General features: G+C 47.7%; 2 protein-coding genes across 2 annotated transcripts; both read right to left on the bottom strand.

The window, feature by feature from the left end:
* Nucleotides 1–114,226: 114,226 nt before the first annotated feature.
* Nucleotides 114,227–287,744, bottom strand: LOC122363471. The gene is made up of 6 exons (XM_043332763.1): nucleotides 287,666–287,744; nucleotides 264,322–264,390; nucleotides 252,604–252,672; nucleotides 206,955–207,074; nucleotides 181,325–181,440; nucleotides 114,227–114,831 (listed from the first exon to the last, which is right to left on the bottom strand). Exons 1-6 carry the CDS (start codon nucleotides 287,728–287,730, stop codon nucleotides 114,227–114,229), a joined length of 1,044 nt encoding a protein of 347 aa, XP_043188698.1. The 5' UTR covers nucleotides 287,731–287,744.
* Nucleotides 214,679–217,973, bottom strand: LOC122363473. Its single transcript, XM_043332765.1, has 2 exons — nucleotides 217,880–217,973; nucleotides 214,679–217,695 (listed from the first exon to the last, which is right to left on the bottom strand). The coding sequence occupies exon 2, from the start codon at nucleotides 216,821–216,823 to the stop codon at nucleotides 214,679–214,681; it is 2,145 nt and encodes a 714-aa protein (XP_043188700.1). The 5' UTR covers nucleotides 216,824–217,695; nucleotides 217,880–217,973.
* Nucleotides 287,745–288,358: the final 614 nt, after the last annotated feature.

The raw sequence follows: 288,358 nt of genomic DNA, 5'->3' as shown, positions 1-288,358 counted from the left end.
ATTTTATTTAAAGTAATTTTTTATTATTATAGTATTAGAGAGTAGGGGCCAGTAGTTTAGTGTAGTGAGGTAGTGACGTCGGTAGGTTTGTCAGTAGGTGGAAAGGTGGATTGAGTTGGAGTTGCAGAGTAAGCGAACGACGTTCGAGTAATGAGTATAATGGGGAATCGTGTAAGAAAAAGTAGAGACGTTCGTACTCCGAGGTTTTGAGATTTAGGTAGTTCGGTTAATTGTGGTAGACGGGGTATTTGAGGAGTTAGTAGTTAAAGAGTAGTTATGTTTTGAAGGCAGGTTATAAGGACCCGTGGAGCAGGGCCGGGTACTCGTGGGTGGTGGTGGAATGAGAGCCCCTGTAAAAGATAGTGAGGCTGATAAGTCCTAGTCGGTGGGATATGCATCGATAAGTCCTCGGAATCGACGGGCTCCCCCGTAAAAGTTAGGCCGAGATGTGACGTCGAGTGACGTGATGTCGGTGCAGTGTCAGGGGCGGCGCCACGGATTTTTGCCAGGGGTGGCAAGCCGAAGTAGGGGGCCTCTTCATAAGAGGGCCTCCTCTTCGCCTCTGTGGTCTCCTCAAAAGTGAAAATTGTGGTCGTTTGTCAAAAAACAGTACCTATATCTATTATCTGCAGTTTAAAACGTTTTCGCTTTACCAATACCAATGCCGTTTATTCGGGCAACTCTACGCAGAAGTGGCTTTTCCTTGCCTAGAGTCAATGGAAAAACAGATGATACAACCAGTATAACGCCTTTTGGGGCGACTAACGGAGCGAGCGAGAGGGTGAGCCTTGCACGTGCGAAATTTCGAGGGGGTACCTCCAGCTAACTTGTGCACGGCACCCTACTAACCGGTCTCTAGCGATGTGCCAAATTTGAGCACAATCGGCCCAGCCGTTCTCGAGATCTGGAAGCGGCACCCTGCACGTGCGCACGTGCAAAATGGGTCCCAACTGACTTTTGCACGGCACCCTTCTAACCGGTCCCTAGCCATGTACCAAATTTGAGCGCCATCGGTCCAGCCGTTCTCGAGATCTGGAATCGACCCCTGCACGTGCGCACGTGCAGCAGCACCCCAACTCCGGCACATGGATATGCATTGCCTAGTGGGTGCCTACTAGTGATGTCAATTACAGAAAATCGGAATACCGATACCAAACCAAATACCAACCAAAACCGTGGGAAAATACCGAAACCGAATCAACTTTGAAAGATGAGGGAAATACCAACTTTTTACCAATTCCTTAGCCTCCTATACATTAGAAAGGGTTCATAATACCAACAAAATACCAAACACATTAGGATTGAAATACCAAATACCAAGTTGGTATCGGTTTGGTATCGGTATACCAAAAAGTTGGTATCCGATTGACATCTCTAGTGCCTACCTGCATGCCAACTTTCAGCGCAATCGGCCGAGTAGTTACCGAGATATTGCAGCAATTACAAAAGTGACACCTCTTCGTTTTGCACGTGGCACGTGCATAAGGGGTCACCCACATGCATCGGGAATAGTCCAATACTTGGTAGAAGGAACGAAGCTACCCTACAAAAATTACCGCATGTAAATCGGTCAAGTGGTTGCTGAGATATAAGCGTCGCAGAATCGTGACCACGGCCGGCCGCTCATACTCAGAAATTTCCGTTATTCTACGTAAGACTCCGCTCGCTTCGCTCGCTCCGTAATGATGGGACTGCTTCACACGTTACAGACGCGGTACGAGCTAACCTTGATAAAAACGATAAAAATAAACAAGAATATGATAAAAGTGACCATGGCAGTGCATTACCTACTAATACTGCGTATTTTTTTTTCACTTGCCTGATAGCATAATAAAAATGACCGATTGACATCGTACGCATTTCAGCTGGCAGTTGGTTGTATTATAGCATCGGGCCACAGTACAGCAATCGGCGCCTCCCAGCCTCCGTCCTGACAGGTGGCAATCGCAGGTCGTCACCCTGGCGAGTGCTCCCATCTCGTGTCTCACGGTTCGTTTGGATAAAGGATGAAAGTGACACTGGTGTATGGTATCTGATAATTTTGTGGAGTAATGCGGGCGTATAATATTTGATTAGATCCTCTGCATCGAGCCATCCCAGCGCCCTCCGAACGTCTGCAGAATGGCTGAACTTCCTTCTATCTGAGACGACACGCGCGGCAAAGTTGATCAATGATCACCTTTTGAATCTTAGCAACATTCTTCCCGCTGCCGCTGCCGTTCATAGGGAGGCAATAGCGGACGCTTGAGAGCACCAGGGCGGTTACGATGGCGGGCAAGATCTCGGCCGGAAGGTAATGACTATGTGCGACAGGCCAATGAGGATCCCGAAGCATTTGACGGTCAGGTAGCTCAGTTGGTAGAGCGTTGGACTCCGCGTGGTGAGAGTTTGTTTTGTTGGGTTAGGCCCTTTCGGTCTGACGAGACCATTTTAGAGCCGGAAGGATGATAGGAATTAGGGAGAGACATTGGTCTGGGCAGGCACCCTAGTGAGTCACCGGGGCTGAGCCCGTCCCGAAAGACAGGCCGACCAGCCCCAAGGTACTCACTGCACCCGCGGCTATCGGGGTGAGCTCCCTCGGGAGCAGCGGTGCCGCTCCAAGGGAGCAGCCCGCATGAGATAAAGTTGCCTGTCCAGCCCGGAGGGGGTTGCGGCGTGGAGGAGAAGGATTTCAGTATCCTGAGGATAGAAGCACGGAACGGTGTGTGGTGAGAGCACGCGTTCCCGGTTATAACAGTCCGGGTTCGACGGGCGCTTGACTTTATGGGCGCCCTGACAGGTATGGTTGCGATTGGTGGCAGGCCGTAGCCAGGCGAAGTCAGTGAGGAGACCGGCCGTGCGCGGCTATGTGCGCACGTTAAACTTTGGACTCTAAATTCTGCCATAGAACTGGAATTGCGCGATCGGAGGGAAGAGGGCAGGGTCACCGCAACAAGCTTCGCTCAGCGGTGGCTCTGTCCTTGTGAATCCTTCCTATCAAAAGGTTCGGACTAAATTTATATAAAAAATGCGCGTAATTTCTTGTACATACATAGGCGTCCCAGGAAAGGTGGTGATCAAAGATCACCCCCATGTTTTTTTTTAAATAAATTTAGTCCGAACCTTTTTGATAGGAAGGATTCACAAGGACAAGAGCCACTGCTAAGCAAAGCTTGTTGCGGTGACACTGCCCTCTACCCTCCGATCGGGCAATTCCAGTTCTATGGCCGAATTTAGAGTCCAAAGTTTAACCCGCGCGGGGCTGGGGGGGGTAAATTTTACCCCCCTCGCAGCAATATTTCAAAAACGGGGGCGCGCAGCGCCGCCAAACTTTCAGTACCTTTTCTTACATCAATTTGACACATTCCCTGAAAATTTGGGCGAAATCCTTCGGAAATTTTTTGAGAAAATGACGTTTTAGTGACGTCATGTTCGCCATTTTCGCCTCAAAAACGGCAAAACTTCAAACGCCGCTAACATCTTCATTTTTAAGGGAATCAAGACGTAACAAAAAGGGTTATACGTGGTTTTACTTTGTCTATCAAATGGCGATCTCGTTTTTTGAAAGTTTTGGATTTTGGCCCAAATTTTTCCAAAAACCTGACTTTTTGGGAAAATAATGATAAAATCCAGAATTTTGAGTGTATCGAAAAAACCGGAATATATGTCGGAGAAGTGGTCTATGTGCACCTACATATCAATTTTCAAAAGAATCGGTTCAAAAATGTGGGAGTTATTTCAAATTTTATGACGTCACGACACACAATTTTTATTTGAAAAAAAAAAAATATTTTGGAAGTTCTAGACCTCGTACAGAAACAAAAATAGCACCATTCGATTCGCCGTGAAAAACTACATCAGATAGACACCTTTTTAAGCCTTAACAACCAACTTCAAAATTTGACCTCACTTGACCTGGCCTTGACCTGACCTTGACCTGAAATTCATCCAGAGGTGGTCCATATCACTTATTGAGTGTGCCTATTGAATTCTATGAATAAAATGACCCATAAAACATGTGTCGCACATGCCCTTTTATATACAGGGTGTCCCAGAATTCTTGAAGCTTTTTTATTTTTGTCGTGTGACCTTGCTATGCCACCGATTAAGGCAAATGATGCCTCAAACGAAAGAGAAAGAACTGAAGTTTTGTATTTTCATACGTAGAGCACCACTTAAGTCAGGTGGCCCCCGTTGTGAGTCGCCTAACAACGAGCGCAAGAGATCACGTTCTTCGCTGCCGCCAAGGTCTCCCGATTTGCGAAACACCGGTGTCGCCATGCCCGTTGCTCGTCAACTTCAGAGCCTTATTCCATGAAGCAAGCCAGGAAACAGCGTAGGTATTGACCCCAGACCCCAAGAAAACATTAGCAACATAATGATTTACTGATCAGGAAGTCTTCTGAGATGTTTTCACGCATCCACTACGAAAATAAGGCTCAGCTGCTTGAGCGCGCTAAGCAACAGCCCATTTTAATCCTTTGATTCGTCGCATTATTATGGGGCTAAGACAAATATCAACCTGTCACAAATAACATTTGCGACACATATTTATTAGGGTGTGTCATTTTGGGCACTTTTTTCGCAAAACATGGTGCTCCACTGATTTTATCGTGCCCCAGACACGTAGAAACCGTGTGACATTTTTTATTTCCCCCAAATATTAACACCCATGCGGCGCCGACCGCCGACACTTTGGCCTATCTCTCAGCATTAGCGACCTCAGCGCCCCTAGCGGCAATGTTTTGAACTAACACGCCCGCTATGCTTTGTGAGCTTACGATCATCATTAAATGCATTTTACCGAAATGACGCCTTGCTGTTGGCTTGTCTGGCACTCAGAATGTTGGTGAAAATGTGATGTTATGCATCTTAAAGCAGGAAATAGTTCTGTGTTAATGTATATTGCATAGTACTACCCCCGATCCCCGTCCTGGTCTGATGGGATACGTACGAGCGCATGTTTATAGTGCCTGCTATTAGGTGTCACGTTTTTTTTTGTAGCGTCGTTCACTGCATAGACCCCGGGGAACAGGGGGGGGGGGGGCAGTGGGGGCGCTTGCCCCCCCCTCCAACTTGAGAGCCGAGTGGGCGCCGCCCCCTCAACATTGATGCAACGATGAAGGATCTCTGCTCACTTTTATGGACCTACATGTCTGTTTTTATATAAACATCAGCACGAGGTATTTCTCTTGCATGTGAAGTGAATGGTTTCTGCTGACTCGGCATCGATTTAAGAACACCTGCTATTATCATCCCACTTTGATTTTATCTGAACTTGATCATAACTTTGGTAGGTCAGATTTTATACTGGACTATTTTGGTTCCGGATGGTATTTGATTTGGCGTGATGAGAACATTATGACGTACAACGGTGGTAAAGTCGTTGATTGATACAGGTTTACTCGCTCCGGTGGGAGGCAGTAGCGGCGGAACACCTTCAATTAAGTGGAGGGGGGGGGGGGGACATGGCGACTTTTGGTCCCATTCTTTCCATGCAACGCCCATAGGGCTAATGTTAAAATGCCCAAATCAGAGGGGGCACGGTGCCCCGGTGCCCTCCCCGTTCCGCCGCCTATGGTGGGAGGGCGGCGTGTGGGACTCAGAAGGAGACTAATGGTTTGTGTTGTGCCTTTGGTAGGACCCTCAGTATCACCGATGCAGGGCCTTCAGAGCCTCCAATTAGGGGCCTTTAGAGGCACTGGTGTGGGGTCCTCACATACGCCCGTGTGGCCCCTCAGAGGTGCTAGTGTGAATCCCTCATAAGCACCGGTGAGGGTCCTCACAGAATACAGACGCCGTTGTGGACCCTCAGAGACACTGGTGTGGGTCCGTTACATGTGGGTGTGTGGCCCTTAGAGCTGCTGGTGCGAACCCTTTAAAAGTCGGCAGGGGGCCCTCAACGACCGGGGAGGGGGACCTCAGACCGGCAAGGGGCCCACAGAGGCCGGCGGCATCTTCAGAAGCCCTGTGGGGTCCTTAGATACCGACAAGGTACTCTGAGACGCTAGTGCGGCCCTCAGTCTCTGATGTAGGGCCCTCAGAGTTGCAGGTAGGTGGCCGTCAGATATGCTTTTGCCGAACCCTCACAGGCGCAGGTGTGGGTACCTCAGAGCCACCAATATAGGGTTGCATAAATGGTGTGGCACTGGCTTGGGGGACCCTCAGTGGTGTCCTTATGGGCCCTTAGAACCACTGGTGTGGGTCTCTCAGAGGTGCTGGTTGTGAACCCTCAGAGGCCCTGCTGAGGGCCCTCACGGTCTCCGTTATGGGATCCTCAGAAGCCGGCGTAGACCCTGACGGAGATCTTAGTGTGGCTACTTAGGGGCTCATGAGGTGCTCTTACGAGACCTGTGAGGTCTTTCTCAGCTGAAATATAGTCAGCGTGGACCCTCAGAGGTCAGTTGGTACCGCAGGGGTCTTTATGGCCGGGTGGGCTCTCAGAAGCACCAGTGAGGGCCCTCAGTCTCACAGTCGTCGTAATGGGGCCGTCTGAGACATTGGTGTGAGGCCATTACTGATTACAGGTTGGCGTAAGGCCCTAGATATGGCCCCTCTTGGGCCGGCAAGGACTCTCAGAGGCACGCTAGCGGCCATAAGAGGCCGGTAAAGGGCCCTCAGAGGCCGCCAGTAGCCTTCAGAAGCCGGCGTGTAACCCTCATGGACAATTTAGTGAGGCTTCTTTGGACTCACGAGGTGCTGTTACGAGTCCTATTCTTTCTGAATCGAAATATGGCCAGCATAGACCCTGAGCGGTAAACTGGTGCCACAGAGCCCCTCCGACCCGAGGGGTCCTCTGAATGCGATAGGGGGGGACTAGATGGCACGTGCCTCCTGGGACCCCCTGACTACGCTACTATTTCATATGCGTCATGTCAGGTATTTTGGGCTTGCAACCCAACTTGAAGAATGTTCCTGGGCCCCTGTGACAATATATTGTATTCATTATAGGTATTCGTCATTAGCTTGCACTCTCTGCAATCTGCCCATACTATTATTTGTCCCTAGACGCGCTTACAGAAAGCAGGGATAAGCCCATACAGTCAACGGCCTGTTAGTTTAGCAAACAGCCGCCAGGGGCGCTAGGGTCGCCTATGTTGTGAGATAGGGCAAACTTCTCTCGCTCGGCGCCGCCTGGGGGTTAAAATTTGCGGGAAATTAACAATGCCACGCCCTTTCCACATGAGTGGAGCACAATAAAATCGATGGAGCACCTTGCATTGCGATTAGTGACACACCCTAATATTTATCATGGGCTAAGGATCTGAAGCTGACAAGAAACGGGCATGGGGACACCGGTGTTTCGCAAATCGGGAGATCTTGGCGGCAGCGAAGAACGTGATCTCTCGCGCTCGTTCTTGTGCGACTCACAACGGGGGCCACTTGACTAAAGTGGTGCTCTACGCATGAAAATACAAAATTTCAGTTCATTCTCTTTCGTTTAAGGCATCATTTGCCTTAATCGGTGGCATAACAAGATCACACGACAAAAATAAAAAAGCTTCAAGACTTCTGGGACATCCTGTATTTTGTTTTTGGTGACCTGACCTGACCTGACCTGACCTTGACCTTGACCTCTGAATGATATTGTATGCAACGAATATTGTCTTGGTAGCCTAAGAACGCGTTTTTGGCAATCAGTCTCAGTCGATGACTCTATTCTTCGGCAACTACGGTGCAAGGCCGATACTGTAGAAACTTGCAATTTGTACCCTTGACCTGACCTTGACCTTGACCTCAAACTTTAAATTAAGTACATGTTATTAGTTGTTCGTGATGAGATCTTTCGAATGGCTTTTTAATTTTCTATATCGGACCATTAGTTCGGGAGATAACAGGGGGGTAAAATTTACACCCCCCCCCCCCAGCCCCGCGCGTTCGGCTGGAGACCCCAGCCTCGCGCGGGTTAACTTGCGCAAATAGCCGCGCACGGCCGGTCCCCTCACTGACTTCGCCTGGCTACGGCCTGCCACCAACCGCAACCATACCTGTCAGGAGGCCCATAAATGTCAAGCGCCCGTCGCGCTTCGAACCCGGACTGTTATAACCGGGAACGCGTGCTCTCACCACGCGGAGTCCAACGCTCTACATACCAACTGAGCTAAGGGACCGCGGCAAATATGGTATATTTTTATTAGAAGTAACATTTTTGATTACCCGTATTAATTATAACCCGTACCCGTTGGTTACAACCCGTATTAGAAGCAAATATTCTTGCTTCTAATACGGGTTATATTGTACGCTCACGGAATTTCACGTCGAGATGTGTAACGTTCCGCAATTTTTGTCTATACTGCCAAGAACAATCAGCTGAGTTTTGTCGCGAATTTGCGCGGAACCAAAGGTCGAGAGAAAAGAGGGCCTGCTCCATGCGCTCAGTCAGATCTGACAGGGTTGTCTTGTTGCCGCAGACCATGACCTGGGTGTCGTCCGGCACCTACGGTCGCACACGAACAAGCTGAGGTCGTTTGAAAAGATAGTTTATAGGAGGGGACCTAGTGCCGAACTTTGGAAAACGCCCATGTTATTCGGAAGCGCGGTTGAAATCTGCCTGTTACCAAAGACGTCAGTGACTCAGTACCCCAGATTAATGATGCAAACACCCACGTGCCACTAAGCTACACCTATGAATAGGGCAATACTGGCAATACATAATACATACAGGGTGACTTTTTTAACTGTTAAAAAGTAAACGTCAATGGTGGTCCCTAAATCGAAAAATCGCGTGCAAAAAAGCAATGCACGTGATAGATAAATCTGGGACATTTTGTATTGTGTCATCATTTGTCCCTTATGACCGACGGCCTCGGCCCCAATGAAGCCTGAAAATGTCCCACCAATCGGGCACGCATGGTCCACCGCCGTTCAGTAAGGAACGACACAAAACGATGATTTTGAAGCATTGAGGCAGTTCGAAACATACGATGATCAAGGAGATACCTCAGAAAGACTTTAAATAACGCATGAACAAGCTTGTAGTCATAAATAACCTTCAAACGGTCCATCTGGCGTATGAGCAGCTTTTGAAGAATCAGTCTTCAGGGAGAAAGAAAAACGGCGAATCAGACACCATTAGGGCCGCCAGTATCAAAATCCTCGACCTGCCCTCCCTAAACTTCTAGTTTTTGGACCCAGCTATGGCAGATATAACAAGAAAACAGTGGAAATATCTGGCAGAGCTGAAAATGGGTGATAGGAGCCTTTTCAGTCCGCCTAATGAGTATGGGAGTCCATGGTGCTGTTCAACACGTGCTCAGGCGGGCTGATTCGTGTCGGTGAGAGAGGGGGTAACTTCAAGCACAAGTAAAATACACGATGGACGTTCCTTCGCATCGTGTCTGCATGAAATCAAAATGTCCCAGAATGCTCGTCATCCTGGCATATAATTTTGCAAGATATATTTGCATTTTAACCCCACTAGAACTCATTACTTTTTAACAAGTAAAAAAAATCACCCTGTATAGTATAAGCCCCCCCCCTCTCCACACATTTTTTATCTGAACTCTCATATTATGCCGTTGCAATGAATGAAAACGGCCTGGAAAATTCGGAGCACACTCCCTTCTCCCCGCTCAACAACTTCTTTCACCATACATTGGCCGGTATATGGAAAGATATGGGTTGAAAATTGCGGAGTGCACCCCGTCCCCGGCTCAACAGCTTTTTGCCTACAGAAAGCGGCCTTGTACCAACGTTTAGCCCCTTCCCCTAAAAAAATAAATAAACGGAGTTCCGGATCCGCCAGTGGCACAAGGGCGTCCTTTATGGCCGCACAGTTGCCCTCTGTGTAGGAACAGGGGCAGGGGTGTCGTTTTGTATAGGCCTGGTAGGGCCCGAGCCCTTCTTATGTTTCTTTGGGCCCTACCAATGTTCCCTGAGCCCTGCCAATATTTTGTCAGCCATCACTTGACAAAAAGTAAAACGAAACAATAAGCAAATAAACACATATGTATATATCTAAGGTTCTGACCACGGTAAGCACATGTAGCTGGAAATGAGGTGTGTCCCATGGGCTCAAGTCCTTTTTAGATACCAAGATTTTTTTTTTTTTCAAAACATTTATTTCACACAGACATGAAACCTTCATAAAGAGGCAAGGCACGCAACTCAGATCAAAACAAAAAAGCAGCTAGTCCCCGTGCTCTTACAATCCCTCCTCTCCCATCCCTTCTGCGAAAGAAAAAAAAACACAGACAAACATCGCCGTCCGGCCCGATGCCATGCCACACTCAACATTTAGATGTTTGGCACCGTCCAGATCACATGGTCAGCGGCTGCAGCGGCTACCCACACAGATGGTCAGCGGCTGCACACATAAATGGTCGCGCGACTAGTGTCTTAACAATCTGGGTATGCTATTAAGTGTCAGCTGAACATAGATACCGATGCCGCCAACGACGCGCGCGGCGAAGCCGGCCCCAGGCACCAAGACGGCAACGCGGCCGGCGCGACGGCAGCGTCGGCAACGGCGACGTTATCAAGACCTTAATACGGTCTCTTCAAATATATACAGACCACCAGTCACCGACGCCACCCCAGGCGCCGACGGAGCTCGCTGCGTTCCACGGGGAAAAAGATTTTTGACCATCCATTGGGGTAATGTTTGTTTGGTGAGCGAATGAACATGTGATAGTGTAAATGAATGTTTTCATCTGCATGTTATTTGCTATGTCTAATGTAAAAATTCAAACTGATCTTCAGTATGTTGTTTAACGTATACTTACTTCGCCCGAGTCAGCGCATTTTGCTGTACAGTTACTTTTTCGTACTGTGCGTACTTACTTTATAATGAAGTTATATCTTGTGTGATTATTGTTATTGTATTGTATTTATTTATTATTGTATTACTGTATTGTATTTTGCTATTATTATGAATATATGCATATATATTCATGTGTATATATATATATATATATATATATATATATATATATATATATATATATATATATATATATACATATTTATTCCATATACATACATATATGGAATACTCCATTCCATATATGTATGTACTACTATATGTACTACTATATATGTTTAGCTTTCTACTTTAAGCTTACTATGCAATCCTACTAAGCTTGCTATGTGTATACTGTTTTTTTTTTTGCTGTATTGTGTTTCACCACTAGACACTAGTTTATGTTTGTGTTATCATAACTTGTATGAATGTATACCTAGTGCAGTTTTGTCTTGAAGGACCAAGGTGTTACCTAAAATAACACTTGTTTCCATTTTATTATGTTTCCTTATATGGTAATATTTTTCAATTTCTCCCATTTCTTCTCAAAACTCTCTTGTTTTCCTGTTAACCTGGCTATACTCTCCTCTATCTCAACTTGTTGTTTTATGCTGTATTTTAAATGCACAATAGTTGGTCGGTTTTCTTTGTAGCGTGCTTGATAAATTACCAACTTTGCCAGTGTAATTATACACGTCTCCTCTGCACTCAAATTCGTAGGGAAAAACCATGTATTTAAACCTACGTTTATATTTATACCATATTTCTGCAGAATTTCCGTTTTGATTTTGGTTATGAAATCTTTCGTTATAGGGCAGTACCAGAATAAATGGGCAAGCGTTTCAGGCTGGACCTTGCAGAATGTACAATATTCGCTATCTGTTATATCCATCATTTGTAAATATCTATTCGTTGCTAAGATTCTGTTAATGAGCTTAAATTGAAACATTCTAACATATGCTGACTTTGTTGCTTTGAGTACTTCAATAAAACTAGTTGCTTCGAAGCATCCTAGGTCTCTTATCCATTTCTGTTTTTGTCGCGCATTGGTTTCATATAGTTCCTTCTGTCTAAATTGTATGAATATGTCGTAGGCAAAACGTGAAAAATGAGGATGATTCATAACTAGGTTCATTCGCGATGGCATTGTTGGTTGACATTTTTTAGGTATTGACATTGCTTTAACGGAGTCTGGTAAGCTTCTCATTAAGCCTTCATAGCAAATAAATGTCATGTTTATATTATATGCTGTTTGTAAGCTGTCTTTCGAGTGCAACTTTCCTGTTTCTTCGTTAAATAGGTCAATGATGAAACGCAACCCTTTTGAATGCCAACTTTTTACGATGGATGATTTAAATTTCGTGTAGTCTGAGAACCATATGCTTTCAGAGAGGATCTGTCTTTCTTCTGGTTGGTATTGCTGACTGAAAGACGTAAATGCGTTTAATACATCTTTCCAAAAACGGTTACTAATTTTAGCTGTTATTTTTCCCAGACGTTTGCTTCCGTAACATAGGATGTCTTGAATATGTGGCAATTCCAATTTGGAAAAAGCTGCCCACGGAGCTTGCGCTTTCATCAGTCTTTTGAGCCACGTCAGCTTAATGCTTTTCATAAATGCTTCGATATCAACCATGGCTAATCCTCCATTGTGATATTTTTGAATCAACTTAGCACGTTTGACTGGGTCGCGTTTGCCTGCCCATACAAATGAGTACAACAATGTGTTAAGGCGTTTCAGTTCATTCTGTGAGGGATTCGGCAGAGCTGTGAACAAATGTACTAGTTGTGAGATGAGTAATGACTTAACCACGGCTATTCGTCCTAGAACCGTCAAATTCCTTCTGCGCCACTGTGCTATTTCTTTTTGAATTTGTAAAAGTTTAGGCTCAAAGTTAATTTTTGTTACATTTTTGTTCATATTGTTAAAGATAATGCCTAGTATTTTCATTTCCTTAACCCACTTGATACCAAAATCATTTTCCTCTTCACTAGACGGGGAAAAACCGACCGGAAGACATGTCGACTTTTCAATGTTTAAATTTAGTCCAGAGGCCTCTGAAAATTTTCCTAATTCTTTAAGAGCTCCTTTCAGGCAATTTTTGTTTTCTAAGAACAGCAGTGTATCATCGGCGTATTGCGATATCCTAACGTCTAAATTGTCAATGGCTTTTATACCTTTAAATTCCTTTTTTTAGATACCAAGATGCTCGAAAGACCAGTGGTTTTAGACGGTCCATGGCTGCCTCTGAGCGCCGCACGCTGCGCGACGGCCCCTTATACTCGTACATCCAGGTCCGTCTCCAAAACCAGCCTCTAAAAGCCCTACGCCGACTTCGGAGGGTGCCGCGATGCTTCAGAATAGGCAATATTGATCTGAGAAGGTCCTATACTCTGATTCCCGAGGGTCCAGCGCCATCCGCATCTGATTACGAAAACTTAAACTTCTCCTCCTTTTATTTTAGCAAGCAGGTCTTCCTACAACTATCGTAATGGTTTGAGATCTCGTTAGTTAGCGAACCCTTCACTCGGCATGGGCCTTCAAAACCTTCTCGAGGCCCTTTCAGCACAACCATCCTTTTTAGTCGGCGTGGGTCTCTTTTAGAATGGCATGTGTTCCGCTGACACTAATAATGCCTTTATAACTGCACGTTTTGTGCATCGGGTCCTGTGAGGGTCTAGATTTCCAAGATTAAAAAAAGCGTTAGTTTGTCTTGTCAGTGATCAAGGTGGAAAATAAGTGGCCGAAATCCGATGGGACAGGCAGATTTGGGGATACCCTACCTTGGTGAACCCCCGTCACATGTGGTCGTCCGCCGCCTTGCACAGCGGCCTCCTGTTCGGGCACAGGGGCCTCCTGTTTGGGCACAAGGGTCCTCCTGTATAGGCACATGGTTTTCCTGGGCGGGCATAGGGATAGGGACCTCCTGTGCGGGTACAGGGGCTCCTATTTGGGCACAGGGACCTCCTGTGTAAGCACAAGGGCCTCCTGTGCGGGCAAAGGGGCCTCCTGTACGGGCATAGAGATAGGGCCTCCTGTGCGGGCACAGGGGCCTCCTGTGTGGGCATAGGGATAGGGGTCTCCTGTGGGCAAAGGGGCCTCCTATTTGGGCAGAGGCAGACAAAAAGACCTCCTGAGCGGGCATAAGGGCCTTCTGTGCGGGCAGAGGGGCCTTCTGTGTGGGCACAGGGGCCTCCTTTGCGCGCACAGGGGTCTCCTGTGGGCACAGGGGCCTCCTATTTGGGCAAAGGGGCCTCCTATTTGGGCAAACGGGCCTCCTATTTGGGCAAAGGGGCCTGCTATTTGGGCAGAGGGGCCTCCTGTGTGGGCACAGGGACCTTCTGTGCGGGCACAGGGTCCCCTGTTCGGGCAGAGGGGCCTCCTGTATGAGCACAGGCGCCTTCTGTGTGGGCACAGGGGCCTCCTGTGCTGACACAGGGGCTTCCTGTGCTGGCGTAGGGATAGGGGTCTCCTGTGGGCAAGGGGCCTCCTATTTGGGCGGAGGGGCCTCCTGTGCGGGCACAGGGGCCTCCTGAGCGGGCAGAGGCGTCCTGTGCGGGCAGAGGGGCCTCCTGTGTGAGCACAGGGGCCTTCTGTGTGGGGCAAAGGGACCTCCTAATTACTATTTGGGCAGAGGGGTCTCCTGTCCGGGCACAGGGACCTCCTGAGCGGGCACAGGGGCCTCCTGTGTGGGCACAGGGGCCTCCTATGTGGGTACAGGGGCTTCCTATGCGGGCACAGTGGTCTCCTGGGGGCAAAGGGGCCTCCTAATTCCTATTTGGGCAGAGGGGCCTCCTGTGCGGGCCCAGGGGCCCTCTGTGAGGACGCGGGCACAGGGGCCTCCTATGCGGGCACAGGGGCCTCCTGTGTAACGACAAATACCTCTTAGAAAACTTCCCACGTGTAAAAGGGCCTCCTGTATGTTGTGTAGACTTAGAGGTCATAGGGGCCTCGAATAGTTCAGAGTTAAGACTATGCAGTATGCGAGTCTTTTTCGTCGGTGACGTTTCAAATTTGTCCCATATTTCAGGGGTGGCAATGCCACCCCTGCCCCTATGGTGGCGCCGCCACTGTGCAGTGTATGTTGTGGTGTTCGTGGTGACTCGGTAGGCCGACGGGCCCTAAATTGAGGAAGGCCCGGGATGGGACAGCATGGTAGCCTCCGGCGAGTTTTTATTTAGCTTCTTTGTTAGATGGCGGATAGCAGACAGAAGACGACACTTATGACCCTGTTAGCGAGAATGTATGCAGTTTAATGGACATTTATCCCGCCTGGGGGTCAATCTTTCATTTGGTCACCGGCACTACTGGAGGGAGATTTTCGGGGGCAACGCAAACCAAAATAGGAGTGTGTAAGACGTGAAAGGGGTATAATGAATGGAGATGGACGAATCTTAGGTTAAGGACCAGTAGGAGTTGCGTTGAACTCGGTCGGAATGATCAGATAAAATGACACTCGAGGGCATACTGAATTTAATCATTAATATGCCATTCAACCCAGCCCCCACCAAATCTTCATCTGGCATCGGCATTTTGCTACTGATGACGCCATTCCTAGCAACCGAGCGTCCCTAGCAACCGAAAGTGAAGATGTTGCACCTTCAACAAACGATCGTCAGCTAATTTCGTCAGCAACAAAGAAATGAAATTTATGAATGTTATGTTGTGAAAATAACTTATGATAATAATTAAATCATGATCGTTAATGATAAAATCCATACTTAGTAAAGCTTACGATACATCAAATTCGTAACGTGTGCAAAAATTTCTGACCCCAGGTCACTTATGGACTTATGGTCAGTTCACCAGGCAAAGTGAAGTGACCATGTATCTAAGAACTTTGTGATTCAGTCATTCCTACATTATACATTCCAGTAGCTTGCAACTCAGGGTACAGGTCTCGCGGGTTTTAGCGGTAGGTCGTTCGGCGAGCGGAAGGGCAACCAGTTCCGCCTCTGTATCGGTGACCATTTGCTCCGCCCAGTTACTCGCGAGTGCGTACTACGGCAGATAGTAAAGTGGGGAGGGAAGGGTCAGAGTGGCAGCCTGCGTAGAGGCTAGAACCGGTTTCTATCGTCTGGGCCGGCGACACGGCATGCGGTCAGGGGACGGGGAAAGGTCAGAGTCACTCACAATGTGCAGTACCGCGTCCCGTCCTCTCTGCGTGCTGACCAGCGCACGACCTCGGCCGTTGGCCAATCGGCATTGAACGGTCAAGGCCACCCGTAGCCAGCGGGCGGAGTGAGCCGGCAGCGTGCCGATCCATAGGTAGTCGTTCAAAGTTTTAGCCGCTTACAATTGAGGCCGGGAGACGACTGGTCTGTAATGTTATTTCTTGGGAACAGTTCTGTCATTTAACCCGCGCCCCGTTAGGGTCTACCAAGCATCGGTCCCATGGGGGGGGGGGAGTATTTTGCCCCCCCCCCCCAAGATCTCGAGAACCACGCAAAATAGCGACAAGCAGCAAACGGTGTTGGATGGCCCCAACGAGGAATTACCTTTTGGCTCAATTTCATTGACCTCGGTCAAACCGATGACGTCACAGTTCAGGTCAAATGTCGAATTTTCACCGTTTACCACGCATTTCAAGAAATGTGTTGTAAAATCGAGAAAAATGCATGTCATTCATCGATAAGGAATCGATTCGAATGACAATTTTCGATGAGGAATTGTTCGTCAAACACATATTTTGCTATTTGGGGTCACTGATACCAGGCCAGGTCGCAAAGGTCAGGTCACTGAGGGTCACAATATGAAAATAACTATTATGTGATGCATGTTTTCTGGTCCATTTTACATGACAAATGCGATTACGTGGGTCAGGCAACCTTTGAGGCCAGTTTAGGTTATGTTCTGGTGAAGGTCAGGTAAAGGTCAGGTCAAATTTGGTCAAATTTCTAATTTGCTATTTTTGCATAACATGGGTATCGGTTCGATGCAGCTCGTCACGGGAAGGCTAATGGTGGTCTTTGTTTTGCGCTGCGTGGTCTAGAATTGCTAAAAATTTAGTTAAAAATTAACGTCATCAATTTTGAACTTTTTTCGCTAAAACTTGGCCAAAAAAGAGGTATCGATCTACAATTTGTTTGGTAGATCGAAGAAAGCAGGGACTATTATATATATTCCGTTTTTTTTAATTCGAAAAACTTTTGGGTTTTTTTGCTTTTTTATAACAGAACAATTATTGATTTGGGGGTCAAAAACTCAAAAGTTTGAAAATCCCAGATTGCAGTTTTGTAGCACCGTCTTTCCTCTATACGACCAGATAAGGAGCATTGAAATTATTGCTTGTTAACTGTAGCTTTTATGAGCGTTTCAAGATTTCATGTTTTTTGCTCATTTTTGCTCGAACATGACCTCAGTTTGACGTCAATATCTCCTGACCGAAGGTAGCATTAGACTTGATATTTTGTGTGAAGGTGTCAAATTAATCCTCGGCAAGCTTCTGAAAATTTAGCGGGGCTGCGCGCCGCCGTTTTCTTGCTATTCAGGAAAATACACAGGGGGGCCATATTGCCCACCCCCCCAACGGGGTGAGGGTTAACCGTGACCTGCTGATGCTGGAGGTCGTTCAACAACACAGTTTTGTTTTCTGCTGCACTATCTTTCCAAAACTTTTCCACAAAACTGGCCAATAAATATGTTGCATGAATGAAGTTGCAGTATTATTCAAAGGAAACCCCAGGCGTAAAAGTTTAAGTAACATCACTGTATGCTGATTTTTTTGCGTTATTTGTAGAACAAAATCGAAGTGAGCCACTAAAAAAGCAAAACATACCTAACATTGTTTATATAGGAATATGCCATAACTCGCTCTCGCACCCATATCGGTGTTTTCGCAGGCGCTAACGTTTGGGCGGGGATGGATCAGATCCCACAGTTGATCGGCTTGATAAAAATAGAGCTTCTTGAAAAGAAGGAGCATGTTGCACGTGACGAGAGGAAGCCGATGATACCCAATTTTTAGATCATAGGTCATTCGTTGACCATAGGTCATACGTTGACCTTCCAAGTCAGTTTAATGACCCAATAGTCGGAAGGGTCTTGACCTGCCTAGAAGTTTTTGTCGTGAGCTTCTATGGAGCTTTCGGTATAAGAGAGAGAGAGAGAGAGAGAGAGAGAGAGAGAGAGAGAGAGAGAGAGAGAGAGAGAGAGAGAGAGAGAGAGAGCGATAGAGAGAGAGAGAGAGAGAGAAAGAGAGAGAGAGAGAGAGAGAGAGAGAGAGAGAGAGAGAGAGAGAGAGAGAGAAAGAGAGAGAGAGAGAGAGAGAGAGAGAGAGAGAGAGAGAGAGAGAGAGAGAGAGAGAGAGAGAGAGAGAGAGAGAGAGAGAGAGAGAGAGAGAGCGATTGGATGGATTTATTCATACCTCTGTGTTTCAGCGTCCTACTCGTCGGGTGGCGCCACTGTAGTCATAGGCGACTGCAGGGAAGCCGCGGCCAGAATGCCCCAAACGGCGAATTTTGAGGTTTTCTTTTAATTTCTCCGAAACTAGCCGGCATACGATCAAACCTTTTTCCATGATCATGAAAGGGAGTTATACGAATAAATCGGTCACATCTTCAAGCCTTCAAAGCTGAAGACGAAAAAGATATAGCCGGAAAGGCAAAACCTACGCTTAAAACCCGCGAGACCTGTACCTTTTGCATGAGGGAATCAGTACCAACCAACACTTTGTTTCTCTCAGAATTTGGATGTGTGTGACCTAAGGTCAAGTCAATTTTGTGACCTCTCCATTGTACGTAAATCAAAGGGAACAAATTGAAATGCTTTTCTTTTGGCTTAAAACACCCTCAAACATCAAGAACCACAGGTGAACATGACACACTAAACCGAAAAAATGCTTCTATGACCCGTTTATTGCCCCTGAGGTCATTTCAGGTCATGAAACGTCTCCAACATTTTTTGACAATACACTACTTTAGATAAAAATATGCTAGAGAGCTGAAACGACCATTAATGTGTTCAGCTCAGCAATACAAATCGAATGGCATCCAACAGGACCTTTTCTGTGACCTTGACCCGAGGTCAAATTCTTAACCCACGGGCTTATAGGGGGAGGGGGGTCGACCGGACCCCCCTCCGTTTTTCGCGAATACCTAACTCGCGTAAAAAGTTGCCGATCGCGACAAAACTTTCAGCACCCTCGAGGTAATTAATTTTAAATCTACCCTAACAATCTGACGCTGACCAAATTGACCTTTGACCTGTAACCTATTCCTCGAGACCATGCTTGGCCGGAATCGCGATTCTGCGTATGTCAGCTCACATTATCCGCGCGATTGCAGTGTTTTTGTGATTTCAAACATTTAAACACGTGAAATGATATTGGTCCCATGCATTATTGTGGGTGTCAAGGTCGCCTGAAGGTCAGGTCAGGTTATTGACCGTTGATGACCTCGGGTCACTTTTTCGAATTTTACATGTTTCTAAGCTAGTTTTTGGAGCTGATTTCGAATTTAGCAGTTCTTTCAACAACTTCGAAGTAGTTTTGGTGCCTTCGTAACATGTTACGAAGCTGTCAGTGGCGGTTGACACCTACAATGAATACCCGGCTGGACCCCTGCTGGGTGACCTTCACCTGACCTGACCTGGCCTAAATGCATGAAGACATCATCTGTGATCAAAACTAACATGATATTCGTGATCAGCACCGCGAAAAACCTCACAGCAGCCACACTTTACGACGTTCTAACAGGTCCCGATTTTCCCGACTTTTGGGTCATTGACCTGACCTGGCAGGTCAACAGATGAGCCAGGACCTTAAAATTGGGTATCATCGGCTTGCTCTCGTCACGGGAAACACGCTCGTTTTTATGCGAGGCTCTAGCTCAATCAGTGGCCAAACGGGGAGGGTTTAATTGACCTTTTCCGGTCAATTTTATCTGACCTTGACCACGTTGCCTCAAATTCGGAATTTTAGGGCATACTTCTGATGCGCCTCGGTGAAACTTTTCCAACGCCACCTTGCACGTGTCGCTACGATGCTTAGCTTCGGAAATATAAATATATCGTTCCGCACGTACGCGTAGCACGAAGTGTAATATCAAAAGGTTTCCACGTGCGAAGCATGTGGACAGTGCACCTCAGCACACCTATTCGTACAACGCCTTCAAGCGTTTGTCCATGTTGTGTCATTGTGCCGAGTTTTAGGTGCTTAGGTCAAAGTTTTCGGACATCGGAGAATGCCTCATCAAAACATGTTTTTCGCTCCGAGCATGTGCAATATGTATCTCTCGGTGCCGATTATTCCATATGTCAGTGGCTTGGTACCGGGACATGTGACCTACAAATAGGTTTTTGTTCTCAATGTGTTTGTCGGCAAGTCACACGCGCCACGTGACAGAGAATGGCCCGGGACCTAAACCATCACCTGCCTCCAGAAATGGCACGTCAAACGGCACCAGCCGATCCGATCCGATCCGATCATCCATTTAAAAATAATTACAAATTTATTTCCTTTACAACGTTTCACAGCACATATTTTTTGGCGCCGCTTTGTCGGCGCCACTATCTTCCATGGGAGGTCCCCTCGAATTGCCAATCCAGTTTATTTATACGTCTATGAATTTGTACCAAATTATCTGATTTAGTAGTATCGTAAAACATTTCTTTTTCTTTTTATATCATCTGCTCCCAATTGAAAACAAGTCCATGGTGCCTTACTTTACATTTCCAACAATTATTTTCACAAAATCAGATACTTGGCAATGGATTGCCCTCCCTTCAAATTTAGTTTCAACTAGGACTGTCTAGTGGGATACTAGGAAAAATATTCCAAGCACCAGTGACGTCACAATTTGTCCAACCTTATGTTCTAGTAATCTTGATTCAACCTAGCAAAGCCGATTCAATGTACAGGTCTCGCGGGTTTTAGCGGTGGTGGCTCGGCGAGCGGGAGGGCAACCAGTTCCGCCTCTGTATCGGTGACCATTTGCTCCGCCCAGTTACTCGCGAGTGTGTACTACGACACATAGTAAAGTGGGGAGGGGAGGGTTAGAGTGGCAACCTGCGTTGAGGCTAGAACCGGTTTCTATCGTCTGGGCCGGCGACACGGCATGCGGTCAGGGGACGGGGAAAGGTCAGAGGTCACTCACAATGTGCAGTACCGCGTCCCGTCCTCTCTGCGTGCTGACCAGCGCACGACCTCGGCCGTTGGCCAATCGGCATTGAACGGTCAAGGCCACCAGTAGCCAGCGGGCGGGGTGAGCCGGCAGCGTGCCGATCCATAGTCGTCCAAAGTTTTAGCCGCTTACCATGGAGGCCGGGAGACGACTGTAATGCTATTGCCTATTTTGATGGGAACAGTTCTGTCATTTAACCGTGACCTGCATGCTGAGACTGGAGGTCGTTTCACACCAAAATTTTGTTTTCTGCTGCACAATATTTTCAAAACTTTGTTACAAAACTGACCAAGAAATAGTTATGTTGTATGAATGAAATTACATGACTTTCAAAAGGAAACTAGGCGTAAAAATTTGAGTCTACGACTCTGCACATCGCTGTAGGTAATCTATTGTTTTTTTTTTCTCGTTATGTTTAGAACAAAATCAATGTGAGCCGCTACAAAAGCAAAAAATAAAATGGAATATTCCATAACTCGCACCCATATCGGTGTTTTCGCAGGCGCTAGCGTATGGGCGGGTTGGATCAGACCTAACAGTTGATCGGCTTCTGATCAAACTAGAGCTTCATGAAAAGAGGGAACATGTTGCACGTGACGAGAGGAAGCCTATGATACCCAATTTTCAGATCATACGTCAATCGTTAACCATAGGTCATGCGTTGACCTTCCAAGTCAGGTTAATGACCCAAAAGTCGGAAGGATTTAGGATCGAGACCTGCCTAAAAAATTTTATTGTGAGCTTTTATGGTGCTTTCGGTATAAGAGAGAGAGAGAGAGAGAGAGAGAGAGAGAGAGAGAGAGAGAGAGAGAGAGAGAGAGAGAGAGAGAGAGAGAGAGCGAGAGAGAGAGAGTGAGAGAGAGAGAGAGAGAGAGAGAGAGAGAGAGAGAGAGAGAGAGAGAGAGAGAGAGAGAGAGAGAGAGAGAGAGAGAGAGAGAGAGAGAGAGAGAGAGAGAGAGAGAGAGAGAGAGAGAGAGAGAGAGAGAGAGAGAGAGAGTGGGATAAACTAGCCTTCTTAGAAAACGGTCGGTTTATGTATTTATGCGACAATAGGCGAAAATTAAAATGAACCTAATCCTTCTCACAGCTAGCCTGTTCAACGTGTTTGTGTTTCCATTTCTATCGCTAATGACCTCGCCTTTAGGCCATGTGACCAGAAACCGGCAGCTAAACTGCGGATATTCTAGGGGCGTGGAAACCTTGAAGATTGACTGTGCCGCCGCAGTGTCACCCCTAGTGGTTATAAACCTGGCTAGATCGGCTCCATGCGCTCAGCAGATCGTCAAATTTGTAGTTAAACAGCCCTGAAGGCACCGGCCAAGTAAGCCACAAGGGACCAAACATCATTTCACATGTTAGGATGTTTCTAATCAAAAGTCTAGAAATGAGCGGTTAACCCACGAGCCGCTGGGAGGGGGGGGGGGCATAAAGTTGCTCCCCCTTTACGTTTTGTGGAATATCTCCGAAACCTGATAAGCTACGAACGTGAACCTTGGCAAAACTTGGCACGTCATTTCACATTGGATTGACACCAAATTGGAACACAACCTCGGCTAGGTATTCAGGAAGATGTGTGCAAAGTTTCTCTTCTCTATCTCTTCATGTTGCGGGGGGAGGCAAGTTGCCCTACCCCCCCCCCCCCCCCAGCGGCCGGCGGGTGGCGCGGAGGCCCAGCGGCCGCCAGGGTAATGAGACCTGACACGCCGAATACCCATTCTGGCCTAAACATAATGGGTTCTAAAAATTGGTCACAGACCAATGGTCATTTTGGTCAGGGTCATTAAATTTTCAGGGTAGGTGTAACATATCAAATAGCGGATAGCCTGAACTTTTCCTGACTCCTGACCGCATGGATATTTATTTACTTATGGTGAAAAAAAATAACTTACGGCACTGAAAGCTTCGCAGCTATCCGCCACTTCCTACGCCAGTTATTCAGGAAAAACTGAGGAGAGGGGTTTATTTTATCACCCCTAGTAATAGGTAGGGTTCGAATTCCATTAAAACTAAACGGCAACATCAAAATTAACATTTCTTTTATATTTCTCAATAAAAAATGGTGGGTTCTTTCGTAATGTTAATAAATGTTAATTAGGTAAAACACAATTTAAGTTGACCATGGCACGACATTTCCAATCTATTTTAAACCTAAACCACCATCCCGTTCGTTCTAGCCCCTCCCTCCTGCCGTCCCCCCCCCCCACACCACCACACCGGCTGAGTTACAAGGCTGAGGAGAGCTCCTCCCCTTCGTGTGCGCCAAATAGCGCCGGGCTCTCGTGACCTCTGGCCTCACCGCCCGAGGGCTCGGCCGCTGTCCAAGGACGCCCTGCGCGACGGGCCGTAGTGATAGCCTCTGCCGAGTCCCGCCTCTATCCACCGTTCACCACGCGCTGGATTCATTCATGCCTCTATGTTTCAGCGTCCTACTCGTTGGGTGGCACCACTGTAGTCATAGGCGACTGCAGGGAAGCCGCGGTCAGAATGCCCCAAACGGCAGATTTTGAGGTTTTCTTTAAATTTCTCCGAAACTAGCCGGCATACGATCAAACCTTTTTCCATGATCAAGGTAGGGAGCTATACGAATAAATCGGTCACATCTTTAAGCCTACAAAGCTGACGACGAAAAAGATATAGCCGGAAAGGCAAAACCTACCCTTAAAACCCGCGAGACCTGTACCAGGATGACCAGCCTCAAATAACATAAAGCATCGACTATCACCCGATGCAATATTGTCTGCAAGGGAAGACTTTCATCATTTTCTATCTTTTCTCTATCTTTGTTCTTCCTCTATTATTTCCTCGCATTTCCTTCTTTGATCGTAAGCTTTACTTTACCACTTTTCCCATTTTTCTATCACTCTCCCGCGCTACAGACACATTTACCACGGGCGGACACATCTAGTTACAATGTAAACCAAATCTACAAGTTGGCTCCTTGTTACAAAATTGGTTCAAATTCGCATAGGCGCCACCTTGTCGATTCACCAACCCCAGGCTTGTTGGCCAACAAACTAACCGTTTGTCTACAAGTTTGGTTCCAATTCGCATAGGCGTCACCTTGTTGATTCACCAACCCCAGGCTTGTTGGCCAACAAACTAACAGTTTGTCTACAAGTTTGGTTCCAATTCGCATAGGCGTCACCTTGTTGATTCACCAACCCCAGGCTTGTTGGCCAACAAACTAACAGTTTGTCTACAAGTTTGGTTCCAACTCGCATAGGCGTCGCCTTGTTGATGTACTAGTCTGAGCCTTGTGGACCTACCAACTTCTGGATAGGCATAGGCGTTTCCTTGTCGGCTCACCAGCCCCTGGTTTGTTGATGAACTAGCCTTTGACTGGGCATTGCTAGCTTACAAATTGTCAATAAGTATGCGTACTAACGCTCTGTTCGAACTTGTTCTTCCTTACAATCGCTTTGTTTGCGTTGATAACCTTAACCCTCGCCCGCACATGCCATTTTCCCATCCTAGAACGCACATGGGGGGGGTGGTTGCCACCCCCCCCCCGCGCCATTTCGTTCCTGTTGGAGATAGAGCTTAGCAGTAAAGACCAAAAAGATTCTTTGGGAAGAGACGAATCCAATGATACCCAGTTTTACCTTCTCAGGTCAGTCATTGACCTTCCAGGTCAGGTCAAACTAAAAAATGTTGCTGTTTTGGGTCACCGTTGGATATCAAGTGCGCTGCTTATCAAATACCGATGACGATGCTGTTTTCTGGTGCCAAGCCAGCTAGAACCTCTTTGTCACACCATCCGACCAGAATTTTGCTGCTGAGGTCATTTCAGGTCAAGTTAGGTCAAGGTCAATTATATGTGTTTGTATGTCTGTGTGTGTCTGTGTGTATACTGATGTGTGCACCGATTGTTTTTGGGTCCATATCACATGAAATCATGATCTGAGAAGCTTTTACCAAAAATGCAGTCAAAAAACTTCACAAAAATTAAATTCAGCTTGCCTAAAACGCAATTATCTTAGATGACCTAGGTTGACCTTGACCCTGACCTTGACCCCTGTACATCGTCGAACAACATGTTCCATGATAGGTGGGAGGTAAGACTGGCAAAAAAGGCCGAAATCAGGGTGTCAAAAGCTCACAAGGCCCATGGCAAACGCAAGATGTTGAGAATTGGCCATTTGGGTCATGACATGACCTGAAAAACAAGGTCATATCTCCAAAACCAAAAATCACAGAAACTTGAAATTTTCAGTGGACATCAAGAAAGGATAGAGGAGCAGCTATACGAAAAATCAGCCTTCTAGCTCTAAAAATGTTGAGTGCAGAGCAGAAAGACTGCCTGGGGGGGGTGGCAACCACCCCCCCATGTGCGGGCGAGGGTTAAGAAGTTGCGATTCGCGTTCGTTTTCAATTACCACGATACTGAATCAGGAAATATTTTCTATACGGACAGGCTATTTTTCGGCTGGAAGCGGTGCACAAAACCATGACTGGCATCAGTTCTTGCTCAATGGCTTGCGCTGACAAGAAACGAAATACTGATGGGTTATATAATCAATGAATGCAAACACCACATTCATTGGGAAGTTTCTGGAATCATTAGTACCGTAAAGTGGGGCTATTTGAAACGGATTTTACAGTTTTTGGCCTCTCCCTTTAAGACGGCTCATATTTCTTATAGCATGTAAATTGCAAAAATGTAGTTCTCTGCGAGCTCTTTCGTATAGGTGTATTTTGGTTCAGCTAGTAATAATGACTGAGGTTATTTTTTATGTTAAAGCCTGTCTCAAATAGCCCCATAGGGTGGGGCTATTTGAGACAGTTTTAGTTGCAAGGAAATTAAAGAAAATCGGTCACGCTAGAGATAATTTTTTAAACGCCATGCATTTGGAAATTGAATTTTGATCATTTTGGCAAAAAATGTTTTTTTCAAAGACTGTTATATGACCTTTATATTCAATCTTTTCCTTTTTCGTAGGACACTTCATTTCGGTAGGGTATAAAATTGCATCACTATATGCTAAGGCTATCATAATATGATGTGACCCATAGCTTTCAAACTGACAGGATGATCATCAAGGACTATTTTAAAGTCATCGACAGTAAAATTTTGAAAGTAAGTTTTTGTATATAGCCCCGGTGACGTGAAAACAGATATACCGAAAGTCGGTGGGGCTAGTTGAGACAGTCTCGCTACCTTATGAAGCACACTGTAATGAATCAAACAAGGCAAAAGGTTTCCCAAAACATTTGAGTGAATGGTCTGCATGATTATTTGTTCCATTGTACATCTCCATGCGAAGAAATAACAGAAAAATGTTAAACGGTTTTGATTTTATGCCGATTTTCCTCGATCGCTGCATGCCGTATCAATTGGCCGGTTACCCTACCACATAAAGTACTTGGATAGGCTCACCTAACAGTACGTCCATGTGTTAAGTAACATTCGATGGTGTTTTTTGGTCAACCAAGGTAGACATATGTTGATTGTCGAATGAGTCAGTGACTGATGAAGCACATTTTAAGCACATATTCATCAGAATAACTAGTTTGGTCACCAGCTAAAGGGTTATTATGTTACACTACGAACATGTAAATATTGCTTGCTTCCAAAAGTACCTACCATGAACCCACTGCACGTTTATGACCACGACCGATTCACCGGTGTTGCTTATGTCAAACGTTCGATGCACTTCAGGTAGATGGCGGTAAGTCTTCTCGGGTGCATCGCAACACCGTTATCATCAGCTATTTGGCATATCCGTTGAGGTTTGACCAGGTGGGCATCATCGGGATTCTGAGACAATGGGTTACGCAATCGGCAGTACCGTTAAAAATATATAATATTTTCATGAAAAATGTGCTTAACCTATAAGCAAAAAGTTAGTAGCGATAGATACAGTGGCGAAGCTGTTAAAACTTCAACTTTTTTAAGTTGCAGGTAGGGGTCCTTTTCGAGCAACTTAAATTGTGCGTTTTTCTGTATTTCGTATTTAATTGCAAATTTCTTTCAGAACTTTTCGAAATTTTTAAAAAGGTTCTTCAGAGCATTCATTGTTCAATTCCACATCAGCTTAAGCAAAAATGACGAAAAAACATCAAACGGTTTTCATTTTACAGCGATTTTACTATACCATTACCTTACTGTCTCAAATAGCCCCACTGTCTCAAATAGCCCCACTTTACGGTACCTATTTATTACGGTCACGTAATTAATACACTATTGACTGGAGACAATTCAGAGCGCATATTTTCGAATGGATGTGGTGAATGCATGAGCTAACCCCAGTACTGGGGTTAGGTATATAGTGCACCCTCAGCATAAGTCTTTGAAGCAAGAACTGATGCACATGTGGAAGAACATGGTTTTGTGCACCGCATCAAGCCAGAAATTTAACATGCCCATATGACGAATATTTCCTGAACACTAAGCAAAATGTTGCACTCTTGAATTTCCTCCGAGCGTTCGGTCTATCTTTAAAAAACACTGGTAGCGTATTAAGGTAGATTTCGACGTTCTCAGCCATTAGCGTCGCCACGGGGGGGGGCAAGCGGGGCAGCTTGCCCCCCCCCCCCCAACCTCGGACCAGACCCCCCCTGAGATCGTTCGTTAGGCGGCACGGGAGGACATCGATAGCAGCGCCTCTAGCGGTCACTACTGAAAGCTGGGCTGTAGGCGATGAAATACCGGCTGAGTTGTCACACGTTGAATAGGTTTATAGACATCTGTCTTGTGAAAAAGTTGAACTTTTGCCTTCAATATTTCTACAGGCAATTTTAGGAGTGATCTTCACATCCTGCAAAACCGTTTAGATTATTGTATTCACTTCAAGCCTTCCTTATTGTTCTTGACGATGATGCTGGAACTATTTTTAATTAGTGTTTCTAGCTTAGTAAAAGAATATATTGTGCAAACGATGGAAAAACATAAAACTAAGATTTTAAATGCAATTTTATCTAACAATTAATGGTAGATTCTTTACACATAAAGGAAAAGTTGCATGCTAACTGATAATTCAAAGCTCTTGGGGCCAGATGTTTTCTTCTTTTCTTACGTCGCCCCAATGGCCGCGAATACACTTGTGATAGCGCCTATCGTACAGATCCGATGAGATTTTGGAGTCGGGGAAAATGGGGGTACCTTTCTGAGAATGCCTGTGAGGTCAGACTCGGTTGCAGCAAGCAGTTCAAACCAGAGTCTGACTCGCAGTCGCCAAAATCTTCTAAGACTCCGAGTCCAGACTCGGAAATGTCAATGCTGTGATTCATTCCATGTTCATAGTTCGTTCTTTATTACATTTTACAGCTGATTTTCATAAGTTTTGGAGTGCTGACACAATTTTCGTTTAAAGCGTGAAACGAAATCTTCGGGGCCTTTCTCAACTCTCGTCAAATGTCTGCGACAGGCTCAAGTACCGTACAAGTGTCGCAGGGCTCATGAGCTTGCTTTAAACAAAGGCTCCTAAGGAGCTCCACTGAGCCCTAAAGAAGCCTTCAGAGGGCCCAAACCGGCCTCTGAAAGTCCCACTGGTGTCCATGTTCTCTGAGGGCCCATACAGGGATATTTGAGATTTCGAACATTTCTGAGAACCTTAACTGACCTCTGATAGTTCAGCCAAACTTTTGAGGCGACAGACTTTGCTAACCCCAAGTCGGCATCTGAGGGGTCACAGCTCACGTGTCCCTCTGAGGTCCGCAACACATGTTTATTATGTCCCTACGTAAGGTCCTTAGGGATTCGACACAGACCCCGAGGGTTCACACTGTTATCCGAGGGCTCCAGGCTCACCCTGGGCCTAGTCTCTTAGCGCCCGCCGCCCACACTGGTTACAGGACAATTTGCCGAACTGCATTTTGCCGAATGCTTATTCGCCGAATGTCAATATGTCGAATGCATTTTGCCGACGTGTCTTTTTGCCGACGTGTCAAAAGGGCGAAGTGCTAAAAGTCGAAATGCAATTTGCCGACATGTCTTTTTGCCGACGTGCAATAAGTCGAAAATGTCAATTTGCCGAAATGTCAATTTGCCGAAATGTCAATTTGCCGAAATGTCAATTTGCCGAAATGTCAATTTGCCGAAATGTCAATTTTCCGAAAAGTCAATTAGTCGAAATGTCAATTCGCCGAAATGCTAATTTGTCGAAATGCTAATTAGTCGAAATGTAAATTTGCCGAAATGTCAATTTGCCGAAACGTCAATTTACCGAAAAGTCAATTAGTCGAAATGTCAATTTGCCGAAATGCCAATTAGCCGAAATTAACCTAACCTTACGTGACCGTAAGTATTAACTTTAGGACCGACTCGCTTTTCAAAGGTAAAGAAACCCACTTACATGTCACCAAAGTATAAGAAAACCATAACCAAACCTTACCTAACCTGACCTACTGATTTTTGCCTACCTGTGGATAAGGAAGAAGATACTCACATGAATAGATTGCAGACAATGATAAGTCAATTATTTTTAGGTTAAGTGGTTGTGCATCAGGCAGCCAGATACACAACAATTTAACCCTCACCGGACCTATTGGTTTTCTACATACGCGCCTGCCGAGGTGGTAATTGCTGAAAGGCGATTTACCGAATGTCATTTTGCCGAATGCATTTCGCCGAATGTCATTTTGCCGATGTGTTTTTTGCCGACGTGTCAAAAAGTCGAAATGCCATTTGTCGACATGCCTTTTTGCCGAAATGCCTATTTGCCGAAATGCTTATTAGTCGTTTCGCCCCTGGTGGAGCTGGCGCTTCGCGAAAAAAAAAAACGAGCGTGTGCGCCGTTGCGAGACGCAGAGATTGATACCCGATTTTAAGGCCCTACGTCAACCGGTGACCTCTGAGGTCAGGTCAAATGCCCCAAGGTACGGTTCAGTATTTGGCGAATAACTTCGCCAAAAAGGGCCGCGATTTTGGCAGCATCGTGTTTGCCTCGCTTAGGCGCGTCAAATGATATAATTTTTGTTTGGGTCAGGTCAACTTAGGGTGTTGACCTCAGGTCACGGTCAGGTCAGCACCCCCAGGTCATGCAGTTGTTGGAAAGAGGTCATGTCGCATATCATTCGATTCGGCAGGTCTTCCTGAGTCCATTGGTGGCTTTCCCGACTCGCTAGCTCAATTTGATCGGGAGTTATTGACGAAAAACTAATATGACCTTGATGACGTCATAAATGACGTCACGCAAGGTCAACATTGCAAAAGTTACGCATCTTACCTTGCAAGGAAGGCGTCAAATCACGATTTTGTGTGCTTCAGATAGTTAGAGGTCGTTCCCGGCGCCAGAATAGCAGTTTTCATTTTTCTTCTTAACCCTCGCATGTGTAGGGGGGTCGGATGGACCCCCCCCCATGGTTTTTCGCGAATAACTCCCGTAAAAAGCGGCCGATCGCGACGAAACTTTCAGTACCCTCGCATTGATCAATTTTACACCTACCCTGAAAATTTCATGACCCTGACCCAAATGACCTTTGACCTGTGACCTCTTTTCCGAGACCATGTTTGGCCGGAATCGCGATTTCGCGTATGTCGGCTCGCACTAGCCGCGTGTTTGCAAGCTTTTCGTGGTTTCAAACGTTCCAACATGTGATTTGATGTTACTGCCGTGTGTGTCAAGGTCACCTGAAGGTCAGGTCAGGTCATTGACCTTTGGTGACCTCGGGTGACCTCGGGTCACTTTTTCGAGTTGTACATGTTTCTAGGCTAGTTTTTGGAGCTGAATTCAAATTTAGCAACCATTTGAACATTTACGAAGTAGTTCTGGTGACTTCGTAACATGTTACGAAGCTGTCAGAGGCGGTTGACACGTACTACGAATACCCGTCACGACGCCTACTGGTTGACCTGACCTGACCTGACCCGACCTGGTCTAAATGCTTCAAGACATCATCTGTGATCAAAACTAACACGATATTCGTGATCAGCACCCCGAAAAACCCCTTAACAGCCACACTTTACGACTTTCTAACAGGTCCCGATTTTCCCGACTTTGGGTCATTGACCTGACCTGGAAGGTCAATCAATGACCTAGGACCTTAAAATTGGGTATCATCGGCTTCCTCTCGTCACGGGCAGCACGCTCGTTTTTTCCGCGAAGCTCTAGCTCGATCAGGGGCCAAACGGCAAGGGGGGGTCCAACCGACCCCCCCTACACATTAGAAGCTGGCAAACGCCGCACACATGCGAGGGTTAACTTATAGGTAACGGTGAGGTCACGAAAATGACCTGAACTCAAATAACCTTTAGGAAAATCTGAGATATACAAGCTGTGAGACTCGTAATGGATATTAGGTCCTGCATGTTTCATTTCCCTGTGAAAGCTCCTCTGGCCGTGAGGGCGTTGCGAAGTTGCGACATCTGAAGACCGTGCAGAGGTTCACTTATGACGCCATAGGTCGGTGACCTGACCTGACCTGAAAATACGGTTGGTGTAAAAAGATCCGGCTTGAATCAAAGGTCAGCTATGCCAAGTTTCAGCTCTCTATCGCCAGCGTGTTCGGAGCTATCGTGAAAAACCCTATGGGGGTGCGGCACCCGCACCCCCCCCCTCGGCCGGCGAGGGTTAACCTAAGTATATTTGACTTACGTTTGCCTGTAATCTCTCCTAAGGCATTGCCTTCGGCACTGCACTGCTTCGCCACGAGCAATTTGATGTTTATTTCCACATGGTATTGGTGCTTTTAAGCTTGCTCGTGCCATGAATAATTATTAGTTATGAAATCAGGAGGTCAAAGGATACCTATCATGTGATTTGCTTCTTACTTGGGGATTGCACCAAAAGTAAATTGGTGATCGGTCCTAAGTAAATAAACACCACCTAACCTAACCTAACCTAACCTAACCTAGGTTTGCAGATTGACATTTCGGCGAAGTTATATTTCAACTAATTGACATTTCGGCAAATTTACATTTCGGCAAATTGACATTTCGGCATATTGACATTTCGGCAAATTGACATTTCGGCAAATTGACATTTCGGCAAATTGACATTTAGGCAAATTGACATTTCGGCAAATTTACATTTCGACTAATTGACATTTCGACTAATCGACATTTCGACAAATCGCATTTCGGCAAATTTACATTTCGACTAATAAGCATTTCGGCAAATTGGCATTTCGGCAAAAAGGCATGTCGGCAAATGGCATTTCGACTTTTAGCATTTCGACTTTTTGACACGTCGGCAAAAAGCACATCGGCAAAATGACATTCGGCGAAATGCATTCGGCAAAATGACATTCGGTAAATCGCCTTTCGGCAATTTGTCCGGACACCGCCCACACTGGCTTCTGAGGGCCCCACCTTCGGCTCGGAAAGCCCTAAAGCACCACGTACAGTGGATCTAGTAAGGATCTCCAGACGTTACTAGATGGCGTTGAGCCTCAGTCGAGTCCATGTCAAATTCAAGGGGAGGTCAGTAGGGGAGAGTGGGGTAATTTGGCCGCTTTTTTTAGAAAACGATGTAACTAAAAATCGACAACACATTTCTGCATTTTCTCAACGCTGACAAGTGTGGCATATGTACAGCCCTCAGCAGACTGCGTGGTAGGTATTCTTTATTCGACAAAACCGATAATAACTCAAAGGCTATGCTATCAGTCGGTCAGAACTCACTGCAAATAGATGCGCCATGCTCCACTCCTTCGATTAGGTCTATCACTTAACAAGGTAAACGCCTTGTGTGGCAACAAAATGCAAAAGTTTGTTTTGGGGGCAAATATAAACTTTTGGGTTTTGTTGCCGAACTAGATGGAAAATGAATACGGCGATGATGTCAATTTAAGGTGCGGAGTCTCGCGCGTCTTGCTGTCACGATTTCCGAATGACCAATAGCATAGTATTCGCGTTATGCTCGTTTTTGTCGAAAAAAGAATACCTACCACGCAGTTTGCAGAGGGCTGTACATTTTACTTTCTTGGACAGTAAACTTGAAATGATAGAGTAACTACTTATATTGAAATTTTGACGTATTACAAAGGTCTGCAAAGCGGCCAAATTGCCCCACTAGCAGGGTTATTTGGCCGGGGGTGTGGGGCAATTTGGCCGGTGTTAGTTTGAGGCCATTATTTTTGTTATAGGCGAGTCAGCTTCACATTCAGCAATGACGCGTGTCCTACGACGCATTTGAAGCATGTTGGAGGTTGACTCAGCCGTCACAGGGGTCGAAAATAGTCAAAATAGCGACTCTAGATGCGATGACAGTTTTTTTACGAATAGCTTTTGAAGTAATCAAGCTAGGCCAAAGCTAAAAAAACCATCGTAATTCTCTCGTCATTCCGCATCGAAACATGTATGTGTTAACCTCGAGAGGTCAAGGTCAAAGGTTGGCTTCAGGTCACGCTACCTCAGGTCGCTTGACCTCAAGGTTACGTGAGTTCAAGGTCATCATGTATATCATTCGATGCGCCTTGACGAGCTGAACACAATGATACCATTTGCGCGGCTGTATCTTTTTTCTGTAAGTATTTATTAGCAAAAAAGCGTTAGGTAACCTTTGGTGACGTCACATGCCCTTACAGCTGTCCAATAGGAAATATGGCATCAAGGTAGTCAAAGCTGGTCATGAATTATGTCCTTTATGGTATAATTGACCATGACAACTCGGCCGTCCCAGCATAGTAACTCTGAGCGCACCGGCCAAGTTGCCCCGCTAGTCCCGGCCACATAACCCCACATTGCCATTCTGAAAATTTTTGTCTATAAAGTCGTCATGGCTGTACAGAACTAGATGAAATTGCTCTTGGAACCGCTGAACACCCTCAAAAATGGCGCTATAATGTTGGAATTCGTTTACAGCCCAAATACTACATGTTATACAAATTTTTAAACGGAAGTAAAAGTTACCATTTTCTAACGAAATTCACCTTTTATTAATTTTGAATAAAACTAAGAGGGGAAAAGTTTTGACATTTGTTCTCGAGTTAGTTCTGCCGATGACAAATGAATAGAGACTAAAGTTATTTCATTCACTTTTATCAGCTTTCGTACAGGTGGGGGCGGCCAATTTACACCACCGGCCAAATTACCCCACTCTCCCCTACCGAGCTGGGCCCGATGGGGAGGTGGACGGGGGGGGGGGCGGTTGGCGAGGTCACGGTGTGGGTGACCTGTCAAACAGCCCCGGCGCGGTGGGGCACTGCCGCAGGCAAATGGCGCACTCCAGTGTTGTTCCATATCGCGGTGGTGGGCCGGGCGGCCGGTTAGCTTGGCTGCTTGGAAGGAAAGGATAATGAGGCATGGGTTTGCTGTGGCCGGTTCATCTACTGTCAACTATGATGAACCCAAAGTAATGGAAATGTGATGTTGTTAATGCAGCTGGCAATGGAATGCTAGCAAATGCTCCAAGCGCCCGGTAGCTATAAGGATTAAGATTATTTATGTCTCCTGAAATTTTCATTGAATATAATTCAAACACAGGAAATATCGTATCGTTCGCCAGTTTTTTGACCGGCTGGCGTTTCTTGCGTAGAGCGCCCTTGGGCAAATAATTATCACGCAGGTGATTTTTTTTTTTGCTGATAAGATTTAACCCTCGCCCGTATTGGTGTTTTTCCAGCCGCGAACGTATAAGGGGGGGGGGAGGGTCCGTTGGACCCCCTGCTGTTTCGCCCCTGATCGAGCTAGAGCTTCGCGGAAAAAAAGGAGCGTGTTGCCCGTCACGAGAGGAAGCCGATGATACCCAATTTTAAGGTCCTAGGTCATCGGTTGACCTTCCAGGTCAGGTCAATGACCCAAAAGTCGGGAAAATCGGGACCTGTTAGAAAGTCGTAAAGCGTGGCTGCTATGGGGTTTTTCGGGGTGTTGATCACGAATATCATGTTAGTTTTGATCACAGATGATGTCTTCATGCATTTAGGCCAGGTCGGGTCAGGTCAGGTCAGGTCAACCAGTAAGGGTATTCGTAGTAGGTGGCAACCGCCTCTGACAGATTCGTAACATGTTACGAAGGCACCAAAACTACTTCGTAAATGTTCATATGACTGCTAAATTCGAATTCAGCTAAAAAAACTGGCCTAGAAACATGTAAAACTCGAAAAAGTGAACCCAGGTCATCAAAGGTCAATGACCTGACCTGACCTTCCGGTGACCTTGACACCCACCCTAATGCATGGGATCAGCATCATATCCCATGTGTGAACGCTTGAAACCACGAAAAGACTGCAAGCGCACGGCTAATGCGAACCGACATACGCCGAATCGCGATTACGGCCAAACATGGTCTCGAAAAGTAGGTCACAGGTCAAAGGTCATTAAGGTCAGGGTCATGAAAATTTCAGGGTAGGTGTAAAATTGATTAACGCGAGGCTACTGAAAGGTTCGCCGCGATCGGCCGCTTTTTACGCGAGTTATTCGCGAAAAACCAAGGGGGAGGGGGTCCGTTCGACCCCCCCCCCCCATACGGGCGAGGGTTAAGGTCAAATCAAGCCGCTGAGAGAAGACGAGGAAGAGCGGACGAATGCCACATTTTTTTTGCATGAAGTCTCGATTAGAAAAAGCTTAAAGTTATTATATGTGTAAGCTAAAAAACAATAAGATCAGTTAATAAAAATATTTGACCTGAAATTGGCCTCTGTTTTCTCTGACCATGAATGCGTGTAAGACACAGGTCCAACCGGGTTCAACCTGACCCAATCTGGTTCGGCTCCCCTTTCTTAATATAGGGGAAGCCGGGGGAAGCCCGGCATAGTGAGCTATTTTTCATTTGTATGTATGCTGTATAAAATGTTGATATCCTGTTAGCTACATAGATAAGCTAATTGGCCGTGTTTTCCCAAAAATTCGGTTTCGTGGAAATAGTATAAGGTTGCGAAAATCGAGTTTTAAAAATATTATTGATTTTTTCTGGGGTAAGCCCGGCATAGGGGTAACGCCGGCCACCTCCCCAGCGCTTTACAACGAGTTGATGAAACCATTATGTGTCTTCCAAATATTGACGGAAAGTGAAATATTAAGGTACTGATTAGCTCTGGGCATCTTAGAGCTTATGTCACTACTGGTATTTTAGCTAGCGTCTACCACATATACAGGTCGATGAAAATCGTAATGCAAAATTGACAAAAAAATGTGTATTTCAAAATTCCTTATTTTTTTATTTACTTAAATGCATCATATTGCAAATCATTCGACTCGGCTGATGAAGAAGAACACAACGACACCATTTTTGAAGCTCTAGCTTCATTGTCTGTCGCGTTATCTGCAAAAACGTAGTTTGACCCTAGTTGACCTCAAGTGACATGACTGTTCCTGTAGCATACAAACATAAACTTAGTCACATATTGATATAAACTGATGGAGGGTAACTAAAAAGCGTTAACATGGAGCGGATATCTCCCATATTTTACAGTAAAAACCAGGCAAGCAATCGCCCTTCATCCATACCTGATATTTATAGGCACTGGAATAGAGTGACAGGCCGAAGAGGCTTTGTCTATGATAACATGCTTATTTTCGAACTTTATCTTTGATCTAGGTGTAAACCAAACCTACTCAGTACCTGGGGCATTCCACGATAGATCGTACCAGGCCCGTCACCCTCATCTCTCAGATTTTAATGAAAATCCGTCCTAGGGGTAATCATAGGCCCCAAAGACGCCTGGCAAAATATCAGACTTCTCAGATCAAAACTTGTTGAGTTATATTGCATTGCATTTTTTTAACTTCGGTTTGTAACGGTGAGTTTGATGGCCTATAACTCAAGAACGGGTTAAGCTACCAACAAACAGAAAACAACACTAAGCTTGCGATGCATCAAAAATTAATATTACTATTTAAAAATTTCAAAGAAAAATTTTCATTGTTGAGCAAAAACCTTAATCTTTTTTCATTTGCCTCTAATGACCTTTGGGACCAAATTTTTTCAAATTTTTATTTTTTCAAAATAAACTTCAAGTCATTGCAAATCGACATGCAAAAAATTAGAAAGGTGTTCTTTCTATAAAATCCTCATTTTCCCGCAAACAAAATGGGTTTCGGAGGGGTTGATACGACCCCAGCACGCCGTTTCGCTTCCAATAGAGCTAGAGCCTCGCGGAAAAAACGAGCGTGTGTGCCGCAACAAGTCGCAGCGATTGGTACCCGATTTTAAGGTCTCAATTTAACCAGTAGCGTTTGAGGTCAGGTCAAGTGACTGAAGTTACGGGTTCGGTTTTTAGTAAATAACTTCGCAAAAAAATGGCCGCAGAGTCGCGATTTTGGCATCATTGTGTTCGCCTAGCTCAGGTGCATCGAACGGTATACTTGTTGCTAGGGTGAGGTCAACTTAAGCAGTTGACCTCGGATCAAGGTCAGGTCAGAGCCCCTCAGGTCACGAAGCTGGGCAAAGGGTATCATATGGCATATCATTCGATTCGAAAGGTCTTCCCGAGTCCATTGGTGGCTTTCCCGACTCTCTAGCTCCATTTGATCGGGAGTTATTGACGAAAAACTTGTACGACCCTAGTGACGTCATAAATGACGTCACGTAAGGTTACCAATGCAAAAGAAAAGCATTGGACTTTGCAAGAAGTGCATGAAATCACGATACCATGTACGTGGGATAGTTTTAGATCATTCCCAGCGCCAAAATAACAGTTTTTATATTTCCCCATTGACTTATAACAGTGATGTCACGTGACCGACCTGACCTCACGTAACCTTAAAAATTCCCAGATATACAAGTTGTGAGACCTCTGGAGGACACCATGCATGAGTCCTGTAACTTTCATCTCGGACAGCTATGGTCGTTGGCGTCCAAAACAATGTCAGAACCAAACAGCCTTTTTCACCCTCGCGCTTGTAGGAAAGAGGGTTGGATGAACCCTCTTTTCACTTTTTTCAGATGACTCAGACTTCAATTGAAATTTCAGTAACCCGTGATGTCACTAGGCAGCTTTACCACGCCATTTGTAAGCTCCCCTCCCGAAATCACTATTCGAAACCGTTTTCGTGACGTACAATAAATACATTTATTGAAAGAACACCTTCCTAATTTTTTGTATATTTGTTAACAATGAGCCAAATATTTTTTTTTTAAAGAAATAAAAATTCAAAAAAATTTGGTCCCAAAGTCCAAAAAATACAAATGAAAGAAAACTCGATATGTCATATATCAAAAATAGCGTATTTTTCGAAATTTCAAAAATACATATTAACCCGCGCACCGACGGGGGGGCGGATATCCGCCCCCCCCTGAGGTTTTTCGCGAATAGCGGGAAAACCGTGGCGCGTAGCGCCGCGAAATTTGGTATGACTATAACCTCATCAATTTTACACATGGTGTGCAAGTTTGAACCTCCTACCTTTTAAGGTCAGGTCACCAGGTCACTTTGAATGACCAAACCTCAAGTCACTTTTTTGCAACTTTGTCACCGTGCCAGAGCTACAGTAGATGTCGGAGGCCTTTGAAAGTCGCAGGATATTATTAGGTCATTAGTAGCTACAATTTTTTATCTCGGAATTTTGATATCGGTGACCTAAGGTCAGGTCAATTTCGCGACCTCCCCATTATAAGTCAATGGGGGAAAAATCAACTCCCTGTTTTTACCACTAAAACGAGTCGGAATGGCCCCATATACCATACATGACTTCATATACGATCAACCTTCACTACCTTGAGGTCTGTTTTGCTGTTGGGCAGCTGTGAGGTCATGTGACGTCATCAAAGGTCACCAAAGGTTTTTGGCCAATAACTCCGTACAGGAACAAGATACAGACGCGTGGATGGTCTCATTGTGTTCAGCTCGTCAAGACGCATCGAATGATATACATGATGACCTCGAGGTCACGTGACCTGAGGTCAACCTTTGACCTTGACCTTTCGAGGTCAACATATATATCATTCGATGCAGATTGACGAGAAGATCACGATGATGCCCTTAGTTTGTTCCTATCTTGACTAATTCGAAAGTTATTCGAGAAAAACTCTCTCCATATCTAGCGCCGCCATTTTGACTTTTTCGACCCCTGTGACGTCATCTTTGACCTGACCTGAAAATGACCTTAGTAAAAATTGTAGATCTTGGCCGTGCGTATCTGATGCCGTTTACCGCTTGTCGCTATCTTGCTTCGTTCTCGAGATCTCAGGGGGGGGCGGTCAACCGCCCCCCCCCGTCGGTGCGAAGTTGGCGCAGACCAGTGGCGGATTCAGGGGGGGGGGCTGCAGGGGCTGGCAGCCCCCACCCAAGGAAAACTGGCGCCACTGCGCCGAAGGCGCAGTGGCGCCAATTTTCAATTCGCAACTCATCGGAGTGCCGCATACTAGGACTAGGATGCAAAAATCAGTCGAATAACGTCGTTTCAGTACGCTCCGCACCGATATTTCCAATCGTGTGGTGTCACTGTACATACTGATCCTGGGCGCCTCTTGTCAGGGCCACTGGGCGCCAATATTTCAGCGCCAATACGATGCGACTATGGCGCCCATCCGGGGCGTGGCGCCCAATTATGACCTGCAGCCCCTCCCCAGTGAAAATCCTGGATCCGCCACTGGCGCAGACCCCCGTCGGTGCGCGGGTTTATCTCTGTTTCATTGCAAGTTCAATGTTATATGAAATTTGGCATTTGAATAATCCGTCTTAGAGTTACAGCCCGCCAAACTTAGCGCTGCAAACAAGATCCAAAAAATGTTATACACCATAACTCAAAAAATACTTATCTGATAAGCCTGAAATTGTTACAGGTGGATTCAGAGCCCCTGATTACCCCTGAGACCAATTCTCGTCAAATTCCGAGAGATGAGGGTGTCTGGAAAAAAAAGTGGAAAAAAAGTGGTACGATCTATCGTGGAATGCCCCACCTATTATCTCATGGAAAACAGTGGTTTAGTGGCATTGCTCTCGGTTGGGGGTAAGCTTGGCCACTCGCCCGGGGTTACCCCAGTGTGCTAATTTTTATTTTAGAACAGCGATGTTCGAAAAAATGACATACTTAAGCCAGCCGGCCTCATCACCCCTCACTACAAACACTTAGACGGTCCTTACATAACATTCGTATAAATATTAGCACTGTATGGTATAACATTAATAGTGCAACATATCTCACTTTTTAGCTAAAAACCCTTAAAACATCATTTTTCCTCTATAACTTAAACAATATACAATTTTTGTTAGCTTTAACTTCTTTGCTAGCGTTACCTTAGCTGCCACGCTGAAAGGACAAACAGTTGAGCATTTTATGGTGAATAATTTAGCCGGAAACGGAGTGGCCGGGCTTCCCCTGTGCCCGGGCTTCCCCCGGCTTCCCCTAAATTTGGCCCGAACCTTTTGAATGAAAGGAATCACAAGGAAAGAGTCCCCGCTAAGCTGAGCTTGTTGCGTTGACCCTGCCCTCTACCCTCCGATCAAGCAATTCCTGGTCTATGGCAGAATTTAGAGTCCAAACTTTAACGTGCGCACGTAGCCGCGCACGGCCGGTCCCCTCACTGTCTTCGCCTGGCATCGGCCTGCCACCAACCACAATCATACCCGTCAGGAGCTCAAAAACGTCAAGCACACGTCGCGTTTCGAACCCGGACTTTTACAACCGGCACGGTGACTATAAATACGGTGATCTCATCTGGATTTGGTCACGTGATCATTTTCGAGCGCAGCGCACGTGCAGTTGTGGCGAGGGCACTACCAGAAATTCTGGATCCATGCGATTTTGGAGCCAATACAAAAGTCTATGGGAAAATGGTTCATTTTTATTTGTTTTTCTTATCACACCTAAACTTTCAAGTTTTTCTCAAAGATGCATCCTGATTCATGTGTAGAATTGATTGGTCTTTAATATGGTATCAATTTTAGATTTTTATCGGATAATTTCAAAAATTACTTACCATTTAAACAACAAAAAGAGGTGATTGCGGCTAAGCATTGCGACAGCCATATCATGTCATTGGGAAATTACGCTTTCTTGTGCATCTTCATTTTAACTGTTCTCGAAGCCAGTACCTACTGGATGATTCATGCGTAGAATTTGTTGAACTTTTCGTGGAACTTTTGTCTTGTGTCACTGTTAATGCCTTTATGAAATAATTAATCAAATCATTTCGCCCCGGCCGACATGGACGCCGTTGTGAGCCGGTTTTGGCGTCGGAGAGAGAGAGAGAGAGAGAGAGAGAGAGAGAGAGAGAGAGAGAGAGAGAGAGAGAGAGAGAGAGAGAGAGAGAGAGAGAGAGAGAGAGACGAGACGGAGACGGAGACGGAGACGGAGACGGAGACGGAGACGGAGACGGAGACGGAGACGGAGACGGAGACGGAGACGGAGACGGAGACGGAGACGGAGACGGAGACGGACACGGAGACGGAGACGGAGACGGAGACGGAGACGGAGACGGAGACGGAGACGGAGACGGAGACGGAGACGGAGACGGAGACGGAGACGGAGACGGAGACGGAGACGGAGACGGAGAGAGAGAGAGAGAGAGAGAGAGAGAGAGAGAGAGAGAGAGAGAGAGAGAGAGAGAGAGAGAGAGAGAGAGAGAGAGAGAGAGAGAGAGAGAGAGAGAGAGAGAGAGAGAGAGAGAGAGAGAGAGAGAGAGAGAGAGAGAGAGATAAGACCAGGGGCCATCGGTGAGGCGGCGTTCCCGCGCGGGAGCTCCACGCCAGGTACTGGGAGCGGGCTCGTCTTTTCCTCGTAGTGACCCATCAAGGCTGGGCGGCGGCGGTACTAGTTTCGCAAGAGACAGAGACATGGAGCGACTCGGGACTCGTGGCTCAGTCCGGCCGCCACCCAGCCGCCCGCCGCGCCTGGCCGGGCTGCTGCTTCGCCGGCCGGATGGCGCGGGCGGCCCTCCCGGCCCCCGCCCGTCTGGGATGCGCTCCCCCAAGTTGCGTCTTATCGGAAGAGAAACGGTGAAGCTATGTCCATGCTGTTGTCACCAATGTAATGCGTGGTTCACACCGGATCCGTAATGACCGTTACGTTCCGTAATGAATACGGTGGCGATTAAAAAATATCTTGAAAGTGGAGGGAACAATGCAACGCGCATGCGTAGTTCGATTTTTTGACGCCGTAACGCCGTAATGGTTACGGATTCGGTGTGCACCGGGAATTGCCATTGCTGAGCGTCACCGTTCGAATTAAGTGCGCCAAAACTCTATTTTGTTTATAAGCAAGCGGAAAATGGACTAAAGCCAAGAACTGTTTTTAATATCAGAGCGTCAGAATGTAGACTTGTTTTACTCTCTTCCTTTTAATTTGTTAATTTCACTTTGACATAGGGGTCTACAGTTATCGAGGCATATCATTGTATATTATAATATCATTGTTAATTAAACGCCGGTGGGCAGAACACTGGACTGAGATTCTTGCATTATTTATTGCATTACAAGAGGACATGCCTATGCCTGTCAACGCTGAAGCTTATTTCTAACATTCGTTGCTATTCGTGGGTGATGGGAATACCAACGGACGCAAGAATCCGTACTGTATACCATTTGCTCGGTTGGTTTGCCTACAGTCAATGTGGATTCAAACGTCTGCAAATATCTACAAGTCCAAGTATCAAATTTAGCAAGTAGCAGGGGCAATATGGCCGGTGAAGTTTACTCAGAACTTCACGAAACTCAGAACTCCATATACAAGATACAAAGTAAGCCGTGAGCGTTACACGCTAAGGGCATGCTCACAAAAAATAATAATTATTGTCAGGTTGATTCGATCATAGGCGGCGGAACGGGGAGGGCACCGGGGCACCGTGCCCCCCTTTGATTTGGGAATTTCAACACTAGCCCTATGGGCGTTGCTTGGAAAGAATGGGACCAAAAATCGGCAGTGCCCCCCCCCCCCCTTAATTGAATGTGTCCCGCCGCTACTGGATTCGAGCTAAGGTAAACGGGCCCGCACGTGCGCACTAGCAGACCGCTGCCCTCGTCAACATTTGGAAGCTTCATAAGTGCAAGGCGATACCTTGGCTTAACCTACCAAAGATGCAATCCAAAGCAATCGGAACATGTCATTAGAAAGGGTAAGCACGCGCACGTGTGCAGACCAATACCCTCGCTGACTTGTAAAGTCTACTAATATGCATGGTGTTATTCAGCATGCATAATATAAGCTCTATCGGCCCAGCCGATCTGCGGATATGGAAAAAGGGTGCGCACGTGCGCACGTGCTAGCCTATACCCTCGCTGACCAGTACAATGTGCAGGTCAACATAGTGTCATTCGGCATACTTAATATGAGCGTTATCGGTCCAGCGGCTCCCCAGATATGGAGAAGGGGTACGCACGTGCGCACGTGCAAATCAATGTCTTGGCCAACCCGTGCAATCTGCTTATGAACATGGTGTTATTCAGCATACAAAATATGAGTGCTATCGGCCCAGCCGATCCAGAGATATGAAAAAGGGGTACGCACGTGCGCACGTGCAAATCAATGTCTTTGCCAGCCCGTGCAATCTGCTTAAAAACATAAAGCTTTTCACCATACTTAATATGAGCGTTATCGGTCCAGCGGCTCCCCAGATATGGAGAAGGGGTACGCACGTGCGCACGTGCAAATCAATGTCTTTGCCAACCCGTGCAATCTGCTTATAAACATGGTGTTATTCAGCATACAAAATATGAGTGCTATCGGCCCAGCCGATCCAGAGATATGAAAAAGGGGTACGCACGTGCGCACGTGCAAATTAATGTCTTTGCCAGCCCGTGCAATCTGCTTAAAAACATAAAGCTTTTCACCATACTTAATATGAGCGCTATCGGCCCAGCAGATCCCGAGATATTAAAAAGGGGTGTGCACGTGCGCACGCGCTGAAGGAATTCAAAACCGTCCAAAGGTCACCGGATGTGTAGTGTGCACCCAGCCAAAACAACAAACAAATTTTGAGCTGTATCGCTTCAGCCGTTCCCGAGTTATGAAATGACGAGCTCTTCTGGAGCCTCTCGCGTCGCACGTGGCACGCGCTGTAACAGGCACTCATGAGTTTTATGGATAGCACAGTTCAATGAAGAAAAGATACATCCCCTCTCCAAAGAAGACCGCTCATCAAACGGTCAAACCGTTTTGGAGATACATGTCAACAAAAGTCATTACGGCGGTCGGTCGGGCCGAAAAGTTCAATTTTCCCAACTTCTGTTACGTTCCGTAACGAGTACGGTGGACGCTGCCAGTTTACGGCGGCTGGTTGCCACATTTCAACTTCGTCTAGAAAAGTCGCAATGCTTGGGGAATCTTGAGAAATCTCTAGCTCATTACGGCCGTAACGGTTACGGCGTCATTACGGATCCGGTGTGAACCACGCATAAAACATGAATAATAATAAAAGACCAAATGTCTGTGAGTTTTGGATGTGTTACGATATACATATAAAGGGAAATCGGACGAGGGAGCTGAGAGTAATGAGACAGTTTCTGAGCAAGTTCTACGACGAATATACCTAGGGCATTATTATTTTCCCTTCTGGGTTTATGTGGGGTCTAATGCAAGAATACATTGAGATCAGTGATGGAAATCACAGAATAATACGGGAGTGTTAAGTGGTTAAATGCGAGTATAGTTTGCAAAATATTCCCCTTATACGCTTAGAAGGAATACTAGAGGTTTCGATGTAAGGGTATTTTGGTAGGTTAAAAGGAGACTGTGGGTATCGCAGGGAATAGAACAGGAATCATATTCCTTTCCTCTTCGGTACTTACTAGGGTATATTAGAAGAATTCAAGGGAGCTATTTAAAGAACAAGGGTATAGTTTGGGTATATTCGAAGAAATGATCAGGGTGTTGTTTTAGACCAAAACCCCTAGAATCAAAAAGGTTTTCAGTGTAGGGTATATTAGAAGAATTTCAGAGCGATATTCAAAGAAAGTGTATTTGGGGTATATTCGGAGAAATGATCAGGGTGTTGCTTTAGACCAATTCCCCTAATATGCTTAAAAGGAATAAAAAAAGCTCTCAGTGAAGACTGTTGTTGGCACGTGTTTATGGCGCGGCAGCTGGTAGTTGGCGGTGTTTCGCGTGGTGTGGCATCACTGGCGGATCCAGGGGGGGGGGGGCACGGGAGCCTGAGGTGCCCCTGACAGGCCCGTGGTGCCCTTGCTAGGCCTGTGGTGCCGCTGGACCCTGGTAGGCCTGTGGTGCCTCTGGCGGGCCTAGGGTGCCCCTGCTAGGCTGCTGATGCCCCTGGGACCTAACAGGACTGTGGTGCCCCTGACAAGCCTAAAGTGCCCCCAACAGGCCCGTGATGCCCCCGACAGGCCCAAGGTGCCCCTGCGTGATGCCGTGATGCCTGCCCCTGCGAGGTGGTGCCCCTGCGAGGCCGGTGGGGCCCCTGACAGGCCCATGGTGCCCCTGCGAGGCCGGTGGTGCCCCTGCTAGACCGGTGATGCCCCTGGCAGGCCTGTGGTGCCCCTGCTAGGCCGCTGGTGCCCCTGGGCCCTGACGGGACTGTGGTGCCCCTCACTGGCCCAAGGTGACTCTGCAAGGCCGATGGTGCCCCTGTAAGGCCTGTGGTACCCCTGCTAGGCCTCTGGTGCCCCTGACAGGCCCATGGTGCCCCTGCGAGGCTGGTGGTGCCCCTGGCAGGTCTCTGGTGTCCCTGACAGACCTGGGGTGCCCCTGACAAGCCTGTGGGGCCCCTGACAGGCCCGTGGTGCCCATGCTAGGCCTGTGGTGCCCCTGGCGGGCTGTTGGTGCCCCTGACAGGCCTGTGGTGCCCCCGGGCACCAAGGGGGGTCATGACCCATGTGGTTCCCCTTGGATCTGCCACTGATACATAATGCCACTGATGTCATCACTGTCAACCGTGGAAGCCGTATGGCTACCCATCTACGCTGGAGTACGAAAAACATCATCTCACAATATATTGATTTGTAAAGGCACAACGAGCTAAAGGTGCCCTGACACTTGCACGACTTTTGGTCATGATTTTGTCGTGGCAAGCCGTGCCATTTTCGTGCACGAACTGGGATGGCTGCCGCACTGTTCACGACTAGTGCACGACCAGTTCACGACGATTTCACGAATAATTCACGAATGCGTGCCCATCAGTGTACACATTGACACGGACTGGTACGACGAGCTCACGCATACTTTCCGCATAGTTTGCGCATATCTTACGCACTTCCCACATTGGCACGACAAGTTTGCGCAATTTGTGCCGACTTGGGCATGCCATATAAAAATGGGACCTCCCATTTACCAATGTAAGCTCCGTGACCTGACCTGACCCATCGTGACCTCCGGCGACCCAAATGTCCTGACCGTATCTAATGTGACCAGTTTGACCTGGACTGACCTATCGTGACCTTAGCTGACCTCTGTGGCCTGGCGTGAACCATCGTGACCTCATGGTGAGTTCTGTGACCTAACCTGACACCGTGTGACCTAATTTGACCTCTGTGACCTAGCCTGAGCTCGTGTGACCTAGTTTGACCTCTTTGACCTTAAATGACCCGTTAAATACATTTTCGGTCATACCTTTCCATCGAGGCGTCCAAAAGACTCGGGATCAACACCACACAATCCCAAATTTCGCGCTGCGAAGCAAGCCGAGATCCACACATTGGCACGGGCTGGTACGACGAGTTCACAAATACTTTTCGCATAGTTTGCGAATAGTTTACGCACTTTCCGCACCGTCCCGACGAGTTCACGACGAGTTCACGAACAGTTCGCGCATAGTTCACGATCCGGTCGCGAAATTTTGTCGTGACCAAAACTTTGAACATTTCAAAGTTCTCGCCCCGACATGGCACGAAGTCACGACGAGTTAACGCACACTTCACGTCAGTTTACGACTAGTATGCGCACGGGCACGATTCGATTCGTACCAATGCGTGCCACAAAATCGTGCAAGTGTCAGGGCCCCTTAGGCCGTGTTACACTGCCGAATTTTGGCCACGACCCTGTCGCCGAATCATGTCGTGTAGGAAATCGGCGAACAGTTCACCGACAGAGACGAACAGTTCGCCGACAGAGCCCGATTTTCAGAAAACGGGTAGGGGGCCCCCCTGATCGTGCGCGGGTCGAAGCTGATCCATGATTCGGCGAACATCGCGAATGAATGGCGAATCTGTTGCGAATAGTCGGCGATACCTTGGCAACAAGTCGGCGCACGCAGCGACATGTCGGCGGCGACTCGGCGACTGTTTGGCGATCATGTTCGTTTTTATAAATTCGGCGAACGGCCACGAAATTTTCATTTTTCATGAAATATTCGTGGCGGTCGTGACGAACCGTTAAGCCCTTGTTACACTGCCGAATTTTAATACACGAATATGCACGAATTTGCAAGTCATCCTATGTCGCAGATCGATTCGGGATCTTTCTTCCACGGTCTTGGCATTTCGCAGACCAGTCGGTGTCCACCGCGCGACTTTTACGGTTCGTCACGACCGCCACGAATATTTCATGAAAAATGAAAATTTCGTGGCCGTTCGCCGAACTTGTAATAAACGAACATGATCGCCAAACAGTCGCCGAGTCGCCGCCGACTTGTCGCTACGTGCGCCGACTTGTTGCCAAGGTATCGCCGACTATTCGCAACAGATTCGCCATTCATTCGCGATGTTCGCCGAATCATGGATCAGCTTCGAGCCGCGCACGATTAGGGGGCCCCCCACCCGTTGTCTGCAAATCGGGCTCTGTCGGCGAACTGTTCGCCTCTGTCGGTGAACTGTTCGCCGATTTCCTTCACGACGTGATTCGGCGACAGGGTCGTGGCCAAAATTCGGCAGTGTAACACGGCCTTAAAAGTCGCGCGGTGGACACCGACTGGTCTGCGAAATGCCAAGACCGTGGAAGAAAGATCCCGAATCGGTCCGCGACATAGGATGACTTGCATATTCGTGCACATTCGTGTACCAAAATTCGGCAGTGTAACAAGGGCTTTAACGCACACTTCACGTCAGTTTACGACTAGTATGCGCACGGGCACGATTCGATTCGTGCCAATGCGTGCCACAAAATCGTGCAAGTGTCAGGACTCCTTTAGCTCGTCGTGACTTCGTGCCATGTCGGGGCGAGAACTTTGAAATGTTCAAAGTTTTGGTCACGACAAAATTTCGAGACAGGATCGTGAACTATGCGCGAACTGTTCGTGAGCTCGTCGTGAACTCGTCGGGACGGTGCGGGACGTGCGTAAACTATGCGCAAACTATGCGAAAAGTATGCGTGAACTCGTTGTAACAGCCCTTGCCAATGTGTGGACCTCGGCTTGCTTCGCAGCGCGAAATTTGGGATTGTTTGGTGTTTTCCCGAGTCGATTGGACGCCTAGATGGGAAGTTATGACCGAAAATGTATTTAATGGGTCATTTCAGGTCAAAGAGGTCAAACTGGGTCACACGGGCTCAGGCTAGTTCACAGATGTCAAATTAGGCCACACCGTGTCAGGTTAGGTCACAGAGGTCACTATGAGGTCACGATGGGTAACGCCAGGTCACAGAGGTCAGCCAAAGTCACGATAGGTCAGTCCAGGTCAAACTGGTCACATTGGGTACGGTCAGGACATTTGCGTCACTGGAGCTCACGATGGGTCAGGCCAGGACACGGAGAAATTGGTAAATGGGCGGTCCCATTTTTATATGGCATGCCCAAGTCAGCACAAATTGCGCAAACTTGTCGTGCCAATGCGGGAAGTGCGTAAACCATGCGCAAACTTTGCGCATTCGTGAATTATTCGTAAAATCGTCGTGAACTGGTCGTACACTAGTCGTGAACAGTGCGGTAGCCATCTCAGTTCGTGCACGAAAATGGCACGGCTTGCCACGACAAAACGTAACCAAAAGTCGTGCAAGTGTTAGGGCACCAAGGGACTATCCCACCTTTAACCCGCGCCCCGTTGGGCTCTGCCGAGCAACGCGCCCGGTTGGGGGGGGGGGGGCATTTTGGCCCCCCCCTAAGATCTCGAGAACCACGCAACATAGCGACAAGCGGTAAACGGCGTTGGATAGCCCCAACGGGGAACTACCTTGTGACCCAATTTTATTGACTTAGGTCAAACCGATGACGTCACAGGTCAGGTCAAAGGTCCAATTTTCACCGTTTACAGGCACTTCAAGAAATGCGTTGTAAAACACCGAGTAAAACGCATTTTGTCGAGAATCAGCGATGAGGCGTCAGTTGTCTAGTACATATGTTGCTATTAGAGGTCACTGGTCATACCAGGTCAGGTCACAGGTCAGGTCACCAAAGGTCACCAAGGGTCACCACATGAGCCCAACTTTACTAAGGTTATGCGATGCATGTTTTATGGCCAGTTTTTCATTTCCAACTCAATGGTGTTGGTTATAAGACCATCAGGTACGGTTTAGGTCACTTTCTGGTGGAGGTCAGGTCAAGGTCAGGTCAAAAAAGGTCAAATTTCAAAGTTGATATTTTTGCATAAAATGAGTATGGATTCGATGCGGCTCGTCACGGGGAGTCTAATGGTGGTCTTTGTTTTGCGCTACGAGGTCTAGAATTGCTAAAAATTGAGTTTGAAAATTTAACGTCATCAATTTTGAACAGTTTTTTCGCTATAACTTGGCCAAAAAAGAGGTATCGATCTCAAATTTGGTATGTAGATAGAAGGCGGTAGGGACTATCACATATATTCCGTTTTTTCGAAATTCAAAAAAACTTTTTGGATTGTTTGGCTATTATATTCAAAAAATTTATTTTTTGATTTTTGGGGGTCAAAATCCAAAAAATTCCAAAACCGAAATAGCAATTTTGTAGTCCTTTTGATTCCACACCTTTTATGTCTGAAACATTTTTCTGTATCTCTAAAGCTGTAGGCCTGACAGCTCTTCCCGCGAAACCTTTTTTTGGGTCGAAAATGGCAAAAATGACGTCAGTCTGACGTCATTAGCGGCTAACCTATCATAGCCTTTGGAAAAATTTATGGTCACCATGTGCGTTACCTGCTCCCGGGAGGGTACTGAAAGTTTGGTGACGATCGGCGCAGCGGTTCTCGAGATATATTGAAAATACTAAAGGGGGGGGTCAAAAAAATGCCCCCCCACCGCCTGGAAGGTTAATTGGCCGATAACTCGGTAACGGTGCAAAATAACATCCCAAAGAGCTACATTTTCGGAATCAGCGCATCGAGGAAGTCCTGTAAACCGATTTTTAGCCAAATCGAAAGACTCCGGCATTTCCCGTTTAAATGTTAATTAGCCGTTAACTCGTTAACGGTGCAAAATACCACCCCAAAGAGGTACATTTTCGGAATCAGCGCATCAAGGAGGCCCTGTTTATGTTAAAGGAAATAGTTCACTTTCACGAAATTATTTTTTGCAATGGATTTATGATTTTTTATGTTCAAAATGATCAGCAAAGAAAATAAAACCTTTTTATAACAAAAGATTATTTTCTATATTTTGATATAGGAAGAACTTTTCAGTTTCTGTAAGGCACACGCGATCCAGTATGAAAAGAGCATGGGTCCCGAAAATTCTTCAGAAACTAGAGAAATTATCGCGGCCACCGGCATTTGGGCGATCTGCTCGTGCTTTTGTTACTGGAGCGCCTCTTTCCCCGAGATTGCGCTGGCCGCCTGCCATGGACGAAAAATACACGACTTTGAAATCCGGCTGATCGTGGGAAGATACCGCCGGAGGTCTCGGCTATATGCAGGAATTCACCGGGATGTATAGTATATACCACTGCCTCGATGTATAGGCTATAGCCTGCAAGCTGGCTTTGGTGCAAACTGCAAACATGTCAAACATGGTATAGGGCGGATTGTCGATTGATGTAAGCGAATCAGACGTTCAATTGACAATTTCCGATTCTTATTCGATAATTACGGCCAATTATATTTTATTTTAGGAAGTGTTATTAGGAGCGGAGCAATAAAATCTCATTTCTCCCCTGTCTCTTTACCTATCTCTCAAATCCCTTGCTCACTCATCTTTCCTCTCCATAGGCGGCGGAACGGGGAGGGCACCGGGGCACCGTCCCCCCTTTGATTTTGGCATTTTAACATTAGCCCTATGGGCGTTGCATGGAAAGAATGGGACCAAAAGTTGGCAGTGCCCCCCCCCCCCTTAATTGAAGGTGTTCCGCCGCTACTGTTCCTCTCTGTAGGTATCAGTCTCCTTGCCGTCCTCCCTGAAGTCTCTGTTAGTCTTTTCCTTTTCCTTCATTAGTCTTATCCTCCTTTCTCTCACCAGTCACCACCCCCTCTCTCTCTCTCTCTCTCTCTCTCTCTCTCTCTTTCTCTCTCAGTCTCTCTTTCTCACTCAGTCTCTCTTTCTCTCTCAGTCTCTCTTTCTCTCTCAGTCTCTCTTTCTCTTTCAGTCTCTGTTTCTCTCTGAGTCTCTCTTTCTCTCTCAGTCTCTCTCTCTCTCTCTCTCTCTCTCTCTCTCTCTCTCTCTCTCTCTCTCTCTCTCTCTCTCTCTCTCTCTCTCTCTCTCTCTCTCTCTCTCTCTCTCTCTCTCTCTCTCTCTCTCTCTCTCTCTCTCTCTCTCTACCCGTCCGTCTGTCCATCTCTTTGTCCGTCTCTCCGTCCGTCCGTCCGCTCTTCCGTCTCTCAGTCCATCCATCCGTCCGTTTCTCCATTCTCCGTCCGTCCGTCCATCCGTCTCTCCGTATGTTCGTCCGTCCGTCTATCTGTCTCCCCAGACCCCATCCGCCCGCCCGCCCGCCCAAGGCCCTAAAACGAGTCCTCAAATTAATAGGTTAGGGGCATATGCCCCCGGACAGGAGCCTGAGGGGCATTCAGTACAAGTATGCCTCCCCCATTCAGATTTACACTTCTTACGCCTATAACGAGGAACTAAATAAAAATTGATTAGAAAGCCTTCCTAGTAACTAGGTACTTTTGTGATCAGAGTCGTTTTAGTAACCTCAATTTAGTTGTCATTGCCTTTATTTTGTCTAAAAATATGTTGCTTCTTACCACAGGGGAGCAATGCCGCTTCAACCCCATTGACCGTATTGCGTAACGACGGCAGTCATATTGCGCAAGCCAGGAATCGGCCGCCGCCTATGCTTGGGAATAGGGACGGTTAGAATACGATTTACCTGTATGGCCGCAGTCAGCGCAGCGTAAGCGGGGGGGGGGGTACACAAGGGGCGCGTGCCGCCTCATTAGATGCATGGTGCCCTATGGGCCCGAGAGGCCATGCAGTGCCAATTAGTGGCCGCTCAGGGTCCAAGCGTGCCTCATTTCGACTGATATAAGACCCGCAGGACTCGTGAGAGCACCTCACGGAGACACGGGCTCCTGAGTCGCCACACATCACACATCTCCATAAAGGCCCCACTCCGACTTCTGATAGCCCTGTGCTGGCCTCTGAGTGCTCTTGCTGACCCATTAAGCGTAAGCTCAGCTCTAATTAGGGTCCTACTCCTGACCCATACCCGCATGGAACGGCTTCACACCAGTGTCTCTGAGGGTCCATAACGGCGCCTGTGAGGGCCTCACACCGGCGCCTCTGAGAGCCCAATACCACCAATCTGAGGGACTAACACCAATGTTTCTTAAGGCCCTACATCGGCGGCGGCTCTGAGGGCCCCACACTGGCGCCTCTGAAGGTCTTACACAAGCGCATCTGACGGCTACCTACCTGCAACTCTGTGGGCCCCACACTGGTGACTCTGAGGGCTCCCAGGGAGTCCTCCCATGAGAGCCCTCAGGCGTCGCTGCAGCGACGCCTGAGAGTCCCATGCCGATCTATAAGGACTCCACAGGGCTCCTGAAGATAGGCCGGCAAGTGAGGGCCGGCAAGTGAGGGCCGGCAAGCTAGGCCGGCAAGTGTGACGTCATCTTTGACCTGACCTGAAAATGACCTGAGTAAAAATTATAGACCTTATCCATTTGTACCCTGCACCGTTTACCGCTTGTCGCTATCTTGCTTTATTCTCGAGATCTCGCTGTCGCTCCCGCTCGTAATAATGGACAGGTCATAAAAATTACCTGACCTGAGGTCAACGCAGGGCGATATCCACTTTTTTATTTTCGCATATGAATGACAATTGATAAGGCTTTAATCGTCATCAGACAAAATTACAACTTTCAGTGGGGAAAATATCAAGGTCACTCTTCGAAAAATAGGTCAAAAGGTCACGTGATCAAAATTTTCAAAAATTGAAAATGCGAGATAGCCAAAATGTTTGTTGGCTGATTGTGAGTTGAACCATATAAAGTTTTTATCGTAGAAAACCAATAGTTTCTGAGTTATAGGCCGCCAAACATAGGGCTGCAGCGCGACCTGCTGGAATTGCCCGAGGCTATATCTCGGAAACCGTTGTTCGAAGAAAAAATCCTTGTCACAGCTGGCTTCCCCGCCCATCACAACCCCTTACACCAGTTTTCAACGAAAAATAAAATATGAGGGTGCAAATTTAATTTTTTATTTGTCGATTTGTCGTGGAACGCCCCACGTGTAATAGCAGCGTGTTGCTATCACCGGTGAAACAGGGCCCAGGTGGCCTACCATTTGTTGTTTTTAAAGAAAAAAAAACTATCGTATCAGGGCTATGACGAAAAATAAGTGGCCTAAATCCGATGAGAAGACAGGATTTGGGGGTACCCTAGGAGAAGGTTTGGCTCCATGACCTGGTATGCCCCCCCGCGCTGAAACCGCGGATCCGCCAGTGCGTGAAATAATGCATTAAAGATTAAAGAACCACGCAAAGTTAGCCCTTTTACTAGTTTTACTGGCAAGGGCGATAATGTTCCCCTGAATGTCCTTATTGATCAGTACGAGAATTTCTCTAGAGTTCTCGTAGATAATTTCTCTAGTTTCTGAAGAATTTTCGGGACCCATGCTCGTTTCATACTGGATGCAAATATATGCAAGGCACACATCCTCAACGCAAGACACCTTTTTCGGGACGAGAAATAGAATATCTTTGCCTAGGGTGATCGTTGGGCTGTAAAAGCTCCTGATTTATGCTCGTCTCAGCCCAAGCCCAGCAAACATGCCCACATGGTTCCCATATGGGGCCCACATGGGCCCCCCACCTCTTCCATATGGGTCCCACATGGGAATGGCAGTGGGTGACACGTGAGACCCATATGGGTCAGCCCACGTAGGCCCCATATGGGACCCACGCGGCGCCCACATGGGACCCATATGGGTAGCCCATCTGTAGCCCATGTCCCACGTGGGCCCATCTGGCCCATGTTCACCCCATATGGGACCCACATGGGATGCCCATCTCCAGCCCATGCATGCGTTTGGCCCATCTGGCCCATTTTTATCCCATATGGGGCCCATATGGGTAGCCCATCTGTAGCCCATGTCCCACGTGGGCCCATCTGGCCCATGTTCACCCCATATGGGACCCATGTGGGCATGTTTGCTGGGAGCTACGGAACTGCTATTCCAGTTCAAAACCCATGTTAAAATGTGAACTATTTCCTTTAACTAATTTTGAGCTAAATCGAAACACCTCGAAATATGCTGTTGTGGGGCTCATATTCGCTGCTGCTGAACTGACCAACGTTTATTACCTTATTTTGGCCTGTTATGTCTATTTCGGCTGACAAATCATAGTAAACGATACTGATTTTTAAATAAGCTAAGCTTTCCCCTAGCAAAAAAGTCCTTTAGGACTGGCGAACTGTCCTATAGGACCAATAGGATTCCTATAGGAATTTGTCCTATAGGATTTCTATAGGATATTGTCCTATAGGACAATTTCCTGTAGGACTTAATAGGACACCTTAGGACACTTTCCTATAGGACACTGTCCTATAAGAGTGCTATAGGAATCCTATTTGGCAGTTTCCTATTGGAGACTCTCCTATAGGAGTGCTGTAGGACTCTTATATGACAGTTACCTACCTTTAGGATGCTGCCCTATAGATAGGAGTGTTATAAGACTCATATATGATACTTTCCTATAAACACCCATCTGACAATGTCCCAAAGGATTCTTAAGGTAATCCTATAGGATATGCCTATTGGACACTTTCCTATAGGAGTCCTACAGGACACTGACTATCATATATGATTCCTATAGGACTCCTTTCGCAAGCGTAACTTGTAGCATAGGGGTGGGTCTTCGCGCCAGATATACATGTGTGTGAAGCATGGGATCGTTGGAAATAAAAACGACGGATGATCACTGAGATTTTTGTTTGTGTGCGTATGTTGTACATAGTTTGCATGTGCGTGCCCGCTATATACACTATTTCACGCTCCTGCGTGGCGCCGTTCCGGCGCAAAACACCCAGATGTGGATGACACTTTTCGTTTGTTACAGACGGACCGACAACTTCTCTTTTATAATAACTATGTACACCATTCTGTATTCTGTATTTGGTACAACCGTCAACAGAACATGACCAATTTATGACGCGGAGTCATATACGTAAATAGGTACCATCAGGTCAACTCATGCATACATGCTAAATGTAGCTACAGCAGCTTAAAAAATTAGGAGTGTACATACATAGGTATACCTACCCAGGACAAGATTTGTGCCCACTCCACGACTCCATCACTGCGTACACCAAATGCCATTTCAGTCGAGAACACCTAGATCTCGCATCTCGGAGACGCGCTCTAACTAAATGGTTGATGTAATAAGATTACATTTTCAGGCTATTGACAGGTTGGACCATTTATGCAGTCACTGTCGTTAAGAGCTATGTTATCATTCCTTTACCGTAACATTGAAACTACTAGTCCTGGTGGTGCAGTTAGTTAGGGCGTTGGTCTGCTATCCGGAGGTTCCTGGGTTCGATTCCAGTGTATGACCGGATCGCTGTTATTTACGTTTCCTATAGGATTCCTATAGGACTCCTATATAAAATTCCTATAGGACACCGAAAAATACTATAGGACAGCCACTACGTTCTATAGGATGCCTAAAGGACTATGTAAAGGTCCTATAGGATTCCTATCACAAGTCCTATCGAACAACACGTCCTATAGGAATCCTATAGGTATCCTATAGGTATCCTATAGGTATCCTATAGGTATCCAATAGGTATCCTATAGGTATACTATAGGTATCCTATAGGTATCCTATAGGCATCCTATAGGCATCCTATAGGAATCCTATAGGATTCCTACTGATAAGTCCTACACAATTTCTATAGGACTGTCCTATAGGACTCAATAGGACTTTTTTGCTAGGGTCCCAGCGCACAAAAAAATTGATGACATTGGCTAGGATTATTTCACCATGTGTAACTTTAAGAGTTTTAGTTTTTTTTTCTTACCAGTTGCCATGCCACTCGGTTACTTTTGATATGCGTATGTTTCTTACCAGAGTGAATGCATTATGTTGTATGTAATTATGTAGGCAGGAGACCCTTTGTAGAGAGGAGGCCCCTTTAGGGAGGAGGTCCTCTGTAGAAAGGAGGCCCCCGGGATTCCTCCGCCCCTCCCTTGGCCAAATCCTAGCTACGTGCCTGTATAGCCCCCCCCCCGCCGCGAGCGGTTTCTGATCAGACCACCACCACTGACCTGTGCACACGCACCCGCCGTCCAACCGCGTCCGGGCCCGATCAATGCCCACGGCAGCGGGCCACTCCAGACATCACCCGCCCAGTTTCGGACGCCGACTGGCGGCGCCGGCGCGCAGCTTCGCGTCGGCCAGCGCCACCGACGCGCAGGAAACCCCCAAATCGGCCCTCAGATGGGACGTCTGTCAAGACAGCCTTACATTCAGATTCACATTGGCCGTTTTCACGACGGAATAGCAGGCATCTATTTGCTACCTGTTTGATCCTTTGGTTCCTCAGGAATTTTAGTAGTTACTTTTAGTAGCTTTCCCAGCTTTCGAATGAATGATGCGTTAGTTTGCTATTTTTCTATTAAATATCACATCGATTTACTTTATCTAAGGATTTATCACTAAAATCAACATAAAGCGTAAGCACAATTATAAAATTATGAAATTATTAAATACTAGTGCAATAGTTGAAAAAAGATACTGAGTTGCCACGCTACAAAGAATATATTCATTTATGGCGCACGACAGACATTTAGAAAGCAGCGCCCTGTTTCATTGCACGCTGCTAGCCGCTTCCATTGGGTTTTGCAGGCCGACGTCATTGGTTGTTACACGTATGATGTCACGCGACTTGTGGCCTATCACGGCTGTTTAATGATCTCCACTAAATGAATGCAACAATGGCCTTTTAAGTTGATCTCTGTGGCCATCTGTCTATGGAGCGACCAATATGAAAGTTGGGTGAATTTACCGGGGTTACATGACTATGAGCAAGCAAATGTGTATCAGGAATGGATTTATGTAGAGAATTGCGCTGGACCATGAGTGCTCGAGCGCTCCCAATTCCACGCCGGTTTGGCTTTGAAGCCGAGACAGACGATGCGGGTCAAGGTCACCGCTGGGGTAACGGTGGATTGGCTGCGCCCGAGCACCCGTAACGCGGCACAATTCTCCATCTATGGATTTTCCTATTCGTTCAGTATTGTGATAGGGGTTCGTAATAGCATTTACTCGGCTCATGTACCTATCCCAGGTTATTTAAAAGAAGTTTTTGTGGGGGAATATCACGGCTATAGGTACTCAGTGGCCCTATTCACGACTTTCAAAGAATGCTCGATAACTAAATACCGCACAGACCTACTGCATTAGTGAATCTAACAAAAGGTCTGTGAAATTACATCCCCCCTCACCACACCCCTAAAAACTCATCCAGTGTCCAAAACCACTTTTATCGACTCGCCAAAAAAAAAAAACACACACACACACACACACACACAAAGCATGGGGCATGTCAGCTCTCAGTTCATTTTTCATTGTCTTTACCATGGTTCATTGCATTGCGCGATAAGCACGTGAGTGCCTATATAGTATATATGTAGAAAATAATACCTCCGGCAAAACATCCAAAATTACAAAGGCTACAATGCTTAAAAAGTAGGTTCATCAAGGAAGCCCATTTTCACTTGCGTAGTGTTGCAAACCATGCGATTCCAACGCGGGCTATTCACAACGTCTGCAAAGACACGTTAACAACTGACAAGCCGCCACCGCTACCACTTATTCATAGATGGTTGATATCGCAGCTTGGGCGTCAGCAGCGCGGCCCACAACGCGTCGGCGCCAGCGCACGCAGCTGTTGGCACTCGGCAGCCGGTGTTGCGACTTAACGGCCGGCCGGCCCCATGAAGGAGAAGCTCTTGGTGAAGCTTTGTGATCGCCTCATAGCCGCCTTGGATGTCATCTTTCTTGGCAGATCCATCCGTCCAGATGGTACGGTGCAGTGTGGATAAAGGACGAAGTCCAGCGCCGCTAACCCCGCGACCGCCACCCCAGAACGTGGCCACAGACCGAACGGGCGTGAGAGCCGTAGGGGCCACCCCGCCATCCGGTAGGTGGCTGAGCAGCCGGGCGCAGCGGCGCCTGGGCGGCGGCCGCGCTGAGATGAAGTCCCAAACCGCCATGTCGCCATCACCGCCATCACCATTGCTGCAGCTGTTCCCAACCGCCTCCATCGCCGCCGTTGTCAGGTGTTGCCAGCAGCCGCGCCGCGGGATGGCAGAAGCTCCAGAGTAGCCTCCAGCACGTGTGCAGGTGCTCTGCGGCCACCGGGTCCGACGTCCAGGCCGAACATGATATTTCCATGCTGCTCCGACGGTGGGCTGGTCTTGTTTGGGCGTTCCTCCCCTGTGACGTCGGTCACGCCGGCCCCGGCCAGGGCGCAGAGGCCGACGTCTCACCATCCGGTTGCGGTCCTCAGTCGGGTCGCAACGTGTACCTACCTCTACCGCAGCGTGGAGCGCGCTCCCGCTGGGCAGCGATACAGCCAAACGTAACATGCGGGCGGCCAGCGCTGCGCCGGACTGCGGACCCATGCCGGGGGTATGCCGGTCTCGGCCATTAGCGAGGTGGTCGGGGCCGAGGCTGTACATACAGCTGGTGACCGCGTGAGCCGCCAATCGAAGCTCACGGCTTATAAGCTCGACGCGGGCATCACACGCCGTCCCGATGGGAGCTCCACGACGCTGCCGCGAACTCCAGCAGCGCGGCTCGCAGCGCGAAGACCGGTACGGACGGACAGGGCGCAAACGGCGTGCGGGAGTCGCAGGCGACGGAAGACGTTCTGCGGACAGAAAGGGTTGGGCATAAGCTGGTCGGCAGGACACTCTTGAGCCGAGCCTTTGATGTAATTACAGATGATCCAGAAGCATGCAAAAAAATTCATGACACACTATTCTCATTTATGTATTTGCTACATATGATATGATATGATCAGTGACGCATTCTGGGCAATATGTTCTAAAGTGAAGTAACTGAAGTTACAATTGACAGCTTAAAAAAAACACACACACACGCACACACATTCGATAGCTTATGAGAATAACATGCCTTGTCTGCTTAATGCAGGAAAATATTTTTTCACTTTTTTAGAAACATCAAAACGGTTGTCAACAAGCCATGTCAACTATCTAAACAATTTTTTGGAAACTGCTCTAGCTAGCTTAAAGTTCCACAACGTTTCCGGAGCACTGTACCCAAACTCAGTTCATGTTACAAAAAACAGTAATAATGCCTCCTAATTTTGAATGAAATATAGGTATAAGTTATTTGATTTGGAAAGCAACAAATTTCCGAAAATCATTTTAGCAAAATCACTATTTTCCTCAGCCACCAGGTTTTAAACAAAACTATAGTAGGTAAACTTTATGATCTAGTTGACACAAAACCAAAGCCCCGATTTTAACAAATGTAGATTAAATTTTAACAATTTTAACAAATGTATCGTGGAGAAAATAAAAATGTAGATTTGTAAAGCCGGGATATTTCACGGATTAGGCACTTAAAGAAATATCTTCACCTTTCTTTGAGTCACCATCCTTCACCCAAGTTTTACACGAATGTAGTGAACCAGACAATGTGGCAACTCAAAACTGTGATGGTTTGAGATAATTATGACGGTAAAAGAAAAAGCAACACAAGGTTCCTTACCCTCGCTTTTTTCAGATGGGTTCAGATGAGGCTTCAACTGTTGCCGACCTGAGGAGCTATAGGGACTTGAGCTTTCCAAAACTCAATTTCTAAGGGCACTGAGCAGTGTTTGGGTTTCACACGCATGCGATCGTAAGTTACATTAAGTTGACAAAGCAAACAAATCAAAGCATGATGCCCCGCGCGTCCGCCCGCGACCACGTCTGTATGGTGCAGCACTGCTATATCGTATATAATTTCATGCGCAGAAGTGCCCTTTATTATTTAGTAGCCACGATCCCGGCTTCGTCAGAATGATGAATGTTTAGTCAGCTGACTGTGAGACCGTTCCGTTCAGTTGTTATCGTGTGCGTGTCGGTATCGCCTGAAGCTCCGTCAAATATAGCGCGATTCTGAGCAAATCTCTGTGTTCCCGACCATCAAGATCCAAACATGGCGCGGTCGGTCGGTGTTCATTACTCGTGCTGAATTTCGCTGACATTGGTTCATAATTGTGTGATTAACGTGGATGATCTGTCCTTGCCCCAGCGCGGCCACACGGCTCGGCGGTAGATGACAGTCGACCTAGCCACCTAGCGGCGGCCAGTGACACTACTGGGCGCGGAATCACTCGCACCTGGTGCCGGCCTGCACTCAGGTGTCCGTGGCCTAGCGGTCAAAGGCGCCCGGCTTATGCGCCGGCTGCGAGGAGTGACGCGGGTTCGAGCCCCGCCGGCCGCTGAACATTTTGATCGCCACGACTATGGAAGACTTCACAGCTGCACTTGTCAGTCTGACGGAGCTGATTCGCCAACAAGCGGAGACTGCTAACCAGCGAGAAGAACGTCTAGTGGCAATCGTTGAAACACAGGCTGCAGCTACCTCTACTGCAGTTTCTACGAACAATCGCCGTGATGAAACCTCAGCAAATCGCCCGAAACTTCCGGCCTCAGCTACGCCAGCGCCGCGTCTATCTGGCGGCGCCAGACTCAGGGAGTTTTCGACCTGGAAGGAACGACTCAACGGCTACAACATGCTGACCGGAGTAGACAAGCTGTCACAAAAGGAACAGCGCGCGTCTCTGTACACCATCGTCGACGACGAATGGTACCGAATCATCAAGTTCGGCCTCAGCGACGTCACGGATCCTTCCGACCTGGATGAAACCATCTCAGCCATGGAAAAACACCTGCGGAGTCAACGCAACGTCATCCTGGACAGGCGCGACTTCTACCGTCGCAACCAAGCAACCGACGAACCGTTTGACGACTACCTCATCGCGTTGAAGGAGATCTCGGAGTTCTGCGACTTTTGCAAACACTGCACCGAAGACCGACTCCGTGATCGCCTCATCACTGGGCTGTGTGACGAAGCTGCCGTCCAAACCCTGCTGTCGGAAACAAACCTCACGCTGCAGAAGACGGTAGACATCTGCCGTGCGCGTGAAAACGCATACGCCAACGCCTCAGCACTCACCGGCGATCGCCTCCAAGCGGTGTCAGCCTACCGGCGTGGTCAACGCAGTTACAGCCGCGGCCGAGACATCTCACCTCATCGAGAGCGAGACACGTCACCGTACAGACAATGCCGATTCTGCGGAGGCGAATGGCATGAACGGTTGACCATGTGTCCTGCCCGAAACCATCGATGCTCAGCATGCAACAGGCTCCACCACTTCTCATCGGTGTGCAGGAGTGGCCAGAACCAGACGACTCGCTCTGGACAGCACGGAGACGGATCTCAGCAACAAGACCGTCAACAGCCACCGCAGAACACGCCGCCGCGGAACACCCGCAACAGACGACGGAGTGCATCCCCACCACCACCACTACGGGGATCTCAACGCCTTCTCGGCATCCGAGTTCGGGGTCTGTCGGCAAGACGGACGCCGAAAGTCGACATAGAGGTGCAGCACAACCATGGACGAGCAGTCATCTCCTGGATCCCCGACAGCGGCGCAGAGGTCTGTGCCATGGGCACCCAGCAGGCCCGGCAGATTGGCGTTGACATGACACGCCTGTCACCGCCACCAGATCGCCTGTTCGGAGCAGCTGGAGAAGAACTCGACTGGAAAGGCACGTTCCTGTGCACACTCAAACTGGGTAAAGCAACAGCATCGTCCGTCACCGTCTGCATCATCCCGACCATCACTGGCGCTCTGCTGTCATGGGATCGATGTATCGAGCTCGGTATCCTGCCGACCGACTTCCCGAAGCAGATCAGCTGCGATGGTGCGCTGCCTCATCTGAAGGACAACAACAACATCAGCTCGACCAGCAAGTCGACCAGCAAGTCAACCGGCAACCTCATCAACAAGCTGGCGTCCTCGTGTCAAGATGCCAGTCCGTCCACACGGCACCAGGTCCAACAACCAGCAACCGCCTCTCCTACGCTGGCGCCACCGACGTATCCAGTCTGGCACCAGGAGCAAGGAGAACCATCGGAGGAGGTGAAGAACCAGCACCTGAACATGTTGAAGACCGCCTTTTCCGAGGTATTCGACGTCAATCGTCCACTTCGAGAGATGATCGGCGGACCCATGAAGATCGTGCTCAACGAAGACGCTCAGCCATACGCCGTCACCGCGCCCCGCTCCATCCCATTCGCCTGGAGGGACAAAGCCAAGGAGCAGCTGGACAAGCTACAGCGGGATGGCATCATCTCGGAAGTCACCCATCCAACAGAGTGGTGTCATCCACTGGTCGTCGTGCCGAAGAAGCCATCAGAAGACAACAACACCATCGATGTCAGGATCTGCGTCGACCTGACGATGCTGAACAAGCACGTACGTCGCGGCGCCCACCCTGCACCATCATGCCAAGACGTCATCACGAACATCAACAAGGACAGCAAGTTCTTCACCAAGCTCGATGCGAAGAATGGCTACTTTCAAGTGCCACTCGCTGAAGAAGCGAAAGATCTCACCTGCTTCATTACCCCATGGGGCAGATATCGCTTCGAGAGATGCGTCCAAGGCCTCAGCTCATCCGGAGATGAGTTCAACCGCCGAGGTGATGTCGCACTGGCCGGCATCCCCAAAACCTGCAAGGTCATCGACGACATCTTGTGTCACGACAGCACCTACTCGTCCCACCTCAAGCACGTCATCGACGTCCTGGAGCGATGTGCGAAGCACAACATCACACTCAACCCAGCGAAACTCCAGTTCGCCCAGCTAGAGGTCGAGTACTGCGGGTTCAACATCAGCAAGGACGGATACACCGTGGATCAGCGCAAGCTTCGCGCCATCTCCAACTTCCCAACGCCACAGAACCTGACAGACCTCCGCAGCTTCATGGGGCTGGTCAACCAGCTGGCCTCATTCTCAACTGAGACAGCGCATGCCGCCGGTCCGCTGCGTGCTCTACTTCAGCCCAAGAACCACTGGTGCTGGACCAGCGTCCACCAGGAAGCGTTCGAGGCAGTCAAGGCAGCTCTGCTGTCTGCACCCGTGCTGGCATTCTTCCAGACCGGTCTGCCAACAGCTCTCCACACCGACGCCACGCGTCTGCATGGCCTGTCATACGCGCTTCTCCAGCTTCAAGACGAACACTGGCGTCTCATCCAGTGTGGATCTCGGTTTGTCTCTGACACCGAGTCCCGATACGCCGTTATCGAGCTGGAGATGACCGCCATCTGCTGGGCTGTCAAGAAGAACCACCTCTACCTGGCCGGCCCGAAGGAGTTCGACATAGTCAGCGATCACCGTCCCCTCATCCCACTGCTCAACCAGAAATCTCTGGCACAAGTGGAGAACCCTCGTCTTCTCCGCCTTCGCGAGAAGTTGGTGCCATACCACTTCACAGCAGTGTGGAAGTCCGGCAAGACACACTGCATCGCGGACGCCCTCTCCAGAGCGCCTATCGACGACCCAACAGAGGAAGACCTGGAAGCTGAAGAGGATGCTCATCCTCATCTCCGCAGCATCGCCCTGGCCAACATACAGGAGATGTCCGATGACGAGAGTCACCCCGCACCTGACCTGCTCATCGACGAGATCCGTGCAGCCGCACGGCACGACGATGAATACCAGGCGCTGACGAACGTCATTCTGCAAGGCTTCCCCGACCAGAAAGCAGATCTACCGTCCAGTCTGCGTCAGTACTGGCACGTGAAGGACAGCCTCACCCTGGATGATAACGTCATCATCTGTGGAACACGTCTCCTCATCCCACGCAGCCTCAGACGCGACATCCTCCAACGACTTCATGCGAGTCATCAGGGCATAGAACGGACAAAACGACGGGCCCGACAGTCCGTCTACTGGCCCGGCCTGAACCAACAAGTTCACGAGACCGTCACCACCTGCTCAGCCTGCCGGACCTATCTGCCATCACAGCAGAAGGAGCCGATGCTGAGTGACCCAGAACCGTCCCGCGTCTTCGAGACGATGTCCGCGGACTTCTTCTCACACGCGGGCAAATCCTGGCTGGTCGTGGCCGATCGACTCTCAGGGTGGCCTATCGCCATCTACATCGACGGCGAGCCAACAGCCAAGATCCTGGTGCATCATCTCCGACAAGTGTTCGCCGCCACGGGCGCACCAAACTGCCTGAAGACGGACGGCGGACCCCAATTCACCGCTCGCTTCACACGAGACTTCCTGAAGAGGTGGGGCGTCACCCACATAGTCTCATCACCACACTTCCCACAATCCAATGGGCACGCCGAAGCGGCTGTGAAGAGTGTCAAGAGGCTCGTACAGAAGTGCACCACATCCGGTCGCCTGGATATGGAGCAATTCACCATGGCGCTACTGGAGCTGAGAAACACCCCAAGGACAGACGGCCGCTCGCCTGCAGAGATCCTATACGGACATCCCATCCGCAGCACGGTGCCGATGCACCACACCGCCTTCGCCGGTCGCTGGCGTGCGGCCGCAGACGACTGCGACACGCGAGCTCATGATCAGCGAAAAGCCGCCAGGGAGCGCTACGATGTAGCATCCCGCCCTCTCGCTCCGCTGAAGATCGGCTCTTATGTATCTGTTCAGAGTCGCCAGACCGGACTCTGGGATCACTCGGGAGTAGTCGTCGCCATCGGCACTCACAGGGCCTACCTCATCAAACTGCCCAGCGGGCGCACGCTGTGGCGCAACAGGCGCTTCCTGCGCCCATGCCACCCGCTCGTCCCTACAAACGAGCGCAACGACGCTCGACCTGCAACGCTACCCGCCGCCACTACTACGAGAGCAGCGTCCTCAGCAGTAGCAGCTCCACCGAAGAAGCAAGTCCGCTTCGCAGACACCCCGCCTGATGTTCCCCGCCGCAGCACCCGTCAGACACCGCCTCCGATGAAGCTAGTCGTCGACCCCACTCGGCGCTCCTACCAGTATGTGTGATCGACTGGGGGGAGGTGTACCGGTGATATCGACTCGGGGGGAGGTGTATGGTGCAGCACTGCTATATCGTATATAATTTCATGCGCAGAAGTGCCCTTTATTATTTAGTAGCCACGATCCCGGCTTCGTCAGATGAATGTTTAGTCAGCTGACTGTGAGACCGTTCCGTTCAGTTGTTATCGTGTGCGTGTCGGTATCGCCTGAAGCTCCGTCAAATATAGCGCGATTCTGAGCAAATCTCTGTGTTCCCGACCATCAAGATCCAAACAACGTCCCGCGTCCGACTCCCGGCCGCTGCGTGACCCGAGGCCCCGGCGGTCACGTGACCTACCGGCCGGGACTGCAAACGGCCTACAACACCATTCTTGTATGACGTCATATCCTACTGAGGTGCTGATTGGTCGGAATTAGATACCTGAAGGTAATTATCCGCCGTAGTTATTTTTGTTTCATTGTTTTGCGTGTTTTCTTATATGAAATGTAATTAAAAAATTTGCCATATTTTAATCACCATTAAAACATAACTGAATAGGTATAAAAGAGAACTCGATATATACTTTCCTTGTTTTTAAGAATTCTGGAATTAGATACCCGAGGGAGCAAAGAGGGAGCAAGTTGCCACGCTGATTTGATACCTCATAGTCGAAAGGTGGGCTACTAGAACCGAAAATTGCTGTGTTTGTAAATAAATAAGTGATTTGAGGGCACATAATTCCCGGATTTAAACTTCTAAAATTATTTTGAACATAAAATATTTCAGTTGGAGGGATGTTAAGGCCTCAAAGGGTAGGTACTTTTCATGTATCAAATAGGTTCCTCTGCGAAAGTTCCATCGTGAAAACGGCTATTCAGAATCAGATTCGGACCCCTTTATATTTTCATAAAACTGGTCAATATGTAGGAAGGGTTTTCAACGGAAACCTGGCGAACGGTGGCCGTTGCGAGTTGCTACAAGAGATAAGCTGATCCGTCGCCCCCTCTTCCGTTCATCTTTTGGAGGCGGGGTAGTCAACGGTGTAAAGTCAACTATAAAGTGATGTTCGCCCTCCGACGGCCCAGCGTTTGACTGGAGCGGTAGACTGCGCCGTCTCACACCCAGGTGCAGTGGCACTGGCACAGCACATCCCTCTGGCCTCAACGGTAGACTGTGCCGCCTCACACCCAGGTTCAGCGGCACAGTATATCTCTCTGGCCTCACACTCGCTAGAGACGCGTTAGACCGGGTCAGGGACGCGCCGCGCTGGTCGCCTTACCGCTCACATATCTGTGGCCAGTGGCGTATCCAGAAATCAGCGAAAGGGGGGGGGGCATGGTGCTCGAGGGGGCGACTTTTTCCCTTGAGAGGGGCGCCATTGTCAGCTCGCGACAGGGGCGTCAGTCTAAAATGTAACGTCATGTTCATGCATGATTGGTGCATGTTCATGCATGATGGTGCTGCAAAATACGAGTATAAAAACTAGGTTTCGCTGATTTGTCATAAAATCCAATTAATGCAATTTCCAGCCCGGTGTTGTTTTATCAAAAAACCTTGAGCTTGATGAATATTTAGCACGATATAGGAAACGAGCTCAGGCTACGGACATTTTATTCTAAAAAAAATCATCCAAGCGAATTCGAAACGGTAAAACATACATTGATCGATGAGCACATTTTTTATTCTTTGCAAAAAAATTATACCGATTCACTCACTGATCCAAAGTGACCTGTGGGCTGCAGCCTGTGGTCAACCGGAGTGGCCGTGCTTAGAATCTAAGACCGCACGTAGTATGCAGGATTCACGCTGCGACTTATTGCCGAAATTGGAATCCAGGAAAGACTTGAGCATTTCAGACCATAGGGGAAGTTGGGGCAATGCCGGAGTTGGGGCAAAGCCGAAATTCGAGATATTTCGAAAACCGTAAGACATGGATGCCACCTGTCAGTGATGCTCTGAAGCTTAAGTGACTACAATTATCGCATGTTTGTTACGAGTCGTCATTCGGAATACTTCGGCTGTGAGGGCGCCAAGAGCGTTTTCAAGGTACGCGTTCCTTGTACTACATGCGCCTTTGAAGCTGCATTTCTTACTCATTATGCTACCGTTTGTCTGGCCAATTCGGTCAAGTAATCTTCAGCATGTCTTTGCATAAGTGTGCTGCCTATTTGAAATTTATACGGCACGTTGAAAAGTTATGGGCCTGCAAATGAAAGTATGGCTGGCTGGGGTAATGCCGAAAACGTGCAATTACGCACGTTAAAGCACGCTACGTGGACTTTACTGCTGTAGAATAGCAACGCGAATTTTTAGTCACACAAATTACACTTTCAACCGACACAACGGCCTGTTACCTATAAGGAATTATTTACCTGGCATTTTCTTATTATATCACACAATTATAACTTCCAGTGTGCACCAAGCGTCCTCAAGCTCTTAAAACGCGTGTCAGCTTTGATAAATTCTGGATAAAGTTTGAGATAAAGTGGCAAAACATCAATGTCGGCATTCCCGTAGATCATTTCTCCCATTTTCGGCTTTCCCCGCAGTCCGGGGCAACGCCGAAAAAGTCACTTCTTTGATATTTTTAGTTTGTGCGTTTAACGGTATGCGAATTCATCAAATGCGCCTAGTATGTTTGAAAGGCAAAAGACTGGCCTCTCGAATGACGCCAACAAGAATAGCTTATGTTGTCTACCTTGCGTGCTACGGGCGTCAGAAAAAAAAGTATTCGGCGTTCCCCCAACTTCCCCTAAGATCCACCGTGAGATCCCAACTGATTGTCATACTAGCAGCGACTGCAGTCAGAGGCGACCGAACGCTTACATACGTTCTGGATTTTTTTTTGTCCACAAATCACCTTAAATTCGATGTCTATGCATAGTGCGCGCAACCCCTACTTGTGGACATGGGTGACTGCATGAGTGCCAGATGGATGAGGCGTGAGACTGTCCCAACTCCTATATATAGTAGCACTAAGGTAAAGGGTGTCCTCGGCCGACGTAGTATAGAAGACGACCTTTGATGATGTCATGGATTAGGTATTCCATGCCGATATATATATATATATATATATATATATATATATATATATATATATATATATATATATATATATATATAGATATACATATATATGACCCTACCCTAGGTTCGTTGCATACTAACTAGGGAGATTGCAACGACCCTAGTTTCGTTACAACGTCCCGGAATGAGCAGTTATTTTGTAACGTCCCTAGGGTCGTTGCAAACAAACTGATCGTTTATATATATATATATATATATATATATATATATATATATATATATATATATATATATATATATATATATATATATATATATATATATATATATATGTTACAGGGAGTATCCGATTTCAGTTAGTTTGCAACGACCCTAGGGTGGTTGTAACCTCCCTGAACGATCAGTTTGTTTGCAACGACCCTAGGGACGTTACAAAATAACTGCTCATTCCGGGACGTTGTAACGAAACTAGGGTCGTTGCAATCTCCCTAGTTAGTATGCAACGAACCTAGGGTTGTTACAAAATAACTAGGGAGTTTAAGAATTCATCGAGTCTCGTTTCACAGGAGGGCCGTCAACAATCTTGTCCAATGAAAATCTTGTTCAATCTAGCTCATTTAAAAAGAAAAGGGGAACAAAATTTGAACATTCAGCTCAGGAGTATTTCACGACGGCCATCTATAGTACACATTTTGTGCAGATAATGTGCACATTTGGTGCAGATTTGTTCAAATTAGATGGACATTCGCCAGGAAGCCCTTCGTAAAACGGCCATTATCCGCTCGTTTCCAGTCTTTTTGTGATCGTAAACGTTCAAACATGTGAAATGATGGTGGTCCCATGCATTATGGTGGGTGTCAAGGTCACGTGAATGTCAGGTCAAGGTCATTGACCTTTGATGACCTTAGTTCACTTCTTCTGGGCTCATATATTTTTAGGCTTACGAAGTAATTTTGGCGCCTTCCTACAATGTTACAAGCTGTCAGTGTTGGTTGACACCTATTATGGACAGCTAGCAAGACGCCTACTGGTTGACCTGACCTGACCTGACCCGACCTGGCCTAAAAGCATCAAGACGTCATCGGTGATCAAAGCTAACATGAAATTCGTGATCAGCGCCCCGAAAAACCTCGTATCAACTAACTCTCCGAAGTATGACCTGTTAAAGGTCATAGGTCCCGATTTTCCCGACTTTTGAGTCACTGGCCTGACCTGGAAGGTCAACCAATAACCTAGCCCCGCCTTTTGCGTTTGCAGCTAGCAAAACACCAATAAGGGCGAGAGTTAACCCCGCAGAACCTGTTGGTTTTCTACATACGCGCCGGCCGGGGGGAGGGCTGGTACGACCCCTCGTCGTTTTTCGCCCCCGTTGGATTTAGAGCGTCGCGGAAAAAACGAACGTGTGTGCCGTTAGGAGACACAACAGCTAGTACCCGATTTTAAGAACTCAGGTCAACTGGTGATCTCTGAGGTCGGGTCATGTGACCCAAGACACGGGTTCGGTTTTTGATCAATAACTTTTTTTAAAAAACAGTTGCAGAGCGCGATTTTAGCATAAACGTGCTCGTCTTGCTCAGGCGTGTCGAATGGTATACTTTTTGTTCCGATGAGGTCAACTTGGGGTGTTGACGTCGGGTCAAGGTCAGGTCAGAGACCCCTGGGGCATTCCACGATAGATCGTACCAGGCCCGTCACCCTCATCTCTCAGATTTCAATGAAAATCGGTCCTAGGGGTAATCATAGGCCCCAAAGACGCCTGGCAAAATATCAGACTTCTCAGATCAAAACTTTTTGAGTTATATTGCATTACATTTTTTAACTTCGGTATGTAACGGTGAGTTTGATGGCCTATAACTCAAGAACGGGTTAAGCAACCAACAAAAAGTAAACAACACTAAGCTTGCGATGAATCAAAAATTAATATTACTATTCAAAAATTCCAAAGAAAAAATTTCATTGTTGAGCAAAAACCTTAATCTTTTTTATTTGCCTCTAATGACTTTTGGAACCAAAATTTTTCACATTTTTATTTTTTTTCAAAATAATCTTCATGTCATTGCAAATCGACATGCAAAAAATTAGAAAGGTGTTCTTTCTATAAGTTCCTCATTTTCCCGCAAACAAAATGGGTTTCGGAGGGGTTGATACGACCCCAGCACGCCGTTTCGCTTCTAATCGAGCTAGAGCCTCGCGGAAAAAAACGAGCGTGTGTGCCGTTACAAGTCGCAGCGATTGGTACCCGATTTTAAGGTCTCAGGTTAACCGGTGGCGTCTGAGGTCAGGTCACGTGACTGAAGTTACGGCTTCGGTTTTTAGTAAATAACTTCGCAAAAAAATGGCCGCAGAGCCGCGATTTTGGCATCATTGTGTTCGCCTAGCTCAGGTGCATCGAATGGTATACTTTTTGCTAGGGTGAGGTCAACTTAAGTAGTTGACCTCGGGTCAAGGTCAGGTCAGAGCCCCTCAAGTCACGAAGCTGGGCAAAGGGTATCATATGGCATATCATTCGATTCGGAAGGTCTTCCCGAGTCCATTGGTGGCTTTCCCGACTCTCTAGCTCCATTTGATCGGGAGTTATTGACGAAAAACTCGTACGACCCTAGTGACGTCATACATGACGTCACGCAAGGTTACCAATGCAAAAGTAAAGCATTGGACTTTGCAAGGAGTGCATGAAATCACGATACCATGTACGTGGGATAGTTTTAGATCATTCTCGGCGCCAAAATAACAGTTTTTATATTTCCCCATTGATATATGACAGTGATGTCACGTGACCGACCTGACCTCAAGTAACCTTGAAAAATTCCCAGATATACAAGTTGTGAGACCTCTGGAGAACACCATGTATGCGTCCTGTAACTTTCATCTCGGACAGCTATGGTCATTGGCGTCCAAAACAATGTCAGAACCAAACAGCCTTTTTCACCCTCGCGCTTATAGGAAAGAGGGTTGAATGAACCCTCTTTTCACTTTTTTCAGATGACTCAGACTTCAATTGAAGTTTCAGTAACCCGTGATGTCATTAGGCAGCTTTACCACGCCATTTGTAAGCTCCCCTCCCGAAATCACTATTCGAAACCGTTATCGTGACGTAAAATAAATACATTTATAGAAAGAACACCTTCCTAATTTTTTGCATACTTCTTAACAATGAGCCAAATATTTTTTTTAAAGAAATAAAAAATCAAAAAATTTGGTCCCAAAGTCCAAAAAATACAAATGAAAGAAAACTCGATATGTCATTTATCAAAAATAGCATATTTTTCGAAATTTCAAAAATAAATATTAATCTCTGTTTCATTGCAAGTTCAATGTTATATAACATTTGGCATATGAATAATCCGTCTTAGAGTTACAGCCCGCCAAACTTAGCGCTGCAAAGCAAGATCCAAAAAATGTTATACACCATAACTAAAAAAATACTTATCTGATAAGCCTGAAATTGTTACAGGTGGATTCAGAGCCCCTGATTACCCCCGATACCAATTCTCGTCAAATTCCGAGAGATGAGGGTGTCAAATTGGAAAAAAGTGGTACGATCTATCGTGGAAACCCCCCCCCCCCCCCCTAGGTCGTGAAATTGGTCAAAAGAGGTCATGTTGCATTTTATTCGATTCGGCAGGTCTTCCTCAGTCCATTGGTGGCTTGACCGACTCGCTAGCTCAGTTTGATCGGGAGTTATTGACGAAAAGCTCTTATGACCCTAGTGACGTCATAATCACGCAACGTCAACAATGCAAAATTGAAGCTTCTAACTTTTGCAAGGAGTGCATGAAATCACGATCCGTGTGCTTGCAATAGTTTGAGATTGCTCCCGGCGCCAGAATAGCAGTTTTCATTTTTATCAATTGACTTATAGTGTTGAGGTCACGTGACCGACCTGACCTCATGTGATCTTTAGGAAAAATCCTAGAGGTACAAGTTGTGAGACTTCTACATAGGAGATGCACGTTCTGTAAGTTTCATCCCCTGTAAAAGCTCCTCTGGGACTGAGGGCGTTGCGAAGTTGCGGCATCTGAGGACCGTCCACTTATGACGTCATAGGTCAGTAACCTGACCTGACCTGAAAATCTGGTTGGTGTCACAAGATCCGGCTTGAATCAAAGGTCAGGTATGCCTAGTTTCAGCTCTGTTGCTGCGTGTTCGGAGCTATCGCGAAAAAAAAAACTAGGGGGCGAGGATTAACCCGCGCCCTGCTGGGGGGTGTTTGAACACCCCCCCTTGTGGTTTTTCGCGAATATCTCAAAAACGGCGGCGCGTTTTTTGGTACACCTTATCATACATCAATTCTACACATGTTGTGAAAATTTCAGACCAAGGTCATTAAAGGTCAGGTCACCAGGTCACTTGAAGTGACCTCACCTCATAAAAAGTTTCAATGTCTGTCATAGCTACACCGAGTGACCGATCGCTTTGAAACTTTCAGCGATTGCTAAGAGCAATAGCATGTACAAATGTATATCTCAGAATTTTGATATCGATGACCTAAGGTCAGGTCAATTTTGCGACCTCCCCATTATAAGTCAATGGGAGAAAATTGAAATGCGCCTCTTTTGGATGAAAGACATTATAAACACTCCCAAACACCGAATTACAAGTGGTTTAGACACACTGAACATGAAAATGGTGTCCGTGACCCTTGTTTATGCCCTGAGGTCATCATAGGTCACGAATGGTATCTAACAGTTTTTCGCAAATAACTTTTGATAGAGGCATGCTAGAGCGATGAAAACGCCTTAGATGTGTTCAGCTTGACGATACGGATCGACTGATATGCAACATGACCCTTTCCGGTCAGGTCATGACTTTGACCTGAGGTCAAATTTTCAAGTTGACCTTTCAAGGTCAAGTTATAGTTCATTCGATGCGTCTTGAAGAGAGGAACACGATGCCGGTGAAAGTAAGCTCGTGCAAGGCCTGGGTCAAAAGTTATTGCAGAAAAACTGTTTCCGAAAAAATCGGCTATTTTTGCGGTTTTTGCCCCCTGCAGGCAAAACCGTTGACGTTAGGTCAAATCTGAAAGAACTAGTCAGAAAGGGTGTTAATAGGGCTATCGAATGCGCTTCTCCGCGGCGCTGTAGCTCTATTGGTTCCCGAGTTATGCGTTGGCTTCTTGGACGTTTTCGACATTCGACCTGGAAATCGGCGAAATTTTGCCTTCAATGACCTCTGGTGACCTGACCTTTGACCTGACCAAAAAATTGACCGAAGTGATTTCGTCATTATTTTTGACGCTCTTTCGAACGCTGCCTTCCGCGTATCGCTACGTGGCCCAGGAGCCGAGTTACAAGGGGGGGTGTTCAAACACCCCCCCCCCCCAGCAGGGCGTGGAAATCCAGGACCCCCAGACGGGCGCGGGTTAAGCTAGGCTGGTTTGGGTAAGTTTGGGTCAAGTAGTTACATATAGGCGTCCCACCCGCACCACCTATTTATAGCAGCTGTACCTAAACCACCAGCGACAGCTTCGTAGCAAGTTGCATTGGCACCACAACTATACGTACTTCTTAAATGTCTCAACGAATGCTGGATTCGAAATAAGCTAAAAAAATCCTTAAAATCGTACAATTTGGAACAGTCACCTGAAGTCACCAAACGTCAATGACCTTGACCTGGCCGACAACTGACAAGTCAACTTGAAACCCATCATGATGCATGGGACAACCATCAGTTCATATGTTGGCACGTTTATATGTAATCACAATAGAAGTCTGGAAACGCAATTTAGTGTGCGCTAACATAAACGGCAAATCATTTCGGTCTGCCATGGTCTCAGAAATCAGATCAAAGGTCAAAGGTCATTGGTTTCAGGATCATGTACTGTAGGTATAGGGAATGTGTAACCAGTAACGTAGATAAGTTCGAGGACACTCAAAGTTTCGTCACGATCGGCCGCTTTTAGCGCGAGATAATCGCGAAAAAAAACGAGGGGTTTTATCCGACCCGCACCCCTAAAAGTGTGAGGGATAACCCGCACACGGATAGCGACGGATATCCATCACACCTACCCCAGTAGCTCTATTTTCCACATGTAAGCATATGCTGGCGATATAATGCAGCCAAAATTATCACAGTTACGTAAGTACCTTGTCCCGGGCACCACATATACTCCTGAGCTGAATGTTCAAATTGTGTTCTCCTTTTCTCTTAAGCTGAACTAGATTGAACAAGATTTTCATTGGAAAAGATTGTTGACGGCCCTCCTGTGAAACGAGACTCGATGAATTCTTAAACTCCCTAGTTATTTTGTAACAACCCTAGGTTGGTTGCATACTAACTAGGGAGTTTGCAACGACCCTAGTTTCGTTACAATGTACCGGAACGAGCAGTTATTTTGTAACGTCCCTAGGGTCGTTGCAAACAAACTGATCGTTCAGGGAGGTTACAACCACCCTAGGGTCGTTGCAAACTAACTGAAATCGCATACTCCCTGTAACATATATATATATATATATATATATATATATATATATATATATATATATATATATATATATATATATATATATATATATATATATCTTACATTGGTGTATTTGGTCAAGATATTTTCTTTGAGGCAGATGTCATTAAACAGCAAGGCAGCTTTCGCTTTTGATAGTTTTTTGTTGAGTTTTTGGGCTTGGTTGAATGTTTTCTTGATTGTTTCAGGTAGCGAGTTTAATGTTTCAGTTATATAGCATATATATATATATATATATATATATATATATATATATATATATATATATATATATATATATATATATATATATATATATATATATATATATATATATATATATATATATATATATATATATATATATGGGCACTTATCTTCTTCTTATTAAGACTTTCGAGAGAACGAGAGGATGAGCCTTGCACGTGCAGACCGGAATGGGTGTGCTACGAACTGACATGCACTGCACTCTAGGACCGGGCAGCACTTGTCGAACAGCACTGCGGATCCGAAGGTTGGGACTTTAATTGTGGAAAACCGCCCGCCCGCCGCAAAACGGCCTCAGGTTGTGCACAACTTCTCTTGTGCACAACTTCTCTTCGTCGTCTTCTTCTCATCATCGTCGACTACAGCATCGTCTTCAACATCATCTGGAGGTCAGTCTGGTTTCTTCGTCTTTACACTAGGGCTTAAGGTCACCAATATACAAATATTCAAGTAGAAACAATGCCCTACATCCAAGAGGCGTTCCGACAATTAAACAAGATCATAAATATATCAAAGTGGAAATAGCTCAGTTGGTCATTTATGCTAAAACATATAAGGCATACGTGTGGAACTGTTGTGTGGAACTGATCTATAATTGGGACGTGAACTAAATAAGTGTATGACTAAATGAAGCGGCGGTACATGTTTGGGCTAGATCACTGAACAGTTTAAAATCTTAAGTAGGCATTTATGGTGTGCATATGATCTGTAGGCTTTTTGTCAGCGTGCGACTGTAAAATAGGCCGTAAAACTAGCCGCCTTTGTTTTAACATCACGGACGGCACGTATGACACCCACAAGCTGCACAGTTGTTTTTATTCGTCCCAATCGCTCTGGAATTCCTCAAACTCCCTGACCGGTCAGTGAGTTTGCAAACTCCCTAGTGAATTTGCAAACTCACTAGGGTGTTTACAAATTCACTAGGAAGCTTGCAAACTCACTGTCCGGTCAGGGAGTTTGAGAAATTTCAGAGCAATTGGGCCAAATAAGAACAAGTGTGCAGCATGTGGGTGTCATACGTGCCGTCCGTGATGTTAAAACAAAGGCGGCTAGTTGTAGGGCCTCGCACGCTGACAAAAAGCTCATAGATCATATGCACACCATTAATACCTTTACCCTCGCCCTGGCAGGGTAAAGGTATTATACCCGTGCGCTGATACCCGTGCCTGACTACAGGCCTAAGGCATGTGCGGTGACGGCGCGGTGCTGGTCCCGTCTAGACAGTAACGAGGTGAACGGGCTGTTGAGTGCGGTGGATTGGGACCCGGTTTACGCTAGTGATGATGCTGGGGTTCAGTGGGACTATTTACTAACGGTGACGCGCCCTATTTTGGACCATGTGGCCCCCCTCAGACGACGCCGAGTGCACAACCCGTCGGCACCGTTCGTGAGTGACCACACCAATACGATCATGTCTAGACGACGTGCGGCGCTTCGGGAGCACGATCGTGAGACCTACAAGGACCTGAATCGACAGGTGCAATCTGCTATTCGCCGCGACACAAGGGAGGAGCTGGACCGGCGGCTGCGGGCGGCGCGACCGGGTGACATGTGGCATGTGATCCGGCCTGTAATTGGGTCCCGGCGGTCTGCCCAAGCCGCCCCCAGCGCTGATGCGGACGCCCTAAACCGATTCTTCGTGAGTGTGGGCATGGACACGGCCCGCCGGGTGGACTCGTCCGGGCCTGACCTGCCGGTCCGCCTACCTCGGGTGAACACCGGTAGGTTTCAGCTGTCACCCATCTCAACCGACGACCTGTGCCGTGTTGTGGCCCGCATGCGGAACTCTGCAGCGTGTGGCTCGGATGGGCTGTGCATCCGATTTATCAAAATATGTCTACCGTCGCTCTGTCACGTCATCACACACATTGTAAATACTAGCATTCCCTCGCATCATGTTCCGGATTCATGGGAGATGACTCTTGTTCACCCGATCCAAAAGTCTTCCAAATCTACGGACGCGACCAACTATCGTCCCATTTCGATACTACCAACAATCGCAAAGATCATCGAGCGCGTAGCTTACGAGCAACTTTCTCACTACTTTACTACTCATCATTTGTACTCGCCAAACCAGCATGGCTTTAGATCCAATCACTCGACCGACACCGCGCTTTTATCTGTAACTGACCACGTTTTTTCCTCCATGGACCGTAGTGAAATTACGCTCCTATGCCTTCTCGACTGCTCTAAGGCCTTCGATGTGATTCAGCACGACCGTCTACTTCGCAAACTTGAGCTATATGGTGTTGACACTCGCTGGTTTGAGAGCTACCTGGCTGGCCATTGTCAGCGTGTGCAGATAGGGGACCGGGCCTCGGGATGCTCTGTCATATCGGATCGTGTGCAGATAGGGGACCGGGCCTCGGGATGCTCTGTCATATCGGATCGTGTGCAGGGTAGGCAGACAACTGAACCAGTGACAACTGAACCAGGGACAACTGAACCAGTAAAACTGAACCAGGGACAACTGAACCAGTGACAACTGAGCCAGTGACAACTGAACCAGCGACAACTGAACCAGTGACAAGGCTTCTGGGATCCTCACAGAGGCCCCTGTCGGTCACTACGAGCTGTCTCGGGTGGGCGGCAGGGTGGGCAACGGGGAGTGATGTGGCATGACTTCTGCTTGCTTGCATGTTGTCTATATACACCTCTCCTCTCAAATCTCCTGCATGCAGCCTGCTCGTGGCCGTCCTGCTATTGCAAATGCATGTCAGGTGGCCCGGACCGCCGGACGGGATATTTCGGCAAGGGAGGAGCTGCGGCCCCCTTAGACCCGAGTGCTGGGCCCATCAGACGCTTCGTGGCGCTGAGGAACACGTCCCGACTCGCGGTCAACTCGCAGACCCAGTCATGGGCTAAATGACAGGGAGGAGATGCGGCCCCCTCAGGACGCGAGTGCTGGGCCCGCCATTGTGTGGACCACGTCCCGACTCCGTCCAACTCGCATCCCCAGCCATGGGCAAATGGTCACCGCTCGGGACGCGCGGTGGGGGCGGGGGCTCTTGGGCATCCCACGTTACGTTGGGTGCTCCTGAGGTCCCTCCTCAACTCTGACCACGACCCCGTGGTCGAGTACCAAGAAGGGCGGCCCTCGAGTGGAGGGTACCGGTCGTCGACTGCCATGCCAGGCGTGAGCTGCCCGCCTGGATACGTCGAGAGAAGTAGCACCTCCTCACGATCGGGTTCTAACCATGTCCTCATGGCCGCAGGGACTGGGCCACGCGTGAGGTGGGATGGTGGGAGGGCTCTTCAGCCCTATGTGGGGTACCGCCCTCCTGAAGAGGTCACACTCAGAAAAGGATCCCCATCGGCCTAGTCGCCTCTGCACTAGGGTCGGTGTAGATAGGGGTGCTCCGGCACTCTGAACGGCGGTGAATAACTTGACCTGCGGTACACATCTCGCGCAATGGAGTTCATGCTGCAAGGTGTGTCCTCCCGGATGATCACCCGGAAACTGACCGCGCTCGAACTTCTGACTACGATTCGTCTCTGCAATCAGCTGTATCATCTCCCGATATCGACTCGACTGCGTCATCCACCCAGACCTCGAGCTCGTCCCCGCGAGGTACTTCTCGATCGGTGAGGGGTCGCCGCGCGGGAGCTCGTTGCCGGCACACAAAGTCTTCCAGACTTCTTCACTCAAATCTGATGATCGGATACTGGAATGTCCGCGGGGCAAGGTCCAAACTCTTGGAGCTGGAGACCATCTCGGAACGGTACGATGTGCTTCTTTTGCAGGAGACGCTGCTCAGCACTCCCCACTTCTTCCAGCTCCCAGGCTTCAGCATCATACGTCACGACTACGGGAGGGGCATCCTCATCGCTGTCCGCGACCGGCCCGGCTTGACATGGAAAACACTGGACTGCACCGACTTCGAACCAGGGGACTACCTGATCCAAGGGGTGTCTGTTGGAGACGACCGACTGCGGGACGCCGTCAGCGTGTACAACGTGTACGCATCACACTGCTCCGCCGTGGATGACTGGCGGTTTCTGGAGCAGATCGAGAACCTGCCAGGCCCCTCGCTGGTGCTCGGTGACTTCAATGCACGGTCTCCAGCCTGGTGCGCCAGCGGTCAACACAACTCTAACGGCAAGGCACTGGAAGAACTGCTCTCAGACTCCGGTCTGCAGCTGCTGACCTCCCCCACCCCGACGCGTCTAGCTGATCGTCCGGGTGATTCAGACACCACGATCGACCTCGCCTTCTCCGCGGGGGATGTGCCGGGCGACGTCTTCTGGGCCCCAACCTACCACGGTGCCAGCGACCACCTACTGTGCGAGGTTCGTGTCCGGTTTCCGAGGACCGGGCCCTCGCCTTCTGCTCAGAGACCTCGCCTGTACCATCTTCGTCAAGGAGGTACAACCCTCCACTCCACCTTGCTCTTCAAGGAAGCCAAGTCAAGACGGCGCCAGGGACGAGAAGCAGGCGCGATGCCCACTCGGAAGCAATGGTGGACACCGGAGGTACAGGGTGTCCCAAAAGTAAGGTCATGATTTAAAACTTAAATATCTCGAGAAGTAAGGGTCCGAATCACTTCCAATTTCAACACGTGCAAGGTACAGTCACCAGCAGTTGCTACCCATCACCCCCGGACGGCGGGGGAGCAAGCTACCACCGCCCCTGCGAGACTAGCGCCGCCATGCGCCGAGAAGTGGAAACACCACGTGACTGAGGCCACGTGAGGGCAGGGTCACGTGATGGAGGGGCGGAGCATAGTAGCTTTTGCGCCCGACACTAACTGAAATGCGGCGCTGTGATTGGGCGCCTTAGCATGAATGAAGCCCCGGCGCCAGAATCAGCCGTTTGCCTTATATGGAAAGTGAGCCTTTGCGTTTCACTGTTCTATATTGGTTTGAGAGCCACGGCACCATACGAATTGTGAGCCCCTTTGAGCGGGTCACCGCCCGAGGCACTGAGGCGACGGCTGTGCCGGGCAAAGTCTCGCCTGGTGGGAGAGGTGGGCCAGGGAAAGTGCGATCGAGCAGCCACTGGGACGTGGATTGGTATTATCCAACCGCGACAAACGATGTCAGCAGCCTCTTCTCGTGTCATAGACAGTGTCTATGACACGAAAAGCTAGACAGACAACGTGGGCAGTGCCCAAACAAAAGCTACTAAACGATCCAGTTAAGAAGTTGGCGAGGTAGCCAGACCAAATAAAAAGTTTTTAATTCGATTTTGGTTGACAAGTGACATACAAGCCCGCTGTGATGGACCAAAAAAAGGAGCTGAACAGTCCATACAACTTCTAAAAAGCTCAACGGTTTAAAAATTCAAAAATTAAATGTTAAAATTCAGCCTGCATGTTTAAACTCTGGTCCGGCGCTGACAGGAAGCTTATATTGCCACTTGCAATTCCACTACGTTGTAATATAACCAAGAGTTCTGTGAGAGCAGCAACTGAAAGCCCCGTTGAGGGGGAGGGCGGCGCGAAACGGCCCCCTCTCTCCTTTTCAGTCGATATCTCCTAAAGTATAGCAAATGTCGCCACCAACCTTTCAAGACCCCTCCGGGCATCATTTTTACACCTTGTGACCAAATTTTTCCAGAGCTCTTATGAAAGGTTAGTCACAAATGACGTCAGAGGGATGCCATGTTCTGTCATTTTCGACCCAATAAAAGGTTTAGCGGGAAGCGCTGTCACGCTTACAGTTTTGAAGATAACGAAAAATATTCAAGATAAAAAAGATGTAAAATAAACAGCGCTACCAAACTGCTAACTCTTATTTCCAAACAAAAATTGATTTTGACCATTAAAACAAAACTATAGAAGTATAACACCTCGAAAATACCAACAACTTTAAAAATGAAAACTGAAATATATGTTATAAAACTATCTGCTCTAGATATGCCAAACTAAACCTTCGATAGCTCCATCTCTAGCAAAGTTTTGGCAAAAAAAACTACTCAAAATTTATTACGTAAAATTTTCAAATTCAATTTTTAGCCGTCACAGAACACACAAAGCAAGCCAAAGGCCACCATTGGATTTCCTGTGATCAGCTGCATCGAATAGAGACCCCTTTTGTGCAAAATATCAACTTTGAAATTTGACCTTCTTTGACCTGACCTTGACCTGACTTCCACCAGAATATAATCTAAACTGGCCCCAATGGCCGTCTAGCTCACACCATTGAATTTTAAATGTAAAATTGGCCATAAAACATGTATCACACGACCCTAGCATAGTTGGGTTCATATTGTGACCCTTAGTGACCTGACCTCTGTGAAATGACCTGGCATCAATGACCTCTTTAGGCAACATATGTATTAGACAACCAACGCTCCATCGATGTTTTTCGATAACATGCCTTTTATTTGATGTGTTAACTGACTGTAACGCATTCCTTAGACTAAATCGGTGAAAAAATGCGACCTTTGACCTGACTTGTGACGTCATGGGCTGCACCTAGGTCAACGAAACCTGGTAACAAGGTAGTTACCTGGTGGGGCTATCAAACGCTCTTTGAATGTTTAAAATCGGTCGGTAACTTTCCGAGATCTCAGGTGGAGGGTGAAACGGCTGCAACACCCGATCAGGTGGTAGGGTCCGCCAATAGCCCAAGAGGGCGCGGAATATTTATTCACTCATACAGTGTCATTTATATTGAGAACACCTTTCTCAGCCATGACATGGTCCTCTCGTAATAGAACGAGATGAGGAGTGTTTTCACGCCTCCTTATGCACGGCTCTAAGTGTCATTGAGCTATCAACTGTCAGCGGTTTTCGGACAATGAAGTTCTTAGTTCTTACTGAATCCAATTTTATTTCAAACGATTGTCACTGTGTAAGTTTTCTTCTTATACGTTTTTGAAAAAACGCTGAAGAAGTCTTTGATAGACGAAACCAGTCCGCTTATTCTTTTTCTAATTGTTTTTTGAATATATTCGTAGACTACTGGCTCTTTACTACAAAATTTGAGAATGTTTGGTATTACTTTGACCCGAACGATGTGCAGCTGAATTTTCCCTCTTGAATGATTATGGACAGCTCGCGCTCAACCTAAACTACCGACAAGCAGAAGAAAATCCGATACAAGCCTACCTAAATCCTCTCACCTTATTCAACCGTTGAAACGTTAAAGGCATTTGTTCAGTCCGAGTCGCTATGTCGACCACCCGCGCCGTGCTGGGGGGGGGGGGGGGAGGGGCGTTTTTACGCCCTTCCCCCTCAGGTTTTTCGCGAATATCTAAAAATACGGCGACGCGACGCGTAGCGTCATTCAAGGTCAGGTCACCAGGTAACGTCAAGTGACCTTACCTCAGAAAAAAATTCGAAAGCTCGTTGTAGCTACACCGACTGAGCGATCACTTTAAAACTTTCAGTGCTTGATTGGGTGCGTATTATTTAGGCCAGGGTTCATAATGTCCAGGGCATGATGTGTCCAGTGCTCGAAATGGCCAGTGCCTTGAATTGGCCAGTGTTCATATTGTCCAGGGATTACATGGTCCAGATGTGGCCAACTGGCTGCAGATAGGGTAAATTCAAAGAGACCAGGGTTCATAATGTCCAGGGCACGATGTGTCCAGTGCTCGAAATGGCCAGGGTTCATAATGTCCAGGGCACGATGTGTCCAGTGTTCGAAATGGCCAGGGTTCATAATGTCCAGGGCACGATATGCCCAGTGTTCAAAATGGCCAGTGCCTTGAATGGGCCAGAGTTCATAGTGTCCAGGGATTACATAGTCCACCCAACCCAACCAAACCTAACCTATCCTAACCTAACCTAACCTAACCTAACCTAACCTAACCTAACCTAACCTAACCTAACCTAACCTAACCTAACCTAACCTAACCTAACCTAACCTAACCTAACCTAACCTAACCTAAGGTAATGATGTTTGCCTACCGGGGATAAGGAAATAGTTTCTCGCATGAATAGATTGCAAGCAATAGTAAATCAAATATTTTTAGGTTAAGTGGTTATGCATCAGGCTCTCTCCTAAGGCATTGCCTTCGGCACTGCACTGCTTCGCATTGAGCTGGTTCCGTGTTTTTTACATAATGACGTCACTTTCAGTGACTATGTAATCCCTGGACACTATGAACTCTGGCCTATTCAAGGCACTGGCCATTTTGAACACTGGACACATCGTGCCCTGGACATTATGAACTCTGGCCATTTTGAACACTGGACACATCGTGCCCTGGACATTATGAACCCTGGCCATTTCGAACACTGGACACATCGTGCCCTGGACATTATGAACCCTGGCCTCTTTGAATATACCCTATCTGCAGCCAGTTGGCCGCATTTGGACCATGCAATCCCTGGACATTATGAACTCTGGCCCATTTAAGGCACTGGCCATTTCGACACTGGGCATAAGTACCCTGGACATTATGAACCCTGGCCAGAATGAATGCTCCCCGCTTGATTAGGGTAACAGTATGCATAAAATGGATACCTCGGATTTTTTTATGTCTGTGACCTAAGGTCAGGTCAGTTTTGCGACTGCTCCATTAGGTATAAGTCAATGGGAAAAAATTGAAATGCGCCTCTTTTGGACGAATTTCGTTCTACACCCTCTCAAACATCGGTCCATAGGTAAACATGACAATTTGAATCGGAAAATTGCACCTGTGACCCCTGTGTGTGCCCCTGAGGTCATTTTAGGACATAAAAGGTCTTCAGCAGTTTTTTTTTTACTTTTGACAGAGACGTGCTAGAGCGGTGAAAACACCGTTGATCTGAGGTCAAATTTGAGGTCAATCAGAGCGGTGCCCTCTGGGGGCTAAACCGTTGATCTGAGGTCAAATTTGAGGACATGTTGGCGAAAAAAACGTTAAAAGAGCTATCGAATGCGCTTTTTCCGCGGCGCTGTAGCTCTATTGGTTCACGAGTTAGCCGTCGGGTGTTCGAAATCGTTGAAATCAACAAAATTTGACCTTTGATGAACCCTGGTGACCCGACCTTTGCCCTGACCTCAAAATGACCGAGTGTTTTCCTCCTTATTTTTGACGCTCTTTCGATTGTCGCTTACCGCGTGTCGCTACGTGGCCCAGGAGCCGAGTTAGACGGAGGGGCGTAAGACGCCCCCCCCCCCCAGCACTCGATGGAAAGTTCATGCCACCAACACGGCGGCGCGGGTTAATTGTTATGTTAGCTAGCTTCTGTTGTAAGCTGTGGAGTCGTGGACCTGATCTTGAAGGAACTGGGCCTAACGTTTTCATAGCAAACGTAAAAAATGTAAAAATAATAAATACGTTGTGTAAAAAAATAGGTTGTGCAAAAAATAGCATCTTTTATGAAACATTTGCCAAACCTTCAACATCATCCCCAGACCCCATTAGTGCCGAGCTCCCAACGACGACCATAAAAGCGTCCCCATCCCGTCATAGGCGGCGGAACGGGGAGGGCACCGGGGCACCGTGCCCCCTTTGATTTTGGCATTTCAACATTAGCCCAATGAACGTTGCATGGAAATAATAGGACCAAAAGTCGGCAGTGCCCCCCCCCCCCCTTAATTGAAGGTGTTCCGCCGCTACTGCATCCCGTCAACGTGGGTTTATCACAAGGATGCTAAGATTTAATTTCCAATTCGAAGCTGTAATGATGAAAAGCAAATTTGCATTTTACATGCGAAACAAGCTGACACAACTAAATATTTCCTCTCTCGCTCCCTCTCACTGATTTACCCATTGCCCTCTTTCTCATTTTACCCTCTCTGGTTTTCCTTTTCAGTTTTCTCTCTCTCTCTCTCTCTCTCTCTCTCTCTCTCTCTCTCTCTCTCTCTCTCTCTCTCTCTCTCTCTCTCTCTCTCTCTCTCTCTCTCTCTCTCTCTCTCTCTTTCTCTTTTCTCTCCTCCCGTCCTTGACCTTATCCCTTCCCTCCAGTCTTTCTTAGCTCTCTCTCTCTCTCTCTCTCTCTCTCTCTCTCTCTCTCTCTCTCTCTCTCTCTCTCTCTCTCTCTCTCTCTCTCTCTCTCTCTCTCTCTCTCTCTCTCTCTCTATCCCTCTCTCTCTATCCCTCTCTCTCTCTATCCCTCTCTCTCTATCCCTCTCTCTCTCTATCCCTCTCTCTCTCTATCCCTCTCTCTATCCCTCTCTCTCTATCCCTCTCTCACTATCCCTCTCTCTCTCTATCCCTCTCTCTCTCTCTATCCCTCTCTCTCTCTCTATCCCTCTCTCTCTCTATCCCTCTCTCTCTCTATCCCTCTCTCTCTCTATCCCTCTCTCTCTCTATCCCTCTCTCTCTCTATCCCTCTCTCTCTCTATCCCTCTCTCTCTCTATCCCTCTCTCTCGCTCGCTCTCGCTCTCTCTCGCTCTCGCTCGCTCTCTCTCTCTCTTCGCTCTCGCTCTCTCTCGCTCTCTCTCTCTTCGCTCTCGCTCTCTCTATTTCTCTCTCTCCCTCTCTCTCTCTCTCCCTTCCTCTCTCTCTTTCTCTCTCTTTCTTTCTCTTTCTCTCTCTCCCTCTTTCTCTTTCTCTCTCTCCCTCTCTCTCCCCTCTCTCTTTCTCTCTCTCCCTCTCCATCTCCCTCCCTCTCTCTCTCTCTCATTCTCGACTGTCACAGCGTTGTAGGACTTGTTTCAAGACAGGTCCAGGCGCTCCCCACTCCGCAGGCCCCAGCCCACACGGCCCAACCGCTCAAACACCCTCCGGCGGATGACCTCTGACCTCGGCGACCTGACCCCAGCCGACCGATCGCGTCCCTCTCCACGCCTCCGCCCCGCTTCCCCCACTACAGCTGCGTAGTAATTGTAGCGTGTGCAAAGGTCACGTGACATTATTTACTTCTGCGGTTTGTTCGGCTGACAAGAGATGGCACTAGTGGTCTGCGGATCAGAGGCGGGGCTAGGTTCTACGACTTCTTGGGGCATACTTTAGGGCAGAAAAGAGGTTTTTTGGCTTCCCATCCCAAATTGCTTCGAATATACAAAAACAAGTTAGATATTCGAAAATCGGAGGACCAAACGGATCGTTTGACGTATCTTGCGCGACTGACAGTTGATCGGTCTTCAAACTACTGAACAAAAACGAGGTGATTAGTAGCAAGTGCTGGTGACTGTACATCCATAAAATTATTTTCTTGCATGCTTAAACCATTTTTGATCATAACTACACCGAGCAATAGGCATAAAACTGAGAAGGTCGAAATTCAACTCTTAGAGAGGGTCCGTCATTAAAACAAAGAGTAAATACCGCCCAGTTTTCGGCCCTAAGCAGACCCTATTAGCTCGCCCTATATCTGAACTCATGCATAGTTTCGCCTCAACCGGTAAAACGTCAGAAAAAAGGTATAATGTACAGTGGGTCTATTTAAGATCTCCAGAGCCACCACGTGGCGCTACGGTCGGGGTAGGGCGAGTCCAAATCGCGAGGGGAGTGGGGTCACCGGTCATTGTGGGGGAAGGAGGGAGGGAGGGAGGGGAGTGACGCGCTATCGCGGCGCGGAGCGTGGGCTTAGCGCCGGGAGTGGGCCGCCCGTCACTGCGCCGAGGCTGAGGGGAGGGGATGATGGTTGCGGGTGCATTCACTCCGGTATGGTGGTATCCTTTTCATGTGGAGCCAGAAAAGAAAATGCGACTGAAGGGAATAATCATCTCAAACAAACGGGCAAGCGAAAAACGCCATTCACTTCAGCAAAAATCTTAAACAAATGATAATTGAAATCTAGGACCTAAACTTTCAGTGACATTTGCATGCTGTCTTTGACTTTTCTTAACTGTTCTTTGAGTTTCATGTTTTTTTTTCATTGTTTGGCACGCTCAGCATTTGTGGGTTTAATCGGGTCGAAAAGAATAAAAAACAAAAGAAAGAAGAAAAGAAAAAGAGTTAATATGGGTCCAGAAAAAATGACCAAAAATATTTTTTAAAGATTAGCTTAGCAAAACCTTTAGGTGCGACAATTTTAACGTTGTTGAGAGGATATTGGGAAAGGATAAATCACCGTGCTTGTCAGTGTTGCAGTAGAAAGAAAGGTTTTGGTTCGTGTCTAGATAAAACTAGAGCCGGGAGTGAGGCTCGAACTCACGACATCGCATTCAGCTCACAGGTTACCTACCCTCTGCGCTACGGGCATCCATCGCCCTGCGCAGCTTGCTTGTCAGTGTTTCGGCCAAAGTTGTTGGTTGAATGTCTGACGTCTGTCAATGTTACGAGGCTAAGCCCGAAGGTAAATGAGGGAGCCAAACCAGATTGGACCGGTTTGAACCAGGTCGTACCGGGGTCCTACACGCAATCATGGTCAGACAAAACATAATTTAATTTCGGGTCAAATATTCTTATTAAACGGTCTTATTGTTTTTTAACTTATACGTATAACACTTTTTTATTCGAGACTTAATACAGAAAAATGGGCCTATTTGCCCACGTTTCCCCATCTTCTTTTTAACGTCTAAATTTGACCTTAAGAGGCCCGTCATCAAAAACATAATAGCCTGCGTTATAATTATTTACCCAAGAGCGCTCTACACAAGAAACGCCAGCCAGTCAAAAACCGGCGAACGATACGATCTTTCTAGTGCTTTAATTATATCAAATGAAAATTTCAGGAGATACGAATAACCTTAATCCTTAGAGCTACTGGACGCTCGGAGCATTCGCAAGCATTTGAGTGCATCATAGTTAGTTGAAACTTGACAATAGATAAACCGGGCGCAGTAAACCACCCCTCATCATCCTTCCCTTCCAAGCGGCCAGGCTACCGGCTGCCGGGCCCACCACCGCGATATGGAACAGGCCGGCTGGAGTGCGCCATTTGCCTGCGGCAGTGCCCAACCGCGCCGGGGCTGTTTGACAGGTCACCCGCTCCGTGACCTCGCCATCCCCCCTCACCCACCTCCCCAACGGGCCCAGCTCGGTAGTGACCTCTCCTTGAATTTGACATGGACTCGACTAAGGCTCAACGCCATCTAGTTACGCCTGGAGATCCTAACTAGATCCACTGTACGCACAGGGCATGTATACTTAGCCACCTGTGCTTCGAGGTCCTGAGGACGACAGCGGGAATCGGGTGAAAATAAATCAAGAGAGGTGGCCGAGAGTCCTCCCAGTGGTTCTTCCGCTCGCCGCAACGCAGCTGTGCCGACACCATCAACCAGCAGTGGTTTCAGCAGGATGGAGACTATGCTTGCACCGTCCTGAAGATCATGCATTGTCTCCGAGAGTGGATGTGAGATCGCGTAATTTTCAGTCAGGGCAACGCCATTGAATGGCCTCCGCGGTCACCTGACGTTACACCTTCATATTTTTATTCTCTGGGTACACACTACACAACGGAAAGGTTGTCTTTTAGGACAACCCAACGAGCCGGGAAGAACTAAAGGATGATCCCTCCGAGCAAACATAAGCGGCATCTCATCAGAAAATCGCTCCAGAATAGTGGAGGAAGTAAAACGCAGTCTATTCGTGCACGCGGCCCGAAATGGTAGCCATGCAGAAAAGCAGCAAATGTGGGGCTACGAGCCAATGTATTGACTCATATGTATATCAGAATAAAATTTTATAAAATGCTCTTTCATATGATATCCTATTTATTTCTATCCGTGGCGTATTTTGGGCGGTGTGGCCAAAACAAATGATGACCTTACTTTTGGGACACCCTGTAGATGCAGCATGGCGCAACAAACGCTCCGCGCTGAAACATTGGCGTGCCGCCAAAACATCGTCTGACGCCTCCACCAGGGAGACTGCTCGCTCAGCCAGAAACAAGGCCGACGCCGTATGGAAGCGGATCACCCTCTCGTCCAAACGCAGGTGTTGGGACGTCTTCTTGCAGGAGAGCTACAGAGACTCGGGCCAGTTCTGGCGTTTCATCGGCTCCATTGGCGACTCAAAACCGCAGACCTCCAGCATGCAGATGGTGGCGGGCTCCCGCATCCTGCGTACCGACGAGGAGAAGGGATCCGCCTTTCTGCAGCGTTTTGTTGACCAGTGCTCCCGCGGCGACATGGCCAGGAGAGACGAAGCAATCCGAGACCTTTCGTCCAGACTACCGCAACTCGCTCCATCTGAACTCTTCGGCATGGACGACCTCACTCGGGCGATCGAGCGCATAGGACAAGTATCCCCAGGACCCGACAGGATTCCAGCCTCTGCTCTCAAGAACCTCTCTGCTCAGTCGAAAAGTCGGCTCCTCTCAGAGATCAACGAGTCCCTGGTCTCCGGCATCGTGCCCACCGAGTGGTGCGACAGCGTCCTCGTCCCAGTTCCCAAGCCAGGGAAGGATCACCACCGCCTCGAGGGCCACCGGATAATAGCAGTACAAAATCTGCTTGGGAAGATGGCTGAATCCATGGTATGCGAGAGGCTGGCGTCACATCTGGAGCCTCGGATGCCTCCCGGCATGGGCGCATACCGCAAGGGACGGTCCACGTGGACAAACGCAGGGGTGGTAACGCACGTCATCTCCGAGGCCTTCGAACGTCGAGAGCAAGCCGTCCTGGTCGCCCTCGATCTTCAGGACGCTTACAACATGGTGTCTCTCCCCAAGCTGGCCCATCGTCTCCTCGTCCTCGACACGGACGTGCGGCTGACCAGATGGATCATGGCAGCGCTGCGATCCCGGAGATGCTCCATGAAGTGTGGCAGGTGGATGTCCGACTGGACGGACGTTCCCACCGCACTGCCCCAGGGGTCACCCCTCTCGCCCATCTGCTTCAACGCCTACTTGCAGCCCATCGCCTCCATCATCACGCCTGACAACGCAATCCTTTTGTGCTACGCAGATGACATCACCATCGTCGCGTGGCACAGGGACATCTCCTCAGCAATCGGCACCGCTCAGGAGGTGGTCAACAATGTGAAGGCCGCATGCGACCATCTCGACATGGTCATCAACCCTCAGAAGGCATCCGTCACTGTCTTTGGGAAGCGCCGCCCCACCCAACCGTTGGAAGCGGTGGTCTACGGGGGTGAACCCATCTCCTACTCTGATCAAGTAAAGCTGCTGGGCGTGACGCTGGACCCGGCTCTCACCTTTAACGCCCACGCCGACTCAGTGCGCAGCAGATGCGTTCGCGCTCTGTCAACGCTGAAAGCGGCCTACAGCAGGGGAGTTGACTTGAGACGGAGCAGTCATCTCTATCGCTCGCTTGTCCTCTCTCGAATCACCTACGGACTCGAGATCATCAATCCGCTGAAGACAACGATGGACAAGCTCGAGCGGATCCAGAACAGCGCTCTCCGACTCGCCACCGGATGCCCCAGACAGACGCCGGTCACTGCGCTGAGGTACATGTTTGACCTGCCCTCCATCGTCGACCTACACGAAGTCCTACGAGCCAGAGCGGTGTGCATCGTCGCCTCCGACTGCGGCCATCCCTTGCACGGCTTCGTCGACCAAGCCCTGGCACGCGCTCCACTGGCACGTCTGCAGCGCACGGGCTGGCTGCGCGATGGGACCAAAGCTCTGCGCGGTCTCTGCGGTCGGCACAAGATCCGCAGATCTCACCTGTGGTCTGCGACGCCTCCCGCCACCAGATGCCGATGAACCTTCAAGATCGACCTCTTCAGCCGCACCGACCGTGAGCTACCACCACACGTAGTGAACGCCATGTTTGAGGAGGTCCTGGCCGACACCAGCAGTGAGCTCCCACAGCCCCTCGTCGTCCTGGCCACTGACGGTTCTGTCACCACAAGCGCCCCAAGATCGGGATGGGGGTGTGTGATGAGGGAGTCAGACGGCAGCCTGCAGACCCACCGTGGAGGCTGTAACCTTCGCCTCTCTAGCATGAGGGCTGAGCTGGAGGCCATCTTCCGCGGTCTGGATCTTGCCAGAAGCGCCCACCCTGATCTAGCCGCGTGCATCATCTGCACCGACTCTCAGTCTCTCCTGCGCAAACTAGAGAGCGGATCGGCTCCTCCGGAGTGGCACGACCTACCTCAACAAGTCGTATGGGTATACTGCCCAGGGCACGCCGGAGTCCAACTGAACGACAGAGCCGATCACCTGGCTGGCAGCGGTTCTGCTTCCGACTACCTGGAGCTCGGGACGCAGGACATCCAACTCATCATACGGGATCGACAGCTGAGCAGCCGCGACGACGGGTCGTGGGAGGAGAAGAGGATGAGCGAGAGAGGCCTGCAGCGGGGTTGGGTGGCGAAATCCACCTCCCGTGGCCGCGCTGCCCACACGATGTGCCAGCTGGCCACAGGTACTCTCTCCCGAGCGGCGCTGACCAGGGTGTTCCAGCTAGGAGGAGCAGAGGCTGCTTGGGGCCAACTATTGGGCCTCCGCCGGCTAACGACGCTGCCGCTCGACCAGTAAGACCAGTAAGTAAGACAACTGAACCAGCGATAACTGAACCAGTGACAACTGAACCAGTGACAACTGAACCAGGGACAACTGAACCAGTGACAACTGAACCAGTGGACAACTGAACCAGTGGACAACTGAACCAGTGGACAACTGAACCAGTGGACAACTGAACCAGTAGACAACTGAACCAGTGACAACTGAACCAGTGACAACTGAGTCAGTGACAACTGAGTCAGTGACAACTGAACCAGTGACAACTGAACCAGTATGACAACTGAACCAGTGACAACTGAACCAGTGACAACTGAACCAGTGACAACTGACAGTGGCGCAGCCAGGGGGGGTCAGAGGGTCAGCTGACCCCCCGAAATTTCTGTCGGGGGCCCGCTCGAGAGAGAGAGAGAGAGAGAGAGAGAGAGAGAGAGAGAGAGAGAGAGAGAGAGAGAGAGAGAGAGAGAGAGAGAGAGAGAGAGAGAGAGAGAGAGAAAAAAAAAATGAAAGAAAGAGAGAGGAGAGAGGTCCTAATCTAATTGGACGAGCCCGCTTCGAGAAATGTCTACTGGGACACCACGGGTGAGGGGTCGGCCTGGGGCTCCAGGTAGATGGGGCCCGGGCCCCCGGGAGAACGGGCCCGGGCCCCCTGGGTGGATGGGACCCGGGCCCCCGTGGACGGGGCCCGAACCCCCGGGAGAACGGGCCCGGGCCCCCAGGAGAACGGGCCCGGGCCCCGGGTTGATGGGGCCCGTGCCCCGGGTGGATGGGGCCCGGGCCCCCGGGAGAACGGGCCCGGGCCCCCTGGGTGGATGGGGCCCGGATCCCCAGATGGATGGGGCCCGGACCCTTGGGAGAACGGGCCCTGGCCCCCTGGGTGGATGGGGCCCGGGCCCCCTGGTGGACGGGGCCCGGACCCCCGGGTGGATGGGGCCCGGAGACCAGGTGGACGTGGCCCGGGCCCCCGTGTGGATAGGGCTCGGGCCCCCGTGTGGATAGGGCCCGGGCCCTCGGGTGAATGGGGCCCCCTAGGGTGACCCGCTTGCTCCGCAACGCGAATAATGGGTATTTTCGATCGGTGGGCGTATGGTTGGTCTTGTGTCCATGGGTTATGTATCCATTTCGGTCGATTACCTTTTGACGGGTAAGTATTTTGGTTTGGGAATAAATATCCATCGCATCGAGGTGCTCGTGTCTGATAACCATGCGTTCTAATATAGAACATGCGAAGTATATTTTATAACATAGGTTGACGTAGGCTACCTATTGAAAAATTGAGGCCATCGATGAATTACTGTGTAGAGGTTTGAAACGTTTATATTTTCAAGAATATTGTTGCTCTTCATGCAAAAGCGATGAATGGATATTGGACAAAATTGAATGCTCTTTTCAACTATGCTATTTTCAGTTGTCAAACGTACCAGTTTATGCAGCAAAACCCGTGTAATTAAGTAGGTAAGTCATGAACAAATGCCATTTTCTTCAGCGATTTGTTCCACCTTGTTTTTGATCAATTAGCTTTTCACAATTTTTCCATGAGAGGCGGTACGTTTCTCTTGACAACAGGCATTGTTTGAACCCGCTCCGTCTGACAGTCACCCGAAAATAGCATTAAGTCCAAAATCCGTCCCAAAGTCAATTTTTCAAGCATAAGTGCGCTACCAGGTGCACGTGGCACGTGCCATCCCTGCACCGCACACCATTCGATAGCCCGTTCGATTATCATTTACGATACTGTGCTCCCCGTGCTGATCGGACCCACGGTTACCGAGATACTGCACGGGTACCGGACCCGTGCCGGGCAAATTTAGCTATTTTCGCCCAATTTTGCAGGCCGATTTATACATGTAAAGTCTATGACGCGAATGTACACTTTTTGAGCACGCGCCATGTCCTCACCACCGGCCCGATTGAGCTGAGACCCCTCACAGGCACGTTGCCCATCCTTGTTCCATCGGTTGCGCAAACTTCAGCGCACTGGGTGCAACGGCCACTCTAGCCTATACCTACCCCGCGCTAAGTAACACCATGCCGGGACCACGGTAACATACATAATCTACGTCACCACATCATCACACCACAACAAACCCGGCCCAAGGCAATACATGTCTCATGTGAGCGCGTTAACCCTCGCCGGCACAGACCATTTTGCGTCCTTCGACGGCACAATTACGACCCCCCTCGCGTATGGCCCATGATCGAGATGTAGAGCTTCGCGGAAAACACGAGCGCGTTGCTCGTGACGAGAGGAAGCCGATGATCCCCATTTTAAAGGTCCTAGGTTAGGTCATTGGTTGACCTTCCAGGTCAGGTCAATGACCCAAAAGTCGGGAAAATCGGGACCTGTTAGAACGTCGTAAATTGTGGCTGCTATAGGGCTTTTTGGGGTGCTGATCACGAACATTATGTTAGTTTTGATCACAGAATACAGATGATGTCTTTATGCATTTAGGCCAGGTCGCGTCAGGTCAGGTCAGGTCAGGTCAACCAGTAGGGATCGTGACGGGTATTCGTAGAACATACGTGTCAACCGCCTCTGACAGCTTCGTCACATGCTACGAAGGCACCAAAACTACTTAAATTTTCAAATGGTTGCTAAATTCGAATTCAGCTAAACAAAAACTAGCCTAGAAACATGCATAGCTTGAAAAAGTGTACTGAGGTCCTCACAGGTCAATGACCTGACCTGACCTTCAGGCTTCGGGTGACATTGACATCCACCCTTATGCATGGGAGCATGACATATCAAATCACATGTTTGAACGCTTGAAACCACGAAAGGACTGCAAACGCGCCGCTAATGCGAGCCGGCATACGCCGAACCACGATTCTGGCCAAACATGGTCTCGGAAAATAGGCCAACTTTGGCCTACTTTCCGACCTTTAGGTCGGAATTTGACCTTGAATTGACCTTTAAGTCATTTGGGTCAGGGTCATGAAATTTCCAGGGTAGGTGTAAAATTGATCAACGCGAGGGTACTGAAAGTTACGTCGCGATCAGTCGCTTTTTTACACGAGTTATTTGCGAAAAAAAAAACTTTAGGGGGTTGCATCAAACCCTTCCCCCTGTGCCGCGAGAGTTAAAACTTCTTGTGAGCGAATTCACGTAATGAAGAAGAATAAAGGCACAATCTACTACAGCAGCCAATAGATGACTTAGAACAGGCACATGGGACTAGTTAAATATTGTCCGACAGAAGCAGGCAACAGTTCCGATTGCATATATGCTATGCATATTGCGGAATGGGCACATTTCGGCCTCGAAAGATACGAATTCTTACGTCATAGTAACATATTTCTGTCGTGGTCAATTTGCGTAAAAATTGAACACCGAGTGATTACCGAGCTATTGTTCTATCCAAATGTTCTGATTCAAACTCGCTCAGGGTTATCGTGCAGGTAAAGGGGGCCCGCTCAGCAGAATGTGTATGAAATATGGAGAGATTTTGAAAAATGGGTGGGGGGCCCGCACACCAGGGGGCCCGCTTTGGAGGCGATGACCCCCCCGAAATGAAATCCTGGCTGCGCCACTGACAACTGAACCAGTGACAACTGAACCAGTGTCCAGTGGACAACTGAACCAGTATGGCAACTGAACCAGTGGACGACCAAACCAGTGGACAGGACAACTGAACCAGCGGACAACTGAACCAGCGGACAACTGAGCCAGCGGACAACTGAACCAGTGGACAACTACTGTCGTACTGCGCTGCTGTATAGGTATATAAGGTAGCGGGTGGCTGGACGGACGGTCTGTGCCAATCTGCCGGTCTGCCAATTGATCTGTGTCCGATCTATTAGAGTGTCCATCCGAGAGCCGTACGACGGCTGACAGGGCTGACAGCTAGCCTGGTGGTCGCGAACTGGTGTGGCAACCGTTATGCCCACCTGGGACGCCCGAATAGTTAGCAACGTATAAATGATATTCACTTTGATGGCCTAACTCGGGACAGACAGGGCACGCAACGTGGGCTTGGCAGAGTTCAGCCCGCCTGGGCCCAGAGGAATCTCCGGTATATAAATGGATTCACTGCTCGGGCTTACATCGGGCTTACGCCAAACGTCGCACAACTAGGGCTAAACAACGGCTGTCCTGAGCTAGCCGAGAGGCCCAGAGGGCATACCTCCGGCAGAGCATGGGCTTTAGTCGGCGTTTTTGTGTCATACGCCGACTTTAGTCTTTAGCCCAAGCGCTAGCCGACTTTAGCCCGACTAAAAATCTCGGGCAAGCCGCACTTCAGCTTGCTTGGGCCCGGAGTAAAATTGCTTGCTGGGCTACTGGTTAGTGGTTCAGTTGTCACTGGTTCAGTTGTCCACTGGTTCAGTTGTCCACTGGTTCAGTTGTCCACTGGTTCAGTTGTCCACTGGTTCAGTTGTCCACTGGTTCAGTTGTCCACTGGTTCAGTTGTCATACTGGTTCAGTTGTCACTGGTTCAGTTGTCACTGGTTCAGTTGTCACTGGTTCAGCTGTCACTGGTTCAGTTGTCACTGGTTCAGTTGTCACTGGTTCAGTTGTCCGCTGGATCAGTTGTCCGCTGGTTCAGTTGTCCACTGGTTCAGTTGTCTACTGGTTCAGTTGTCACTGGTTCAGTTGTCCCTGGTTCAGTTGTCACTGGTTCAGTTGTCACTGGTTCAGTTGTCCCTGGTTCAGTTGTCCCTGGTTCAGTTGTCACTGGTTCAGTTGTCCCTGGTTCGGCTGTCACTGGTTCAGTTGTCCCTGGTTCAGTTGTCACTGGTTCAGTTGTCCTGGTTCAGTTGTCACTGGTTCAGTTGTCATGGAACCGTGTGCAGATAGGGGACCGGGCCTCGGGATGCTCTGTCATATCGGATCGTGTGCAGATAGGGGACCGGGCCTCGGGATGCTCTGTCATATCGGATCGTGTGCAGATAGGGGACCGGGCCTCGGGATGCTCTGTCATATCGGATCGTGTGCAGATAGGGGACCGGGCCTAGGGATGCTCTGTCATATCGGATCGTGTGCAGATAGGGGACCGGGCCTCGGGATGCTCTGTCATATCGGATCGTGTGCAGATAGGAGACCGGGCCTGACCGGGCCTCGGGATGCTCTGTCATATCGGATCGTGTGCAGATAGGGGACCGGGCCTCGGGATGCTCTGTCATATCGGATCGTGTGCAGATAGGGGACCGGGCCTCGGGATGCTCTGTCATATCGGATCGTGTGCAGATAGGGGACTGGGCCTCCGGATGCTCTGTCATATCGGATCGTGTGCAGATAGGGGACCGGGCCTCGGGATGCTCTGTCATATCGGATCGTGTGCAGATAGGGGACCGGGCCTCGGATGCTCTGTCATATCGGATCGTGTGCAGAAGGGGACCGGGCCTCCGGATGCTGTCATATCGGATCGTGTGCAGATAGGGGACCGGGCCTCGGGATGCTCTGTCATATCGGATCGTGTGCAGATAGGGGACCGGGCCTCGGGATGCTCTGTCATATCGGATCGTGTGCAGATAGGGGACCGGGCCTCGGGATGCTCTGTCATATCGGATCGTGGGCAGATAAACGGCTTGACGGAATGAAATCGGTGTGGTGCCATTTTGCAGGTAAATGTACGTGTAATTATAGGAAAGCAAATAAAAAGTGGTGAACTGGTTCATCTCGTATCTGTCCGACAGACGCCAGAGAGTCATCGTGGACGGAAAAACTTCAATTGGAAATCAGTGACCTCCGGAGTCCCCGAAGGTTCACTTTTGGCCCCCCTTCTCTTTTCAATGTTTATCAACGATTTGCCTTGCGAACTGAAATCTGGCTGCCTTATGTATGCGGATGACGTCAAAATTTACCGGAAAATCCTCTCCCCATCTGACGGACTACAACTGCAGCGGGATCTTGACCGTCTGTCGGCGTGGTCCGTCAGGTGGGGACTGACCCTAAATCCAGCAAAATGCAAATCTTTCACGATGACATTCAGGCGTGCCCCCGTCCGGACCAAGTATTGTGTCGCCGACACCGAGCTGGAATCTGTTGCAAAAATTAAAGACTTAGGTGTAACATTGGACACGAAGCTGACATTTGAGCCGCATGTGTCCGACATTGTCAGTAGAGCAAACCGTGCGCTCGGTCTTCTGATCCGTTCGTTCCAGGTCGGTGTCGGCGAGTCAAAATTCATCCGCGGAGCGGCGCTCGCTGCCTACTACGCTAACGTGCGTTCCATTTTAGAGTACGGCAGCGTGGTCTGGGCGGGGGCGGCCAAGTCCCACACGGTGCGGGTCGATCGGGTGCAGCACAAGTTCCTCATCTGGCTCATATCTCATAGCACTTCTGGACAGACAGCCTCACTTTCTTATGACAGTCTTCTGTCCCACTTCAAATTGCCAACCCTAGCAAAACGTAGAATTCAGCACGACATCATTTTTCTTAGAAACATTGTGCGAGGAAAAATCGATGCGCTAGTCTTACTCGACTCATTCCATCTACATGTGCCACCCCGATCGACCCGCACCCTCACACTGTTCAATGTACCACGAGCACGCGTGAGCACGATAGGAACTGGGATGTTCTGCAGGATCCCAAAACACATGAACGCCTTTTTGGCAAGTAATGCGAGCGCAGACATCTTCTCTGACAGCTTTGGAGTTTTTAGGGCTCGTTTGATCCATAATGTTTTATCCACATAGTCATCTCATTGCTCATGTTACACTCGCTGTTTAGCTCATCTGATGGTTTTTATTGTGGTTTTTATTGTAGTTTTTTAATATCAAAGTTTTTTCTTTATTTTTACTTTCATATTTACTTATACACGGATTTTCACTCTTACCTTCATTCTCATATTTATACTTCGACCTGTGGATTTTGTTTTCAGTCTGAATGAATGTTCATACTCGTGCGGTTCCCTCATACCGTTGTGTGTGTTGATGTATTTTATTTTCCTGACTTCACCTGTTAGTGGAGAATTTCTCTGTTGGTGATAATCACAAATAAACAAATAAACAAATAAACAAATCCGTACCATTTCTTTAATAATGAAAACAAATATTTGAAAGTTTGATTCACGCGGAGCGCAATGTCCTTTACAACATCAAATCGTATTGAAAACGTTGATCATTGGCTATGAAACCTACATATTCGGAAAGCGCATTCTTTTCTGACCAATATCCACCCAAAATATTATCGAAAAGTCAATAAACTTTCGTGAAAATGACTCAAGCATGCGACCGTGTTTGGTTAGCGTTACGGGTATTTTTCGACAAAATCCGATCGATGGCTTATGGCCGGCAGATCATTCAACTTTTGACAATAGCTATCAAAGCATGGGCTATAAATGGGAAAGGCAATGGGAACGTGTTGTTTTTATATTAAAATCGGTTACACATGTGTTTCGGGAATAATCCCTTGATCACACCATATAAAAGTAGCTATATCCAAATACAATCGAGGTCGAACGGGGTCGAATGGGGACGTTCACAGACGCTCACAGATTAACCCGCGCCCGGCTGGGGGTCCTGGATTTCCACGCCCTGCTGGGGGGTGTTTGAACACCCCCTTGTAACTCGGCTCCTGGGCCACGTAGCGATACACGGAAGGCGGCGTTCGAAATAGCGTAAAAAATAATGACGAAATCACTTCAGTCAATTTTTTGGTCAGGTCAAAGGTCATGTCACCAGAGGTCATTGAAGTCAAAATTTCGCCGATTTCCAGGTCGAATGTCGAAAATTTCCAAGAAGCCAACGCATAACTCGGGAACCAATAGAGCTACAGCGCCGCAGAAAAGCGCATTCGATAGCCCTATTAACGCCCTTTCTGAGTAATTCCTCAGATTTGACCTAACGTCAACGGTTTTGCCTGCAGGGGGCAAAAACTGCAAAAATAGCCTATTTTTTCGAAAACAGTTTTTCTGCAATAACTTTTGACCCAAGCCTTGTACGAGCTTACTTTTACCGGCATCGTGTTCCTTTCATCAAGACGCATCGAATGAACTATAACTTGACCTTGAAAGGTCAACTTGAAAATTTGACCTCAGGTCAAGGTCATGACCTGACCGGAAAGGGTCATGTTGCATATCAGTCGATCCGTATCGTCGAGCTGAACACATCTAAGGCGTTTTCATCGCTCTAGCATGCCTCTATCAAAAGTTATTTGCGAAAAACTGTTAGATACCATTCGTGACCTAAGATGACCTCAGGGCATAAACAAGGGTCACGGACACCATTTTCATATTCAGTGTGTCTAAACCACTTGTAATTCGGTGTTTGGGAGTGTTTATAATGTCTTTCATCCAAAAGAGGCGCTTTTCAATTTTCTCCCATTGACTTATAATGGGGAGGTCGCAAAATTGACCTGACCTTAGGTCATGGATATCAAAATTCTGAGAGATACAGTTTGTACATGCTATTGCTCTTAGCAATCGCTGAAAGTTTCAAAGCCATCGGTCACTCGGTGTAGCTATGACAGACATTGAAAGTTTTTATGAGGTGAGGTCACTTCAAGTGACCTGGTGACCTGACCTTGAATGACCTTCGCCGCCGTTTTTGAGATATTCGCGAAAAACCACAAGGGGGGTGTTCAAACACCCCCCCCCTGAGCAGGGCGCGGGTTAACAATTCTATACATGACTGAAAACGTTACACTGCTTTTCGCCCGGAACCCCTACTTCCTGAAATCATTTTTCAAAATTAATTGAGCAGTGTGCTTGCTGAGTTTTACTTTACCCGAATTCCCATTGAAATTACTAATCGTAGAAATAAACGCTGCTTCCACCGCCTGTCGGTTACGCTTATTTAATCCCACGCATAGGTTTGACATCGCCGACCAGTTTGGCAAATGCCCCGCGTCATCCACATGCTGCACTATGGCGTTAGATTCTTGGTGATTCCGCAGATCTCTTTTGTGTTCCTCTACCCGTTTGGCTGCACCCCTGTATGTTTCCCCTATGTAGCTTTTCTCACAAACGCCACATGGAATTTTATAAACCACACTGTTTTGGTTGCTTGCTTTCTTCTTGCGCCGTAGAATATCCTTAATTGTTGAACCCGATGGAGATGTAATGTTTAAGGCTCCCCTGGTAAAGCTTGTGATCACTCCAGATTGTTCTGACAGCGGTACTGATATATATTCCTTTCTTTTCGTGGCATTTGAATTGGAGGATCTTGAGCGGATTTTAATGGCTTTCTTTTCTAGCTGAAGGAGAAGACCCAAAGGGTAGCTGAGTTTGGTAAAAGTTGTCCTAATCTAACTTACTATTCTAACAAAATCCGTCTGTGAGTGTGTGAGTGTGTGTGTCCGCCACGCCGTGTAGTGGGTTCAATTGACCTCGCCTACAGGGCAGACGGTATGTCGTAGGAAGTTAAAATTGGCACACCTTCTAGGTGACAGAGCGGGTCAACGCCTTTTCTTGGTTCCGACTCGCTGGGGTACACGGTTCGCGCGTGGGGCGCGCTGGAAGAACGCCAATGATATTTTGATCGGTTCGTAGATCTTCATTGAGAGCCGGTGTCGACAAACTTTGTGAACTAAATGCATGCCGATCGGTGGCGGGTGCCTCGCATTGGCGGATGGGCAGGTTTTTAATTTGAATAAATAGTGGCGAGAGAATGTGTTGATTTTCGTTCGATGGGAAGAGTTTGTGATACAACAAGTATAAAAACGCACCGCGTTTGCCGCAATGCGTCACATTGGTCACAAGGCGCCATTTTTGCCGCAGCTCGCAGTTTTGTCAAATATGGCCCGATAAGGGTACCTACAATTTGGTGCAAGGGTGCATGCTCAAACAACAGGTGCAGATGCGCCGCATTTGCCGCAATGCGCCACATTTGCCACAAAGCGCCATTTCCGACAAAATCGAGTAAGGGTAATGGAATGGCACGAATAGGAGCAGGGCTGGGAAGACTTTAAGTCTGATATTTTAGTACTGATTGGATCCAATTATTCTGTGACCTGACATGACCCGGCGGTGTTGGTAGGGGTAGGGGTAGGGGTAGTGGTAGGGGTAGTGGTAGGGGTAGGGGTAGTGGTAGGAGGGTAGTAGTAGAGGTAGTAGTAGTGGTAGGGGTAGTAGTAGGGGTAGTAGTAGGGGTAGTGGTAGGGGTAAGAGTATGGGTAGTAGTAGTGATAGGGGTAGGGGTAGATGTAGTGGTAGGGGTAGGGGTAGTGGTAGTGGTAGGGGTAGTGGTAGGGGTAGTGGTAGGGGTAGTGGTAGGGGTAGTGGTAGGGGTAGGGGTAGTGGTAGTGGTAGGGGTAGTGGTAGTGGTAGGGGTAGAGGTAGTAGTGGAGGCAAAAGTAGAATAGTGGCCCGTGCTGATCCCATCGGACGAGAGGTGACCTATGTGACCTGGCCTGACCCAAAGTGACCGGGGCTAACCCCTTGACCCGTCTTGACCCCGTATCAGCCAAATTTCATCCAACAAAGCCCTCAGAACAGTTCTTTTCTAAATCTCTTCACATTTCCGTTCATATCTATGCTTCTAGACGACACATCGATTTGAATCGAACACCATTCGAAAGCAAATTGGCTGGTGCCGCAATTTTTTCCTACCACGCAGCAAAGCAAGTGGCGCAGCCGCTTGTCTATCTTACTATTTGAACAGGATCCATCTGTCTGTCTGTCCGCACTTGGTCTCCCCAATATATTGCAGTTCGCACCGTCTGCAATATATCCAGGCGCATCATCCTGGATGGGTAGTGGGTTCAATTCCACTCGCCTACAGGGCAGACGGTATATCGTAGGGGGTTGAAATTTGCACACCTTATAGGTGATAGACCGGGTCAGCGCCTTTTCTAGGTTCCGACTCGCTGGGGTGCACGGTTCGCGCGTGGGGCGCGCTGGAAGAACGCCAATGAAATTTTGATCGGTTCGTAGATCTTCATTGAGAGCCGGGGTCGACAAACTTTGGGGACTAAATGCATGCCGATCGGCGGCGAGTACCTCGCATTGGCGGATGGGCAAGTTTTAATTTGAATAAATAGTGGCGAGAGATTGTGTAGATTTTCGTTGAATGGCAACAGTTTGTGATACGAGTTTACAAATGCACCGCGTTTGCCGCAATGCGCCACAATTATCTCAGGGCGTCATTTTCGCCGCAACTCGCACAGTTTTGTCAAATATAGTCCGATATGGGTGTAATTTGGTGTCAAGATGCATGCTCAAACAACAGGTACAGATGCGCCGCATTTGCCGCAATGCGCCACATTTGCCACAAAGCGCCATTTCCGACAAAATCGAGTAAGGGCAATGGAATGGCACGAATTATTCTGTGACCTGACATGACCCAGCGGTGTTGGTAGGAGTAGGGGTAGGGGTAGTGGTAGGGGTAGTGTAGTGGTAAGGGTAGTGGTAGGGGTAGTGGTAGGGGTAGTGGTAGGGGTAGTGGTAGGGGTAGTGGTATGAGTAGTAGTAGTGGTAGGGGTAGATGTAGTGGTAGGGGTAGGGGTAGTGGTAGGGGTAGTGGTAGTGGTAGGGGACAGGGGTAGGGGTAGTGGTAGGGTAGGGGTAGTGGTAGGGGTAGTGGTAGGGGTAGGGGTAGTGGTGGAGACAAAAGCAGAACAGTGGCCCGGGCTGATCCCAGCGGACGAGAGGTGACCTATGTGACCTGGCCTGACCCAAAGTGACCGGGGCTGACCCCTTGGACCCGTCTTGACCCCGTATCACCCAAATTTCATCCACCAACGCCCTCAGAACAGTTCTTTTTTAAATTATCTTCACATTTCCGTCCATATCTATGCTTCTAGACGACACATCGACATGAATCAAACACCATTCGAAAGCAAATTGGCTGGTGCCGCAATTTTTCCTACCACGCAGCAAAGCAAGTGGCGCAGCCGCTTGTCTAACTTACTATTTGAACAGGATCCATCTGTCTGTTTGCCCGCCACGCCGTGTAGTGGGTTCAATTCCACTCGCCTACAGGGCAGACGGTATACCGTAGGGGGTTGAAATTTGCACACCTTCTAGGTGACAGAGCGGGTCAGCGCCTTTTCTAGGTTCCGACTAGCTGGGGTGCACGGTTCGCGCGTGGGGCGCGCTGGAAGAACGCCAATGAAATTTTGATCGGTTCGTAGATCTTCATTGAGAGCCGGGGTCGACAAACTTTGGGGACTAAATGCATGCCGATCGGCGGCGAGTACCTCGCATTGGCGGATGGGCAAGTTTTAATTTGAATAAATAGTGGCGAGAGATTGTGTAGATTTTCGTTGAATGGCAAAAGTTTGTGATACGAGTTTACAAATGCACCGCGTTTGCCGCAATGCGCCACAATTATCTCAGGGCGTCATTTTCACCGCAACTCGCACAGTTTTGTCAAATATAGTCCGATATGGGTGTAATTTGGTGTCAAGATGCATGCTCAAACAACAGGTACAGATGCGCCGCATTTGCCGCAATGCGCCACATTTGCTACAAAGCGCCATTTCCGACAAAATCGAGTAAGGGCAATGGAATGGCACGAATTATTCTGTGACCTGACATGACCCAGCGGTGTTCGTAGGAGTAGGGGTAGGGGTAGTGGTAGGGGTAGTGGTAGGGGTAGTGTAGTGGTAAGGGTAGTGGTAGGGGTAGTGGTAGGGGTAGTGGTAGGGGTAGTGGTAGGGGTAGTGGTAGGGGTAGTGGTATGGGTAGTAGTAGTGGTAGGGGTAGATGTAGTGGTAGGGGTAGGGGTAGGGGTAGTGGTAGGGGTAGTGGTAGGGGTAGTGGTAGGGGTAGTGGTAGGGGACAGGGGTAGGGGTAGGGGTAGTGGTAGGGTAGGGGTAGTGGTAGGGGTAGGGGTAGTGGTGGAGACAAAAGCAGAACAGTGGCCCGGGCTGATCCCAGCGGACGAGAGGTGACCTATGTGACCTGGCCTGACCCAAAGTGACCGGGGCTGACCCCTTTGACCCGTCTTGACCCCGTATCACCCAAATTTCATCCAACAACGCCCTCAGAACAGTTCTTTTTTAAATTCTCTTCACATTTCCGTCCATATCTATGCTTCTAAACGACACATCGACATGAATCAAACACCATTCGAAAGCAAATTGGCTGGTGCCGCAATTTTTTCCTACCACGCAGCAAAGCAAGTGGCGCAGCCGCTTGTCTATATTACTATTTCAACAGGATCCATCTGTCTGTTTGTTTGTCTGTCCGCCACGCCGTGTAGTGGGTTCAATTTAGCCGGCCTACAGGGCAGACGGTATATCGTAGGGGGTTGAAATTTGCACACCCTAAAGGTGAAAGAGCGGGTCAGCGCCTTTTCTAGGTTCCGACTCGCTGGGGTGCACGGTTCGCGCGTGGGGCGCGCTGGAAGATCGCCAATGAAATTTTGATTGGTTCTTATATCTTCATTGAGAGCCGGGGTCGACAAACTTACTGAGCTAAATGCATGCCGATCGGCGGCGAGTACCTCGCATTGGCGGATGCGCAAGTTTTAATTTGAATAAATAGTGGCGAGAGATTGTGTAGATTTTCGTTGAATGGCAACAGTTTGTGATACGAGTTTACAAATGCACCGCGTTTGCCGCAATGCGCCACAATTATCTCAGGGCGTCATTTTCACCGCAACTCGCACAGTTTTGTCAAATATAGTCCGATATGGGTGTAATTTGGTGTCAAGATGCATGCTCAAACAACAGGTACAGATGCGCCGCATTTGCCGCAATGCGCCACATTTGCCACAAAGCGCCATTTCCGACAAAATCGAGTAAGGGTAATAGAATGGCACGAATAGGGGCAGGGCTGGAAACACTAAGTCTGATATTTTAGTACTGATTGGATCCAATTATTCTGTGACCTGACATGACCCAGCGGTGTTGGTAGGGGTAGTGGTAGGGGTAGCGGTAGGGGTAGGGAAGTGGTAGGGGTAGTAGTAGGGGTAGGGGTAGTGGTAGGGGTAGTAGTAGTGGTAGGGGTAGTAGTAGGGGTAGTAGTAGGGGTAGGGGTAGTAGTAGGGGTAGTGGTAGGGGTAGGAGTATGGGTAGTAGTAGTGGTAGGGGTAGGGGTAGATGTAGTGGTAGTGGTAGGGGTAGGGGTAGTGGTAGTGGTAGTGGTAGGGGTAGGGGTAGTGGTAGGGGTAGTGGTAGGGGTAGGGGTAGTGGTAGGGGTAGGGGTAGTGGTAGGGGTAGGGGTAGTGGTGGAGGCAAAAGCAGAACAGTGGCCCGGGCTGATCCCAGCTGGACGAGAGGTGACCTATGTGACCTGGCCTAACCCAAAGTGACCGGGGCTGACCCCTTTGGACCCGTCTTGACCCCGTATCACCCAAATTTCATCCAACAACGCCCTCAGAACAGTTCTTTTTTAAATTCTCTTCACATTTCCGTCCATATCTATGCTTCTAGACGACACATCGACATGAACCAAACACCATTCGAAAGCAACTTGGCTGGTGCCGCAATTTTTTCCTACCACGCAGCAAAGCAAGTGGCGCAGCCGCTTGTCTATATTACTATTTGAACAGGATCCATCTGTTTGTTTGTTTGTCTGTCCGCCACGCCGTGTAGTGGGTTCAATTTAGCCGGCCTACAGGGCAGACGGTACCGCGCAGGGGGTTGAAATTTGCACACCTTCTAGGTGACAGAGCGGGTCAGCGCCTTTTCTAGGTTCCGACTCGCTGGGGTGCACGGTTCGCGCGTGGGGCGCGCTGGAAGAACGCCAATGAAATTTTGATCGGTTCGTAGATCTTCATTGATAGCCGGGGTCGACAAACTTTGTGGACTAAATGCATGCCGATCGGTGGCGGGCGCCTCGCATTGGCGGATCGGCAAGTTTTAATTTGAATGAAAAGTGGCGAGAGAATGTGGTGATTTTCGTTCAATGGGAACAGTTTGTGATACGAGTATACAAATGCACCGCGTTTGCCGCAATGCGTCACATTGGTCACAGGGCGTCACTTTTGCCGCAAATCGCACAGTTTTGTCAAATATGGTCCGATATGGGTGCAATTTGGTGCCAAGGTGCATGCTCAATCGCCGGGTGGAAATGCGCCGCGTTTGTCGCAATGCGCCACATATGCCACAAAGCGCCATTTCCGACAAATACGATTAAACGTAATGGAATGGCACGAATAGGGGCAGGGCTGGGAACACTTTAAGTCTGATATTTTAGTACTGATTGGATCCAATTATTCTGTGACCTGACATGACCCAGCGGTGTTGGTAGGGGTAGGGGTGGGGGTAGGGGTAGGGTAGGTGTAGGGGTAGGGGTAGTGGTAGGAGTAGTAGTAGGGGTAGGGTAGTGGTAGGGGTAGTAGTAGGGGTAGTGGTAGGGGTAGTGGTAGGGGTAGGAGTATGGGTAGTGGTAGGGGTAGGGGTAGATGTAGTGGTAGTGGTAGGGGTAGGGGTAGTGGTAGGAGTGGTGGTAGGGGTAGTGGTAGGGGTAGGGGTAGTGGTAGGGGTAGGGGTAGGGGTAGGGGTAGTGGTAGGGGTAGGGGTAGTGGTGGAGGCAAAAGTAGAACAGTGGCCCGGGCTGATCCCAGCGGACGAGAGGTGACCTGTGTGACCTGGCCTGACCCAAAGCGACCGGGGCTGACCCCTTTGACCCGTCTTGACCCCGTATCACCCAAATTTCATCCAACAACGCCCTCAGGACAGTTCTTTTTTAAATTCTTTTCACATTTCCGTCCATATCTATGCTTTTAGACGACACATCGACATGAATCGAACACCATTCGAAAGCAAATTGGCTGGTGTCGCAATTTTTCCTACCACGCAGCAAAGCAAGTGGCGCAGCCGCTTGTCTATATTACTATTTGAGGAGGGTGCGTCTGTCCGTTACCGAGGTCCCAACTTGGTGGTGCTTTGCGTGGACTACAGGCCAGACCGTTGCACCTAGCCCGGTGAAATTTGCATAACTTATAGATCAAGGATGCGCGACGTGCCTTTGAGGGGTCTCAGCTCGATCGGATTGATAGGGAGCGCGTGGCGCGTGCTCAAAAAGTGAAAATTCGCGTCATAGACTTTACATGTATAAATCGGCGTGCGAAATCGGGCGAAAACGGCTGATTTTGGCCGACACGGGTCCAGTTCCCGTGCAATATCTTGGTGACCAGGGGTCCGACCGGCACGGGGAAAACAGCATCGTGTACAGAATTGAACGGGCTATTGAATGGTGTGCGGTGCAGGGGATGGCACGCGCCACGTGCACCGGGAGGGCACTTTTATGTGGAAAATTGACGTTTTGGACGGATTTTGGAATTAATTTTATTTTTGGGTGACCGTTAAATGGAGCGAGTTGAAACAACGCCTATTTGCAAAAGAAATGTACCGCCTCTCATATAAAAATTGTGAAAAGCTAATTGATCCAAATCAAGGTGGTGCAAATCACAGGAGAAAATGGTGTTTGTCAATGATGTGCCACTTTATTAATTACACGGGTTTTGCTGCATAACCTGATACCTTTGGCAATTGAATATGGTACCATTGGATAGAGCATTCAATTCTGTCCAATATTCACTCTTCATTTTTGCATGATGAGCAACAGTATTCTTAAAAATGTAAATGTTCCAAACCATTACATTGTCATTTTTAGCGAAATTCATCGATGGCCCTCAAAAGACTTCATGCCAGTTTTCGAATCATTCTTAAGTAGAGCGCATGATAATACGACACGGGCACCTCGATGCGATGTATCTTTTTTGTTTTATTACAAAATGCTTAGCCGTCAAAAAACAATCGAGCGAAATGGATACCAACCAAATCGACACAGACCAATCCAATACCAACGGGTCAAAAACAACCCTTCTTCGCGTTGCGGAGCACGCGGGTAACCCTAGTGTACTCTAGCTCGTGCTGTAAATATTCCTTTGAACAGATGCGAAACGCTCTGAGATAAAATCCCAAAACGACTCCAGTTTTCGTTCTTTGACTGTGCGACGAATAAAAATGGATAAAGTCATTCTTGTTGGTCGGTTCCCGGTATACGGAAAACATCAGTCTTGATTCTCGGTTCCAAATCAGTGTATCTAAGAAAGGGAGCTTGCCATCTTGTTCCTGTTCGCAGGTGAACTGTATTTTCGGGTGCACGTCGTTGAGCTTTCGAAGAACACTGTCTAAATCTTGTTGCTTGTTCACTATAACCAGAATGTCATCCACGTATCTTAGCCAATAGCCATGTGGTGCTTTGACCGACGATGTTCAGAAAATGATCCGTTTCTAACGTTTCCATGAAGATACACGCGAGCACAGGACTAAGAGGGGAGCCCATCGCCAGACCGTCTATTTGTTTGTATTCATTGCCTTCAAATTCCAGGGCGCCAAACTCAACGCAAAGTCGGACTAGGCGAATAAAGTCCGCTTTCGGCACTGGCAGTGCAATATCCTGGTTATCGTCCAGTGCTCGTCTTACTGCTTCCATGGCATCTTGTAAGGGGACATTTGTGAAAAGCGATTTCACATCAAAACTTGCTAGTTTTTGGTCACCCATCTTTTCATCCTTTATTCTGTTCAGCAAGTCACCAGAGTTTCAAAGGTGGGTTCCGCTTGTTTTTCCCAAAAGGTCCGATAGCGGCTCAGCAAGCTTTTTGGCCAGCTGATGCGGCGCGCTTCCCACACCCGAGGTTATAGGGCGCATCGGGTTCCCCGACTTACATATGTGTTTTTGGAAGGCCATACATACTTGGGGTGATCGGTTTCTCTTCCAACAAATTCTGAAGCTTCTTACCCTCTGTGGAACCGTTCAGAATCTTCCTCACTTTTTGATTGAAACGCTTGGCGTCCTTCTCTGCGCTGCCCTTGGGTACTTCCTTGTAGGTAGAAGTGTCGCTCAGTAAATCGGACATTTTAGTCTTGTAGTTATCATAGTCCATTAATACTACTCCAGCTCCCTTATCTGCCGTGGTCACGATTATGCTTTCGTCTTTAGCAAGATCTTTGAGTGCGCTTAGATACCGTCGAGGCATAGAAGAGTTCGTGTGCTTGGAGAACGCTGCGCAGCTGGTCGTAAGCCCTTGGATAAAGCCCTTGTCGATATCAGTATCGTTGTATCTATAGTTTTTCATAACTGTTTCTACCAGAGGCTGCTTATTAGATCCCACCGCGAGCTTCAAACCTAGCGACAAGACTTCAGTTTCAGTTTCAGAGAGAGCTCTGCTCGACAAGTTTGTTATCAAATCACGGTTTCCCACATTCTTCCAAGCGCTCTCTTCACAGAGCTGGGGTCACCAAAGCCTGTAGATGCGCACGATGATCCACAGCTTGTTGTTGAAGAATCTCAACCATATGATGAGGCAGCTGAATACCACCCAGTCTGCTCTGCAAAACGTTACGGTGGTCACGAAGGCTACGTACCGCGTCTTCCAAGTACGCTCTAGCACTTTCTGGAAATGGGTGCGCATTTCTCTTCAGCTGTTTTGGAGCTGATCGTGGTAGAACTTGTTCTTGTAGGCAGTCTAATAGAAAAGCTAATCTGTTTTGTGCCCTATTAACTTTATCTTTTAAGGTGAATTCAGTAAAGAGATCCGTTTCGCCATTGCTTCCCGACATTAGTATTATTACATTGACCGTGACGTATTGATATAAATGGGAAAGGCAATGGGAACGTGTTGTTTTTATATTAAAATTGGTTACACATGTGTTTCGGGAATAATCCCTTGATCACACCATATAAAAGTAGCTATATCCAAATACAATCGAGGTCGAACGGGGTCGAATGGGGACGTTCACAGACACTCACAGATTAACAATTCTATACATGACTGAAAACGTTACACTGCTTTTCGCCCGGAACCCCTACTTCCTGAAATCATTTTTCAAAATTAATTGAGCAGTGTGCTTGCTGATTTTTACTTTACCCGAATTCCCATTGAAATTACTAATCGTAGAAATCAACGCTGCTTCCACCGCCTGTCGGTTACGCTTATTTATCCGCCGTCTCGCTCCCGAGGAAAAGGCTGGCGCGTGTTCAGGGATTGTATTCGTCAGGTATGAGGCAACACAATGGTCAGTCACAAAGCCAGCCTTTGTGAGGTGACCCGCCCAGAAGATACAACACTATGCCTTGGCGAATACCTTCCGAAAATGACGGACCAAACAGGAATCCATTTTCAGCAAATGACAGATAACTCTGAAATCGCTGAACCGTATGCAGACGAGCGTACCCGCATGGGACTGCATACCATATACAGATACAGTCTTCATAAAACATGGCGTAACGTACATTTACAGCATCGCGCTATCCATTATATACAGTATACACAGGTGGCAGTCGGGGTGGGGGTGGGATGCTGGTCGCGACCGCTCGGCGCGCCGTCCAGTGAGCGAAAGAGCCTCCGGCCTCGTCCCGGCCGCCGCGGTCGCGCGCCTGACGTCACGAGGTCAATCCTCGGAGCTAGAGCGTCCGATAAATGAGTGTTCGGGTACGGTGCCTGCCCGTCCCGAAAACTAGCATTTAATCCCACGCATAGGTTTGACATCGCCGACCAGTTTGGCAAATGCCCCGCGTCATCCACATGCAGCACTATGGCGTTAGATTCTTGGTGATTCCGCAGATCTCTTTTGTGTTCCTCTACCCGTTTGGCTGCACCCCTGTATGTTTCCCCTATGTAGCTTTTCTCGCGTTTTTCGCGTTTTCTGGCGTTTGTGAGAAAAGCTACATAGGGGAAACATACAGGGGTGCAGCCAAACGGGTAGAGGAACACAAAAGAGATCTGCGGAATCACCAAGAATCTAACGCCATAGTGCAGCATGTGGATGACGCGGGGCATTTGCCAAACTGGTCGGCGATGTCAAACCTATGCGTGGGATTAAATAAGCGTAACCGACAGGCGGTGGAAGCAGCGTTTATTTCTACGATTAGTAATTTCAATGGGAATTCGGGTAAAGTAAAACTCAGCAAGCACACTGCTCAATTAATTTTGAAAAATGATTTCAGGAAGTAGGGGTTCCGGGCGAAAAGCAGTGTAACGTTTTCAGTCATGTATAGAATTGTTAATCTGTGAGTGTCTGTGAACGTCCCCATTCGACCCCGTTCGACCTCGATTTGGATATAGCTACTTTTATATGGTGTGATCAAGGGATTATTCCCGAAACACATGTGTAACCAATTTTAATATAAAAACAACACGTTCCCATTGCCTTTCCCATTTATATCAATACGTCTATGTAATAATAATAAAAGCATGGGCTGCAATGCACTGCCCGCCCAGCGGAATCCCAAATACTTAAAATGAGCGCTTACCAGTAAATAGCACATTTTTGTACTAGGAATAACTCAGCTGCTACTGGGCCGATTGCGCTGAAACTTGGACTGTGGGTGGAGGGGGCACTCACATAACGATGTATGGTCATTTGTGACAGGTAGGGTGGATCGATTGCACGTGCGCACGTGAGGGGTCCACTTATACATCTCAAGAACGGCTGGGCCGATCGCTCAAATTTTGTACACTGTTGGGAACAATTTAGAAAGGTGGCTTACACAAGTCATCTGGAGTCTCAGCGCGTGCGCACGTGCAGTGGACCAGTTTATATCTCAAGAACGGCTGGGCCGATTGCGCTCAAATTTGGTACGTTACTTTAATCGAGTATGAGAAGGGTAGCTATGTGTAGGTTATTAGTAAGGTAGGATATGGATAGGTTAGGGTAGGGTAGGGTTGAGTTCAATAAAGGCAAACCATGAGAAAGGCTCTAACAACCCGCAACCAGCACCAGCATAACATGCCGTTCAAACAAATATCCAACTCCGACAAAATAAGACAAATAAAAATCATAAGTATCCACACCCAAACTAATGCCCCATCAAACGCATCTATCAAAACGCGCAGTTATAGCGCAAAACATGCCATCTAGTATAATATAATATAATATATATTGCTTCTAGAAAGTTAAGTCAGCTGACTCATGTTCCTAAATGTTTGACTCAACTCGATATCAAAAGTTATTTTCTGACTCAACTCAACACCTTAATATTTTTGTCCGACTCAACTCTGACTCAACTCAACAGCTCAACATTTTATCCGACTCGACTCAAATCTGATTCATTTGAGTCAGAGTTGACTCAAATTTTTGACTCGACTCATGAATCAAGCACAACCCGAACCCTGCGTGTTAGCATGCTTTATTATGAATGATGTGTGTAAAAGTGAGGTTTTATGCTGCTAATATGAAGGAAATGGTTGGAATTAAAAAATCTATTTTTATTTCTGTTAGTTGGAAATTTTATTCAAAAATATTCGGTCTATAACATTAATATTCACTGAAGATACTTTCGTTTGAATAAATTGCAGATATTTGGCAACTGAAGTGTTAAGTAAGCCTAAATGATTGGTATAAAGGTAAGAGACACCCTGATGATCATTTGAGAAACGAAAATATATGAATTTCCCTAAGGCTCGGCTCGCTCAATATGCTACTCCGCAGTTAATGCCCCGAGGGTGCCCGAGGGTTCCCGTTAGTTTGTCGGTAGCCGACGTCATCGCCTGTGACGTTGGCTCGCCAAATGCGTCATGCACTGCACACAAAATAGCCGGCTGCCGAACAGCGCTTTGGTTTTTTGTTTGTTTGCTTTGACAATCAGCAAACATACACGCACAAAATGTATGAGGACAGCGTTATTGAGTTCTCCAGCTTGAAATGTCAAAGAATATTACCCAATCAGAAGCAAGCATTCTGAAGAGCTTTACGACGATTCGCGCTCCATCTGCCCGTGTCGTCTCAACATGCTGCTTGCGGACAATCTCGAACACAATTTTAAAAAAGACCAAGCTATTAGGCGAATCTGTTCCCGTTAACTTGAAATCTAGGCTTTTTCTTGCTGACGTCATACACCTCTGGTCATATTTGGTAAAGACCTTGGCGATATGGTAAAGACCATCGAAATTGCTCTCTAGCGCTGTCAATTTATATTTTTGAGACGAATGGCTCCGGATTATGTGGTTTTAGCGTATAACGAGCAAAACTGCTATCTCAACTCCATTCCCCATGTTAGACAATCATGAACATGTCACTTTAAAAGTTTGAGTGCACCTAACAACCTTTAAAAATGAAGTCCTCCCTTTCAATGGTTTGCGCGAAGACACAAAGCCAGAATCAACCAAGTAATTGATTAGATCAGAGACAAGTCTGAGTCAACCAAGCAATACCAGAATCCACTGCGCACTGCGCAGCGTGTCTGATGTGCCCCCAATTTTCAATCCACATAACATAACCCACCCACCGCACCGCTTTACCTGTGCACGGCGTCAAAGCACCCCTCTGCACGGTGCAAACAGAAACACATACATACAGAGTTTCATTTCACAAATAGTATAGTAGATGCACCTTTTTCCAGGGCGTGCCACGTGCGACCCATCCACCCCCGGGACTCGAAACACGACCCTGCACGTGCGCGTGACGTCATCAACACCCTGCGAAAATTTCAGCCCCCTCGACCGCACCGTTTGACCTGTGCACGGCGTCAAAGCACCCCTCTGCACGGTGCAAACACACAGACACAGGGTGTGCTCGCATATTACTTTTGATGGTCATGTATGTATGTATATGTGAATAGGTGGATTGGATTCGGAACAGCTTGGGATATGATCGATTAAGTTCAGATTTCTGATTTTAAGAAGACCACCTTGTACATCACGTGTGAGAATTCAAAAAATGTAGCTTGGCGGCAGTTATAAAACTTCGTTGTCAATTGTTTCATGTGGCTGGAGAATGAACTGTTGTTCGAAAATTTGCCAAACAATATAATATTTACTTTTTATTGAATTTCCAATTAATTATCGAGGAAAAGGTCATTTAAAATCCTAACTGCATACTATTTCTTAACATAACCCACACTTAATGCAGGTACGGTCACCTACACATTAGGCATTTGAAGGACTTGATAGCTGATACACATGGAAGAAACACAATGCGCTAAAATGAAATTTGATTGACTAGTTGCAGCAGAAATTTGGCGTCCTATGCTTCTTCGCCAAGTTAAGACCATGTCAATCTCGGCCAGTCTGCCGCTGCGCCGGCGCCCGGCACTGGCCGTGGTGTGACTGTGATGTCATCCGGCCGGCTTGGCGCTGGGTACTTCCACACTTAGGTAACTCGCGACCCGGCCGGCGGTGACTCCCTGCTGACGTCATCGGCGCACCTGCGCAGAACGGATGCGCAGTGGGATGACGCTACCTGGGTTTGTATTGCTTTGAAGGTGGGATGGCCACTTGAACAAAAATTCGGCCGATGACGTCACTTGTTCGTGAACACATTTATTATTGAGCAGTTTGTTTATGCTAGTTTCCTGGGAAAAGCAAGCAAACAGAGAACCCTGGTTAAAAAATCATTTTTTGCAATTAGCATATTAGGTATCCGTCTTGCTACCAAAATAATCGTCGACGTCACAGCAAGCTGAACGGGTGGACAGACTATCCAAGGGGATCGCTGCTGACAGTAGACACCTCCCTGACTCATCACTACCCCCGCAAACTCGGCCTTCTAAGGAAAGCACAGATAGTGTACGTCACTCTAACGGATTTCCACATTGCAGCATCGTTCAGTGTTCACTGATCCATGTCCCAGCTCTCATCATCCCCACACACGACTCCAGAACGATTGGCTTGGTGCGGTCGGCGAGGGGGGTAGGTCACGCCACAGCCGCTCCAGTGACTCCAGGCCGCGTGCCAGAGAACAGGGCGCAGCAGTTAGTGACATCCGCTCCAGTGACTCCAGGTCGCCTGCCAGAGAACAGGGCGCAGCAGTTAGTGACAGCCGCTCCAGTGACTCCAGGCCGCCTGCCAGAGAACAGGGCGCAGCAGTTAGTGACAGCCGCTCCAGTGACTCCAGGCCGCGTGCCAGAGAACAGGGCGCAGCAGTTAGTGACATCCGCTCCAGTGACTCCAGGTCGCCTGCCAGAGAACAGGGCGCAGCAGTTAGTGACAGCCGCTCCAGTGACTCCAGGCCGCCTGCCAGAGAACAGGGCGCAGCAGTTAGTGACAGCCGCTCCAGTGACTCCAGGCCGCGTGCCAGAGAACAGGGCGCAGCAGTTAGTGACATCCGCTCCAGTGACTCCAGGTCGCCTGCCAGAGAACAGGGCGCAGCAGTTAGTGACAGCCGCTCCAGTGACTCCAGGCCGCGTGCCAGAGAACAGGGCGCAGCAGTTAGTGACATCCGCTCCAGTGACTCCAGGTCGCCTGCCAGAGAACAGGGCGCAGCAGTTAGTGACAGCCGCTCCAGTGACTCCAGGTCGCCTGCCAGAGAACAGGGCGCAGCAGTTAGTGACAGCCGCTCCAGTGACTCCAGGCCGCCTGCCAGAGAACAGGGCGCAGCAGTTAGTGACAGCCGCTCCAGTGACTCCAGGCCGCCTGCCAGAGAACAGGGCGCAGCAGTTAGTGACAGCCGCTCCAGTGACTCCAGGCCGCCTGCCAGAGAACAGGGCGCAGCAGTTAGTTAACCCTCGCCCGTATTGGTGTTTTGCAGCCGCGAATGTACAGTCTTACACCGATTAGCTCTAGAGCAGATGGCGAGGGTGATTTCCCGGCTACATTCCATCTCGGCGTAGTGATGCTTGCGGGCTTGGGAGGCGTCCAGTCGTAAGTAGGATAGTATACGGTTGAGTTCAATAAGGCCCTTACATTTGAAACGTTTGAACAACCCGCAATCAGCGCAACATACCACAAGTTAAATAAAACTACCAAACTCCGCCCAACTAATATTAATAAACATACAAGTCTTTACAGCCAAACTAATGGCCTAAATAGTAAATAAAAATATGTCTCAAATCATAACAGTTATCGCGGGTGATGGCGCCACGATTTGCTATTATCCAAAACGGATGCAAAAAAAACATGTTTGTATGTTATATGTACCTATGTGTGTTTGTTTTAAAAACGTTGCGGCAGCGCTGGGGACTGCAGTCTTAAATCTGGGTATGTTTGGCATCTGCAACTCTTGATATACTAATTAAACCCTATTTTGGACGGGGGAGGATTAAAAGGCCCCCACCCTCAGGATTTTCTTGTGCAATTGTCAAACGCCGCGAGACATTCAGCTCATATTTGGTGACTTCTCCTAAATGCTCATTGCGCACATCTCGGCAAAAAAATGCCGGATCAGGTCAGGTCAGGTAACCAGAGCGGGTTTGTTGACCCCACCTCAGAAAAGTTTGCAAGCACGTCAGAGCTTGAGTTTTTTACGGAGCTATTTCCTCTCATCAGGTCTTCAAAAGATTATCACTCACTCAGCATGCGCGGCGCCACCGTGGGGTACGTGGGGTACTAGTACCCCACAGTCATTTGACTGTGGGGTACTGCATATACCCAGTACCCCACAGTCAGGAGCCCAGGCTGAACTTTTTCAAGACTTTTTAGTAGTCGTGCAATGGCCCTCTAAACTCGTTAAATAGGTTCTAGCAGTGATCAAATGACTATTACCGACAGAGGGCCAATGCTGAAAAAATTGACAGGCGGCTGTTACAGGCCCCTACTGATCGGTATGGCGCTTTTAAGGCCTGTGCTGTCGTGTATTCAGAGGGCCTTTATGTAGCTTAGAGGGGCCCCCGTCAAGCGATTAGGGACCTTTATAAGGTGCTCAGAGGGCCCCATCAAGGAATCAGGGACCTCTTCATGAGTTAAGAGGACCCTCTCATGTACTCAGGGCTTTTCTGTAACTCATAGGGCTCTCGTCAAGCGTACAGAGGCCCTTTAAGCGCTGGAGGCCCTTCTGTCGCTCAGAGAGGCCTGTCAGACGTTGAGGGGGCCCTTTAAATGCTTAGAGAGTTTTCTTGTAGCTCAGAGGGCCCCGTCACGCGCGATTAGGGGCCTCTTCATGCGCTTGGAGGGCCCTGCCGTGTACTCATAGGGCCTTTATGTACAGCCCACCGCTAAAGTAATGTGTGGTTTTACCAATCTCAACGGATGGCTTTGACCGACGATTTTTAAATGCGGACTGATTGAAAAGAAGACGTCAATAGATAAAGTTGTAGCTGCAAGGGTGAAGATGCATGTTAGCTACATTTAAAGTCTCGTTGCAGTCTGGCTAATCGTTCCTAGACTTCAGAAGCAGAGCATACCCATGACTGAAACCACACATTACTTCTGCTGTGGACTGTACTATTGAGCGCAGAATCCGCGCTCATACCGGGACCGAGGCGGGGCCACGGCGGGGCAGGCCTGGTGTGTCAGAGAGTGTACCGATTAGTGTGATGCGGCACAGTATCCTTTGAGGGTCACGGAATGACATGACCTGGCTGTTTCTGTTCCGAGTGGGGCGGAAAGCCGGGGAAGGAGAGCCATTTAGTATGCGGCCGCAGCCCGCGTGGAGTGTGTGCGGCTAGACGTGAGCGCGATGGCACACCTCAGTGATGTTGACAAGGGCAGGCTCATCTTGCTTTTCGATCAAGGTCACTCTGTCAAGCAGGCGGCAGAGATTCTCGGTGTAGCTCTAACTACTGCCAGACGGTGGAAACACCGTTATGAGCAGGAAGGGGAAAGGGGTTTGAAAGCGCGCTATGATAAGTGTGGAAGAAAACGGAAGACGACGGAGGAGGAAGACAGGCGCATGGTGGAGGTTCGTACTTTTCTTTTATCATTTGTTGCTGTTGTCCCTGTATTTCTAGGTCAAGACGAGCGTGTAGTATCAGATGACTAATCGGGCCAGCATAATGATAATATCGGGCCATAATGACTAATCGGGCCAGCATATAATGATAATATGTTTATTAAACAGCATATCTTATTGATTAAACGTGTCAAACTATTTAATGAGGTTAGTGCTTGTGCGAGGAACATGTTTATAAATAGTAGGAAATGTAAAAATATGACCTTTTTTCCTCGACAACTACCAAAACTAATCGGCCTAACGTGACATTGAGAAAATAATATATAAGCCACTTTGGGGAGGGTAAGGTCACCGATTTTTCAGGGTTGATATGAAATTGATATACAAATATATACTTAACTTGACAGAAAGTAATATTTATTTCGACCACAGGTCCTTTTCAAACATTTTCAAATTAGACAAGTGTCAAACTATTTACTTCAAGAATAAGATAGGATTGATAAAAATAGCGAGTATTTTTTTTCGGATCTCGCTTAATGTCGCCAGAGCGGGACCGCACCGTTTACCCACTGACCCACTCATGTTTTTCTTAAATAATTGAAGTGAATTTGAATTTGAAGTGAAGTGAATTTCTCAGGACATTTTGCAAGAGTGAACCGATATCAATTTCATATCAACCCTGAAAAATCGGTGACCTTACCCTCCCCAAAGTGGCTTATATATTATTTTTTCAATGTCACGTTAGGCCGATTTTGCGTTTTGTTGAGCCTGCAACTTGCAAAGTTCGTTGTTTAAGGGCCTAGGTAAACGCGCTTCCCATATGGGTATTGAGTTACGTGCCTATAATCTCCAAAACTACTGGATCGATTCTCAAAATTCAAGCACCAATCGAAAGTTCAGGAAACGTGCTCTTCCGATTTAAATTTCATTGGCATCCAATGAGCCAATGACACCACAGGTCAGGTCAAGGTCAAAAATGCTCTACTCATTTGACTGCGTGACCACGGGAGCAGAAACTGATACTGGGAACAATCGATGACCATGAATCGGTGTGAAAGATGTTTCGAACACCTTAGAACACCGTCCTGAACTTTTGTGGTCAAAATCATCCGTCAAAATCGGCAAAAGTCATAGGATGGCATCCGAGGTCAAAAGGTCAAATTGGTCATTTCGAGTATTGGGAGTTGCAATGCATGTGTTTAGGTCAGATTTTTGCAAAGAGCTCGAAATTTGACCATATAACACTTTTTACCTTACTAAAATTGGTCATAAAACTGAAATTTGAAATTATTCGGAAACAAAATCTTGAGAAAAAATGTTGATTTTCTATCAAAATAAATCCGGAATATTCAGAATTTGAAAAACCCGAGATAGAAGTGTTGAAGTCCAACCAATTTATCTTTTCGGTATTAATTTGTTCCTAACTTTAAAACTGGGCCCTTGAGAGCGTTTAACGCAAACCCTTATTTTCGGTTAAAATCGGCCGGAAATGGCGTCACTGTGACGTCATTTGCTGCTGACTTATCAAATCTAGCGCATTTTCCTTTTCGCACAGAGCGTAAAATTAATAGGAGCGAAAGTATGTAAAGTTTGGTGTCGATGTCTTTATCCGTTTGGTAGGTGTTGCAGAAAAACCGGAGAGAAGGGCTCTGCATAGCCCCTGCATCTGCATGGCCGAGTTGTGGTATGGTTTAGCTGGGTGACCGGTGACCTGATGACATTATTTAAAAAAAAAAATCTTGAGGTGCTGTTTATTTATTTATCTGTTTATTCATTTTCACCCCAATAGCAATGCATCCCAATTAGAGGAGGCGAGGCCTACGGCTACGTGCGGGAGGCCGCCTTGCCCCTGGTCGCCTCGTCCCCGCCTGTTATTAACTTATTGAGATAACTTAAACAATTATTTAAAAAGTTCTTAAGATGCCTTACAAAATTGCTCAGTAATGATCAAACACTTTCCAACAGGTGTTATTCGTTGTACCATACAGCTTCATAGTCATGACCGATGTGTCACCTATATCACGTTACAGTGAGTAAAAAACATGGTTTTGTTCGCAGGTTCGTGCCATCCCCTGGCCCTCAATGAGCCGAGACCTGAACCCTATCGAAAATGTGTGATCTCTAATGGTTCATGAGCTGGAGGACGAGCTGCGCCAGCCGGCCCGGCAGCTCAACCAGGACGAGCTCTGGGCCGCCGTCTCGGCGAAATGGGAGGAGCTCCGTCGCCGCCCCGGCTACTTCCGGAGCCTGGTGGCCTCGATGAGACAGCGGCTGGAGCAGTGCTCCGAGGCAGCGGGCGGTCACACCTCCTACTAAACCGTTCTGTTTTTTGTCATCTTATGTTTAAGAACAGTGTTTTGTTTATAAATTTTACTTATGTTACCTACATGTGATTAGTGTGCAATGTGTATATACAAATGTGACTCAGTGACAAGAGGCTGATGCCTGATTTTTTTTCTTTCGTAATGTGATATTCAGGGGGGCTTGAAACGTCTCAACTATTAGTGCGAGCTAGGAGTGCTATGATCAGCAGCACTTGTATATAGCATCGCTGGATTATGTGCAGTGAAAATGGACTTGATTACTCAACCTTTTATCCGACAAACCCTAGGACTTCACTTGAAGAAATATATGTATAGCTGACACTCCTGGCATGTCTTGTGTTATTAATTGAAAAACTGGTAAGCTTCGTTTTTAGAAGAAGGTGCTACTAGCACACAGTCATTACTCTATTGCAGTCATTTCCTCTAACAATGAATTAGTCAACTCTAATTCATTGATAGCGAGAGTTATATCAACACCCAGGCTTCGACAAATTTTGAACGACTCCGACTCTTTACAAAACTGCCCACTCCCACCGAATACGCTTTCGGCTTCGACATCTTTTACAATGAGGATTCCTAAAACGGTTGTGCAAAAGATGAAAATCTTAGTTGTCGCCCGTGGAAAGGGCCGCACCCTCCTGAGGTTTTTCGCGAATAGCGAAAAAAGGCGGGCCGCCAGGTTTCCGGCTACCTTATGGACCATCCTTTGCGCAATTTTTGACGAAAAAAAAAATGACCGGGTCAGGTCAGGTAACAGAGCTATAACGTCACAAAGGTAACAAGGTCAGGCCGATTTTGCACGAAATCGTAGTTTTTCGTGCTTTTAACGATGATATCGGTTACACTTTGGCATTGTTTGGGTCAAAAGTGTCTGACATGGCACTGACACACCCTCCATTGACCTATGTAGGGTCAAGGTCAGGTCAGGTCAAGTTCAGGTCAGTGACCTCTGGTGACCTCTTGAAGTTTGACTTTCCGGCGGTAATTTTTGGCCCTGAATTCGAATCTGACGGCCAAATAAAGCTCGGGCACTTGGTTTATTGAGCGTCTCAGGGTCAAGGAGAAGTCGCCGACAGGTAAGATCACGTTTCCGACCCCAACTGTCAGACGGCATTTTCGGCCATCCGGGGCGCGAACGCGACCCCGCCGGCTTCCGGGCGCTCTGCCCCGGAAGTTATCGCGTAAAATGTGACAAACTATACGCCAAAATGCTCCAAATTCATCAAGAAATACGATGGTGAAAATTCCATGACGATATCTGCCATAGCGGCGACGCTACAGGCGCGCAAAGTTAAAAAATGCCTATTTTCCCGAACTTTGATCTTTAACCTGCCAAACCTAGGTCAAATATTGACCTATGCTATGGTCAAAAGTAATATGCGCAATCGCGAGTTCTCGTCGAGAGCAATACGCTGTTTTTCCGCTAAGCTCTACGACGCCGCGTTTCGAAACGGCAGTCGTACCCCCCCCCCCCCTCCACTGGAAAGGATGGCGAAATGCCGTCCACGGGCGAGGGTTAGATTTTTAAATTGCAAAGTTCTTAAGCGCCGACTCGGGCAACTTTTATAACGGTAATACCGAGGGGCACGCATTCGTGACGCATGCCCAATAGATGTGAATTGACGTTACGTTACCATTTAGTTGTGGAGAAACAAAAAGTCTAGTTCAGACAGAATGGCGGTGGCCATAGGGACTTTGTGGCATTTTTCGCTTATAGTTCGGCTCAGACTTCGGTGAGATTTGTGCTTCCGGTACTTATTTGATAGGAACGGATTTTTTATTAAGGTGAGACGAGCATTTTTAGAAACAAGGCAATCTTCCGTTTATAGTAAATAAAAAGTGCTCATGGTCTGGAAGAGCAAGGTTAAGAGCAAGGAGAAAGGCCAAAAACAGCAGGAGTTCTTTGGTTATAAAACGTTGCGGTGAGAGCAAAGACAGCGAGGAATTTAAGGACGAACCGAAACTACGTAACGGCACACCTTAAAACACAGAAGCCTCTTTAATCGCATTCCTACAGAAAGGGGTCTTTCTCCGGCTGGTCGGCCATATTACAGTAATACACCGTTTCACCATGTCGGTGGCCTGCCTGTGTAGGGGAACAGCTATCTGCTGAGAGCGCCAGGGCCCGCTCCCCGCACACAGCCACCGTGATCAGGCTGTGTGAAACCAATTTTTAAAAACAAAGGTAGTCCAGCAGATGTAGAAGGGTACAGGCCCATCAGTTTATTAAGCTGCATCTCGAAAATATTTGAAAAAATAGTATTCAAACGTATTTACAACCACATAACTGAACACAACCTACTAACGGAGCGGCAAAGCGGTTACCGGCCCGGACATGGGACTCAGTTGCAGCTTTTCTATTTAACCCATTCGTTATATGAAAACCTTGACGACGGGAAGGACCATAACATTATCTATCTGGACATCAGCCGCTATTTCGAGAAAATTTGGCACAAGGGCCTTCTCCACAAATGTGAACATGAATTCGGTCTGGCAAACCTTATACCATGGCTAACTTCATACTTAACAAATCGACATCAACGCGTAGTAATAAACAATTCCACATCTTCGCTCCGACCACTTCAAGCGGGATGCCCTCAGGGTTCAGTTTTGGGCCCCCTTTTAGCGTTAATGTACTTAAATAACCTTTCAACAAAAACCGAAAATGAAATGCTATTCTTCGCCGACGATGCTTGTCTGATAGCCCCACACTCTCCTAATAATAGAGAAACATTTGAAAGCTCACTTCAAAGAGATCTAAATGACATCCACAAGTACGGTGACAACTGGATGATACAATTTAACCCAAGGAAAACTCTCCAACAGCATTTCACAAAACGCAAACAGAAAATCCCACCAAAACTAACATTTGCAGCCATGCCCATCCCAGTTGTTGCTAACCATAAACACCTGGGATTGACAATATCGAACGACCTTAGGTTTCACGAGCACATCAACGACATCATCAGAAAAGTCAACATTGCCCTTAGCCCACTGTATCGTATCACTTCCTACTTGCCCAGGACCTTATTGCAACAAATATATACGACACATGTATTGCCATATTTTGACTACGCGGACATCATTTACGACGGACTGCTAGCAGCACACGATACTTTACGACTTGAAACACTTCAGAACAGAGGGGCCAGACTTGTGACTGCGACATTATTTAGAACTCCGACAGACAATCTCAGACGAGAACTAGGATGGACTTCATTAAAGAAAAGAGGTGAAATGCATAAGATAGTATTTTTCCAACGACTGACGCTCGACGATACTCCAACATATATCAAACAACTATTGCCCCCTGATCGAAGAAATAACAACAGACTTCTTCGCAACTCTAATAACAGAAGGGAAATATATCCCAAAACAAGATTAATTATCAAATTTTTACATTTTTAGAAGAAGACGTCATTTTATTAGTAAAGTCAACAGCTCGCGTAAGAAATATTGTGTTCAGGGTTTTCAACGTCATGTGAATTACGTGTTCAGGGTTTTCACCATCATGTGAAATAACCGTAAGTAAGGTTCATGCTCACTTATAATCTAATTCCATTGGCTTCGTTGATCAGCATTTTCTGTTAGCGGTCTTTCACACACCAGTTAGAACATAAAGCGCCAGTTTTATATTATGTAATTGGACTTGCCGAAAATCCAGAAATACATCTAGGAGTTATTTTAGATAATATTTTATTAAGCTTTTACCTGCCTTTACCTAGGCGTGATTTCTTTTTCTATTACCTGAAAGAATTATTGTACGCTCGTCTTCAATAGCTGTAAGGTGCTCTCCTAATGACCAGGTGAGATTGATTTGAGAGGGATGTGACAATGCAACATGTTGCATTTTCTGAAACTGTCAAGCTCTTGATGATGAAGGAACAATTGGTACCTATAATTAGTATTCTGTACCAGAGTGCAAACTCCCCTACAGCAAATGGTAAAACCATTACAGGTTTTCAAAGGCTTCATCACTTTCAATGTTGCTGGGCATCCTTTGCATGATTTTTATAGGCTAGACTGCTTATCAGAATGTAAGATTAAGGATTTGAAATTTTATATTTGAGTACTTAAGATTGAGCTTGAAATCTCACAGCCGTGGCCACAGCCGTACCCGTGTTCTTGGAGATATTTGCAGCCGCCCCGGCCCACAGCCGTGGGGCTGCAGCCAGCCGCGGCTGCAGCCGGCCGGTGCAGACCTCTACAATATACACAGTACACAATGCCGAACTAACTCCGCGCGGGCTGCGACTGCATGAATCGCTCCCCTTCCCCGGCCTCCCTCCCCCACTTGTTACGGAAACAGCGGCACGGGTCATGTCATCCAGTGGCCCTCAAAACTCTCCGTGTGCGTCCGCGGGCTTTGAGCAATTATCGGGCTGGTTATACCTCCCGTACGGCGGCTGGCTCAAGTTCACCAGACAGCAGCCGCCTGGATGGGATACTGTTCCGCATCACACTATCGGTACACTCTCTGATACACCAGACCTGTCCCGCTTCGGTCCCGGGTATGAGCGCGGATTCTGCGCTCAATAGTACCTTAGAGAGCCCCTGCTAGCAATCAGGGCCTTTATCATGTGCTCGGAGGGCCCTTGCCAAGGAATCAGGGGCCCCTTCATGCGTTTAACCCTAGAACGCCTAGGGGGGGGGGGTTGTATCAACCCCCCCCCTGAGGTTTTTTCGAAGTGCACGCTAAACGGCTTGTCGTAGCGGGCTGAAATTTTCAATACCCTCTGGGGCAGCCTTTGCGCATCTTTTGCCGAAAAAAAAATTGATCGGGTCATGTCAGGTCACGGAGTTATGACGTCATAAGAGGTACAGCCTCCGGCCGACAGTTACCAAACGTGTGCGCCGAATCCCTAGGTTTTCTGCCGGTGATACCCACATTGTTTGATGGATCATGATGAAACTTCCCATGCATGTTGGGGCAAGCATTGGCTATCGTGTGGTGCAAGAAAATTGACCGGGTCAGGTCAGGTCACGGAGCTATGACGTCACAAGAGGAACAGCGTCCGGTACTATTTTTGAAAAGCGCCCGAACCACTATTTTGCTAATTCTTGTCACCTCAATGGGAATATGCAGCAATATTAGCTTCTATAGGGAGCAAATGGACCTCCCAAATCCAAAAATACAATCAGATTTCAAAAATTTAAATTTTGATTTTTGAATTTCTGCCGCCGACCGTGACCTTGCCGACTTCCGGCGCTCCCAACGCGCCATTTTTAGAGCTAGGGAAACGAAATACATACCAAACGATAGAGAATTGATCAAGAAACACGATAGTAAAGGTTTCAAGTCGATATCTCCCACCGTTTTGCCGCAATCGCCGCGGAAAGTTGAAAAAGTTTGATTTTTTCGGAAAATTTGACCTTTGACCGGTCATAAGTACGTCAAATGTTGACCTAGGACCAAAAAATATACCACCAATCGCGAGATCTCGTTGAGAGCAATCCGTTGGTTTTTCCGCTAAGCTCTACGACCTTCCGTTTCGAAACGCCAGGGGGGGTCGTAACAACCCCCCCCCCCCCTGGTCGTTCGTGTTATGAGAAATGGCCTGGTCGTGCGAGGGTTAAAGGGCCCTCTCTTGTACTCAGGGCTTTTCTGTAGCTCATAGGACCCTCGTCAAGCGTTCAGGGGCCCTCTAAGCGCTGGGGGCCTTTTTGTCGCTCAGAGAGCCCCATCAGGCGCTCAGGGACTCTTTATGTGCTCAGAGAGTTTTTTTTTGTACCTCAGAGGGCCCGTTACGTGGGAGTAGGGCCTCCTCATGCGCTTAGAGGGCCCTGTCGTGTACTCATATCATATGGCCTTTCTATGGCTTAGAGGACCCGTTAAACAATCAGGGGCCCCTACATGCGGTCAGAGGGCCCCGTCGTGTACGTGGAGGGTTTTCTGTAGCTCATGGGGCGGCCCCGTCAAACGTTCAGGGGCCCTTTATGTGTTTAGAGGGCCCTTCTGTCGCTTAGAGAGCCCTATCAAACATTCAGGGGTCCTTTATATGATCAGATAGCTTTTTTGTGGCTCAGAGGGCCCCATTACGCGATCAGGGGACCCTTCATGCGCTCAGAGGGCCCTGTCGTGTACTCAGAGAGCCTTTATGTAGCCTAAAGGGCCCCCGTCAATCAATCAGGGGCCCTAATTATGTGCTCAGAGGGCGCCCATCAAGGAAGCAGGGGCCCCTTCATGCTTTTAGACGGCCTCCTCGTGTACTCGGAGCTTTTCTGTCGCTGAGAGAGCCCTGCCAGGCGTTCAGGGGCCATTTATATGCTCAGAGAGTTTTCTTTTAGCTCAGACGGCCCGTCACGCGCAACCAGGAGCCTCTTCATTTGCTTAGAGGGCTCTGTCGCGTAATCATAGGGCGTTTTCTGGCTTAGAGGGCCCCGTCAAGCAATCAGGGGCCCGTCAAGCGATCATGGGCCCCGTCAAGTGATCAGAGGGCCCCTTCATGCACTTAGGGGACTTTGTCGTGTACTCGGGGCCATTCTGTAGCTCAGAGGGGCCCCGTCGAGCCTTCTGTATGCGCTCAGACGGCCCTCATAAAGAGATCAGGGGCCTATTTATGCGCTCAGAGGGCCTTGTGTATTCACATGGCCCTTCTGTAGCTCAGAGGACCCCGTCAAGTGTTCAGGGGGTCCCTTCATGTGCTCAGAGGCTCTTTCTGTAGCTAAGAGTCAAGCGTTCAGACTCCGGATCAAGAAAAGCGACCCGACTCTGCAATCGGCTCCATCCTCTATCTCAGAAAAGATTATGTGACACTAACAGTTGTCCCGTTCTGAAAGCAAAATTTCTTACCAAAAATAATCGATTTCAAATTGTGCACGGTAATAGGGCCCCTGCAAATTGTGTCTTAATTAAACCTCGCCGGCCGAGGGGTGGGGGGCGGCTGCCCCCCTAGGTTTTTTTCGCGATAGCTCCAAGTACGCCGGCGATAGAGAGCTGAAACTTGGCATACCTGACCTTTGATTCAAGCCGGATCTTTTGACATCAATCGCACTTTCGGGTCAGGTCAGGTCACTGACTGACTGAACTTCGCAACGCCCTCACTGCCAGAGAAGCTTTCGCAGGGAAATGAAACTTGATGAAACAATGAAACAAATTTCACACATTGTCCAAAATTGATGTACAAAAAGATACTCCAAGCGGCGCGGCGCTACGCGCCGCAGTTTTTATTCACACGCCGAAAAAAAAAAACGCGACAGGGTGGTAACATATGCCCCCCCCCCCACTGGGGCGAAGGTTAAGTGTTTTTAGTCTTTTGGCGAGGCAAGCCGGTCCCGTGCTCATTTGGTAGAGCGTTGAACTCCACGTGGTGAGAGCACACATTCCCGGTCATAACAGTCCGGGTTCGAAGCGCGACGGGCGCTTGACGTTTATGGGCCTCCTGACAGGTATGGTTGCGGTTGGTGGCAGGCCGTGGCCAGGCGTAGTTAGTGAGGGGACCAGCCGTGCGCGGCTATGTGCGCACATTAAACTTTGGACTCTAAATTCTGCCATAGAACTGGAATTTGACGATCGGAGGGTAGAGGGCAGGGTCACTGGCACTGCAACAAGCTTCGCTTAGCCGGGGCTCTGTCCTTGTGAATCCTTCCTATTAAAAAGTTCGGAGTTCGGACTAGATTGATAAAAAAGAAAAAAACAGAAAAGCTTTCAAGCTCTATCATCTTTCACTGTCGACTGTTAAATTTAAGATTGCTATTGCAAGTGCCTTTAACCCGCGCCGTGCTGGTGGCCTGAACTTTCCGCCGAGTGCTGGGTGAAGGGGGCGTTTTCACGCCCCCCCCCGTCTAACTTGGCTCCTGGGCCACGTAGCTTCGGTGATTTTTAATTTCAGGTTAACCCGCGACCGCCTGGGGGGTCGGATCCGACCCCCTCCGTTTTTCTTGAATAACTCATGAACCGCTTAGGCTATCAACTTGAAACTTGGCACACCTTCTCCCCCATCAATTTGACGTCTCCTGTGCAAATTTTAAGAAACATTTTCCTTTTTTTAGATTTATCGATTTTAATGATGTAACTACATGGCGTTTTTTGTCAAAAAGTGGCAAAGGTTTAAAAAAATCGCCAAAAATCAGAGTTTAAGGCAAATTGCAAATTAAGGACATGAACAGACGCAGCTCAACAAGTTCTTTAAAATGGCTATCTCGGATTTTCCATAAAATGCATTTTCACCCCTGTAAATTCAAAAAACTATATTTTTTTTTGGAAAACAGCTAATAAAATCCAAAATTTTGAGAAATTCTAAAAAACGGAATATATGTTATAGAGCCCTATTAGAACATTAGATGTCCCAAATTTCAACTTTCTATTTTGATTTTTGACCCCCAAATTGTACAAAATAGCTCCAACATGCATAGGGCATGGTGACGTCATAAGCATTTTCGTGAATTAGAGGCACTTCTGAACATCGCATGTGAAAACAAATGGCACCACTAGATTCCTGGGACAAAGCTCGTCTAGAAAAAAGCATTTTAATGTCAAAAATAAAAAGTTGAAAATTTGACCTTTTTTTCTCAGCCCTCGTTTAGTTATGTATGGTATAAACGATTTTTTATGCTTTCAATGCACACTTATCACCAGCACAGTGAATTGGGGTCACATATAACCATTACCATCGGATTCGGCGTGAAAAATAAGCCATAAAACATGTGTCGCACGTCCATGTAGTAGAAAGTGAAAACCGTGACCTTTCGTGACCTAACCTGACCTTGACCCGTACTTAGTATGAACCCTATACGCACATGGTACCTTCACTAGGTCTTTGAGGTCATTTGTGGTGAGTTTCGAGCAGCAGCTATCGATTCCGCTGTCCGTAAGCCTAATCATGCAAAACCCCAGAAATTGACCTTTGACCTGACCTTGACCCGAAAGTTGACCTCAATCCTAAAATTTTAAGAGTGATTTGGAAAGGTCTCGTAGAGACCTTTCGAACGCCGCCTCGCGGGGCTCGATGCGACCATTGGTTCTCGAGATAACAGGGGGGGTTGGATCCGACCCCCCAGGCTGTCGTGGGTACAGAAATAGCCCAGGCAGTGCCGGGTAAAAGGTCAGGTCACCAGAGGTCATCAAAGGTTTAATTTAGTCCATTGCAATAATTTTTGGAAACTGCCACCGGCTAACTCGGGAACCAATACAGCTACAGCGCCGCGGAAAAGCGCATTCGATAGCTCTTTTACCCCGGCACCGCCTGGGCTATTTCCGTACCCACGACAGCCTGGGGGGTCGGATCCGACCCCCCCCCCCTGTTATCTCGAGAACCAATGATCGTATCGAGCCCCGCGAGGCGGCGTTCGAAAGGTCTCTACGAGACCTTCCCAAAGCACTCTTAAGATTTTAAGATTGAGGTCAACTTTCGGGTCAAGGTCAGGTCAAAGGTCAAATTCAGGGGTTTGCATGATTAGGCTTACGGACAGCGGAATCGATAGCTGCTGCTCGAAACTCACCAAAAATGACCTCAAAGGCCTAGTGAAGGTACCATGTGTGTATAGGGGTCATACTAAGTACGGGTCAAGGTCAGGTCAGGTCACGAAAGGTCACGGTTTTCAATTTCTGCTACATGGGCGTGCGACACATGTTTTATGGCTTATTTTTCACGCCTAATCCGATGGTAATGGTTATATGTGACCCTAAGTCACTGTACTAGTGATAAGTGTGCATTGAAAGCATAAAAAATCGTTTATACTATACGAGGGCTGAGAAAAAAGGTCAATTTTTCAACTTTTTATTTTTGACATAAAAATGCACTTATCTAGACGAGCTTTGTCCCAGGAATCTAGTGGTGCCATTTGTTTTCACATGCGATGTTGAGAAGTGCTTCTAATTCACGAAAATGCTTATGACGTCACCATGCCCTATGCATGTTGAAGATATTTTTTACAATTTGGGGGTCAAAAATCAAGATAGAAAGTTGAAATTTGGGAAATCTAATGTTCTAATAGAGCTCTACAACATATACTCCGGTTTTTTGGAAATTCCCAAAATTTTGGATTTTATTAGCTGTTTTCCAAAAAATATAGTTTTTTGAATTTTTAGGGGTGAAAAACGCATTTTATGGAAAATCCGAGATAGCCATTTTAAAGAACTCGTTGAGCTGCGTCTTTTCATGTCCTTAATTTGCAATTTGCTTTAAACCCTGATTTTTGGCGATTTTTTAAACATTTACCACTTTTTGACTAAAAACGCCATGTAGTTACATCACTAAAATCGATATATCTAAAAAAAATTTGGAATTTTTTTCTTAAAAATTGCACAGGAGACGTCAAATTGATGGGGGAGAAGGTATGCCAAGTTTCAAGTAGATAGCGAAAGTGGTTCATGAGTTATTCAAGAAAAACGGAGGGGGGTCGGATCCGACCCCCCCCCCCAGGCGGTCGCGGGTTACAGCCCTTTCTTGATAATGCTCTCAGATCTGACATCAGGTCAACGGTTTAGCCTCCAGAGGACAACAACTGTAAAAATAGCCGTTTACCCGAACAATGTTTTTCGGCAATAACTTTTGACTCAAGAGAGTCATGACGTTACTTTTGGCAGCATCGTGTTCCTCTCGTCGACACACGTCGAATGAACTATTCGTTGACCTTGAAAGGTCATTTTTTATTTGACCTTAGGTCAAGGTCATGGCCGGCCCGGAAAGGGTCATGCTGCATATCAGTCGATCCGTCACGGTTCGTCGGAAGGTCATCTCAGGCTCAAAAGAAACGGTATATACCATTCGAAAGCTGACGGTGAGCGGAATCCAAAAATGTAATTTTTATCAAAATCGATCGATGGCCTTTTTTGAAAATTGCGTTTTTGTAAAAACTTAATAATTTTTTATTCAACGGGCTGTCCCGCGTATTCTTGAAAACATTAACATGTTTTTTCGAGTTCCAGTGAAAGCTGAACGCCAAAAGACCAATATTTAGCGAAGCAATATTTCCTAACATGAATATGCGTCTCCCACAGCCGACAATAAGGCGCAATCACACAGCTCAGTGTCACGATGGACCAAAGTCGGCCACACAGAAGCGTGAGATGACCCTTATCGACTCGCAGACCCGGCGCTCTCGGCCCGCCTGACCAGCCACGGAAAGAACGTTCGGCTCTCGTTCTACTAAATAAATGTCATATTTGTCAGTTTAACTGTCCACATCGCTATTAAAGTTATTCAGGATACCTGTGAGGAAAATTCATTGTTCTGCTTGATTTACAACATGCTTTAATTCACATTTTTCTTACACATGTTTTGTTCCATCCAGCTGCGCTCAGTGCCCGCGCAGGTGAAGTGAGCGGGGTTTCACTGTCAGAGGCTGTACTGGTGACAGCTGCTCGGCCGTGCGACCGGTCAAAGGTTACCCTGCCCCACCGGGCGCTACCCCCACTCCACCCGAGCTGAGGCCGGTGCAACCTCTGACATTTCAGCGCGGCCAATTTTCCTTATATGGGCATGATACCAAGCTCATTTGAGCAAAGTAGACATGAACAAATGCAAATTAATGCATGATGTGAAGATGACCGAGCAATGAATCTTCTGCTCATGTATCCTGAATAACTCAAGTACCGACTTGAATCGTTAAACTAACAAATATGACCCCCGTTTAGTAGAACGACAGCCAAACCTCCTTGCCGTGGCCGGTCAGGCGGGCCGAGAGCGCCGGGTCTGCGAGTCGATAAGGGTCATTTCACGCTTCTGTGTGGCCGACTTTGGTCCATCGTGACACTGAGCTGTATGATTGCGCCTTATTGTCGGCTGTGGGAGACGCATATTAATGTTAGGAAATATTGCTTCGCTAAATATTGTTCTTTTGGCGTTCAGCTTTCACTGGAACTCAAAAATACATGTTTATGTTTTCAAGAATGTCCGGGACAGCCCGTTGAATAAAAAATTATAAAGTTTTTACAACAACGCGATTTTCAAAAAAGGCCATCGATCGATTTTGATAACAATTACATTTTTGGATTCAGCTCACCGTCAGCTTTCGAATGGTATATATCGTTTCTTTTGAGCCTGAGATGATCTTCCGACGAACCGTGCCGTATGGTCGAGCTGAACACATCTGACGTGTTTTCACCGCTCTAGCACGTCTTTATCAAAAGTTATGGCCACAAAACTGCTGGTGACCGTTCACGACCTGAGATGATCTCAGGGGCATACAGAGGGGTCACAGGTGCAGTTTTCCGATTCAGTGTGCTATGTTAACGTATGCACCGATGTTTGAGAGCGTTTTGAACGACACTCGTCCAAAAGAGGCACATTTCAATTTTCTCCCATTGACTTCTGGTCACTTTACGTGACCTGGTGACCTGACCTTGAAGACCCGGGTCTGAGATTTTCACATGTGCGGAAATGATGTATGAACAGGTGCGCCGCCGTTTTTGAGATATTCGCAAAAAGCCTGAGGGGGGCCGTAAAAACGCCCCTCCCCCAGTACAGCGCGGGTTACGCCATGTAAATGTATGGGCCTCCTTTCACAATGCATGGGCCCTTTTCACCCTAGTACCCCACAGTCAAAAATTCGTGGCGCCGCCCCCGAATTTATCAGTATGTGTCGTTTGTATATCTCAGAAAATTTTATCTGTGACCTGAGGTCAGGTCAGAGTCGTGACCTTTACATTGCAAGCCTATGGAAAAATATTGAAATATGCGACCTGCCTCGAGTAAACGAGTCAAAACCACCCAATTCTTTCAGAATTATGACAAATTATCTTATCTGTAATGATCCAGGTGCCATTTACTGACAAGGGCACCGGAGAGGGTTATCTGAGGGCGAGGTCATGTGAGGTGATATCTACCATACCTCAATGCTCACAATACTTACAATATTGACAATGATTACAATACTATTACAATAAAATTGATGAAATACTAGGACTTACTCCACAAGGAGATCGAATGGGTCGGAGCGCTTTCAATATGTATTATACATATCGTCGTCAGCGAATCAATAACGGTCTTGTTCGAGGGCAGTGACGACATCCTCAGCACGTGGGTCAACCAGCTGAACAGCAAGGACTCCAGCATCAATGTCACCACTGACTTGGAAGTAAACCGACAGCTACCGTATCTTGACATCTGCATCACTAGAAGAGACGACAAGTTCTGCACCAAGGTCTACAGGAAGTCCTGCAACACCAACCAAGTGCCTGCCTTCAGCTCCTACACCGAGACCCGCTACCTGAGAGCGGCCATTCGATCTGACTGCACTCGAGCGATCCGATACTGTTCGTCCATGAGAGACCGCCAGCAGGAGCTTGACTTCATCCGCCAGAAGTTTCATCATCATGGCTACCCACGATCATTCATCGACTCGGCCATTCAGAAGACTCGGACCGATCTCAGACTGAAGGCAAGGGCCCTACCAGCGCCACCTAGCGCGAACTCACACCCGGCGCCTGTCCGAGTCTCTGTTCCGTTTGCCGGCCCCCTGTTCTACCAACTCAAACGGGAGGCCAGCAAGATCGGGATCCAGCTCGTCTCCAAGCCTTCAGTCACCATCGGCTCGCTGCTCTGCAGCAAGGCTAAGCACCATCTGCCTAAGCTACAACAGAGCAACGTCATCTATCGGATCGAGTGCTCCTGCCAAGTGGACGGTGACCCAATGGTCTATATCGGCGAGACAGATCGTGAGCTGGGCACGAGACTCCGAGAACACCGGGAGAGCTGGACTGGAGCAGTCCGCTCGAGAGCCAATACATCGGCCTTCAGTACCCATAGAGACTGCTCACCTGCTTTCGATGCCATCAAGATCTTGAATCGAGCCAGTCATCACCAGATGCGACTTCTCCTGGAATCGGCCTATATTCGGACTGTTGGTCGGCGTGAAGCCGTCCTGGTGTCGCCGAATGACGCAAACGTGAACAGGAACTCGGGTGCCCTGCTGCATGACCGCTGGCTGCCGATAATCCGCCGTTTTTGTCAGTAGTGTTTACGTCTAGTTCGGCCTTTGTATGTATTTATTTGTACTCGTCCTTTTACAGTTTTTGCACTCATTTTTGTATAGTCTTTTCTACTCAGTCTTTATCACCATAGGTATCCTGTTTCCCCCCCCCCCTTTATTGTATTTTTATACGTGCCATTATGCATTTTAGCACCCCATTTTAATTCATTTTAGCAGCTAGTGTATCATGATTGTTCTCACGTGTTTTTTTTTATTCTCTTTAATGCATAATTCGAATAGTATGTGATCGCTCTGCCGCGCAGCTCCCGAACCTCTTCGATACCCGACTCGATTCGACCCGTTATTGATTCGCTGACGACGATATGTATAATACATATTGAAAGCGCTCCGACCCATTCGATCTCCTTGTGGAGTAAGTCCTAGTATTTCATCAATTTAATTCCATCTCCACATCATGTCATTACGTCACTATTACAATACTTACGATGAGGCCAACAAGCACTCTGCCGTTACCGTACCTACAACTTCTGTTTCGTGAGATGATGTTTTTCGTACTCCAGCGTAGATGGGTAGCCATACGGCTTCCACGGTTGACAGTGATGACATCAGTCATCTTTTGCAAACTCGTTAAAGATTTGGGCTGTACTGTCAACCGTCAACCGTGGAAGCCGTATGGCTACCCATCTACGCTGGAGTACGAAAAACATCATCTCACGCTCTCAGTCCCAGCGGATAAAAACAACACCTAATAACTTCTGTTTCGAAAACCAACGTTACACATTCGCTGCCAGCATACAATGTATTGTTTGACCGGAACAAAATCATTTGACATCTGAACCCCACACGGACCGCCATCCACTCAAATTTTTTATAACCCTGACCGGTCAGGGGGCGAACGGAGGGCATCTCCTGGGCACTACACTCAGCCCTTGCACAAAATATCTCACCTCACAGTGATCCTCACAACAATACCACCGACTAGTGGATTTCAAGGTACTTGCATCAGCTCTTCTTGCTATTGCAGGCGATCATCTCCTCGGGGTAGGTAATGTTGTTCGGGACATGAACGAAAATATTTTTCGGAGTTTCATAAGTGCTACTGCAACAGCCTGACACAAAACAGGCCTTGTACGCTTTTCCCTGCACTTTGCCCTTCAGTATATCACAAAAGAATTGTGAGGAATCCATCTTACGCTTCTTTCACAGTCTCCCTTGCCACCGTTGATAGATTGCTGTTGCTGGTAAGTTAGGGCGCGGTAGATAGAAATTATCTCGGCAATCAACGTCTTCAGTTATTTTTATGAAAAAGAACAAAGAAATTATTAATAATATATGAGAAATGTTAAAATTTCAATTGTAAATTAGGCCTTCCGATTCGTTTTTCATTTGAAAATTTCAGGTACACAAAATGTTTACCACGCGCTCAATATTAAATGGGAACAATACACGGCAGACGCATCAACTTTTAACACTGAACCTTTCATCCGTGAATGCTTTAGCATAATTTACAGCTAAAAACAGCGTGAACTGCAGAGTGAAACAAACAACCTCTTTCACATATAGATATAACACTAGGGTTACCCGCGTGCTCCGCAACGCGAAGGGGGGGATTTTTTGACCCGTGGGTATTGGGTTGGTCTGTGTCCATTTGGTTGGTAGATATCCATTTCGTTCGATTGCTTTTTGACGGCCAAGCATTTTGTAAGAAAACAAAAAGATACATCGCATCGAGGTGCCCGTGTCGTATTATCATGCGTTCTACTTTAGAGTGATTCGAAAACTGGCGTGAAGTCTTTTGAGGGACATCGATGAATTTCGCTAAAAATGACAATGTAATGGTTTGGAACATTTACATTTTTAAGGATACTGTTGCTAATCATGCAAAAATGAAGAGTGAATATTGGACAGAATTGAATGCTCTATCCAATGGTACCATATTCACTTGCCAAAGGTATCAGGTTATGCAGCAAACCCCGTGTGATTAATAAAGTGACACAAAATTGACAAACACCATTTTCTCCCGTGATTTGTACCACCTTGATTTGGATCAATCAGCTTTTCACAATTTTTATATGAGAGGCGGTACCTTTCTCTTGCAAATAGGCGTTGATTCAACTCGCTCCATTTAACGGTCACCTAAAAATAAAATTAATTCCAAAATCCCTCAAAAACCGCAATTTTTCAAATAAAAGTGCCCTCTCCGGTGCACGTGGCGCCTGCTATCCTCTGCATTGCACACCATTCAATAGCCCGTTCAATTCTGTACACGATGCTGTGACGAGGCAGGCTGGCTTAAGTATGACATTTTTTTCGAACATCGCCGTTCTAAAATAAAAATTAGCAGATTGGGGTAACCCCGGGCGAGTGGCCATACCCCCAACCGAGAGCAATGCCACTAAACCACTGTTTTCCCTGAGATAATAAGTACTGAGTAGGTTTGGTTTACACCTAGATCAAAGATAAATTTCGAAAATAAACATGTTATCATAGACAAAGCATCTTCGGCCTGTCGCTCTATTCCAGTGCCTATAAATATCAGGCATCAGGGGCGAAGAATTAGGGGTTTTGGGGGTGCTCGAGCACCCCCTGAGCCAAAAAGTGTGCCAAAAGCACCCCCTGTAATCTGCGAGTCTACACAAAAATAAAATTTCACATTCTAAGCATAATAAAAAATATGTAGGTAAAGGGCATGTCATTTTCATTCACAAAGTCAAACATGAACTTTGTGAAGCATTCAAATTCAATGGAAGCATGCACCCAATACCTAGGTATCACAGTTACAATTTGCATGATGAAAACGATTCTTATTGCTCAAGACTCAATGATTGTCCAATTGTCCTGGGACTTATTTGCAAAAAAGCCTCAAGATCCTGGTGTTTCACCTGTTGTAATAAAAGCCTCAAAAACATTGCAGAACCTCACAGTCAGGACACAATCTTGTTGGACAATGCACACATTTGTTCATAATATGCTTCGGCTCTACGATATAGGTAGGCATTACTTTAGCTCATGAACCCAAAATTCTAAGTAGAAATGATACGTTGGCAACTTGAAGGCTGAATTATGTTTAAAGGTAGTGTGCCAGCTTTCCTGGACCGTATGGAGTTAAGTTATGACCCCATTTCACCACACGCAAGTGGCAGAAATGACAATGATCAGCTGACGCATTTTTCTTGGCCGAAGTCAGAGCGCGCGGCCCGACGCACCACCACCGCACCACAAAGTATGAGCAGAAGCCGCGCCCAAAGCCAGGGCCCCGGTAACGTGAGGTAGCCGAGTCGGGGCAGCGTGCGCTGACCCAAGCCGGGGCCGCAGCTTTGGGCGCGGTCTACCGCATCCCCGCGGGCAGCCCCGGGCTATCACATGACACCGGGAGGACGCGCGGCCCCGGCTTGGGTCAGCGCACGCTGCCCCGACTCGGCTACCTCACGTTACCGGGGCCCTGGCTTTGGGTGCGGTCTACCGCACCACCTAACAGGCGTGTTCGAAACCGCAGGAGATGATGATGAACGGGCTTATCGAAACTTGATTGGATGAGCATATCGGTAATAGCGATTTCAGTGTGTGCATTTATTGTTCATAGTGGTGTGAAATGTGGTTGGGGTACGACCGACAACCCGTCGGGGCGAATTTCGCACTGGGGTACTCAAAATTTGAAGAATTTAAGACGTTTCCATGAGTTTTGAAGGTATGGATAAGTTCTAAAAATCCGGTTCTCCTTATCTGGGCCATTAAGAGACGGCTTTTTCATATCAATTGTTTTACATAAAATCATATTTCAAACCATAAATAATGTTGGACAGCCAAATAAAAGAAACAATACCAATACAGGCTTACAGTTTAAGGCTCGACATTGTGTTGTCTACGATTAGACAGCTGATAACTCATTCTCGTACGTCGTAGCTCTATAATGACCTTTGCTTATTGTCATATGTGCGCCGCATTCGCGATTGTTGCCGACGCCTGTTTGCAAGTCAGCCCACTACAGTTGTTATACATATCGAAAAACCGATAAACTTTTAGGCGAAAAAGGCACTATTCCAGGTCCATTTTTTGATTTTTTTTTTGCGATATTAGGTAAAAACAGAAGCTTCTTATCCTAGGAAAAATAAAATGGGAAATCTTTCAAAGGTGGCACACTACCTTTAAGTATTAGGATTTCATGAGCTGAATCACAAGGAATAACTGGCCTGCGCCATAATCGTTGCAATAGCGCAGTGATAGCCAGAGGCTCCGCCACGGTTTTGGGATTGGGGGGGGGGGGGGGTCCGGCCCAAAACACAAAACCTCGCTGCCGGATCCAGGGTGGGCATTTTGGGCGAATGATCGGTCTAGAGAGGGGTGCTTTCGGTTTACGGTGGAAGGAGCATATTGACAAAAAAAAAAAAAAACGCAACGTAATAAATCTCAGACGGTATACTCCGAGTCTCAGAATTCAGCAATAAGCTCCGGCACGACCCAGCCTAAGGCAAATGACCCTGATCCTGGCCCCGATTTCGACCAGGGGGCGAGCCACAGCGTTAGCCTGAAGCCTAGGTTTAGTGACACAGATACACGCGCCGCACCTACCGCCCAAGCTAAGACTGAAAAAAAACACTGAAAATTCTAAAACAAAAAGTCATGACCATTTACAAAAACCACAGATCGACGACGGAACCGAACCACACGCCTAATGATGAGAAACTACTGAAAGAACTTGGTAAGGATCCCGACATTATTGTTAAGCGCTCAGACAAATGCAAAGGGCTTGTAACAGTGGCGCAGCCAGGGGGGGGGGGTCAGAGGGTCAGCTGACCCCCCCGAAATTTCTATCGGGGGCCCGCTCGAGAAAGAAAGAGAGAGGGAGAGAGAGAGAGGAGAGAGGTCGTAATCTAATTGGACGAGCCCGCTTCGAGAAATGCCTACTGGGACACCACGGGTGGGGGGTCGGCCTGGGGCTCCAGGTGGATGGGGCCCGGGCCCCCGGGAGAACGGGCCCGGGCCCCCGATGGATGGGGTCCGGGCTCCCGGTGGATGGGTCCGGGTCCCCGGGAGAACGGGCCCCGAGCCCCGGGTGGACGGGCTTGAACCCCCGGGAGAACGGGCCCGGGCCCCGGATGGATGGGGCCCGGGGCCCTTGGTGGATGGGCCCGGGCCCCCGGGAGAACGGGCCGGGCCCCCAGGAGAACGCACCCTGGCCCCCTGGGTGGATGGGGCCCGGGACCCCGGGAGAACGGGTCCGGGCCCCCTGGTGGATGGGGCCCGGGATCCCCGGTGGATGGGCCCGGGCCCCCGGGAGAACGGGCCCGGGCCCCCAGGAGAACGGGCCCGGGCCCCCTGGGTGGATGGGGCCCGGGCCCCGGGAGAACGGGCCCCGAGCCCTGGGTGGACGGGGCTCGGATCCCCGGGTGGATGGGGCCCGGGCCTTTGGGAGAACGGGCCCTGGCCCCCTGGGTGGATACTGATAGGGTCCAGGCCCCTGGGTGGACGGGGCACGGACCCCCGGGTGGATGGGACCCGGGCCCCGGGTGGATGGGGCTCGGCCCCCCTGGTGGACGGGCCCCGGAGCCCCGGGTGGATGGGGCCCGGAGCCCAGGTGGACGTGGCCCGGGCCCCCGTGTGGATAGGGCTCGGGCCCCCGTGTGGATAGGGCCCGGGCCCTCGGGTGAATGGAGCCCACTAGGGTGACCCGCTTGCTCCGCAACGCGAATAAGGGGTATTTTCGATCGGTGGGCGTTTGGTTGGTCTTGTGTCCGTGGGTTATGTATCTATTTCGGTCGATTGCCTTTTGACGGCTAAGTATTTTGGTTTGGGAAAAAATATCCATCGCATCGAGGTACCTACAGTACAGTACAGTATATTTTGGTAACCAAGGACAAGAAACATCGGAGAAAATGATAGAGGTGCTCGTGTCTAGTGATAACTGATAGCCATGCGTTCTACTATAGAACATGCTAAGTATATTTTATAGCATAGGTTGACGTAGGCTACCTATTGAAAAATGGAGGCCATCGATGAATTACTATGTAGAGGTTTGAAACGTTTATATTTTTAAGAATATTGTTGCTCTTCATGCAAAAGCGATGAATGGATCTTGGACCAAATTGAATGTTCTTTTCAACTATGCCATTTTCAATTGTTAAACGTACCAGTTTATGCAGCAAAACCCGTGTAATTAAGTAGATAAGTCATGAACAAATGCCATTTTCTTCAGCGATTTGTTCCACCTTGTTTTTGATCAATTAGCTTTTCATAATTTTTCCATGAGAGGCGGTACCTTTCTCTTGACCTGCCCTTCAGGTGACATTGACATCCACCCTTATGCATGGGAGCAACATCAAATCACATGTTTGAACGCTTGAAACCACGAAAGGACTGCAAACGCGCCGCTAATGCGAGCCGGCATACGCCGAACCGCGATTCTGGCCAAACATGGTCTCGGAAAGTCGGCCAGGTTTGGCCTACTTTCCTACCTTTAGGTCGGAATTTGACCTTGAATTGACCTTTAGGTCATTTGGGCCAGGGTCATGAAATTTCTAGGGTAGGTGTAAAATTGATCAACGCGATGGTACTGAAAGTTACGTCGCGATAAGCCGCTTTTACGCGAGTTATTTGCGAAAAAAAACTTTAGGGGGGGATTGCATCAGGCATCAGCCCCTTCCCCCTGTGCCGCGAGGATTAAAAATTCTTGTGAGCGAATTCACGTAATGAAGAAGAGTAAAAGCACAATTTACTACAGCAGCCAATAGATGACTTAGAACAGGCACATGGGACTAGTTAAATATTGTCCGACGGAAGCAGGCAACAGTTTCGATTGCATATATGCTATGCATATTGCGGAAGAGGCACATTTCGGCCTCGAAAGATACGAATTTTTACGTCATAGAACATATTTTTGTCGTGGTCAATTTGCGCAAAAATTGAACACCGGGTGATTACCGAGCTATTGTTCTATCCAAATGTTCTGATTCAAACTCGCTCAGGGTTATCGTGCAGGTAAAGGGGGCCCGCTCAGCAGAATGTGTATGAAATATGGAGAGATTCTGAAAAATGGGTGGGGGGCCCGCACACTAGGGGGTCCGCTTTGGAGGCGATGACCCCCCGAAATGAAATCCTGGCTGCGCCACTGGCTTGTAATCCTCTCAAAGAGTGACTACGTAAAGAAAGCAGAAAAGATTACTGACGATTACGAAACGGTTGCTAACAACCCAACCCCGAAGCTTGAGGCTGAGACAAAAAGGCTAATAAAAAACACGTTGGCAGACAAATTACCCGAAAATATTATGAAAAGCGTTCTACCAACAGGGTCACGCACGGCTGAGCTATATGGCCTCAGGTATTGACGAAGTGTCATTTCTAATCTTCCTCAGGTAAATGAAAGTAATTCGTATTCGTTTCGGGCTACACTGAGGTAAAAAATTGTTAAAAACCAAATGTTTCGGCTTTATTGAGTAGCCTTGTTCATATTTCAAAGCAGTAAACAAGGCTACTCAATAAAGCCGAAACATTTGGTTTTTAACAATTTTTACCTCAGTGTGGCCCGAAACGAATACGAATTACTACTATATGGCCTCCCCAAAACTCATAAACCAGACGCTCCCCTTCGCCCTATTGTCTCGGCATGTGGAGACCCCCTCGACAAACTTGCATGGCTCTTGGAACGGATTATAACGCAGCTCCTTGCATTTGTACCAGCACACTTGACCAACACGGATGACTACTTGCACCGACTGAGAACGCAATTTCCCCACGGACTACCAAAAGGTGCGATAGTATTTTCGGTAGATGTGACCAATCTTTATGGAAATATCCCTACTAGTGAAGCTGTGACAGCTACTCTGGAACTCATCAAAAAGCATTGTGACAAAATTGACACTTTCGGACTCTGTCGAAGACATGTCGAAGACATCGAAACGCTCTTACAGTACTGTCTAAACAATAACTACGTTCGGTTCGGTCAAAAATATTTCGAACAGACAGTAGGAGTAGCGATGGGCTCGAGGATTGCTCCCCCACTCGCTATAGTAGTTATGGACGCTATAGAATCAATGATTCTGACTTCTCAAAATTCCCAGTATCAGCCAGTGACATACATGCGCTACATCGATGATATACTAGGCATTTGGACTCATGGAACAGACAGACTTGAGGAGTTTTTCCAGTTTATGAACGACCTCCATCCAGCGCTGAAATTCACCATAGAAAGAACTGACAGGACACCTAGCAGATGCATACCATACCTTGACACTATCATCACAGTTCAAGAAGACGGTACCTACAGCGCAAAGTTATACATCAAACCTATGGCTGCACAGTGCACCTATTATCATTCACTACACTTCAGCACACCCAATGCAATGCAAACTATCAGTAGCGTAGTGTGGGGTAATTTGAACATATTTTTACGTCTTCTCTGTTGTACCAAATTCCAGCTCAACCCTGGATGAAGAAAAACTGTTTCAGTAGCGCATGTGTCACTTGCTTTTACCATGCAAGCCTCATTTTTGGACGAGCCGAGCATACTCGAGGGCAGCGCTTTTCGAGGAGCGCTGTGGCCCGAAGGTTTGGACTTTGAATTGTGAAAAACAGCCGCCCGCCGCAAAACGCAAACACCGCAAAACGCACGCCCGAAACGCCAACGCAAAAGTCGCAAAAAATAAAAAAATGCCCGCCCGCCGCAAACCGCAAATAAAAACAAAACAAAACGCAAAAACGCCGCAAAACAATGAAACCGCCCGCATCGCATAAACAAACGCCCGCCCGCCGCAAACCGCAAATAAAAAAACGCAAAAACGCCACAAAACAATAAAACCGCCCGCATCGCACGCCCGCTAACCGCCAACCGAAAACGCCAAAAAAATCGCCCGCCCGCCGCCAAAAGCAAACACCGCAAAAAAACGAAAAAGCGGCCGCCAACCGCAAACAAACTTAACACCGCAAACGACGCAAAAAAAGAAAACCGCCGCATCGCCGCCCGCCCGCCCGCCGCCAACGACAAACACCGCAAAAAAAAAAACACAAAACGCCCGCCCGCCGCAAAACGTAAACACCGCAAAGTGTGCAAAACGCACACCCGAAACGCCAACGCAAACGGCGAAAAAAATCGCCCGACCGCCGCAAACCACAAAAAAAACGCCGAAACGCCGAAAAAAATAAAACCGCCCGCACCGCACCGACGCTAACTGCTAACCGAAAACGACTAAAAGTCGCCCGCCAGCCGCCAAACGCAAACACCGCAAATAAGCGCCCGGCAGCAGCAAGATAATATCAACGACTGGCATACCACTAGGTTGGTCATTTTCACAAATCAAAAAGATATCTGCAAAAATCTCCTAGATGAAAGCGCCCGATTAAAAAAAAAACGGATGGCACGTGCGTTAGGGTGTGTCACTAATCGCAATGCAAGGTGCTCCATCGATTTTATTGTGCTCCACTCATGTGTTAAGGGCGTGGCATTGTTTATTTCCCGCAAATTTTAACCCCCAGGCGGCGCCGAGCGAGAGAAGTTCACCCTATCACCCTTGCCGGTCCCGTAGCTCAGTTGGTAGAGCGTTGGACTCCGCGTGGTGAGAGCACGCGTTCCCGGTTACAACAGTCCGGGTTCGAAGCGCGACGGGCGCTTGACATTTATGGGCCTCCTGACAGGTATGGTTGCGGTTGGTGGCAGGCCGTAGCCAGGTGAAGTCAGTGAGGGGACCGGCCGTGCGCGGCTATGTGTGCACGTTAAACTTTGGACTCTAAATTCTGCCATAGAACTGGAATTGCGCGATCGGAGGGTAGAGGGCAGGGTCACCGCAACAAGCTTCGCTTAGCGGGGGCTCTGTCCTTGTGAATCCTTCCCATAAAAAGGTTCGGACTAAATTAAAAAAAAAAAATCTCACAACATAGGCGACCCTAGCGCCACTAGCGGCTGTTTGCGAAACTAACAGGCCGCTTACCGTATGGAATTATCTCTACTCTCTGTAAGCGCGTCTAGGGACAAAGACAAAGTACGGGCAGATTGCAGAGAGTGCAAGCTAACGACGAATGCCTATAATTAATACAATGTATTGTCACAGGGGCCCAGGAACATTTTTCAAGTTGGGGTGCACCGTGCAAACCCAAAATACCTGACAGGACGCATATGAAATAGTAGCGTAGTCAGGGGTCCCAGGAGGCACGTGCCCTTCAGTCCCCCCCCCCATCGGATTCAGAGGACCCCTCGGGTCGGAGGGGCTCTGTGGCACCTGTTTACCGCTCAGGGTCCATGCTGGCCATATTTCGATTCAGAAAGGCCCCATAGGGCTCGTATAAACAACACCTCGTGGGTCCAAAGAAGCCACACTAAATTGTCCATGAGGGTTACACGCCGGCTTCTGAGGGCTACTGGCGGCCTTTGAGAGTCCTTGCCGGCCCAAGAGGGGCCATATCTATAGGGCCTTGCACCAACCTGTGATGGCCTCACACCAATTTCTCTGACGGCCTCATTACGACGACTGTGAGACTGAGGACACTGGTGCTTCCGAGAGCCCACCCGGCCACAAAGGGCCCTGCGGCACCAATTGGCCTCTGAGGGTCCACGCTGACTATATTTCGACTGAGAAAGACCTCACAGGTCTCGTAAGAGTACCTCATGGACCCCTAAGTAGCCACACTAAGATCTCCGTCAGAGTCTACGCCGGCTTCTGAGGATCCCATAACGGAGACCGTTAGGGCCCTCAGCAGTGCCTCTGAGGGCTCGCAACCGGCACCTCTGAGAGCCCCATACCAGTGCCACACCATGTATGCAACCCTATATCGGTGGCTCTGAGGTACCCGCACCTGGGCCTGTGAGGGTTCCACAAAAGCACATCTGACGCCACGGCCACCTACCTGCATCTGTGAGGGACCTACACCGGAGACTCTGAGTGCCACGCTGGTGTCTCAGAGTACCTTGTCGGTATCTAAGGACCCCACAGGGCTTCTGAAAATGCCGCCGGCCTCTGTGGGCCCCTTGCTGATCTGAGGTCCCCCGCCGGTCGTTAAGAGCCCCCTGCCGACTTCTAAAGGGTTCGCACCAGCAGCTCTACGGGCCACACGGCACACACCCACATGCAACGGACCCACACCAGTGTCTCTGAGGGCCTACAACGGCGTCTGTATTCTGTGAGGACCCTCACCGGCGCTTATGAGGGCTTCACACTAGCACCTCTGAGGGGCCACACGGGCGTCTGTGAGGACCCCACACCAGTGCCTCTAAAGGCCCCTAATTGGAGGCTCTGAAGGCCCTGCATCGGTGATATTGAGGGTCCTACCAAAGGCACAACACAAGCCATTAGTCTGCTTCTGAGTCCCACACCCCGCCCTCCCACCGGAGCGAGTAAACCTGTATCAATCAACGACTTTACCACCGTCGTCCGTCATAATGTTCTCATCACGCCGCCAAATCAGACTAATGTTTCGCCCACCTGTTATGTTTAATGTTATGTTTTTTAAATGTTAATGTTTAATGTTTCAGTCTGATTTAATGTTTGCGTGTTCGGAACACGCAAACATTAAGGCTGGAGACTTCCAGTTTGCGGTTAACTCGCGTTTATTTTGGTGGCTAACTTCCTTACACGCGTGTAGCTGCCCACCAACTTTTACCCGGTGACTTCCATCCGCGGTTAACTGGTGGGTAGCTACACGCGTGTAAATATTTAAATGCCGACTTACACGCCAGTTTAAAGGGCTTCCCGATCAGCTGATCGGGATGCGGCGATCAGCTGGTCCAATGAACAAGTGCGTAATTCCGTTATTTATGGGGCCGGTGGCCCCCAATCAGCGTTTTTACACATGCAATGAGTACAGCCGTAACAATGGGATGTGGTGATGCATTAACCTAACCAGAACAGCGTTTGAAGCCGTGCCAATCAGCATCAATAATGCTAATCGCCTTGTGTTATTTCACTCCGTATGGCCGACCGCCGGTCTACTGCATGATCTTGCAACAGCCGTATCTCAGATTACTCGTCTGCCCTCGTCGGTTCGTCTCCGTCACCCCCCGTCCTCACCCCCGCCCCGTCACTTCACCGGTGAGGCGTCGTCGGTGTCCAATTCAATGTCACACAAAGGACGATTATCACCGAGTGATCAGTTTAATATGTGCGTGTCGCGGGGGTGGCTGACGTTCCAACGGCGCAGGATCCGGTTCACCACCAGTGCCCATTTGCTGCCGTTTAAACCGCTAATAGTTCTTTCTGGCCGTCCTTTTCATATCTCTCCAGAGCTGTGTCAGAGCTTTCTAGTCCCATTTTTCTACTGACCTTGCATTACAGGCTGTAACAATGTTCTTCCAAGACCGTTTTCGTTCTTCATTACTCCTTCCATCGTGTCGCTTATTTTCGATGACTTCTACTTCAGTCTTCATGACATCGGCTAACAAATGCATGTCTCTACTACTGAAATTGCTGCTCCTCTTCTTCCTGTCCATGGTTGTTGACCGGTCACTCGTATTGCTTCCACTGAGCTGGTCCTCGCCCCACTGACACGTAACGCGAAGTGCGACGACAGGGGCCCGACATGGCCGGCTGGCTCGACGATCACATTATTTCGGATGCGATACGAATCCCATCTCACTATCCCGAATATTACGAAATAGCAGCTGGTGGCAAGGAGATAGGTGCGATGGAAATAGACTAATACCTCCACATTTGAAAATTTGAGTCCTACATCCTCAATTCTGTCAACTCAAATATTGCTCTGATTACTCATGTATGACTTGTTGAAAACATCTGGATACTTGAAGTGATGAAATACGTAATTTGTAACCCCTCAACAAGCACAGAGGCCAGTTTAACCAACAGAAAAATAGACGCCTGGCGGATTTTTTTGCCTAAAGACCGTTTCACATACGGAGTGTAAACGTGATAAGCACGTAAGCGGATAGGGCTTTACCGCTCTCGATCCGTATGTGAATCGGCCTTTAGGCGAAAAATTCCGCCAGGCGGCTATTTTTCTGTTGGTAAAACTGGCCTCAGTACTATGGAAAGGTGACCTCAAATTCGTCTAATCTTAGCAGCCGAACGGCTAGGCCGAACTGGCTGAAAAGGCCAGAACTAGATTATTGCACTATTGTCTATCACTTGCACATAAAATTTGCACAGAAATAAACTTTTAAAACCCCCTAAGGACCAAAAAAAGCACCACCGAAAAGATACCCGCGAACTTAATACATGGGGTGGCTTGCGTGTAAGTTCCTTCGCTAACTTAGCGAACAAACTATTTACCCGCAGATGGAAGTCTCCGGGCAAAGTTACCCGCCGACTTAAACGCGAGATAAACGCCAACTTACCCGCAAACCACTTACACGCGACTTACCCGCGTGTGGAAGTCTCCAGCCTTAATCAGACTGAATAAGGCGGGTCTTAACAGATGCGCAACCAAACTTGCACAGCAGGGACTGATAGTCGAGAGGCGTGCATGAAGGCTGAGTTCTAGCTCCCAACCACATCAAGAATCGAGGTTGGAGACGCTCAAATCTACACAAGTGGGTGACAGCGGCACCAGACCATATAACACTCGAGTATTCTATTACAGATCGCACGTGTGCTTTGTAGGCGATTAGACATGCAGCGTGATCGAATTTAACTCTATGTGCATGAGTGGACACCTGCATGCTTCTCATGAGCAGTCCCAACATACGATTGGCATTTGAAACAGTGGCATCTACGTGCTCAGCGAATGTGAGTTTAGTGTCTAAAATAACACCAAGATCACGCACGCGTTGACATCGCTCAAGCTGGTGGCCGTCCAGTGAGTAAGAGGCGAAATGGGGTGACTTGCGAAGGGTGAAGGTGATAGATTTGCACTTGACCGGGTTGAGCTTTAAAGGTAGTGTGCCACCTTTGAAAGATTTCCCATTTTATTTTTCCTAGGATAAGAAGCTTCTGTTTTTACCTAATATCGCAAAAAAAAAAATCAAAAATGGGCCTGGAATAGTGCCTTTTTCGCCTAAAAGTTTTTCGGTTTTTAGATATGTATAACAACTGTAGTGGGCTCACCTGCAAACAGGCGTCGGGCAACAATCGCGAATGCGGCGCACTTGTGACAATAAGCAAAGGTCATTATAGTGTTACGACCATACGACGTACGGGAATGAGTTATCAGCTGTCTAATCGTAGACAACACAATGTCGAGCCTTAAACTGTAAGCCCGTATTGGTATTGTTTCTTTTATTTGGCTGTCGAACATTATTTATGGTTTGAAATATGATTTTATGTAAAATAATTGATATGAAAAAGTCGTCTTATAAGTTATGACCCCATTTCACCACACGCAAGTGGCAGAAATGACAATGATCAGCTGACGCATTTTTCTTGGCCGAAGTCAGAGCGCGCGGCCCGACGCACCACGCGTATTTGGAAATTCCGACCTCGACGAGCATCAGAAGCCACCTAACAGGCGTGTTCGAAACCGCAGGAGATGATGATGAACGGGTTTATCGAAACTTGATTGGATGAGCATATCGGTAATAGCGATTTCAGTGTGTGCATTTATTGTTCATAGTGGTGTGAAATGTGGTTGGGGTACGACCGACAACCCGTCGGGGCGAATTTCGCACTGGGGTACTCAAAATTTGAAGAATTTAAGACGTTTCCATGAGTTTTGAAGGTATGGATAAGTTCTAAAAATCCGGTTCTCCTTATCTGGGCCATTAACTCCATACGGTCCAAGAAATCTGGCACACTACCTTTAACAGCCAGGTTTTGGACCACACACTAAGGCGATCCAGGTCGGCCTGAAGGGCACTAGTGTCCTGTTTCGAGTTGATCCGGTGAAAAATTTTGACGTCGTCTGCATATACGGCAAACGCTGATGCAGTAATGAATACATCTTATCCGGGTCCATCTTATCATATGGTCCAGGAAAGCTGGCACACTACATTTAAGACGGCATTCACGTGCACTGGAGAGACGCGATGTGATGTAATGTATGTACATTTCTGATGACCTGGCTGATGTGGTTTGTTTGGAATGTTTCATTGGGCGGTGACCTCGGACCGGTCGGTGATTTCTCAGATAGGTTCGTCGGGTGCAGCCGGGTGTTCGAGCTTCGCCCACCTCTCCCCTCCCTCGCCGCCCGGCGGGTCAGCCGTCCGCGGCCCTACCTCACCGGCTGCCGGCCGGTCAGTCAGCTGACTGCCCGCGGACGCCAATGCTGTGCGGGTTGCCTACCTGAGTTGGTGACCTTGCGGTGGTAGCGTGCAGCAGGCGGTACGTCATGGACGATTTTTACTCGGGAACTGCTGGACCGATCTCACTCAAACTTAGCACACCGCTAGAGAACGGTTAGTAGTGTCGTAAACAGCTCAGTTCCTGCTTCCAACGGCCCCTGATGCGTTTCTGCGTTTTTTTTTTTCAAGCTGCGGTCCGGCGATGCCCAGCATTGCCCCTTGGCCTATATTGTCAAAAAGAATCCCCAGAATGGTGGATCACAAAAGTTTGAAACTACCACTTTGACCCACTAGACGACACCTTAACCCGCGCCCAGCTGGGGGTCCTGGATTTCCACGCCCTGCTGGGGGGGGTGTGTTTGAAAACCCCCCTTCTAACTCGGCTCCTGGGTCACGTAGCGATACGCGGAAGGCGGCGTTCGAAAGAGCGCCAAAAATAATGACGAAATCACTTCAGTCACTTTTTTGGTCAGGTCAAAGGTCAGGTCACCAGAGGTCATTGAAGGCAAAATTTCGCCGATTTTCAGGTCCAATGTCGACAATTTCCAGGAAGCCAACGCATAACTCGGGAACCAATAAAGCTACAGCGCCGCGGAAAAGGGCATTCGATAGCCCTATTAACGCTCTTTCTGATTCATTCTCTCAGATTTAACCTAACGTCAACGGTTTTGCCTGCAGGGGGCAAAAACTGCAAAAATAGCCGATTTTTTCGGAAACAGTTTTTCTGCAATAACTTTTGACCCAAGCCTTGTACGAGCTTACTTTTACCGGCATCGTGTTCCTCTCGTCAAGACGCATCGAATGAACTATAACTTGACCTTGAAAGGTCACCTTCAAAATTTGACCTCAGGTCAAGGTCATGACCTGACCGGAAAGGGTCATGTTGCATATCAGTCGATCCGTATCGTCGAGCTGAGCACATCTAAGGCGTTTTCACCGCTCTAGCATGCCTCTATCAAAAGTTATTTGCGAAAAACTGTTAGACACCATTCGTGACCTGAGATGACCTCAGGGGCATAAATAGGGGTCACGGACATCATTTTCATGTTCAGTTTGTCTAAACCACTTGTAATTCAGTGTTTGGGAGTGTTTATAATGTCTTTCGTCCAAAAGAGGCGCATTTCAATTTTCTCCCATTGACTTATAATGGAGAGGTCGCAAAATTGACCTGACCTTAGGTCACCGATATCAAAATTCCGAGATATGCATTTTATAGATACTGTTACCCTTATCAATCGCTGAAACTTTCAAAGCGATCGGTCACTCGGTGTAGCTATGGCAGACATTGAAACTTTTTATGAGGTGAGGTCACTTCAAGTGACCTGGTGACCTGACCTTGAATGACCTTGGTCTGAAATTTTCACAACATGTGTAGAATTGATGTATGATAAGGTGTACCAAAAACGGCGGCGCTCCGCGCCGCCGTTTTTTTAGATATTCGCGAAAAACCACAAGGGGGGTGTTCAAACACCCCCCCCCCCAGCAGGGCGCGGGTTAAACAGTTGCCGACCGGATGACACCCATTGTTTGGTCACCCACGCCATAGTATGCATCATGGGTGCGCCGAAATGACCAAAAGTCCCAATTTTCGGCGTGCAGTGTCATTTTCAACGGCACGTGGCACGCGGTTCTGGACTTTTCCGGCCACTTTGCGACATACCCATGGGTAGTGCACCGAATGGTGGTTGATCCGCATGGAAGAAAATGGGGGGTCGTTTGGATCGTTTTCGAGCAATCTGCCCTGGAACGCATTTTTTCATTTTGCCCATTGGCTTAACACGGGAATTTTCAAAGTCACGTGGCACGTGCACCAGATTGTCCGCCGAGGGGAGATCCATACCAGAACGTAGATCACCTGGCCCAGGGGGGTACGCTCCGGCTGTTTAGCATTACGAAAAGTGGTGACAGACGTTTGTGGAGGATTGTCGACGAATTCTTGTTCCGCGTGCAGTACTTACACGTTAGCGGAAAATCCACCAATCAGCGCTCGGCAGTACTCGACGCTGATTGGCCCGGTGCTCGTGACGAAATTGCGGGGGACCGCAGCCATTCTCTATGGATCCGAATAGGCTTTTGGATTTCGGAGGGGTTTCTTTAAGATTATTGCTGTTTCGAGCTGTTTTTGAGTTGAAATATATTTCTTATGACTGTTAGCTATATAATGACACCATAAAATCATGATTTTTAATTAATATTACCGATGTACCGGCCGAAAATACCGACCGGTAATATCGGCCGAAAAGACATGCTTTCATGGCACGGACTGCCCTGCGGCTAATGTGGGGCCCCTAGTGCCAGCGTATGGTAATAATGGGTTGACGAAAGGTTATTGGAGACTCTAAAGAGCCCCACCAGGATTCAGTATAGGGTCATCAGAGGCCGGGAACGTCCATCCGGGGTCTGAGTAGGCCTATCATAGGGGCATACATGACACATCATGGAACATGGGTCAATGTAGATCCATTAGGGGCCGTTGAAGGGCCATCATTGTTCAGCGTGGGCCCGCAATTACCTCTGATGGGCATATGCCGTGTCCCGATGGACTAACGCTGGCCCCTGACGAGACATCACCAGCCCCTAATAGGTCTACAAAGCCCCCTGCAGGGTCTAAATTGGTCACTGATATGCCCAAATGGGCCACTGAGAAACCCGTACAACATCCCCTGACTGCACCTGATGGACCAATGCCGTCCCCTCATGGCCCCACCACGGCTCTTGAATGGCCTCTTCAAGTCCCCTGAAGTGCCTTTATTGGCCTAAATGGACCCCTGATTGGCTTATGTGGTCCCTAATGGTCCTATATGGCCCCCATGAGCCCTCAACGTCCCTAGACAGCCTTAATTATATGCCACTGGGCGCTGTTGGGTCAGCACCGGCCTCTGATAGGCCTGCACTGGACCCGCCGGACCTATACCGACCCATAAAGGGCCTATGTCGAGCCCTCATGGGCCTCCGATGACCACACGCCGGCATGTGTGGCCCCATCAGCAGTGGGCGTCTATCCCATGTACTTACGGTCTTTTTGGCCGATGTGACACCGATGTATATAAAAATGTAATGATTAAATGTCGTTATTACATAGTCAAAAGTCACGGAAAGAATATCCAAGCTAAAAAAAATGGCCTTAAACCCAACAAAAACTGCTGTAAATCCCCTTCAAAAGTCATAAGTCAATGAAACGCAATAGGGGAATAGCTGCAGTCCCCCGCAATTTCGTCACGAGCATCGGGCCAATCAGCGTTGAGTATTGCCGAACGCCGATTGGTCGATTTACGCTAGCTTGTAAATGCTGCTTGCGGATATAGTCTTGAACAAGTGAGGGTCGCGGCAACTAATTAGCGCTTGTCACCACTTTTTCGTCGGGAGCGTTCTACCTGGTTTATATCGGCCCCCAGTCAATGGCATTGGTAGCTTCACGCTCTGGTGACGTAAGCAGAGCGTGAAGGTTTTTTATTTTCCCTTCACTAGTGCTTTACCTATGGGAGATACCGATTTCGAAGGCAAAACTAAAAGTCGATTTATTAACTTATTAGTCGAGATACGTATAAACCGAGTGTACCATACGACAGCCTGATCTTTCTTCTATCGATACCCGCATCCACTTTGGCGATGGTACATACATAAAACGCTGAAATTTGGCGATAGGCGGGAAGGTGCAATCCTAAACGGTATCATTCAATTACATCTTGATGGTTGCTTTTTCGAATGCTCGGAACATACCGAGTAGTGATGAACCTGACCTTTGATTCAAGCCGGATCTTGCAATACCAGCAGCTTTTTCAGGTCAGGTCAGGTCACTGACCTTTGACGTCATAAGTGAACCTCTGCACGGTCCTCAGATACCGCAAGTTCGCAACGCCCTCAGTGTCAGAGCAGATTTCACAAGGAGATGAAACTTGCAGGACCTAGTATCCTCCAGAAGTCTCACAACGTGTATATCTCGCTTTTTATTCAAGGTCACATGAGGTCAGGCCGGTCATATGAAGTCACCATTATAAGCCAATGGGGGAAACTTTAAACAGCTATTTTGGAGCCCAGAACGATCTCAGACTAGCTGTAACACACGCAACCGTGATTATTTCATGCACTCTTTACAAGGTTCGATGCTTCATTTTTGCACCAAGAGCTTGCATGACGTCATTGATGACGTCACTAGTGTCATAAGTTTTTCGACAATAACTTCTGATCAAATTGAGCTAGCGAGTCGGGAAAGCCACCAATAGACTCGGGAAGACCTGCCAAATCGAATGATATGTGACATGACCTCCTTCGACTAAGTTCGTGCCCTTGGGATCTCTGACCTCACCGTGACCCGAGGTCAACACCCAAAGTTGGCCTAACCCAAATAAAAAAGAATACCATTCGACGCGCCTGAGCAGGGCGAATACGATGCTGTCAAAATCGCGGCCCTGCAATCATTTTTTGTTTAGTTATTCGCCAAAACTGAACCCGTACCTTGGGCCACTTAACCTGACCTCAGAGGTCACCGGTTGACCTGAGACCTTAAAATCGGGTACAAAACGCTGCATCTCGTAACGACACACACGCTCGTCTTTTCTGCGACGTTCTAGCTCCATTAGGGGCGAAACGGCGAGATGGGGTCTTACCCCCCTCCCCCACCCCTGCCCCCGGCCGGCGCGTATGTAGAAAACCAATAAGTCCGGCGAGGGTTAAGCGGGTTCCACTGTGCACAAACAGCTAAGGGTTGTGCATTTAGTATGGTCATGAGAGAATCCTGTTTGGTTTGGGCTCATAATACAATGCATGATCACTTCTTGTTCATAAATTTAATTGATTTTCTTCTTCCCAAAAACAAACAATAAATGCTCTTCTCCATATTCCCCTTAACTCAACAACTTTTGATCACTTTTCCCTAAAGGCCTAAGGTAATGCATTGGTAAAAACACAAATGGATGGCTCATCTCAATAGTCAATACTTCTGTCTCCTAATGCCTTTGATCATGGTGGCAATGCAATGTGATGATGACAGCATTCCATTTATCACCACTGAAACACAACTTAGCTCAAAAAACACTCATATACATAAATTTATTTATCTCCATTTGTGCAAAATTACTTAACTTATCACATTCTTTGACTATTGCTTCAGAAAGACATATCAGACCATAAGATTGTGTGAAACAAGAAAAGATTATCAGGCAATAGAGTTGATACTAGGGTTACCCGCGTGCTCCGCAACGCGAAGGGGGGATTTTTTGACCCGTGGGTATTGGGTTGGTCTGTGTCGATTTGGTTGGTAGATATCCATTTCGTTCGATTGCTTTTTGACGGCCAAGCATTTCGTCAGAAAACAAAAAGATACATCGCATCGAGGTGCCCGTGTCGTATTATCATGCGTTCTACTTTAGAATGATTCGAAAACTGGCGTGAAGTCTTTTGAGGGCCATCGATGAATTTCGCTAAAAATGACAATGTAATGGTTTGGAACATTTACATTTTTAAGGATACTGTTGCTAATCATGCAAAAATGAAGAGTGAATATTGGACAGAATTGAATGCTCTATCCAATGGTACCATATTCAATTGCCAAAGGTATCAGGTTATGCAGCAAACCCCGTGTGATTAACAAAGTGGCACAAAATTGACAAACACCATTTTCTCCTGTGATTTGCACCACCTTGATTTGGATCAATCAGCTTTTCACAATTTTTATATGAGAGGCGGTACCTTTCTCTTGCAAATAGGCGTTGATTCAACTCGCTCCATTTAACGGTCACCTAAAAATAAAATTAATTCCAAAATCCCTCAAAAACCGCATTTTTCAAATAAAAGTGCCCTCTCCGGTGCACGTGGCGCGTGCTATCCTCTGCATTGCACACCATTCAATAGCCCGTTCAATTCTGTACAGTGTGTCTAAAAAGAATGTACCGTCGCCACTACGTGGCGCTGGTGTCGCGAGCCGGTAGTTGGCTGAATCCGCACCAGACCACACATTCCCAGGCGCTTGGTGACAGCTGCGCAGCGGCCGGTAGTAGCGTAAGCCCGAACCTTCGTGACACGACCCCGGGGGGGGGGGGGGGGAGGGACGGGAGCGGGCGGGGCAGCGCGTGTAGGGAGGGGTGCTCCAGCAAGCTGGCAGTTGTCGCGGCCAAAGGTCAAGGGGTCACACACCAAGCGAACGGACGCTGATGTGGGTTCGTGGGGATCATGAACTTGTGTGTGGTAGGTGCGTCTTGCGATGCACGGGTGATACGCCAGGTCTAAGCCAAAGGATTCAGGGGAGAGCTGAAGAAAACACCTGGTCAACTACGGCGAATAATAGTGCTGAAAAATGGAAAGTATGGGTCAATGCAAGCCTTCATGACTATAAACAACTTTCTGAGGACGCAAAGGCCAGCATTGAATAACGATATCCGGATCGAAATTAGCAATGATTTATAATTAAATGCCGAACTAATAGCGCTGCAAAACACTCCTAGTAAATTGTCAAGTCGGATTATACCCACTTGAATTAAACTATCCTACATAAAATTGTTAATTAACTTTCTAACACTGACGTTCTTTAGCATACGATAATATGGGGTTAACCAAGATTCAGCATCTTCCGCGTTCAAACAATCACCTGTAAGGCTAGAACATTAATGGCCAGGTAAAAGCATGGTCGGGATTTGATTAACCGGATTATAAGTCGATTTTTTTAGTCGGGATTTGATAAGTCAGATTTTTTTACGCCAACCACATTTTTAAGTCAAGTCAGGTCACTGATCTATGACGTCATAAATGAGCAGTCCTAAAATGAACTGTGTGAAACTGTCCTAAACTGTCCTCAACATTTTAGGACTGTGTGCACACTCCTAAAATGTTCAACTTCGCTACACCCTCAGTGCAGAGCTTTCATAGGGAGTTGAAACTTACAGGATCTTATAGTATGATCGAGAGTCTCACAACTTGTATAAATGTATATCTCGGATTTTCTGAAGGGTCGCCTGAGATCAGGTCAGTCTCTCACCATTAAAAGTCAGGGGAATATGGAAATTGCTAGTTTGGTCCGGAAATGATATACAACTATCTCAAATTCTCAAGCACACGGAATCGTGATTTCATGCGCTCCTTGTAAGGTCTGATGCTTTAATCATGCTTTGTTGATCTTGCGTGACGTCATTTATCACGTAACCAAGGGTATCAGTTTTTCGTCAATAACTCCCGATCAACTAAAGCTACCGAGTCGATAAAGCCACTAATGGACATGAAAAGACCTGCCGAATCGATTGATATGCAATATGACCTCCTTTGACCAGCTTCGTGACCTGACGGGCTGTGACCTGACCTTGACCCGAGGTTAACACCTTAACTCTCGTCCATATTGGTGTTTTTCCAGCCGCAAACGTATAAGGGGGGGGGGGTCAGTTGGACCCTCCCTTGCCGTTTCGCCCCTGATCGAGCTAGAGCTTCGCGGAAAAAACGAGCGTGTTGGCCGTGACGAGAGGAAGTCGATGATACCCAATTTTAAGGTCCTAGGTCATCGGTTGACTTTCCAGGTCAGGTCAATGACCCAAAAGTCGGGAAAATCGGGCCTGTTAGAAAGTCGTAAAGCGTGGCTGCTAATGGGGTTTTCGGGGTGCTGATCACGAATATCATGTTAGTTTTGATCACAGATTATGTCTTTATGCATTTAGGCCAGGTCGGGTCAGGTCAGGTCCGGTCAACCAGTAAGGGTATTCGTAGTAGGTGGCAACCGCCTCTGACAGCTTCGCAACATGTTACGAGGGCACCAAAACTGCTTCGTAAATGTTCATATGGCTGCTAAATTCGAATTCAGCTCCTAAAACTGGCCTAGAAACATGTAAAACTCGAAAAAGTGAACCGAGGTCATCAAAGGTCAATGACCTGACCTGACTTTCCGGTGACCTTGACACCCACCCTAATGCATGGAAATAACATCATATCCCATGTTTGAACGCTTAAAACCACGAAAAGACTGCAAACACGCCGCTAATGCGAGCCGACATACGCCGAATCGCGATTCCGGCCAAACATGGTCTCGAAAAGTAGGTCGCAGGTCAAAGGTCATTAAGGTCAGGGTCATGACAATTTCAGGGTAGGTGTAAAATTGATTAACGCGAGGGTAACGAAAGTTTCGTCGCGATCGGCCGCTTTTTACGCGAGTTATTCGCGAAAAACCGAGGGAGGGGGGTCCGTTCGACCCCCCCCCCCTCTATACGGGCGAGGGTTAAGTTGATCTCACCCGAAGAAAAAGTATACCATTCGACACGCCTGAGCTAGACAAACACGATGCTGCTAAAATCGCGGATCTGCGATCATTTTTAGCGAAGTTATTTACCAAAAACCGAACCTGTGCCTTGGGCCACTTGACCTGACCTCCGAAGTGACGTCATCAGCTGACCCTGGTCCTTAAATCGGAGACCAATCGCTGCATTTCGTAACGACGCACACGATCGTTTCTTTCGTGAGGCTCTAGCTCAATTAGGGGCGAATCGGCGAAGGGGGTTGTTTCCTCACTTCCAACCCCCAACGTCCCTCGGTATTCAGAAAACCTGAAGGTCCGCTGAGGGTTAAAACGTTTCTCCTGAACGAGGAAGAAATGTAAAAGTTAAAGCTCTATAGACGTCCTGTAAAAGTGGCCATAATAATAAATTCGTTAGAAATAAGATGCTTTTTAAACGACTTCCTCATATAAAATCGGGTGCTGGGACCAATCTTATAAACGCTTTAGAATGGACAGGGCGTCACTGGCTAAAGTTTGGGTGCAGCAAACGGCTATTACCTAAATGCAAAATGCTTTTCATGCATTTCAGTCAATTGTATATTGTCGGTCCCAGTGGCCGAGCTAAAAAAAAAAAAATCGGTAGTGTTTTGCATCTTTTACGCCCTAAGAAACTACACCATCTATCGAAGTGGGCGGGCTTATTTGAATGGGAGGGCGCATTATGCACGAATCGAGTGCTTTCGTTTATTTTGGACTGTATTTTACCACATCCACTGCTGGTATCACTATTAATATTATCTAATGCCGTGAATACGACAGCATTCCATTTATAAGATTGGGCCAATGGAGTCGCGCCCCGCGAGCTCGGTTTTCCGCTGGGCCGCTACAGGCCAGGAAGTCGGTCTTCGCCTGAGGGCAGGACAAAGGTCAGCGAGGGAGCGCGGGGTCAGCCAGGTATCGCCAAGTGCCGAGCGGATGCCGCTCCCTCCCCTCTCTTCCCCTCTTCTCCCCTCCCCACCTCGGTATAGATGGGGAGGGACCGAACTGCCAATGACATGCGAGCGGTCAAGGCCGCTCGCGCGGCAGCGACCCTGGCGGCCGGATGCCGCAACTGGGATTCAGCCAAGTTACCGATTCGCCTCCTGTGGGAGAGCCAAACCAGGGGACATACTTTTTAGATATACTGTACACGATGCTGTTTTCCCCGTGCCGGTCGGACCCCTGGTCACCAAGATATTGCACGGGGATCGGACCCGTGTCGGGCAAATTCGGCCAGTTTCGCCCGATTTTGCAAGCCGATTTATACATGCAAAGTCTATGACGCGAATTTGCACTTTTTGAGCACGCGCCACGCGCTCCCTACCAATCTGGTCGAGCCCAGACCCCTCAAAGGCACGTCGCACATCCTTGATCTATAAGTTATGCAAATTTCACCGGGCTAGGTGCAACGGTCTGGCCTGTAGTCCACGCAAAGCACCACCAAGTCGGGACCTCGGTAACGGACAGACGCACCCTCCTCAAATAGTAATATAGATAGATATGTGTAGATGAAGTCCAGATTGTAGACTTGAGTTTGGTAGGTTGTAGGAGTTAGGTTGTAGGTTTTAGGCTGGTGGGTTCGTACACTGTAAAAAAAGTTTAGCACCATAGAGGTACTTTTCAATTGACTAATTTTCAGTACCCTAGCGGTGCTAAGCTAAGCATTTTATTCGTACTTAACTGAGATCTAGTTTAGTATCAAGGTGCTAATATAAGTACCCATATTTGTTTAGCACCCGTGTACTAAATGTAGTACCCTACACCTGCTAGACCAATTTTCAGTACCCTAGCGGTGCTAAACTTTAAAAGGTGCTAAGAATAGCATGCAGTTAGTACCTTCCGTACTCACATATGAACCGTTTTAGCGCTATTGTTACCCCACGACAAGTAGAATAATGCTAACGAAAGCATTGGGGCTGAAAGAAGAATATCTATACTAGTTAAAGCTGTTGCATGAAAAGTTCGCAAAAACTGCTTTCTTTAGCAGCACATACTTTCACTAGTTACTGCAAAAAGGACTAATCAATTACCAAAAAGGAAATTGTGTAAGGCCGAAAAGACGTGCAAAAAAGGTTATATCCTAGATAAGTGATAACTACAAGTCTCAATGATTGTGTTTTGCATTCTGCAATATTCCCGTGTAAGTGCATCTTTCAAGCATCCAACTCATTATAAAATTAAAAAATAATAATGGAACATTTATTAACACTTCATATCATCTGCATGAAAAACAAATGTAAATATATACACAAACAAACGCACGGGAAATAACGAAAGGTCGCTCATATACCTGCACACTCGCAGTGACCGACGATTAACGCAAGATCGACTGGGGGAGGCGGGGGGGGGGGGGGGTCGTTGAACCGACGTTCCGTTCATGGCCATAAGTTCGACCTCATCCACGACCAGACGGCGTTTAGTGATAGACGGAACCGGAGACCCCGTGTTGTTGTCGTAGTTGTCCTCCATTGTAAATGGTAGTCGACGGAAGAACTGACCAGGCCCCATGCCTGGAGCAAAAAAAAAACTGGATCAGTTCCAAGATTTTTTTTCTGTTGGGAGCTATTTTCGCAAACAACACAACTTTCCTTCAGACCAAGAAGCGCGATTTGCCAAAGTCGGAATATGAAGCACTTAAACAATATAAGATAATGTCAAAAGATACAACGTGTCAGACTCACCAAAGTCGATCAACGTCGGTGTCGGTGGCATGTGTCGGTGGCAAATGCTCATGCACCACCCGGCCCCGGAGCACTTCACTTCACTTCACTGCACTGCTGCACTGCACTTCCCTCCACCTCACTGCCTCCCGGAGCAGGGGCACGCACTCCCATGCCACGCACGACGGATTCCACCGAAAATAGCTGATTTAAGCTATCATTCCAGAGCTATCACTCGGTGGCATGTGCCCGGAGCACTTCACTTCACTTCATTTCACTTCATATACCGGAGCACGTGCACACACTCCCACCACGACCAACGGACTCCACTAAAATGGCGCAACACGTGGCCGGAAACAGCTGGCACGCGCATGCGCATATCGCTCTGCGCCGTCAAAACGTGCTAAAGGGCTGGTGATAAGACTCCCAGAGATTTGTAAAGCAGGGCTTAGCTACTTTCTTTGGCGCCAATTTCAAATTTGTTTCCTCTGTAAGCATGTCCGGTTCTATTGTGATACTAACGTAAGCACCATATTCAGCATTACCAACTTCTAAAACACTTAAAATGGTTCTAATTAGAAATCCAGCTTGAAAGAGCACTCACTGATGGACTGGGTACTAGCAGAAGTAGACGGTAAGCTCAGTAGAAGAATAGGTGATCTAAACTTATAATATTTGATGGGAATGTTAGCTATCATTAGCACAGTATTAGCACCATGCTTCTTTGTAAATACGTCGTAGGGTTCTTTTGACGCTAAAATGTGCTACGAATAGCAGCCGTTAGTACCCCAAATGCTAAACTTTTTTTTACAGTGTAGGTAGTATATTGGTAGGTTGAAAGCTTTGAGTTAGAAGGTAAGGTTAGGTCAGGTTAGATGTTCAAAATCTTCACTGGACTTCATCTTCACATTTACCACAGAGTTGACACTTGACAAGCTGTGCCAGCCAATCTAGCAACTAAGTATTCCGCACTAGCACGCACATAGGCTGGAAATGTGCACAATCACACGAAAAAAGGCTGCAAGTTTGGGAACTCTGCACTTATATGGAAACTACACTAATATTCAATGATGTCTCATTTGCCTTCTGAAAATTTCTTAGATAGCATTGCATCAACACTCAACAGTGTCAGCTCATATCACAGCACAGCCATTCGGCATGGCATTTACCACATCATGGCACGCATTGTGCACTGATCCACACAAAATTCACACCACAATTAGTCTGCACTTGCATTGTGCATTGGCTAAGTGCCTCTGCCTGCACATACATCTTGCTGAACTGCCATTCTTAGCAATATAATGTTGCAGCCGCAGGCATTGTAAGCATCAGAAGAGAGCCTGATGTTCTGGAGATTAACGGAGCAGTTTGAACATGCTTGCAAATCTGATGTTATTCATAGGTTAAGCCTGACTTCGAGGAAATTTGAAGAATAATTTGAAACCAGTTGCAATACTGTTATTCTAGCCGTTTCAGTTTCACTTTTCAGCGAGGTTGTGCAGGGCCATAACAAGGCCTTCTTCACTTCAAATAATAATTGCCATTGCAAATCAGAGGCAGAACTGAATACCACAATTATTGAAGAAAATTCTAAAAGTGAAAATCACTGCGACAAAAAGTACTGACGGCAGGAGACGCGATTTCAATAATAGAAATAGCATATCACCCAAAGCTACCTATACCTACTGTAATTTGTTTACCTCGGCCGCCGAAAACACGTGTTTTTTTTTCGACCGACTGCATTCGCCGACTCGCGGCCCCAGATGACGTAATCAACAAATAATTGGCCAATAGAGATATTAAAAAATGATTGTTGGAACAATATAAGAAAAAACAGGTAACATAATACAATTTTATTATTTAATTATGTCAACAATTCGTCTTAACGACCTTAGATGGGGACTTTTTACTTTATGACGTCATGTGTGCCAACAGTTTTCAAGAGGAAGTATAACAGTGGAATAAACCTACCTCTATTTGTAACTTGTTCGCCATTTCTGTCGACATTTGACTGCTACCATATCCCAAACTCTGACTGTACCAGGTGTTCTATATGCTCTGGTTTATATAGCCTTGACCTGGCCCACTAGAAATCCTGAAAAAATCATAAATTTTGGAACAGCCGTTTTCTAGAGCATCAAGTTGTACTGATCTCAGGCAGTTTTGCCAAATTGTCAGGGAACTCAGATTTGTTTTTTCAATAGAAAAACACAATTCTAAAGAATAATGTTTTAACTATTGACAACAAACCTTCGGTTACCTTGAATAGCATAGCATCACTTCTCCACCAAGTCACGGTGTGTTTAAATTGCCCCACCGTGGGGTAATTTGAACATACTGCCTAACATACATACTGCCTTTACCAGCCATAAAAACGATAGTCTCACCAGCACTGATGTTGTTTGACCAATAAACGAATAGGCAGAACAATTCTAAACATACCTTCATTTGAAAAATCAACACAACAACAAAAATAACAGTTGCAGAGTATCAATATCTGCACGCTGCACACCGGTCAGTTGACAGAATTCGCCTCTCTTCAATTAACAGAACGTCTATCATCTCCGTTCGATAAAAACTACCAAACCTTACTTCATCTGTTATAGTGGTGCCAATCGGAACCTGGACATTCGGAGTTCCGATTCTTTATAATGTCCAATTCGGAATTGATTGCACAAAGGTATAGTACAGGGTGTCTCAAAAGTTTTTTTTTTTTTTTAAATATTTTTGATGCCCGACTCGGGCTTTTTGTCGTTAGTAGCACACATTCATACTGGGTTAGTAGGTACACTATATACACGGCAGTGGTACGAATCGTTTTCGGCACCCGCTACGCGGGACAGCCTTGACCGCACGCTTCCTGTCACGTGCCCCAGGTGGCACCGCACTGGTGCGCACGCTGGGGCTATCCCGATTTCTCGGGCCCGGCAGGTCAGAGGGCTGCTCCGGGACATGAAGCGAGGCCGTGCCCTCGGGACATGTCACCGGACCGAAGGATCTGTTTAAAGGCGGATCAGGCCCGTGTACCTGCGGCCGGGGGCGCTGGCTGGCACAGCGGTAATCCCCACGACCGAGCGAACACTCCCCAGTTACTGCCATCTCCTGGGTAGGAACCGGCCGAGGAAAACGCTGCCAGAGGTCAGCTTTGATCCAAGGACCTCCCAAACCAAACGTGAACGCACTTGCCAACTGCGCCACAAGGGTGGTGTGTCTCAAAAGTTCGTTGACACATTTCCCATGCCAATTAAGCATATAAGAATTAAGAACCGGCCAAAAATCTAAGGTTTTGGTGTCTGTGTGTACACTAGACAAATATGCATGCTTTGACAACTGATTCGGAAGGTTGAAAACCAAACCCTTTGCTGTATCTCCAAAAATATTTGCCCATACCGATTTTCGTCGCTCCGTCAGCTGCCGGAGGCTGATAAAAGGTTACCAGCTTTCGAGCCCTTGTAGGGGAATCCCCTGCAGTTTCTGCGTCGGATTTAGGTTTGACGAGCTCCCCAGCAACATCTGCTTCTCCCTGAAAGCCGACAGCTTGCATCGACACCATCCGTGAGTATTTTGTAGGTCTTCTCTGGCGCTAACTCCTTCATGAATGACTGGCGCCGACCTTCCAAGCAACATTTTCCTTTTTCAAAACAACCCTACTCCTGAACAAATGGGAAGTGCCAGGGGCAAATTTTTCGCAGCATATCGTAGCAGAATGTGTCGGCCATCTGTTCCTTAGACACATTTTGCAAATTTTGCAAAACCCAAACGCTCGTCATTCCCCATGCCAAGACCTTCGCTGGGTTCCGGAGTGTTTTCCTCAGGAGAGGTTCTGCTATGTAAACGGCCAAGACCTGTCCATCGTGCGGTTTTGTCCGGATTTTGTGTGTAAAAGAAAGCTATTTGCTCCATATCTGCCTCTTGAGACTTCGTAAGATAAAACTTAACATTAATTGACACTTTTGGAGGGTCACTTGTCCTCGGCATTGACGATTTTCGTGTTATTTTCCCCCAAAACTTAGCGTTATAGATATTATAAACAATTTTAAATGATATTTTGTCTTTATTCTATTATGACTAAGTTTAGCGTTATGAGGAAAATCATTGTTAATACTGTATGAGTCATTTGACATTATCCTCAATCCTTTAAGTAAACTGTAGTGGCAAAAAATACAATACAAAAGCGCTATATTTCGAGCACTGCTCTTTCTCAATCGGTTCGCAAGGTCTAGTATAAGTGCACTTATACTAGTATTAACAATTTATTTTATTATGAACTGCAATTTTTGAAACTGGGTAACCTCTGTCTGTGAGCTTCCAGTCAGTTTTCAATAGTTACGACTGCATTTTCAGCTGCTTTCCGGAGCACGAGTCTGCTGCCGTACAAGGGTCGTTCAAAACGCTGTTAGTCTCGCATGGTTTCGTCCTTCAAAAAAAAAAAAAAAAATAGCCACCGTTTTTATTAGATGATCATCATGTTGTACTCATCCCCGCCGACACTTTGCCATCTGTCATTTCCGACCTAACCATTCCCATCACTCCTGAAGCAGAGAGTTTCTCAGCCGACCCGATTTTGCGACCTCCATTTTCATGCCTGATCCATGGTCACAGGTGAACCCTTTTTGTGAGCTCATGAAGGGTTGAATGCGCTTGAAAACAATGAAACTGCTAAAGGAAGGTTGTTACCAATCCCAAAGCAAAATTTCGATTGTTAATTTCTTGATGATACAGAATTATTGACAAAAAAGCATGGCTGGTACCTGTCAACGAACTTTTGAGACACCCTGTAGTCTGGACAACGTTGGACGATGGCCTGCCACACTTATGCATTTTTATCAAGTAATCTTGCGTCGGCCCCCGGTCAACAGACATGGTAGCCCAAATCTAGTCGGATATGAAAATTATTCTAAATCCATAGACTTTAATGCTAAATTGACTATAATTGAGAAGGTTTTATGAAGATACATGACCAGATACAGAAAAAAGCGAGATGCTATCTTGTAGATTAAATCGTCTACTATCTGCGACTTTTGAAGTGGTTTTCAATCTGAGGTACAGAAATCGTGTTCCCAAGAGACTGAAAGTAGCCATGCTTTACATTAGACCCAATGGCAAAAATTCGGAATCTGACGAAATTGGCCATTTTTACGTCTGATTTATGAAAATTCTGGACAGGATATATAAAAACCCGAGATGCTATCAGGTGGGAAATTCCATTTTCTATTACCGCCTTTTGAAGTGTTTTTCGATCTGAGACCGGCAAATCGTGTTCCCAAGAGACTGAAATTAGCCGAATGTCGCTTTGCCAAATAGTAGTTCCGTATTGCCGTGTTGCCTCCCGTTGCGCAGTGTCTTTATATTTTGCCGTAAAACCGGTCTCAACTCCTTTCCCCGCTTGCTCAGTGATGTTCCATTCTCCTTTGTTAACTGAAAGACTGAGCGAGTGGCGAAAGGAGGAGACAAAGGGGAGATGTGGGGTGGGCGGGTGGAAATCGCTTGTGCTTCGCACTCGTAAAGGAAGATGGCTACCAAGATGGCTACCCAAGAGGTGGCCAAATTCCTGATGCGATGCGGGGTTTACCCATAACGTTATTTATCCATATACATATTATTATTATTAATTTTTTAATAAATTATGAACTGACTTTCGTGCGTCTTAGTACATAAAGCACTTTTGATAAGTGCGATATAGCGACCATCCCAATATCACGTAGTGCCATCTATCTTCCTCCTACGGACCTAAAACTTGCATGGAAGTAGATGTCGCTGCATGTCGTCCAGCCCTCGCGACCGTCTAATGTACCGTGATCGTCGCGAGCTCCGATACGTTACCATTAGCCGAATGTCGCTTTGCCAAATAGTAGTTCCGTATTGCCGTGTTGCCTCCCGTTGCGCAGTGTCTTTATATTTTGCCGTAAAACCGGTCTCAACTCCTTTCCCCGCTTGCTCAGTGATGTTCCATTCTCCTTTGTTAACTGAAAGACGCCAAACACACCAAAGCACGTATATTCTAAGCTCGTTGGGCGAGATCAGGGCGGGGTGCCCGAAGTATCGGAGCGATGTGGGTGAACGGGGGAGGCGCTGGGGAGGCGCAGTGGAGGGGTGTTCAGTGGGAGCGGCGGTCCCGACGATGAGCGGCGTCTATGGCGAGGCAGGCACGCCGGACGTCGAGGCGGGGTCCACGTATGTAGGACGCATAGGTGTGTCCCTGCCACCGGCCGGACGCTTGTATAGTCTGGTCGGGTGTGCCTGTGGCGGCCGCAGCGGTGGCGAACCCGATGCGGAGGCTGTGGGTGGTGAGTTTTCCGGATGCGGAGCAGAGATTGGTTTTCAGCAAGTTGTTGAGCCAAGAAATGGTGGCGTAAGAGCCGGATGCCAGGGTGAAGAGCGGAAGGTCGGCTGGGAGGTGACCCGTGTAGGCCAGGTAGCGGTCCATGGCGCGAACAGGGCAGGCCGATCCTTGGAGTCGGGGTAACGTGACGACATGTCCTTTTCCGGTTTGGTCGGTTTTGGAGGCCGGGATGGTGAGGGTGAGGGCGTCATTGTCAGTGGTGACATGACGGCGGAGACACGTGCGGCGGGGAGAGTAGGCGCTGGCGCTGGGAGCTAGGTACTCACTGCCCCGTAGGGCTCCGAAGAACCCCATTGTCACAGCTGCCCACGCGGCCAGGCGGTCTTGAGTGGGGAGGGCGCCGCGTCGGAGTCTGCGACGGAGTGAAGTGAGAAGAGAAAGAGACATCGGGAGCCGTTTCTTGGTTGGCAGACGGGGCTTCTTGGCTACTGCTCGGAGGGCCAGGCGGACGCGTGCTGACAGCCCCAACCATGGCAGGTTATTGGCCACGTGCCAGTGTCGTATGCCAGCGAGGTGGGCCGTCACTGTGGCTTTGGACGCGCCGCGCAGGCAGAGGTGTGTCACATAGCGCAGAGTGGTGCTCTCCTCGGCAGGAAGTGGGTGAATCGCATGCGCCTGACAGAACTGGCGAAACTTCGCGATGGCGCGACGGTAGATTTTCCTGGTAGCCGGCGCTAGTCCAGCCCGAATCAGCCGTCGAGCCGCCGCGTCTAGATCCGCCAGGCGGAGGCCGCGGTACACTCTGTCGCCGGCGCTGCCAGGAAGGCCGTGAGCGGCCTCGGGAGCGGCGTGGCGGACGTCTCCGCCGCCGGATGGAGGCGGTGGAACCTCGCGACCTGTAACCGGGAGAGGGCATCAGCCGCGGCGTTCTCCGACCCATTGATGTGCGTGACGCGCAGGGCGAAAGAGTGTCGCGCAGCGGCGAACAGTGCCTGTCGTATGAGGGACATGAGACGCGGGTCTTTAGACCATCCCTTCTCCCACGCGCCGACGACACCGGAGTTGTCACAGTGCATGGAGATGCGGAGACCGGACCAATTTGAACCCCAGAGCAGGCAGGCCGCGAGAATGGGGATCATCTCGAGCCAGGAGATGGAGTCCGCCCACTCTGCGGTGGCTTCCAGCCAGGGCGCGGAGAACCATGCCGCCCCGCAGAACCCTCCGAAGCCCACGGTGGAGGCGTCAGTGTACAGGTGCAGGTCGGCCGCGGGTGTCCAGGTGGGATGGATGAGGGGGGCGGTGCCGTTCCAGTCCGGGAGCATTTCGAGCCACCAGTCCAGATCGAGTCTGGTGTCTCGCCTGATCGTCACCCAGTGATGTGGGCGGTGGACAGAGTGAGCGGTGTCTAATAACCTACGAAAGAAACTGCGTCCGGCTGGAATACATTTTGTTGCGTGCACCAGTTTTCCCACTAGACTCAGCAGGCGCCTCTGACGGACGGTGTGGGAGGCTCGGATCTCTCGGAGGAGCGTGATCAGCGCCTGCAGTTTGGCTTGCGGCAGGGAGATGGTCATGTTGGCTGTGTTGAGGACGCAGCCGAGGAGTTCCATCTTTGTGGACGGAGCGCAGCACTTCTGTTCGGACAGAGGGACTTTGCACTGTTCGCAGATGGTCAGGAAGACGTCGTAGGCTCGCTCGCAGTCAGCTGAGTCGGCTGGGCCGATGAAGAAAAAATCATCGAGATAGTGGTGAATGTGCGGGTGAGCGGCGTGGAAGCGGGCTGTGATAGCTAGGATATCAGCCAAGTCGTTGAAAATTGCGCAGGCTGACCGTAAGCCGAAAGGGAGGCGGACGTCATAGAAGAATTTTGAATTCCATTGAAACCCAAGCAGCCAGCGCTGAGATGGGAGGACCGGGATCAGGCGGAAGGCGTGTTTGAGGTCGGCTTTTGCGAGCAGGGCACCGCGGGGCCCTTGTGCGTAGATGTGCTGGATGGCTTCATCCATCGATGTGTACTGCACGGTGAAGGCATCTTTGTCGATGTGGGCGTTGACACTCAGGCCCTCCGGCTGGGATAAGTCGAGAATCAAACGCACGGTGCCATCAGGTTTCACTCGGGCTCCGAGAGGGTTGCAACGGAAAGGAGTCATAGGTGGCGTTGGGAAGGGGCCCATGGTGTGTCCCCTGGCGAGTTCTGCTTCTAGGGCGGCGGTTACGGCAGTGGGGTTGGCGCGGGCCGATGCGTTATTGGGGCGGGAAGTGGAGACGGGGGGACCGGTGTAGCCGATGTCGGCGCCATGCTCAAGGCGGTCGAGTACCGGGTGCAACAGAATGGAGGGAACAGCCGGGGTGGCGAGTTGCCGCAGCGCGGAGACATCGATGGGTGTGGTGGGGGGTGGGGGAGACGAGTCAATTGGGCCGACGGCGGCGATGTCGGAGCTTACCGCGTCTGGGTTTAGTGCCAGCGAGACCTCTGCTGTTTCGGCCCGGTCAGCGCGGGCCGATGGGGGATGGACCCTGGCTGGCCCGGGGCCGCCATCAGGCACTGTCGGGCTGGGTGCGGGCCGCGGCAGATGGTGCAGGCGTGCTGGCGCTTGCACGTGCCCCCGCTGTAGCAGCCGGCTCCGTTGTAGCGGAGGCACAGTTCGTTTGGGGCGCCCCCTGGGCGCTGTGCGGCGGGTCCGGCGTAACGGCTGCTGGCGGCGGCCGTTGGGGCGGCGGGTGGCGGGAGGCCGCCGGCCAATCCCGTGCTCTCCGTGAAGGACGCCGCGTCATGGTAGTCGTCCCCGTATGTGGCCATGTGCGTGCGGGCTCGCTCATCTAGGTCGCGCAGCGCGCTTGTGGGCAGGCTCTCACCCCGGCTCTGGATCCAGAGTAGGTATGTTGCCCATTGCACCGCCGCGGCTGGAAAGAAGTACGTTCTATATGCGGCGATGGTGGTGACACCTCGCATGTAGGCCGCCGGGCTCAGCGGCGGGTATCGCGTCGGCGCAGCGCCCCGCGGTCCGTCCGATGGCGCGTGCGGGAACACCACCGCCTCTACTGAGGCCACCTTGCTGCGGTCGGCCAGTGTCTTGAGGGCTGTGGCGCTGACCGTCGGCAGCTTTAGGCCTCTAGGCGGTGGGGGCTGCTGAGACCGCCGGGGCACGATACTCATGTCCAGGAAGTCCGTGATGGGCTGGCGACCTTGAGCCTTGGAGCGCTTCCGTGACCTCGACATCCGACCGTGGTCGGACGAAGAGTCGGACGGCGTGTCAGACTCGGTCCAGTCGGAGTCCGACGTTCGCAGGGACGGTGAGCGGCGTCGTCGGTATCTTGAAGCCTCTCTGGTGGAGCAGTGGCGCCGCTTCGCTGAGCGTTTTTCCGACCTGTGTCGGTGTTCGCGGCTGGAACCGCGGTACGACTCCGCCCCGTGCCGGGCGGCGGTGCCCTCCGGGCTGGCCGATCGGCGGGCTGTGCGATCGGCGGTCCTGGCCGGTCCTTGGCGGCGGGTGTGGCTGGTTGCTCGTGACGGCGTCACCGAGCGTCGAGGAGGCGTTGCCTCCGGGCTGTCCGAGCTGATGTCCGTAGCGACGTCTTGTGCTGGTGTGCCGAGACTGGCTGGTCCAGGGTCGGCGGGAGGGCGCGGTGCCAGCGCTGCCTGCAGTGCAGCGGACGAAGAGACTGGCCGTGTCTGTTGCCGGCCTGTCAGTAGTGATCGGGGTGGCGAGGTCAGCCGGCGGGCTGTAGTGAGAGGTGTAGGGGACATGGGCGAGCTGGGGCAGCGAGATCGTCCAGCTGTAAAAGCGACGAGGTGAGCTAGCAGGCCGAGTTCGATCAGCGTGCTGGGGCGATGGGTCAGCAAACGGTCTGGGGCACTAAGGTCAGCCAGCGGGCCGGGGCAACGGGCCATCGAGATGGCCGTGTTCAGGGTGTTGAGTGGAATGAGCGATGGGGGGGGGGGGGGGTGAAGAAATAGCTGTGAACATGAGTCGGTAAAACTGTTATGAGGGCTGCTGTTACCATTGCGGAGCAGTGTCAGAAAAGGCCTGCTTCACCGTTTTTGGAAACATAGAAACTTTGTTCTGTGGACCTTTCCACAATTAAAATGACAAATGTTAGTTAGCTGCTGCTTATTATCACAGCAAATGCTGCTGAAAACGCACACAGGACACAACAACCAACTACCTGGTGATGCCTGGTATGTGATTGAACATTCCTGTGTCACCAAACCTTCAAAATTCTTCTTTTATTTTCTTCAAAATTCACAAAATTTGTTCTGTCAGTCAGAAGAACTTTGTGCTGTGAACATAGGTCGCTAAACCACTGTTCTCACGCTGTTGCGGAGTGCTTACAACTGAAACGTGTTAGAATCAATTTCTCGATATTAGCACAAAGTAACTAACACAGATGTTTAGCTGCTTGTTCGGCGCATTAAAGCAAACCATATTACCTGAAAACGTATGAAACCAAACCATATGCAAGCTAGAGAAAGGAGGGAAGTTTAGTCATCATTTGTTGATCTTTTTATTGGATTCATTTATTCGTTTATTTATTTATTTAAGATTCTTTCCAAAAGCGTTGAAAGGAGGTTAGGTAAGACACCTACTCAGTACTGAGTGAACATGTTGGCTATCTTGCTCGGGCTCATCAAGCAATGTTGATATGCAAATTGATGCCTATTGTGTACCTAGATCTCATAACTATTTTTTTTTTTTGATTGTAGTTGGATACTCCTGGATCTAAGGGTCTTTCGGTTTGTCTGAATGTAAGCCGGCTTTTAATAATTGCCAGCGGGCTGAGGGACACAAGGTGTACTGGCCAGCGGGCCAGGCAGTCGGGGCAGCCAGCGGGCTGAGGGCATGAGATCGGCCAGCGGGCCGGGCAGCAAGGGCAGCCGGCGGGCTGAGGGGGCATGCGGTCCGGCCAGCGGGCTGGGCAGCAAGGGCAGCCATCTGGCTGAGGGCATGAGTTCTGGCCAGCGGGCCTACAACAAGGGCAGCCAGCGGGCTGAGGGCGTGAGGTCTGGCCAGCGGGCCTACAACAAGGGCAGCCATCTGGCTGAGGGCAGGAGGTCTAGCCAGCGGGCCTACAACAAGGGCAGCCAGCGGGCTGAGGGCATGAGTTCTGGCCAGCGGGCCTACAACAAGGGCAGCCAGCGGGCTGAGGCAAGAGGTCTGGCCAGCGGGCCTACAAAGAGGGCAGCCAGCGGGCTGAGGCAAGAGGTCTGGCCAGCGGGCCTACAACAAGGGCAGCCAGCGGGCTGATGCATGAGGTCTGGCCAGCGGGCCAGACAGCAAGGGCATCTGTAGCGGGCAGAGGGCATGAGGTTAGCGGGCCGGGGAACCACCTTGTGTAAGGGTCGGTATGGCGTTGGTAGTTTGTAAGGGAGAGGCGTATTAAAAGATACAACTGTCATTGGCGCCAGTGCAGGGCTGGCTAATCGAGGGCGAGGGGGTGGTCAGCGTGTGAGAAGTAGGCGGACCATAAATAAAACTTATCTGCTGGGAATCGAACCCAGGACCTCCTGCGTGGCAGGCGAGCATTCTACCACTAAACCACCAATGCCTTACTGTCCCAGATAAACCTGTGATAAAGTATATCAACACAAACAACCCCATGAGAAAAACCCGGGTGGCAAACACAGACATTGTTGCATAAAGGCGAGATGTTAGCCATGTAAAGGCAGGAGCCATGTAAGTGAGAGCTGTGGTTGCGACGCAGGAAGAGGGGCTAGTATATAGCAAATAGACCCCCGAGTGGGGCCCCGTGTACGATCTCACTGGACGTGCGGCGAAGATGGCGCGCCTTCACAGATGCCATACCGTTAGTTGTCCTCGAATAATTACAAAAGGGTAAAATACCTGGTTGTTTCCGGCGACGCACCATCCTGCCGCGGCAGGTGAGGCAGTTGTAGTGATCAAGGCTTGAAAATACACGTTTGCAAATCGCTAAATCGCTCGTGCTTCGCACTCGTAAAGGAAGATGGCTACCAAGATGGCTACCCAAGAGGTGGCCAAATTACCCATAACGTTATTTATCCATATACATATTATTATTATTAATTTTTTTAATAAATTATGAACTGACTTTCGTGCGTCTTAGTACATAAAGCACTTTTGATAAGTGCGATATAGCGACCATCCCAATATCACGTAGTGCCATCTATCTTCCTCCTACGGACCTAAAACTTGCATGGAAGTAGATGTCGCTGCATGTCGTCCAGCCCTCGCGACCGTCTAATGTACCGTGATCGTCGCGAGCTCCGATACGTTACCAGTAACCCTGTTCTACAGCAAGACAATGGCAGAATTCTAATATTTGATGGAAGATATCTTAGGTGATAATAACCTTACTACTAATTGCAATGCTTCATTGGAAAGCTCAACACTGGCACTATCATCGGTCTTGCATTGCTATTTCACAGAACAACAAGAAATAACGTTTTGAAGCCTTTGCATATTGACTTACTTTTCATCGACGGGCTCGATCCCCATCACCACCAACAATTTTCCGGGAAGTCAGGATTTTGCAGATATTTAAGCAGAATTGCAGAGCTGTGTTAATACTACGGCACTTAAATACACATTTTAAGAAAACTGCTTTCTTTCTTAGCATGAGTTAGTTCTCAGAAACAGCAACATGTCGATATAATGAGGAAAAACAAGTGCAAATGATCACGCAAGAGAGTATCCTTAGCTCCCTAGCAACCACCTAGCAACGTAAGACAAAATAGTAAACAACTCCTGTTGATGTGAGGTACTCAGCCTTGGAAGCACACTAGACGGTCACCATACTGGGCTTCATACTGAATTTTGCATACCAGAATGGATGTTTCCAACTAAAATTATTTTTTCACGAAATTTATCTTTGTTGCCCTACTATTTTTCGTAAAACCGAGATATACAAACTTCATTATATCAAAAATAATATTGTGATAATGAAAACCGCCATATAAAACAAAATGATTGCTGAGATCATGCCTACTAAACTTGGTCCTACCCCCTAATTCAATATACCCTGATCTTGCGTAGCATTGATTGGCGAATGGAAAGCTTGTTAAGCTCTCAATATAATGAACACTTTTCGGCTGGTACAATTATGATAAGCAATATAAATGACGGTTATGAGTGTTGATAGCTGCATAATTTTCGGACATATTTGGACAAATAGTTGACTTTAACCCTCGCACGACCAGGCCATTTCTCATAACACGAACGACCAGGGGGGGGGGGTTGTTACGACCCCCCCCCCCCCCTGGCGTTTCGAAACGGAAGGTCGTAGAGCTTAGCGGAAAAAACCAACGGATTGCTCTCAACGAGATCTCGCGATTGGTGGTATATTTTTTGGTCCTAGGTCAACATTTGACCTACTTTTGACCGGTCAAAGGTCAAATTTTCGGAAAAATAGACTTTTTTCAACTTTCGGCGGCGATTGCGGCAAAACGGTGGGAGATATCGACTTGAAACCTTCACTATCGTGTTCCTTGATCAATTCTCTATCGTTTGGTATGTATTTCGTTTCCCTAGCTCTAAAAATGGCGCGTTGGGAGCGCCGGAAGTCGGCAAGGTCACAGTCGGCGGCAGAAATTCGAAAAATCAAAATTTAAATTTTTGAAATCTGATTGTATTTTTGGATTTGGGAGGTCCATTTGCTCCCTATAGAAGCTAATATTGCTGCATATTCCCATTGAGGTGACAAGAATTAGCAAAATAGTGGTTCGGGCGCTTTTCAAAAATAGTACCGGACGCTGTTCCTCTTGTGACGTCATAGCTCCGTGACCTGACCTGACCCGGTCAAATTTCTTATACCATATGATAGCCAATACCTGCCCCAACATGCATAGGAAGTTTCATCACGATCCATCAACCGATGTCCGTACCACCGGCAGGAAACCTCGGGCGTTGGCACTCAGTTTGTGAAAATCCGGCCGGAGGCTGTACCTCTTATGACGTCATAACTCCGTGACCTGACATGACCCGATCAATTTTTTTTCGGCAAAAGATGCGCAAAGGTTGCCCCAAAGGGTATTGAAAATTTCAGCCCGCTACGACAAGCCGTTTAGCGTGCACTTCGAAAAAACCTCAGGGGGGGGTTGATACAACCCCCCCCCCCCTAGGCGTTCTAGGGTTAACATTTTTGGACGGAAAATCAACGAAAATGTCGGACATTAGACGGATATTAGACGCGAATTTTCTAAAACTGGCATCACTTATCTGCTACTGCTTTGGGTCGAAAATATTGGCAAAAAAACTGGGAGCGTTGTTTTTTTCGGAGCTATCCCTATCTTCATTGAAATTCTCACACTAGGTATGTTCAAATTACCCCACGCTAAAAGTTATTTTGCCATTTTTGAAAACAGGGTTCAAAAAAAAATTCTCGATTTGAAGGCACTGATTAGGTCATTGTACAACAAAAGCCGTTGCATATTAGGCGCTAGCAATGCAAGATTTTGCGCTGCAATGAAGTTGCAATGACGTGTTGTTAGGCGTTTTTCCTTGCGAAATTTATTTTTTACACTGTGCCTCATCATCTTCATTCCCTGAAACTTTAAATCCCGTTCATATGATAGCCCTTTTAGTTACGATAATTTCTCTCATGGTCTTATTGTCATGCCACTTATGGATTTTTCCGTCATTTTGTGTTATTCACACTATGTTCAAATTGCCCCACATGTTCAAATTACCCCACCTTACCCTACTTCACTCACAGCTCTTACGGGCTAAGCGGCTAGGTTCAGACAAGCAGGCACAAGAACGGGGAATGAAGCTCATAGAGACACTTTTCAAACACAACGGGTACCCAAACAAACTGATTCAAAGAACCAAACACAAAATCATGCACCACACACAGAAAAGTAGGTAACAAACGTGACAACGCTGGGCGCAACAAAAACAAAAATGACACGACCTACATATCACTCCCATACATAGACGAAACACTTGCGCGTCGAGTGAACGGTGCGGTGCGCTCGTGTGGTCTGAATGCACGGGTTGCATGGGTCAGCGGGAATACAGTGTCTAAACACATGATCAGGTCAAGTCTTGAAAGTCCTCCCTGCCCTGCTGGAGCCAAAAGATGCCACACGTGCGAGGCGGGGCTCCGTGGTCGTTGTCATACAAAAAATGTGGTCTACAAAATCACATGTAACCTGTGCGATGAACACCCCGCGGTGTACATCAGCGAGTCAAAAAGACTTGTCCGCGAAAGATATAACGAGCATCTTCGAGATGCTAAAAACCAGACCAAAAACGCCCCCCTCGGTGACCATGTGACACTGAAACACCTATCTCGTAGTATATCATCGACCTCATTCAAAATTAGTATTGAGAGAGTATGTAAAGATGTAGCTGATTTGAAAATAGCAGAATCTATTGAGATAAGAAACCAAAAACCATGCTTAAACACACATACCTCATCCTGGCCCCTCCTCCATCCCCCTCCATATACGCCCACATAAATTCAAATCATTGCAATATATGCCAAGTCACTCTTCTTTTCCGCTCATTTACAATTATTGTCCGTGTAGTATAATAGTTTTCAGCAAGTATATAGAAATAAAATTAAAGTACTCGGCTTTTCCGGACAGTTTCGTGACTGTATTATTGTCACTTCGTCAGCGGCATATGCAAGTAATATAAACATTTTCGAAATCACATTTTCAAAACACAAGTAAATAAAGCGCACTCGCTTAAATCTTCACACATTTTTCCTTTTGACCCGCTTCCATCCAGACAAATCCACACAACCCTCAGGTCATCCCTATATAGCAAGAATTACTAACAATAATTGCAGCCATTTGCTGTGACATGACATATGTGATACGACATAGTATCAGACCGTTACAAGACAGAGCCGCCAAATGTCACTACTACACCTTACAACTTACATACAGTCACGCCTACGCCAATTTCTTATTGAGCCCGCCCTGACCCCTATGCGTATTAAAAAGTCCCACCCATCTCTGTTCCCGTATTCTTCTGTATGTAACCCAATTCCTCCAAACCTTTTCTAGTCCGACAAATTTAGCGTTCGACAAGTGATGGCCCTCACCATTGAAATGCGCCACTGGTAATTGTTGGTATTTGGTTTGGTATCGGTATCACGATTTTCCGTAGTTGACATCACTATGGGGGCGCCACTATGGCCTTCATGAGCGCCCCTCTTTGCATGTGGGCGCCCCTATACTATCATATGCCTAAGAGGCACCCCTAAGGGCCTCAGAGACCAATAGGGTGCCCCTCTTTCGCATGCAGGGGCCCCTATTGCCATCACAGGCGCCCCTCTTTTGCATTGAGGCGCCCCTATGGAGTTCATAGGCGCCCCTCTCTCGCATGTAGGCGCCCCCATGGCCTCAGACGTCCCAAGTTCATAGGCGATGGGACGTCTGAGGGATGGCGCTCCTATTGCAGTTTTTTTCTCACCACGATCTGTTGAGCGTGGTTACGACCCTGGCCCGTGAGGGCGCCTTTTGGGCCAAGGGGCGCCCACCAAAGTTGAGGGGGGGGGGCAAACGGGATGTTGGGGTAGCAAAATTTCAAGTTGGGGGGGGGGGGGCAGGTGCCCCCCCAAAAGTATACAAAGTTACGCCCCTGCTTGCACACCATGTGTAAAATTAATGACAGAATAGTCATACCAAATTTCTTTTCCGCTATTTGCGAAAAACCTCAGGGGGCGGATAACCGCCCCCCCGTCGGTGCGCGGGTTAACCCGCGCCCGGCTGGGGGTCCTGGATTTCCACGCCCTGCTGGGGGGGGGGGTGTTTGAACACCTCCCCCCTTCTAACTCGGCTCCTGGGCCACGTAGCGATACGCGGAAGGCGGCGTTCGAAAGAGCGTCAAAAATAATGACGAAATCACTTCGGTCAATTTTTTGGTCAGGTCAAAGGTCAGGTCACCAGAGGTCATTGAAGGCAAAATTTCGCCGATTTTCAGGTCGAACGTCGATAATTTCCAAGAAGCCAACACATAACTCGGGAACCGATAGAGCTACAGCGCCGCGAAAAAGCGCATTCGATAGCCCTATTAACGCCCTTTCTGAGTAATTCTCTCAGATTTGACCTAACGTCAACGGTTTTGCCTGCAGGGGGCAAAAACTGCGAAAATAGCCGTTTTTTTCGGAAACAGTTTTTCTGCAATAACTTTTGACCCAAGCCTTGTACGAGCTTTTGTTTACCGGCATCGTATTCCTCTCGTCAAGACGCATCGAATGAACTATAACTTGACCTTGAAAGGTCAATTTGAAAATTTGACCTCAGGTCAAGGTCATGACCTGACCGGAAAGGGTCATGTTGCATACCAGTCGATCCGTATCGTCGAGCTGAACACATATAAGGCGTTTTCATCGCTCTAGCATGCCTCTATCAAAAGTTATTTGCGAAAAACTGTTATATACAATTCGTGACCTAAGATGACCTCAGGGCATAAATAGGGGTCACGGACACCATTTTCATGTTCAGTGTGTCTAAACCACTTGTAATTCAGTGTTTGGGAGTGTTTATAATGTCTTTCGTCCAAAAGAGGCGCATTTCAATTTTCTCCCATTGACTTTTAATGGGGAGGTCGCAAAATTGACCTGACCTTAGGTCATCGATATCAAAATTCTGAGATATACATTTTGTACATGCTATTGCTCTTAGCAATCGCTGAAAGTTTCAAAGCGATCGGTCACTCGGTGTAGCTATAACAGACATTGAAACTTTTTATGAGGTGAGGTCACTTCAAGTGACCTGGTGACCTGACCTTGAATGACCTTGGTCTAAAATTTTCACAACATGTGTAGAATTGATGTATGATAAGGTGTGCGCCGCCGTTTTTGAGATATTCGCAAAAAACCACAGGGGGGGGGGGTGTTCAAACACCCCCCCCCCCCAGCAGGGCGCGGGTTAAAGGTAGAATATGACATTGTGGGTCTCAGGGTAAATGGGTGCGTGTTCGGAGGAAAGGAAATTACCCACAATGAAAGAACGAAATAAACAGCGAAACGATGGTTAGCTATGGGTTAAACTGGGAGAAAAACGTGAGAAATAAAACTAGGAACTCGTCGAAATACTCAGCCTCTCTGACACTCTGCGTACGGATACTAAATTTATATTTGAACTGAGAGCACGTGCCAAAAGCCATAAAGTTCAAAACGAACAGGAAGTCAACGGGGGCGGAACTACACAGCCAAAAATAAAAACACTTTTTTACATAATCAAAAACGAATCGAGCATATGGAAACGACGAATAGTCAATCTAGAAATTACAACAAATTAAAGCAAGGACAGATATTAAATACGGTTGAAAACTATAAGACAGAAGTGACGATAATAACGAATTTACAATAATATAAAAGAGGAAAACAAACGTTCATGAAAAATAACAAACACTGCGCGAGGCGGCGATTGGCGGCGCAAAGGGCGGCCAGGCTGGGCGGACACGCCGCAGCTAAATTACCGGCGCTAGCGCGCCACAACATTTTTTTCCAGAAAATCCTTTCGTCCATTAAACGTCAATCAAACGCAACCGTCAGGGGTAAACTTCGATCGTGAATACGGCCACAAAAATAGCCCGTTACCCGTTACTCTTACCCCTACCTTAACCCGTGGTTGTGTGAATACGTCCACTGGAGGCTAAACCGTTGACCTGAGACCAAATCTGAGGATATGGCAGCGAAAGAGCGTTGAAAGAGCTATCGAATGCTTTTCCTGCGACGCTGTAGCTCTGTTGGTTTCCGAGTTATACTCCGGTTTTTTTTTTTGAAAATTGTTGAAATAGGCAAAATTTGACCTTTGATGACCTTTGGCGACCTGACCTTTGACCTGACCTAGTGAAGAGTTTTCGACACTATTTTGACGCTCCTATTTCGAATGCCCCTTGCCGCGTGTCGCTACGTGGCCCAGGAGCCGAGTTAGACGGGGGTGTTCAGACTAGTGGTGTCAATCGGTTACCAAAATTTCGGTATACCGATACCGAACCAATACCGATTCGGTGTTCGGTATTTTATACCAAAAGCATTTGGTATTTTGTCGGTATTATGAAAGTCAACTACTGTCATAAAAATTTGAAAACATATTTTTTATAAACCTTCTGAGCTCAAATTTGATTTGCTAAATGACATTGGATGAAGAAAAAGGACATCATGACACATTTCTCCCAAATGCATGATGTCATAAGAAAGGGGCAAACATGTTAGGTATCTGTAACATCAAACACATCAGTCTACCAATGTTAAATGGCAACTTATCAGTGCTAGCAAATTCCAATTCCATGAGGATAATTATCTTACAAAAAAAACTAATGTGCAAGACATAAACATGTATCAATGTTTAACTCACTGTATCCTGGAAAACATACTTTAAATGGACAGTATCATCGAAAAAAATCAATGTATGGAGCTGATTTTTTTTCTACTAGCATTTCTTATTTTTCTGAATCAGAAAAACATAGTTTGAGGACCGAACTCGGTGAAAAATATTTTTCATGAGCGAGTCATTTTCATGAGCGAACCACCACTACAAGCATGGCCGCCACTTTCGAAGCCTGCGAAATTACTACAGAACTGGCGCAGATAATACATTATTGACGCTACGCTTACGCGGCCGCTCTTCTGATTGAGTTGTCGTTAGGGAAAGGCAGCATAAGGTATTGCCCAGAAGATATCACGTGACAAGCTGAAGGAATTCCTTCAAGCTGAAGGAATTCCTTTGTTGAGCCGCTAGAATCCGAAGGAAACAGCGGAAATTGCCTACGACTATTTAATGAATTTAACGGTGATGAATAAGTGCGAAAAACGTTTTGGCTTTATAAAATTTGATGAAATGACCAGGGTATAAGTTTTATTACTGGCGGTCAATTCAAAACGGCGCAAACATTTAAACAGTGAAGATAGTGAAGCACGATTCAAAGTGTAGTACACCTTTCGTACTTTGAGCGGCGATAGCGGGATAACGGTGTGGAGCTTCGAGGATCGGTCTTCAGTTCCCGGACCAGAAAGGTGAGGCCTATGCAATGTCAAATTTCATCAAAATGGTGATACTGTCCCTTTAACTACCTTACTCAAAATTTCCCAAGCATTCATTAGTAACAAATTTGACTTTGTTTTGATGAGTCTGTGATTGATCTTGACCTTGTCTTGCTCTCCATTTCACTGCAATGCAGTTACATTATCCAAAAGTCAAAACCCTGTTTTTATAGCACTAGCTTCACCATTATCATCTAATATTGAAGGCAGCATTTATCACTTTATCATCACCCCACAAATTCTCAACTTCGCTCAACTTCAAAAAGATCCTGTGGATAATTTATTTTCTTTAATTAGTGTTCTCTTTCCTGCTCTCCTCAACAGATAGGAATCGCTAGCAATGTAATCAAAAGCATTCCTAAAATATAATTGGGTCTTAGCTTGATTCGCAAATACCAGTTTAAAAACTGAACACAACTAAGAACTTTTTAATGTCGCAGCTGCGCCAAAACCCGATGTACCTCAATAACTAATAAAGATAATTGGGCAACTTTGTTTTTCTGGTTCATCATTTTTTATCAATAATAGCTTAGAATCTTTCTTGAATTAATTTTGAGATGCGAAAATATGAACATCATGTTCATAACTTACGTGTTCTTAAGCAAAAAAGAAAAAACTTTGTTTTATGCAGTTCCGTGCGTTTCGTGCCTAAATGCAAATGGCCGCCGCCTGCAAGGCTGCCATTGTGGAAGAGATGCCACGTGACACGTGTCAATGATTCCGTAAAATTATGGACATTTTACTTAGCTTTCATCGCGATATCATTACAGTGGTGTCTGCTATCTATCAGTGTGCCTCGTAAGTAATTATTTATCAAGATTTGTTGTGTTAAACATTTGTTTATGATGAAAAATTGGCTGCGTCACTATCGTCACCATCACTACTTGAGTTGAACTGTAGGTATCATGGATTTTGTTTACATTAATGGTATAGCCTTGCCCATCATTGTCATTTGGTTACCATTTTTGGATCATGATAACACACGTAACCCTGTCTTGACTGGACTTGAATTGAATGACTTGAATTGAAAGGACGTTTGATGGTTCAGGCATGGATGAGATTCAGGGTTCAAGTTCTTGTCCTATATCACCTCATGCAGATGACTTGAATCCACATCCCAGTTAAGTTACTGACCTGAATATTTGTTCATAGTTGCACAATACAGTTATATTTTTTGCAGTGGAAATAATTTAGAGATTTCCTGACTTGTTTTGGTTGCCTTATCTTAAAGTATTGCCTTTCAGTGCTTATCATTTGTTTTGAAAAAGTTTGAAGCATTTGTTTGATGATTCCCTGAATTCGGTACCTAGTCGGTATTTCACCCTATTTCTGCAAATCGGTTCGGTTTTGGTATACTCTCAGTAGTTTTGGTCGGTATCGGTTTGGTATTGGTTTCCAAAATTTCTGAAATTGACATCACTAGTTCAGACCCCCCCCCCCCCCCCCCCACCCGGCCCGGCGTGGATGGCGCCGAGTACTGCACCAGCCCGGCGCGGGTTAACTTGGCGCGTGACAACACAGCCGGCTCCCAGTCAATACGAACACCCGCCGCTTCAAGCTTTGTGCATGCGTGCGTGCGTGCGAGCGTGCGAGCGTGTGCGCATTAGTGCATACTGCATACTCACTGGATGGGAACTCCAAAATTTCAAATCCTCGGTAAGTCCGAATGAATTGCTCCTCAAAACACTGAAACTTGTCTTGCGGTTCCGGAAAAATATGAAAATTGAAGTCATCCTGGCCCCTGAAAATGAACATATGCTTGATTATTTGAGAGCAAGCCGGGGGAAAGGGGTAAATCCTCCACTTTTGTCAGGAAATGTACAAAACTGAAAACACAAATTCATATGGTACGATACTTGTTAAGTTTTAAAATGAGGCCGTGGTCTTAGGACGCAAAAGCAAAACTCGTGAAATTAAGCATTCAGTTCAGAGTAAGTCGGTCGTTTCGACACAACGTAAGTTCCGCAAACACTTAAGGGCAGAGGAAGAGAGAGAAAGCACCATCTCGAAACGTAATTTTAGTTACACATTGCTGGCAAGTTTCTGGCTCGAAGTAATGTTAACAACACATTCAAGGAACACAGCGGCGGCCGCAAACCCAATTTAGGGAGCCTGGCGATCACCGCTCGTGTGAGAGATGCACTACCCAGACCGTCAACGATTAGCGATACCGGGTCGCCCTGGCGAACTTTTGGAACGTCCTTAAGATCAGGACGAACAGAAGTCCGGAAGCACTCAAGTGCCAAAGTGCCAATGATTCCAGCAACACAACCACAGCTAAGACCGCTAAAGAAAACCGCGAGTAGCTGCGGGACAACTCCTGGCAGCGCGTCATCTCGAGGCTCGAGACACACCCGTGGCTGGCAAGCTCCCCGGACTGGACCCCACCGAACTTCTTCCTGTAAGTCCACTTCAAGTCCAAGGTGTATCAGAGCCACTCAAGAAGTCCCGAAGACCTCGAGGATGCAATGAAGTCGGCGGCGCACCGCCTGCCGTTTTAAGTGTGCCGTGCTGCAACAGAGGCCGCGCTACGCCGGGCTAAACTGTGCATCGATCGAAACAGTGCATCGATCGAAATTTACGCTCCGTATGTGAAGTGGGCCTTTAAGCAAAAAAATTCCGGCAGGCGGCTATTTTCAGACATGTGCTTGGATCCGGAAAAATGGATCTGAGATCCGATCCCATGGATCCCGATCCGAGATCCATTCAGATCATAGATCCAACCCCTCAATTTTGTCGAGGGATCTACTGAGATCATAGATCTGACCCTTCAATTTTGTCGCTAGATCCACTCGGATCATAGATATGGCTCACCAATTTTGTCGTGAGATCCATGGGGTCATAGCTCATAGGTGCTCAAAATGTTAACAACTGTCTTTCATAAGAAGTTATGAATACCAAAGTATGGTTAGAAACAAACAATCTTACACAAAGACCATATTAGTAAAGGCATCCAGTTACATTATACAGAATACAAAAAAGGAGGCTCATGACGGTCACAACTTGAGAGAATTGATTGACATGAAGATTGTTCACATACCAACAGAAAAGTTTGCATTAACAATTAACATAAAGGTAAGTCAAAGTTATGACTAATGAACAATTACATTACTAGGTACCTACCACATCTGACATCACAATTCATGTTAGAATCTTCATAATGATATTGATAAGACAATATTGCATTAGACAACCATGAGGATTTCCAGTTTCCAGCTAACACAATTGATTGATAAACAATAAAAGATGATACTGACACATGTGGCTTGGTTAGGTAAAGGTATTTCAATCTATTGAAATAAATATTTGATAAAATAAACTGAGGGATAAACAAAAGTATAAAAATATTCAACAACCTACGGAAGCGATGGGAAGCGAAATATCAATTGTAATGGCCTTGGATATTTACCGTAAAATGATTATTCAGTATCTAAATAGAACTTGTGACGTCATTTCAAATAATAAATGAGCTAAGCGTTCTACCTTCGAGTATAATGAAAATAAATAATAAAAAAATCAAACTGGAAATTCAAAAGTCTAGAGTTTTTTCAAAAGAATGTTCATTTTTTCTGCCTCACATAATTTTACGATACGATTGTTTGTGAATATCATCTTTGTAGCGTTGAATTTAATGACGTAAACGTAAGCTGAAACGGTATTACATGGCCCTGAGCTGGGTGTGCGCCTTGCATCTCTATTTTATTCACTTTTCAAAAGAATCACAATATCTTACGGCATTAGTTTGAAGGGCCTATTACGGGGAATCTTTTGCAATCATTACGGTTTTAGTCAAATAAAGATTTTTCATTGGTCAAACGATAATGACGCAATAAAACAATACTACCAAAACGTGAGCTGTGAATTTCGTTTGTCTTTTTTTTGGGAGGCTCTCTCATAACCAAAGCACAGCATGGCACCACACGTGGCACGATGCCAAAAGTAGGTAATCTGAAGATGTTGATGCCATTTTTGAACTTGTAATTTTATTAGGAAAGTATTAGAGGTTGGTTGCTATTCTTACTAAATTGAAATTGTGTTGCACATACTAATAGCTCATACGAACATTCTGGATTGGAATTTCATACCTGGCAGAAGTGGATTGCTGGATTATTTTTAACAAAACTGACCTATTTGGCTTCCAGGTTTGATATTCTAGCATCTGTCCATAGGCGGCGGAACCGGGGGGGGGGGGGGGGGTGGCACCAGGGTACAGTGCCCCCCATAGATTTTGGCATTTTAACATTAGCCCTACTGGCATTGCATGGAAAGAATGGGACCAAAATGAAAATCTGCAGTGCCCTGCTGCCACTGCATCTGTCTGTACTGTTTGTTCATTGAATTAAAGTGGCTGTAGCTTGTTGATAAGATTGTCATCAGTGCTGTCATGAAAAAATTACAATTGGTCACAAAAAGTAGCAATGTGCATGTTCTTGGTTTATTTTAAATGTAGTACAAATGTTGTTGATTTAAATTCAAATTTAATGATGATATCTAATGATTACAACTGGTCTTAACCATGTCCACAAGTGGCAATTCTCAATTGTATTGCACTGTAAGGTGTACAATTATGTAGGATAAGGGTTTCATTGGCTACATGTTGTCGTGAGATCCATACAGATCATAGGTCCTCCACACATTTTTGCCCGCTGGATCCACAGAGATCATAGATCCGACCCCTAAATTTTGTCGAGAGATCCATTCGGATCATAGATCCAACCCCTGAATTTTGTCGAGAGATCCACTGAGATCATAGATCCAGCTCTCGGATCCATGCACATGTCTGGCTATTTTTTCTGTTGGTAAAACCGGCCTCAGGTAAGGATCTCTCAATCAATTAAACGCTCAACGCGGAGATTATTCTTTCGGGTAAACGCGTTCGTTCTTTAAAAGGAAACTTCCATCGGTCAAATAGGAATATCGCAGAACTGCAGGATGAGAGAAGCTGTTTGTTTCCAGTGTTTGAGAGGTTAACCCTCGTTCTTATGGTGGGTCGGATTGACCCACCCCTCAGTTTTTTCGCAAGTAACTCGCGTTAAAAGTGGTTTATCGTAACGAAACTATTAGTATTTCCCGGGAACTTTACTCATTCCCTGAAAATTTCATGATCCTAGAACCCATTACCCTTGGGCCTGTGGCCTATTTCTCCAGACCATGTCAGGCCGAAATACCGATTCGGCGTATGTTGTGCACATTAGCCGTTTTCACGACGGGCTATCCGGCGAATGTACCTAATTTGACCAGATCTGCACCTTATCACTTTTACAGCAAATATCTTCATTTTATGAATTTATTTCAGTGTTTTAATCGATGATGCTCTCTGATAATATGACAAAACAGGCATATAAGCAATTAGTGCAACCCTAGCTGATAACATATAAGAGATACACTGAACCTAATTTGACCAAAGCGGCACCTAATCTGCACCAAATGTGTACCAGATGGCCGTCGTGAAAACGGCTAATGCCACGCCTGAAATATGGGACAAGTTTGAAACGTCACCGACAAAAAAGACTCGCATAGTCTTAACTTTTCGAAGCACCTATGACCTCTATGTCTACACCACTCGTACAGTATGTCTAAAAAGAATGTACCGTCGCCACTACGCGGCGCTGGTGTCGCGAGCCGGTAGTTGGCTGAATCCGCACCGAGACTCTACGTATTCCCATGCGCTCGGTGAGAGCTACGCAGCGGCCGATAGTAGCGTAAGCCCAAGCCTCCGTGACACGACCCCGAGAAGGAGGGAGGGGAGCGTGCGGGGGAGCGTGCGGGGGAGCGTGCGTAGGGAGGGGTGCTCCGGCAAGCTGGCAGTTCTCGCGGCCAAAGGTCAAGGGGTCAAACACCAAGCGAACGGACACTGATGCGACCCCCGCCGAAGTTAGTTGGTAGCACTGCTGCTCCACGGCGTACATTTCCTACCAGCCCATAGGGTTTACATGTTAAATGGCCTGTTTTCGGCGAGCCTCGGTCAACCTTTGAAGGAATCAATAGTTCTTAGTCTCAAATGATAGATCGATTAATTTTCTTTCGACAATTCCTCTACCATTTTTCACGAAACCCAGCCGATCTTCTACGGCGTACAGGGTAAAGATTTCTCTGCACGCCAGCACCCGCGATCCGCCTCTCCGATCGTCGGCGCGCGGTCCTCGGTAGCGCAGTCGGTAGCGTATCGGGCTACGGATCCGAGGGTCGTGAGCTCGAATCCTGGGAGCGCCGCGTGATTTTGGCTAGAATTGAATGATGTAGATTCTTGAATGTTTGCATAATCAATTATTAATAGCTAATTGAATGTATCTGCCCACTAATCGGCCCCTAAAACCTGTTATTTAAGAAATTTAAGAAATGAATGTCACGTGCGCGTCACGACTGCAAACCATAAGCGCTACCATATTCTAGTTTGAGCTAACTTTTTGCTAGTCCCGACCACATATAGTAGGCTTTCTAGTAGTTATACTAGAAATTCCTACCAAAGTTCGTCCTACCCTTCACTCAATATACCCTGCACTGATGTGGGTTCGTGGGGATCGTGAACTTTTGTGTGGTAGATGCGTCTTGCGATGCACGGGTGATACGCCAGGTCTAAGCCAAAGGATTCAGGGGAGAGTCAACTACGGCGAATAATGGTGCTGAAAAATGGAATGTATGGGTCAATGCAAGCCTTCATGACTATAAACAACTTTTCTGAGGACGCAAAGACCAGCATTGAATAACGATATCCAGATCGAAATTAGCAATGATTTATAATTACATGCCGAACTAATAGCGCTGCAAAGCCCACCTAGTACACCTTTTTTCGGTCCGAATCGGCATCTGGTTACGGAGCGAGCGAAGCGAGCGGAGTCTTTCCTTAGATTAACGGAAATTTCGAGTATGAGCGGCCGGCCGGCCGGACGCTTTTGCGATGCTTGTATCTCAGCAACCACTTGACCGATTTACACGCCGTAAGTTTTGTAGGGTAGCTTCATTCCTTCTACCAAGCATTGGACTATTCCCGATGCATGTGGGTGACCCCTTATGCACGTGCCACGTGCAAAACGAAGAGGTGTCAGTTTTGTAATTGTTGCAATATCTCGGTTACTACTTGGCCGATGGCGCTGAAAGTTGGCATGTAGGTAGGCACCCACTAGGCACTGCATATCCATGTGCCAGAGTTCGGGTGCTGCTGCACGTGCGCACGTGCAGGGTTCGTTTCCAGATCTCGAGAATGGCTGGACCGATGGCGCTCAAATTTGGTACATGGTTAGGAACCAGTTAGTAGGGTGCCGTGCACAAGTCAGTTGGGACCCATTTCGCACGTGCGCACGTGCAGGGTGCCGCTCCCAGATCTCGAGAACGGCTGCATTGGGCCGATTGTGCTCAAATTTGGCACATCGCTAGAAACCGGTCAGTAGGGTGCCGTGCACAAGTCAGTTGGAGGTACCCCCTCGAAATTTCGCACGTGCAAGACTCACCCCCTCGCTCGCTCCGTTAGTCGCCCCAAAAGGCGCTATACTGGTCAGTTAGTTTCGACAGATCTGCATTAGGAACGTCAGCTGGAGTGCGCTTTCGACAAACCACGCCTCAAACTCGGCATAGTGTGTAACACGGCGGTTTCTCGTGCCCAGGGCGGGGGCGCGTCGTGTTGCTGTCAGCCCTTGTCAGAAGAGATGATCTGCCGGTCCGGGTGTATTGTATCACGAGCACAACACAGAGCGAGATGGTCAGCTACGGTGTCGGTCGGGACCGAAGCAGAAACACGTCCGGCGTGGTCTGAGGCTGGGATACACACTTTACAAGTGCAGCAGCGTAACATGGGGCATTTAATGTGGACAATGAGCGTGATTTCGACACTGGCCAATGGATTTCGGCACACGGCATAGGGCTGTGACATCGGGCATTGGAAAAGGGCAAATTTCATTTTACAATGGCAATGGTCATGCAGTTTCGTTGGCGGTATAACAAGTTAAATCGTAAAAATTTCAAACCATATTTTTTACATTGATGCGTTTTCAATGCTTACCACTAGAATTTATAGTATTTTTCCTTTTCTTAGACTTTTCTTGGATTAATGGAACACAAAATACGCCAAGGCCGTGGTTTTAAGGTCTAAAGGCTTTTTTCTGTGAATGGAGGATGATTAGGCTAGCAAGCCATGTCAGAGTCGTGAGATGAGAGGATCATGCGGAGGATGCATTTGGGTGAGTCTACCAGTGACTGGTGAGCTGCGGCGGCTGACAAGGCGCCGGTATAAAACTGTCCCGCTACGGCGGTGGCGGCCGGACCGCAGCAGGAGGGGGAGGATCTGCGAGGAATGGGTGGATACTGGATGACGGTCAGAGTAACACTTGGTGTACATAATTACATACAACATAATGCATTCACTTTTGTTCAGCTTTCATATGGCCAGCGCACTGGTATGTTTCTTACCGCTGCAGCGGTAAGAAACATACGCATATCACAAGTCACCGAGTGGTATGGTAACTGGTAAAAAAAAAAAAAACTCGGGCGCCGGCGGCGGCGGCGGTGGCGGCCGGACCGCAGCAGGAGGGGGAGGATCTGCGAGGAATGGGTGGATACTGGATAACGGTCAGAGTAACACTTGGTGTATTATCATACATCGTTCAAGCGCTTAACCGTATTCCGGGCGGGCTCTGAAAAAAAACTCTGAATCAGGCGGGGGCCTTTTTGAAAACTCCCCGTCAGAACTCGAAAAGCACGAATCGTAGCGAGACAAACGGCAATAAACAACTTTTTTTGGGTCAGGTCAATATTGAGGTCGCCAGAGGTCATAACAAATAACATGGCTTATAATGACCTACAGGGTGTCCCATAAGTTCCTTCTCACCTAAATTTTTCTTTTAGAGGCTCTCTTATTTAAAGCCACGCTTAATTTATTTTGTAACTGAGCTTTTGGGGTTGCCATGGCAACTGTGAATGTGCTCCACGGTAACTAATTCGTCTAGAATTTTTTTTTTGCCAGAGAGTTCACTTCCTGTGGAGACGGCTTACGCCGCAACATAGAGGTCTCCGATACGGGAACGTCTCGGTATTTAGTCCGCACTGGGCCATTCACGACGGTTGAGGGTGATTGAGGCCATCCAGTACGAGGGGGTATCGAAAAGTTCTGATCATCACCATGAATTAGATGTGATAGAAATTTGTTTTTTTTTACATGATGTTCATTACTCCTTTACAAGTCACCACACACGACCGCAAACTTATTGCATCGTTTCTTGAGATGCCTCAGGCGGTCATTGTAGGACCTTCGCCTTGTCCCGTAAATCACTGCTCCACCTCATCAATGACGTCATTTCTGGCCTTTAATCACCGGCCATACTGTGGATTCTTCATCTCCTGTAACAATCAAGAGTCAGTTAATACCCGGTCAGGTGAATTTCTTAGATGCGGTAGGATTTAATGTCCACATCATGTTGATTCTTAAATCGCAGCTCAGGACGAATAGGCAGGGGCGCTGTCGGTGCGGATTAAACATCTTTCTTGGGCTTTTTTGCGGCGATTCTGCTTGAGGCCATCTCGCAACTTCTTCAAAAGTGTGCAGTAGTGCTTGCTTATCATTATCTGACCATCATCAAGACAGTCGGTAATGACTATCCTACGCCAGATCCAGAACACTGATAGCATTGACCTTCCATATGGGCTTCTGCATCTTCGCCTTTTATGAAGGATAGATGTGCCGTGCTTAAACTTCTTGATCATCTTTTTGTCTCTGGATCATACACATAGACCCAGCATTCGTCACAAGTCATTATTAAATGATCGAAGATGTCTTCAATTTCCTAAAAAAAAACCTAGTTTTCATTTCGAAAGGCCAAGATGCATTTTTCTCTTGAACAAAGTAGACACACGAACTTCTAAGCGGGCTGACTCCTTTATCGTCTGTCGTTCTTCGCCGATAATATTTTCAGGCACTGCCAGCATTGAGACCTTTCTGTTGCACAATCATCTGAAAGGTCACACGACGATCTGTAAGGATGAGGTCCTCCACTTCCTTCACAGTCACCACCTTGTCAGTCACTGGTAGTCACTCGCTTCTTGACTCCCCTGCAAGGGTCATGCAACCAAGTTAAAAATTATTTCTTCATTTTCGGTACGTGCATTAGATGGGCTTCCCTAGCTATAAACTAATTTTACTTTCTTGATGTATTTTCTCAGTGTGATACCGTTTCAAATGCATTAGTTGGATGACGGTTCGGTCCTCACTGGGCCCAATACTCATCTTTTTTACTTCTAAGTCTCTCCTACATAAGATAAAACCACTCCTCAGGATTCTCTTTGTGAGAACATTGTTCTTAAGAACCAAATATAATACCAACCAAAAATCATCAAAATCGGTCTATATCTTCTATGTGATGATCAGAACTTTTCGATACCCCCTCGTATGTAGCCAATGTCTGTCGCTAACTGGACGCACAGTCAACAAGTGACGCCGATGATTTGTCAGGAGTCAATCGCTGCAAGTTTATGCTCTTTTTTGTCAGCTTTCACGAGTGAGCCATGTGGCCAAAACTGTGTGGCGCCAAAATGGCCGTCAAAAAGGTCTTAGCGTTAGAAAGTTGGTAAACAGGCTTTTCAGGATGTGCATCTGCCATCGTTATCAGGGCCGGAGAAACCGGGGGGGACCTGGGGGGACCGTCCCCCCCGGGCCCCATTAATTCCATTTCCTGGGGGGACCTGGGGGGGACCTAATATATAACGAAAGTGGGCCCTTCTGACTTACGTTTAAAAAAGTAATCATCCATTTTGGCATGTATTAGTGTTTTAAATCTCACATTCCAAGCATCGGAGCCCTATATCAGTGATTAGATCTCAATGAGTCGTAGTCCACCACAAGCTAGTAGGCCCTTAATGGTTCCGTGATGACCGTGAACCATCAGAGAGTCATGGGCCCTCATTGAGTCCATGTGGTCCAGGTCCAGTAGTGGACCTGTTGAAAATTTGACAGAAAGGTGTTTGCTAGGCATACTTTCCTTTCACATACCTCCTATGTACAGCAACGCATGAATAATTCAGTGGCGGATCCTGGGGGGGGGGCACGGGGTCATGACCCCCCAAATGGTCTGAGAGGGTCAGTTGACCCCCCTCCAAAAGCCGAATACCTAAATGCGTTATAGACGCCGTCTTGCATGCTCAAAATCACCTGTCAAACACATCTGAGCTAATACCTTTGTTTTTGTCTGGATCGTGTTGCGTGAAAAGGCGTATTGAAGGCCAGAATCTCACTCGTTTTTGTCTCAACCGTGCGAGCACCAGGGGATGATACAGGAAAACTCCAAGAGGATGGCCATGAATTTAATTTGTGGTGCCCCTACCTATACCCAAAATTAAAAACTCAACGGATTTCGGCCACTTAATTTTGGTGATGCCGTGTTTCCATCTTTGTTTTTTATATTGTTTATTTTATTTTTAGTGCCCCTGGGCCCTGGTAGGCCTGTGGTGCCCCTGGCCGGAATGTGGTAACCCTGGCGGGCCTGTGGTGCCCCTGCTAGGTCGCTGGGGCCCCTGGGCCCTGACAGGACTGTGGTTCCCCTGACAGCCCAAGGTGCCCCTGCGAGGCCGGTGGTGCCCCTGGCAGGCCTCTGGTGACCCCTGAGGTGCCTTCAAAAGAGGACGTGGGGCCATCAGAAGCGGCTATATGACCGTCGGCATTGGGCCTTAAGGGAACTGCATGGGCCTCTGCTGTGACCCAAAATAAGGATCTCGAATGTCGAAATGGGACCTTCAGAGACAGGTAGGGTGTCAGGGACCCTCATTTCACCGATATGAGGCGGTAGGCACCCAAAAAGCAGTCGGAGTCCCTCAGATGCCGGAATACTTATGCATTACTTACGCGGCATGCTTACCTTCTTACATTTTGCGCCCTCGGAGGCCAGCGCGGGGTCCTCATAGGTCGATGTGAGCCCTCTGAAGCCGGTGAGAAACCTCAAAGGCCATCATAAGACCATCGGGCCACTGGACAGTATGAGACTCAAGAGGCAATTTTGACCTTCGAAGACCGGTGTGGGCCCCAGGGACGTACCCAAGGGGGACGGGGCGCCCCCATTGGGGTTTGAGGAGGCCCCCGTGGGGCGCCGAAGGCCCACGGGGGCCAAAATCACGTCGGAGGCGTAAGAAATTCACGGGAATCCAAAAAATCACGTCAGGACATTCAGGGCCCTCTGACCAGCCTGACAGCTAGGGTCCTTCTTACTTCCTGAGGCCTCCTTCTCCTTCCTTCTTACTTCCTGAATAACCGCCCGCTAGTGCCTGTGTCTGACCGCTAGGGCCCCTCTGACTCCTCAGTAGAGAGGAGGCCCTCTGTAGGTAGGAGGCCCTCTGTAGAGAGGAGGCCCCCCGTAGAGAGGAGAAGGCTCTATGTAGAGAGGAGGCCCTGTATAGAGAGGAGGCCCTCTGTGGAAAGGAGACCGCCTGAAAGCAGAAGGCCCTCTGAAGAGAGGAGACCCGCTGTAGAGAGGAGACCCGCTGTAGAGAGGAGACCCGCTGTAGAGAGGAGGCCCTCTGTAGAGAGGAGGACTTCCCCAGTAGAGAGGAGGCCCTCTGTAGAGAGGAGGACTCGCGTCTCAGTAGAGAGGAGGCCCTCTGAAGAGAGGAGGCCCTTTGCAGAGATGAGGTCCTCTGTAGAGAGGAGGTTCTTTGAAGAGAGGAGGCCCTCTGTAAAGGAGGCCCTCTGAAAGGGAGAGACCCTCGGTAGAGAGGAAGACCTCTGTAGAGAGGAGGCCTTCTGTAGTTAAGAGGCCTTGCGAAAAGAGGAGGCCCGCAGTAGAGAGGTGGTCCTCTGTAGAGAGGAGGCCGCCCCCTCTGTGTTTTGACAAATCTTTTTGCAATTTTTTTTTTCGCGGTGCTTCGCGCCGCCGATTCATGTACGTACAGGTCAATACGAGATCGTGACTGTAATTACACCAATCAACCGTGACAAATTGAATTACAACTCATATGTGTAACTGTGAAGGAACTCCGGTTTGTACTGCCATGCTCAAAGGGTGGTAAAAATTGTGTTTTGGAGCTGTGTTTTGACAAATGCTTTTGCAAATTTTCTCGGCGCTTTGCGCCGATTCATACACCAATCAATCAGAGAGATCGTGACTGTAATAACATCAACCGTGTCAAATTGAATCGGAATTCATATGTGTACTGTGAAGGAACTCCGGCTTGTACTAGCATGCTATAAGGGTTGTAATGTTTATGTTTTAGAGCTGTGTTTTTACAATTTTTTGCAAATTTTTGCGGCGCTTCGCGCCGCCGATTCATAAACAGGTCAATAAGAGAGATCATGACTATATGCTTCTATTGCATTTGGCTAAAAGTGAGGTAACTATATCTACTTCTGGGTTTTTAAGTACGTCGATCCGCCCCCCCCCCCCCCCCCCCCCAGTAAAAAATCCGCAGCGACGCCCCTGTATAGGTGGGTTTCACTAACTGAAACTACTGAGCCGAGTAACTAATAACGATAAAACTTCATCTTAGAAACGACGAAGATCAAATGTCATTTGATCTCGACATACTCGCTCCCTACCCCCCCCCCCCCTCCCCCCGGTCGTCAGAATTCATCCATCAGATCCGGCATGTCGGCCGACTTGTGACCCCCTCCCAAACGTTTCCCTAGATCCGCCCTTGGAAGGTAATATGATTTTGGGCCCTTTGAGACACTTGGGGCCCTTTTCCTTGAGGGCCCCTCGAGGCCTAGTCCCCCCCACCTCTGAAATCATTTCTCCAGCCCTGATCGTTATTTCGAGAGCCATGTATATATGAAATTATTCTCTCATCAAGGAGCTGATTGAAACGCTGCACGATTTATTGATTGATGGAATCGAATTTTGTTTGTTTGTGTCGACAATTATTTCTGTACATTCTGCAGATGGTGCAAGCCGAAATATATCAATGATTTTCTTTCATTATTCAATTTCAACAAAAAGTGCAAAAAATGATAAAATTATCTACATATACATACTTTTTACTTTTTTACTAAAATAGTCACGAACTCGATTAAATGCAGGTGAAGCTATAAAAAACGGAGCTTCCCTGACAAAAAAAAAAATGTCTCCCGCACACCAGTTCACAATGGGCGGGCGGCCGCATTTAGCGCGACAAAAAATACATTTTTACCTGTCAGAGCTTTTGGGTGATTGAAAGCGAATCATACTCACATGAAAAGTCTTTGGATGTTGCAAAAATGTTTTCGGGACACGCGAAGTAAATTGCATGCTGAAAATAGCAGCCCTCACGGTATTTCAGTGAAAATACCGTGAGGTCGCGAGATTTCATCTGATGCATTGTCAGCAGCAGGGCTGCGGAGTCGGAGTCGGAGTCGGAGTCGGAGTCGGTCGGAGTCGACAGTTGTGACCGGAGTCGGAGTCGGAGTCGATTTTAGAAACCCGAGCCGGAGTCGGAGTCGGAGTCACCGAAAATCTGTCGACTCCGCAGCCTTGCTAGGTCTGCGGAGTCGGAGTCGGGAGTTGGAGTCTGTCGGAGTCGACAATTCTGCCCGGAGTCGGAGTCGGAGTCGGAACTGGTTTTTGAAAGCCGGAGTCGGAGTCGGAGTCGGAGTCGCCGAAAATCCATCGACTCCGCAGCCCTGGTCAGCAGTACAGGTATGAGCGCAGTAAAGCAGTACAGTTACTAATGAAATACGTGAAATTTAATGTTTCAACCCGCACCCCAACTTATTGAGGTCTGGCAGGTTCCACGTCCTGTTGGGGGGGGGGGGGCAAAAGGCCCCCGTCATATCTCCGGAACCAATAGCCGGATAGGAACAATTCAAACGGCATTCGAAAGAGCTCATCGAGATGCACAAGATATGATATCGATGACCTTGATAGTTGACCTGTGACGTCAAAGGGAGGTCAAACAAGGTCAAATCAGTTTAATTTACAATGATGAGAAGTCGGTCATAAAAATGAAATCTAGGTTTCCAAAATGAGTCTGGATATGTGTATGATATGTGTATGATAGATCTGGCATGTGGATAGTCACCTGAATGGATGATGACCGGTGACTTCACAACAGAGGTCAGCCTCCACCAATCATATGACTTTTGTGAATCGTAAGGAAAGGTATGTTAAATTATAAATATTCGAGCCTTTATGAAGACATGTCATATATATGCAGCCATAGAAACCTCATTGACCATTTTTCTTGGACTTATAACGCCACAGGAAAGTCAAATAAGGTCAAATTGTACCGGTTTACAACCAAAAACATTTTTTTTTTGCGTAAAAGGTAGTTCAATCACTTAAAAGATCATATTAAGTAAGGGAGAGGTTAATAAGTATCATAAATATTACTCCTGCCTGCTTTTAAGCACAATTACTAAAAATATTGTAACGTCGTAAGAACAATCGCTACTTTTCCAGTCATTCAAATGGCAATATCTCTGGCAGTTTTAGAGACATTTTGTTAATTTTTGGCATGTGTAAGGCCCGCATGGAGTTAGTTCTCTGACATATATTCCGTTTTTTTTTTTTAATTGCTCCATATTTCAAAACATCTCAAGAAATCTAAATTTTGAGTAGGAAAATCCCTATGTAAGATGTCACGTATTCACTTATATTATACGTCTCGGCAGGTAAGCACGTAAGTAGCACGTAAGCACCAGGGCACCGGTCCGCACCGGTCACCGCCTCAGACCAGACTGCCGGCCGCATCAGCGGCCCGACCTCGGGCCAGTCACGGTCACGTGACTAGCGCCCGCGGCGCACACCAAGACCCAACTCGGCGGCCAGCGCGCCGCCAGCCGGCCAACCGACCGGCTCACTATAACTATAATCAACAACCTCTACATCCCTCCCTCCCTACAATTGAAACACTGAGAACGTGAGCTCGGAACATTCCACGGCAAACTCGCCAATCCCGCCACAGCACTCCCATCAACGGGATATCACTAACGTGGGGCGTATAGACGTCTCACCAACGTAGCTACACTGTACACAACAGCACCATTCAAGCGCCCCACACTCGATACACAGTGAAGCTCTGCGCACGGCTCACTATTGATCACACCGAGCGGCGTGTCGGCACCACCGTGTTGCGCCACATCGCGCCGCCACTGTCCGTTCTCCTGCCAGTCCAGTCTAATGTCCAGTCCTGAGACGGGCCATTCACTGCCACCCAGCCCTGGGGACACAGAAATTAAACATTAGCGATTTGTTGCTTTCCCAAGACACATAAAACGAACAACTGATGTAGTCAGCTCGTAACGATCAGACCATCCACAACACACACGCTGGGCTTGAAACCATTCCAACTGCGGCTCGAACCAGGCCTGAACTCTGAACCCGGCTCTTTATCCTGACTCACTGCGTCGTTCGTGCAATGCATGAAGGGCGGCAACGGCAGGCGTGCAGCGACACTCGTCAACTTATATCTAACTTACAGACTATAGGCTTGGGCAAAGTAACTTCGTGAATGCAAATCAATCAAAAACAGCCGTCGAGCTGAATCAGCCGCATTACATGAGGGAATCCATATCTATCTGGAGGTACCCTGACCCTCTGCGACCGACGCGGCACCCGCTCAGGGCTAGCCACCCCTTCCCCACGTAGGGGAAGCTCATCAGACGCAGGTGGTCCCGCCACACCAGCGGGAGGTGCATCAGACAAGGGGTCCCGAACTGGCGCCGTACCACTCAGTGAATCAGACAATGACGTCACATCACCAGCAGACAAATGAGGACATGATGTCCCGCTACCAACATGTGAATCAGACAGTGACGCCGCCACATCAGCAGTCGAATCAGACAGGGAGCGAGACACGGGCCCGACGTCACTGGAATGTGAATCGGACACAATTGTTCCTGCGGGACCGCGTTCACCCCGGGCGGACTCCGCCGTGCACACATCAGTCCGATCACCACCGGCTGCGGAACTCACAGTCGCGTCAGTGTCACGGGAATGCTCACTTTGCACGGGACCCCCCACAGAACGGGACTGGGGTACCGGCCCCGGCACGGGACACGGGACATCCTCAGACCCATTCTCCCCGCTCTCGTCCTGTTCTGGTATATCCGATCTGTGAAGAGGGCGCGGTTTCAGCCGGTTGTGGTGTACCAGCAACATTTTCCCGCCGTCCTCCATCCGGATCCTGAAATTGAGGTCACCTACTTGAGATACAACCGTTGCTGACTTCCAAGGACGTGCGAACTTGTAATATTCGCCTCTGCTGGCCGCACGCTTAAGCACGTACACCGGGTCACCTGGGCGGTACGTGAACTCATTCAATCTGCGCTCATACAAGCGTTTGTTGCGAGCATTACTCCGGTCAGACTGGCGAATGGCAGCCTGATACGCGTTCCGGAGACCCGCACACAAATGATCAACATACGCTGTGATGGAGGCAGATTTAAAAGTACGGGGCACGTCTATCTCAACATCAATTGGAAGTCTCGGCTCACGTCCAAACACGAGAAAGAATGGACTATACCCCAGCGATTTGTGTACTTGTGCTCTATATCCCATCATGAGCAGAGGTAAGTGCTCATCCCACGTGTCATGATTGTCATCAAGATATTTCGACAGCATGCCCAAAATTGTGCGCATCATTCTCTCGCATTTACCATCTCCCTGAGGGTGTGAAGTTGACGTGTTGGTTTTCTTAATGCCCATTAGGCGACACACCTCGCTCACAACCTGGCTGCGAAAGTTCGCGGCACAATCTGAGTGTAAATATTTTGGACAGCCGAATCGCGAGAAGAGACCTTCCACCAAGGTTGTAGCAACGGTCGTCGCAGACATATCAGGCAATGCAAACACGTCACAGAAACGGGTAAAATGGTCAGTACAAACTAAGAGATGCTTGTTGCCGCGTGCTGTGGGAGGCAAGTTCGTGAGAAAATCAATGGACACCGTTTCCCACGGTTCAGACGATCTCAATTCCCCCATCGGAGCGCACGGCTGCGGGACAGGAGCGTTGGCTGAACAGCATCGCTCGCATCCTCGACAATATGCATTCACGTCAGCTGTCACTGTGGGCCACCAGAACCGCAGCCGCACCTGTGAGAGGAGTTTCTCCCTGCTAAAGTGTCCACCCGTAGAGCCGGCATGCAGTGACATCAGCACGCCAGAAACCAGCTGAGGAGGAATCACCACCTGAAGTCGGTCATCACCCCGCGGGCGCCGCCTGTAGACCCTGAACAGGACACCCTCCACCAGCCGCAAGCGCGGCCACTGTCGCAGCAGCGGACGGGCGCTGACGGACACCTGACGCCGCGTCGGACGCCGGCCCGCTGACAAATGACAGGTGATCTCCGCGATACCTGCGTCTCTGCTCTGCTCCGCCTGAATGTAACTTAACGACCAGTCATTGCTCGTGATTCGGTCACACCTGGCAGCTGACACTTCCTCGGTCTGACAGCCGGCGTCCACAGCGTCAGACGGCCTCCTGCTCAACGCATCTGCAGCTCCATTCTCCGAACCAGGTCTGTAAATAATCTCAAAAGAGAAGCCACCCAATATGTCCAACCAGCGAGCCAACATGCCAGAAGGGTTTCTGAAATTCATCAGCCATTGCAGACTGCTGTGATCAGTGCGTAGTTTGAACTTTTTCCCCTGCAAATAATGCGAAAAATGTTGGACAAATACAACACAAGCTAACAGTTCCTTCTTGGTGGTGGAATAATTCCTTTGAGATTTTGACAGGCGTTGGCTTCCAAACGCAATGATACGATCTAACCCATTCTACTGCTGCATCAGCACTGCCCCTATCCCTACATCACTGGCGTCACAATCTAGCGTAAAGTCACCTGCATCGGGTCCAAAGCGGGGGAGCGCGACAACTGGTGCCGAGGCCAGTGCTGTCTTAAGCTGATCGAACGCCACCTGGGCCCCGTCAGTCCATTGAAAGTTATCCGGGCTGGAAATCTCAAACAGGGGCGCGGCAATCTCTGAAAAATCTTTCACAAATTTCCTACAGAATGAAGCGAGGCCCAGGAAACTGGAGAGCTCCTTCGCTGTCCGCGGCTCAGGCCACGCACATATCGTGGCCACCTTGTCAGGGTCTGGGCACAGTCCTTCACGGGACACTCGGTTCCCCAGAAACGTCACTTGGTCTCTGAAAAATTTGCATTTTGACAAGTTCAACGTCAGCCCGGCGGCAGACAGACGAGACAGGACCGCATCCAGCTTCTCTAGCACATCTGTGAATGCAGCACCATGAACGACAATATCGTCAAAATAATTCACACAGGTCTGAGGCCGTAAATCACCAAGCACAATATCCAACATTTTAGCACAGGTAAATGGGGCTGAACTGAGACCAAAACAAACTCTGGTGTACCTGTAATTCGAAAATGGTGTTGTAATCGTAGTTTTATCTCGGTCCTCAGGCCTGATAGGCATCTGGTGGTAGGCAGAGTTCATGTCCAAGACACAGAAAACAGAAGAGCCAGCCAAGGCCTCCAGTGTGTCGTCCACACGAGCCACAGGGTACGCGGGGAGGCGTGTGACAGCGTTCAGCTTACGCAAATCTGCACATATGCGAATCTCTCCGGACTTTTTTCTCACTAAACAAATCGGGGACGACCAGCCGCTGTCGGATTTTTCCAAAATTCCCTGACTGACCAATTCATCCAACTGTGCCTTCACAGTATCGTGTAAGTGAGGGGGAATGCGGCGATGACTTTGGCGAATCGGAGTGTGGTCACCAGTGTCAATTTCATGCATCACTACATCGGTGAGGCCCACGTGACCGTCAAACATGTTTTCGTATTTTCTCAATACCTGGAACAGAGCGTGTTTCTGAGACTCTGTCAAATTTGAGTGCTGTAAATCAACCAACTTGTCAAAATCAACCGATTGTTGGCCCTCCTCTAGCTGCATTTCCAGCGAAGCTTCCTGGAACTCGACATCCAAATTTGCTAATTTGTCATGCTTAGCCACGGTTACATAATTATCAGAGGTGTTGCGTATGACCAAAGGAACAGACGTACCAGACACTTCAACGATACTTCGCACCACTTCAACACCAGCTCGATCACACTCTGGCTCAGCAACCGCCTGCCCCTGAAAATCACAGTTGTGTACGTGCCCTTGTACAATCATTTCACAACCTGGAGGCACCACCACATTTTTTCCCAACACCACAGTGCCCACTGACGTCATCTCTGCTGCAACTGTTCTCACAGACTCTGACCCGGACAACTCGAGGCATCTGCGCCGCAGGTCAATTACACATGGCTGGAAACACTTCAGGAAATCTACTCCAAAAATGCACGGCACCTCTGTGCTGTCAGACACGTACACAGGGACAGCACGACTCACCGGACCTATCTGAACAGACACCACAGCCCTCCCAAGCAATGGAAGGGGACTCTGCGAGGCAGTTTTGGCACGAGTTGCTGTCTGGCACAGTTTAACACGCGGTAACGTGTCAAACACAGATTTGTGAAGGATACTGATGGACGACCCCGTGTCTAACAGGCATTTACAGGGTACACCAGCCACTGCAGCCTCAAATGAAAGGTCGTCATTTAAGGGCACGGAAGGCAACGGTTCTGGCATCGACTCTACACCTTCCCTGCTGGGACCGGGAACATCTGCTACCACATTAACCTCCCGGGCCGCTGACCCCACTAAAGTTAGCTTGTCTGGGGACCCCGGCTGTCGGGCCCTGCGCCTGGATCCCCTGCGGCGTTTCCCGACCGGGAGACACACACCGCCGCCAAGTGCCCCACCCTGCCACAACGATAGCATGCCTTATCCCGACTCCGACAAGCCGCGGCCAAATGACCTGTTAAGCCACATACAAAGCACGCACGGATCGGCTGTCCCGCTGACCTGCCTCTGACTGCAGCAGGACGACCCAGCGACCCAGTACCCGCCCGAGATTGACCCTGTTTAACCTCCCTCTCCAACTCTGTAATGCGGTCCAAAATTTGACTCAGCATCGACCGAGTGACTGGCTCAGTCTCCGCCTCTCGCGACTCCCGTGAATCAACCCGCCGCACCGCGGCAGCCTCAACCTCTGCTCCACCGGCTGCCGCTGCACGCCTCCGCTCAGCCCGACACATATTGCGAGTCCTCTCAACAGCGCCAGAGAAAGACGTTATTCCTACCGAAATGATCTCGGTCTGGTACAATTCGGGCAAGGCAGACAAAAAGTAGTTGAAGCGAACTGCATCAACTTCCTGCCCAGGAAATGCCCGCTTAGCCAGCAAATTGAACCGTATCACAAATGAATCCAAGGACCCGCGAGGGTCGAACCGCAGTTTACTCAGCTCAGCGTGCGCATCCAGTGAATTTGGTCCGGCGAACAAGTCACGAAGGGCTATGATAGCCGACTGAAACGTGACTCGTTGGGTCTCCGACAGGGAATCAAAAGCATCCCTTGCCACTCCCGTCAGGCAGAGCGGGAGGAAACGGAGTTTGAACTCATCATTCCATGAATACATTGATGCAAATGTGTCAAAGTCTGCAACAAATCGCGAAAATGAGCCATCCCCGCCATATTTTGGACTCGACATTGGGGGCCCCACAGGACACACCGCTTGTCCTATCGTCCCCACACTCGACGCAGTCACCCCAACCTCTGTATCCCGCAGGACACCTTCCTCCTTCATGTTCTCAGAATTTGGCATGATATATGCAAGTAGACACCGGCAGTCACTGAAAGTTATCCTACACAAACAGACACAAACACACAAGTAAAAATAGATATCAGTAAGGACTTAGCTTTATCAAGGTGATGGATGGCTGGCCAGGAACAGCGCAGACGTCAGCAGATCCGCACGCCAGCAGCGCAGCTGTCAGCAGCGCAGGCGCCAGCAGGCCAGCGCACCAGACGAGGACATCAGCAGACGAGCGTCACCAGACGAGGACGCCAGCAGACGAGCGTCACCAGACGAGGACGTCAGCAGACGAGCGTCACCAGACGAGGACGCCAGCAGACGAGCGTCACCAGACGAGGACGCCAGCAGACGAGCGTCACCAGACGAGGACGCCAGCAGACGAGCGTCACCAGACGAGGACGCCAGCAGACGAGCGTCACCAGACGAGGACGCCAGCAGACGAGCGTCACCAGACGAGGACGCCAGCAGACGAGCGTCACCAGACGAGGACGCCAGCAGACGAGCGTCACCAGACGAGGACGCCAGCAGACGAGCGTCACCAGACGAGGACGCCAGCAGACGAGCGTCACCAGACGAGGACGCCAGCAGACGAGCGTCACCAGACGAGGACGCCAGCAGACGAGCGTCTCAAGACGAGGACGCCAGCAGACGAGCGTCACCAGACGAGGACGCCAGCAGACGAGCGTCTCAAGACGAGGACGTCAGCAGACGAGCGTCACCAGACGAGGACGCCAGCAGACGAGCGTCACCAGACGAGGACGCCAGCAGACGAGCGTCACTAACCAGACGAGGACGCCAGCAGACGAGCGTCACTAACCAGACGAGGACGCCAGCAGCGTGCACACTGCACGGTAGTAGCGTCGACAGTGGCCGAGCCGAGGTGGTAGCGCCGCTGCAGCAAAAACACGGCCTCGCACTTGCACACCGCCGTGAAGGTGTCAGGCGGCGCACACAATCGTCCGGCAACACAGTCCGAAAAGCGCGAGAACGAAATCGCTGCCACCACTGTAAGATGTCACGTATTCACTTATATTATACGTCTCGGCAGGTAAGCACGTAAGTAGCACGTAAGCACCAGGGCACCGGTCCGCACCGGTCACCGCCTCAGACCAGACTGCCGGCCGCATCAGCGGCCCGGCCTCGGGCCAGTCACGGTCACGTGACTAGCGCCCGCGGCGCACACCAAGACCCAACTCGGCGGCCAGCGCGCCGCCAGCCGGCCAACCGACCGGCTCACTATAACTATAATCAACAACCTCTACACCTAGATCTCTGATCAAGGGATTTTTATATTTTCGAAATTTTTAGATAGCCATTTTGTTTGTCATGCTTTTTTATACCTACTCGTGGGGTCAGCGACATGACTCGTATCGCCCGAGGTGCCCGGCCGCCCGCGTGCCTCGGTGCGCGGGCGGCCGGGTCATATGTACGGTTCTCCAGTAAAAGTCTTGTTGGTTTTGCTTTTTCGGACATATCTGGTCCTATATAATGTTCAAATGCATAAGTCTCAACCCGCATTATGTGTATGCACATTTACCACGAGACTGTGAAATGGCATCGATGTATGCCGAATACTTTCCGAGATATTCACCAAAAACCTCATTTTCTGCCGTTTGGGGTATTCTGGCCGCAATCTTCCTGGGATCGCCTATGACATCAGTAGAGCCATCTAACGACAGGACCGCGGAAACACAGAATCATGAATGAATCGAGCGCGTAGTAAACGGTGTATGAAAGGGAGACTCGGCAGAGGCTATCCGGGTGGCCGGCGCGCGGCGCGCCCTTAGGCATCGGTCGACCCTTCGGACCGCGCGGGGTCGGAGGTCGCGCTCGGGAAGTCTCGGCTCTGGGTTTTAGCGCTGTGCAGTCAGGAAGGGAGGATAGGATAGCGCTAGCCCGACTGACTGGTATCTCGGCTGATTCGTGTGTGGTGGAAGGGAGCACAGAACGGGATGGTGGCTAGTGGTGGATGATGGGATGGTGGTTTCTGGTTAGGTTAGTGCGTACTGCGTAGAACGTAGCTGAACATGCATTGTTTTTTTTTTCATGGCAAACAACATGCAGCATAATGGGCGGGATTATGCAAGAACTCATACAAAAAGGAAATAATATTTCGGCCGAGGGAGTGGATGAGTGCCGTGACAAAGCATGACGATGCTGCCAAAATCGGGATGCTTTTTTGTCACCATTTTTTACCCCTATAAACATGCAGCGCTTGATCCGAACTTAGAGGTCCCCGACTGACCTTAGACCTTAACCGCACCCGTCCGGTGCGCCACATTTTCTTCAGGGGCGCTCTTCTTGGTTGTATCTGTTCTTACCAATAACTAAAGCAAATCGAATGTATAGTAAAAAAGGGCATACCTCAAACACAATTTTATTCACACCCGCTCGTGTGCATAATCGTTTTGACCTATACCTTCTTGCATCATAATATATCACTTCAGTGCTTAATCCTCAACGGAATTTTGGGTTTTCTGCATATACCCCGGCCGAGGGGGGGGATTACGACCCCTCTCCGTCTTTTTGCCCCTAATTGAGCTAGCGCCTTGCGGATAAAACTGAGCGCGTGCGTCGTATGAGATGCAGCAACTGGTACCCGAGTTGAATGTCTCAGGTCAACCGATAAACTCTGAGGTCAGTATAAGTGCTCCAAATCGCGGGATCGGTTTTTGGTAAACAACCACCATAAGTGGTTGCAGAGCCAAGATAATGGCGCCATCGAGTTTTGCATGCTCAAGCGCGTCGAATAGTATACGCTTTGTTTTTGTTGAGGTCAATTTAAGGTGTTCACATCAGGTCATGGTCAGGGCAGAGCCACTCAGGCCACGAAGCTGGCCAAAGGAGGTCATATCGCTTCTTAGATTCGGTAGGTCCTCACAAGTCCACTGGTGGCTTCCCGACTCGCTAGCTCAATTTGATCGGGACTTTTTGGTGAAAACTCCTGTGACCTTAGTGACGTCATAAATGAAGTCGCCTAACTTTAAGAATGGAAAAGTGAATGCTGGCCGCTGGGGCTTGCAAAGATTGTATAAAATTGCGAATTAATGCGCTTGAGACAGCTTTAGATGGCTCCCGGCGCCAAAATAACAGCTTTCATATTTCCCAATTGATTAATAATCGTGAGGTTGCGTGACCGACCTGACTTCAGGTGACTCTTGAGAAAAATACGAGATAGCTACATGCAAGTTGTGAGGCCTCTGGGAGATAGTTCTAGATCATATAAGCTTCATTCCCCGTTGAAAAGTCCCCTGGCACGAAGGGTGCTGCGACGTCGCGACATTTTGGGACCTTACAGAGGTTTTCTTTTGACGTCATTGGTCAACGGCCTGACCTTAACCCTCGCACTTGTAGGAGGGTGTCGAACAGACCTCCTAACCTCAGTTTTACGCAAATAACTCGCGCAAAAAGCGACTGATTGCGACGAAACTTCCAGTACCCTCGAGTTAATCAATATTACGCCTATCCTATAATTTGTATGATACTGACTCAAAAGACCTTTGACTTGTGACCTGTTTTCCGAGACCATGTTTGGCCGGAATTGCGTTTTGGCGTATTTCGAGAAGAGCGCGTTTTATTGTCTTTTTGTGGCTTTAAGCGATCAAACATGCGAAAGGATGTTGATCCCATGGATTCTAGTGGGTATCAAGGTCACGTGAAGGTCAGTCAGGTCACTGACCTTTGATGACCTTTGTTCACTCTTTCGAGTTCTACATGTTTCTAGGGTAGATTTTGGAGTTGATTTCGCATTTAAAAACCGTTTGAACATTTAAGAAGTAGTTTTGGTTCCCTCGTAACATGTGACCTGACCTGACCTGACCCGACCTGGCCTAAATGCACGAAAACATCATCTGTGATCCAAAACTAACTTGAAATTCGTGATCAGCACCCCGCAAAACCTTATAACAGCTCCACTTTACGAAGCTCTAACAGGTCCCGATTCCCCGAACTTTGAGTTATATTGACCTGTCAACCAATGACCTAGGACCTTAAAATTGGGTATCATCGGCCTGCTCTCGTCACGGGCAACACGCTCTTTTTCCGCGAAGCTCTAGCTCGATCAGGGGCTGAACGGCAAAGGGGTCCAACGGACCTTCCTCCCCCCTTTACGATGGACGCTGGCAAAGCACCAATATGGGCGAGGGTGAAAATACAGCTGCTGTCATAAAAATTCAGCTTGAATCAAAGGTCAATTTTCTTGCCAAATTTCAGCTCTCGCAGCTATCAACAAAAATAAACATGTGGAGGCGGCACCCGCCTCCCCCCCCTCTCCTCTCGGCCACTGCCAGCGAGGTTTTAAGCGTATCATACGGTTACAAAGCATCATATCAAGATGACACACCCCAGCAGCCATATGCACCGAACAAAAACTTATTACCCACGCTAGTCTATCGGCACCATAGCACATGGTCGAGACTGTCGTCAGCCACGGACGTCGGACACGCACTCGACCAACCCTCTGAGCCCGTTGACTGCGGGTGACCTTGACATGTCAAGCCTGATTGGCGGCCGGCCGCTGTCGTGCGGTCGTTACACGCGGAGGGGAGGGAGACACAAAGCTCTACGTTATAGCTGACCTCTGACCTTTCCCTGCGCCCTGGTCACTGACCCCGCTCCATGTCGCTGGGCGGTGGCATGGCGGTGGAAACCGGTTCTAGCCTCTACACATGCCACCATTCTAACCCTCCCCTCCCCACGCTACTACGCGGCGTGGAGTACGCTCGTGCGTAACTGGGCGGAGCAAGGGGTCACGCGATACAGGGGCGGAACTGGTTGCCCTCCCGCTCGCCGAGCGACCAACGACTAATACCCTGGAGAACCGTACGCGTCGAACAAAAATGGTTATAATTCCGAAGATCGTAGGACGTATCAGCTAAATTTATTCGCAACTTTAAGGTTAACACTTACCTATATTTAACTATAAAACAGAACTACGGCGTGGGATTCCGTCTCCGTGGGACCTTTAACTTAGGGCTGCTTGAAAAGAAAAGCCGGATTTTAGGAAGCATCGTTCGTAACCTCTCATAAAAAAATGCATGTAGATATTGCGCAGAGGTATTATGCAAAACTCTGTGTTGATTATGCCCTTGGTCATCGCAAAACTTCAAAACATAGGCTTACTGCCGGATAGTTTCTATTTGATAAGGCAGTAGTGGCGGAACACATTCAATTAAGGGGGGGGAGGGCACTGCCAACTTTTGGTCCCATTCTTTCCATGCAAAGCCCATAGGGCTAATGCTAAAATGCCAAAATCAAAGGGGGCACGGTGCCCCAGTGCTCTCCCCGTTCCGCCGCCTATGTGATAAAGCTACGAACACAGCGCATTGAACATAGCAGATTGGCCGGCACGTGGTGGATGGTAAACATTTTCCAAAGTCTCGCTCATTTTAGCGTTAATGACATGATGCCAGCAAGCTAATTTTGGTATTGCTGAATGTCCCAGTCATTTTTTGTTAAAAAGCATCGTTGTATATTGTTGTCGGAGGTCACTAAAATGATTTTTGTCGCGCTAAATGCGGCCGCCCGACTTTTGTAAGTTACATATCCACTAAATCGCAAACTTCTTGTCCGAATTGTCTTGTAGTCCAACAGGAACACCGAAAATCACATTCAAATATAAATTTGCGAGAAAAGCCCTCCAATTGAGCGGCAGCCTGCTGGCCACTCAGCTGTGCACTGACCCTTGCACTGACCTGTCCACTGACCGGGTATGTTGGCGGCTCTCCGGTGGCTCTTCCTCAGTCAGGCTGCCCGGCATAAATGCCCGCTGAGTGTCCGCCATGGCCGAAAAGTCGCGAAACAGCTGGTGAAATGGGTCATTGCTCCTGTAAATGGGCAGAGTGAGGGTGACGGTGAGCTAGCTCGTCATCGTGAATGGATAGAGATACAGCGGCGCAGAAAAACTCACTCGATATGGTTCTTTTAACGCTTTTCTAGGATAAGTCCTCAGGTTTGTCTTAGGGTCAGCAGTTTATCCTCCAGAGGGCAAAAACTCCGAAAAATGACGTTTTCATGGAAAATGTTTTTCTGCTAGAACATAGAGTTCACTGGCTAGAACCATTGACTCATAAAGAAAACGACATCCATTTTGCCGATACCAGGGCCCAATCTTACCAATGCCGTGGATGCAGATGCCGTGGATGCCTACCACGGCGGCTGATCCACGGCACTCCATTTACCCAATCTCACCAATGCCGTGCCACGGCATTTCTATTCACGGCATTTTGCCCACGGTACAATTCAGCGCCAGCAGAAAACACGCAACGTGATTGGTCAATTCTTGTCACCTTCGCTATCGGAAATTGTGCGTATTGCTTGTGAACAAGTATAGCTCTCTATTTAAAGTTTTGTCGGGCGTTTATTTGTTTTAGAGCCATACATATGTGTGAAGGATAAGTTATTTGTGGAAAACGTGATAGCAAACTATGAAAAACTAAAGCCTGCCTAAAGAATTCTCCTGAAAAGCGGATTACTGGCCTAGTAAACTTCCGCGAGGACATTCTCGCGCTGAGAAAATCGAGTGGATTAGATTTCAACTTCGTTTCGCCAGCGTCCCAAAATTTTACTTTGGCTTGGGTGTAAGAGGAAGATACTCCGCACTGCAAAGAGGGCTGAGAGTGGAAAATTGCCAGTAAGAAAGGCACTAAAAGTTGAAACAGGGATCATCAATTTTTTTTTGTAAATGTTGGAGAACGTGGGAGCTGCATTATAAGATGATTTAATGCAATATGAAGGTAGGAAAGCCAGCCAGCAAACGTACGTGCAAGTGCTCTTTATTGGTAAAATTGGGAGTGAAAAATTGTTCAGGAAAATTGAAGATGAAAGTGGAAAATTGATTTCAATTGGATGTTACTTCCCATCCAAAACTAGCAAATTTTGGGACACTGCGTTTCGCTGCTCATCATTTCATTTACTTGCTGTCAAGATATTGCAACAATTTTGAGATAAAATTATTGAAGTAACGACCTAGTGATAGCTCCGCTGTTGTTTCTAAGACATTGGAATAATGCAATTGAAATGCAGCTCGTAAAGTTTAAACTTTGGGTACATGCACCCGGCCAGCTCAAGCTATAGCCTTAGTTGCTGCTTTTTACGAGCACGATAACAAAAGGAATTACTCAAAATATTGAAGAAACCCGTCTACATCTCAAAACCATAACATATCAAGAAAAAGGCATTCAGTTCAGAAGCCAGATTGAGACGCATGAAGATAGCATGCTCCGTAGCTGTCTGTGCCAGACAGAAAGTGGTAAAACATGCATTGTGAGTGCTGATACTTGTTTGACAAGTTTACGGTATTTAATTGTTTTAAATATTTACTTAGAAATCATGAAGGATGTTTGTGAGACGTCCGGACGGGGTGAACACTGAAACACCCATATTATAGCATAGGTATATATGTTACAGGGAGTTTGAGAAATCCGTGAGTTTGCAAACTCCCTAGCGAGTTTGCAAACTCCCTGACCCATCAGTGAGTTTGCAAACTCACTAGGGAGTTTACAAATTCACTATGGAGTTTGCAAACTCACTGACCGGTCAGGGAGTTTGAGAAATTCCACAGCGATTGGGCCAAATGAAAACAAGTGTGCCGCATGTGGTTGGCATACGTGCCGTCCGTGATGTTAAAACAAAGGTGGCTAGTTGTAGGGCCTCGCACGCTGACAAAAAGCTTACAGATCCTTAACCCTCGCCCGCGCATGCCATTGTCCCATCCTAGAACGCACATGAGGGGGGGGGGGTTGCCACCCCCTGCGCCATTTCGTTCCTGTTGGAGATAGAGCTTAGCGGTAAAGACCAAAAAGATTCTTTGGGAAGAGACGAATCCAATGGTACCCAGTTTTACCTTCTCAGGTCAGTCATGGACCTACCAGGTCAGGTCAAACTAAAAAATGTTGCTGTTTTGGGTCACCGTTGGATATCAAGTGCGCTGCTTATCATATACCGATGACGATGCCGTTTTCTGGTGCCAAGCCAGCTAGAACCTCTTTGTCACACTATACCCGACCAGGTTTTTGCTACTGAGGTCATTTCAGGTCAAGTTAGGCCAAGGTCAATGATATGTGTTTGTATGTCTGTGTGTATCTGTGTGTATACTGGTGTGTGCACCGATTGTTTATGTGTCCATATTACATGAAATCATGATCTGAGAAGCTTTTACCAAAAATGCAGTCAAACAAATCACAAAAAGTAAATTCAGCCTGCCTAAAACGCAATTATCGTAGATGACCTAGGTTGACCTTGACCCTGACCTTGACATCTGTATCTCGTCGAACAACATGTTCCATGATAGGTGGGAGGTAAGACTGGCAAAAAAGGCCGAAATCAAGGTGTGAAAAGCTCACAAGGCCCATTGCCAACGCAAGATGTTAAGAGAATTGGCCATTTGGGTCATGACATGACCTGAAAAACAAGGTCATATCTCCGAAACCAAAAACCACAGAAACTTGAAATTTTCAGTGGACATCAAGAAAGGACAGAGGAGCAGCTATACGAAAAATCAGCCTTCTAGCTCTAAAAATGTTGAGTGCACTACCTTGGGGGTGGGGGGTGGCAACCACCCCCCCCCCCCCCATGTGCGGGCGAGGGTTCATTGTTTTACCGAAAAAAATGCTACTCTCGCGGCTATGTAAAGGGGAGGTTCGGAGCAACGTGCTCCTCCATTCCGTCGTTTCCATCCTCAGGAATCAGGATACTGAAATCCTTCTCCTCCACGCCGAAACCCCCTGTAGTCGCCGTCTCGTCCAAACGCTAAGCCTCCACACGCCAGATGCTCACTAGTGGTGTATTGCCACAAGTTTCTGTCAAAAACACCGAACTCCGTAAGATTTTCAACTCGCAAATCAATATCACACGCCAGACAAAGGGGGGGGGGGGAGAACAAGTGGAACCAGAAACAGCCAAACTCGCGATAAATCATCATAGTAGTTGGTTCCAAAGTTGAACAATCAACCACAATCGACAAAGCGTACGATAACCAACCTACCATCAAATTGGCGTCCGTAGCCTGAAGACGACGACCAAACCAAAACCAAGTCCAAGCCAAGATGCTTCGCTGCAAGCCTCAAGCCATAACGCCGCCTGTACCAACAAACCAGTTCATGTGACACACGTGGCGCACCAGTTTCGATATCCGCGCACGAGGACATAACAGAAATACAGATACAAAGTCATATAATGGTTGAAAGGCCCAAAAAACTCAGTTCAATCATGAAACATGACTCCAGATAACGTTACATGAATGATATCCGAGCGGAATATACCGAAACTTCATTGTACTTACATCCCAACGACATCACGCGCGCGCCAAACCGAACCAAGAACGAATGAAGACCGAAAAGAGGTGGGTGACGACAACACCTCCGATTTTCACACCTCGTCCGAGAGCAGCCAGAGCGTCAAGAAATTAACCGTGTCCTAAAAATTCACAGACATAAATTTACCAAATATGATAACATATTTCCAAGGGCATATACATAAATCTGAACAAACAATTCTCCGATAACATCTCTATTCTCGCAGCTCCAAATAATATTTATCGATATGACCAATAAACAAATGCACAAAACGCAATTCGCAACCATCTTAGACGCTAAGATGTATATATCACCATTTCGCGGTACAAACTAAATTTATTGTCGCAGAAACTCTTACGAGAAACAACAAATACTGGCAGGTAGCGCCAACATCCGTAATGTGCTGCCACCTATAACACACACTGCTCAACACCTAGCTACACCGATCAACCCTCAGCCAAGAGGTCGCTGTGATCGGCCCTTAGCCCATCTAAACAGCGCTTACACTCCCCCCTTCAGCCCTGCTGAAACCTATCATAGCGCTCCTTGACTACGCACACAACTCCTCCATTCGCAGCTTAGTGAGCAAAAAAAAAAACATGGGGAAACAACTCTACAGCTTCCAACTCGGGAGAAAATGGTAACCCCCAAAGGGAGAACGGAAACTGACTTCATATTTACTACCTACAGACAATGCGCTCACCGTACAACCGGCGGCACACCTGCGCACCACCCCCGATACTTACCACTCCAAGTCCGTACTCTGTATCAAAACTAACTTATGCACAGGTCTCAGATAAGACGAGGTGCCGGTTTTCACCACCGCCTTCCTAACTAGCCCGTCCTTACCTGGAATCGTCCTGACGACTCTGCCCATCTTCCACTGACCTCGTGGAACATCAGGGTCTACCAGCAAAACTACATCCCCATCCGTCACGTTCCGCGAGGCGCTCGTCCATTTCTGCCTCTTTTGCAACGTGGGCAGAAATTCATCCCTGAACCTTATCCAAAACTGTCCCGCTAAATATTGTACCTGACGCCACCTGCGGCGGGAGAAGGAATCTGCATCGGAATAATCCCCGGCCATCAGATGCCCACCAGCGCGGAGGAGAAGGAGGTGGGCGGGAGTCAGCGGCTCAAGATTACCCGAACTCGTCGAAATATACGTCAGAGGACGATTATTCAAAATAGCCTCTACCTCGCAGAAGAGAGTACGGAGCGTCTCTTCATCCACTCTTCCCTGCACCGGCATACTGTTCCAGACCTTACGAAAGGTACGTATCTGCCTCTCTGTGAAGCCACCGAAATGAGATCCAGTCGGCGGGTTAAATTTCCAATCTATCCCCTCGGCGAGTGCTGCACGCTGCAAATGCTCCCTGTCAAGACCCTGCAGCGCCTCCCTAAGCTCTCGCTCTGCACCGACTAGGTTAGTACCCATATCGGACACAACATACCTCACTGGCCCTCGCCGCGCAGCGATTCTACGGATGGCGTTTATCATGGAGTCCGACCGTAATGAATCGAGCAACTCGACATGTACTCCCCTGGTAACCATACAGGTACACATCAGACCATACCGAAGTCTCTCCCCCCGTCCAGACTTTACCGCTATCGGCCCAAATACATCTAATCCTGCATAAGAAAAGGCAGGAGTCTCCGGAGTCACACGCTCTGACGGTAAGTCGGCCATCAACTGCTGCTGCGGGCGTGAGTTCACTCGCCGACACACGACGCATGAACGCAACATCTGCCTGATCTCTGCGCTCGCCCCTATGACCCAATACCGTTCCCGCAGCTTCCAAAACGTGTGATCTCTTCCCTGATGCCCCACAGAGCAATGGGCATCGCGAATAAGCAAACGAGACACATGGTGTTTACGAGGCAGTATGACAGGATGCTTTACCCTCTCTGAAACCGAAAGTGATTCACCTATACGGCCTCCGACTACCAACAGACCACCCTTAACGCACGGGCGCAGCTGCGACAGCGGATGATCACGCCTCACCTTCACAGGACCCTCCACGTCGAGACTCGGGAAATCAACCGCACTTCTCTGAACATGACGAACTATGGCCACCTCTGCACTCTCCAGATCGGCCACAGTAAGACTGCGCTCAGGCGCCACTGCCCTGGCCCTCAGGCCCCGTCTCTTGGCGAGAACGTACCTGCGATACTCGCCAGACTTGATGACATCACAAAACCTGCGAAACCAAGCAACGGCTTTCTTCAGCCGATAGGACGAAGAATAATGTCTGACGAGAGAGTCAGTAGGACTATCTGTCCGATCAGACAGCCCAACCTGACCAACACAAGCAGAGACCTTTACCTCATCCTCGGGCAACTCCACGGCGACTGACGGCTCCTCCGGCCAGCTGTCCTTGTCTTGTGAGAGGGAAACTGGTCCCTTCAGCCATGGCCGCAAAGTACCAGGTCGGGCGCCCCGAGACCCAACATCCGCCGGGTTCGACTTCGACGGCACATATGCCCAGTCCGCGACCTCCGTGGCTGAACGTATCTGTGACAACCGATTGGCTACAAAGGTCCTAAGTCTAGAGGTCCTATTTCTAATCCAGCTAAGAACTATCAAACTATCTGTCCACAGTCTGACGCTGTCCAGCTCCATGGCCATCTCCCGGATCAACAACTGCTTGATCCTTACGGCGAGTGTCGCCGCGGTGAGCTCCAGCCGAGGAACTGTCTGAACACACCGGATCGGGTTCACTCGTGCCTTACCAAATACGAACCCAACAGAAATCTCCCTGCCACTACTCACCGTCTCTACCTCTCTTCTGACATAGGCCACCGCCGCGTGAGCCACCTCACTTGCATCCGCGAAGATATGCAGCTCCGTCCTCAGAACTACGCCAGGGGGCCCGGAGATGTCCCTGTCTAAACGAACCGAATCCAGCTGCCTGGCCTCGGACAGCCACTGCGCCCACTCGTCAGCGAGCTCATCGGGTATCATGTCATCCCAGCTGCAAGATAAAGAGCACAATCTCTGCAACAGCGCCTTACCAACCAAAGTCACTGGTGCGATAATCCCCAACGGATCGAAAATCGAACTCACCGTGGACAGGATTCCCCGACGTGAGACCGGCCTGTCCCCCTTAGTGAAGTCAAAGCAGAATGAATCACCGTTCACTTCCCACTTAAGTCCTAGAGTCCGCTCCGTCATCAACCTATCCTTGTCCAGATCGAGGTCCTTGAGGTTCTTACCCCTGTCTTCTTCAGAGATCTCCTTCAGGAATGCTGCACTGTTGCTAGTGAACTTCCTCATGTTGAAGGCACCGCGACCACACAAGGCCTTCAGATCATGAGCCAGTCCAACGGCATCGTCAACAGATGTCACCGCCACTGCAACATCATCAACGTAACTGTTGCGAACCAATACCTCTGCTGCCTCGGGAAACTGCTCAGCTCCCTCTGCTGCGCACTGTCTGAGAGCGAGAGATGCCACACTGCTGCTGGATACGGCCCCAAACACGTGGGACCGCATTTTCCAGACCTCGACCTCTCCATCCAGATCATCATCACAAAACCAGAGAAACCTCAGCATATCAGAGTCCGATTCTGGGACATGCACCCTATGGTACATGGCCTCTACGTCACACGTGAAGGCAACCGGTCCCTCCCGAAACCTGCAGAGAACCCCCACTAAGGAGTTAGTCAAGTTGGGTCCCCCCTTCAACATGTCGTTCAAACTGACACCATTTGACTGAGCAGCGCAATCGAAAACGACTCGTAGCTTACCCTTCTCAGTCTCCTGCACCCCGTGGTGCGGAAGATACCAGACTGGCTGGCTGCATACCTCGTCATCCGGCACTCTGATGGCGTAGCCGTCCCGATCCAACGAACGAATGATCTCTCGATAGCTCTCAAAGTACTTTGGATCTCTCTTGAACTTCCCACGCAGGGACTCGAACCGTCTCCTCGCTGTGGGAAGGCTGTCAGGAATGTCTCCCAACTGGTTCCTGGGCAGTGCCACCTCGTAGTGCCCCTCATCATCTTTACGAATGGTGGCCTTGACCTCCACCAACCACTCCTGGTCATTTACCGATAGCGCCTCGGAGTCATCCGAAGTGTCCTTAAACTCTGCCTCGTACATGCTATGAAACATGTCAGTGAGGTCACTCTGTTTACTCGCTCGGGGTTCTGTCACACGGAGAAAATGCACCACTGCTCAGTGCTCGCGAGTCACACTCACCTTCAACTCCTGGGCACCGAGGACCGATCACGTACCAACCAAGACAGGTTTTCACCCCGCAAGGTCCGCTCCCTTCCTCAGGATGCCGTACCTCCTGAGCCACCAAAAGTTGTGCGGCATTTGAGCCAATCATTAGCTCTACCGGAGCGTCCAAGTCACGCATCGGTATACCGACCAGATGTGGCCATCTCTCCAAATCCTCCGAGTGACACCCATCCTGCCTCGAGACAGGGATCTGGTCGAGAGTGAATAACGGTGGCAGAGGAAACGTCTCGTCAGAGGAAGTGGGACCAACTTTAGCTCCGTCCACCACCGCCGACTTAACCTCCCGGCCCTCGCTCGTCACCGTGTCGATGGTGATGGTCACCTCGTCCTTCTCTAAACTCAACTGACTCGCCAGACGTGAAGTTACAAAACACCCCGAACTGCCCTGATCTAGGAAGGCGCTCGTGAACACCTCCTTCCCAGCTTTATCAATCAGCCTCACCGGCACCACAGGCATCATGGTGTAGCCGCCTCTGGCATCACTCACTCCAACACCAGCACTGACAATTTTTGGTGCAGTTGGCGAGACCTCAGGACTGGATAAGTTCTGCGGATCAGGACTCCTGTGCAACAGAGTTGCATGCCGGCGCCCACAGATGCCACAGGTCAAGCGGCACTGACAGGACCTGGCCAGGTGTCCTGGTTGCAGACAACCGAAGCAGAGCTGCTTCTGGAAAAGAAAGGCCTTCCTCTCCTCAAGAGGTTTCCAGCGTAGCTGCTCGCATGCGTCTGTACGGTGAGGCTTCCCACAGAACATGCATGCCTCTGGGCGTAGTTCAGCACCGCCTACACCAAGCCGACTATCAGCAGCCTTCGAAGCCGGCGTCGCACGACCCCCGCCTGGAGAAGGCCTGCCGCCTCGTCCAGGGCTTCCACCACTGACGTTCAACGCATTCACCCTGTGATTGCCAGCTCGTCTATCACGCACGTCACTTGATCTGGAGGCAGAACCCCCCAGATCACCACTGGCACCGACACCGAACACTGGGTTCTTCAGGATCCTGAGCTCCCTCTCAAGGAAACTAACCAAATCCCTGAAGCCCACGAAGCCACCACCCTGCTCTCGACCCATCAGCATATCCGCCTCTCGGAGCCATCTGTCTCTGAGGAAGTTGGGAAGTTTCTGCACCACCTCACGCAAAGTCCGCGGGTGCTCTAGCTCCCCCATGCGGACGTCAGTCATCGCGTTTTGTACTTCCACCAAAAAGAGAACCAATCCATCAAGGCCCTGGACGTCCCCAGGGTGGACCCTGGGCCATGACCGTAACTTCCCAATATACGAATCAATGAGAGTATGTGGGTTACCGTACTCCCGCTCAAGGGCACGTCGGGCCTGCTGATAGCCATCCTCTCCGAGATGAAGGAAGTTTCTTACTATCCGGTTTGGACGTCCTCGCGTGTACTGGTCTAAATAAGCCATTAGCTCACACTGGTCAGTAGTCTTGTTGACTACCCGCGTATCAAAAGACCTGACGAACAAACGATAATCCTGGACGTTACCAGAAAACGGCTCCAAAACTGACTGCGGCAGCAAGGACCGCTGTATGTGCAGGGATAGTGCCTTGGTCACGTTATCAGACTCGGATGGACGCTCATGTACCTGAATAACATGAGCTCGCCTCTCTGCATCAGTAAGTGGTCTACCAATGCTCACCAACTGTTCCTCCAAGTCCAACTGTTCTCTCCTAGCTGCAATCCTTACCTTCTCTTGCTCCATCCTAGCCCTACTGGCCACCTCCTGCTCAGCTAGAGCTTCCCGCTCCTTTAAAATGGTCAACCGTGCCAACAACGTCTGTGCGCTATCAGCTGCCACTGAGTGAGACACCCCTGTGCTACTGTGAGATACCTTTGGCTCCACAATGTCCATCTCAGCAGACTCATGATCTTCCGCAGACTTACTTTCTCGCTGGATGAAATCCCACAACCTATCTATCAGTTCAGCCTTTTTCCCAGTAGTATCCAGACCCTTCCCAGCTAATTCCCTCTGCAAATCCTCAACCTTCAATTTTCCCAGTTCCTCCCTAGTATACATGTTGCCTTACTCTCTATGTTACCATCTAAGTCAGCACAAATCAGTGAATTCAAAATAGGGAAAGCTGCGAATGACGGGTTTAGTGCAATACTCCTTATTATACAACTCCGATCTACATTTCACGCGAGGCACCCACACAGTACACGCATTGTACACTTCCTACCAATAATACATACACATTAACATACAATGAGTAATGACACTGGATTTTCTATTTGGTTTTATGATTTTCTATAAAAATACACTGCAAACACACTCCAACCCAATTCCTCTTACTGTCCCCTCACCTTGTGACTAATAGAACTAGTCCAAGTCCGATGAGAACTCCCAAGAGTTCTGATGCTGCTCCAAGCAGGCTGCAGTGGTCAACAGCTCCAGTCGGCAGCTCCAAGCTGGCTGCAGGAGTCCACAGCTCCGAGCAGGCTGCAGGAGTCCACAGCCCCGAGCAGGCTGCAGGGGTCCACAGCTCCGAACAGGCTGCAGGAGTCCACAGCTCCGAGCAGGCCGCAGTCCACAGCCCAGAGCAGGCTGCAGGAGTCAACAGCTCCGAGCAGGTTGCAGGAGTCTACACAGCTCCAAGCAGGCTGCAGGAGTCCACACAGCTCCAAGCCAGCTGCAGAAGTCTACACAGCTCCAAGCAGGCCGCAGAAGTAGACAGCTCCGAGCAGGCCGCAGGGGTAGACAGCTCCGAGCAGGCCGCAGGGGTAGACAGCTCCGAGCAGGCCGCAGGAGTAGACAGCTCCGAGCAGGCCGCAGGAGTAGACAGCTCCGAGCAGGAGCCAGAGCCTTTGATGAAACTGTAGTCGCCGTCTCGTCCAAACGCTAAGCCTCCACACGCCAGATGCTCACTAGTGGTGTATTGCCACAAGTTTCTGTCAAAAACACCGAACTCCGTAAGATTTTCAACTCGCAAATCAATATCACACGCCAGACAAAGGGGGGGGGGGAGAACAAGTGGAACCAGAAACAGCCAAACTCGCGATAAATCATCATAGTAGTTGGTTCCAAAGTTGAACAATCAACCACAATCGACAAAGCGTACGATAACCAACCTACCATCAAATTGGCGTCCGTAGCCTGAAGACGACGACCAAACCAAAACCAAGTCCAAGCCAAGATGCTTCGCTGCAAGCCTCAAGCCATAACGCCGCCTGTATAGTCTCTCTTGAAAGTATCGCGTCATGGGCTGCGGCGGCTCGGCGAACTATTCCCTTCAGTTTGAGGACCCCAGCAGTAAGGTCATGGCCTGTATCATAAAAGTACGCTGTAACACGATTCTACGCCGGCGGTAGGAGGAAAACTGCTATATGACGCAGGCACCAGCGGCTGACAACTGGGTGAAAACAGGTGGAGGCCGGCCAAAGGTCATGCTCGTATCGCTCGCCTTGACCCCGTCCCCCGCCTCAGGCGGATACCGGCGCCGCTTGGGCTCACCAGCCGGGCGCTCATTGGTCTGCCTTAGTGGGCGCCAATCACTCGTGCGCATGACGCGTAAAATCACAACGGAGCAAAGTTCCGTCATAGCCCTTCTGTGAAGAGGCCTTCTGAACGACGTAAAACTTGTCATGAGGGAGGGGGGGGGGGGCAACCTGGCATCAAATGGGGCTTTTAAAAAGAAGACGGCTGAACGGTGAATATTCTTTTTTGGTGCCGTTCACTAAGCGGCTCATTCAAAAGAGAGAACTTCAAGTAGGTATATGACTATAATTGGCTAGAGAGCGAATTGACAAATTGGCTGGAGAGATAATTTTTGTGATTTGAATCCGCTCGCGGGTGCATCTGCAACCACGGATGCATTCTGTTAGCGGGCGCAACTGATGATTTTGTTTTATTTTGTATTTGTCCACGGATTTCCGGATTTTACCAAAAACCTGTGACAGTTGTGCTGATGACAGGTCAAATTGTTAACTTTGCAATGAAACAATCTCAACAAATCCTCTGCGAGTAGGGTGGCTTCCGTTGACCACATGCCTACTCCCATCACAAGCTACCGGACGGCGACTGCCACCTCCCCCTGTCCCTCCGCAGTCCGCAACCACTCCCCTCGGCCCGGCCCGCTGCGCTGGCTGCCTCCGCGTCTCAGGCTTCGGTCAGTGCTTCCAGCGGCTCTCAAACTTTTCCGCTCAGCCGCGGCTGGGACGGGTGGCGCCTTCCCTCAGAGTCGCGATACTTTCAAGAGAGACTATACCAACAAACCCGTTCATGTGACACACGTGGCGCACCAGTTTCGATATTTGCGCACGAGGACATAACAGAAATACAGATACAAAGTCATATAATGGTTGAAAGGCCCAAAAAACTCAGTTCAATCATGAAACATGACTCCAGATAACGTTACATGAATGATATCCGAGCGGAATATACCGAAACTTCATTGTACTTACATCCCAACGACATCACGCGCGCGCCAAACCGAACCAAGAACGAATGAAGACCGAAAAGAGGTGGGTGACGACAACACCTCCGATTTTCACACCTCGTCCGAGAGCAGCCAGAGCGTCAAGAAATTAACCGTGTCCTAAAAATTCACAGACATAAATTTACCAAATATAATAACATATTTCCAAGGGCATATACATAAATCTGAACAGACAATTCTCCGATAACATCTCTATTCTCGCAGCTCCAAATAATATTTATCGATATGACCAATAAACAAATGCACAAAACGCAATTCGCAACCATCTTAGACGCTAAGATTTATATATCACCATTTCGCGGTACAAACTAAATTTATTGTCGCAGAAACTCTTACGAGAAACAACAAATACTGGCAGGTAGCGCCAACATCCGTAATGTGCTGCCACCTATAACACACACTGCTCAACACCTAGCTACACCGATCAACCCTCAGCCAAGAGGTCGCTGTGATCGGCCCTTAGCCCATCTAAACAGCGCTTACACCCCCCACTCCAGGCTGGACAGGCACCTTTATCTCATGCGGGCTGCTCCCTTGGAGCGGCACCGCTACTCCCGAGGGAATGCACCCCGTAGCCGGGTGCAGAGAGTGCTTGGGGGCTGGTCGGTCTGTCCATTCGGACGGGCTCAGCCCCGGCGACTCTGAGGGGTGCCTGCCCAGACCAATGTCTCCCCCTAATTCCTATCATTCGTCCGGCTCTAAAATGGTCTTGTCAGACCGAAAGGGCCTAACCCAACAAAACAAAAACAAACAAGCAGCGTGCGCCAGTCGCAGCTGGGCTGGCTGCCAGCAGCGCCGGCTCTCGATGACACGTCTATGGCGGAGTGGGAATGGGCGTGAATCGGTGCGTGTGCCTGTACTTTAGCATAAGTGACCAACAGTGAGCTGTTTCTACCTTGATATTGAGCCTGACTCTGGAATAGCCACACTTGAGTGGAACGGATCTAATTGGGACGTGAACTAAATAAATGTATGACTGAATAAGGCGGTACATGCATGGATAGATCACTGAGCAGTTTAAAATCACAAAAGATATTTATGGTGTGCATATGATCCAGGCGCGGATACAAGGGGGGGGGGCCATGGGGGCCATGGCCCCCCCCCCTTGGCCGATTTTTTTCAAAAATAAAATAAAAAGTTAAAAAGCTGAAAAGGGGGCCTCCTGAAAATAAAGTGGCCGAAATCCGATGAGTTTTTTTTAACCTACCCACTTAGTTATTTCTTAGAAGACTAGCTGAGAAGACTTCTTTGTTAGAAAATTGGTAAAGCTTTTCATAACTTGGAGGTCTCTTATACTCACAGAGATGACCACTTTTACAGGGCCTCCTAACCTGCACAGAGGGCCTCCAAGCCTGCACAGATGTTGAGATGTTGCCTGAACAGCTAGATAAGCTCAATAGACGCAGTTTTTTTTGGGGGGGCCAACAAGTGGGAAGATGGGGCCTCCAACAGGTGGGATTATGGGGGGGCCTCCTGGTTTCTAATGGCCCCTCCCTTGGAGATTTTCTGGATCCGCCCCTGATATGATCTATACGCTTTTTGTCAGCGTGCGAGGCCCTACAACTAGCCACCTTTGTTTTAACATCACGGACGGCACGTATGCCACCCACATGCTGCACACTTGTTTTTATTTGGCCCAATCGCTCTGGAATTTCTCAAACTCCCTGACCGGTCAGTGAGTTTGCAAACTCACTAGGGAGTTTGCAAACTCACGGATTTCTCAAACTCCCTGTAACATATAGATAGGTTTGGCATTGGTATGAGTGGGCCCAGATGCTAAAATTGCCTCCACGAACTCGTATGGATTTGAAAAATAAGACCATATAATGAATAAACATGTTTATTTTTATGGATTTGAGTGTGATTTTATCCCTGGAAAATACATGTTTTTGAAATAATCACCATGCGTGTAATCGTCGCTCTAAGATGTCAAGGGCATTATATGAATAATTCTTTACTTTAAAAAAATAATAGTGTCAAATATTGCAATAGTAACACCCTCCAAGCGACCTATCCCTTCACGGCACCCGCCATTCACGGCACTAGAAGGTGGCGTGAATGGAACGGCCACCGACAGCGCAAACAGCTGATTATTTGCGTTTGTTCTGCCGCTCTCGCGGCAGCTTGTGCCACTGCCCATGTTAAAGCACTGCCAAAATGCCGTGGATAAACATCGACCGCATGCCGTGAATGAGATGGCGTGAATAGCTATCCACGGCATTGGTAATATGCCGTTGCCGTGAATGGGCTCCATTCACGGCATTTTGCCTATTCACGGCATTGGTAAGATTGGGCCCAGGTTCCTCTCGTCTAGACGCGTCGAATGAACTATAAGCTGACCTTGAAGTGACTTAAAATTTGACTAAAATTTGAAGGTCAGGATCATGAACTGTACAGAAAAGGTCATATTGCATGTCAGTCGATCATCGTTGAGGCGAACACATCTAAGGTGCTCCAATCACTCAAGCATGCCTATCAAAAATTACTGTCAACACCTGTTGGGGACCTTTTATGATCTGAGATGACCTATGGGGCATACAAGGGATCCTGGCGGGGTGGCAGTTTTCCGATTCAGTGTGTCGTGTCTATTGTTATTATTCTTCACCGACATCATAGTTAGTGTCAAAAATGTTAATGCTCTTTAACCCTCGCCGGACCTATTGGTTTTCTACATACGCGCCGGCCGAGGGGGGGGGGGGGCGGTTACGACCCCTCATCACGCGGTGTCACATCCTGGAAAACCGAAACCTCGCGTTGTATTTGATGCAGCGGCGCAGTACGAGGGCATGTCTCTGAACAACTGTCTTCTGACGGGACCTGCCTTGTTGCAGACCTTGATCGGAGTGCTGCTGCGCCTCAGGCAGGAGCGCGTAGCCTTGGTCGCTGACATATTCCAAATGTTCCACCAGATCCGTGCGAGACCTGAAGACCAACCAGCGCTGTCGTTTCTCTGGCGGCGACTAGAGACAGCAGAGCCACCGCCACTGTACCAGATGATGGTCGTGATATTCGGTGCAAGATGCAGCCCATGTATCGCGAACTACGTCTTGCGGCAGACACTGGCTGAGGACACCGCCGAGGAGCGTCCAGAGGAGGGAAGCCCGACGCTGCTCTCCAGTTTCTACGTGGATGTTTTTCTACGAGCTGAAAGAAGTCCAGAAGCAGCGCGGACGACAATGAAGAAAGTGCAGTCGCTGATGATTCAAGGAGGATTCAAACTCACCAAGTGGAAGTCAAACCATCCAGAGCTCCTCGAGGAGATACCCGAAGACGAAAGAGATGCGTCCCAGAAGAGGTTGGTACCGTTTGACGGAGGAGTCGGAAAGGCGCTCGGCTGCGTTTGGTGTCCGGCTGAGGACACACTCAGCGTCGAAGTGCGCAACTCGGACGTCACAGCAGCGAAGAGGAATGTGGTGAGCGTGGCAGCCTCAGCATTCGAACCCCTCGGGCTCTCGTCTCACCCTTCATGCTCCAGGTAGAGATCCTGATACAGAAGCGCTCCTCAAGCTAGATTGGGACGACCCAATCTCAGGTCCTGAGCTCTCTCTGTGGCAAAGGTGGCTCGGTAAGCTGCCTGAGGTTGGCAGTATCAGAGTACAGCGCTGCCTGAAAGAGTTGACTGAGAGAGACGTCAAGAACATGGAGCTTCATCTATTCTCGGACGCTTCCGAGAGCATGTTTGCAGCGGTGTGCTACGTGCGGGTGACGGATGTTGATGGGCACACCACCACCAGCCTTGTGATGGCACGGACGAGAGTTGTTCCTCTAAAGCAACTTTCGATTGTCCGCATGGAGCTTCAGGGTGCCGTCCTCGCAACGAGACTGGCCAAGAGGGTGCTGAACGAGCTCACTTACTGGTTTGATGATATCGTGTTCTGGTTGGACAGCAAAGTTGTCCTGCAGTTTGTGTCGAATGAGAGTCGTGTGTTTCAGACATTTGTTGCGAACAGAGTGTCGGATATCAGGGACTCCACATCGCCTTCACAGTGGAGGCATGTCCCAGGGACGCAAAACCCGGCGGACATCGGCTCTCGTGGTCTATCGGCACCACAGCTGAAGAACTCTTCCCTGTGGTGGAATGGGCCCGACTTCCTCCAGCAGGACCGTAGCAGTTGGCCGTCTCTGGAGGTGCCGAGTGTCACACCCGACCTGCCAGAGCTGAAGAAGACTGAAAGACCGGTTGTTGGCTTCACAGGCAATGTGAGTGGACTGGAGCCGCTGGTAGATCCGACGCGGTTCTCATCGTGGACCAAATGTAAGCGCGTGGTCGCTTGGGTCCTCCGATTCGTCCAGAACGCGTCCGGGAGAGGCAAGGAGCGGGGCCCCATCAAGGTGGAGGAACTAGAACAAGCGGATAGATTGATCATCAAGCAGGACCAGGAACTGAAAGGACCGAGCCGCCACCCGGCCTGTCACTATGTAAGGATGAATTTGGACTCATGAGAGTGACGGCGTTTAACGAACGCTCCAGCTGAGATCTGTCGCCATCCAGTCGTACTCAGACCGGAGAGCGAGGTCACAAGGTTGATCGTGACCGATCTACATGCTAGCTGTATGCGTGCTGGTCTCAACCATACCCTGAACCTGTTCAAGGAGAGGTACTGGATGCCAAAGGCCAGAGCAGCGGTGAAGAAGGTGATCTGGTGCTGCGCGTTCTGCCGCAACCGAAGAGCCGCCCCTGCGTATCCGAAGATGGCGGACCTCCCCAAGGAGAGATTTGACACATCCTGACCGTATGCCTCGGTGGGTCTGGACTTCCTAGGACCGATTGAAGTCAGGAAGCTCAGAAAGACTGAGAAACGCTACATCCTTCTCGTGACCTGTCTGGCCACCAGGGCCATCCATCTCGAAGTTGCAGAATCACTGAGCACCGACTCGTTCCTGATGGCTCTGCGTCGGTTCATTGCTCGCCGTGGCCGACCTGCACTCATCTAGTCTGACAACGGGACCAACCTCGTCGGCAAGGAGAGAGCGTTGCGGGAGGCTATCAAAGAGTGGAACCAGGAGAAAATCTGTGATGAGCTGAGCCAGAAAAACATCCAATGGAAGTTCAAACCGCCAAGCGCCAGCCATATGGGCGGCGTTTGGGAGAGGCTCGTCGCGTCCGTGAAGAGAGCCCTTCGGGTGGTTCTGAGGAACCAGATAGTGCCAGACGATGTTCTCCACACAGCAGTGCTGGAGGTGGAGTATCAGGTAAACTCAAGACATTTGACGTACGTGTCAGGACACGGTGGTGATCCCGAGGCACTAACTCCGAACCACTTTCACATGGGAGTGGTGCCGGACGGATCTGTCTTGCCTCCGGGCATTTTTGAAGGTGACGAGACGTCACGCAAACGTTGGAGACAAAGCCAGGCCATCGCCTGGCTTTGTCCATACTTGGTCCTATCAGATCAAGTATGGAAAAGATGGCTGAAAGAATATCTCCCGACTCTCATTGAACGTAAGATGTGGTGCAAAGAGTCAAGAAATGTGGCCGTGGATGATGTTGTCCTGCTCGCAGAAGATGTTCCCCGAGGATGCTGGCTTCAGGGGGTGGTACAAGAAGTGACAGAAGGTGCTGATGGAGTGGTGCGCTCGGCGCTGGTGCGCACATCAAGTGGGACGTACAGGCGCCCATGTACAAAGAGCTGCCATCTGGAGGGACGGATGGCGCAGTGATAGGTGCCAGGATCGCATGAGACTGTGCATGTAAGCGGCTGACGGGCATGCTCTGAAACGCTCTGCATAAAGTACGTTTTTTCATATGTGCACGCCAAGCCTCACATTCTGCTAATTTGTTTTTTCCTTTATCACTTATTCCCTGCCATTTGACCTTCTCCGTGTTTCCCCTCCTGGATTTGGAGGACAGCACAGACTACGGAGCCCTGGTTGAGGATCGACTGCCTGCTGCTGATGGTGACGGCTGGCGCCGCAGCAGGTGCCTCGCCTCTTCAGTGTGCCGGCGGCATGGGAGCCATGCAGGGAAACGGCTGCCTGCCGGCTTTGCTGGTGGTGGCAGGGTCGATTATGCTCGGCCGACGGTGGCCGAGTCTGCAGATGGTCGGCAGAGTGGAACTCTGATGCCGGTCTCGCCGGTAATGACTGGTCTATTGATATCTGGTGTGGTGCCAGGCCAGGGACCGGTTGGCGCGGAGCTGATGTGTAGCCAGTGCTGGCTGGCTCTGTTGTGCCGGGCCACCTAGCGCTGGCCCTATGGGGCTCGCGGCGCCGGTCCTACCGGCGATTGTGGTGTACGGCTTCTGTAAGATGATGTACTCTTTCCGATTTATGTTTACGGTGCAGTCTAGCGTAGTTCTATACTAATTACCTGTAGCGTTACCTGCGTGACGGCCATATCATAACTTTACAATTACTCGCATAATCGACACCACACCAACGTTGCAGCCATGTTAACTTCACTTTTATATTCGGTATAGGGGAGAGTGGGGAAAGATGCCCAGGGTTTTGCTATGTCATATATTATTCGAAAATGACGATGGGAAAGCAAAAACTTGGAGTTTCAACGGAAGCCGACATCATTTTTCTCCAAAAATATCACACTTTCGTGCCTGAAATGTTATAACTTTTTTTTGCTATTAAGCATTTTCCTGAAGAAGTGAAAGGGGACATGTTACCCCACAGGGTGGGAAAGACGCCCCCTGACGTTGGGAAAGATGCCCCCTGCACTATAAGTGACATAAATGGGCACGTGAATCGCCTGAACGAAAGAGTAGTCCCTTCGAGCCTGCAGTAGACACCAAACGTCATCATAAGGGCCCTCAAAAGTAGTCGTAAGGGGCTTCAGAGGTCATCGTTAGGGCCATCATAGTCCAGCGCGGCCAAACAAGCCTCCGTGGTGGCGTTCGGAGACCACTGTGGGGCTCTTATAGGTCGTCATGATGCTTGAGGGTCCTCGAGCCCATCGTGGGGACCTCCGATGCCAGCGCGGCCCGTGGGGCCAACGTGGGAGCCCTCAAAGGATGTCGTGAGGGGCCCTGGAGCCAATGATGGGGCCCACAGAGGCCGTCGTGAGAGCTCTCAGAGTCAGATGCCGCCCAAAAAGTCGCTATGTGGGCCGAGAGACCGGCATGGGGAGCACCCGACCGTACTGGACTCTCAATAGTCCCAGATCGGCTTTTGTCTACATCACATGTATGTAATAAATGATTTGACGGGCTGTTTGAAGGACAGCCTACGGATTTAGGGGGGCGTCTTTCCCCATCAGGACAGAAGGCATCTTACCCCAAGGTACCGAAGTAACATTAAATCAGTACAATTTGTTAGCCATAAAACTACACCCTGAAACAAACTGTTTGGGACACAGTACACGCATGCTAATATATCGCGACTATAGCAAGGGACGCAAATATTATTTACCTTCTTTGATATTTACAATGTTCTGACACCAAAATATTTTTTGAAAGCAGCAAATAAAAAACATGCAATCATCAGCCAGCCGTTGCCCAACTGAGCTTCGCAATTTTTTGTGCAGTTAACAAGGCAGGCTTCCGCTTTACGCTAAGAACATTAATTTCCAGGTCCGATTCTTTGTTTCGCCGCTAGAGGGAGTGGGGCGTCTTTCCCACCCTGGGCATCTTACCCTACTCTCCCCTATTTTACGTAGCTCCAGTTCTATGATCTGTATATTTAATGTAACACGGCCGCGCGCCCAGCCCGCCACGACGGTGCCGCTGAGTCGCGCCAGCCTGTCGCGCGCCATCCGTCATTCATGCCGGCCCGCGCAGAATAGTGACCTGGTTAATATCCGCCAATGCTTCCGACGCGTTTCTTAAAACGATATCATGCTACGCCCCCCTCAACCACGGTGCCAGCGCGTGACGATTGGCAACTCACTTGACACGTGTCTCCTGGGAGCTACCAGAGAGCCGAGGGGCGGTGACCTAGTAATAACCAATCACAAGACGAGTCTCAAAGCGAAAATGTTTTAATCCAATAGCGGGCCGTCACGCAGGATAGTTTTATATTCTAACTAGTACGTGGTACTGTGGTAGGAACTAGGTCGGGGTGAACCGAGCCGAGAGCTCCCCGGCAAAGAGAATGGGAGAAGACCTAGAGCCATCATCGGCGACGGACGTGTTCTCTCTCGCTCGAGGAGACCTCCGAACTCCACAGCCGCTGGACGCAATACCATCCGCTCCGCGTGCTTGTGTGAGAAGACCCCCGAGTCCCGGAGCCATCGGACGTGTACCATCTGCTCTGTGTGCCGACACCATAGCCGATCACCCTGCTCTGTGTTGTGCTGCTCGAATACAACTCGACCGGAAGACCATCGTCTCTGACGAGGGCCGCCAACGACACATAGTTCCCCGCTCTGGGCACGAGAACACACACGTGTTACACTTCTGGCCGGCAGTGATACCGTCTTGTTCTGTGGTGCGTGGAACGATGGTGTTGCGCCGTGCTACCTGACCAGTGACTGCACCAGTGGTGAAGAGTCAAGTCGCAGTGCCACGCTGATCTCCCCGGACTGCGTGGCTTCGTATGCTGGCCACCGGCGTCGCGGTCTGGCCGTGGGACGTCACGCAGTGGACGGCTCGGGACGTCGAGCGGCGCCGCTTTGAACGGCTCGGGGCGTCGGCGGCGCCCCTTTCTGGACTGTGAACGTGAACAGTGGTGAGTGCCGTGTCGAGCCATCGAGTGGTGTGATGGTATAATTATTCAGTCACTATCAGTTGTAAGGAGTCGCTGGAGGTGTTAGAACTTAGAAGGTCGCTCAGTTTTGTGAGTTTTCGTCTCCGCCGAAAACTGGGGGGAGGTTGTTGCGACTCTCAGTATAAGGATGACGTGTTACAGGAGTCCTATGTTCAGAGATGGCCGCAAAATTTGGCAGTTAGTGTTGTCGATACTGCAGTTGTTTATTCCTATGATTGTTGTCATGCGGCGCGAATGTTACATTTCGGGCGCATAATGCCACGCCCAAACACGTGTGTCGGCTACTGCGTACTTTTTTAGACAAAGGTTCAGGCCGAGAGGCGTACCGGCTGGACGGGATTCGTCTCACCCTTACGCCCAAAACATTTCGGTTGGTATATTGATCTGAGCGTTGATTGATGTTGAACTTTATTTGGGAACTGAAGCACTTAGAGTTAGCCCTCGCCCGTATAGGGGGGGGGGGGGGTCGAACGGACCCCCCATGGTTTTTCGCGAATAACTCGCGTAAAAAGCGGCCGATCGCGACCAAACTTTCAGTACCCTCGCGTTAATCAATTTTACACCTATCCTGAAAATTTCATGACCCTGACCCCAATGACCTTTGACCTGTGACCTACTTTTCGAGACCATGTTTGGCCGGAATCGCGATTCGGCGTATGTCGGCTCGCATTAGCCGCGCGTTTGCAGTCTTTTCGTGGTTTCAAGCGTTCAAACATGTGATATGATGTTGCCCCCATGCATCAGGGTGGGTGTCAAGGTCACCTGAAGGTCAGGTCAGGTCATTGACCTTTGGTGACCTCGGTTCACTTTTTCGAGTTTTACATGTTTCTAGGCCAGTTTTTGGAGCTGAATTCGAATTTAGCAACCATATGAACATTTACGAAGTAGTTTTGGTGCCTTCGTAACATGTTACGAAGCTGTCAGAAGCGGTTGACACCTACTAGGAATACCCGGCAGGACCCCTACTGGTTGACCTGACCTGACCTGACCCGACCTGGACTAAATGCATAAAGACATCATCTGTGATCAAAACTAACCTTCGCCCCAGTGGGGGGGCATATGTTACCACCCTGTCGCGTTTTTTGCGGATAAATAAAAAACCGCGGCGCGTAGCGCCGCGCCGCTTGGCATAGCTATTTGTACATCAATTTTGGACAATTTGTGAAATTTTCGACCCCAGGTCATGTCAGGTCAGGTCACCAGGTCAAGTTAACTGACCAAGCCTAAAAAAAAAGTTTGCAATCATGTCCAGCCTGCAGTGTTTGTCAGAAAGGCTTCAAACTTGGTGGATTGTATGATGTTATGGGCCCCTACAATTTTTATATCTCGGATTTTTTATATCCGTGACCTAAGGTCAGGTCAGTGCCGTGACCTTACCATTATAAGTCAATGGAGAAAAATGAAAATGCCTCTAGATCCGTGTGTACGCATAGGAACAGTCCAAATATTTCAGAATCACAATGATTTGGACCACCCGTGATGACCAAGGTGTCATTTTTGCTGATAGCCTCTAGAAAGGTCATCCGAGGTCATTTGAGGCTACAAACAGATTTTTGCCAATAACTCGCGATTGGAAAGAGATAGAACGCTGGGGATGGTTTCATTGTGTTTGTTTTGCTGAGACGCATCGAATGATATGCAACATGACCTTTTCCGGTCAGGTCATGACCTTGACCTGAGGTCAAATTTTCAAGTTGACCTTTCAAGGTCAAATTATAGTTCATTCGACGCGTTTCGTCGAGAGGAACACGATTCTGGCAATAGAAATGCCGTGGCCCTTTCTAGTCAAAAGTTATTGTCGAAAAACACTTTGCAAAAAAACAGCTATTTTTGGAGTTTTTGCTCTCTGCAGGCTAAACCGTTGACCTGAGGTCAATTTTGATGATGGCCTTATCGAAAGAAGAGTTCAAAAGCTATCGATTGCTTTTCCATGCGTTTTTCTAGCTATCATAGTTCCTGAGATAAAAGCATGTTTTCTGAAAAATATAATGACATTTGGGAAATTTTGACCTTTGATGACCTCCAGTGACCCCAATATTGCTCCAAGAAGAAAAATGACCGTAAAACTTTCAAACGTACGCATTAAGAGCTATCGACTGCTTTTTACCGCGTCTTTCTAGCCCTCTTAGTTTTTGAGTTAGAGGTGGGTGGTAACATATGCCCCCCCCCCCCACTAGGGCGAAGTTGGCTGAGACCGCCACTGGGGCGCGGGCTAACATGATATTCGTGATCAGCGCCCCGAAAAACCCCATAGCAGCCACACTTTACGACGTTCTAACAGGTCCCGATTTTCCGACTTTTGGGTCATTGACCTGACCTGCAAGGTCAACCAATGACCTAGGACCTTAAAACTAGGTATCGTCGGCTTCCTCTCGTCACGGGCAACACGCTCGTTTTTTTCTGCGAAGCTCTAGCTCGATCAGGGGCGAAACGGCAAGGGGGGGTCCAACGGACCCCCCTCCCTTATAGGGAGGGGGGTCCGGCGTTCGCGGCTGGAAAAACACAAATACGGGCGAGGGTTAACCCTCGCCGGCCGAGGGGGGGGGCGGGTGCCGCCCCCCCCCCATAGGGTTTTTTCGCGATAGCTCCGAACACGCTGGCGATAGAGAGCTGAAACTTGGCATACCTGACCTTTGATCCAAGCCGGATCTTTTGACACCAACCGCATTTTTGGGTCAGGTCAGGTCACTGACCTATGACGTCATAAGTGAACCTCTGCACGGTCTTCAGATGTCCGATTTTCCGACTTTTAGGTCATTGACCTGACCTGCAAGGTCAACCAATGACCTAGGACCTTAAAACTAGGTATCGTCGGCTTCCTCTCGTCACGGGCAACACGCTCGTTTTTTCTGGGAAGCTATAGCTCGATCAGGGGCGAAACGGCAAGGGGGGGTCCAACGGACCCCCCTCCCTTATAGGGGGGGGGGGGGGGGGTCCGGCGTTCGCGGCTGGAAAAACACAAATACGGGCGAGGGTTAACCCTCGCCGGCCGAGGGGGGGGGGCGGGTGCCGCCCCCCCCCCATAGGGTTTTTTCGCGATAGCTCCGAACACGCTGGCGATAGAGAGCTGAAACTTGGCATACCTGACCTTTGATCCAAGCCGGATCTTTTGACACCAACCGCATTTTTGGGTCAGGTCAGGTCACTGACCTATGACGTCATAAGTGAACCTCTGCACGGTCTTCAGATGTCGCAACTTCGCAACGCCCTCACTGCCAGAGGAGATGTCACAGGGAAATGAAACTTGCAGGATCTAGTATCCATTATGAGTCCCACAACTAATATATCTCGGATTTTTCCTGAAGGTCATATGAGGTCACGTCATTTTCGTGACCTCACCATTATAAGTCAATGGGGAAAAATGAAAACTGCTATTCTGGCGCCGGGAACGATCTCCAACTATCTCAAGCACACAGAATCGTGATTTGATGCACTCCTTGCAAGGTTAGATGCGTCACTTTTGCAATGTTGACCTTACGTGACGTCATTTATGACGTCATCAAGGTCATATTAGTTTTTCGTCAATAACTCTTGATCAAATTGGGCTAGCGAGTCGGAAAAGCCACCAATGGACTCAGGAAGACCTGCCGAATCGAATGATATGCGACATGACCTCTTTCGACCAACTTCGTGACCTGGGGGTGCTGACCTGACCTTGACCTGAGGTCAACACCCCAAGTTGACCTGACCCGGACTAAAAGTATATCATTCGACGCGCCTGAGCGAGACGAACACGATGCTGCCAAAATCGGCACTCTGCGGCCGTTTTTTGCGAAGTTATTCACCAAAAACTGAACCGTACCTTGGGGCACTTGACCTGACCTCAGAGGTCACCGGTTGACCTAGGACCTTAAAATCGGGTACCAATCTCTGCGTCTCGTAACGGCACACACGCTCGTTTTTTCCGCGACGCGCTAGCTCCACCAGGGGCGAAACGGCGAGGGGGGGGGGGTCGTACCCGCCCCCCCCCCCCCTCGGCCGGCGCGTATGTAGAAAACCAATAGGTCCGGAGAGGGTTAAGTCAACCGTCTGATAAATGTTAAATGATAATATTGCGTCCGTCCGATAATGAAAATATGGCGCGGAGCAATGTCTGTTAAATGTCGGAGAAATATCTGTTAAATGATGAATGATAAACCAATATCTGATATAAGCTGCATTACCTAGTAATGTCGTCATTGCCAATCGTCATCAGTTTTCGTCAATCGTCTTTTGGCACTCTGCCAGTTTGTGTTCAGCCTGTCACACTGCCACGATGTGAGTGCATTGACCCGCTGACTGTGCGCTAACAGCTTTTCCGGCATGCTTGCTTGCAGGAAACCACACATATGTGCTGCATGTGCTTGCTTTGTCCTCGTCATTGCTGTTTTCGTTCCTAAATACCATATGTGTCAGTCTCTTATCTTTCTTTCCTTCCTTTTATTTTGTTTATCGAGCACTGCAGAGCATGCGTGAGTCCAGAGGAATGTCAGGGCATGAGCAGAGGTGAGAACACGTAGGTTGTGCAAAACATAGCATCTCTTTTATGAAATATTTGCGAAACCCTCAACATCATCCCCATTAGTGCCGAGCTCTCAACGACGACCATAAAAACGTCCCCATCCTGTCAGCGTGGGTTTATCATAAGGATGCTAAGATTTAATTTCCAATCCGAAGCTGAAATGATCGAAAGCAAATTTACATTTAGATACGAAACAAGCTAACACAACTAAATATTTTACCTTCGCTCCCTCTCACTGATTTACCCATTACCCTCTTTCTCATTTTACCCTTCCTGGTTTTCCTTTTCTGTCTCTCTTTTCTCTCCTCCCGTCCTTATCCCTTTCCTCCAGTCTTTCTTCTCTCTCTCTCTCTCTCTCTCTCTCTCTCTCTCTCTCTCTCTCTCTCTCTCTCTCTCTCTCTCTCTCTCTCTCTCTCTCTCTCTCTCTCTCTCTCTCTCTCTCTCTCTCTCTCTCTCTCTCTCTCTCTCTCTCTCTCTCTCTCTCTCTCTCTCTCTCTCTCTCTCTCTCTCTCTCTCTCTCTCTCTCTCTCTCTCTCTCTCTCTCTCTCTCTCTCTCTCTCTCTCTCCTCTCTCTCTCTCTCTCTCTCTCTCTCTCTCTCTCTCTCTCTCTCTCTCTCTCTCTCTCTCTCTCTCTCTCTCTCTCTCTCTCTCTCTCTCTCTCTCTCTCTCTCTCTCTCTCTCTCTCTCTCTCTCTCTCTCTCTCTCTCTCTCTCTCTCTCTCTCTCTCTCTCTCTCTCTCTCTCTCTCTCTCCTCTCTCTCTCTCTCTCTCTCTCTCTCTCTCTCTCTCTCTCTCTCTCTCTCTCTCTCTCTCTCTCTCTCTCTCTCTCTCTCTCTCTCTCTCTCTCTCTCTCTCTCTCTCTCTCTCTCTCTCTCTCTCTCTCTCTCTCTCTCTCTCTCTCTCTCTCTCTCTCTCTCTCTCTCTCTCTCTCTCTCTCTCTCTCTCTCTCTCTCTCTCTCTCTCTCTCTCTCTCTCTCTCTCTCTCTCTCTCTCTCTCTCTCTCTCTCTCTCTCTCTCTCTCTCTCTCTCTCTCTCTCTCTCTCTCTCTCTCTCTCTCTCTCTCTCTCTCTCTCTCTCTCTCTCTCTCTCTCTCTCTCTCTCTCTCTCTCTCTCTCTCTCTCTCTCTCCTCTCTCTCTCCTCTCTCTCTCCTCTCTGCTTTTCAAAACAAAGAAAGAAACAAAAAGGCCTTTCAGACTTCGATACAACGAACATCTCCGCGACGCTAAGTACAAGACAGAAGACACGCCATTCGGTGACCATGTGCGCTCCTACAGGGTGTTTCACAATAAATGTTAGGCCAAGGGGCAATGCTGGGCATCGCCGGACCGCAGGTTGTTTGAAGAAAAAAACGCAGAAGAAACGCATCAGGGGCCGTTGGAAGCAGGAACTGAGCTGTTTACGACACTCTACTAACCGTTCTCTAACGGTGTGCTAAGTTTGAGTGAGATCGGTCCAGCAGTTCCCGAGTAAAAATCGTCCATGACGTACCGCCTGCTGCACGCTACCACCGCAAGGTCACCAACTCAGGTAGGCAAGCCGCACAGCATCGGCATCCGCGGGCAGTCAGCTGACTGACCGGCCGGCAGCCGGTGAGGTGGGGCCGCGGACGGCTGACCCGCCGGGCGTTGAGGGAGGAAAGGGGTGGGCGAAGCTCGAACACCCGGCTGCACCCGACGAACCAATCTGAGAAATCACCGACCGGTCCGAAGTCACCGCCCAATGAAACATTCCAAACAAACCACATCAGCCCAGGTCATCAGAAATTACATTACATCACATCGCGTCTACCCAGTGCACGTGAATGCCGTCTTAAAGGTAGTGTGCCAGCTTTCCTGGACCGTATGGAGTTAATGGCCCAGATAAGGAGAACCGGATTTTTAGAGCTTATCCATACCTTCAAAACTCATGAAAACGTCTTAAATTCTTCAAATTTTGAGTACCCCAGTGCGAAATTCGCCCCGACGGGTTGTCGGTCGTACCCCAACCACATTTCACACCACTATGAACAATAAACGCACACACTGAAATCGCTACTACCGATATGCTCATCCAATCAAGTTTCGATAAACCCGTTCATCATCATCTCCTGCGGTTTCGAACACGCCTGTTAGGTGGTGCGGTAGACCGCGCCCAAAGCCAGGGCCCCGGTAACGTGAGGTAGCCGAGTCGGGGCAGCGTGCGCTGACCCAAGCCGGGGCCGCGCGTCCTCCCGGTGTCATGTGATAGCCCGGGGCTGCCCGCGGGGATGCGGTAGACCGCGCCCAAAGCTGCGGCCCCGGCTTGGGTCAGCGCACGCTGCCCCGACTCGGCTACCTCACGTTACCGGGGCCCTGGCTTTGGGCGCGGCTTCTGCTCATACTTTGTGGTGCGGTGGTGGTGCGTCGGGCCGCGCGCTCTGACTTCGGCCAAGAAAAATGCGTCAGCTGATCATTGTCATTTCTGCCACTTTCGTGTGGTGAAATGGGGTCATAACTTAAGAGACGGCTTTTTCATATCAATTATTTTACATAAAATCATATTTTAAACCATAAATAATGTTCGACAGCCAAATAAAAGAAACAATACCAATACAGGCTTACAGTTTAAGGCTCGACATTGTGTTGTCTACGATTAGACAGCTGATAACTCATTCCCGTACGTCGTAACTCTATAATGACCTTTGCTTATTGTCACATGTGCGCCGCATTCGCGATTGTTGCCGACGCCTGTTTGCCAGGTCAGCCCACTACAGTTGTTATACATATCGAAAAACCGATAAACTTTTAGGCGAAAAGGGCACTATTCTAGGCCCATTTTTGATTTTTTTTGCGATATTAGGTAAAAACAGAAGCTTCTTATCCTAGGAAAAATAAAATGGGAAATCTTTCAAAGGTGGCACACTACCTTTAAACGCGGCGGCATATAAGAAGGCAGCGCAGTCTCATTTTCAAAACATGCTCCGGACTGGGTTCGAACCAGCGACCCACGATTGTCTGTCGTATACAGCTGCAGCCCACCGCTCTACCAACTGAGCTACCAGAGGGACAGGGTCGCGCGGTTTGAGTACTCTGGTCCCTGTCACCAGGGCTGCGGAGTCGGAGTCGGAGTCGGAGTCGGAGTCGGTCGGAGTCGACAGTTGTGACCGGAGTCGGAGTCGGAGTCGGAGTCGATTTTAGAAACCCGAGCCGGAGTCGGAGTCGGAGTCACCGAAAATCTGTCGACTCCGCAGCCCTGCTAGGTCTGCGGAGTCGGAGTCGGGAGTTGGAGTCGGTCGGAGTCGGCAATTCTGCCCGGAGTCGGAGTCGGAGTCGGAGCTGGTTTTTGAAAGCCGGAGTCGGAGTCGGAGTCGGAGTCGCCGAAAATCCATCGACTCCGCAGCCCTGCCTGTCACTTAGTCACTCCTGTATATCAATCGTGACTGGGTCCAAATCCCGGTCGAGACCTCCCTTCTGAACTACTTTTCTCACAAATGGTGCAATGTGCGTTAACGGTCTATACAGGGTGTCCCAGAATTACCCGGACATTTATTTTCTGGCTAAAAGTACGACTGCGCTCGCTTCTAATGATATACAAGCATCATACTTTTATAAGATATCCCTTAGCTATCGAGATTGGGGACTGTGTGCTTTTGGTGGCCGGTAACGACTCAAATCAATTATTATCCAGAGTCAAGTAAGAGTAGTCCTTTTCCGTTTTCAGCTTAAGCCACTAAAAGGCAACCATGGTGAATCAACTCCCGTTCTCAACTTTGTAAACGGACTTTCGGCATGTTTTTTTTTTGCTGGAGAGCTTCAGCAGCTCATCTGCAAGCAGTTAGGATTGAGCAAAGCGCAATTATATCAGCTAACGAAGCCAGAGAGAGCAAGAGATAAACCTGATTGACAAGCTTGGGCTCGGCCAAAAAGGGCCATGCACCAGTTGTCAAACAAGTGGTTGCTTGTCATATAGACAACAAACGTCACCGATCTAGCTAAAAACTAGCTAAACAATAGATCAGGATTACCTACAAAACATCAGTCTACTTTGCACCACTATCTTCGACAAAATTTTGGAATTTGGGGTCCTTCGCCAGAAAAATATGCGAAAACTACGGGAAAAGCAGCGCAAATTACTACAATTCATCCCAAAAACATAACATATACAACAAAACAGTATATTGAGGCACACTTTGTGGTCTAACGAAAGTATTATGTCATTTGAACCGCCCGAAAAAGGCTTGTGTGAACGTCAGATGGCTGCAACGCCCCAACAGCAGAGACGGCCAAGCACCCGTCGAAAATCAAACTGTGAGACATTTTGAGCCACCGTGCACTCATTGGGCTTGATATGATGGCCCAAAGACAACCGTTAGCACAGGGTACTACTGCGGTAATATTCTACCAGTGCGAAAACTGGATGCCGTGAACCAAATGGTCATGAACGGGTTTGCTTTGGAAACCAAATCTGTTGGAAGCCAAAGGTTGCGCAATGTTCAGACATGGAGCTTCTCCACTCCAGATGTAAAAAACGCAGCAAAAGTGGCGTAGGCAGAAATTTTTGTTTTGGGGAATAATACCTTATGGCCTGGGAACACTTTGATGTTAAGTTTATCTTATATGATCGTATTATCCTCAGGCAAGAGGTCAAAGAAAACAGGCCTACGACCAGTTTCGGGAGACCCGTAAAACAACTGAGACCAGCAATGGCTGGCATTTTCCATCATTGTCGGCTGATCTTGTAACAAGCGTATCTATTGCATGTGCTATTTCACAGCCACCCTAGTTGACTATATAGGACGGTAAAAAGAAAAAAGCGCAATCATGTTTGCCTTATTTTATACACTAATTAACAATGTCCGGGTAATTATGGGACACCCTGTACGTCATTAGATGGAGAACCACAAGTTGCACAATTTATCAATTTTTCACTCTAGTATACCGTAAAGTGGGGCTATTTGAAACGGATTTTACAGTTTTTGGCCTCTCCCTTTAAAACGGTTCATATTTCTTATAGCATGTAAAATGCAAAAATGTAGTTCCCTGTGAGCTCTTTCATATAGGTGCATTTTGGTTCAGCTAGTGACAATGATTAATGATATTTTGTTAGTTAAAGCCTGTCTCAAATAGCCCCATAGGGTGGGGCTATTTGAGACAGTTTTAGTTACGAAGAAATTGAAGAAAATCGGTCACGCTAGAGATAATTTTTCAAACGCCATGCGATTGGAAATTTAATTTTGATCATTCTGGCAAAAATTATTTTTGCAAAAACAGTTATATTTCCTTTGTATGCAATCTTTTCCTTTTTCGTAGGATGCTTCATTTCGGTAGGTAATAAAATTGCATCACTATATGCTAAGGCTATCATAATATGATGTGACCCTAAACTTTCAAAATGACAGGATGATCATTAAGGACCATTTCAAAGTCAACGACAGTAAAATTTTGAAAGAAAGTTTTCGTATATAACCCTGGTGGCGTGAAAACAGATATAGTGAAAGTCGGTGGGGCTATTTGAGACAGGATCGCTACCTCATGAACAGGGCTACGGAGTCGATGGATTTTCGGCGACTCCGACTCCGACTCCGGCTTTCAAAAACCAGCTCCGACTCCGACTCCGACTCCGGGCAGAATTGTCGACTCCGACCGACTCCAACTCCCGACTCTGACTCCGCAGACCTAGCAGGGCTGCGGAGTCGACAGATTTTCGGTGACTCCGACTCCGACTCCGGCTCGGGTTTCTAAAATCGACTCCTACTCCGACTCTGACTCCGACTCACAACTGTCGACTCCGACCGACTCCGACTCCGACTCCGACTCCGCAGCCCTGCTCATGAAGCACACTGTAATAAATCAAACGAGCTAAAAGGTTTCCCAAAACATTTAGGTGAATGTACTGCATGATTTCTTGTTCAATTGCACATCTTCATGCGAAGAAATAACAGAAAAATGTTAAGCGATTTTGATTTTATGCCGATTTTCATCGATCGCTGCATGCTGTATCAACTAGCCGGTTACCCTACCACATCAAGTACTTGCATAGGCTCACCTTAACAGTACGTTCATGTGTTAAGTAATCTTCAATGGTGTTTTTTGGTCAACCAAGGCAGACATGTGTTGATTGTCGACCAAGTCAGTGACTGATGAAGCACATTTTAAGCACATATTCATCAGAATAACTAGTTTGGTCACCGGCTTAAGAGTCATTATGTTATACTACGAACATGTAAATATTGCTTGCTGCTAATACCCAACATGAACCCATTGCACGTTTATGACCACGACCGATTCACAGGTGTTGCTCATGTCGAACGTTCGATGCACTTCAAGTAGATGGTGGTAAGTCTTCTCGTCGGGTGCAATCGCATCACCATTATCAGTAGCTATTTGGCATATCGGTTGAGGTTTGACCAGGTGGGCATCATCGGGATTCTGAGACAATGGGTTACGCAATCGGCAGTAACGTTAACAATGTATACTAGAGGTACAGTAGGTCTATTAAAAAAGTCCCCAGCACCAGTGGGCGCTGCCTTCGCTGAGCCGAACCCCCGTCTGCCTGTCCCATTAGGGTGACCCTTTTTGCAACTTTTTTTGAGAAGCTAGCCAGCACGCCCCTAGATCGACGTGGCTTGATGCCCTGAGCACGAAAACACCATTTTTGACCAGAATTTTTGAATTTGAAAGCCCGCCCCAAAATTTAAAGATGGAAAAATGAGCCTGTTTTTGCGATTCTGACATTTTCGGTGCAGCTATTCAATAGTTTCTATTTAAAGAGCATAGTGAAATGGCATAATATAAGTTACCACACTAATTCTGCGCCGGCATGGTAAGTTTCATACCTCTACTCCCATTTTACCAGTTTTTATCGAAGATTTTCCGATGAGCGTCGGCCGCCCGTTTAGCTCCGGTCCCGTAGTTCAGTTGGTAGAGCGTTGGACTCCGCGTGGTGAGAGCACGCGTTCCCGGTTATAACAGTCCGGGTTCGAAGCGCGACGGGCGCTCGACATTTATGGGCCTCCTGACCAGGGGCGGATCCAGAAAATCTCCAAGGGAGGGGCCATTAGAAACCAGGAGGCCCCCATAATCCCACCTGTTGGAGGCCCCATCTTCCCACTTGTTGGCCCCCCCCCAAAAAAAAACTGCGTCTATTGAGCTTATCTAGCTGTTCAGGCAACATCTCAACATGAATAGCCACTTTATTTTCAGGAGGCCTCCTTTTCAGCTTTTTAACTTTTTAATTTATTTTTGAAAAAAAAATCGGCCAAGGGGGGGCCATGGCCCCCATGGCCCCCCCCCCTTGTATCCGCGCCTGCTCCTGACAGGTATGGCTGCGGTTGGTGGCAGGCCGTAGCCAGGCGAAGTCAGTGAAGGGACCGGCCGTGCGCGGCTATGTGCGCACGTTAAACTTTGGACTCTAAATTCTGCCATAGAACCGGAATTGCGCGATCGGAGGGTAGAGGGCAGGGTCACCGCAACAAGCTTCGCTTAGCGGTGGTTCTGTCCTTGTGAATCCTTCCTATCAAAAGGTTCGGACTAAATTTATATAAAAAAAAGCTCGAGCTTTCAGAACCGGTCAGTAGATGGCTGCACATTCGTACCATGGACGGGACGCCTGTGATTGGCTCTCGACGTGGTTTGTATTATTATTTCCTCTTCAGCAGAAGGAAACTTGTACGTTTCGATGTTTACCACATTTCCATCACATTCATTTCACCTTGCATGCATACTGAAGCATGAAAAACACGCGTGCCCGAAAGCGATGATGCGTTTTTACGCTCAAAAACGTGTAAGTAACGAGTCCAGGCGGCAGCCGCACTGTTGGCAACGTGACGATCAATATGCACCCCGGCGACATCCACATCGGACATTTCTCCTGCGAGCCGGGAGAAAGACACAGCGGGGAGGTCTACGCCAACAAGCTGCTCGCCTTTTTGGCGGAACGAGGCGTCAGCTGCGAGAGGCTGACCGCCTTCAGTGGCGACGGAGCAAATCAGGTATGAGAAATAATAGATTGCATTTTGCATGCTACGTTTTCAACGCCGAAAACGCACATCAATTATTAATTCACAAATTGTTAAGTTCCTAGTATTGGCAGAAATGATCTTTCGTCGAATATAACTGAAAAAGGTACCTATGTACTGTCTTAAAAACTTTTCTTTGTTTAATTTCAGACAAACAAATTTTAAATGGAGCTCGACACCCAAGTTCATTCCACAGCGGTCGAGTTTTTAACTCTAAATAATTGTATAAAACTGTCATAAGCTAACGCGTCACTGGGCCTCATTGGCAGATCACTGGTTGGAAGATGGGTCAGATGGCCTGTTTCGAGCGCCTGCTGGGCCGTCCGCTGCAACGCCTGGTCTGTCTGTGCCACCACGCCGAGCTGCCATTCCGTGCGCTCTTCCAGCATCTGGACGGCAAGACAACCGGGCCTTCAATCTTCTCCGGACCCATCGGACGACACATAGCCGGGGACGTCCAGAAGCTGGCTATTAAGAGTTTCCCTCGGCTGGCTTGTCCCGACTTCCCCAGCCTCCCACCGGCTGTGGTTCACAGTCTCAGCAGTGACCTGCGACTGCTCTACGAGACCGCTCGAGCGGTCGTGACCGAGGACGACGTCCCACCACGGGTGGCTGCGGCGGCACACGGCAAGCTCTACGCCGCCCGCTGGCACACCGCCCAAAGTCGCCTCTTGCGACACTACATGGCGCAGGAGCGACCCGGCGATGCTCTGGCGGCCCTGGCGGTGTACGTGTGCTGTGTTTATGTGCCAACGGTGATGGCCATACAACACAAGTCCGATGCTGTCCACGCTGCGTCACACCTCCACGCCGAGCTCCGCCGCCAGGAGCGCTACTGCCGACCTGAAGACCTGCCGGTGCTCCGGGCCAGCGTGCGCCGCAACGCCTTTATGGCGCATGAAGAGAACGTTTTACTCGCGATGCTCGGCGACGCCGACCCTACCGTTCGGACTGAAGCAGTCGGTGTCATCAAGCGGATCCGAGCGACACGCGAGTCACCAGTCCCGGGCCTCGTGCGGCCCTTCCGAGTCCCTGGGTCCGTGGGCGCCACGACGGCGCTGAACGATTCAGCGGCGACCTACTGGAGCCTGGTGGACCTCGACCGCGCCACGCTGGAGCCGCCGCTGACCCAAGGGATGACCGGAGACCAGTTGGAGAAGTTTTTGGAGACCCCGCTCCTGACCGGACTGCGGTGCCATACGCAGTCCACGGAGCGAGCCGTCAAAGTGACGACGGAGGCGGCCGGGCAGGTCAGAGGGGCTCGGCGACAGGACGGCCATGCGCTAAACAAGCTGGCGTGGAGGAGGCGAAACCCAGGACAGGTGGTGAAGAAGAAGTACCGCCCAGTCAAAACCACAGCAGAGAAGGAGGGAGAAGGAGAGCTGAATGCACCAAATTCAGCAGCAAACCGGGAGTCGGGCGCGCCGGTCGGGGCGACAGGAAAAGCCAGGCACGGACGATAAGAAACTTATTTACTGCGCAAAGACCTTGTACATACAATGCTGTGTTTTCCGTCGTCCCGCTGTGATGAGCGCTGCTTGTCTGGCGCTGTGCGTCCGTCGTATTTTATGTGAAGTATGTTATGGGCACACAGTGCGGTAACTCGTGCAATACAGATCTCATTTGTAGACAATTGTCTTTTTCAGGCTGCACAGCGCCGTTAAATGGCCGAGAGACGCTGCAAACTCTCACACTTTCCTGGCAACGTCCATGGGATAATTAGTGTTTATTGTCATAGTTAAAGCGGACACGGTGCCCCAGTGCTCTCATGTTCCATTTCCTAGGTCCCAAAGGTTCCAGAGCCCATGGTCAGACAGCTCTCATTGGCCGTTAGACACGTTACTGGAAACAACCGCGAGTTAAATGCGATTTTTCGCTGAATTGTGTAGTTTTCAAGCTGGAATATATTACAAATGTGATCAAATATAGGGCTAATGGCGACAAAAACATAAAAACATGCCAGTTCCTTCATACTGGAATGGAAACAACACTAAAAGACACTCTGAAAACCTTCCCCAAAGCCGAGACGTGAAGCCCATTGTGCTGCCATCTATGGACATATCAATGAAACTCGGGAGCTGCGGGCGGCTGACTCTCGTCGGAAAAACAGCGATAAAAAGCGGTAAAACGGGTGTAGATGTATGAAACTTGCCATGCCGGCGCAGAATTAGTGTCGTAATTTATATTATGCCATTTCACTATGCTTTTTAAATAGCAACTATCGAATACCTGCACCGAAAGTGCCCGAATCGCAAAAATATGCTCATTTTCCCATCTTTAAATTTTGGGGCGGGCTTCCAAATTCAGAATTTCTGGTCAAAAATGGTATTTTCGTACTCAGGGCATCAAGCCACGTCGATCTAGGGGCGTGCTGGCTAACTTCTAAAAAAAAGTTGCAAAAAGGGTCATCCTACTGTCCCATATCGCGCCGGGCTCAGGTCAGGTAGGGTCAGCGGGACCGCTCGGTCCGGCCCGCGGGCGGTGGACGGGCGGCCGGTAACGCTTTCCACCAGCCAGCTGTAGAATCCAACAAACGGGACGGCCACCGCTCAGCGCAGCGAAACCGGTGTTAAAGAATGGCAGTAGATGTTCATGGCCACAATGATTATGAGATAGTCATTGTTAGCCCGTGCCCCACAGGAATGCCTAGACTCTCACGCCCTGTTGGAGGAGAAATGGGGATTGAGCATCATTCTCAGCATCAACTCAGCTTTGGGCACAGCAAGTGACATTCGAAGTAGCGTCAAAAGTAGCAAAAAGAAGAAGAAGAAAATACTTCAGCCAATTTTGGACCGGGTCATAACCAGAGGTCATGTCACTAGAGGTCATCGATGGTAAAATTTTGCTTAGACAGGGTGCGTTGCGCGCATTTGTGCATTGGGTTTCCAATTTCCATGGAAACATCAACAGACTCGGAAGCTCGCAACAGGGGCGCGGGATCTACTTTCCGACTGGGGGCACACCATAATAGAGATCAACCTGGGGTCCCCTCAAATCAAGTTTTCTCACCGGTTTTAGGCCACTTATTTTTCATCCCTCGGCTTTTTCAACAAAAAAGAAAACATTTGCAAAAAAGTGTGGTATTTCGTCTCAAAGCTGTGGGGGCACCGCCCCCACGGCCCCAGAGTTGGGGGGGGGGGGGGCAAGCTGCCCCCACTGCCCCCCCCCCGGCTCCCGCGCCTATGGTTCGCAACGCTAGCGTGGACCCGAATTCATATCAACCGCCGCAACAATGCAGCAGCGCAGCGCAGCGTGCTGCAGCGCGGGGCCGTGAAACACCGCCCAGGGCTATCCATGTGTCAGGGCAATCCAACCCACGTGATGGGCTCGGCCCCAGCGGATCATGAGGTCCAGGACTCCCGCCCAGGCCCCCTGTCTCCCCCTAATTCCTATCATCCTTCCCACTCTGAAATCGACCGAAAGAGCCTTACCTAACACAGCAATCAGCTCGTTTACCGCTATGTCTGAAATCTGAATAATATTGTCAGATTTAATTAGGGTCAACGGCTAAGCATGTAAATAACAACAACTGCCACCATCGAAAAAGCAATTGCTTTTCCACAAACACTTCAAAGTTTTTAGCTTAAAACTTGCATGAAATTAATTTTACCAGCCTCTTGTTTCTCTTATCAAAACGCTTCGAATGAATCAAAAGTTGATAGTTAAAGGTCATTTGAAAAATTTGGCCTATGTTCAAAGACCTGACCTGACCAGAAATTGTAATAATGCATAGCAGGATATTAGATCCGTATCGTGGAACTTTACAAACACTTCAGATGATTTCATAAGTCAAGCATGTCTCTCTAAAAAGTTAATTGTTTTCAAAACGGGCTTCGCTGAGGAAAACTAAATATTATATAATATTATATAATATTTAGTTTTCCTCAGCGAAGCCCGTTTTTAAACACAATTAACTTTTTAGAGATTTATTAACCTGAGGAAAAGAATAATGACGCTTCGGCAACATTAAGCATGTCTATCAAAAATAATTATTACATGGCTCATATGTAAGCTGGGTGTGTGAACATGCTTGCGAGTATGTTGAACGCAAATGATAATGTTCTGTTGGCCACAATTTCTATATTTAATTTATCCTCCCGAATTTCTTATTTTTGTTAATGACACCTTGACGATGTCGAGAAAAAAAAAACGCTCAGGAGATTTATCAGCCTGAGATACATTCAGTATAAGGAAGGTTCAAGGGTGCTAGATTCCTTCCGTCCTCACTATCCTCAGGAAAAACCAATCAGCATCGCCCCTAGTCTTCATGCTTCCCTCTCTGGACTGGAGGTCACCCCACCAGCCAACCTGTAGTTGATGTCGGATCCATTCCAGGACACATAATCCTCTTCGGGTGACCGTTTGGAAGACGGCTGGACCGTCCTGACAGGGCAATCGTCCCACGGGAACAGTCTCGCTTCCGCAGATCACTGTCGCTGGCTCGCACAACCCAATTTATTTATACTACACCACAGCCTAGTTATGTCATAGCTCAGCTCGTTATGTTCTGTTGCAAGGGCCTTTTCAGACCGAAAAAGATGGCCCCCAACAAAACAAACAATTTTCTCATTCAGTATTGTATCTCATCAAGCACCACTTGTTTTCAGAGTGTTTATTATGCGTTCCGTCCAAAAAAGTGCAGTTCAATTTTCTCCCATTGACTTGAGCCTTGAGCGATCTCAAAATTGACCCGGCCTCTCTGTCAACAATGTCAAACTTGCAAAGTAAACGTTTCAAATACATATAATGTTGCCCATTAGAATCGCTGAAAGTTCTGAAGCGATCGGTTAGTCGGTGTATTTAGATATGATGAGCACAGGAACTTTCCTTGAGGTAAGTTCACTTGACGTAACCTGATGTTATGACCTTGAATTGGGCGAATATGAATTGACTTGGGCGGGAAAAAATGGGTCATTTGAAATCTTAAAATGCTAGATTTTAACAAAAATTGCAAACACTATCCCGGCCAAATATTGAGTGAGAAGGGAGCGATTCCCCGACCCCATGTTTAGCTCCTATAATTGAGCTAGCTGCTAGAGCCTCGCGAAAAAAAGAGCGCTTGCGTCGTTACGTGACGCAGCGACTGGCACCTCATTTTAAAATATCAGTGACCTCTTAGGGCAGGTCAAGGGCCCCAAGGTATTTGATCGGTTCTTGGTATATAACTAAACGCATTTTCGTCATTTCGATACAATCGTGTTTTCTGTTCTCAGACGCGTCGATTTATATGCTTTTTTGTTTAGGTGAAGCAATTTAGGATGTCTACCTCAGGTCAATGTCATGTTAGGGCAACGCAGGTCACGAAGCTGTTGAAAGGAGGACATGCTGCATAACATTTGATTCGGCAAGTCTTGCAAAGTCCATTGATGGCTGTCCCGAATGGCTAGCTCATTTTGATCGGGAGTTATTGACGAAACACTCCTATGACCCTAGTGACGTCATAAATGACGTCACGCAAGGTGAATAATGCAAAAGTGAAGCATTAGACCTTGCCAAGAATGCATGAAGTCACGATTTCATGTGCTTGAGGTATAGTTTCAGATCATTTCCGACGCCAAATTAACGGTTTCCATAATTCCCCATTATGCTTATACGACACTAAAATAATGCATTGCGGATTGCATCATTTTATAACCGACAACCGTGCAGAGGTTTACCTAAGACGTCATATTTAAGTGACCTGACCTGAAAACGTGGTTGATGTCAAGTGATCCGGCTTGAATTAAATGTAAGGCATGTGAAATGTCAGCCTTCTATCATCAGTGTGCTTTGAGCTACCGCAAAAAAAATGCATGGTGGCCAGACTTGTAAACGACTCTGAGTTGATTCGTGAATCGACTCAGAATCAAACCGTTTTTCGATGAGTCATGAGTTGATTCGAATCACTTCATCGAGGAACTTGATGAGTCATGAGTTGATTCGAATCAATTAAATTTAACATCATGAGTCATTTGATGAATCGATTCAAATTTTCAGACTCAAACAAAGAATCGACTCAAAAAAAATTTGAGTCGTTTACAAGTCACCATCAACACCCTAATAATCAATGCTAGATCACCCCCTCAGCTTTAGCCATCACTTCACTCCATATTTCAGACTTACAAGAGCCTCAGAGGCTCAGGCACAGGCGCCTAATGAGCCAAAAGCATTTGGCAGTTGGTACCTAGGTACTAGAGGTGGCAAAACTGGAAAATTTTGGGACCCGGACCCGGACCCAATCTGACTGGCATATTTCCAAAACCGGTCAGACCCGGTCTAGGTCAGCATTGGAACCAGATGGACCCGTTCCCGAAATTCATTTGGAAAATTGTGTACTGTGCAAGAAGAAAATATTTTCTTTCCAATTGAGCAACCTTGTGTTGCAAAGTAAAACACTCATGCCATGGTCAATTCACTTCGCTTCACAGTTTGTATTTTAGAACCAGATTCAGGTCATATTTAATAATATAAGGCGTAAGAAGAACAATGAATTTCATGCTCACCTAAGCCCCTTTTACTACAAGCTGCTAAAAATGATGTGAACTGGGGATCCATGGAGCAGTGACTTCATCAGTCAGAACCTAACATCAAACATGGAACAAGATAAATATACTGATACCTTTGCTAATATTCTTGGTAAAAGATATTCGTTTTTAGAATGGAATACATAAGTCCTTCAAATATCAACTATATAACGTCCCAAACCAGAAAATCAAAATCAAAATAGAGAAACATAAAACTGTAAGGTCCGCCAGAAATGTCGACACCAATAGCAAGACACACAGGCGTTAAAACACTGCAAAATTTTGTTGACGTTAAAGTACTGCAAAATCGAAATGGCATTAAAGTACCGCAAGGTTGCGATCATGACTTAGTGCCAATTCATTAACGTAGAAAACAAACTACAATTTGTTGTTAGTACTTAGATATGGAATAAAAACCAAAGTTTCTGGGACTGACCTGATTTTGATCTTAGCGTCTTTGAGCTGGGATCCATGAGCAGAGTAATTGCGTATTACAAACGTATCACTATGATGAACAAGTAGGAAAATCCGTTCCTGATGCACATTTACTCGTCAATGCATTCGGGGTCTTTGTATCAATGTCATTAGGCGTTTAGTATGTGCTAGAGTGGAGACTTTGTCCTCTTCCTGATCGTGTTCCAAAATTGTTACCTTTATGCAGTAGATTAGCGTGCGTAAGGCTTAGCATATATGACGCTCAAATGCGCCGTTTTCATATCAACACGGAACCATTGGCCTTGGAGAATGGTATTGGTATTGACTCAGTTATTTGCCAGCTGTTGCCGTATGATGGCGCTAGTAGAGCGCTAGTGTTATACGCTCTGCTAGCGCCACCATGCGGCGCCAGTTGGCTAAAAATCTGTTCAATATCACGGCTTCTGGAGAATGCCTTAGATTCATTTCATACAGATAGAAATAATTTCAAAGCTGATTGAGTTATGAAATGCATTTAAATATCAAACCAAGGCCATGGGTATCAGACATGAACTGCGACTTCCGGTGGGCACAGTGACTTTGGTAATTGGTATGTCAATGTCTTTGAAAAGGCAGGTAAGATTTGCAACTGGTCAGCCTTGCTTCAATTGGATTTGTGTCCATTATAAATGGATTTCAGTCATACTTACCTACATATGTTATTGGTATTCGATTTCTAGAGCCCAAAATATTGTTGGGTGTGTACAGCAAACTGAATGGAAGTGATGTGTACAAACATTGAAGTACCTATTTTCTGGACTGCTTGCAGTTAGAACTTGTTTGCTTTGTTGTAGGTGACAAGATAAGAAATTGAAGCAAGACTGACCAGTGACCAGTATGCTACAGAATAGGTAGCCCAATCTGCAGGAATATTAGAATTCAAAAGTGGAATTGGGACTTAGGAACTGGAAACTGCATCAACCATGTTTGCCAAAGTAGTTACCTATGTACCTAGTCCTACTAGGTAGCTGCTTGAATCTTTGGTCAAGGCTACTATGCCGCTTAATACAATTGTGGTATGCGACATATTCATCTTATCATATAGCTTTGAGTCAAATAATCAACAAATGCCTATAGTGAGTCATGGGTTGAATGAAATAAGTTCAATAAAAATGTCGTGTGAGTCATGAGTTGATTTGAATCGATTCATCAAAATGTGTGAGTCATGAGTTGATTCGAATCATTCCGTTGGCTAGTTGCTCGAGTCATGAGTTGATTCGAATTATTTTATCGAGGAACTTGATGAGTCATGAGTTGATTCGAATCAATTAAATTTAACATCATGAGTCGTTTGATGAATCGATTCAAATTTCCAGACTCAAACAAAGAATCGACTCAAAAAAATTGAGTCGTTTACAAGTCTGATGGTGGCGGCATCCACCCCTTCTTCTCGGCCGGCGAGGGTTAAACCTCGCTTCGAATTATTGCAGATAATGATGTGACCAAAAGCAAAGCATTATTCTGTGTCTAGAACGGCCGCTGACTTGTTGGACAAGATCCCCAATCTTAATTCGCTAGATGGGAATAAAATACTCGGTATGTGATACATATAGTTATACCCCTCGATTTGCCCTCGCGCTAAGTCTATTCTAATCATCACTGTCGCTTTTTTATCCGAGATGATGTCGCCGCTAAACGGGTTGTTTTGTTTGCTTGCTTGCGCTGAATGGCCATTACAGATTATTGAAGGATTATGATAAAACAGGAATGGGGCAAGGGAGGATATGCACTGCAGGTGTTTAATTTAGATCACAAAGGCATCATTTCCGACATTGTGTAGAGTCATTATCTTCCCCTCCTCTGCACTGCGGCATCTCTGCGCCCCACACACGGCGTCCTCACTCCACGGCCGGCCGCCGCCAACTGACCCACTCGCCGGGCGCCGCGACCTGACCCGTGTCGCTGCCGCGGCCTGCGCAATAGAGTCGGGGCTGGAATCCGGGGGTTCGGCCGGCCGGCCGCCTCTGGAGCGGGGGACTTTTTTAGTAGACCTACTGTACAACAGGTTTACGCGATAACTGTATGTTTTGATATGCATGATTAACGGATGCATTAGTTTGGGTGTAGAAACTTGCATATTTATTGGTATATTATTTGTGTAGAACTGGGTAACTGCTTTTAATTGAACTGTAAAGCATGATGGTAATGCATGCGAGTTGTTCGAGCCCTTTGTAAGAATTAGGATGTTACTCAATTCAACCCTACCCTACCCTACCATACCCTACCCTACCCCTACCCCTAGGCCTACCCCTACACTACCCTACCCTTCCCTACCCTACCCTTCCCTACCCGTACCCTACCCTTACACTACCCTACCCTACCCTACCCTACCTTACCCCTAACCCTACACTACCCTACCCTACCCCTACCCTACCCTACCCTTACACTACCCTACCCTACCCTTACCCTACCCTACCCCCACCCTACCCTACCCTACCCTGCCCTACGCTACCCTACCCTACCCCTACCCCTACACTGCCCTAACCTACCCTACCCTACCCTACCCTACCCTACCCTGCCCCTACCCTACCCTACCCTACCCTACCAAACCCTACCCCTAGTCCCTACCCTACCCCTAGTCCCTACCCCACCCTACCCTACCCTACCATATCCTACCCTACCCTACCCTACCCTTACACTACCCTACCCTACCCTACCCTACCCTTACCTTACCCTACCCTACCCCTACCCCTACCCCTACACTACCCTAACCTACCCTACCCTACCCTACCCTACCCCTACCCTACCCTACCCTTACACTACACTACCCTACCCTACCCTACCCTACCCCTACCCTACCCCTAACCCTACCCTACCCTACCCCTACCCTACCCTACCCTACCCTACCCTACCCTACCCTACCCTACCCTACACTACACTACACTACACTACCACTGACAGTCCAAGTTTCAGCTAACTCGGCCCAGAAACGGCTGAGTTATTGCAAAAACAAATTAATTGTATTTACTGGCGAATCCTCTTGGCGAGCGGTGCCTTGTGTCGGCCTTCGTTGTCAAAGGTCAACGACCTCCCGGCTCTGATGCTTTTCACTCAGTTTTTTAAGCGAACAACTGAGCCTACCGCGCGTGCTCTCTGCTCGGCGCCGGCCTCGGCCAGCCTGCGGCAGAGATGCACGCGCTGAACGAAAATTCGTTCTGATGGATAGGAAGGATTATAAGGATAAAGTTGAGACGATTTTAAATGACAATGAGAGTTATGAAAAGTTGCCGAAAAATCCAGTTCCGCAGGTGGAAGCGAAGACTAAACAGGTATTCAAGGCGGTAGCTAAAGATAAACTTTCAGAGAAAAACGTGGAAGATCTAACGCCCATGCATAGCAGAACTCCAGTTTTTTACGGCCTTCCTAAAGACCATAAGCCCGAAGTTCCATTGCGCCCAGTAGTTTCAGGCTCGGGTGGGCCTACCGAAAAGACAGCTTGCCTTCTCGAGAGAATATTAAAGCAGCTTTTAGCGTTCATTCCAACTCATCTCTGTGACACTAACGATTTTTTGAAAAGAATGAATGATCACTGTCAAAGACAGTCACTTCCGACAGGGTCCATCTTCTTCAGTATAGATGTAGTAAATCTGTATGGGAGCATACCTGTAGAGGAGGCCATTCAAGCAGCCAAAGAAAAGTTAGAAGCTCACGCGGGGGGGATTGAAACATTTGGTCTAAGCAAGGAGGACATATGTGCTCTACTGGATCAATGCCTACACAACAATGTCTTCTCGTTTGGAGATGCCTTCTTCAGGCAAAAGCAGGGCATCGCTATGGGCAACCCGTGCGCTCCGCCTTTAGCAGTCATCTTCTTAGACAAGTTTGAACAACAAGCTCTGACAGGTGCGGCGCTCAAACCAGACTTTTTGGTTAGATACATAGATGATTTTGCCGGAATATGGAATCATGGAGAGGAGGAGCTGTTCAACTTTCTGACGTAGCTCAATGGCTTGCACCCAAAGTTGAAATTCACCCTAGATCACTCAAAAAACGGAAAAGGGGTCCCTTTCTTAGACACCTATGTAACGGTAGAGTCGAATGGAAACCAGACAGCTTAAGTAGAGACAGAACTGTACATAAAACCGACGAATTCGGGCATTGTCTTGCATGCCACTTCGGCACATCCCACCTCAACAAAACACAACATGATCAGGGGCATGTTTCGCAGGGCGCTGAACCTTTCCTCTAGCAAAGCTAAGGGAGCCTCCAGTGTGGAAAAGATCCGTCTTTTACTGGTAAAAAATGGTTATTCACGTAATCTACTCAAGAGGCTCCTCAGAGAGGTACAAAACGACAAACGGACAAAACAAAAACGTGGGAACACACAGAAGGCGGGGGATGACGGTTATTTGACTTTGCCATACATCGATGAGCATTTACTGTGCAAAGTGAACAGCATTATTAAGAAATCCGGACTCAATGTAAAGCTGGCTTGGCGAAATGATATGAAGTTAAAAAAAACGTTTAGTTCGTTCAGCATTTAGCAAACCTCGTTGTCCAGGGGGAAATAGGTGTAATTTGTGCAAGAGTGGGTTCACAGGCCAGTGTACACAAAAGAATGTAGTCTACATGTTAACATGTAAACTGTGTGGTGCAGGAACGACCAGTGCACAGTACATAGGAGAAACGAAACGCCCGATACGGCTTAGGTACAATGAACATGTGAGAGACGCCATTGGCAACAAACCAGACACCCCTATGGGTGATCACTTTGGAAATGTTCACCCAGATGCCAGGGACATTCCTTATAGCATAAGTGTGTCAGTGCTATATAGGGCAACGGATCACCCAGATCGCAAAATCGCAGAGTCTATTTTGATTAGAAAACGCAGACCGGAACTGAACTCGAATGTATCGTCTTGGCCTATTATGTAAGTGTATGGATGTGTGTCACTGGATGTACCTGTCTCGTTTATGTAGATGAGTGTTAGAATGCAGTGCGCCAATTTAGGATTTTGATTTGTATTTTCTAATGTAAGAAGTTTGTTAATTAGGCTTAACAAATTTCAGTTACTTGTATTCGTATGTCGACTAAAAGTTATCATGATTTGAAAAATGGATGTACTTTAGATTTAATTGCTCGTGATAACGAATAGTGAAATAGGAGATAAAGAAAGGAGCAGACAAGAAATGTATTCTTATTCTGTCTTTTGTTAACAATTCCGACGAAGATCTGTGATCGAAATATCAATATCAATATATCCTTTTTGCTAATTTATATTTTACGAGGAAAGGTCATAAATTCTTACTTACCCTACATGGCTGTTGTTGTTTTCGTCAGGCGTCCCAAGAGGCATACCCATAAAGAGCCGGAACATAACTCTGGAATTGAAAAAAAAAAAAACAGTAGAAGTTAATGTAATTTATACACATATCACGATCCATGACTATGACATTGGTATGACCTTAAGGAGAATATGGCCTTCCTAATTAATTAAACCGGTAAAAACGCCTTTTGAGCGAAGAGCGAGCGGGCGACAGAGTGAGCCCTGCACGTGCGGAAGTGCGAGAGGGTTCTTCCAACTGACTTGTGCACGGCACCCCAATGACCGGTCTAGAGCATTGTGCCAAATTTGTGCGCAATCGCCCCAGCCGTTCTTAACCCGGCAGGCGGTGGGCCTCCCGGCCACCTTCCGCGCGGTGGGGGGCATTTTTTGCCCCCCCCCCGTATCTCCGAAACTACTGGACGGATCCGGAAAATTCAAACGGCGTTTGATAACCCTGTCAAATTTGTCGAGGGAAACCAAATTTCATTGACCTCGGGGTCACCGATGACGTCACAGGTCAGGTCAAAGATAAAATGTTTCACCGTTCACGGGGCTTCTAGGGAAAGTGCTATAACACCGAGTAAAACGCATTTTGTCGAAAATCAGCGATAGGGCGTCAGTTGTCTAGTACATATGTTGCTATTTGAGGTCACTGGTCATACAAGGTCAGGTCACAGGTCAGGTCACCAAAGGTCACCTCCATAAGTGCTATTGCCCTCGGCTTCGCCTCGGGCAATAGCACTTGTTTCGGTCTTCACCCTCGGGCGACAGTGACGTCACATCGGGCAATATTTTTTGCTATTGCCCGCTCCCCCATGCAGTATTCGTATACTAGATATCGAGCTGGCGGGTCCCGGACGATGTACGCTGGCAGTTCTGCACGGTCCTAATGATAATAACCCAGGTTTCTACAGGTCAGTGTTTTCTTTAATAGGGTATATCGATAATAACAATGTTGTTATTGTAGGAGACTGGAATGTTACGTTAAATCCTAATGTGGACACTGAACACTATGTCTCTCAAGGTAACCGCCGGGCCAGGGAAGTGATTCTAGAGTTTATGGAGAAAGAGGGTATGGTTGATGTGTGGAGGGAGCAACACGCGACGAAAAGGTCGTATACTTGGAGGCGATCGTCCCCTCTCAGACTTGGAAGACTAGATTATTGTTTGGTCTCGTTAGCGGTGTCGAGACTGGTTTCCAGCTCATTTATTTTACCAGGTTACCGGTCTGATCACAGCCTGACTAGCATTGTTAATAAGTGAAGGAATGCAAAGTAAACGTGGACTCTATTGGAAGTTTAATAATTCGTTGCTGAAAGACTCCACCTACATTGACTTGGTGAATGCAGAGATTTTATAGATTAAAAGACAATATGCTTTTCCACTTTACACCAGCGATGAAGTTGAAGAGAGTAACGATATTGCATTAGTTATTGATGATCAACTCTTTTTTGAAGTCTTGCTATGCAAAATTCGTGGCCTGACTATATCCTACGGTGCGCGGAAGAAACGGGAAAGAGATAGACGCGAGGAAGTACTGGCTCTTGAAAATGCAAGTATTGGAAGGCCTTTTCGGGGAAGGGGAGATCTATCGTGAACGTTTGGTTTGCGCACAGCAGGAGCTTTCAGACCTCCGACGGATAAAGCTGGCCGGTGCGGCGCAGCGGGCGTGTGTCCGCTGGGTACAGGAGGGAGAGTCTCCAACGAAGTATTTTTGCGGGCTGGAAAAGAGGCAGAGTGTTGCAAAATACATCCCTTGCTTAAATGTCGACGGTGAATTGGTAAACGATAATGTCAAAGTGCTAGACTGCATAGAGGCTCACTTTAGTAGCCTTTACAAGGCACGGGCACAAAAGAATATTAATCACTGTCAGAAAGAGATTGGTGATGACTATCCAAAATTGACCTCTGATGAATCTCGTACGTTAGAAGGCCTATTAACTCTAAAAGAAGCCACCCAAGCCTTACGCGAGTTACGAAATGATAAGTCTCCAGGGCCGGACGGGTTTAGTGTTAATTTTTTCAAGTTCTTCTGGAAGCAGATTAGCGGTTTTCTAGTTCGCTCATTGAACAGTGGTTACGACAAGAATCTTCTGTCGTGTTCCCAAAGACAGGGCATAATTACACTGATTCCAAAAGGAAAGAAGCCGAAAGAATTTATTAAAAATTGGCGACCTATTTCGCTTCTCAATACCTCTTTTAAGATACTATCCAGGGTGATTGCAAACCGGCTGCGATTGGTTATTGATAAATTGATAGGACAGGAGCAAAAGGGATTCATGAAAGGACGTTACATTGGTGAGTGTACACGAACTGTGTACGACGTAATGTGGGAGGCGAAACATTCCAAGAATTCAAGTACCCTAATGCTATTGTTGGCTGATTTTCAGAGCGCCTTCGACTCTCTAGATCATAAGTTCATTCAGGATGTCCCAAAGAAGTTCAGTTTTGGAGAAAGCTTCAGAAAATGGATCCGGGTAATGTTTACAGGGGCCGTATCGGCCGTTTGCCAAAATGGTACGTCGACTCAATTCTTTAACGTAGAACGGGGCTGTAGACAGGGTGACTGTTGCTCACCTTTAGTTTTCGTTTTGTGCGTTGAAATTTTAGCGATCATGGTGAGAAACAATCCGCAAATTAGAGGCTGGGTCAGGGACGGCAAAGAATGTAAAATTGAGCAATACGCCGATGACACGACTTTTATCTTAGATGGTACACGGGGAAGCCTGATTGCCTGCTTGACTACGCTACAAGCGTTTGGGGAGGTTTTAGGTCTTACTTTAAATGCTAAGAAAACTCAAGTGTTTTGGATGGGTTCCCGGCCGTCTCCCGCTTTTTTGGCCAACACAGACCTGTTGGTTGCTGCTGAAAAATTCACACTTCTTGGCATCGAGTTTACCAGAACAATGACAGACATGTCAGAACGTAATGTGAGAAGGAAGGTCGTTGACATTGCAAATCTTCTCAGAGGATGGCTGAGAAGGCGTTTATCTTTTTATGGGAAGCGCACGGTAGTAAAGACGCTGGCGTTGCCAATGTTGACGCACATCCTCAATGCACTGCCTTCTCCGCCGAAGTCGGTCTTCATGATTTCGAGGTGATGTTTTTCCGATTTATTTGGAACAACAAGCAGGATAAAATCAAACGCTCTGTTATGTATACCAGATTTAAAGTGCCAAATGTCACAATATATGATAGTGCTCTCAAGGTTATGTGGATTAAAAGAGCTGTAATGAAGAGCGATGTATTTTGGAACATACTTCTGAGTTCAGGGGAACTTAAGCTCAATGAAATGTTAGTACGGGCGATAGTAGTGCAAAATACTTTTTAAGCAGATCAAGAGATAACTGGGCAAGGAACTTATTTTAGCGAGATGTCTATCAATGTTGGGATGTTTTCAAGGCCAGTTGCGGACTTTTTGACACGGACGTTGATCCAATTCACCTAGGTACCAAGCTGCTGATTGGCGGTTTCCCATTCTGGAATAGAGCTTTATTTGAGGCCGGATGCAGGCAGTCCGTCCGTATATGCAGGCAGTCCGTGTATATATATATATATATATATATATATATATATATATATATATATATATATATATATATATATATATATATATATATATATATATATATATATATATATATATATATATATATATATATATATATATATATATATATATATATATATATATATATATATATATATATATATATATATATATATATATATGGAGTTTGAGAAATCCGTGAGTTTGCAAACTCGGAGTTTTGCAAACTCCCTGACCCATCAGTGAGTTTGCAAAATCACTAGGGAGTTTACAAATTCACTAGGGAGTTTGCAAACTCACTGACCGGTCAGGGAGTTTGAGAAATTCCAGAGCGATTGGGCCAAATAAAAACAAGTGTGCAGCATGTGGGTGTCATACGCGCCGTCCGTGATGTTAAAACAAAGGCGGTTAGTTGTAGGGCCTTGTTATGTTCTGTTGCAAGGGCCTTTTCAGACCGAAAAAGATGGCCCCCAACAAAACAAACAATTTTCTCATTCAGTATTGTATCTCATCAAGCACCACTTGTTTTCAGAGTGTTTATTATGCGTTCCGTCCAAAAAGTGCAGTTCAATTTTCTCCCATTGACTTGAGCCTTGAGCGATCTCAAAATTGACCCGGCCTCTCTGTCAACAATGTCAAACTTGCAAAGTAAACGTTTCAAATACATATAATGTTGCCCATTAGAATCGCTGAAAGTTCTGAAGCGATCGGTTAGTCGGTGTATTTAGATATGATGAGCACAGGAACTTTCCTTGAGGTAAGTTCACTTGACGTAACCTGATGTTATGACCTTGAATTGGGCGAATATGAATTGACTTGGGCGGGAAAAAATGGGTCATTTGAAATCTTAAAATGCTAGATTTTAACAAAAATTGCAAACACTATCCCGGCCAAATATTGAGTGAGAAGGGAGCGATTCCCCGACCCCATGTTTAGCTCCTATAATTGAGCTAGCTGCTAGAGCCTCGCGAAAAAAAGAGCGCTTGCGTCGTTACGTGACGCAGCGACTGGCACCTCATTTTAAAATATCAGTGACCTCTTAGGGCAGGTCAAGGGCCCCAAGGTATTTGATCGGTTCTTGGTATATAACTAAACGCATTTTCGTCATTTCGATACAATCGTGTTTTCTGTTCTCAGACGCGTCGATTTATATGCTTTTTTGTTTAGGTGAAGCAATTTAGGATGTCTACCTCAGGTCAATGTCATGTTAGGGCAACGCAGGTCACGAAGCTGTTGAAAGGAGGACATGCTGCATAACATTTGATTCGGCAAGTCTTGCAAAGTCCATTGATGGCTGTCCCGAATGGCTAGCTCATTTTGATCGGGAGTTATTGACGAAACACTCCTATGACCCTAGTGACGTCATAAATGACGTCACGCAAGGTGAATAATGCAAAAGTGAAGCATTAGACCTTGCCAAGAATGCATGAAGTCACGATTTCATGTGCTTGAGGTATAGTTTCAGATCATTTCCGACGCCAAATTAACGGTTTCCATAATTCCCCATTATGCTTATACGACACTAAAATAATGCATTGCGGATTGCATCATTTTATAACCGACAACCGTGCAGAGGTTTACCTAAGACGTCATATTTAAGTGACCTGACCTGAAAACGTGGTTGATGTCAAGTGATCCGGCTTGAATTAAATGTAAGGCATGTGAAATGTCAGCCTTCTATCATCAGTGTGCTTTGAGCTACCGCAAAAAAAATGCATGGTGGCCAGACTTGTAAACGACTCTGAGTTGATTCGTGAATCGACTCAGAATCAAACCGTTTTTCGATGAGTCATGAGTTGATTCGAATCACTTCATCGAGGAACTTGATGAGTCATGAGTTGATTCGAATCAATTAAATTTAACATCATGAGTCATTTGATGAATCGATTCAAATTTCAGACTCAAACAAAGAATCGACTCAAAAAAAAATTGAGTCGTTTACAAGTCACCATCAACACCCTAATAATCAATGCTAGATCACCCCCTCAGCTTTAGCCATCACTTCACTCCATATTTCAGACTTACAAGAGCCTCAGAGGCTCAGGCACAGGCGCCTAATGAGCCAAAAGCATTTGGCAGTTGGTACCTAGGTACTAGAGGTGGCAAAACTGGAAAATTTTGGGACCCGGACCCGGACCCAATCTGACTGGCATATTTCCAAAACCGGTCAGACCCGGTCTAGGTCAGCATTGGAACCAGATGGACCCGTTCCCGAAATTCATTTGGAAAATTGTGTACTGTGCAAGAAGAAAATATTTTCTTTCCAATTGAGCAACCTTGTGTTGCAAAGTAAAACACTCATCCCATGGTCAATTCACTTCGCTTCACAGTTTGTATTTTAGAACCAGATTCAGGTCATATTTAATAATATAAGGCGTAAGAAGAACAATGAATTTCATGCTCACCTAAGCCCCTTTTACTACAAGCTGCTAAAAATGATGTGAACTGGGGATCCATGGAGCAGTGACTTCATCAGTCAGAACCTAACATCAAACATGGAACAAGATAAATATACTGATACCTTTGCTAATATTCTTGGTAAAAGATATTCGTTTTTAGAATGGAATACATAAGTCCTTCAAATATCAACTATATAACGTCCCAAACCAGAAAATCAAAATCAAAATAGAGAAACATAAAACTGTAAGGTCCGCCAGAAATGTCGACACCAATAGCAAGACACACAGGCGTTAAAACACTGCAAAATTTTGTTGACGTTAAAGTACTGCAAAATCGAAATGGCATTAAAGTACCGCAAGGTTGCGATCATGACTTAGTGCCAATTCATTAACGTAGAAAACAAACTACAATTTGTTGTTAGTACTTAGATATGGAATAAAAACCAAAGTTTCTGGGACTGACCTGATTTTGATCTTAGCGTCTTTGAGCTGGGATCCATGAGCAGAGTAATTGCGTATTACAAACGTATCACTATGATGAACAAGTAGGAAAATCCGTTCCTGATGCACATTTACTCGTCAATGCATTCGGGGTCTTTGTATCAATGTCATTAGGCGTTTAGTATGTGCTAGAGTGGAGACTTTGTCCTCTTCCTGATCGTGTTCCAAAATTGTTACCTTTATGCAGTAGATTAGCGTGCGTAAGGCTTAGCATATATGACGCTCAAATGCGCCGTTTTCATATCAACACGGAACCATTGGCCTTGGAGAATGGTATTGGTATTGACTCAGTTATTTGCCAGCTGTTGCCGTATGATGGCGCTAGTAGAGCGCTAGTGTTATACGCTCTGCTAGCGCCACCATGCGGCGCCAGTTGGCTAAAAATCTGTTCAATATCACGGCTTCTGGAGAATGCCTTAGATTCATTTCATACAGATAGAAATAATTTCAAAGCTGATTGAGTTATGAAATGCATTTAAATATCAAACCAAGGCCATGGGTATCAGACATGAACTGCGACTTCCGGTGGGCACAGTGACTTTGGTAATTGGTATGTCAATGTCTTTGAAAAGGCAGGTAAGATTTGCAACTGGTCAGCCTTGCTTCAATTGGATTTGTGTCCATTATAAATGGATTTCAGTCATACTTACCTACATATGTTATTGGTATTCGATTTCTAGAGCCCAAAATATTGTTGGGTGTGTACAGCAAACTGAATGGAAGTGATGTGTACAAACATTGAAGTACCTATTTTCTGGACTGCTTGCAGTTAGAACTTGTTTGCTTTGTTGTAGGTGACAAGATAAGAAATTGAAGCAAGACTGACCAGTGACCAGTATGCTACAGAATAGGTAGCCCAATCTGCAGGAATATTAGAATTCAAAAGTGGAATTGGGACTTAGGAACTGGAAACTGCATCAACCATGTTTGCCAAAGTAGTTACCTATGTACCTAGTCCTACTAGGTAGCTGCTTGAATCTTTGGTCAAGGCTACTATGCCGCTTAATACAATTGTGGTATGCGACATATTCATCTTATCATATAGCTTTGAGTCAAATAATCAACAAATGCCTATAGTGAGTCATGGGTTGAATGAAATAAGTTCAATAAAAATGTCGTGTGAGTCATGAGTTGATTTGAATCGATTCATCAAAATGTGTGAGTCATGAGTTGATTCGAATCATTCCGTTGGCTAGTTGCTCGAGTCATGAGTTGATTCGAATTATTTTATCGAGGAACTTGATGAGTCATGAGTTGATTCGAATCAATTAAATTTAACATCATGAGTCGTTTGATGAATCGATTCAAATTTCCAGACTCAAACAAAGAATCGACTCAAAAAAATTGAGTCGTTACAAGTCTGATGGTGGCGGCATCCACCCCTTCTTCTCGGCCGGCGAGGGTTAAACCTCGCTTCGAATTATTGCAGATAATGATGTGACCAAAAGCAAAGCATTATTCTGTGTCTAGAACGGCCGCTGACTTGTTGGACAAGATCCCCAATCTTAATTCGCTAGATGGGAATAAAATACTCGGTATGTGATACATATAGTTATACCCCTCGATTTGCCCTCGCGCTAAGTCTATTCTAATCATCACTGTCGCTTTTTTATCCGAGATGATGTCGCCGCTAAACGGGTTGTTTTGTTTGCTTGCTTGCGCTGAATGGCCATTACAGATTATTGAAGGATTATGATAAAACAGGAATGGGGCAAGGGAGGATATGCACTGCAGGTGTTTAATTTAGATCACAAAGGCATCATTTCCGACATTGTGTAGAGTCATTATCTTCCCCTCCTCTGCACTGCGGCATCTCTGCGCCCCACACACGGCGTCCTCACTCCACGGCCGGCCGCCGCCAACTGACCCACTCGCCGGGCGCCGCGACCTGACCCGTGTCGCTGCCGCGGCCTGCGCAATAGAGTCGGGGCTGGAATCCGGGGGTTCGGCCGGCCGGCCGCCTCTGGAGCGGGGGACTTTTTTAGTAGACCTACTGTACAACAGGTTTACGCGATAACTGTATGTTTTGATATGCATGATTAACGGATGCATTAGTTTGGGTGTAGAAACTTGCATATTTATTGGTATATTATTTGTGTAGAACTGGGTAACTGCTTTTAATTGAACTGTAAAGCATGATGGTAATGCATGCGAGTTGTTCGAGCCCTTTGTAAGAATTAGGATGTTACTCAATTCAACCCTACCCTACCCTACCATACCCTACCCTACCCCTACCCCTAGGCCTACCCCTACACTACCCTACCCTTCCCTACCCTACCCTTCCCTACCCGTACCCTACCCTTACACTACCCTACCCTACCCTACCCTACCTTACCCCTAACCCTACACTACCCTACCCTACCCCTACCCTACCCTACCCTTACACTACCCTACCCTACCCTTACCCTACCCTACCCCCACCCTACCCTACCCTACCCTGCCCTACGCTACCCTACCCTACCCCTACCCCTACACTGCCCTAACCTACCCTACCCTACCCTACCCTACCCTGCCCCTACCCTACCCTACCCTACCCTACCAAACCCTACCCCTAGTCCCTACCCTACCCTAGTCCCTACCCACCCCTATCCCTACCCTACCACTATCCTACCCTACCTACCCTACCCTACCCTTACACTACCCTACCCTACCCTACCCTACCCTTACCTTACCCTACCCTACCCTACCCCTACCCCTACACTACCCTAACCTACCCTACCCTACCCTACCCTACCCCCCTACCCTACCCTACCCTTACACTACACTACCCTACCCTACCCTACCCTACCCCTACCCTACCCCTAACCCTACCCTACCCTACCCCTACCCTACCCTACCCTACCCTACCCTACCCTACCCTACCCTACCCTACACTACACTACACTACACTACCACTGACAGTCCAAGTTTCAGCTAACTCGGCCCAGAAACGGCTGAGTTATTGCAAAAACAAATTAATTGTATTTACTGGCGAATCCTCTTGGCGAGCGGTGCCTTGTGTCGGCCTTCGTTGTCAAAGGTCAACGACCTCCCGGCTCTGATGCTTTTCACTCAGTTTTTTAAGCGAACAACTGAGCCTACCGCGCGTGCTCTCTGCTCGGCGCCGGCCTCGGCCAGCCTGCGGCAGAGATGCACGCGCTGAACGAAAATTCGTTCTGATGGATAGGGAGGATTATAAGGATAAAGTTGAGACGATTTTAAATGACAATGAGAGTTATGAAAAGTTGCCGAAAAATCCAGTTCCGCAGGTGGAAGCGAAGACTAAACAGGTATTCAAGGCGGTAGCTAAAGATAAACTTTCAGAGAAAAACGTGGAAGATCTAACGCCCATGCATAGCAGAACTCCAGTTTTTTACGGCCTTCCTAAAGACCATAAGCCCGAAGTTCCATTGCGCCCAGTAGTTTCAGGCTCGGGTGGGCCTACCGAAAAGACAGCTTGCCTTCTCGAGAGAATATTAAAGCAGCTTTTAGCGTTCATTCCAACTCATCTCTGTGACACTAACGATTTTTTGAAAAGAATGAATGATCACTGTCAAAGACAGTCACTTCCGACAGGGTCCATCTTCTTCAGTATAGATGTAGTAAATCTGTATGGGAGCATACCTGTAGAGGAGGCCATTCAAGCAGCCAAAGAAAAGTTAGAAGCTCACGCGGGGGGGATTGAAACATTTGGTCTAAGCAAGGAGGACATATGTGCTCTACTGGATCAATGCCTACACAACAATGTCTTCTCGTTTGGAGATGCCTTCTTCAGGCAAAAGCAGGGCATCGCTATGGGCAACCCGTGCGCTCCGCCTTTAGCAGTCATCTTCTTAGACAAGTTTGAACAACAAGCTCTGACAGGTGCGGCGCTCAAACCAGACTTTTTGGTTAGATACATAGATGATTTTGCCGGAATATGGAATCATGGAGAGGAGGAGCTGTTCAACTTTCTGACGTAGCTCAATGGCTTGCACCCAAAGTTGAAATTCACCCTAGATCACTCAAAAAAACGGAAAAGGGGTCCCTTTCTTAGACACCTATGTAACGGTAGAGTCGAATGGAAACCAGACAGCTTAAGTAGAGACAGAACTGTACATAAAACCGACGAATTCGGGCATTGTCTTGCATGCCACTTCGGCACATCCCACCTCAACAAAACACAACATGATCAGGGGCATGTTTCGCAGGGCGCTGAACCTTTCCTCTAGCAAAGCTAAGGGAGCCTCCAGTGTGGAAAAGATCCGTCTTTTACTGGTAAAAAATGGTTATTCACGTAATCTACTCAAGAGGCTCCTCAGAGAGGTACAAAACGACAAACGGACAAAACAAAAACGTGGGAACACACAGAAGGCGGGGGATGACGGTTATTTGACTTTGCCATACATCGATGAGCATTTACTGTGCAAAGTGAACAGCATTATTAAGAAATCCGGACTCAATGTAAAGCTGGCTTGGCGAAATGATATGAAGTTAAAAAAAACGTTTAGTTCGTTCAGCATTTAGCAAACCTCGTTGTCCAGGGGGAAATAGGTGTAATTTGTGCAAGAGTGGGTTCACAGGCCAGTGTACACAAAAGAATGTAGTCTACATGTTAACATGTAAACTGTGTGGTGCAGGAACGACCAGTGCACAGTACATAGGAGAAACGAAACGCCCGATACGGCTTAGGTACAATGAACATGTGAGAGACGCCATTGGCAACAAACCAGACACCCCTATGGGTGATCACTTTGGAAATGTTCACCCAGATGCCAGGGACATTCCTTATAGCATAAGTGTGTCAGTGCTATATAGGGCAACGGATCACCCAGATCGCAAAATCGCAGAGTCTATTTTGATTAGAAAACGCAGACCGGAACTGAACTCGAATGTATCGTCTTGGCCTATTATGTAAGTGTATGGATGTGTGTCACTGGATGTACCTGTCTCGTTTATGTAGATGAGTGTTAGAATGCAGTGCGCCAATTTAGGATTTTGATTTGTATTTTCTAATGTAAGAAGTTTGTTAATTAGGCTTAACAAATTTCAGTTACTTGTATTCGTATGTCGACTAAAAGTTATCATGATTTGAAAAATGGATGTACTTTAGATTTAATTGCTCGTGATAACGAATAGTGAAATAGGAGATAAAGAAAGGAGCAGACAAGAAATGTATTCTTATTCTGTCTTTTGTTAACAATTCCGACGAAGATCTGTGATCGAAATATCAATATCAATATATCCTTTTTGCTAATTTATATTTTACGAGGAAAGGTCATAAATTCTTACTTACCCTACATGGCTGTTGTTGTTTTCGTCAGGCGTCCCAAGAGGCATACCCATAAAGAGCCGGAACATAACTCTGGAATTGAAAAAAAAAAAACAGTAGAAGTTAATGTAATTTATACACATATCACGATCCATGACTATGACATTGGTATGACCTTAAGGAGAATATGGCCTTCCTAATTAATTAAACCGGTAAAAAACGCCTTTTGAGCGAAGAGCGAGCGGGCGACAGAGTGAGCCCTGCACGTGCGGAAGTGCGAGAGGGTTCTTCCAACTGACTTGTGCACGGCACCCCCAATGACCGGTCTAGAGCATTGTGCCAAATTTGTGCGCAATCGCCCCAGCCGTTCTTAACCCGGCAGGCGGTGGGCCTCCCGGCCACCTTCCGCGCGGTGGGGGGCATTTTTTGCCCCCCCCCCGTATCTCCGAAACTACTGGACGGATCCGGAAAATTCAAACGGCGTTTGATAACCCTGTCAAATTTGTCGAGGGAAACCAAATTTCATTGACCTCGGGGTCACCGATGACGTCACAGGTCAGGTCAAAGATAAAATGTTTCACCGTTCACGGGGCTTCTAGGGAAAGTGCTATAACACCGAGTAAAACGCATTTTGTCGAAAATCAGCGGATAGGGCGTCAGTTGTCTAGTACATATGTTGCTATTTGAGGTCACTGGTCATACAAGGTCAGGTCACAGGTCAGGTCACCAAAGGTCACCTCCATAAGTGCTATTGCCCTCGGCTTCGCCTCGGGCAATAGCACTTGTTTCGGTCTTCACCCTCGGGCGACAGTGACGTCACATCGGGCAATATTTTTTGCTATTGCCCGCTCCCCCATGCAGTATTCGTATACTAGATATCGAGCTGGCGGGTCCCGGACGATGTACGCTGGCAGTTCTGCACGGTCCTAATGATAATAACCCAGGTTTCTACAGGTCAGTGTTTTCTTTAATAGGGTATATCGATAATAACAATGTTGTTATTGTAGGAGACTGGAATGTTACGTTAAATCCTAATGTGGACACTGAACACTATGTCTCTCAAGGTAACCGCCGGGCCAGGGAAGTGATTCTAGAGTTTATGGAGAAAGAGGGTATGGTTGATGTGTGGAGGGAGCAACACGCGACGAAAAGGTCGTATACTTGGAGGCGATCGTCCCCTCTCAGACTTGGAAGACTAGATTATTGTTTGGTCTCGTTAGCGGTGTCGAGACTGGTTTCCAGCTCATTTATTTTACCAGGTTACCGGTCTGATCACAGCCTGACTAGCATTGTTAATAAGTGAAGGAATGCAAAGTAAACGTGGACTCTATTGGAAGTTTAATAATTCGTTGCTGAAAGACTCCACCTACATTGACTTGGTGAATGCAGAGATTTTATAGATTAAAAGACAATATGCTTTTCCACTTTACACCAGCGATGAAGTTGAAGAGAGTAACGATATTGCATTAGTTATTGATGATCAACTCTTTTTTGAAGTCTTGCTATGCAAATTCGTGGCCTGACTATATCCTACGGTGCGCGGAAGAAACGGGAAAGAGATAGACGCGAGGAAGTACTGGCTCTTGAAAATGCAAGTATTGGAAGGCCTTTTCGGGGAAGGGGAGATCTATCGTGAACGTTTGGTTTGCGCACAGCAGGAGCTTTCAGACCTCCGACGGATAAAGCTGGCCGGTGCGGCGCAGCGGGCGTGTGTCCGCTGGGTACAGGAGGGAGAGTCTCCAACGAAGTATTTTTGCGGGCTGGAAAAGAGGCAGAGTGTTGCAAAATACATCCCTTGCTTAAATGTCGACGGTGAATTGGTAAACGATAATGTCAAAGTGCTAGACTGCATAGAGGCTCACTTTAGTAGCCTTTACAAGGCACGGGCACAAAAGAATATTAATCACTGTCAGAAAGAGATTGGTGATGACTATCCAAAATTGACCTCTGATGAATCTCGTACGTTAGAAGGCCTATTAACTCTAAAAGAAGCCACCCAAGCCTTACGCGAGTTACGAAATGATAAGTCTCCAGGGCCGGACGGGTTTAGTGTTAATTTTTTCAAGTTCTTCTGGAAGCAGATTAGCGGTTTTCTAGTTCGCTCATTGAACAGTGGTTACGACAAGAATCTTCTGTCGTGTTCCCAAAGACAGGGCATAATTACACTGATTCCAAAAGGAAAGAAGCCGAAAGAATTTATTAAAAATTGGCGACCTATTTCGCTTCTCAATACCTCTTTTAAGATACTATCCAGGGTGATTGCAAACCGGCTGCGATTGGTTATTGATAAATTGATAGGACAGGAGCAAAAGGGATTCATGAAAGGACGTTACATTGGTGAGTGTACACGAACTGTGTACGACGTAATGTGGGAGGCGAAACATTCCAAGAATTCAAGTACCCTAATGCTATTGTTGGCTGATTTTCAGAGCGCCTTCGACTCTCTAGATCATAAGTTCATTCAGGATGTCCCAAAGAAGTTCAGTTTTGGAGAAAGCTTCAGAAAATGGATCCGGGTAATGTTTACAGGGGCCGTATCGGCCGTTTGCCAAAATGGTACGTCGACTCAATTCTTTAACGTAGAACGGGGCTGTAGACAGGGTGACTGTTGCTCACCTTTAGTTTTCGTTTTGTGCGTTGAAATTTTAGCGATCATGGTGAGAAACAATCCGCAAATTAGAGGCTGGGTCAGGGACGGCAAAGAATGTAAAATTGAGCAATACGCCGATGACACGACTTTTATCTTAGATGGTACACGGGGAAGCCTGATTGCCTGCTTGACTACGCTACAAGCGTTTGGGGAGGTTTTAGGTCTTACTTTAAATGCTAAGAAAACTCAAGTGTTTTGGATGGGTTCCCGGCCGTCTCCCGCTTTTTTGGCCAACACAGACCTGTTGGTTGCTGCTGAAAAATTCACACTTCTTGGCATCGAGTTTACCAGAACAATGACAGACATGTCAGAACGTAATGTGAGAAGGAAGGTCGTTGACATTGCAAATCTTCTCAGAGGATGGCTGAGAAGGCGTTTATCTTTTTATGGGAAGCGCACGGTAGTAAAGACGCTGGCGTTGCCAATGTTGACGCACATCCTCAATGCACTGCCTTCTCCGCCGAAGTCGGTCTTCATGATTTCGAGGTGATGTTTTTCCGATTTATTTGGAACAACAAGCAGGATAAAATCAAACGCTCTGTTATGTATACCAGATTTAAAGTGCCAAATGTCACAATATATGATAGTGCTCTCAAGGTTATGTGGATTAAAAGAGCTGTAATGAAGAGCGATGTATTTTGGAACATACTTCTGAGTTCAGGGGAACTTAAGCTCAATGAAATGTTAGTACGGGCGATAGTAGTGCAAAATACTTTTTAAGCAGATCAAGAGATAACTGGGCAAGGAACTTATTTTAGCGAGATGTCTATCAATGTTGGGATGTTTTCAAGGCCAGTTGCGGACTTTTTGACACGGACGTTGATCCAATTCACCTAGGTACCAAGCTGCTGATTGGCGGTTTCCCATTCTGGAATAGAGCTTTATTTGAGGCCGGATGCAGGCAGTCCGTCCGTATATGCAGGCAGTCCGTATATATATATATATATATATATATATATATATATATATATATATATAATATATATATATATATATATATATATATATATATATATATATATATATATATATATATATATATATATATATATATATATATATATATATATATATATATATATAATATATATATATATATATATATATATATATATATATATATATATATATAATATATATATATATATATATATATATATATATATATATATATATATATATATATATATATATATATATATATATGGAGTTTGAGAAATCCGTGAGTTTGCAAACTCGGAGTTTTGCAAACTCCCTGACCCATCAGTGAGTTTGCAAAATCACTAGGGAGTTTACAAATTCACTAGGGAGTTTGCAAACTCACTGACCGGTCAGGGAGTTTGAGAAATTCCAGAGCGATTGGGCCAAATAAAAACAAGTGTGCAGCATGTGGGTGTCATACGCGCCGTCCGTGATGTTAAAACAAAGGCGGTTAGTTGTAGGGCCTTGTTATGTTCTGTTGCAAGGGCCTTTTCAGACCGAAAAAGATGGCCCCCAACAAAACAAACAATTTTCTCATTCAGTATTGTATCTCATCAAGCACCACTTGTTTTCAGAGTGTTTATTATGCGTTCCGTCCAAAAAAGTGCAGTTCAATTTTCTCCCATTGACTTGAGCCTTGAGCGATCTCAAAATTGACCCGGCCTCTCTGTCAACAATGTCAAACTTGCAAAGTAAACGTTTCAAATACATATAATGTTGCCCATTAGAATCGCTGAAAGTTCTGAAGCGATCGGTTAGTCGGTGTATTTAGATATGATGAGCACAGGAACTTTCCTTGAGGTAAGTTCACTTGACGTAACCTGATGTTATGACCTTGAATTGGGCGAATATGAATTGACTTGGGCGGGAAAAAATGGGTCATTTGAAATCTTAAAATGCTAGATTTTAACAAAAATTGCAAACACTATCCCGGCCAAATATTGAGTGAGAAGGGAGCGATTCCCCGACCCCATGTTTAGCTCCTATAATTGAGCTAGCTGCTAGAGCCTCGCGAAAAAAAGAGCGCTTGCGTCGTTACGTGACGCAGCGACTGGCACCTCATTTTAAAATATCAGTGACCTCTTAGGGCAGGTCAAGGGCCCCAAGGTATTTGATCGGTTCTTGGTATATAACTAAACGCATTTTCGTCATTTCGATACAATCGTGTTTTCTGTTCTCAGACGCGTCGATTTATATGCTTTTTTGTTTAGGTGAAGCAATTTAGGATGTCTACCTCAGGTCAATGTCATGTTAGGGCAACGCAGGTCACGAAGCTGTTGAAAGGAGGACATGCTGCATAACATTTGATTCGGCAAGTCTTGCAAAGTCCATTGATGGCTGTCCCAATGGCTAGCTCATTTTGATCGGAGTTATTGACGAAACACTCCTATGACCCTAGTGACGTCATAAATGACGTCACGCAAGGTGAATAATGCAAAAGTGAAGCATTAGACCTTGCCAAGAATGCATGAAGTCACGATTTCATGTGCTTGAGGTATAGTTTCAGATCATTTCCGACGCCAATTAACGGTTTCCATATCCCCATTATGCTTATACGACACCTAAAATAATGCATTGCGGATTGCAATCATTTTATAACCGACAAACCGTGCAGAGGTTTACCTAAGACGTCATATGTGACCTGACCTGAAAACGTGGTTGATGTCAAGTGATCCGGCGTGATTAAATGTAAGGCATGTGAAATGTCAGCCTTCTATCATCAGTGTGCTTTGAGCTACCGCAAAAAAATGCATGGTGGCCAGACTTTAACGACTCTGAGTTGATTCGTGAATCGACTCAGAATCAAACCGTTTTTCGATGATCTGAGTTGATTCGAATCACTTCATCGAGGAACTTGATGAGTTCATGAGTTGAATTCGAATCAATTAAATTTAACATCATGAGTCAGATTGAAATCGATTCAAATTTCAGACCAAACAAAGAATCGACTCAAAAAAAATTTGAGTCGTTTACAAGTCACCATCAACACCCTAATAATCAATGCTAGATCACCCCCTCACTTTAGCCTCACTTCACTCCATATTTCAGACTTACACAGCCTCAGGCTCAGGCACAGGCGCCTAATGAGCCAAAAGCATTTGGCAGTTGGTACCTAGGTACTAGAGTGCAAAACTGGAAAATTTTGGGACCCGGACCCGGACCCAATCTGACGGCATATTCCAACCGGTCAGACCCGGTCTAGGTCAGCATTGGAACCAGATGGACCCGTTCCCGAATTCATTGTGGAAAATTGTGTACTTGCCAGAAGAAAAATATTTTCTTTCCATTGCAACCTTGTTGCAAAGTAAAACACTCATGCCATGGTCAATTCACTTCGCTTCACAGTTTGATTTTAGAACCAGATTCAGGTCATATTTAATAATAAGGCGTAAGAAGAACAATGAATTTCATGCTCACCTAAGCCCCTTTTACTACAAGCTGCTAAAAATGATGTGAACTGGGGATCCATGGAGCATGACTTCATCATCAGAACCTAACATCAAACTGGAACAAGATAAATATACTGATACCTTTGCTAATATTCTTGGTAAAAGATATTCGTTTTTAGAATGGAATACATAAGTCCTTCAATATCAACTATATAACGTCCCAAACCAAAATCAAAATCAAAATAGAGAATAAAACTGTAAGGTCCGCCAGAAATGTCGACACCAATAGCAAACACACAGGCGTTAACACTGCAAAATTTTGTTGACGTTAAAGTACTGCAAAATCGAAATGGCATTAAAGTACCGCAAGGTTGCGATCATGACTTAGTGCCAATTCATTAACGTAGAAAACAAACTACAATTTGTTGTTAGTACTTAGATATGGAATAAAACCAAAGTTTCTGGGACTGACCTGATTTTGATCTTAGCGTCTTGAGCTGGGATCCATGAGCAGAGTAATTGCGTATTACAAACGTATCACTATGATGAACAAGTAGGAAAATCCGTTCCTGATGCACATTTACTCGTCAATGCATTCGGGGTCTTTGTATCAATGTCATTAGGCGTTTAGTATGTGCTAGAGTGGAGACTTTGTCCTCTTCCTGATCGTGTTCCAAAATTGTTACCTTTATGCAGTAGATTAGCGTGCGTAAGGCTTAGCATATATGACGCTCAAATGCGCCGTTTTCATATCAACACGGAACCATTGGCCTTGGAGAATGGTATGGTATTGACTCAGTTATTTGCCAGCTGTTTCCGTATGATGGCGCTAGTAAGCGCTAGTGTTATACGCTCTGCTAGCGCCACCATGCGCGCCAGTTGGCTAAAATCTGTTCAATATCACGGCTTCTGGAGAATGCCTTAGATTCATTTCATACAGATAGAAATAATTTCAAAGCTGATTGAGTTATGAAATGCATTTAAATATCAACCAAGGCCATGGGTATCAGACATGAACTGCGACTTCCGGTGGGCACAGTGACTTTGGTAATTGGTATGTCAATGTCTTTGAAAAGGCAGGTAAGATTTGCAACTGGTCAGCCTTGCTTCAATTGGATTTGTGTCCATTATAAATGGATTTCAGTCATACTTACCTACATATGTTATTGGTATTCGATTTCTAGAGCCCAAAATATTGTTGGGTTGTACAGCAAACTGAATGGAAGTGATGTGTACAAACATTGAAGTACCTATTTTCTGGACTGCTTGCAGTTAGAACTTGTTTGCTTTGTTGTAGGTGACAAGATAGAAATTGAAGCAAGACTGACCAGTGACCAGTATGCTACAGAAGGTAGCCCAATCTGCAGGAATATTAAATTCAAAAGTGGAATTGGGACTTAGGAACTGGAAACTGCATCAACCATGTTTGCCAAAGTAGTTACCTATGTACCTAGTCCTACTAGTAGCTGCTTGAATCTTTGGTCAAGGCTACTATGCCGCTTAAACAATTGGGTATGCGACATATTCATCTTATCATATAGCTTTGAGTCAATAATCAACAAATGCCTATATGAGTCATGGTTGAATGAAATAGTTCAATAAAAATGTCGTGTGAGTCATGAGTTGATTTGAATCGATTCATCAAAATGTGAGTCATGAGTTGATTCGAATCATTCCGTTGGCTAGTTGCTCGAGTCATGAGTTGATTCGAATTATTTTATCGAGGAACTTGATGAGTCATGAGTTGATTCGAATCATTAAATTTAACATCATGAGTCGTTTGATGAATCGATTCAAATTTCCAGACTCAAACAAGAATCGACTCAAAAAAATTGAGTCGTTTACAAGTCTGATGGTGGCGGCATCCACCCCTTCTTCTCGGCCGGCGAGGGTTAACCTCGCTTCGAATTATGCAGATAATGATGTGACCAAAGCAAAGCATTATTCTGTGTCTAGAACGGCCGCTGACTTGTTGGACAAGATCCCCAATCTTAATTCGCTAGATGGGAATAAAATACTCGGTATGTGATACATAGTTATACCCCTCGATTTGCCCTCGCGCTAAGTCTATTCTAATCATCACTGTCGCTTTTTTATCCGAGATGATGTCGCCGCTAAACGGTTGTTTTGTTTGCTTGCTTGCGCTGAATGGCCATTACAGATTATTGAAGGATTATGTAAAACAGAATGGGGCAAGGGAGGATATGCACTGCAGGTGTTTAATTTAGATCACAAAGGCATCATTTCCGACATTGTGTAGAGTCATTATCTTCCCCTCCTCTGCACTGCGGCATCTCTGCGCCCCACACACGGCGTCCTCACTCCACGGCCGGCCGCCGCCAACTGACCCACTCGCCGGGCGCCGCGACCTGACCCGTGTCGCTGCCGCGGCCTGCGCAATAGATCGGGGCTGGAATCCGGGGGTTCGGCCGGCCGCCTCTCGGAGCGGGGGACTTTTTTAGTAGACCTACTGTACAACAGGTTTACGCGATAACTGTATGTTTTGATATGCATGATTAACGATGCATTAGTTGGGTGTAGAAACTTGCATATTTATTGGTATATTATTTGTGTAGAACTGGGTAACTGCTTTTAATTGAACTGTAAAGCATGATGGTAATGCATGCGAGTTGTTCGAGCCCTTTGTAAGAATTAGGATGTTACTCAATTCAACCCTACCCTACCTACCATCCCCCTACCCCTACCCCTAGGCCTACCCCTACACTACCCTACCCTTCCCTACCCTACCCTTCCCTACCCGTACCCTACCCTTACACTACCCTACCCTACCCTACCCTACCTTACCCCTAACCCTACACTACCCTACCCTACCCCTACCCTACTACCCTACCCTTAACACCCTACCCTACCCTTACCTACCCTACCCCCACCCTACCCTACCCTACCCTGCCCTACGCTACCCTACCCTACCCCTACCCCTACACTGCCCTAACCTACCCTACCCTACTACCCTACCCTACCCTACCCTGCCCCTACCCTACCCTACCCTACCCTACCAAACCCTACCCCTAGTCCCTACCACCCTACCCCTAGTCCCTACCCCCCCTACCCTACCCTACCATATCCTACCCTACCCTACCCTACCCTTACACTACCCTACCCTACCCTACCCTACCCTTACCTTACCCTACCCTACCCTACCCTACCCCTACACTACCCTAACCTACCCTACCCTACCCTACCCTACCCCTACCCTACCCTAACCCTTACACTACACTACCCTACCCTACCCTACCCTACCCCTACCCTACCCCTAACCCTACCCTACCCTACCCCTACCCTACCCTACCCTACCCTACCCTACCCTACCCTACCCTACCTACACTACACTACACTACACTACCACTGACAGTCCAAGTTTCAGCTAACTCGGCCCAGAAACGGCTGAGTTATGCAAAAACAAATTAATTGTATTTACTGGCGAATCCTCTTGGCGAGCGGTGCCTTGTGTCGGCCTTCGTTGTCAAAGGTCAACGACCTCCCGGCTCTGATGCTTTTCACTCAGTTTTTTAAGCGAACAACTGAGCCTACCGCGCGTGCTCTCTGCTCGGCGCCGGCCTCGGCCAGCCTGCGGCAGAGATGCACGCGCTGAACGAAATTCGTTCGATGGATAGGAGGATTATAAGGATAAGTTGAGACGATTTTAAATGACAATGAGAGTTATGAAAGTTGCCGAAAAATCCAGTTCCGCAGGTGGAAGCGAAGACTAAACAGGTATTCAAGGCGGTAGCTAAAGATAAACTTTCAGAGAAAAACGTGGAAGATCTAACGCCCATGCATAGCATAACTCCAGTTTTTTACGGCCTTCCTAAAGACCATAAGCCCGAAGTTCCATTGCGCCCCAGTAGTTTCAGGCTCGGGTGGCCTACCGAAAAGACAGCTTGCCTTCTCGAGAGAATATTAAAGCAGCTTTTAGCGTTCATTCCAACTCATCTCTGTGACACTAACGATTTTTTGAAAAGAATGAATGATCACTGTCAAAGACAGTCACTTCCGACAGGGTCCATCTTCTTCAGTATAGATGTAGTAAATCTGTATGGGAGCATACCTGTAGAGGAGGCCATTCAAGCAGCCAAAGAAAAGTTGAAGCTCACGCGGGGGGGATTGAAACATTTGGTCTAAGCAAGGAGGACATATGTGCTCTACTGGATCAATGCCTACACAACAATGTCTTCTCGTTTGGAGATGCCTTCTTCAGGCAAAAGCAGGGCATCGCTATGGGCAACCCGTGCGCTCCGCCTTTAGCAGTCATCTTCTTAGACAAGTTTGAACAACAAGCTCTGACAGGTGCGGCGCTCAAACCAGACTTTTTGGTTAGATACATAGATGATTTTGCCGGAATATGGAATCATGGAGAGGAGAGCTGTTCAACTTTCTGACGTAGCTCAATGGCTTGCACCCAAAGTTGAAATTCACCCTAGATCACTCAAAAAACGGAAAAGGGGTCCCTTTCTTAGACACCTATGTAACGGTAGAAGTCGAATGGAAACCAGACAGCTTAAGTAGAGACAGAACTGTACATAAAACCGACGAATTCGGGCATTGTCTTGCATGCCACTTCGGCACATCCCCCTCAACAAAACACAACATGATCAGGGCATGTTCGCAGGGCGCTGAACCTTTCCTCTAGCAAAGCTAAGGGAGCCTCCAGTGGTGGAAAAGATCCGTCTTTTACTGGTAAAAAATGGTTATTCACGTAATCTACTCAAGAGGCTCCTCAGAGAGGTACAAACGACAAACGGACAAAACAAAAACGTGGGAACACACAGAAGGCGGGGGATGACGGTATTTGACTTTGCCATACATCGATGAGCATTTACTGTGCAAAGTGAACAGCATTATTAAGAAATCCGGACTCAATGTAAAGCTGGCTTGGCGAAATGATATGAAGTTAAAAAAAACGTTTAGTTCGTTCAGCATTTAGCAAACCTCGTTGTCCAGGGGGAAAGGTGTAATTTTGCAAGAGTGGGTTCACAGGCCAGTGTACACAAAAGAATGTAGTCTACATGTTAACATGTAAACTGTGTGGGCAGGAACGACCAGTGCACAGTACATAGGAGAAACGAAACGCCCGATACGGCTTAGGTACAATGAACATGTGAGAGACGCCATTGGCAACAAACCAGACACCCCTATGGGTGATCACTTGGAAATGTTCACCCAGATGCCAGGGACATTCCTTATAGCATAAGTGTGTCAGTGCTATATAGGGCAACGGATCACCCAGATCGCAAAATCGCAGAGTCTATTTGATTAGAAAACGCAGACCGGAACTGACTCGAATGTATCGTCTTGGCCTATTATGTAAGTGTATGGATGTGTGTCACTGGATGTACCTGTCTCGTTTATGTAGATGAGTGTTAGAATGCAGTGCGCCAATTTAGGATTTTGATTTGTATTTCTAATGTAAGAAGTTTGTTAATTAGGCTTAACAAATTTCAGTTACTTGTATTCGTATGTCGACTAAAAGTTATCATGATTTGAAAAATGGATGTACTTTAGATTTAATTGCTCGTGATAACGAATAGTGAAATAGGAGATAAAGAAAGGAGCAGACAAGAAATGTATTCTTATTCTGTCTTTTGTTAACAATTCCGACGAAGATCTGTGATCGAAATATCAATATCAATATATCCTTTTTGCTAATTTTATTTTACGAGGAAAGGTCATAATTCTTACTTACCCTACATGGCTGTTGTTGTTTTCGTCAGGCGTCCCAAGAGGCATACCCATAAAAGCCGGAACATAACTCTGGAATTGAAAAAAAAAAAACAGTAGAAGTTAATGTAATTTATACACATATCACGATCCATGACTATGACATTGGTATGACCTTAAGGAGAATGGCCTTCCTAATTAATTAAACCGGTAAAAACGCCTTTTGAGCGAAGAGCGAGCGGGCGACAGAGTGAGCCCTGCACGTGCGGAAGTGCGAGAGGGTTCTTCCAACTGACTTGTGCACGGCACCCCAATGACCGGTCTAGAGCATTGTGCCAAATTTGTGCGCAATCGCCCCAGCCGTTCTTAACCCGGCAGGCGGTGGGCCTCCCGGCCACCTTCCGCGCGGTGGGGGGCATTTTTGCCCCCCCCCCCGTATCTCCGAAACTACTGGACGGATCCGGAAAATTCAAACGGCGTTTGATAACCCTGTCAAATTTGTCGAGGGAAACCAAATTTCATTGACCTCGGGGTCACCGATGACGTCACAGGTCAGGTCAAAGATAAATGTTTCACCGTTCACGGGGCTTCTAGGGAAAGTGCTATAACACCGAGTAAAAACGCATTTTGTCGAAAATCAGCGATAGTCGTCAGTTGTCTAGTACATGTTGCTATTTGAGGTCACTGGTCATACAAGGTCAGGTCACAGGTCAGGTCACCAAAGGTCACCTCCATAAGTGCTATTGCCCTCGGCTTCGCCTCGGGCAATAGCACTTGTTTCGGTCTTCACCCTCGGGCGACAGTGACGTCACATCGGGCAATATTTTTTGCTATTGCCCGCTCCCCCATGCAGTATTCGTATACTAGATATCGAGCTGGCGGGTCCCGGACGATGTACGCTGGCAGTTCTGCACGTCCTAATGATAATAACCCAGGTTTCTACAGGTCAGTGTTTTCTTTAATAGGGTATATCGATAATAACAATGTTGTTATTGTAGGAGACTGGAATGTTACGTTAAATCCTAATGTGGACACTGAACACTATGTCTCTCAAGGTAACCGCCGGGCCAGGGAAGTGATTCTAGAGTTTATGGAGAAAGAGGGTATGGTTGATGTGTGGAGGGAGCAACACGCGACGAAAAGGTCGTATACTTGGAGGCGATCGTCCCCTCTCAGACTTGGAAGACTAGATTATTGTTTGGTCTCGTTAGCGGGTCGAGACTGGTTTCCAGCTCATTTATTTTACCAGGTTACCGGTCTGATCACAGCCTGACTAGCATTGTTAATAAGTGAAGGAATGCAAAGTAAACGTGGACTCTATTGGAAGTTTTAATTCGTTGCTGAAAGACTCCACCTACATTGACTTGGTGAATGCAGAGATTTTATAGATTAAAAGACAATATGCTTTTCCACTTTACACCAGCGATGAAGTTGAAGAGAGTAACGATATTGCATTAGTTATTGATGATCAACTCTTTTTTGAAGTCTTGCTATGCAAAATTCGTGGCCTGACTATATCCTACGGTGCGCGGAAGAAACGGGAAAGAGATAGACGCGAGGAAGTACTGGCTCTTGAAAATGCAAGTATTGGAAGGCCTTTTCGGGGAAGGGAGATCTATCGTGAACGTTTGGTTTGCGCACAGCAGGAGCTTTCAGACCTCCGACGGATAAAGCTGGCCGGTGCGGCCAGCGGGCGTGTGTCCGCTGGGTACAGGAGGGAGAGTCTCCAACGAAGTATTTTTGCGGGCTGGAAAAGAGGCAGAGTGTTGCAAAATACATCCCTTGCTTAAATGTCGACGGTGAATTGGTAAACGATATGTCAAAGTGCTAGACTGCATAGAGGCTCACTTTAGTAGCCTTTACAAGGCACGGCACAAAAGAATATTAATCACTGTCAGAAAGAGATTGGTGATGACTATCCAAAATTGACCTCTGATGAATCTCGTACGTTAGAAGGCCTATTAACTCTAAAAGAAGCCACCCAAGCCTTACGCGAGTTACGAAATGATAAGTCTCCAGGGCCGGACGGGTTTAGTGTTAATTTTTTCAAGTTCTTCTGGAAGCAGATTAGCGGTTTTCTAGTTCGCTCATTGAACAGTGGTTACGACAAGAATCTTCTGTCGTGTTCCCAAAGACAGGGCATAATTACACTGATTCCAAAAGGAAAGAAGCCGAAAGAATTTATTAAAATTGGCGACCTATTTCGCTTCTCAATACCTCTTTTAAGATACTATCCAGGGTGATTGCAAACCGGCTGCGATTGGTTATGATAAATTGATAGGACAGGAGCAAAAGGGATTCATGAAAGGACGTTACATTGGTGAGTGTACACGAACTGTGTACGACGTAATGTGGGAGGCGAAACATTCCAAGAATTCAAGTACCCTAATGCTATTGTTGGCTGATTTTCAGAGCGCCTTCGACTCTCTAGATCATAAGTTCATTCAGGATGTCCCAAAGAAGTTCAGTTTTGGAGAAAGCTTCAGAAAATGGATCCGGGTAATGTTTACAGGGGCCGTATCGGCCGTTTGCCAAAATGGTACGTCGACTCAATTCTTTAACGTAGAACGGGGCTGTAGACAGGGTGACTGTTGCTCACCTTTAGTTTTCGTTTTGTGCGTTGAAATTTTAGCGATCATGGTGAGAAACAATCCGCAAATTAGAGGCTGGGTCAGGGACGGCAAAGAATGTAAAATTGAGCAATACGCCGATGACACGACTTTTATCTTAGATGGTACACGGGGAAGCCTGATTGCCTGCTTGACTACGCTACAAGCGTTTGGGGAGGTTTTAGGTCTTACTTTAAATGCTAAGAAAACTCAAGTGTTTTGGATGGTTCCCGGCCGTCTCCCGCTTTTTTGGCCAACACAGACCTGTTGGTTGCTGCTGAAAATTCACACTTCTTGGCATCGAGTTTACCAGAACAATGACAGACATGTCAGAACGTAATGTGAGAAGGAAGGTCGTTGACATTGCAAATCTTCTCAGAGGATGGCTGAGAAGGCGTTTATCTTTTTATGGGACGCACGGTAGTAAAGACGCTGGCGTTGCCAATGTTGACGCACATCCTCAATGCACTGCCTTCTCCGCCGAAGTCGGTCTTCATGATTTCGAGGTGATGTTTTTCCGATTTATTTGGAACACAAGCAGGATAAAATCAAACGCTCTGTTATGTATACCAGATTTAAAGTGCCAAATGTCACAATATATGATAGTGCTCTCAAGGTTATGTGGATTAAAAGAGCTGTAATGAAGAGCGATGTATTTGGAACATACTTCTGAGTTCAGGGGAACTTAAGCTCAATGAAATGTTAGTACGGGCGATAGTAGTGCAAAATACTTTTTAAGCAGATCAAGAGATAACTGGGCAAGGAACTTATTTTAGCGAGATGTCTATCAATGTTGGGATGTTTTCAAGGCCAGTTGCGGACTTTTTGACACGGACGTTGATCCAATTCACCTAGGTACCAAGCTGCTGATTGGCGGTTTCCCATTCTGGAATAGAGCTTTATTTGAGGCCGGATGCAGGCAGTCCGTCCGTATATGCAGGCAGTCCGTGTATATATATATATTATATATATATATATATATATAGATAATATATATATAATATATATATAATATATATATTATATAATATATATATATAATATTATATATATATATATATATATATATATATATATATATATATATATCTAATATATATATATATAATAGATATATATATATATATATATATGGAGTTTGAGAAATCCGTGAGTTTGCAAACTCGGAGTTTTGCAAACTCCCTGACCCATCAGTGAGTTTGCAAAATCACTAGGGAGTTTACAAATTCACTAGGGAGTTTGCAAACTCACTGACCGGTCAGGGAGTTTGAGAAATTCCAGAGCGATTGGGCCAAATAAAAACAGTGTGCAGCATGTGGGTGTCATACGCGCCGTCCGTGATGTTAAAACAAAGGCGGTTAGTTGTAGGGCCTTGTTATGTTCTGTTGCAAGGGCCTTTTCAGACCGAAAAAGATGGCCCCCAACAAAACAAACAATTTTCATTCAGTATTGTATCTCATCAAGCACCACTTGTTTTCAGAGTGTTTATTATGCGTTCCGTCCAAAAAAGTGCAGTTCAATTTTCTCCCATTGACTTGAGCCTTGAGCGATCTCAAAATTGACCCGCCTCTCTGTCAACAATGTCAAACTTGCAAAGTAAACGTTTCAAATACATATAATGTTGCCCATTAGAATCGCTGAAAGTTCTGAAGCGATCGGTTAGTCGGTGTATTTAGATATGATGAGCACAGGAACTTTCCTTGAGGTAAGTTCACTTGACGTAACCTGATGTTATGACCTTGAATTGGGCGAATATGAATTGACTTGGGCGGGAAAAAATGGGTCATTTGAAATCTTAAAATGCTAGATTTTAACAAAAATTGCAAACACTATCCCGGCCAAATATTGAGTGAGAAGGGAGCGATTCCCCGACCCCATGTTTAGCTCCTATAATTGAGCTAGCTGCTAGAGCCTCGCGAAAAAAAGAGCGCTTGCGTCGTTACGTGACGCAGCGACTGGCACCTCATTTTAAAATATCAGTGACCTCTTAGGGCAGGTCAAGGGCCCAAGGTATTTGATCGGTTCTTGGTATATACTAAACGCATTTTCGTCATTTCGATACAATCGTGTTTTCTGTTCTCAGACGCGTCGATTTATATGCTTTTTTGTTTAGGTGAAGCAATTTAGGATGTCTACCTCAGGTCAATGTCATGTTAGGGCAACGCAGGTCACGAAGCTGTTGAAAGGAGGACATGCTGCATAACATTTGATTCGGCAAGTCTTGCAAAGTCCATTGATGGCTGTCCCGAATGGCTAGCTCATTTTGATCGGGAGTTATTGACGAAACACTCCTATGACCCTAGTGACGTCATAATGACGTCACGCAAGGTGAATAATGCAAAAGTGAAGCATTAGACCTTGCCAAGAATGCATGAAGTCACGATTTCATGTGCTTGAGGTATAGTTTCAGATCATTTCCGACGCCAAATTAACGGTTTCCATAATTCCCCATTATGCTTACGACACTAAAATAATGCATTGCGGATTGCATCATTTTATAACCGACAACCGTGCAGAGGTTTACCTAAGACGTCATATTTAAGTGACCTGACCTGAAAACGTGGTTGATGTCAAGTGATCCGGCTTGAATTAAATGTAAGGCATGTGAAATGTCAGCCTTCTATCATCAGTGTGCTTTGAGCTACCGCAAAAAAAATGCATGGTGGCCAGACTTGTAAACGACTCTGAGTTGATTCGTGAATCGACTCAGAATCAAACCGTTTTTCGATGAGTCATGAGTTGATTCGAATCACTTCATCGAGGAACTTGATGAGTCATGAGTTGATTCGAATCAATTAAATTTAACATCATGAGTCATTTGATGAATCGATTCAATTTTCAGACTCAAACAAAGAATCGACTCAAAAAAAATTGAGTCGTTTACAAGTCACCATCAACACCCTAATAATCAATGCTAGATCACCCCCTCAGCTTTAGCCATCACTTCACTCCATATTTCAGACTTACAAGAGCCTCAGAGGCTCAGGCACAGGCGCCTAATGAGCCAAAAGCATTTGGCAGTTGGTACCTAGGTACTAGAGGTGGCAAAACTGGAAAATTTTGGGACCCGGACCCGGACCCAATCTGACTGGCATATTTCCAAAACCGGTCAGACCCGGTCTAGGTCAGCATTGGAACCAGATGGACCCGTTCCCGAAATTCATTTGGAAAATTGTGTACTGTGCAAGAAGAAAATATTTTCTTTCCAATTGAGCAACCTTGTGTTGCAAAGTAAAACACTCATCCATGGTCAATTCACTTCGCTTCACAGTTTGTATTTTAGAACCAGATTCAGGTCATATTTAATATAAGGCGTAAGAAGAACAATGAATTTCATGCTCACCTAAGCCCCTTTTACTACAAGCTGCTAAAAATGATGTGAACTGGGGATCCATGGAGCAGTGACTTCATCAGTCAGAACCTAACATCAAACATGGAACAAGATAAATATACTGATACCTTTGCTAATATTCTTGGTAAAAGATATTCGTTTTTAGAATGGAATACATAAGTCCTTCAAATATCAACTATATAACGTCCCAAACCAGAAAATCAAAATCAAAATAGAGAAACATAAACTGTAAGGTCCGCCAGAAATGTCGACACCAATAGCAAGACACACAGGCGTTAAAACACTGCAAAATTTTGTTGACGTTAAAGTACTGCAAAATCGAAATGGCATTAAAGTACCGCAAGGTTGCGATCATGACTTAGTGCCAATTCATTAACGTAGAAAACAAACTACAATTTGTTGTTAGTACTTAGATATGGAATAAAAACCAAAGTTTCTGGGACTGACCTGATTTTGATCTTAGCGTCTTTGAGCTGGGATCCATGAGCAGAGTAATTGCGTATTACAAACGTATCACTATGATGAACAAGTAGGAAAATCCGTTCCTGATGCACATTTACTCGTCAATGCATTCGGGGTCTTTGTATCAATGTCATTAGGCGTTTAGTATGTGCTAGAGTGGAGACTTTGTCCTCTTCCTGATCGTGTTCCAAAATTGTTACCTTTATGCAGTAGATTAGCGTGCGTAAGGCTTAGCATATATGACGCTCAAATGCGCCGTTTTCATATCAACACGGAACCATTGGCCTTGGAGAATGGTATTGGTATTGACTCAGTTATTTGCCAGCTGTTGCCGTATGATGGCGCTAGTAGAGCGCTAGTGTTATACGCTCTGCTAGCGCCACCATGCGGCGCCAGTTGGCTAAAAATCTGTTCAATATCACGGCTTCTGGAGAATGCCTTAGATTCATTTCATACAGATAGAAATAATTTCAAAGCTGATTGAGTTATGAAATGCATTTAAATATCAAACCAAGGCCATGGGTATCAGACATGAACTGCGACTTCCGGTGGGCACAGTGACTTTGGTAATTGGTATGTCAATGTCTTTGAAAAGGCAGGTAAGATTTGCAACTGGTCAGCCTTGCTTCAATTGGATTTGTGTCCATTATAAATGGATTTCAGTCATACTTACCTACATATGTTATTGGTATTCGATTTCTAGAGCCCAAAATATTGTTGGGTGTGTACAGCAAACTGAATGGAAGTGATGTGTACAAACATTGAAGTACCTATTTTCTGGACTGCTTGCAGTTAGAACTTGTTTGCTTTGTTGTAGGTGACAAGATAAGAAATTGAAGCAAGACTGACCAGTGACCAGTATGCTACAGAATAGGTAGCCCAATCTGCAGGAATATTAGAATTCAAAAGTGGAATTGGGACTTAGGAACTGGAAACTGCATCAACCATGTTTGCCAAAGTAGTTACCTATGTACCTAGTCCTACTAGGTAGCTGCTTGAATCTTTGGTCAAGGCTACTATGCCGCTTAATACAATTGTGGTATGCGACATATTCATCTTATCATATAGCTTTGAGTCAAATAATCAACAAATGCCTATAGTGAGTCATGGGTTGAATGAAATAAGTTCAATAAAAATGTCGTGTGAGTCATGATTGATTTGAATCGATTCATCAAAATGTGTGAGTCATGAGTTGATTCGAATCATTCCGTTGGCTAGTTGCTCGAGTCATGAGTTGATTCGAATTATTTTATCGAGGAACTTGATGAGTCATGAGTTGATTCGAATCAATTAAATTTAACATCATGAGTCGTTTGATGAATCGATTCAAATTTCCAGACTCAAACAAAGAATCGACTCAAAAAAATTGAGTCGTTTACAAGTCTGATGGTGGCGGCATCCACCCCTTCTTCTCGGCCGGCGAGGGTTAAACCTCGCTTCGAATTATTGCAGATAATGATGTGACCAAAAGCAAAGCATTATTCTGTGTCTAGAACGGCCGCTGACTTGTTGGACAAGATCCCCAATCTTAATTCGCTAGATGGGAATAAAATACTCGGTATGTGATACATATAGTTATACCCCTCGATTTGCCCTCGCGCTAAGTCTATTCTAATCATCACTGTCGCTTTTTTATCCGAGATGATGTCGCCGCTAAACGGGTTGTTTTGTTTTTGCTTGCGCTGAATGGCCATTACAGATTATTGAAGGATTATGATAAAAAGGAATGGGGCAAGGGGATATGCACTGCAGGTGTTTAATTTAGATCACAAAGGCATCATTTCCGACATTGTGTAGTCATTATCTTCCCCTCCTCTGCACTGCGGCATCTCTGCGCCCACACACGGCGTCCTCACTCCACGGCCGGCCGCCGCCAACTGACCCACTCGCCGGGCGCCGCGACCTGACCCGTGTCGCTGCCGCGGCCTGCGCAATAGAGTCGGGCTGGAATCCGGGGGTTCGGCCGGCCGGCCGCCTCTGGAGCGGGGGACTTTTTTAGTAGACCTACTGTACAACAGGTTTACGCGATAACTGTATGTTTTGATATGCATGATTAACGGATGCATTAGTTTGGGTGTAGAAACTTGCATATTTATTGGTATATTATTTGTGTAGAACTGGGTAACTGCTTTTAATTGAACTGTAAAGCATGATGGTAATGCATGCGAGTTGTTCGAGCCCTTTGTAAGAATTAGGATGTTACTCAATTCAACCCTACCCTACCCTACCCTACCCTACCCTACCCCTACCCCTAGGCCTACCCCTACACTACCCTACCCTTCCCTACCCTACCCTTCCCTACCCGTACCCTACCCTTACACTACCCTACCCTACCCTACCCTACCTTACCCCTAACCCTACACTACCCTACCCTACCCCTACCCTACCCTACCCTTACACTACCCTACCCTACCCTTACCCTACCCTACCCCCACCCTACCCTACCCTACCCTGCCCTACGCTACCCTACCCTACCCCTACCCCTACACTGCCCTAACCTACCCTACCCTACCCTACCCTACCCTGCCCCTACCCTACCCTACCCTACCCTACCAAACCCTACCCCTAGTCCCTACCCTACCCCTAGTCCCTACCCCACCCTACCCTACCCTACCATATCCTACCCTACCCTACCCTACCCTTACACTACCCTACCCTACCCTACCCTACCCTTACCTTACCCTACCCTACCCCTACCCCTACCCCTACACTACCCTAACCTACCCTACCCTACCCTACCCTACCCCTACCCTACCCTACCCACACTACACTACCCTACCCTACCCTACCCTACCCCTACCCTACCCCTAACCCTACCACCCTACCCCTACCCTACCCTACCCTACCCTACCCTACCCTACCCTACCCTACCCTACACTACACTACACTACACTACCACTGACAGTCCAAGTTTCAGCTAACTCGGCCCAGAAACGGCTGAGTTATTGCAAAAACAAATTAATTGTATTTACTGGCGAATCCTCTTGGCGAGCGGTGCCTTGTGTCGGCCTTCGTTGTCAAAGGTCAACGACCTCCCGGCTCTGATGCTTTTCACTCAGTTTTTTAAGCGAACAACTGAGCCTACCGCGCGTGCTCTCTGCTCGGCGCCGGCCTCGGCCAGCCTGCGGCAGAGATGCACGCGCTGAACGAAAATTCGTTCTGATGGATAGGGAGGATTATAAGGATAAAGTTGAGACGATTTTAAATGACAATGAGAGTTATGAAAAGTTGCCGAAAAATCCAGTTCCGCAGGTGGAAGCGAAGACTAAACAGGTATTCAAGGCGGTAGCTAAAGATAAACTTTCAGAGAAAAACGTGGAAGATCTAACGCCCATGCATAGCAGAACTCCAGTTTTTTACGGCCTTCCTAAAGACCATAAGCCCGAAGTTCCATTGCGCCCAGTAGTTTCAGGCTCGGGTGGGCCTACCGAAAAGACAGCTTGCCTTCTCGAGAGAATATTAAAGCAGCTTTTAGCGTTCATTCCAACTCATCTCTGTGACACTAACGATTTTTTGAAAAGAATGAATGATCACTGTCAAAGACAGTCACTTCCGACAGGGTCCATCTTCTTCAGTATAGATGTAGTAAATCTGTATGGGAGCATACCTGTAGAGGAGGCCATTCAAGCAGCCAAAGAAAAGTTAGAAGCTCACGCGGGGGGGATTGAAACATTTGGTCTAAGCAAGGAGGACATATGTGCTCTACTGGATCAATGCCTACACAACAATGTCTTCTCGTTTGGAGATGCCTTCTTCAGGCAAAAGCAGGGCATCGCTATGGGCAACCCGTGCGCTCCGCCTTTAGCAGTCATCTTCTTAGACAAGTTTGAACAACAAGCTCTGACAGGTGCGGCGCTCAAACCAGACTTTTTGGTTAGATACATAGATGATTTTGCCGGAATATGGAATCATGGAGAGGAGGAGCTGTTCAACTTTCTGACGTAGCTCAATGGCTTGCACCCAAAGTTGAAATTCACCCTAGATCACTCAAAAACGGAAAAGGGGTCCCTTTCTTAGACACCTATGTAACGGTAGAGTCGAATGGAACCAGACAGCTTAAGTAGAGACAGAACTGTACATAAAACCGACGAATTCGGGCATTGTCTTGCATGCCACTTCGGCACATCCCACCTCAACAAACACAACATGATCAGGGCATGTTTCGCAGGGCGCTGAACCTTTCCTCTAGCAAAGCTAAGGGAGCCTCCAGTGTGGAAAAGATCCGTCTTTTACTGGTAAAAAAGGTTATTCACGTAATCTACTCAAGAGGCTCCTCAGAGAGGTACAAAACGACAAACGGACAAAACAAAAACGTGGGAACACACAGAAGGCGGGGGATGACGGTTATTTGACTTTGCCATACATCGATGAGCATTTACTGTGCAAAGTGAACAGCATTATTAAGAAATCCGGACTCAATGTAAAGCTGGCTTGGCGAAATGATATGAAGTTAAAAAAAACGTTTAGTTCGTTCAGCATTTAGCAAACCTCGTTGTCCAGGGGGAAATAGGTGTAATTTGTGCAAGAGTGGGTTCACAGGCCAGTGTACACAAAAGAATGTAGTCTACATGTTAACATGTAAACTGTGTGGTGCAGGAACGACCAGTGCACAGTACATAGGGAAACGAAACGCCCGATACGGCTTAGGTACAATGAACATGTGAGAGACGCCATTGGCAACAAACCAGACACCCCCTATGGGTGATCACTTTGGAAATGTTCACCCAGATGCCAGGGACATTCCTTATAGCATAAGTGTGTCAGTGCATATAGGGCAACGGATCACCCAGATCGCAAAATCGCAGAGTCTATTTTGATTAGAAAACGCAGACCGGAACTGAACTCGAATGTATCGTCTTGGCCTATTATGTAAGTGTATGGATGTGTGTCACTGGATGTACCTGTCTCGTTTATGTAGATGAGTGTTAGAATGCAGTGCGCCAATTTAGGATTTTGATTTGTATTTTCTAATGTAAGAAGTTTGTTAATTAGGCTTAACAATTTCAGTTACTTGTATTCGTATGTCGACTAAAAGTTATCATGATTTGAAAAATGGACTTTAGATTTAATTGCTCGTGATAACGATAGTGAAATAGGAGATAAAGAAAGGAGCAGACAAGAAATGTATTCTTATTCTGTCTTTTGTTAACAATTCCGACGAAGATCTGTGATCGAAATATCAATATCAATATATCCTTTTTGCTAATTTATATTTTACGAGGAAAGGTCATAAATTCTTACTTACCCTACATGGCTGTTGTTGTTTTCGTCAGGCGTCCCAAGAGGCATACCCATAAAGAGCCGGAACATAACTCTGGAATTGAAAAAAAAAAACAGTAGAAGTTAATGTAATTTATACACATATCACGATCCATGACTATGACATTGGTATGACCTTAAGGAGAATATGGCCTTCCTAATTAATTAAACCGGTAAAAACGCCTTTTGAGCGAAGAGCGAGCGGGCGACAGAGTGAGCCCTGCACGTGCGGAAGTGCGAGAGGGTTCTTCCACTGACTTTGCACGGCACCCCAATGACCGGTCTAGAGCATTGTGCCAAATTTGTGCGCAATCGCCCCAGCCGTTCTTAACCCGGCAGGCGGTGGGCCTCCCGGCCACCTTCCGCGCGGTGGGGGGCATTTTTTGCCCCCCCCCCGTATCTCCGAAACTACTGGACGGATCCGGAAAATTCAAACGGCGTTTGATAACCCTGTCAAATTTGTCGAGGGAAACCAAATTTCATTGACCTCGGGGTCACCGATGACGTCACAGGTCAGGTCAAAGATAAAATGTTTCACCGTTCACGGGGCTTCTAGGGAAAGTGCTATAACACCGAGTAAAACGCATTTTGTCGAAAATCAGCGATAGGGCGTCAGTTGTCTAGTACATATGTTGCTATTTGAGGTCACTGGTCATACAAGGTCAGGTCACAGGTCAGG

The sequence above is a fragment of the Amphibalanus amphitrite genome, unplaced genomic scaffold, assembly GCF_019059575.1.
Source record: "Amphibalanus amphitrite isolate SeventyFive unplaced genomic scaffold, NRLGWU_Aamphi_draft 000622F_arrow, whole genome shotgun sequence".
NCBI classification, from domain to species: domain Eukaryota; kingdom Metazoa; phylum Arthropoda; class Thecostraca; order Balanomorpha; family Balanidae; genus Amphibalanus; species Amphibalanus amphitrite.
The sequence above is the reverse complement of the archived record's forward strand: the minus strand, read 5'-3'. Positions and strand labels throughout refer to the sequence as shown.

Coding starts and splice junctions, on each gene's coding strand:
- LOC122363471 (XM_043332763.1), bottom strand. CDS start 287,730: ATGTTCCGGCTCTTTATGGGTATGCCTCTTGGGACGCCTGACGAAAAC. Junction 264,391..287,665: donor AACAACAACAGCCATGTAGG/GTAAGTAAGAAT, acceptor TTTCAATTCCAG/AGTTATGTTCCGGCTCTTTA. Junction 252,673..264,321: donor AACAACAACAGCCATGTAGG/GTAAGTAAGAAT, acceptor TTTCAATTCCAG/AGTTATGTTCCGGCTCTTTA.
- LOC122363473 (XM_043332765.1), bottom strand. CDS start 216,823: ATGTATACTAGGGAGGAACTGGGAAAATTGAAGGTTGAGGATTTGCAG.